This window comes from Chiloscyllium punctatum, chromosome 18 (assembly GCF_047496795.1).
Source record: "Chiloscyllium punctatum isolate Juve2018m chromosome 18, sChiPun1.3, whole genome shotgun sequence".
NCBI lineage: Eukaryota > Metazoa > Chordata > Chondrichthyes > Orectolobiformes > Hemiscylliidae > Chiloscyllium > Chiloscyllium punctatum.
This window is the reverse complement of record NC_092756.1, coordinates 71,948,402-72,204,645: the sequence shown is the minus strand read 5'-3', so window position 1 is coordinate 72,204,645 and position 256,244 is coordinate 71,948,402. Positions and strand designations below refer to the sequence as shown.

At 40.5% G+C, this 256,244-nt stretch overlaps 2 protein-coding genes and 1 long non-coding RNA gene across 5 annotated transcripts; 1 reads left to right on the top strand and 2 right to left on the bottom strand.

The window, feature by feature from the left end:
- Positions 1–16,730: 16,730 nt before the first annotated feature.
- slc25a38b (solute carrier family 25 member 38b) lies at positions 16,731–40,482 on the bottom strand. Of its 2 annotated transcripts, none has more exons than XM_072588476.1 (9): positions 39,882–40,482; positions 39,495–39,556; positions 34,161–34,282; positions 33,340–33,424; positions 31,830–31,903; positions 29,844–29,949; positions 27,621–27,789; positions 25,654–25,820; positions 16,731–20,794 (listed from the first exon to the last, which is right to left on the bottom strand). In XM_072588476.1, the coding sequence occupies exons 2-9, from the start codon at positions 39,507–39,509 to the stop codon at positions 20,672–20,674; spliced, it is 861 nt and encodes a 286-aa protein (XP_072444577.1). In that variant the 5' UTR covers positions 39,510–39,556; positions 39,882–40,482; the 3' UTR covers positions 16,731–20,671. The 2 variants fall into 2 exon arrangements, with proteins under 2 accessions (XP_072444577.1, XP_072444578.1); XM_072588477.1 differs by having other exon boundaries at positions 40,350–40,477.
- An 11,086-nt stretch (positions 40,483–51,568) lies between these two features.
- LOC140489198 (myosin-9-like) lies at positions 51,569–218,102 on the bottom strand. Of its 2 annotated transcripts, XM_072588474.1 has the most exons (42): positions 217,951–218,102; positions 203,950–204,296; positions 182,284–182,440; positions 158,731–158,758; positions 154,564–154,657; positions 154,225–154,245; positions 150,707–150,799; positions 150,007–150,070; positions 149,506–149,604; positions 140,394–140,537; positions 137,976–138,071; positions 132,246–132,364; positions 125,149–125,301; positions 118,763–118,936; positions 118,502–118,675; positions 118,127–118,241; positions 105,256–105,449; positions 102,591–102,712; positions 101,968–102,037; positions 100,630–100,790; positions 98,464–98,572; positions 96,881–97,012; positions 95,288–95,494; positions 92,841–92,978; positions 92,570–92,693; positions 90,202–90,373; positions 89,825–90,037; positions 86,720–86,864; positions 83,598–83,804; positions 78,673–78,777; positions 74,043–74,195; positions 73,093–73,341; positions 72,242–72,454; positions 71,427–71,639; positions 70,885–71,046; positions 67,604–67,732; positions 65,601–65,689; positions 63,951–64,074; positions 60,587–60,795; positions 58,209–58,317; positions 56,822–56,994; positions 51,569–53,759 (listed from the first exon to the last, which is right to left on the bottom strand). In XM_072588474.1, exons 2-42 carry the CDS (start codon positions 204,280–204,282, stop codon positions 53,645–53,647), a joined length of 5,901 nt encoding a protein of 1,966 aa, XP_072444575.1. In that variant the 5' UTR covers positions 204,283–204,296; positions 217,951–218,102; the 3' UTR covers positions 51,569–53,644. The 2 variants fall into 2 exon arrangements, with proteins under 2 accessions (XP_072444575.1, XP_072444576.1); XM_072588475.1 differs by lacking the exon at positions 154,225–154,245.
- A 104-nt stretch (positions 218,103–218,206) lies between these two features.
- LOC140489197 (uncharacterized) lies at positions 218,207–255,185 on the top strand. Its single transcript, XR_011963109.1, has 4 exons — positions 218,207–218,298; positions 218,414–218,530; positions 246,930–247,050; positions 254,794–255,185. It is a non-coding gene; the product is annotated as an uncharacterized lncRNA (long non-coding RNA).
- The last annotated feature ends 1,059 nt before the right edge of the window (positions 255,186–256,244 follow it).

Sequence of the window (256,244 nt, the reverse complement as noted above, 5' to 3'; positions counted from 1 at the left end):
AAGCTATAGCAATTCTGCAGGTCCCTTACACACAAGTGTGTCTCTGCTCAGAAACAAACCCTGAGACAGAGAGAGGGAGCAAGGCATGCAGAGCGAGGCAAAAGGAAACTTCAGAAAACTCTGAGCCACAGAGGAGAGGAATTGAATCAATTAACTGAATAATCATGTATCTGAACGAAATAACGCCCGCCCATCTTGATCGGACAATTGAGGTTCCTCCGTATCTGCTTCTTTTATCCTTCCAGATCAAAGTGGTCATGGATTTGGAAGATACTTTCTGAGGATCTTTGGTGAATTTCTGCATGTGTCATCACCCATGAACAACTGAATAATAGAATCCCAACAGTGTGGAAACAGGCCATTCAGCCCAACTGGTCCACACTGACTCTCCGAACAGCATCCCACCTTGATCCATTCCCCAACCCTAAATTTCCCATGGCTAACTCACCTGCACATCGTGGACAATTTAGCACGGCCAGTCCATCTAACCTGCACATCTTTGGACTGTGGGAGGAAACTGGAGCACCTGGCAGAAACCCATGTAGATGTGAGGAAATGTGCAAACTCCACACAGTCGCCCAAGGGCGGAATTGAACCTGGGTCCCTGATATCAATAGAAGCAAGATTAGGTCATTCAGCCACAAACTTGTTCCACAAGCCAATTAGATCATAGCTGATCAGATTACTTAGTCGTCATCACAATACTGTTTGTGGAAGCTTTTTGTGCACAAATTGGTTTCTATATATCCTACATCAGAAAAATGATCATATTTCAGAAAGTATTTCATTAACTGTAAAGCACATTAGGGCATCCTGAGTCTGTGGGAATCTTTGACTGTAATTTCACCTTTTCTCTGATACTGGTTAAAGTATATCCATGAGTTTTGTAATATTTAATCTTCAGAGTAAGCATTTAAGTACATGTTCTGAATCAAGATTTTCTACATTTAACTGTGCAGCAGGGACTGGATGAGCAGAGGCTGATCCAAAGATGTAAATGTGTTTTTTTTTGCAATCCTCTGATCCTATACTTGTGACTTGGAACCAGTTGATAATCTAATCGCCCACAGCCACACTCGTGTTACGCCTTAGCTCCTTTTGGACAGCTGCCTGTAAAAGTCCTGTTGGAAGCGCACAGAACCAGAAATGTTGTTTTTCTTCAGCGGACACCAAGTTCCCGCTCTTATTTGCCTGTATTTTGGTCATTTACAACATATGGTGGCTCAAAATTCCTCTCCCTGCCCCCAACTGTCTGCATCACTCAAAGGTATAATGCATGTCGAGGAAGCACCCCAAACAGTCCGTAATTTTGTGAATTTTTTGGAACCCCACCCAAATGACCAGCTACGTTTGAGTGTGAGACAACATATCACCAGGATCATTCCACACAGAAGCCAGCAGACGCCCATCAAGTCTATGTCTGATATCCACAATGTGACATTTTAAGAGTCACATTAGCCCCACTGTTCAGTTGGAACTTTACTAAGTTGAAAATACACAATTTGGAGGTGACGAAGTTGGTCTGGGGTATGCAAAATTAAAAATCACACAAAACCAGGTTATAGTCCAACAGATTTATTTGGAAGCACCAGCTTTTGGAGCACTGCGCCTTCATCAGGTGGATGAAAAAACAGCGCTCCAAATAAACCTGTTGGACTATAACCTAGTGTTGTGTGATTTTTAACTTTGAAAATACGTACTTCTAATTTGTATTCATGTGACTTCAACTACTAAGTGCATGTTCAGCTTCCTAAAAAAGTAGTTTTAGATACACATAGATTTTATTGTTAACATATTTTCCAAAAGTATTTTAATTTTTAAAATATAGCCATTTGGATCCACATGGTCTAAACCAGTGCTGACATTCAACATGAGCCTCCTCTACCGTACTTCAAATCGTATCTAAGTTTTGTTCATTTCGCTCTCTCTAATTTCTCCTTCAGTGCACCTCAACGACTACTTGTAGCAAATTCTACATTCTAAAAACTCTGGGTGAATAAGGTTCTCCCGAGTTCTTCATTGTGACTATGTGACAACTTTGAACCCTTGTTTCTAGACTTGAGTGCAGGCAGACACTCTAGTGCAGTACTCGGGAAGTGCTTCACTGTCAGAGATCGCATCTTATGGATGACACTTTAAGCCAAGTACCATCTGTCCTTTTGGGTGGATATCAGGAATCCTATGGCACTACTTCACAAAAGAGCAGGGCATTATCCCGAGTGCACTGGCTAATACATATCCCTCTATCAATATTGCTGAAATGGATTGTCTGATCATCACCATGTCACATACGTAAATGATTTGGATATGAGTATAGGAGGTATAGTTAGTAAGTTTGCAGAACGCACCAAAATTGCTGGTGTAGTTGATTGTGAAAAATGTTTTCTCAGACTACATTGGGACCTTGATGAGGTGGACTGAGGAATGGCAGAAGGAGTTTAATTCAGGTAAATGTGAGGTGCTTCATTTTGGTAAGGCAAATCAGGGCAGAATGTATACACCTGATGGAAAGGTTCAGGGAGTGTTGCTGAACAAAAAGAGCTTGGAGTGCAGGTTCAAAGTTCTTGAGATAGGACAGTGAAGAATATGTTTGGTATGCTTGCCTTTATTGATAATGCATAGGAGTTTGGGAGGTCATGTTGCAGCTGTACAGGACATTGGTTGGGCCACTTTTGAAATAATACTTTCAATTCTGGTCTCCCTGCTATAGGAAAGATGTTGTGAAACTTGAAAGGGTTCAGAAAAGATTTATAAGGATTTTGCAGGGTTTGCAGAGTTTGAGCTACAGGGAGAGTTTGAATAGGCTAGGACTATTTACCCTGGTGTGTTGGAGGCTGAGGAGCGACTTCTGTAAGAATTTTATGAAATCATGAGGAACATGGATAGAGTGAATAGCCAAGGTCTTTTACCCAGGGTAGGGGAGTCCAAAACTGGTCAGCATAGGTGAGGAGGGAAAGATTTAAAAATGACTCAAAGGGCAACTTTTTCATGCCAACAAAGGTAAATGTATGAAATGAGCTTCCAAAGGAGGTGGTGGAGGCTGGAACAATTACATTTAAGCGGTGTCTGGATGGATATATGAATAGGAATTGTTTAGGGGATATGGGCCAAATACTGGCAAATGAGACTAAATTAATTTAGGATATCTGGTTGGCATGGATGAGTTGGACTGAAGGGTCTGTTTCCATGCTATACATCTCTGTGCAGTTTCTGGGAGTTTTCTGTGCATAAATTGACTGCTATGTTTCCTATATTAAAATAGCGATCACACTTCAAATATACTTAATTAATTGTAAAATGATTTGGGATGTAAAAGGTGCTGTATAAATACAATACTTTTGTTAAATAGTAAACAGTGTTCAGAAATTATACTTTTTTCCTTCACTGGTGATAACAAGGATATTGCACCTCTTCCTGATGTTGTTTCTTGATCTCTGTGCCCAAAGTAACTACTGACCCAAGTGCCACAATCACAGGGAGGACAATGAGGCAAATCTGAAATCCATCCTCCCCCTAGAATGAGCATTGAACCCCATGCTGCTGACACAAATCTGGGCACACTGGCTGCCCAGCCAGCTAGAACCAGCAGAACTTGAACCAGAAGTCTTTGGCACAAAGGCAGTTACAATACTCACTGCACCCCAAGACCTCCTCTTTGATGCTACACTACCAGCTACCACTGCATTGTTAAGGATTACACCCAAGATCTTTGAGATCCTTCTGGCTCAAACCACATTAATCATTCAGGTACTCAGCTGTAGCTAGTTAATTAGACAACCAGTTTAATTCCGTTACAAAAGCCTTTGAATTAGGGACAATAAAGAGACCTTATGTAGGGCTGCTTTGTTACATTAAAGACGGAAGGTATAAGAGGGGAGAGGAGCTCAGTCCCTTCTTTTTGCTCATTGGTGAATACTTCTACTCTTTAATGTTGAAGAACAATATAGCACAGGAACAGGCCCTTTGGCCTTCCAAGCCTGCGCTGACACATTTTGCCTGTGCATACTAAACTGCCTTCACTTGCAGAATCCATATTCCTATATTCCCTTCATAATCATGTATTTGTCCCGTTGCTTCTTGAATGCAGCATCCCCTCTTTGCGAAAAAATTGCCTCACACATCTATTTTAAACTTCCTCTCCCACACCTTTAACCTATGTCCCCTATGGTTGACCCTTCCATTCTGGGATTCGGCCTCATACTTTTCACTGTATCCATGCTATTCACGATCTTATAAACATCTTTCAGCTCGCCCCCTCAACCTCCTTGTTCGACTGAAAACAAATGCAGTCTATCCAGCCTTTCTTCATAGCTAAAATCCCCCATACCAGGCAATATTCTGGTAAACCTTTTCTGTACCCTCCCCAAAGCATCCATATTTTTCTGGTAGTGTGGTGACCAGAACTGGACACAACATTTTGAGTGTGGCCTAACTAAAGTTTCTTAAAGCTGCAGCATAACTTGCCTATCCTTATACTCAATATCCCTTCCAATGAAGTTAAAAATCACACAATACCAGGTTATAGTCCAACCGATTTAATTGGAAGCATACTAGCTTTTGGAGCGACGCTCCTTCATCAGGTGGTTGTGGAGAATAAGATCATGATCACAGAATTTATAGCCAACGGAGTCCAGTGTCTTGGAGATGTGATACATTAAACAATTTTAAATTAAATTGTTCATCTTTTCATATGTCATATGCTGGTTTCTGTTCTTTGATATGTAAATCCCAGAACTTCTTTTAAATTACTTTCTCAAAGTAGCTCTAACAATAGTTTATTTTTAACTTTGTCCACCCCAGTCCAACAGCGGCATCTCCAATGAAGGCAAGCATGCCTTAGGCCTTTTTTTATTACTTTATCTACCTGCGCTGCCACCTTCAGTGATCTGCACACCCAGATCCCTCTGCATATCAATACTCCTAAGGGTTCTGCCATTCACTGTATAATTTCCACGTACTTCCTTTCAATCATCTTACAATTGTCCGCATAAACCTCCATCTATCTTTTCTCTGCCCATGCCTCCAATTGATCTATATCCTGCTGTATTCTCTGACAATCCTCCTCGCTATCCACAACTCCACCAATCTATGTAACATCTGCAAATTTACTAATTAGATCAGCTACATTTTCCTCTAAATCATTTATTTAGACCAGGAACAGCAGAGGTGCCAGCACTAATCCTTGTAGAACACCACTAGTCACGACCCTTCATTCTGAAAAGCATCCTTCCACCGCTCCCGTCTGTCTCCTATGACTAAGCCATTTCTGTATCCATCTTACCAGTTCACTCCTCATACCATGTAACTTTACTTTTTGTACTAGTGTGCCATGAGGGATCTTGTCAAAGGCTTTTCCCTCATCAATCATCTTCGTCACATCCTCAAGAAACCTGATCAAGTTAGTGAGGCACAACCTCATGTACTTGGCTAGGGGTGTGGCTAGTTATAGAATGTATCTTCAGTACTATGGATATTGTCAGGATCTGTAACTTTTGCTGTGTCCAGTATATCTAACCATTTCTTGATATGTGGATTGAATTGAATTGTTTGAGCATTGACATCTATGACATGAGGGAGGAGGTTGAGATGGATCATCCAGTTGGCACTTCTGATGGTGGTCATTCCTACCATCATAGACAGGTACATCTGCAAGTAAATTGGTTAAGGAAAAGTCAGATACATTTTCCTCTCATGTTTCTCACTGCTCTCTCACTGCCTACTGGAGAGCCAGCTTGGTTAGCATTAGTTCTACCGAGCCACTCAGTGATGGATATTGAACACCCCTATCTAGGGTACATTGTGTCCTTGCTACTTTGCCTTCTTTCAAATGGTATTCAATATGGTAGAGCATTCATTCATCAGCTCAGGGAGGGTAGTGGTTAGTAATCCTCAGGAGGTTTGCTTGACACTGAGTTGATGGCTCAAAAAATTGGGGCGTTTAGAGTCAATTTGAAGACTCCCAAGGGCCACCTTCTTCCATCTGTATGCCATCATACCACTACCTGTCAGGCCAGACATACTGAGGATATGATGGCTTGAAGGGCTTATGCCCGAAACGTCGATTCTCCTGCTCCTTGGATGCTGCCTGACCTGCTGCATTTTTCCAGCAACACATTTTTCAGCTCTGACTCATTGGCAGTAAAGTTTGAATTGGTGAGTAATGCAATTGCTTGATTAGTTTATGGGACAGCTCCTCCAGTTTTGGTACCGGCCTTCTCTGAAACTGGTGAGGAGACTTGAGTTGACCATTGTAGTTTTCATTGGTTGCGACCAATTTTACTCATCTGTGGCAAATGTGTCTAGATACAAACGTGTTTAGATATTTTTAAATCAGCCTCTTCAGAAATGTTGTGACACATGTTCAGGCCAAGTGGGACTTGAACCCAGACCTTCTGGCCCAGAGGGGAAGATATTACCACTGTACAACAGCCCTATTAGATTTATCAATTTAAATTCTGTCAGCTACTGTGATGGGTTTGAACCAATAATTGAACCAATACCCAGAGTTTTCGCTTGGGTCTGTGGATTACTGGTCTAACAACATTATTACCACACCACCACTCATTCTCACGTTCAGATCTCCCCATCGTTTCGTTTCTTTCAATCTCTAACCTTCAGCCCTGCATTCTCCAATTCTGGCCTATTGTGCATATTAGCTTTCTTCGCTCAATGGTGGCAGCTGTGCTTTCAGCTATCTTGGTCTGAATTCCCTCCCAATCCCTCTCTGCCTCTTCGTCTTTACCAACTGTTTGGTTGCCTCTCCTTGTGTCTTCTTCTTTGACTGAGTGTGTGTTTTTTTTTTGTTTACTTACATTCTTATGTAGCAGCTTGGGAATTCTTACAATATTAAAAAGCACAATGTAAATACAGGTTGTTGTTGATGCGCCATGGTACATATCTAAATGGTATATGAAGACAATGAGTTGGAATGATCTGGATTATAGGAATATAGGAATGGGGTAGGCCACTCAGTCCCTTGAGCTGTTCCATCATTCAATAAGATCATGACCGATATGTAGCCTGACTCCATGTTGCCTGCCTTTGGCCTATATACCTTCATACATTTACTTAACAAAAATGCATCTATCGCAGATTTAAAACTAACAACTGATCCTGCATCCACTGAAAGGTTTCCTGACATCTACTACCCTTTGCACGTAGAAGTGATTCCTGACATCTCTCCTGAAGAGGCTGGCTCTAATTCTCAGACTGTGCCCCCTAGATCCCTAGTTCTAGAATTCCAACCAGTGGAAATAGTTTATTTTTATCTACCCTGTCTTTTCCTCTTAATATCTTGAAGACTTCAATGTGACCACCCCTGAACCCTCTACATTCTAGATAAAACAAGCCTAATTTGTATAATCACTCCTCATAACTTAACCCCTGAAGTCCAGGGATCATTCTTGTAAACCTACATTGCACAGTCGGTTCTGATATAATGCGATAGTTCCATTCTTGTGTGACCTCGCGTTATAAAAAAATTGTGCAGTAGCTGCACCATTTAAACTAATGGGGCCAGAATCACATTATAGCCAATATAGTAAGGAAAGTTCGCGTTCTGCAAATAATGGTCGAAATCCTTCAATCGCATAAAAGCCAATTTGTGTTATAGCAGAATGCTGCCTAATATTGTGTCAGCAACAATTTGGATGTATGACTTTTTATTATCCAAGTTACTAATAAATAAGGTGAATAATTAAGGCCCTCAGATCCTTGTGGACATCACTGGTCACATCCAGTCAATTTGAGTACCTAGCTATGATTCCTACTTTCTGTCACGTGACTCTCAACCAATTTCCCAGCCATGTCAGTAATTTGCCTTCAAATCCATGGGTTCCAACCTTATATTACAGTATCTTCTGTGGGACATTATCAAGTGGCTTCTGGAAGTCCATATAAACAATATCCATAGATATTTTCCTGTCCACTATGTTAGTCACCTCTTCAAAAATTCAATGAGATTTGTCAGGCAGGACCTATCTGCCAGGAATCCATTTTGGCTCTCCCTGATTAACTGAAAATTTTAAAAGTGTTCAGTTACCCCATCCTTGATTATAGACTCCAGCAATTATAGAGTCATAAGGATGTATAATAGAGAAACAGACCTTTTAGTCCAACTCGTCCATGCCGACCAGATATTCTAAATTAATCGAGTCCCGTTTGCCACCATTTGGCCGATATCCCTCTAAACCTTTCCTGTTCATATACCTATCCACGTCTCTTTAAATAAAGTAATTGTACCAGCCACCACCACCTCCTCTGCCAGCTCATTCCATACATGCACCACCATCTGCTTGAAAAAGTTGCCCCTTTTGCCCCACTCACCTGAAACCTATGCCCTCTAGCCTTGGAAAAAGATCCCCTTGACAATTCACCCTATCCAGGTCCCCTGTGATTTTATAAACTTCTATAAGGTCACCCCTCAGCCTCCATCACTCCAGGGAAAATAGCCCCAGCATATTTAGCCTCTTTCTCTGGCTCAAACTCTCCAATCCTGGCAACATCTTTGTAAATCTTTTCTGCACCCTTTGAAGTTTCACAACAACATTCCTATAGCAGGGAGACCAGAAATGAATGCAGTACTCAAAAAGTGGCCTAAACATTGTCATGTACAGCCACAAAATGACCTCAAAACTCCTATGCACTGAACAATAAAGGCAAACACTCTTTACTACCCCCATCTATCTATAACTTCACTTTCAAGGAACTTTGAACCTGTACCCCAAGGTCTCTTTGTTCAGCAACACTCCCCATGGCCTCACCATTAAGTGTATACGTCCTGCCCTGATTTTCCCAACCAAAATCCAGTACCTCACATTTATCTAAATTAAATTCCATCTGCCACTCCTTAGCCCATTTGATCAAGGTCAATTTCCCCACCACAGATGTTAGGCTAACTGATCTGTAATTCTCTGGTTATCCTTTATCGCCCTTCTTGAAAAGCGTAATGACAAGTGCAATTTTCCAATCCAGAGAGCTATCTTCTGTATCGAGGGAACTCTGAAAGATGATAGTTAGTCTGTCTACAATGCACTCCCCTTCTTCCTTTAACATTGTTGGTTGTGAACCATAAATTTCTGGGGATTTGTCACTCTTTAATTCCATTACTTTCCTCATTATTTGATGTTTTATTATGTTAATTTTATTCAGTCTCTGATCTCAGTCTGCTATTAATTTCCTTGGGACACCCAGCAGGCTATCCTCCTTTTCTACAGTAAATATTAAGGGAAAGTAATTGTTCACATAACTGCCAATTTCCCAAAGTCATTGATAATATCCCACTTTTAATCTTTAGTAGGCCATATTGCTGCTGACCACATGCTTTCCCTTTATGTAACTATAAAATTTCTTCTCCTTGATTTTGACTTCAAGTTTCCTTTCATACATCTTTTTAGTAGCTGCTTCATGGCCTTTTGCTGGTCTTCATAACCTTTCCAATTCAGCAAGATCTCTGCTGTTATTTTGCATTTTGGTAAGCCCTTTCTTTTAGTTTTATGCTGCTCCTGTCTCTTTAGTTGTCCATAGTTGTTTTTTTCCCCCTATAAAGTGGAACTTTTGCCCCTCGGAGATATAAATTAGCAGATTTTCCCACTTTACTGTTGACATTCTCTGTCTCGCCTTAAGACAGCCTTACATCAATCTAAAACTGATTTGTGCTTGACTTTCAACGTTACTTTGAACTTGATCATGTTTTGATTATTATTTGATAAATGTTTACATTCGATTAGGTTACTAATTAAATCTGGCTCATTAATCATGACTAAATCCATTACTGCTTGTCCCCTGTTGCACCCAGGAAACTATCCTGAACACACTTCAGAAATTCACTACCTTTCTGATTATGTGCTTATTTGGTTTTCCAAATCTATGTTAAAGTTAAAGTCTCCCATTAATACTACTCTGGCTTCGCTAAACACTTGCTCAATTTCTGCATTTATACAATCTAGCAATTCAGAGCTGCTACCAGGGGATCATATCCACAACATGCATTAAAATTTTAGATCTTTACTGTTCCATAGTTCCACCTGTGTGGTCTGCACTAAATACTTTCCCCTCATTATATCCTCCATCACCATTGAAGCACTCTTGTTACTAAACAATAAGGCTATTCCACCTCCTCTGGTATTTTCCCTTACCCCTTCAGTGGTAAGGGGCATGGAGTATAAGGACAGGGAAAATATGCAGCAGCTTTTTGAACTTCAGTTCAGCCACACTTGGAATATTGTGTACAGTTCTGGTCACTACACTACCAGAAGTATGTGGATGCTCTGGAAAGGGTACAGAAAAGGTTTACCAGGATGTTGCCTGGTATGGAGGATCTGAGCTATGAAGAAAAGTTGAATAGACAGTGTTTGTTTTCACTGGAACACAGGAGGTTGATAGAAGGTTATAAGATTGTGAATGGCATGGATAGTGTGAAAAGTATGAGGCTTTTTCACAGGGTGGAGGAATCAACTACTAGGAGACACAGGTTCAGGTTTGGGGGGGGGGGGGGGGGGGGGTGGAGTTTAAAAGAGATGTGTGAGGCAGGCTTTTCACACGAAGGATGGTGAGTGTCTGGAATGCACTGCCAGAAGAGGTGGTGAAAGCAGACATAATAACAGTATTCAAGAAGCACCCAGACAAATACATGAATAGGAAGGGAATAGAGGGATGCACATCTTGTAAGTGAAAACAGTTTTAGTAAGGAAGGTCAGTAAGTGTCGGCAGGCTTGGAGGGCCGAAGGGCCTTTTCCTATACTGAATTGTTCTTTGTTCTGTTTCATTACAGATACAAAAACTGGCATCTACCAATTATGTGAAAAATTTTCCAGTTATGTCCTGTCCATAAAAAGCAGGACTCCATTAGTCTACGATCAGTCTTCAGCAAAGTGAAGTGTTATCACATGGCACATGCATTGTAATAACCTGCTCAGAAATGCTCTGTTTAAAGTCTGTGTGGGCTAAGCAGCTCCTGACTTCATTACAATCTTGATCCAAACATAGGAAAAAGAGCTAAATTCAAGAGCTAAGATGAGAATAACTGCCCAAGGCAGCATTAGACTGGGTGTGGCATCAAGGAGCCTGAGCAAAACTGAAATCAAGAGAAATCGAGGAAAGGAAAGATCTCTCTGCTCCTGGGGTCATACCAAGCACAAAGGAAGATGGCTGCTGTTGTTGGAGGTCAATCATCTTAGTCATGTGTAACATATCAAACGTCTTCTTCACTATCTATCTAAATGCAACTCCATTTTCAAGGAACCATGAACCTGCACTCCAAGGTATCTTTGTTCAGCAACACTCCTCAGGACCCTACTATTAAGTCCTGCCCTGATTTACCTTTCCAAAATGCAGCACCTCACATTTATCTAAGTTAAACTCCATCTGCCACTCCTTGGCCAATTGGCCCATTTGATAAAGATACCACTGTGCTCTGAGGTTACCTTCTTTACTGTCCACTACCTCTCCAATTTTGGTGTCATCTGTAGACTTGCTAACCAAGTCGCATCCAAATCATTTATATAAATGATGAAAAGCAGTAGACCCAGCCCTGATACTTGTGGCACACCACTGGTCACAGGCCTCCAGTCTGAAAAGCAACCCTCCACCACCACCTTCTGTCTTCTACCTTCAAGCTTGTTCTTCCTGTATTCCATATTTTCTAAGCTTGCTAACCAGTCTACCATGAGGAACCTTGTTGAACACCTTACTGAAGTCCATATAGATCATGTCCACCTCTCTGCCCTCGTCATTCTCTTCGTTACTTCTTTGTTAGTGAGATAAGATTTCCCATGCACAAAGCCATGTTGACTATCCCTAATTAGTCCTTGCCTTTCCAAATACATGTAAATCCTGTCCCTCAGGATTCCCTCCATAACTTGCCCACTGCCAATGTTAGGCTCAGCGGTCTATATAGTTCCCTGGATTTTTCTTACCACTTTTCTTAAGTAGTGCACCAATTAGCCAACCTCGTCTTCTGACACCTCAGCTGTGGCTATCGATGATGCAAATATATCAGCAAAGGGCCCAGCAATCTCTTCCCTAGCTTCCACAGAGGTCTAGGGTACACCTTGATCAGGCCCTGGGGATTTATTCACCTTTATGCCTTTTATGACATCCAGCACCTCTTCCTCTGCAATATGGACATTTATCAAGATGTTGCTATTTATTTCACCACATTCTGTATTTTCCATATCCTTCTTTACAGTAAACAGTGATGCAAAATACTCAATTAGTATCTTCCCCACTTTCTGCGGTTCCATACATAGGCTGTCTTGCTGATCTTTATGGGGCCCTATTCTCTCCCTCGTTACCCTTTTTTCTTAATGTATTTGCAGAATCCCTTTGGATTCTCATTAACCCTATTTGCCAAAGCTTTCTCATGTCCCCCTTTTTCCTCCTGATTTCTCTATAAAGTATACTCCTACTGCCTGTATACTCTTCTAGGGATTAATTCAATCTCTGCGGTCTATTCCTGACATATGTTTCCTTCTTAAGCAAAACCTCAATTTCTCTAGTCATCCAGCATTCCCTAAACCTACCAGCCTTGCCCTTCACCCTAACAGGAACGTATTGTCACTGGACTGTCAGCTCATTTTTGAAGGCTTCCCATTTCCAGCCATTGGTCTTCCCCTAATTTAGAACTTTAACTTTTAGATCCGGTCTACCCTTTTTCTGTTTACCTTTACCCTTAGTCTATTTTAAAATGAATAGAATTATGATCACTGGCCTCAAAGTGTTTCTCCACTGACACCTCAGTCACCTGCTCTGCCTTATTTCCCAAGAGTAGGTCAGGTTTTTGCACCTTCTCTAGCAGGTACATCCACACACTGAATCAGAAAATCTTCTTGTACAGCCATCTGGTTCAGACTCCAGACCCACAACAAAAGTGGTTGACTCTTAACTGCCCTCTGGGCAATTAGGGATGGGCACTAAATGCTGCCTAGCCAGTAACACCCTCATCCTGCTAAAAGAATAAAGAAAACAAGTACCTCTCTACCCACACCCTTAACACTATGGCAGCCCATCTATGTTTGGAAAGTTAAAATCCCTGACCATAACTACCCTATTATTCTTACAGATAACTGAGATCTCCTTGCAAATTTGTTTCTCAATTTCCTGGTGACTATTGGGGAGAGGGACGGGGTGGTATACAGTGCAATCCCAATAAGATGATCATCCCTTTCTTATTTCGCAGTTCCACTCAAATAACTTCCCTGGACGTATACCCAGCCATAATGTTATCCCTAATCAAAACGCCCCTCTCGCTTCTCTCTTGCCCCCCTTTCTGTCCTTCCTATAGTATCTATACATACCCTGGAACATTAAGCTGCCAGTCCTGTCCATCTCAGTGCCAAGTCTCTACAATAGCAATGATATCTGAGTCCCATGTTCCCAACCATGCCCTAAGTTCATGTGTCTTACCTGTCAGGCCTCTTGCATTGAAATAAATGCAGTTTAATTTATCAGTCCTACATCATTTTCTATTGTTCCTGTCTGTCCTGGCTATTTGACCTGTTCCTTTTCCCAACTGTACCAGTCTCAGATTGATTTCTTTCCTCGCTATCACCCTGGGTCATCTCCCCCGCAGTATTTTAAATCCTCCCAAGCAGCAGTAGCAAATCTCCCCATCAGTTTATTAGTCCCCTTCGAATTCAGGTGCAATCCGTCCTCCTTATACAGGTCACTTTTACCCCAGAAGAGATTCCAATGATTGAAGAATGTGAATCCTTCTTCCCTGCACCAGCTCCTCAGGCACGCCTTCATCACTCTATCCTCCTATTCCTACCATCACTAGCTCATGGTACCAGGAGTAATCCAGATATAATTATCCTCAAAAGCCTTTTTCTTATTAACTTTGCTGCCTAACTTCCTATATTCTCTCCTCAGAATCTTATCCTTTTCTTTTCCTATATCGTAAGTTCCAATGTGTACAACGACCTCCTGCTGATCCCTTTCCCCATTTCAGCACCTTCCCCATTATTCTGCACCCTCTCTGAGTCCTCCTTTTCTGTGATTAAGTTGGAGGAGGAATTCACATTTGCACAGTCTATGGGTATAAAGTGCTTCTGGATTTTACTTCTGAATTTTTATTTGTTCACTCATAGAATTTGGAAATCACTGGCTCGGCCAGCATTTATTGTCGATCATTAATTGCCCTGAGGTTAAGGATGGTAGATTTCCTTCCCTAAAGAGATGTTAGTGAACCGATGGGTTTTTACAGCAATGGTTACAATAGCAGTCTTCAGGCTAAAGTTTTATCAATTGAAATAACATTTCACCATCTGCCATGGTGGGATTCAGACCTAAGTACCCAGAAAACTAGCCTGGAGATCTAAATTAACAGTGTCCTGTGACATCACCACAATGCCACTGCCAACCCACTTCTTGTCTGTGTGCTTTCTGGGAAATCTGCCTGTTCAAACTTTTCTGATAGCTACATCTTTTCAGTTCTAGCATTATCCCTGTAAATATTAATTATTCCTTCTTGGTTTTGTAATATGAAGCCTGTAATATGTGGACAGTACTTTTAATTTAATCTTAACAAATTAAATGCAATTCATCTCTGGTCTCATTGCCCTTGTTCTAAGTACTGAATTGAGAGAATTTCTTTCTATTGTGTTTTATATTTGGAGTCAATCTTTGTTCCTTTTATTTCTGTGACTTCCTCCTTTCCTCCGTAGTGTTTTTAGATGGGTTTTGTACAGTAGTATCATTGTCTTTTGGACCAAGGTTTCCCAATCTTTTCATCATATGACACCGTCATTGGCTTGTACACATCCTAGGAATGCGTCAACATTAATCAGGGTCATTTTCTTCAACAACCTCACAGACAGGCACGTTCATTTCATCTGTCCAGAGTTAAATCCAAATTCCGGACTGAACAAACACAATTTTACGGACATTTTTAAAAAAATCCTTTAAATAGCTGACCCACACAAACTTGCTTTAGAAACATCTGCTTCTGTTTTTTTTTGCAGGATCAGCAGTGGAAGTTTAACCTTTAAACTGTTAGTTCTGGTTTCAGAAACCTTTTGATTTTATAAACCTTTTCTCCTAGGATTCAGTATTCATATTGAGAGACAGTATTGTGTTGCTTGGCCTCAAACTAGTCAGATCATAAAGCCTCAAGTCAGGCAAGTTTAGATTCAAATGGAACCTCTAAATAGTAGAGTTTGTATTTAGTGTATTACACAACTTCAGAATCCCAAAGAATTTTTAAAGTGTAGTCACTGATTCGAGGAAGCAAAAATGAAATTGCATACAGCAAGCTCTCACAAAGAACAGTGCAGCAATGATGACCTGTTTGTTTGAGGGAATAAATCTTGCAGTACACGTGGAAGAATTCCCCAGCTCTTCTTCAAAGAGCACTGCTTTTTTTTCTGCATTGACCTGAGGGGGGCACAGAGGAGTTCAGTTTAATGCCCCATCTGAAAGAAAGTACTCAGTACTGCACTAATCACATCAGCCTAGACGAGATACAGTCTCGCATGGGAATTGACCCATAACCTTCTGATGCCAAGGTGGAAACATTACCCATTTAAGTATTACCAACACCTCATATTCCCCGCGCTCCCCTACCCCCGACCTGCAGATGAGAAGTAACTACATGAGTAATCTTGTCAATAGTCAGCTAACCAAACACCAGCATGAGTTAGTAAACCGAGAAGAGGTGGGGGGGGGGGTTATAAAACAAAAGTCAGTGCTTGTTTTGCTCAGAAGTGTGTTTTTATCCTTGCCTTAGTGATCTTGAAAGGATTGGCTTAGTAAACATGTTCTTGGCCAGTGTCCACAGCATCGTGCTTTAAGTTCAAGGAGCTGTTTAGGTCAGCTAGAACTGATCCCAGCTCACTCTAAACCACAACAACAAACTTGCTGACTAGTTGCAAATCTGTACTGGCGTATTATTAAACGCTTAAGATTGTTGTCTCTTCGTAAAGGGAGAAGCTTTTAAAGTTTTACATTTTTTGAAACAGAATTTACACATTTACTGCATCAGCGAGAACAATATCCCCATACAATGAAATATCTTGTTTTCTCATCAGAAAGGAATAATTTCAATAGTTCTGTTCAGATCCTTAGGACACCCCAGGACCCCATCCAAAAGGAGTGCACAGCTAATGAAGTATTTTTGAAGCATGATGTTTCTTGTAATGTAGCAAGCACCTCCGTCCATTTATACATAGTAAACTCCTGTAAACAAACACCATAATAACCAAAATAATAGTTTTAATAATATTGGTTGAGAGATAACCATTGGCTAGGAAGCAAGGCTGTCTTTGAATCAGTACCGATATCTTGAGGGGACAGAAAGGGCCTCAGTTTGAAGTCTTATCTGAAAGACACCATCTCCAAAAGTTGAGAATCAGTTTTGATTATGTGTTCAAATCTTCAGACAGCCACTTGAATCCATAACTTTCTGACTCAGAAGCAGAAGTTTTATCCACTAAATAACAAACAGGCCAGTGTTTCTGGTATCCTATGTGACTCCAATCCCAGTGCAAAATCTTGCTCCTAACTGTCCTCTTCAGTGATCCAGCATTGCTTTCTGTGGATTAAGAAAGTGGACCACAACATTTTCTCAGGAAAAGTCAGAATCTACAATATATGTCAGCCATGACAGTCCACTTGGTGAAAATGAACATTTAAAAAAAACATGGCAGAGTATTTCACTCGATGATTTGATGTGCTGAAGCATAAATTAAAATTTCCTTAGATATTCTGCTTCAAAGCCAATATAAAAATCCACATTTAAAACAAAGCACATTTTATTGATCCCGATTAAATAAATTTGAGTTACAAGTTTTAGTTGGGTCAATAACATGAATTTGAGCACCATTTCAAACTTTCACATTCAAGTCAATCAATATCAATACAGGAAATGCTCCATTTTGACACTCTTTATGAAAAGTGCATATTATTCAGCATATGATCACTCAGCCAATCCAATGGAGACTGATCTTAAATAAAACTCTGCAAGGTTTCCCCACAAACCAGTTGCGATCCCAATAAAGTGAGGACTCGTAATGCAGCTGTATTTCTTAACAATTGGCCGACAGCAGAGGCAAGTCCAGCGCAGAAGAATTCTCAGGAAAGAACATTTTTAAGGGAAATTTCAGTTTTGCTCATTACCATTCCTTGCACTGAATCAAACTGATGTATTGACTGACAGCAATCAGAAGGCCTGGCTTTGCAGAAATGCATTCTAAGTTTTCAGTCCTGAAGAAGGGTTACACCTGAAAAGTTGACTTCTCCACCTCCTGATGCTACCTAGCTTGTTGTGCTGCTCCAGCCTCCTGCCTGTCTATTCTAAATATTGTGGCAGAAAATACCAATAGTTCAAAATCATTATTCTTTTGTTCTGGGTGCTGGGCCACCCTAGGGTATCCTTTCCCACAGAGGAAGGGGGGGTGGGAGAAAAAAACAAGGAGTCCACTTCATGACATCTTCTCCCTAGTTGGCTAAAGGGCAACTAGAATGATGCTAGCATGACTGATTGTAATATCTGTCCCTTAGGAGAACAAAGGATTTAAACAAAAATCAAGCTCATGTCCCACCTTGCACAATCACCCTGCAATATATACACTACACCCTTTTAAATCAATATTCTCTCCGTCCCTCTCCCAACTCATACTGAGACTCCATCTCTAAAAGCCTTCACATTTCATATTCAAAAGACAATTATTAAAGAGTTAGCTAGGCTGGTGAATGCTGGAAGCCTCAAATCAGCACAAATTCAAGCTGACGCACAGAGTTGCACTTTCCAGCAAGTTTATCTGACTGCTGATCAGCACTGGACTCTGACTTCCATCCCTTTACTGGCCCCAGCTGAGAGAATGAACTTTGGAATGCCCTGCCTTGTGCAACATAGTGCATTTACCTAACAAGACAGAGAGATTAGCAAATTGAACTAAACTGCCTGCAGCTACAGGAATCAATGCTGATCTCTTACCTCTCCCACCCAGTCCAATATAAACTGTTCACCTGACTATGGAACAATGTTAAGCAGGGATGGTTTGGCAATGCTCTATCTAATGTCATTCTAGGTAACAGTAAAGGGGATTATGAACAGACACTGTTTGCAGTTAGATTAGATTCCCTACAGTATGGAAACAGACCCTTTGGCCCAACTAGTCCACACCGACACTCCGAAGACTAACCCACCCAGACCCATTCCCCTAGCCTATATTTACCCCAATTAACACACCTATCACTATGGCAATTTGGCATGGGCAATTCACTTGACCTGCACATCTTTGGATTGTGGGAGGAAACTGGAGCACCCGGAGGAAACCCACGCAGACACTGGGCGAATGTGCAAACTCCACACAGACAGTTGCCCAAGGCGGGAATCGAACGCAGATCCCTGGTGCTGTGAGGTAGCAGTGCTAACCACTGAGCCACTATGCTGCCAATTCCCCTCTCTGCTCCAGGACACTCAATGTTCTATTGTCCTTGTGTCTGACACAGATTGAATTTCACTGGTGGTATTTGAAGAAAGGCAGTAAGGGTTGTGAGCATTAGGTTTCAACTAAATAAGGAGGTGAGCAGAACAGAGGCTTTAAAAAGACCAAGTTCTCCTTCAAAAATCCAATTCTATGAAAATGGCAATGTGCCTCCCAACTTTCATCCATTAGCATTAAACAATTCATACAGACTTCTGGATTGGCCCAGAGAAACATATTGCACATTCTATATTTGTAAACTAATTATTGTTATTCTATTATTAAAATATTAGCATTTAATATGAGAATTATAGAAACAAATGATAGAGGGAGAAATATGTTTGAGGAGTGTCTGAATGAACAATCATTAGTATGTGTCATGACACTGAATGGAGAATTCAGTTTCATTCTCGTAGCTTACTAACCTCACAGTTTCAGCACAATATGTGGGTGGGTAGCTGAATCTGTTGGCAAGAGGGAGTGGGTGCAACAACTGCAAAAAAAAGGATTAGAAGATCTAAAGATCCCCCACAACAAGCCTAAGATTCCAGCTCCAATCCAATACAATATCTAAGGGGGGGAATGAACTTCATAGGCAGTATTTATGAAGGATCCAAAAGCATCAAAATCTTTGGTGAATCAAGCTTTTTTTTAAACAAATAAGTCTTCAAGTTGCACCCTGAACTTCACGATCTACGGAAAAAAAGTTTAAATCCAATTTTTCCCATCACAGCTTCTACAACTATGACTTTTGGATTTAGGATTTATCCCCTGCCCTCTTAAAAATAAAATCAAGTATCAGCATTGAGACATGCCATGCCAAAAATTCAGATTCATAGGTTCACTAATGGGGCAAGAAATATAAGTAAAAATCAAGAGTTGTTCATTTTTCTACATACTGAGTTCTGGCCACAATGCAGTGCTCAGCTGGGAGATCTCAGCTGTAAGGGGATCTGTAGCTCTTAAATCTGGTTGCTCCCAAAACTAGGTCAAAAATCAGAGTGGTGCCGCAGTGCCAATATCAAACCCACCCTTCCCTGTGTTGGCACCAAGCCTGGGTAAAGCAGATTCCCGAGTCAGTAGAAATTTCCAATCTACATCAAACTGAAACCTTTATAGCTTAACCCGGTAGATTTCAGAATAATCCAAAATTCACTAACCTTGTGTGAATCATACTCAAAGAAATAACTATAATTCAAACCTTCCTCTCAGAAAAGTTGTCATCAATTTTAACTTTCCTGGACAGCTATGTTTCTGATAAACTGCATGTGGTTGCAGCTGCACAGATAATCGTCTAGAAAATTTAGTGGGATCTCTGTCACAGAATATGGAGATCAAGGTAGGTTTTTTTATGTATAATCCAGCAATCATTTGATATTAACATGAATGTGACTGCACTGTGGTAAAATCCTCCTGGGGTTACTGGAATCCCAAAAAGCCTGGTGAGTTTGGAAGGCTGAATACTGACTGGCCATTAAAACTTAGGAGAGCATCACAGCCACTCCTGCTATTTGCTGAAACCCACGTGCCTGGATCAGGGGAGAATTTGACTCAATATCCATATAATAGATGCTCAGACTAATTGCAGAAACCCCCTACTTTGAACCTGCATAGATAAGCGAATTCCTTGCTCATACAGCATGGCAAAGGGTGCTGTATTCATCCTTTCCTTTCAGAACATGTGAACGAATGTGTTTTAGGTTGTGAAGGTGACGACAGATTAACTGATACGGGCAGCTCTGGGTTCTTGCACCTTGTACTAAAGGGGACTAACAATAATTTTCCCCAGTCCATCAATTAACTGGACATCACCCTCAATATAACATCAGGAGAGATGCTCAGCTCCTCATAAGAAATTATGGTTGGAGTATTTTAATAAACACTGACTCATGTTTAGTTTCCAGGGAAAAGTGCCAACTAATTGGGAAAAAGGTCAGACTTGGGCCCAAACTTATAAACACGTTTCATTTGCCTGTTATATAACCTCAGTGAACAGTACAGAGGTCAAGAGGTTACAGAACACATGTATCTGTGCATACATTTACCAGGTGCTCTTTGGCACAGATTCAAACAGTGTAAACTCCACTCCGCTACAATGCAACTTATTTTTAAACCAAAATAAAAGGAACCACTGTTCACTTTCAAAGACTCCAGTTCCACTGAAGTCTCGAGTAGCGACATTTTCAACTGACAGGAAGATCCTCTCCTCCACTGTCAAACAGTCCTTCATATATCAGCCTAGGATTTCATGACTTCAGGCCCAACTTGGTCATCATCTGTTCATAAACTGTCCAGGCCATGGCAGCCATTAGTGATCGACGCAATGACCGAGGAACAGCACCCCGGAAAAAGCCCACAATGCCATGGTTCTGAGGAGGGAAAGGGAGAGGAGTGTCAACATTATTTTGCTGCTAATAAATCAAGGGTCCAACAAGAAGGAACTTAGTCTAATTCTTCCTTCTGACCAAACTGGAGGATTATTCCAATGCTCTCATGTCTGCTTTCCCACCTTACACTCATGAAAGATGGACTCAACTTCAGGGCAACCTTTGCCAATCTGATTCATCCAATCTATATGTAAATTAAAAACATCCATGATTATTGTTGTGCCTACCTTACAGGCCCCTATTATTTCTTCCCGTATATTCCCTCCTACACTGCAGTTCCTGTTAGAATTCTTACCTTTGCTATTTTGTTTTAATACCCAAATTAACTTTATATCTTGATCTCTAGATTATGTCATTGCTCTCTATTGTACTCATACCATCATTAATTTACAAAGCTTCCTCTCTGCCCTTTTTTTTCACTACCTGGTCATCTGAAATGTTATGTATCCTTGAACATTCAGGTCCCAACCCTTAGTTATCTTGCAATAGTTTTCTGTAATGGTTATCAATTCATATATATTTATTGTAGTTGAGTTGTTTTCATCTGTTTTCTTATGAATAGAATGTAAAATCATGTACATAGTTTTTAGTTGTCTATTTGTTATTTTTGCAATCATAATGTGATTATCATCACCATTATTGTTATGCTATTCTCTAGTCTTTTAATTTATTACAACTTCACTCACTTGATCAAATCCAAAAGGCATGTTTAAAGGCTTTACGTCTTAATGCGTGGAGCATTTACAATAAGATAGATGAATTAGCTGTGCAAATAGATATAGATGTTTATGATATAGTGGCAATTACAGAGACATGGCTGCAAAGTGACCAAAGATGGGAACTGACCACTTGGGTATTCAGAATTTAGTAAGGATAGATAAAAAGGGAAAGCAGGTGGGGAAACATTGTCAGTGAAGGATTTACAAGGTAATAGTGAGGAAGGATATTGGCTTAAAGAATCATGTAGAATCTGTATGAATGGAAATAACAAATGCAAAGGGTCTGAAGACGATGTTGGGGTGTGTCTATAGGCTTCAAACAATAATGGAAATGAAAGGGCAAGCATTAAACAAGAAATCAGAGAGGCATGTAATAAAGGTATAACAGTAATCATTGGGAGACTTTAATTTATATACAGATTGGACAAACTCAACGAGCAATGGTTCAAGGATTTCCTGGATTGTGCAGAGTTTTTTTTGGAGTTTTAAAGTTAATGGTGGATAGTCAATACCTGATATTCAAAGGAATATGTGCATGAATTACAATAAGTTATTCATCCCTCTCTGGCACAAAAATAAAAGAAAGGCATGTGGTTCAACTACGGCTTACAAAATAAATTAGGAATAGTGTTAAATCCAAAGAAAAGACATATGAAAGACTAGAAAAACTGAATACAAACTTTGGCTTGATTTTCACAAAATAGGGCACAAACACCTTCCAGAAATGTTAGGGGACCAAAGGACTAGTGAGGGAACAGAACGGAAGAAAATTAGTATTGGTGAGAAAGTGGTGCTAGGGAAATTAATTAGGTTAAAAAGCCTGATAATTTATATCCCACAGTAGTGAAGGCAGCGGGGAGGGGGAAGAGAAAAAAATGAATTACAAACCAAATTAGCCTAACATCGGTAGTAGGGTTTGAAAGCATTATAAGGATTAGAAAAAGTCAGCATGGATTTATGAAAGGTAAATCATGCTAAACAAATGAAATGGAGTTCTGTGAGGATGCAACAAGTCAAATAGAAAAGGGAGAACCAATTGATGAATTTTCAGATGGTTTCTGAAAAGGTCTCTCATTAAGACATTAGTGGGCAAAATCAGAACACATGAAATGCAATAATATGTTGGCATGGTTTGAGAAATGGTTGACACACAGGAAACAAAAAGTGGGAATAACTGGGTCTCACTCTGAGTGGCAAGCTGGGAGACTGCTTAGCAAGGTTAGATCTCACAGAATACCGGGAGAACTAGCCATTTGGATACAGAACTGGCTTGAAGGTAAAAGGCAGAAGGTGGTGGTGGAGGGTTGCTTTTCAGACTGGAGGCCTGTGACCAGTGGAGTGCCACAAGCATCGGTGCTGGGTCCACTATTTTTTGTCATTTATATAAATGATTTGGATGCGAACATAGGAGTAAGTTTACAGATGACACCAAAATTGGAGGTGTAGCAGATAGCATAAACAGTTATCTCAGATTACAACGGGATCCTGATCAGATGGGCCAATGGACTGAGAAGTGGCAGATGTAATTTAGATAAATGTGAAGTGCTGCATTTTGGGAACGCAAATCTTAGCAGGACTTATACACTTAATGGTAAGGTCCTATGGAGTGTTCCTGAACAAAGAGATCTTAGAGTGCAGGTTCATAGTTCCTTGAAAGTGGAGTTGTAGGTAGATAGGAGAGTGAAGAAGGCATTTGGTATGTTTTCCTTTATTGGTCAGAGTATTGAGTACCGGAGTTGGGAGGTCATGTTGCGGCTGGACAGGATGTTGGTTAGGCCACCGTTGGAATATTGTGTGCAATTCTGGTCTCCTTCCTATCGGAAGGATGTTGTGAAACTTGAAAGGGTTCAGTAAAGATTTACAAGGATGTTGCCAGGGTTGGAGGGTTTGAGCTATAGGGAGAGGTTAAATAGGCTGGGGCTGTTTTCCCTGGAGCGTTGGAGGCTGAGGGGTGACCTTATAGGAGGTTTATAAAATCATGAAGGGCATGGATAGGACAAATAGACAAAGTCTTTTCCCTGAGGTGGGGGAGTCCAAAACTAAACAGCATAGGTTTAGAGTGAGAGGGAAAAAATATCAGAGAGACCTAAGGGGCAACCTTTTCACACAGAGGGTGGTACACCTATGGAATGAGCTGCCAGATGAAGTGGTGGAGGATAGTACAATTGCAACATTTAAAAGGCATCTGAATGGCAACATGAATAGGAAGGGTTTGGAGGGATATGGGCCGGGTGCTGGCAAATGGGACTAGATCAGGTTGGGATATCTGGTCGGCATGGACGGGTTGGACTGAAGGGTCTGTTTCCATGTTGACATATCTATGACTCTATGACTCAGTGACTACTGGGAATCCGCAAGGATCAGTGCTTGGCCACCAGCTATTTCCGATATAAATAAATTAATTGGAATGAGAAAACCAAATACAACATTATCAAGTTAGCTGACAATATGAAACTTGATGGAATTGTGACTTGTGAAGAGGATGCATGAAGGCTGCAAGGTGACTTAGACAAGTTGAGTGGGCAAACACATGGCAGATGCAACACAAAGCAGATAAGTGTGAAGTTATACATTTCAGTGTGAAAACGAGAAAGCAAAAGTATTAACTAAGAGTTCTATTTTGGGAAGCCTATATGAACAAAAGTTGTTCTTGCACACTAGTACAATGAAAGCAGACTGTAGGTGCAGAATGCAATTAGGAAGGCAAGTGGAATATTGCCTTTCATTGCAGGATAATTTGAGTTGCAAGCAAGGATGCCTTACTGCAGTTATACTGGACCTTGTTGAGACCATACCTGGAGTACTGGGACAGTTCTGGTCTCCCTGCCAAAGAAAAAAATGTGGTTGCCTTAGAGGGAATATAGCAGATGTTTATGAGGATGATGTCTCGGAAATGTTGTATTGAGTTTATTTGATTGGATCTGTATTCCCTGGAGTTTACAGGTTGAGAGGGGAGCTCATTGAAACATTATACAATTCTAACAGGACTGGACTGAGTAGATTGCAAGGAGGATGTTTTCCCTGGTTGGGAGTCTGGAACCATAGAATCCCGACAGTGCAGAAACAGTCTGCACCAACCCTCTGAACAGCATGTATTACCATGACTAATCCATCTAATCTGCAGATCCCTGGACACTACAAGGCAATCTAGCACGACCTATCCACCTAACCTGCACATCTTTGGACTCAGGGAAGAAACCCACACGGATACAAGGTCAATGTGCAAACTCCACAGACAGTCACCCAAAGCTGGAATTGAACTGGGTCCCTAGTGCTGTGAGGCAGCAGTATTAGCCACTGTGCCAACCAGGTGAGAAAGTCTCAGGATACAGGTTAAACCATTTAGGACTGACGAGAGGACGAGTGAAGTCATTTGAAGGAGGTGTTTGGCACGCTTGCTTTCACTGGTCAGAGCATAGAGTACAGGTCTTGGGACATCATGTACAAGACATTGGTGAGGCCACATTAGGAGTAATGTGTATAATTCTGGCCGGTCGACTATAGCAAGGATATTATTCAACTCCAAAGTGCACAAAAAAGATTTACAGGGATGTTACTGAAACTGGGAGGTTTGAATTGTAACTTGGACCATAAGAGGCTAAAGGATGACCTTACAGACATTTATAAGTCATGGTGGGCATAGATAAAGTGAATAGGCAAGGTCTTTTCCCCAGGGTGAGAGAGTTCAAAATTAGACGGCATACATTTAAGGTGAGAGGGGAAGATTTAAAAAGGACCCAAGGGGTAAGCTTTCCAGACAGAGTTTGGTGTACATGTGGAAGCAGCTGCCAGAGGAAGTGGTAGAGGTGGGTACAATTACAACTTTTAAGACAAGTACATAGATAAGATTTGGAGGGATATCGCAAATGGGACTAGTTCAATTGAAGATACCTGGTTGGCACAGAAAATTTTGGGCCAAGGGCCTGTTTCAGTGCTGCTTACCTCTATGATTCTAATTGCAAAAGCTGAGACTCCTCCGACTCACAGTGACCACACATGTCCTAACATGGACCATTCAAAATATCATAGCCCAAAGGTTGCTACCACAGAAACATTTGGTTGGAGATAAGGCAAGAGTTGAAAAATAACAAGCAGGAAACAAATGGTGCCAAATGTCTGTACCTCAAATATAAATACGATGGTATGTCTGACACGTCGGTACTTTTGGGGAGAGAGCTGCATATGCGTTTTAATAACATCAGCTGGCTGTGTCACCACAGATGCTAGAATACCAGCAAAGATGCCACAACTGAAGTTGATCAGAGGGACAAGTGGTGTGTCGAACCGCTCTGAAAGATACAATCAAGATCAGCTTTGACCATACAAAAGCAATTCAGTAGTTTCCTTATGTTTCCAACCATCTGTTTATCTTTCTATAAACCTTATTATTGACAAGGTTTGCTCACTTTACACTGCCATGTCAACATTTCCCATTTCATGTTTCTCAGTCAATTGTCACAGTTCAGTTATAATCACAAAGGTAAGTAACTCACTTCCTGAAAATCTGTCCACTATCACAAGGCACAAATTAGGGGTGCAATGAAATCTGTGCTCCTCTTGCCATGACAAGTGCAGCCCCTACTAAGAAGCTTGACAAAGCCATTTGATTGACAATCCATCCACCAATGATGCGCAGTGGCAGAGGTGTGCACCAATCACAAATTGCACTGCAGAAATTCACCAAGGCTCCTTAGACACACTTTCCAAACCCATGACCTCTACTAGCCAGAAGGTCAAGGCCAGCAGACACATGGGAACACCACCTCCTGGAACTCCTTCCCTAATCATGTTATGGATATGCCTACACCACAGTTTAAGACTGCAGCTCAGCACTACCTTCTCAAGGATAGTTAGGCATTTTCAACAAATGCTTGGCTAGCCAGTGATATCCAGATACCCATGAATGAATAAAAACAAAAAAAAAACCATAAGATGCCTTTGTGGAACAGATGGTAAAATATTACAAAACATATGGAGACCAATTGAAAGGACTGTCAGATTAACCTCATTCTCCCCCACCACGCCACTTTGTTCCACAGCTCTGTAATCTTTCTTTCATTCAGTATTTGTTCTAATATATTTTGAAAATTAATGATGAATCTACTATTGATACCTCTGTCATTTCAGAAGATAAATTCCAAGTGTCTGAGTCTCTTCCAATTCTATTATTTTGTATGTGGAAAAAAGTCTTCATCTGACAGTGAGTCATTTCCAGTTTATAATGGACAACATTAGTCTGAATAGTCAGCTGGACTGGATCAGTTGTCAGAGGGGAGGTATCAATATTGAGAACTTGTCACACTGTGTGTTTTGTTTTTCTATAAACTCTTACATCAGATGTGGATATTTCTGGCAAGCCAGCATTTATTGCTCATCACTAATTGCCCTGGTGAAGGTGATGGTGATCGGCTTTCATGAATTGCTGCCATCCTTTTGGTATTAGAACTGTCAGAGTTGGGTCCTGCTGTATATAAAAAAATCCACCACCTCGAGCCTTCCACTATCCTGCTCTTGTCAGTAATCTGCAATCAGCCTTCAAACTCTTCCTGTTAGAATATCCCACTCACATTGAATGATATGGTCAAAGCCAGTGCAAGTAACCTCTTCTCCCAAGTACTTGGCAGGTTATTCAAAAGAACAAATTGATCTCCTTTGGGATTGCAAATATGGAATGGACTCCAATCTTCATTCTTGGAGGGGAGCAAAAACAGCTGACCTAAGTCAGGGCTATTTTTAAGCTAGAAATTCTATTTCTTATTTTTATATTTCCATTATAAAGTCCTGTGCACACAGATATAACAGAAACTGCCATATAAAACATGTACCTGCCAACTGGTATTGAAACTGCAGCAGCTCCATGATGAGTTGGTATAATTACAGCATAACAAGTTTACATAAGAATTTATAATGCAATTTGAAGGACACGCAAGTTGCAATTGTGTGAAATAGATCTTTGCCACTGCCACAGAGCTAGAATCTTAAACATTTTAAACTGGCAGCACTGGAAGGACTGCCTACACAAACCCAGTGCCCTACTGCTTCCCCAACAAAGTACCTTTCATTAAGGCAATTTCAATTCCCACACCCACCTTCAGGTAACGCTTTCTTGGTCTGTGTATAAAACATCAGGTAAACCCCAGAGAAGGGAGCATCACGAAGGAGTGTAGCCGTTAGTCCGCTGAACAGTGCTCTTGTGCCCTCCGTCTTGTAGATATTTCTCAAAGCACCAAACACACTTTCGTACCGATACTTGCCGCTCTGCAGATGTAAACACACACATTCATTTTCTCTTCCCTTCTCCCAGTTCCCCATTGCCCCGTTGACATACACCTCGATTTAAAGAAATGACGGTTTCATGCAGCAACAGAGATTTATACAGTGCCTCATCAGCTCTTCCAGAAATCTCTTGTGATGTGTTTCATCTACTGACTTGGAATCCAACTGTTTGTTTCTGCACTGGGGATCCTCAGGATTCCCAAGAGAAACAGGAAGATTACTAGATTTCTACCATTAGATTCCCATCAGACTTAATTTTTATTATTACTAATATGAAATATAAATGTTCCTGCTGTGATTCTACCTTTCCCCCTTTGGAAGAATGGATAAGATCTTGCAGAAGTCACTACTTGAGGCCAGCTGAGTTCAGATCCCACTTCAACACAGAATCTCTCCAGGTTGACCCTCCAATGCTGTATCGTCATAGATGGGATCCTTTGATGGATGCTGGACTGAGTCCTTGTCTGTTCAGATTGATATGAAAGATTCCCAGACCACAAAACAGGAGCTTCCCAGTATCCTGGTCAGCATGCATCCTGTCATCTACACGTAATAGCAGATAATTTCTGGTTACGTCACCAAAATGTGTAACGTGGGATCCTGCTGTGCATTCCTTGGCTACCTCATTTGTCCATCAGGAACAAAAAATGCGCTAGTTGACAAGTACTTTGGAGTCCTTCAGAGTTCATCAGAGGCTTTATCATAGTTGCAAAGTCTTTCTTCCCAACATCTTCAGAAAACTTCCTGCAATGAAAGGTCATAATCCCAGCAAGGTAGCAGCTACTTCGTCACACAGGCATCACTAAGCAATCTGTTGAGTTAGTTTTGGCAAAAGGACGAACAGTGTCCAGGAACAATTGATGACACATCTTGCTTCTCTTCAAACAATATCATTGACCTTCAACACCTGACCAAAGGCACAATCCTGGTTCGTGTAAAAGTATCTATTCAGTGGGGAGACCCTGGGCAGATTGGAAACGCAACATGTGTCCTACCTACAGCCCACTTGACTTTGTGAAGTGACAAAGAGAGGCAGCCATGGGGATGATGATCTATGTGTCCTTCTCTGGTTCCTGGCTGCTGGTACCAATGGACTGGCTCCAGGAAGCACATCATAGGCTGAAGTCTTGCTTGCAATCTCCTAACTGCAGCACCACTTCTTTTCACAACTTGTTCTTACCCACAACATTTGAGTGAGCAGAAAGGGAGGGGTATTGGGGTGAGTGAAGACACAGCAAAAGACCTCTGTTTACAGAGAGAGTTTTAGAAGTTTGGAGAGGTGGGTTTGTGTGTGTGCAGGCGACTGTGAGATCAAGGAGAAAGTGAGGACTGCAGATGCTGGCGATCAGAGCTGAAAATGTGTTGCTGGAAAAGTGCAGCAGGTCAGGCAGCATCCAAGGAGCAGGAGAATCGACGTTTCGGGCATGAGCCCTTCTTCATGAATTCCTGAAGAAGGGCTCATGCCCGAAACGTCGATTCTCCTGTTCCTTGGATGCTGCTTGACCTGCTGCGCTTTTCCAGCAACACATTTTTAACTGTGAGATCAAAACTACTTGGAAGAAGAATCCAGAGGGCAAGGTATAGAGGGCCGTAAGTGGATATGACGTAGCTAGAAACTGGTGTGTTAGTCAAGTGAACTCCACCTTGGGGGAGCCTTTCATTTCCTACAGTGGGATGAATTGCCCAGTTAGGGCCAGGTTTGTGTCTTGTACGCCAACACCCAGAAATGGGGGTCAGACAAACTCATTTCACCTTTACAACAGACAGCTTAACCAGGAATCTATTGTTCCTTCACTTCTGTCCAGGCTTTTACAGTTCCCAATCTTTACACAGTTCCCACCTCTCAATTATTCTGTTTGAAGTTTCCAGCCTAGTAGATGTGCAGCATGGGTGGATTGTAATGTGCACCACATGATGGATGTATCTGAGGAAAAGGTGTGTCAGGTAAATACCCTCCCCCAATGGCCGGTGCTGGCCCATCACATCTACTGAACAGCTGAAATACCCTGCAGTCAGGACGTGGCATCAAAACTCACCTCATATCGAGTCTTCACCACGGTCACGGGCAACATGCAGATGCCCGCCACTGTACGAGCGCTGGCACCCAAACCCACCGACTCCAGCGCCGTAGGGCTTCTCTCGCTAGAGAGGAAAAACAGTGTTTTTAAGATATCATCACTGGGCAGAGGGTCAGCCTCCCGCGAGCCGGAGCTCAGAGTCTGGGGACACGACACCTCGGGAGTGGAGGGTGTTAAAATACAGGCTTCCACCCAGCTATGATCCACAATCATCCCTAACCCCAAAAGCCCACTTCCTCTATGATGGGTGGCCCTAGATCTTTAGTTTGAAATTGACCATAAAGCCTGACCTAAGGTCATATGGGTTTCAGCACTTAGCTAATCAGCTGGCTCAGGTGTGCTGCTCTGTTCATAGTGTCTCCACATCCTTCCTATGATATTCCTGGGGAATAAATCTCTTTCCATTCAAAGCTTCACTATTGCAGACCAAAAGCCGTAAAATGAACATCACACAACGGTAAGTGTAGGTGCTGAACAATCTCGGTGACACCACAGTCTTTGAGAGAGCCTCAGATTTTCATCATCCAAATGTCCCTCTGCACATTTAAAGAACTAAAAATGGAACACTTGGCGAGTGGGGTTTTGAAAGTTGCTATTGAGTTGCCCTCAGTGAAAAAAAAGGCTGTGATTAGATGAGCAGGAGTAATGGAAAACCTAAGCAGTAGTGACCAGCTTTCAGTCTCCAGTACATCGAAGCAAGATGGAGAGAGACCCGTGAGTGGGGAGAAAACCAGGAAGAGAAGACAGAGAAGGGTCCATGCAAGCAGGGAGAAACACCATGAAGGCAGGACAGAAAGGCCTGTGTGAGCAGCATGATATGCAGGTATTGGGAGAAAACAAGACGTCTGCCCTCCCAAGCAGGCTTTGGCCATTAAAGAACTGCAGTTAAGATGGCAAAGCATGCAGCCTGGTCCTAGCGAGTGTATGTGCATGAGGTTGTGTGTATCAGAGTGGTAATTCTGTCTCTGTGTGAGTGAGTGATTCTGTGTGTCTGTATGTAGGAGAGAGTGAATGTGAGTGATTAGGGGGGTGTGTGTGTGAGAGAGAGAGAGAGAATGATTGCATCTGTGTGAATCAGTGATTCCGACTGTGCGTGACTGAGTCTGTGTGCCAGACCCACACATTTCCTACTCCCTTGCTCCCTCCTCAAAAATACATCCAGACACTGGGTTAGGAGAGGAGAAACGTCCAGGTTGACAGACACGCTGCTTCGAAATTCAATCATATCTGAAATCCCACAAGGCCAGCTTGGAGCACGCACCTACCAGAAGTGAACCAAGGATATTGTTAGTTATATCCAACTCCTTAGTGCAGCTCTGGTCCCATCCCATTCCATGATGATCAGGACTTGAGGCCTAGCCTGTCACTCTCTAGCTTTGCTTCTCAACCAAAAAGACAAAAAAGGTTTGATTAGTTAGCCCTACTGCTTAACACTTTTTAATTGCCAATTTTGTCAATCATTTGATTAAATTACAGATTTGCACTTTTTTATTCATATTTACTGTTGTACCATTTTAGTATTATCTTTCTGAAAGCTTTTCACCAAATCCCCCACCACCGAATGAGACAAATCATTGAATTATGCCTCTCCCATCATTGCAAAGAAGATGGATAACGCTGTTCTACATCATTGGACATCCTAGAGCAGGTACAGAATGCGGTTTGATTTAGAGTAAAGCTCTCTTATACAGTCTTCATCAAACGCCTAATGTATAATACTGCTCCTTCTGGTTGCTCCCTGCTGCAGCAAACAACTGTGGCTCCCATGAGCCTCGTGACCCCCTTCCTTTCCACATGGTTCAGTGGATCTTCCAAGTTTACGCTGGTCAGAACATGCTAGATACATTTTCACATTCAACAAAGATAGACCCTGCCTTGGGAAGAACAAGATTCCAGGTTTTGGAGTTAAAAGGTCCATGCGCTGAAAGATCCCAAAGTTCTCACCTGAAGAACTGTTGCTTCATCGAATACAGCATACTGAAGTAAATCCCAACTCCAGGAATGCAACGGACAAACGACTGAATCAAGGGAGATAAAGGAGAAGAGGTGTTAGGTGTGAGGCTCACAGCTTTGGGCCAATATACACAGTCACATCACATACCATGTAAAGTATGTTTAAGGACGCTTTGCTCACTTCCTTGCAGTATGATATCAGCCCCTCACCCATCCCCTGGGGTACAACAGATGGCAGGCTAAAAACCTGTTGCTAACAGGTAGAACTACCACCAATGGTACCAAGTTTACTCCTACACAGACTAGGTAGATTCCAGGTCTGTGCTAACCACAGCCAAGGGATGGTGGCTGTCCCAGGTGGCTGGGAATGCTATTAGCAAACATGACTGCACTACACCAGTGAGTCATGATTTGGAGATGCCGGTGTTGGTCTGGGGTGGACAAAGTTACAAATCACACAACACTAGGTTATAGTCCAACAGGTTTATTTGGAAGCACTAGCTTTCAGAGCACTGCTCCTTCATCAGGTGGTTGTGGAGAGTAAGATTTTAAGACACAGAATTTATAGCAAATGTTTACAGTGTGATGTAACAGAAATTATACATTGAAAAAGACCTGGACTGTTTGTACTTTTTTTGAAAAAAACTTTTTTTTTAGAAGTTACATTCAAAAAGTTTTGCGATTTACATATGAAAGAACTGAAACCAACATGGTCATTCTAAAAGATGAGAGAGTTTACAAACAATCCGGGTCTTTTTCAACACATAATTTCAGTTACATCACACTGTAAACGTTTGCTATAAATTCTGTGTCTTACAATCTTATTCTCCACAACCACCTGATGAAAGAGCGGCGCTCCAAAAGCTAGTGCTTCCAAATAAACCTCTTCGACTATAACCTGGTGTTGTGTGATTTTTAACTTTGTACAGCAGAGAGGACAGTGAAAGAAGGCTGCATCTAGGCAGCCAGCACCAGAACAGATTCAATGGGCCGAATGGTCCCTTTATCAATTTTCTTGATACATTCCCCTGAATCAGCTTGAGAGGTCTCATTAGTGATTTATTTATTTGTACCAGAACAGCAGGAGGCCATTTGGCCCCTTGTGCTTGGACTGCCCCAATTCCATAAAGTCACTGTTGATCTGTATCTTGAGCACTTGCCTTTTGCACATTTTCCTCACACCTAGTTTATCCTTCCTATCATTTTCTTTTCTGATGAACTGTTGTAGTGACTGCCAAAATAGTCACTTTACATATGCAAGCCAGCTATGAGACCATGAAGAACCTCACCATCAAACCTGATTCTGTGCTCACCTAAACAGGCCAATAACAAGACTGGGGTATAGATTACACCCCACCCCATTCCATCTGCCAAGGAGAGTGAAGCACTCATTCAGTTACCATGATAGGATGAGCAGTATGTTTTACAATTAAGGTACATTTTCCTCAAAGCAGTGTAACACAGTGAAAATACAATGAGACCGTATCAATCAATCACATACCGGAGAGACTCCTTTCCATAATCCAATAATTCGTTCAGTGCGAATAACGTTCAGCAATATGGTAATCATTCCAACTCGTCCCGATCTATTACACAAACACATTCAAAATCCCAAAATAAAATCTGAACAACAAAAGGTTCACTTGATGCATTCCACTCTACCCTCCACAAGCACCCATTCCCACCCTCCCTCCCACCCCCACGCAGCTGTTCCCTTCCTCCCCAGTGCACTCCCACCCTCCCGCCCCACGCCCTTTCCCACCCTCCCTCCAGCCCCACACCCTTTCCCAGCCTCCTTCTCAAGTGCCCGTTCCCATCCTCTCCCACCCCAGTGCCCGTTTCCATGCACCCGTTCCCACCCTCCCCTCAACTTCCCCTCTGGCCAGAGTACCCGTTTCCACCCGCCCCCAAGCACCCATTTCCAACATCCCCCCCGCCCAGAGCACCCGTTCCCACCCGAGCACCCATTTCCAACTTCCCCCCCTGCCCAGAGCACCCATTTCCACCCTCACTCCCACCCAAAGCACCCGTTCCCACCCTCCCCCCTGCACCGAGCACCCGTTCCCACTCTCACCCCATCCAAAGCACCCATTTCTACCCTCACCCCACCGAGCATCCGTTCCCACCCTCCCTCCGCCCACAGTACCATTCCTACCGTCCTCCCTGCACCGAGCACCCACTCCCACCTGCTCTGAGCACCCATGCCGACCATCACCCTCGCCCCAAGCATTGGTTCCCACCCTCCCCCCAAGCACCCGTTCCCACCATCCCCTGACCTCCAGGTCTTACCCACTCTACCCTCCCTGCACTATGAACACACACCCATTCAGTGAACCCTGCACAGTCTGGAGACGAGTCTTCACCAGGTCAAGCGGCTGGAAGAGCAGCGTCGAGCAGGTCCCACTCAGAGAGCCACACATGAAAGCTTTCAGCACAGGATGACACTGGGAGGGAGGATACAGACAAACAGGAAAACATGAAAGATACGCTGACTCTGCAGGGACAAAAATTCAGATTAACATGAACTAAACACCAGGTCTGTAGTTTGGATTCTCTGTCTCACCAGTGAGGGACAGATTCCTGTCAGTCTTCAGCACAGAAACAGCTCATTCACTCCAACCAGTCAATACCTGTGTTTATATTCCACACAAGCCTCTCTCTTCAGCTCACTTCATCTTAAGGTTACTCATCTCATCTACATCTCACAAAACTTCAAACAAGTGGAACAAGCAGCAGTGCTTAATGTGGGTCTCAACGATAAGGTTGGCATTTTTGCTCTGCCTATCAGTGCCCCATGAAGAGGCGTGTGGTGGGTCTATCACTGTCTGACTCTGTAACTGGTGTTTGTTGGACTGGGAAGATGCTGTCTCTAGTGATTGTAACAAGGTCAGCCAGGTGGACCTCTTAGAATAGGAGTTCCCTGGCTGGGGCTGTTAATCAGGGAGTCCTGGCTGACAGATCAAAACAACAGGAGTAAAGACAACTCAAGACATATCCTGAACAGAGAGTCAGCCCAAAGCAAAAACCCTAAAACAAAGCCAAGCCTCGGCCAAATGGTTAAAATTGTCTTTAGGATCCATGCCACTGGGCCTTTGTACTTGCTGCTGGTATGTAGACTCGGGACAGCAAAAGAATTCCACTCGACCTAAAGAGAGCAAGAGAACTCATAGGTCAATATCCAGGAGAGTGCACCCCCTGGAAAGCCCACCTCCATCTGGTTTAGAACAGTTCAATTGTTTCACAACATCCAAACCAGAACCAATAAAATAAACATCCGGTTCAACAGTCACTCAGTCCTGATGAAGGTTGACAGTGCACAGTTTTTTCAGTGATCACAGAACGAGTCTTTTAACAAAATTCACTCAGGACTTCAACCCTTTTGTTTATGTAAGATCTCAGCTAGCCTGAGAACCTATACCAGGTAACCTTTACAGATTAAGAGTACAACTTCAGTTCCGGTTTCTTAAGAGGAGCAACTGGTTCAATTACCACTGACTGTAGTAAAGGCTCGGGCCCAAGCTTGATGGGGCAAAATTGGTTGAGAAAGATTCACCTAGATTGGCTCATTAACATTCTTTGACAAGAAAATGGCTGCCTGAGTGAAGTTCTAATTAAATACCCGAGATGTCTAAAGGAGCTGAGGCCGTCTTACATATTAACCAACAAGCAATTCCATGACACTGCAAGGCCCGCCCGGTGCCATTTGCCTCATGGACAGAAGTAGGGGCAGAAATCAGGAGGCTGGAAAGGGAAGGAATCATCAAACCAGCCCAGTTTGCACCGGTTGTACTGATTGTGAAGCCCAATGAGTAGGTTCACATTAGATATGCTACAATTACTACCCATAAGGGTTTGTATCAACATATGAGACTGCCATCTGGGATACAGCCAACCTGTGCAATTTTTCAGTAGATGATAGAGAACATTTTACAAGGTTTACCCAGGTTGTCACTTGTCTAGATAACAGGGAAGACCAGTAAGGATCACTTAGAGAACAGGGACCCAGTCCTTAGACATTCTTAGGCATACACCTCAGAAGGGAAGTGTGTGTGTTCCACACATCCCAATTGCCCTATTTGAGCTACAGAGTCGACAAGACCAGGTGACACCCTTTGGAAGATAAAGTGAAGGCTATCAAAGATGCTTTGGCTCCTATGTCTTTACCGGAGCTTAGGTCTTGCCTTGGATTGGTGATTTATTACTGAAGGTTTATTCATAACCTGGACTCCATCCTGGCATCTTTGCATTAACTCTTACAACAGAGTCAGCCTTGGAAACGGTCACGTTGCCAAGCCACAGCTTGCAGGCCAGCAAAGACACAACTAGCATCGGCCAAGGTGCTGGAACACTATGATCCCAAGCCAGTTCTGGAATTGACAAGCAATACCTCCTTGTATGGCCTCGTGGTTGTATTAACTCTGGGTTTTCCAAATGGAAAGCCCTTTATGTGTGCATTCAGGACTTTGGCTAATGCAGAGTGTAATTACACCGAGATAGAGAAGAAAGGTTTGGCAGTAATATTTAGAGTGAGGAAGTTCTATCAACACCTTTACGAATGTAAATTTGTAATAATAATGGACGACAAGCCCCTGATAGATCTACTTAAAGAAGACAAGGCAATGCGCACATTGCTTCAGGCCAAGTTCAGCAGTGGGCTCTAATAATAAGTCTGTACAGTACAAATATTACAAGCTGGAACACCATCTGGGAGACCAAGTAACAAATGCAAATACATTGAGCCATCTTCCCACTGGCAGATACACCACTGACCGCAGTGGGACTGGAAAAGTCCATTGTGGTTTTACATTTTCTGGACACACTTACAGGCACAGCTGACAATTTCAGACTTTGGACAGAAAAATCCAGTCTTCGCAAAACGGAAACAGTTGGTGAGGAGAACTGGCTCTGAGGAAGTTGACTCAATATCAAGGGCTCCCTACATAAATAAAGGGGGACTTGTGAACATAGGCGGTATGGTTAGTAAATTTGCAGATGACACCAAAATTGGTGGTGTAGCAGACAGTGAAGAAGGTTACCTCCAAACAGATGGGCCAGTGGGCCAAGGAATGACCGATGGAGTTTAATTTAGATAAATCTGGGGTGTTGCATTTCGATAAGGCAAATCCGTTTTATACTTAACGGTAAAGTCCTGGGGAGTATTGCTGAACAAAGAGATCTTAGAATTGAGATTCCTTGAATGTACAGTCACAGCTGGACTGAATAATGAAGGTGGTGTTTGGTATACGTACCTTTATTGGTCAGTGTATTGAGTATAGGAGGTGGGAGGTCATACTGCAGCTTTGATCATTGATTTAGTCACTTGTGCGCCATTCTGGTCTCCCCCTATCGGAAGGATGTTGTGAAACTTGAAACGGTTCAGAAAAGATTTACGAGGATGTTGCCAGGGTTGGTGCGTTTGAGCTATAGGGAGAGGCTAAACAGGCTGGGGCTGTTTTCCCTGGAGTGTCGGGGGCTGAGGGGTGACCTGATAGAGGCTTTTAAAGCATAGATAGGATAACTAGACAAGGTCTTTTCCCCAGGGTAAGAGAGTCCAAACCTAGAGGGCATGGGTTTAAGGTGAGAGGGGAAACGTTTAAAAAGGACCTAAGGGGCAACTTTTTCACAGAAGGCGGTGCGTGTATGGAATGAGCTGCCAGAGGAAGTGGTGGAGGATGGTACAATTACAACATTTAAAAGGCATCTGGATGGGTGTACAAATAGGAAGGGTTTAGAGGGATATGGGCAAAATGCTGGTAAACGGAACTAATTTAGGTTAGGATATCTAATTGGCATGGACAAGCTGGATCGAAGGTCTGTTTGTGCTGTACAGCTCTATGTTTAATAATGGGACTCTGGCTGCTGCAGAGTTATTTAAGGTCAATCTTTTTTTCTTACGGAGGTCAGTGAACATGTTATTGTTTATGATCATCTGACACCTCAGAGTACAAGCAGATTGGAAACAGAGTTAAACCAAGGGGCTGGGATACTGAAATGACTGACACTTTGCTATTTCAGGCCCACATTAATTCGAGTTATGGACTGCAGCACTGGGAGGCAGCAAGATACACTTCCAGTTATACACATTGGGATGTACTCTACCAGACTCTTCCACACACACTTGGTTAATCCATTCGCTACAGCTCAGTAACAGGAAACCATGCTCAACACTCCTGACTACAGACCAAGTGAGCCAATCAGACAGCAAGGAACAGGGGGCGTGGAGTGGGCAGGTCTGGCATCAATGTCTGACAGTCAGAGAGAGAGAGACTGGAAGAGACAGTGAGGTAAAGTCAGAGAGAGAGAGATAATGAACAGAAAAACAAATGAAGATAAAGGCTAACAGACAGACACACAGAGAAAAAGACAATGAAACAGAGACCATTATAGAGAGTAAGATAAAGACAAAAAGAGGGCCCTCAGTTTTAAACTGTGTCGAGTTCCAGATACCCCACAACATCCTCTCAGCAGTCACTCTACTCATAAGTTAGTTCCATAAGTTAACCTCGCATTGTTCTAAACTCCAACTGTCCAGCCTGACCAATCTCCTCTCAGAAGACAATCTCCCACAACCATTCTCTGAAACGGCTTACATCGCAATCTTTTCTTAAATAAGGAAGAAAACTGCTCCAAATGAGGTTTTACCAACGTTCTACACTGTTCTAGCAAGATTTCCCTACCTTTACACTTCAACTCTTGCAATAGACATTTTGTTTGCTCTCCTTTTCTCCGCCTCACCATCCCTCTCTCTCACAAACTGTGACAGTCTCATTTTCTCACACCATCACCTTCACACTCCCTGTCTTACTTTCTCTTACCCCATTTCTCACTCACGGTATCTCTGGCTCGCTCATTCATATGCTGTCTCAGCTTGCCTCTCGTTTTCTCTCCCTCACCCTGCTCCTCCCATTCTCTTTCTCACTCGGACTGTCTTTCCATCTCTCACCTTTCCACACCATCTCTCATACCATGATAGTGATGGGCAATGCAGGTGGGTGGGGATTTGAGTCAGTGGGGCCATTAATGGGATGTGGGTCAAAACAAGGGCACCTCCCTGTGAACACACAGTGTGCTGCAAGGCTAATGGGACTCCCCAACTACTTTTATGTTCCCAAACTCAATCTGCATACCCTGGCCCCAGCCAGCATCCCCACTCTCCAGGACCTTTACACCAGGAACAGGTATTTAGTCAGAAAACCCATGAAGACAAACTGCATTGAATCAGGTCATAGTTCCTTGAGTCTGGAGGATCAAGGGGTGATCACGTTGAGGATTTTCAGATTGCTTAAAGTCAATAGACAGAGACTGGTTGATCTAAGTGGGGAGTCTGGAACAAGAGGCAAAATCTCAATAAGCACAAGGCCACTCAGTGATGATGTCAGGAAATATTTCTTCACAAAAAGAGGTTTTGAATTTTGGAACACACCCCCCACCCCACTTCAGAACAACTGAAAAATCTCAAAACTAAAGTCTGACTCAGTGAGAATATCAGATATGGGAGATACAGATCAGCCTTGATCTGACTGATAAATGGAACAGGTTCAAGGACTGAAAGTCTCTCCATGTTCCACTGAATATACCCTGATCCTCAAATCACATCTGCACACCACCCCACCCCCCTCCAAAGCTTCCCCCATTAAACTAGATACATTTGCTTACCAAATAAACTTCCATCTTCTGTTTCTTCCTCCGTGCCCAATCCTGGATTAACGACCTCAACTCTTGATTCATTTAAACAAAACAAAAAGGTCAAAGTAAAACTACAGTTTAAACACTACTTCCAGTCCAGACTGTCACCCTCCAGGAATCTCCACAAACTCTCAAGAGAAACGATCCCTGATGAGGAACCGTCACATGAGGGTCAGGGAGATATCATTAAAATGCCATCCAATGGGTGGGGGTGGGGTCACTCACTTAAAAAATAAGTGACTTTCATTCTTTTCAGAAACTCCTGGATGTTTAACCAAAATTGAACGCAAGATGTTTTTAAAAAAAACCTCAAAGAACACAATAAATTATGCCAGAGACAGATGGAGCCACAATTACCTGGTGCCCAGGACTGGACCTCCTCCTGGGATCAGTGTAAGACCTGAGGATCAGTTCCTGATCTTAGGGTCCAGTCCTGTGTGTCCTGGGATCAGTGAGTGATCTTAGGGTCCAGTCCTCAGTGTGTCCTGGGATCAGTGAGTGATCTTAGGGTCCAGTCCTCAGTGTGTCCTGGGATCAGTGAGTGATCTTAGGGTCCAGTCCTCAGTGTGTCCTGGGATCAGTGAGTGATCTTAGGGTCCAGTCCTCAGTGTGTCCTGGGATCAGTGAGTGATCTTAGGGTCCAGTCCTCGGTGTCCTGGGATGAGTGTCTGATCCAGACAGGAACCTCAGTCCCTGAGCTGAGATTAAGTCCAAGTTCCTGAGATTAGTTTTGTGTTGATTCGGCGCCTGGATCTGGAACCGAACCTGATTCAGATCCTGATCCCAAGCTCCGGGTCAGAGAGAATACACTTTGCTTTACAACACCTCATCTTCCATTTCTTTTTGTTTCTGAGCCGCTACCAATAGACCGGGTCTGTCCGCAGCTCCAGCCCCGATCTCGGTTCCAGGATCTGTCCGAATCTAAACCGGTTTCAGCTGCTTCTGGCCCAGGACCGGCCCCGCATGGTCCGTGACCGCCGCCTGCCGGCACCTGCTGGACACAACAAGTACCGGCCCCGCACGGTCCGTGACCGCCACCTGCCGGCACCTGCTGGACACAACAAGTACCGACCCCGCATGGTCCGTGACCGCCGCCTGCCGGCACCTGCTGGACACAACAAGTACCGGCCCCGCACGGTCCGTGACCGCCACCTGCCGGCACCTGCTGGACACAACAAGTACCGACCCCGCATGGTCCGTGACCGCCGCCTGCCGGCACCTGCTGGACACAACAAGTACCGACCCCGCATGGTCCGTGACCGCCACCTGCCGGTGCCTGCTGGACAAAACAAGTACCGACCCCGCATGGTCCGTGACCGCCACCTGCCGGTGCCTGCTGGACACAACAAGTACCGACCCCGCATGGTCCGTGACCGCCACCTGCCGGCGCCTGCTGGACACAACAAGTACCAACCCCGCACGGTCCATGACTGCCACCTGCCGGCACCTGCTGGACACAACAAGTACCAACCCCGCATGGTCCGTGACCGCCACCTGCTGGACACAACAAGTACCAACCCCGCATGGTCCGTGACCGCCACCTGCCGGCACCTGCTGGACACAACAAGTACCAACCCCGCATGGTCCGTGACCGCCGCCTGCCGGCACCTGCTGGACACAACAAGTACCGACCCCGCATGGTCCGTGACCGCAACCTGCCGGCACCTGCTGAACACAACAAGGACTGGCCCCCGCATGGTCCGTGACCGCCACCTGCCGGTGCCTGCTGGACAAAACAAGTACCGACCCCGCATGGTCCGTGACCGCCACCTGCCGGCACCTGCTGAACACAACAAGGACTGGCCCCGCATGGTCCGTGACCGCCACCTGCCGGCACCTGCTGGACACAACAAGTACCGACCCCGCATGGTCCGTGACCGCCACCTGCCGGCACCTGCTGGACACAACAAGTACCGACCCCGCATGGTCCGTGACCGCCACCTGCCGGCACCTCCTGAAACAGAAACACTCCTGATTTGGGAGATAGTGAGGACTGCAGATGGTGGAGAGTCGGAGTGGAGCTGGGAAGACCCCAGCAGGTCCAGCAGCATCAGAGGAGCATGGCAATTGTTGTTTCAGGTCAGAACCTCTCCTCAGGGGAAAGGGGGTTGAGAAATAAATCGAGGGAGGAGGATGGATGGGATGGTGATAGGTGGTTGTAGGTGGGAAGGAAGATGGACAGGTCAAAGGGGTCAGTGTGGAGAGGGAGGGCTGGACCTGGGATAAACTGGGGTCAGGGAGATTCAGTGCCAGTGAATCCTATGTACCCCGACTGGACAATCCAGTGGCAATTGACTTAAGGAAAATACAGTGAATGTAAAAATCACACAACACCAGGTTATAGTCCAACAGGTTTAATTGGAAGCACTGGCTTTCAGAGCAACGCTGTTGGACTATAACCTGGTGTTGTGTGATTTTTAACAGTGAATGTTGGAAGTTAGAAACGTGAAATCAAAACAGAGGCTGTATTCGCAGCCAACAGCCACTTATTGGAGCACTACGACTTAATTCTCAAAATTAGAAGGACACTTTTAGATTAGAAACAGGCCCTTCAGCCCAACAAGTCCACACCGACCCTCCGAAGAGTAACCCACCCAGACCCATTCCCCTACATTTACCCCTGACTAATGCACCTAACACTACGGGCAATTTAGCACGGCCAACTCACCCTAACCTGCACATCTTTGAACTGTGGGAGGAAACTCACGCAGACACGGGGAGAATGTGCAAACACCAGACAGTCGCCCGAGACTGGAATCAAAGCTGGGTCCCTGGTGCTGTGAGGCAGCAACGCTAACCACTGAGCAACCACGCTGCCCCAGTGACTTTGTGACTTCCGGAAAAGATTAATTATGTCTTTATACAAACAAAAATAAAAATGGATAAACTCAGCAGGTTTGGCAGTGTCGATGGAGAGAGAAATTGAGTTAATGTTTCAAGTTCTGCAACACATCGTAAGCATTAAAACATAGAAAATAAGAGCAGGAGTAGCAATTCAGCCCTTTGAGCTTCTCAGTCATTCAACATGATCACAGCTGAGCGTCCACCTCATAGAGTCATACAGCATGGAAACAGACTCTTTGGTCCAACCAGTCCATGCCAAACAAAATCCCAAACTAAACTAGACCAACCTGCCTGCTCCTGGCTCATATCCCTCCAAATCCTTCCTGCTCATCTACTTATCCAAATGTCTTTTAAATGTTGTAACTGTACCTGTATACGGTCAGCTCCTCGGATGCTGACTGACCTGCTGCGCTTTTCCAGCATCACACTTTTCAACTCTGGTCTCCAGCATCTGCAGTCCTCACTTTCTCTACTGTACCTGTATCCACCTCTTCATCAAGAAGTTCATTCCATACGCAAATCACCCTCTGTATAAAAGAAATTTGGCTCTCATCTTTTTAAAATCTCTCTCCTCTCACCTTAATGTGCCCTTTAGTCTTGAAAGGCCCAATCCTAGGGAAAAGACAACTACCATAAACTCTATCTATAACTCTCATTAATTTATAAACAATCAGGTTGCCTCTCAACATCCAACGCTCCAGTGAAAAAAGTCACAGCCTATCCAGCCTTCCTTTATAATTCAAACCTTCTATACCCAGCAACATCCTGATAATTCTCTTCTGAACACTCTCTAGCTTAATAACATCCTTCCTATAACTGGTTGACTAGAATTGAACACAGTATTCCAGAAGAGGCCTCACCAGTGTCCTGTACAACCTCAACATGACTTCTCAATACTTACACTCAAAGGACTGAGCGATGAAGGCAATGAAACCTACTCGTTTATTGTACCAAAATGCAATATCCAGGTTGAACTCCATCTGTAATTTTTCAGCCCATTGACCAAGATCTCTTTGTTCTCTTAGAAAACCTTCTTCACTGTCTAACTATGCCACCAATTTTGGTGTCGTCGGCAAATTTACTAATCATGCTTTCTATATTCTCATCCAAATCATTTATATAAATGACAAACAAAAGAGGACCCAGACCAATCCCCATCAGGTTGTAAGCTTGCTTGTTGAACTGACAGGTTTGTTTTCAGACATTTCGTCATCACACAGGGTAACATCATCAGTGAGCCTCCAATGAAGCACTGATGTTCTGTCCTGCTTTCTAGTTATGCATCTTGGTCTCTTAAGATGAGCAATACCAGTTCGTTTAAGATGAGTGATACCAGTTCGTTTAAGATGAGCAATACCAGTTCGTTTAAGATGAGTGATACCAGTTCGTTTAAGATGAGCAATACCAGTTCGTTTTCCTCAGAGGTTGGCAAATGGGGTGCAAATTGATGTGTTTATTGATGTAGTTCTAGTTTGAATGCTAGGCCTCTTGGAATTTCTCCGTGTCTCTCTGTTTAGCCTGTCCTAGGATGGATGTGTTGGCCCAGTCAAAATGGTCCTTTTTCGACTGAATGTAAGGATACTAGTGATAGTGGGTCATCTCTCCTTCTTTGTACTTTTTTGAACTGTATTGTTTTGTATTTGTTATAATATTAAATAATCTATTTTTCAATAAAAATGTACATAAAAAAGCTCCCTGATGAAGGGCTTTTGCCCGAAACGTCGATTTTACTGCTCCTCGGATGCTGCCTGAACTGCTGTGCTCTTCCAGCACCACTAATCCAAAATCTGGTTTTGTTTTTTACCTTTAGTCCCGTGCTGCAGGAATGCTGTACAGTCACGTGTGCCATCTTACTCATGAAATTGCTTTGCTTTGTTTGGGTCAATGTAAACAAGCTCCCTCTCCCCCCAACCCACCCCAGCTACTCTTCATGACATTCTTGCTAGTTTGCAGATGACATATAGTGGGAAGAAGAGTCTACAGAGGAATATAAACAATTTGAATGAGTGGGCAAAAATTTGGCAGATTGAATGGAATGTGGAAAACTGAGAGGCTATGCATTTTGACAGGAAGAATATAAGAGCTAACTATTATTTAAATGGAGTAAAACTGCAGAAAGCTACAGAACAGAGGAATTTGGGAGTACTCAGTTATGAATCACAAAAAGCTCGCATCTAAGTTCAGCTGGTAATGGAAAATAAAAATTGAAAGTGGGCCTTCATTTTTAAGGGAATAGAGTGTAAAAAGTTATGGATCAGACCAGTTCCCTCAAAATATAGGAAGGAGGCAGCCGAGACCCTAACCTTTATAGTCATTTAAAGGCAAGTGTAAAAGGCTGTATTCCAGATGTAAATTGTTTGGTCATTACTGGGCTTTAAGCAAAACGCACTATTGTTAAAACACAGTTAAATACAAACAAAAAGAAGAGCTAGCGTAACTTTTAACTCTATTGAAATACTTAAGATATTATACAATATAACCACTAATCATCAACTATTCTAACATAAACACACCCTTGGCAAGGCAATTTAGCGTAACAGCTGTCTTCTCACTCTAGCTGTTAGCTTTCTGTTACTGGATCTTTCTCACTATTTCAGAATCAAACTAAAAACCTTCCGCATTCATGTGAGCCCTGACCCTTCCCTCTGGTCCTTTTGTCTCTTTTGAAGATAAGCACCCAGGGAGAACACAAAATCTATATACTAACTGCCTGTCTGAAGCAGACATTTTGACATCACTATGGCAATACCTCTCTGCAAGAGAGGCAGAATGGAACATATCACTCTTAAAGGCATTGTACGATCACAAAAGATAGGGAGGTTTTGCTAAAAACATACAAGCCACTAGTCAGACCAAACTGGAATACAATGAATAGTTTTGGGCCCCTTATCCAAGAAAACATGTACTGGTAGTGGCTGCAGTCCAGAGAAGGTAACTAACACTGATGGGGGGTATAGGGGGTGGGGAACTGCTTTGAGGAGAGTTGACTAGATAAGGCCTGTACTCATTGGAATTTAGAAGAATGAGAGGCAACCTTATTGAAACATACACGATTCTTAGGGGACTTGACAAAGATTATTCCCCCTTGTGGGAGCAGTCTAGGATCAGAGAGCATAATCACAGAATAAGAGTTGCACATTTAAAACAGAGAATGAGGAGGAATTTCTTGAGGGTTGTGAATCTGGAGAGTTCTTTACCACAGAGGGCTGTTGAGGCGGAGTCAAGTATATTCAAGGCTGCGATAGACAGATTTTTAATCAGTAAGGGAATCAAGGGTTACGGGGATAAGGCTGGAATGGAGGGTGATCAGATAGGCCAGGATCTCATTTAGGTGCAGAGCAGGTTCGATGGGCTTCTACGTCTTTTGCGATGCATGATTTGATCCATATCCTATTGTTGTTTATGGCATCTAGTTGTGTGCATATTTGCAGCTGTACCTGAAACATTGAAGTGGGGCTTCAATAGTAATTAATTGGCTGTAAAGAGCTGTGAAAAGGCCTGACGTTATGATTTACATAATATACAAGTTTCATTCATCTGTAATTGATCTCAAAAGATTGAAGCCTTAAAGTATGAGTGACAACACAAGCTGAGTGTGCGGCCATTAGCTCTTCAACCCTGTTCAATTAAATCGTGATTGCAGTACACTTTCATACCACTTACCCAGTGGGTTCCATAGCTTTTATACCTTTTATTAAACAAACATCTGTCAATCCCTGTTATGAAACATTCAGTTTATCTCTGACTACGAGGTGTATTTTGGGCTTGGGGATAGGAGATGGGCAAAGAATTCCAAACTTCCATCACCTTTTTGTTAGAAAAGGTTATTTTGATAGCACCCCAATTCTAACTTCAAGGTCATTCCCTCTCGAATGTGAACTCCTGCCACCAAGTAAAAATAGATTTGCGCTCTCTCTACCTTTTCAACTCTTTAGCTTCTTAATTCTTCAATATTCAAAGGAAATGGAGCCTACACTGTGCAACCTGTTTTCATAATTTAATTCAATTCTTCACTGGTGTAAAATTGCTAAATCATCAATCCAGCCTCTCCAGGGAAAATAAAATCCTCACTGACTTACAAAACCCAGAACTACAGGCCTCCAGACAAGGCCTTGCAGCCTATAGGACAAGTCCACATATGCCAGAGTCAGAGTCCTACAGCACAGAAACAGGCCCTTTGGCCCAAACTGGTCCATGCTGACCCAAACTTCCATCCACACTAACATTATTTCCCTGCATTTGGCCCATATCCTTCTAAACCTTTCCTATCCAAGTATTTGTCCAAATGTCTTTTAAATGTTGTTAATGTACCCACCTCAACCACTTCTACCGGCAGCACATTCCATGTGTACTTCCCCCTGTATTAAAAAAAAGTTGCTTCTCAGATTCCCTTTTATTCTTTCCCCTCTAACATTAAACTGATGCCGTCTAGTCCTTGATTCCCCGACCCTGAGAAAAAGACTGAGTGCAGTCACCCTATCCAGGTGTCTCATGATCTTATACGCTTCTATAATATCCCCCCTCTGTCTCCAACTTTCTAAAGAAAGATATCCTAACTCGTCCAACCTCTCCTTATAGCTTAAGACTGTTGAGTCCTCACAACATACTCCTTCCAGTTTAAGAACATCCTTCCTAAAGCAAGGGGACCGAAACAGCACACAACACTCAACATGTGACCTCACCAACATCCCATATAACTGCAACATAACTTCCTGACTTCTATACTCAATGCCTTGGCTGAAGAAGGCCAGTGTGCCAAAAGCCTTCTTCACTGTCCTGTCTACCTGGAACTCCACTTTCAGAGAATCGTACACCTGAACTCCAAGGTCCCTCTGTTCCAATACAATCCTTAAGGTGCTACATTAAACTCCAATCTTGACTTGACTTTCCAAAATGCAAGACCTCACACATCTATATTAAACACCATTTGCCATTTTTTTTGGCCCACTTCCCCAGCTGATCAAGGTCCTAGTGTAATTTAAAAACCTTCCTCACTGTCCACGATACCACCTATTTTAGTGTCATGTGCCAACTTACTAAATCAAACGTTCTCATTTTTACCTTGAGTTTTTTAAAAACATGTGAATTTTGCAGAGATAATTTCCCCTCCCCCCCCCCCCCCCGCTTAATCTACTGGATTTTTGCACGTTGTAGGTTTTTCAAAGGGATATTAGATTATCATTTTACAAACTTGCATTAACTAGCTTGGTTTCTTTGTTCAATAAACATTAACACTAATTAAAGATCCATTGATCTGGCTTCTTTAAAACTAATACAGATTGTTTTATCTGGGTACTGATACAGCCAATTTAGATTTATTCATGTCACCATAGTCTTCCAGACTATAGACGCTGATCTCTTCTTAAAGAGAAGCAACTGGGGTGATTTAACCTAAGGGCCACCAAGACCTCAGGCAAGGGGTGAGGTGGAAAAGCAATGCCCTTCATGATAACCTCAAACCGGTGTAGGAATTGAAACCACGCTATTGGCATTACACTGCTCTGCAAACCAACGATCCAGCCAACTGAACAAAACCAATTCCCAAATTAGGTTTTATGCTGTGACCTGAAACTAGAGACAGACAGTTTCCTTCCATCTTAGTTATATTAACTTTGTAATTTTGGTACTTCATCCTCAACTGTCTCCTTCAAAGTGAATGATCATGAAACCACTTGCCATTTTCCCCATTTGTCTATCAATGTGCATTTGTAACTTGCTGCTCCCATCTATCATTGAACTGTGCCACTAACAAGGAATCACTATCAACTTGTATGTACTGCTTTTATATAAATTATTTAAATAGTGAAAAGCTTGAGACCCTAGTCTCGACCTCTGGTGATCCCATATCACATCTTACCCCTGCTCTCTCACCCTTAAGAAATTTCATGCTTATGACATTACCTCCAACATGATGTGCCTTTTCTTACAACTTCCTCATGGAATCTTATCAATGATGTTTCTATAGGATAGAATGCATAGGCAATCCCTCACCCACCACCACAAATTCAAATAGATTTACTGGACATGACTTACCCATTTCAAATCTCGAGACTGTTCTCCTTTGAGAAATGGCAGCTAAAAGGGGCTCTGGCGGAAAGTTTCAAAAATCATGAGGGGCCTGAATAGAATAGATGGAAAGAAAAAGTGTTCCTGCTGAAAAGGATCGAGGACAAGAGTGCATAGATTCAAAGGGATTTACAAAATAGAAAACATGACAAGAAAAAAAGTTTGCACAAGTGAATTGAGTCTGGATTACACTTTGTGGAAATGCAGAGGAGAGAGTTTTAATTCAGATGGCATTACATTAATTAAATAGAAACAATGTGTAAGGGTATGGGGAACGGCAGAATTGTACCTAGTCATGAGGCTAATTTGGAGAGCTAGCACAAAAACAAATGATGGGCTGAATAGTTTCATTCTAAACAATACTGGAGATATTGTGAAATCCACATTGATATATACTTGCATATGCCAGTGGCTTGGATTCAAACTATTGATTATGCAGCATTCCTGGTAGTCATAAAAAAATGCCAATGAAAGGTTTCCAAGTATAGATTGATGTACAGACACCAGGCTCTTGAGATTCACTGTGACCAGTAACATGCATTTTTGCCTTTGCTTTAACATCTATCAGATAGTATATATGATTTGGCTGTGATTATAGGTGGTGTGGTTAGTAAGCTTGCAGATGACACTAAAATTAGAGGTGTATTGGACAGTGAAGGAGTTACCTCAGTACAACAGGATCTTGATCAGATGGGCCAACGGGAGTAGCAGATGGGGTTTAATTCAGATAAATATAAGGTGCTGCATTTTAGAGTCATAGAAATGTACAGCATAGAAACAGACCCTTCAGTCCAACCCATCCATGCCAACCAGATTTCCCAACCCAATCTAGTCCCACCTGCCAGCACCCAGATGATATCCCTCCAAACCCTTCCTATTCATATACCCATCCAAATGCCTCTTAAATATCGCAATTGTACCAGCCTCCACCACTTCCTCTGGCAGCTCATTCCACACATGTACCACCATGTGTGTGAAAAAGTTGCCCCGTAGATCTCTTTTCTATCTTTCCTCTCACACCCTAAACCTATGCCCTCTAGTTCTGGACTCCCAAACCCAGGGAAAAGATTTTGACTATTTATCCTATCCATGCCCCACATAATTTTGTAAACTTCTGTAAGGTCACCCCTCAGTTTCCGATGCTCCAGAGAAAACAGCCCCAGCCTTTTCAGCTTCTCCCTATAGCTCAAATTCTCCAAGCCTGGCAACATCCTTGTAAATCTTTTCTGAACCCTTTCAAGTTTCACAACATCTTTCCGATAGGAAGGAGACCAGAATTGCATGCAATATTCCAACAGTGGCCTAACCAATGTCCTGTACAACCACAACATGACCTCCCAACTCCTGTACTCAATACTCTGACCAATAAAGGAAAGCATACCAAACGCCTTCTTCACTATCCTATCTACTTGCGACTCCACTTTCAAGGAGCTATGAACCTGCACTCCAAGGTCTCTTTGTTCAGCAACACTCCCTAGGACCTTACCATTAAGGTGTATAAGTCCTGCTAAGATTTGCTTATCCAAAAATGCAGCACCTTGTATTTATCCGAATTAAACTCCATCTGCCACTTCTCAGACCATTGGCCCATCTGGTCAAGATCCTGTTGTAATTTGAGGTAACTCTCTTTGCTGTCCACTACACCTCCAATTTTGGTGTCATCTGCAAACTTACTAACTGTACCTCTTAGGCTCACATCCAAATCATTTATGTAAATGACAAAAAGTAGAGGACCCAGCACAGATTCCTTGTGACACTCCACTGGTTACAGGCCTCCAGCCCTCCACCCCTCCACCACCACCCTCTGTCCTCTACCTTTGAGCCAGTTCTGTATCCAAATGGCTAGTTCTCCCTGTATTCCATGAGATCTAACCTTGCTAATCAGTCTCCCATGGGGAACCTTGTCGAATGCCTTCCTGAAGTCCATATGGGAACCTTGTCGAATGCCTTACTGAAGTCCATATAGATCACATCTACTGCTCTGCCCTCATCAACCCTCTTTGTTATTTCTAAAAAAAAACTCAATCAAGTTTGTGGAGACATGATTTCCCACACACAAAGCCATGTTGACTATCCTTAATCAGTCCTTGCCTTCACCACCACCCTCTAACTTCTACCTTTGAACCAGTTCTGTATTTTGGTAGGGCAAATCAGTACACAGCTTATATACTTATTGGTAAGGTCCTAGGGAGTATTGTTGGATAAAGGCCTTGGATTGCAGGTTTATAATTCTTGTAAGTGAAGTTGTGGATAGATAAGAGTGAAGACAGCATTTGGTATGCTTTCCTTTAATGGTCAGTGCATTAAGTATGGAGTTGGGAGGTCATGTTGCAGCTATACAGGACGTTGGTTAGGCCATTTTAGAGTATTATGGTCTCCCTCCTATAAGAAGGATGTTGTGAAACTTGAAAGGGTTCAGAAAAGATTTACAAGGACGTTCCCAGGGTTAGAGTGTTTGAGCCTGAATAGGCTGGGGCTATTTTCCCTGGAATGTCAGAGACTGAGGGCAGCCTCAGAGGTTAATAAAATAATGAGGGACATGAGTAGGGTAAATAGGCAAGGATTTTCCCCAGGGTGGGAAAATCCAAAACTGGAGGGTATAGGCTTAAGGTGAGGGGGGAAGATATAAAAGGGACCTAAGGGGCAACCTTTTCACAGAGGGTGGTGCATATATGGAATGAGCTACCAGAGGAAGTGGTGGAGGCTGGTATGATTACAACATTTAAAAGGAATATTGGATATAGGAATAAGAGTTTAGAGGGATTATGGGCTGGGTGCTGGCAAACGAGACTAGATTTATATAGGATATCTAGTGGCATGGACAAGTTGGACTGAAAGATTTGGTTCCCTGCTGTATCGCTATAACTATTTGCATAAATTGAATGCCTTCATTGGACAGCTTGCTGCAGCAATTGAACTGAAGAAACCATCGATACCTGTCCTCTTGGAGAGAGAAAACTGTGGAGTATCACAAAGCTGTAAAATAAACACACCTGAACTGTTATATTGCTAGCAAGCAAGACGCACCCCCCTCACTGCTGCAGGATAGCACAGCAAAGATCAACATAAATGGAGTTTAATTCTCATGAATGTCACAAAATGGAGAAGTTGACAAACCTTCACATCAACTAGAATTTTTCAATAAATCTTTATTTGTAACACATTTGTGGTAACATCTGCAAACCACTGTTACAATTCAGTTTAGCGGCACTGGTGTGACACATGTTTAAGGCACTTTTACAAGAATATGAGAGTGCGTATGTGTCTGTTGAGAATTCAACCAGTTTCTGTAGCAAACCTGACAGGAAGGTAAATGGAGCAACGTCTCCTGTGCGGAAAATAAATGTTGCAGCATTTAGGAAAGGGAGACATTTTTTACTCTCTTAGCCCAATGTGTTATGTATGTAAAACATATCAAACCAAGGTCCCAAACAATTCAGTGAATAAGAGAAGCTGGATACAAGATTGTTATATGTACCAGAGCTGGGCATTGAGTTTAAAACTGTGCAGTTTGAGATTTAGCACATTTTCCAGTTTATTTTAATTTTCTTCAATTGGAGGCCAGTGCTCAGAAAAAAAAGATCATGATTGGCCAGAGCAAATGGTTACATTATATGCATATATATATAAAAGTGAGAATCCATTAACAAATTTTTCTTGATTATATATTTCCTTGTTTAAATATATATTTGGTCCTTAAAAGAATCACAGGAAATGAAGTCATTTTACAAATCCAGTATAGCCAACAGATTATCAAAAACTGTTTCCAATACATTTATGAAGTGATACTCATTTAGATAAAAAAATGAATATATATATCTATAGGTTTCCTTTCAACAGTCTTCTTGGGATGTCATTGCACATTAAAACATTTGCAGAGAAGTCTTGGAACTGGCCAGGTTTGATTTGCATTGTCTGGTCTATCAGTGAACATGTACATCCAGTTCTGTGCTGCTCTTGACCAAGAATTTCAAACAGACATTCTGAACCAAGCAGAATGTTCAACAAATAACTGACTTAAGCAGAAACTGTAGTTTGAGTTTTTAACGACTCAGAGATATGCCACAGAACTAAGAGTACTGGTTAGAAGCCTTCCTTTAAAATAAGAGGAATGCCTATGCTAACTACATATTCTGGAGTTGACTCTGAATAAGTTCATTATTTGAAAACTTTAATAGATAACAACTAAAGGAAAATGATATGTTCTCTACTCTACTTTCCCATGAAAATAGACCATTCCATAGATTCCAATAACTAAAGCTAGAAAATAAAGATTGTCACAATTAATTCACAGAAAATAAGTGTTAGGGAAAGCACACTGGTTTGCTAAGCCTCAAATCAGTATGGACAAAGCTAAACTGAAAACAGATTTCCAGTTAAAAGTTATTGTTTTCTATTACTACTTCAGCCAATTCACATCAGCAGGAAAAGGGAAAATTCTGTTCTCAATGCCACTGAAACCTCTTGGGCAGTGATTGGGCAGCCTGCTCCCCAAAACAGGCCAACTCCAAGCAGCAAGACTTCAAATATGAATGAGATATTTCCAATGAGATGGAACTGCTGTTAGTAAACATCAATGCTTTCCTCAGAATTTAATTTTCAGATCATCATTGTGTCATTTGTACAACACCCACTGATGTTTCTGAACCACTGGATTAACTTTTGCTGTGTGAATCCCAAATGGTTATAAAGGATTGTCAAAACAACATGAGTTTGCCATCTAAAACTAGACATGAGTTCCCAAGGCCTCTTGCCCAACAAAATGCTACAGCCCTAAATCACACTACTAAAAATGTACCCAAAGTAAAATAAAGGACAAAACTCTTCTTTTGAAGGAAATGAAAAAGATTGCTCTATAGGCTCAACTCTAGGCTAGGTCAGGTCATAAGCCGAGAATTATAGAAACTGCAATTAATTTTAGGAAACAGAATTCTACATAAGGATTAGGTCTTAAACCCTCCTTCACTCGGTCTGCTGCTGCATGTACGAACCTTGTTCTTCCTGATACATAATAATTGTTCTACACTATTAGCACATTACAAAATTATTCAGAAAGTTACATAAAGCTGAGCAGGAAAGAAGAGGGGCCAAGTGGCCTGATGTTACCTACAGCAGCATAAAATATACAGTTATGCATTTTTTAAAAAAATCGTAATCACAATAAGCCCAGTGATGGCGTTTATACTGAATGTAGATTGGCGTTTTGGCATTTATTCAGCAGCTTTGGAATCGCCTGCTTCACCTCGACCTTCAACATCATCATCCGATATTTCATCCAGTTTTCTGCCTGCAGTACGACGTATACCGAATGGCAACTCCCCACGCCTATGAAGAAACACATTTGAATATTTTTTCACGATGAACTTCATGTAAAGCAATTTAAGAACTTGAGAGACGTACTGATCAGCAACATGCAGTAAGCTTCAACTCAATAGGTCAGGCTTCTTTTGTAATTAACAGTTTCTCAACACATTACATATTAACATGTCCATTAGTATTAGCTAAGGATTCAATAAAATTTAAAATCAGACCCCTCCAACTGGCAATTTAATAAAAACTGACAGCACAACCCAGAATGAGCAAAATTCATATTTCCTTGCAGTTGTGCAATACTGGAGTCTGTTCAAAGGATCAATTACTAAATTCTATTTGCTTTCCATAGTTTCATATCACTGGATAACCAACCTAACAAATGTCTATTGATTACTCTTTGAAAATCTCAATCAACTTGGCATCAGATTTCAACTAAAATTAAAGAAAACACTCCAGATGCAGGAAATCTGAAATACAAAGGGAAAACGCTTAGGAATTCACCATATCTGGCAACATTTGGGGAGAAAGATATTATTAGCCAAGAGCTTGCTATGACTTTAGAAATGAAAAGGGTTAAAAACACTTGGAAGGTGCATTTGGAACTTTGGACAGGCAGGAGTAGAGAGATTAAAAAGGAAATATAAACAACGATACTGGAGTGGGCCTGCAAACTCAAATAAATGCTTTAAGTAAAGCATGAATTTGACAAGGTTCTCAGAGATTGTGCACTTGCAATAAATATGCAAACTTAATTTCTTCCACTAGGAAATTTGCAACAGTCCCTCAAACTGGCTTAATTTTCCTGCTGACCAAAGCAAACTAGAAACAAACCCTTTCAGGAAATAGCCTTACTTGCTGCCTGGCAGAGATTGAAAACAAACTTCCCAATGACTAGAAAACCAAAAACTGAACAATGTTTTTCGATTTCAAGTTTTCAAAAGAACAGAGTCATAGAGTCCTACAAAACAGCCTTTCAGTCCAAACTGGTGCGTACTGACCAAAAGGTCGATCCATGCTAACCCCATTTCCCTGTACCTGGTCCATAAGTGTCTAAACCGTTCCTATCCATGGATAGGACTGAAGCTAAACAATTTTAATTGTGTGATCTTAGTTTCCTTTTCAGTTCAAATTTCCTTGAAATAAATTCCCTAACACTTGTTTCATTAACTTTGAAATTTTACCAATTTACAATCACCTTACTCCTTTCCAATTCCCTTTGAATCATTCATTTTTGCCCAATGTATCTTGACAAAGCATCTCTTTGGTCTTGTCTGAGTAATTTTTTATATTTCTGCCACTTCACAACTGAATGTTGTTTCACTGCCAAGGCAGAATGTGAACGTACATATTCCTGCCTCTCTTCCACGGCATCACGTGAAAAAGGACAATGAATGTGGCTAGAAACAAATGAAAGTTGGACAGATCCAGTTAATTTAAATACATTAATAACTTTCTTCAAGGCAAAGGTGTGGCCAAGGCTACCTGTATTGACCCCAGTTATTCCTGTCTCTTTGTGGGACATTGAACATTCCCTATTCCAAACTTACTTGGGTCCCTCCAATCAATCTTTTCTCCAGTATATCCGTGACATCATTGGTGCTGCTTCCTCTCATTTGGAACTGGAAAAATTTGTCAATTTAGCTTCCAGTCTCCATCCTGCACTCACTTTCACCTGGTCCATCTCAGACTCCTCTCTTCCCTTCAACATCAGTTTCCATTTCTGGGGATCGACTGGCCACCGATGTACACTACAAGCCCACCAACACTCCATTACCTCGACTATACATCTGCACACTCTGCTTTTCCAAGGAATCCATCCCATTCTTCCAGTCTCTCAGTCTCCACTGCATCTGTTCTGATGATGCCACCTTCCCCATGGGGCCCTCAAACATCCACCTTTTTCCTCAACTGAGGATTCCTCACTACTGTGGTCAACAAGACACTTAACCATGTCTGACCTATCTCCTACACTTCAGCCCTCATCCCTCACCTTTCCTCCCACAATAACAAGGTCCATCTGTCCTTACAAGCCTCCTAATCTGAAAGATTGAGATGACAAATGACAGTGTACAATGGGATGCCACGACCAGACACATTTCTCTTCCCTCCCTTGTCAGCATTCTGCAAGGACTGTTCCCTCTGACACACTGGTACACCACTGCTCCAATCCCAACATCTTCTCACACTCCCAGCCACCTTATTATGCAACCACAGAAGATGCAATCCCTGCCCATTTACCTCCTTCCTCCACATCCAGGGCCTCAAACATAGCTTTCTGCTGAAATAGCTATTTAAATATACTTCACTCAATCTAGACTATTGTATTTGCTATTCACAATGTGTTCTTCCGCTACATACCAGAGACAAAACACAAGCTGGGTCACCACTTTGTAGAACACCTATGCTCTCTCCACAAAAATGACCCTGAACTTCCAGTTGACTACCACTTCAACATACACACTGCATGCACTGGCCAATATTTCTGTTGCAGGCTGCTGCAGCATTCCATTGTGCCACAAACTAAGTTTGAAGAACATAATCTCACTTTCTGCTTAGGACCTGCAACCTCTAGGAATCAACTTCAGCTTCAATAACCTTAGGGCCCAATTCCATCCTTTTTTATTTTAAAACCCACCCACAAATGGTTGTGTTACAGCATTGGTTGTAATATGCACACAGTCACCATCTCCACATATTCATGTTCATTATCACATTATATGGGTTGAATTCAGTATTGCTATCCAATTTTCTCACTCTGAGCTCTCATTCAGCTTTTCTTCTGTCCTGGCCTGCTATCCATTATTTCCTCATTTACCTACCCCTTTCATATTGCTCGGTCTGGGCTCTGTCTCCACCTATCCGCTCCCCTTCTCTCAAATCACCCCTCCCCTACTTTAGCTTCTTGCTATTATCAGTTCTAAAGAGTCACCAAGAACTTTGAAATGTTAAGTTTGCTTTCTTCCCACAGATGCAACCCAGACATATGGCGTTTCTCCAGCAATTTTTCTTTTAGCTTTGTTATTATTCTCAAAAACAGGATTTTCTCAGTGTGAGCACGATCAACATCTTCTTACCTGAGCTTGCTCTTGAGTGTGCTGACTTCACGGGTCATTGCATCTGCTGTTTCAGTGGTATCTTCCAGTTCCCGCTGCAGTTTTCTGCGGGAAGCATTTGCACGCTGGGCTTCCTCTTCTGCCTCCTCCAGCTGTCGTTTCAATTGCTTCAAACGAGAGTTTGCTTTTTCGACCTGTAATGAACATGTACAAACTAGGATCACAGGGCTATAACTTCCATTACTCCAGTTTGCCAATCACCATTTACTATGAATTTAGCCATCTTTCTAAAGAAAACAAAGTATAACCTTGCACTGGGTCCACATTTAACTACACAGATACAACTCATGGCTGAAGTGCTAGAATTTCCTGCAGTTCTACTTTCTGCAGTTTAAGTTCTGGACTCCTCAAAACAACATTACAGTTTAATTATGACCAGCTCTGACACATTCTAATAATTTGGCTATTTAACTCAACAGTCCACTGGAAGGATCGGACAGATTCTGGACAGCAGGATTTTTTCCCCAGTGAGACAGAGTCATACCCATGCAAAGGAGATCACTTAATCCGTACCAAAAGCTAGTGGGTCAACTTGGTGTAGCCTAGGCTGAAACAAACCTCAAATCCAACAGTGGCTGAGATGATAAAGCCATAGGTGACAAGTGTTATGATCACATTAATTCTAAGGAATTGTAACTTCTGGCAAAAAGTCTTTTGTTGTTTCAGAACCAGCGGGTGATGTCAGAAGGACTCAAGACTAATGGGAGGGATTGAACAGAATTCATGTAGGTTTTCCCAGAGTGGGAGGAAATTCAGAATGGTCTTTTGAATGCTCCATCCAGCAGCCAGTTTAAAAGTATTACATTCAGAGGGTTAACACTAGAGAAGTTTCAGGGTGAGTTTCATGAAATAAAAAAAGCTGACTATAATAATGGAGAAATAAATGCTTCAATTTCTTGATTTAACAACTTTTTGACCTGCTGTTTATGTTGTAGTGTGGATTGGAATGTACACAGCTTAGCTAAAATTCATAAATCACATGGGTAGTTATTACAGCAAGAGGTAACTGACTTATCAGAAGACTTTCACAACATGTAACTCCAAAAGGCAAATATGAATATACAGAATAGGTGTAGTAGTATACCACTAAGCCCTTCATCTATTCTTATTTTACGCGTTCATATTTGCCTTGCTGTTTGATGAATCACACTACCTTGAAAAAAAAGTCAAGGCAGACTTAAGGGGCAGTCATCTTGAGGGAAACTTTAGAGGTCCAAACAGACGGCAGTCAAGAAAAGCATATGGTTTCGAAAGAGTTTGGGAAGGGGGAAATAAAACAAGTGAAACTTGTGCAGCTTGTATTTCAAAAGCACAATCTCACAAGAGATTATCAAAACTTGTGACTGACCTGGTCTTTGTATTGATCAGAATTGCGTCTTTCATCCTCCATCTGCAGCATCACCTCCTTCAGCCTCTTTTCAGAGCGACGCACTAATTTACTGGCAGCTTGTTTTTCCCTAGTTTGACAAAGTCAGTAAAATTAGTTTGTATATTTTCTCAAGGCACTAACATGAACTGGTCAATTGATGTGTGCTGATAACCACTTAGGTGAAGTGCAATGGGCTAAGTATGAGATCTAGTCAACTTTAAAGACTATTTGACTGTTTAGAATATTACAAATGAGTTCAATCCTCTCCAAGTACTCTTACCGCCAGCAAATCCTTCCAGAGATGTTAAATAGCAATCACTGCTGATTAATATTCCCTCTTACCAAACTCAGAGGTTATGGCCTAAACATGTCCCATCGGAAGTCAGTTAATTAACCACAGATCAAAGATCAAACCTGGAATCTTCCTCAAATGATAGCTCATCACCACAATGAGTATGCTATTTACCAACCCAGCCAGTAACATCTTAGTTTCATTGGCAGTTACTGGTTAAAACATATTTACAAGAATACTGATCAATGAGATTTAAAACTCAACTTTAAAATTAGTACAGTAAACATTATGAACAAGTCATTTACTGAACAGAAAATTTCAATGATTAGCTAATTCGGTAGCAGCTGGCTTATTATTTACACCAGCCCATTCATACCCTCAAAGTCAAAGTTGAAAGTGCTGCCCACAAACAGCTGTGCTTCCTGCACAACTCCAAAGTCACTGCCAAAATATTTAGTCAGTACTGTTTTTTTTAATTCACTTGCTGGCTGATCAGCATTTATTGCCCGTCCCTCATTGTGCTTGAGATAGCTGCCTTCTTGAACCACTTGACCCACAATACCATTAGGGAGGGAATTCCAGGATTTTGACCTAGTGATAGTGAAGGAATGGTGACATACTTCCAAATTTTCTTTGAATATTGAAGTATTGACTGAAATAGTGCTTTAACAATGCAGTGGTCCTTTCTCTATATTCTTGTGGGAGGAGATGTGGGCATCGCTCGAATTTGTTGCCCATCCCTAGACTCAAACAGTGACATCCAAATCCAATCCAAAGTCATGATTGGGACCTCAAGCAAATTCCAGGGAATCACTAATGTTCTGACTGATTTAATATAGGTAAGCCCCTATTCTAACAGGCAGGTCCTCACTTCGAGGTCCCTCACCTTCTTTCACTCTTGAAGGCCTCCTTGGATGGTATAGCTCTAGAAGCAGTCATGTAGTAGCTAAGGGGAGCGTACAGGCAGCAAGGGAGTGGGTAACCACCAGGGAGTTGAGGACCACCAAGCAAGTGTTATAGGAGAATTCATAGTGGATTTTATTTTTTACTGAGCAAAAATGATTTCAATACGGGCAAATGTTAGTTCCTCTTGCAACAATAATAGAGGATTCTACAGTTAGGGGAACAGACAGATATTTCTGTGGATGCTGATATGAATCAGGTCAGCATATTACCTCCTAATGTCAGGGTCAAGAATGTCAGCAAATAGCTGCAAAGCATAAAGGATGGAGGGCAAACAGACAGTCTGTGTCAATACCAGCAAGACTAGGAAAAAAACAATAATGAAGTCCTGTAGAGAAATTTTAAACAAGGAAAGAGATCAAAAAAAGACTCCAAGTTCAAGATTATTTCCAGTAACCACAAACTAATGAATGCAGATTCAGGATGATTTAGTAGATGAATGCATGACTGTGGATGGTGCAAAGGGAGATTCTGGGGGCAGTGGGACCAGTTGTGAGAGAGGTGGAACTTGTATACATAGCTCAACAGAACAGGATCAATTGCCCTAATGGAGAGGTATGCTTGAGTTATGGTTAAGGGTTTAAAATAGACCCTGAACCATAATGCATTATTAGGAAGTGTGAAGCTGGTTGCAAAAGGAATTGAGCCAGAAAGACCATAGTAGAAACAGCAAGCTATTAATTAGGGTCAGATTAAGAGGGAACGCAGTAACGTTATGAACCCTAACAAGCCCTGCTCTATTGACAGCTAGTTAAAAAAGACGACATGGCCTCATTCTGTGCTGTAACCTTTAAAGAGTTTTTTTTAACATTTCTAAAATGTCTTGATCAAAGCACCATTACAACAAAGGGGAACATTGGTCTTATCTAGTTCTATATTTATGCATAGAAACATTTCCTAATTCAAACTTTAAATTTTAAACTGCAGCAGATATATTTCTCAAATTCACTTTCAGAAGGCTAAGAAAGAGCACAGTGAATCACAATAAGGAACATTATTAGTTTAGCTTTCAATCACTTCAAAAACAGTTTCTACCCTACCTCCTCAAAAATATTTGCTCCTGGCTTATTTCACCTATATATCATTTCAGAACTTTTTATACCGTGTTTCTGTATCGAGTTGCTCCTCCAGCTGAGCAATTTTAGCCTCCAGTGCTGTGATATTTGCCTTGTATTTAGATCTAACAGCATTCTCCATCTCTTGCAACTTGGCTTTCAGCTCCTTATTCTGACGTTCCAATTGCTGGCGAGCATTTTCAGCCTTCTGGGCATTGCTGCGTTCAGCTGAAAGATCTGCATTTATCTGGTCAACCTGAGCAACAGAATTAAATGCAAAACTTTAACATTTAAACAGACTTAGTTCTTTAAATCAGCACGAGAGTGAGGAGTGAAACCTTTTGACCAAAATACCGTAATCCACAGCATAGTTTCCAGTTCTGATAAACTACCTTCCCTGCTAAGTTCTTCCCAAAAGTAGAGTGTATGGGATTACAGACATACTGCAGTAGAATTAAATCAGCCCAAAATATTAGGCTCAGTAAATCATGCATATGTTCTCTATCAGAATCTTCAGAACAATTGTTTTAAGTCACACAAGCAATTTAAGTGTGCAGACTGAATCAAAAAGATACTTCACATTATCTGCCAAGTCGATGGACTGCATGTAACACATTCCTCCATTTTATTTTTACTACCAAAATTTTTCAAGTTACAACTAAACTGAAATTTAGGCAATTAATACAGACCAGCTCGCAACTTATAAATTGTAACAATAAGGCAATTTTATGGAACTCAATGCCACTTTGGCACATGCATATATGTGTTATTTAACAAAGACCATACAGTTTAGGGGCTTTATTTTGAAGCGTGCTCCTGCTACTTGATTGGAAAGGCTGCAGGAAAAGTTCCACATGCACATTTGGGCCATACGGCAACCATAGGCTCATGTTTAACTGTTCCTGAAACTGATTTGGGAACTATCAAAGACAATGTAGCCTCCCAATGCTTTGGAACCTGCAATGTAAGCATTTCCCATGGAATTTCAATTTTAAATTAATCGCTCACATCTATGTATGTTGCTAGTAATATCACTAATAGCATTATAATGAAAATTCCATTACAGCATTTCAGTGTAGCAAACAAAAAAAAGATGTTGGCAATTTATTCTAATTCCCCATCTGTGATCAGATCAGGATGAAATCACAACACCAGGTTATAGTCCAACACGTTTATTTGGAAGCACTAGCTTTTAGAGCCCTGCTCCTTCAACAGGTGCTTGTGGGGAATAAGACTGTAAGACACAGAATTTATAGCAAACATTTACAGTGTGATGTCACTGAAACGATATATTGAAAAAGACCCTGATTGTTAATGCACTCACCTTTTAGAATGACCAGGTTGGTTTCAGTTCTTTCATATGTAAATCACAAAACCTTTTTTAGAAGTTACATTCTCAAGTGAACTTTAATAATTGGTGTCATGTCAGACCAGATAACATACTGAAGGTGTGAGCTTCCCTGTGAGAGGCTGTCTGTGCCACAATGGTCAGACTGTTTCAAATCTAAAAAAAACTGAATCTTACATGGATTCATGAGTTTTTGAGCAAAGTAAAATGTAATTCTGCAAATACAAATTCACCCCACAAACTTATATGTATATGTGTGCAGTTGCATGTCTGTGAGACGGTGTTTGTATGTGTGTAAGTGTATGATTAGATTAGATTCCCTACAGTGTGGAAACAAGCCCTTTGGCCCAACAGGTCCACACCGACCCTCCGAAGAGCAACCCACCCAAACCCCTCTTCCCTCTGACTAATGCACCCAATTGACAATTTTTAAGCATGGCCAATTCACCTAACCAGCACATCTTTGGACTGTGGGTGAAAACCAGAGCACCCGGAGGAAACCCACACAGACATGGGGAGAATGTGCAAACTCCACACAGACAGATAGTCACCTGAGGTTGGAATCTAACGTGGGACCCTGATGCTGAGAGGCAACAGTGCTAACCACTGAGCCACCGTGACGCCCTAATGAGAGAGGGTCTGCGTGAGTGCACAACAATCAATAGACAGGAGTGTTCCTCCCAAGTGGAGGGCACTTCAGTGGTCCGGGACATTCGACCTCGGACCTTCGGGTGACCGTCCTCCAAGACGGACTTTGGGACAGGCAACAACGAAAAGTAGCTGAGCAGAGGCTGATAGCCAAGTTCGGTACCCATGGGGATGGTCTCAACCGGGACCTTGGGTTCATGTCACATGACAAGTGACTCATTGCACTCCCCCCTGCCCCCCCCACACACACACACACACACACACACAAACACAAACACAAACTTAAACCCCTTTACACACATCCTCTCACAGAGGCTCATAACTGTCCACACCCCCTACACAGACACACCCACATGCACACATACACAAGTTTGTGGGGTGAATTTGTACTTGCAGAATTACATTTTACTTTGCTCAAAAACTGCATGAATCCATGTAAGATTCTGTAAATCAGTTTTTTAGATTAGAATCAGTCTGACCATTGTGGCACAGAGCCTCACACAGGGAGCTAACAATATATTATCTGGGCTGACATGACACCAATTGTTAAAGTTCACTTGAGAACATAACTTCTAAAACAGGTTTTGTGATTTACAAATGAAAAAACTGAAACCAATATGGACATTATAAAAGGTGAGACACTTAACCAATAATCCAGGTCCTTTTCAATATATCATTTCAGTTACATCACACTGTAAACTTTTGCTATAAATTTGGTGTCTTACAATCTTATTCTCCACAACCACCTGATGAGGGAGCAGCGCTCCAAAAGCTAGTGCTTCCAAATAAACCTGCTGGACTATAATCTGGTGTTATGTGATTTCTAATTTTGTACACCCCAGTCCAACACAGACATCTCCAAATCATGAAACTTGGTCAGCATTGACTCCTTAGGCTAGATCCTTTTTCTGTAGAGTTTCTACACAGTTCAGGTAGATGAACTAGTACATCCGGAGGTTAATAAGGATTTCATTAATTCCACCTTCGTGATTCATATTGATCCTTACATATTCATAACTTACTGAATCAGAAGCATGCGTTACAGAGGAAACATTTACTAAATAATGGGTGGACCATATACAAGACTTGCACACCTTAAAATGGATATACTTTACTGGTTTGTGTCAAAGCCATCCATCCAACTTTAGGTTAGCACCAGCTCACCAAAGACACTGCAGAACCATCCTTCCCATAACATCACTGCATAAATAAACGCTGCCAATTTTTTTAACCTGTAGACATTTGGTCTACAAAAATTGTCTAACATTTTTTGACCCATCCGTTGAGTCAATAAAATTATTTGGTGAGCATATGGGACTATTATATGTAATCTTTACTATCCATAGATCATGAATTACATGAAATGACATAGCAAATTACAGTAAGAACAAAGTGAAAGTTGATGGAACACATACCTGGAGATTAGCTTTTCTGAGACGATCATTGGCCATTTCAGCATTGGTCTGCTCCTCCTCTACTTCTTCCTCCAGCTGAGCAATCCGGGCCTCAAGCCGTCTCCTTTCCTCTAAAGCCAAAGACCTATACAAAAAAAAGGACAAAATATTTGTCAAAAATAGCTCCAACTGTAAATGTTTCTGCACCTTAGTAAACAGAACACCCGCAACAAAAGCCAACCAAGTGAACCTATTCTAAATGGACTCTCTCAGACATGCACTTAAAACAGTCACCAGTCCTGTCACTTTACCCAGGAGTCAACCTTCCATGCCCAACCATGAGACTTGCTCCTTGAGCGCTAACCCTATTGCTGCCTATTATACAAATATATGGATGCACAGAGTCAAAACCCTGAAGTCCAACTAGGCAAATCCAAAGTTTAGAAAATAGTATTACTTTTAAATGCCTTTATCCTCACTAACTTCACAAAAGTACTAAAGGGGAAGGGGCATAAGGCTAATGCCATTGGAATAGTAAACCAAAGGCCCAAACCAAAAAGCTGGGGACAGATCCAAATCCCCACCACAGCAGCAGGTCGAATCTAAAACCAATTAATATATCTGGAAATTGCCTGTATAATGGTGAGGATGCCCTTTACCATACTATTTCCACAAAACTGGAAATATTAATTTTTCCACATCCTTCAAAACTTAAGTCCTCCAAGAAATTTTAAATATGAAGCGTTTGCATAACAGATGCACTGAGTTAAATACCTGATTAAGTTTGTCCAAGCTACAAATGATTTCATAAAAACTGCGATTGGATAGGAAGGAAATACTTAAATTCACTTATGGTATAGGAGAGTCGCTGATTGGCCAACATTTATTGCCCATCCTAGTAAGACACAAGATGACCAAACCACTCATGTGAACTGCATTATCACTGTAATTAAGAGAACATTTAATATTAAGACCCAAGTTATAGCACCACCAGTGTCACAACTGGCTCCAACCTAGTAAAGATATTTAAACTTCAAGGCTTTTAATAAAAAATGGGTGCGAGGGATCCAGTTTCGAAATTAGGCAGATCACATTTTTCCAAGTTCAGAAACTGCAGATATATAAAAAAAAAATTCTGCTGGAGTATATCTCTGGGGCGGCATACTGGCTCAGTGGTTAGCACTGCTGCCTCATAGCACGAGGGACCCAGGTTAGATTCCAGCCTCAGGTGACTGCGTGAAGTTTGCAAATTCTCCCAGTGTCTGCAGGTGCTCTGGTTAAAGTGTAAAATAATAGAGTAGGGGAATGAGTGGGATACTCTTTGGAGGATCAAGGTGGACTTGTTGGGCCAAATGGCCCATTTCCATACTGTAGGGATTCTAAAGTAAACTTTTTGCGGTTTCATCAGTGAAGGCCACTTTATTCATGAGGGACAAATGTTATTAACAATCATATGTAGTCAAATGAGGCAAATTGAACCGGTAGTGATATGTCAACTTTTTATAGAGAGAATCAAGTGAAATCAACATCCTAGATTACTCCATAACTACTGATGTTGGCAAAATTGACCCGGCTTCGCTCTTTCCAGAGAGAAAGAGGTCACTTCACAATAACTATGTGAATGGTACAAGTATTGAAGAAAATAAAGCCCCATTTAGGAGAAGTACATACTTTCCAGAACTGTTGCTGGCAATCTCCTCAGCCAGCTCATCCCTCTCCTGCTGTATCAGTCTCTTGGCACGCTCTGCCGCAGCAAGTTCCTAGATGATTTTTAAAAAGTGCCAATTAAAAAAGTTAACTTTTCAACCAGTCATGATTTTAAAAACACAATACATTTAAATAAAACTTAAAATTGTTGCCTGTAAATGCAAATTTCAACATTCTCCACCTGTTAAGATGAATATCCAGCATAAGTTCTTCCATGTATTTTGCAATTCTAGGGTCAATGTTAAAGCTTCTGTTTAAGTTACATTATTCATGGGATAATTTAACTATGTTATGTAATATACGTACCAGCCACGATATTCTAAAGATAATCGATTTGTTGCCCAAAACACAACCTCCTTGAAAGTGGAGTTGCAGGTAGATTGGATAATGAAGGCGACGTTTATTATGCTTTCCTTTATTGATCAGAGTACAGGAGTTGGGAGGTCATGCTGCAGCTGTACAGGACATTGGTTAGGTCACTGATGGACTATTGCATACAATTCTGCTCTCCTTCCTATTGGAAAGATGTTGTGAAACGTGAAAAGGTTCAGAAAAGATTGAAGGATGTTGCCACGGTTGGAGGATTTGAGCTATAGGGAGAGGCTGAACAGGCTGGGGCTGTTTTCTCTGGAGCGTCGGAGGCTGAGGGGTGACCTTATAGAGGTTTACAAAATTATGAGGGGCATAGATAGGATAAGTAGACAAGGACTTCTCGCTGGGATCAGGGAGTCCAGAACTAGAGGGCATAGGTTTAGGATGAGAGGGGAAAGAGACCTAAGGGGCAACGTTTTCCACACAGCGGGTGGAATGGAATGGAATGAACTGCTGGTGGAGGCTGGTACAATTGCAACATTTAAAAGGCATTTGGATGAGTATATAAATAGGAAGGGTTTGTAGGGACATGGGCCAGGTGTTGGCAGGTGGGACTAGATTGGGTTGGGATATCTGGTCAGCATGCATGGGTTGGACTGAAGGGTCTGTTTCCATGCTGTATATCTTTATGACTATGACTATGACTCTACATGGAACACAAAATAACAAAATCCCAATGGACTGTAAAAGCTGTACACAGAGGTTCACTATGGTGACAATGTCTGCAAGCTTTCAGCAAAAAATCCACTTGTGGACCAGTTGCCTTTTGATAGAACCATCATTGCCACTCACAGCTACCATATGCTGCTTCTTATACAAAATCTTAACTTTTCAGAAATTCAAAAGCAGTGTAAACATCAAATACACTACACCGTAAAATTACTGATCAAACTTTGCTTCAACCACTAGTTATTAATTAAGTTTGCTTGTGGAAAACCAGGCAGATCTAGCTGGGTATTGCATATCCAACTAGGTACTACATATCCAGCTGAACTAAACTACTGAACTTTTCAGTCAGCATTTGCATGCAATTTAGCACAAAATATTGCTCTTTTACTGAGATTTCATAGTGCATAAGGAATAAGTAGAAGTGCAGAAACACACACACAATTATAGAACGATTACAGCATGGAAGACCATTCACCTTTTGCATGTTTGTCAGCTCCCGACCAGAGAACTGAGTCCCACTCTCCCCCCTTTCCTAAAGCCCTGTAAATTTGAGATAATTAGCCCATTTGAAAGCCACAAATAAATCTGGTTCCATCACATCCATGCAGCACATTCCAGATGCAACTCTTCATGTCACATTCTGATGGTAAACAGACCTTCCTAAGTTTTATGCAGCAAGTATACATTGTTGTGGTTTGTAAGTACTTTAGATGTCAAATGACACAGGTGATTGTTGTTATATTCACAGCAACAAGTTCACTTAAATCAGCAGGTTCTGAGAAAAATGTAAATTTCACACATTGTTGACAACCAATGCATCAGCACAAGAAATAAATTTGTTAATAAAGCTAAAAGTTAGTTTTACAATCTCTAAGTACTTAATAAAGCTCCTTCTGCATTAATCTCAACATAGCTAAATATTGTACCTCTTGCATATGAAGCATTTCTGCCTCAAGTGCCTTAACCTTCTTCTCATTTTCTTTGGACTGAGTCAGGATTTCCTCTCGAGAGCTGCAAGCTTCTTCCAGTTCACGCTGGTAGTCTTTCAACTGAGCCTATTGAAAACATAACTTGTCACAAAATACAGCAATGCACACAGCTATCATCTCTCCAAACATCCCTCTTCCCAAAGGAGGACAAACATTTCTTACAAGGGATTGATGCATATTTCCACATATTAGTTTCCAGTCTGTGCTGGATCAAGCACCAATTAGGCACTTCTGTGCTTACCATGGGCTTCCCGACTAGTCAGGAGCTCAGCAGAAATCTTTCCCTACTTGAAGATGCCAGTTAGAGATTGGCAATCACAGGAGGGAGGGTTGTGGAAAGGTGGTCAGCGAATCAGAGATAAGGCTGGTGTAGGTTCAGCAGCCAAATCCCTGCACACTATTACCACCATCATCACTAAGACCCCCAATTTCTCCTGGTTTGCACCAAGTGGTGAACACCCAGGTCAAACAGCAGGAAGGTCACCCTCGTTTCCCTCCTGGGAAAGCAGCATTTTTCTTGCCTGCTGGATATGTAGTTAATTGTGACATTCCTTGGTGGAAGCTCTCAACAGTAATGCCATTGACCATCATGAGGTAAAAGTCAGTTTTGCTTTTTGGAAAGGGTCATTTCATATCACACAAGTGCCAGGCAACTTACTTGTCTCTCTCATCAGCACAATTTTGGTCGTTGTCCAAGCCTTTCTGCATTTGGAGATCGGCTATTTCAGTATCTGAGGATTTGTGAATGGTGCTGAACATCAGAACAATCAGCAAATTTCCCACCTCTGAACACATGATGGATGGGAAGGTCATTGATGAATAAAGCAGCTGAAGGTGGTTGAGCCTGAGTCACTACCTGGAGGATCTTCTGCAGTTAAATCTTGGGGACCAAGATGTGGCCTTACAACCACAATAATCTTCCTTTTTGCCAAAAGTGACTCCAACTAGTGGAGCGTCTCTCTCCTACCTCCAATTCCTATAGACTCTAGCTTGCTCACCCTTGCTGAATAAGCTGCCCTGATGTCAAGGTTAGTCAGTTTCACCTTTCTCCTGTAGTTCTTTTGCCCATACTTGGATGAGTACTGGAGCCTAAGAAAACCAAACTCAGCAACAGTAAGCAGGCTATTGCATGGAGAGCACCAATGATCCCTTCCATCGCTTTGCTAATGATTGAGTGTAGACTGACAGAATGGTAATTGGGCACGTTGGCTTTGATCCTTTTTCTTAAAAGGGAATATACCTGATCAATTTTTCATATTATTGATCGGTACCATGTATGCAGCTGTATTAGAATAGATTGGCTAGGATCATGCTTTTTACAGACCAACGTCTTCAGTACTAATGCCAGAATGGTGTCAGTACTCAGCCTTTGTAGCATCTTCTGTTGCTTTTTGATACAACGTGGAATGAATCCAGTTGATTGAAGAGTGCATTCGTGATGCCATCAGACAGAAACCTTTTTGACTGAAGATGGATACAAATACTTCAGCCTTCAGTCTTTCGTACTTTGAGAACCTAGTGAGTTGTTTAATTGTCCATCACCATTCACAATTGAAATGCCATAGGACTACATAAAGAAACAAAAAAAACCTCAGAAAAAATGTCAATGTGCCTGCTTCCACCATGTCCTCTGGCAGTGCATTCCAGCCTCTCACCATTCTGTGTAAAAAAAACATGCCTCACATATCTTACTTAAACTTTCTCCATCTCACCTTGAACCTTGTAATTGAAACTTCAACCCTGGGAAAAGCCTCTGCTATCCACCTTATCTATGCCCCTCAGGTCTCCTTTCCAATGAAAATAATTCTCGTCTTTTTAACCTTTCCTCATTGCCAATGTCCTCAGGACCAGGCAACATCCCAATGAACCTTCTCTGCACTTTCTCCTAAGCTTCAGACAATACTCCAAATGTAGCCTGAAAAAGGTTTTATATTACTGCACAATAGTTTATCAACTCTTGTACTCATGCCTCGGCTGATCAAGGCAAGCAAGCCATATGCCTTTTTAAATTACCTTGGCCATCTGTATTGCCACTTTTAGGGAACTGTGGAGCTGCATGCTCAGATCTCTCTGTATGTTTCTAAGAGTTCTGCCATTTGCAGTATAATTCATACTTAAATTCGATCCTCCAAAATGCATCCCCTCACATTTGTCTAGGTTAAACTCCATCTGCCATTTCTGTGCCCAAGTCACCTATCAATATCTTGTTGTATCTTTTCACAATGGTTAGCACTATCAGCAACTCTAACAATCTTCATGTCATCTGCAAACATACTAATCAGACCATCCACATTTTCCTCCAGATCATTTATACAAACAACCAGAGGACCAAAGACTGATCCTCTGTGGAACACCATTAGTAACCAGTGTCCATTCTGAAAAACAAAAACACCCCTCTGCCCCGACCCTCTATGTCTTCTAAGCCATAGCTTAGATATGATCATTTGTTGCAAAATCACTTAGGCCAGTGCATTCTGCTTCCACTATTTGACATGCAAGTAGTCCTGTGTGATAGCTTTATGAGTTGACACTCATTTTGTGCTGGTCCTCATTGAATTAGTTTGATGGTAACAGTCGAGTGAGGACATGCCAGACTATGAGGAATTGAGTACAATTTTTTTTCTACTGATGGACCCACGGTGCATCATGGATGTCCATGGGTGGAGACAGGAAAGGGCACTTCACTGCATGATAATCAGGAGACTTCCTTGCAAATGTTTAACCTGATGCAATGAAACTTTGGGGAGTTTGAGCCTATGGTAAGAACTCACAGGGCAACTCCTTTCTAACTGTAGGTCACTGCTCTGCCACCTACAGTGGGTCTGTTCTATTTATTGGGACATGGTTCTGTTCCAGTGAAATACATGAGACAAGCAACAGCTTGGCCTAGCCAAGGACAGCTCTCCCAGATTTGGTACATATCCTCAGATGTTGGTAAGTAGAACATCGCAGGTTAAAGGGCTGTGCCTGCACATCAATTTCACTGCCTAGGTTAATGCAATTTGATCTGGCTATGCCTTTTCATAGGGTAAAGTCAACCATATTAATGTGGGTCCGATGTCACACACGTAAGTCAGTCAAGGTAGGATGTTAAGATTTCTTAACTCTCTGCACTACTGAGGATGCTGAGCATCCTTCATGACATTTCAAACTGAAAAGTGCGATCTGTCCAGAGACCAGTGCTAAGTGGTCTATCATACCCCTATGCTAAAGCTTACTTGTAGTTTGCGGAACTGCTTCAAGGCTTCCTCACGACCTTTGTTTGATGTTTCAATTTGTCCCTCCAAATCCTTCAAATCCATTTCCAGCTTCTTCTTGGCGGTAACAGCCATGGAACGCTGCTTTCGTTCATCTTCCAGTTCACTCTCCATTTCACGGACCTGGAAAATATCGACAGCAAATAAGATATTCATGACGTTTCTTTCTAAAAGGTATATTCAGTAAAGGTGTACTAATCAACTAAAAAAAAATTACTCCCACTAAGATGGACAAGGAACAGGACGAAGCCATTAAGTATAGTTCAACTAGTCACAGTGAATGACGTCCCTAGATCATTTCAAAAATTTTCAAGATAAAAACTTCAATTAGGTATTAGAAAGTCTGTTCTTTGCCCAGCTTTTCCTAGTCATGACATTTGAGCACTCCTGTGGTGTAGTGGTAGCATCCCACTTGCTCCAGAGATGTGTCATAAGTATTTTTAATCAGCTTCTCCAGGTTAATGTCAAATTCTTGATACACTCAACTCAAGGAATGTACTTGCCTGCTTAATTAACTGCCTCCTCTTTTCTTCACTCTGCTCATCCTTACTCAGCAGGTCCCTGTCAAACTGAGCTTTCATGGCTTGCAGATTTACTTCCAATCGTAGCTTAGCATCTTCAGTGGCCTGGAGCTCATCCTCCAGCTCTTCCAGCTGAGTTTTCATCTCTTCCACCTGCTGCTCCAGAGCACGTTTTGACTTTTCCAGCTCATGCACCTGCCCACAAATAAATAAAATTACGTAAAATAAAATTATATAAGTTACAATAGATTGCCAAACCAAGTTTCCTTTTAATAAGTTTAGTAACACACAGTATGGCCATTTACATGACTCTCACTCCATTTGGAGGGCGCTGAGGAGACAATTTTCCATAGTAACCTAACAAGCACCTCATTAAGAGATCGAAAATAAAATACATTTCAAAGTGATACTAAATGGTGGATTTCATGCTTGAGTTGGTTCCAGAGCTGTCTGGAAGTCACACTAAGCTACAGAAACCAGAGGGTCTTTGTATTCTTGAGGTTTTCACTGATTTAGGAGACGCCAGTTAATAGCAACAGTTGGTCCTAGCTTTCTCATCCAGCATATAAAGACTACACAACTGGAGCTAACCTTGATTACTGTTAAACCACCTCGCGAAGAAGGTGTGCATGTGAGGGGTAGGCATGATAATCAAGATTGGTTGCAAAATCAAATGATAGTCGAATAGCCTAAGATGAAGCAGAGCTATACAAAAAATACTGAAGTGCTGTGAATCTGGAACAGGGAAGAAACCTAAAAAGGATATAGGTCTCTAAACCCTTGGGACATCGACTTACATTCTTTCCTACATCATCCTTGGAGCTAACAAGGTCTTCCATCTCTGCACGCAGTAGCTTGCTCATTTTCTCCATCTCTTCTTTCTGCTCCATAGCTGTCTCCAAGGCACGAGTCAGTGACAAAGTTTTAGTCTCTTTCTCCCGTGCCTCTGCCTGTGCACGATCCCGTTCCTCTGCGTTCTTTAAGGAAATGTTCTTTTCTTCAGCTAGCATCTGAAACAGAATGATTGACCCATTTAACAGGATTGCACTAATTTTTTTTAGATAAAGGGTAAGTACACAGCTCAAGCTATTAATGTAATACTTTTGAGAATATTCTTGAAACTTATTAATATTTGGGTTAATGCAAGGTTAGACAAGATAAAAGTTGACATTGACTATCTTAAAATTGATGTGTCACATTCAGATGTACCATTCTTGGTACAACATTTGAATCTTGATGGGTAACTACACCCATAGTTGAAAATCATTATTTTCTGATTCCTTTCTACCACTAGAACCTATTGATTCTAATGGATAAGTTTCTGATAAATGACAAATTTATACATTGTCCGCAAATAAATTGTCAGCTACTGCTGACAAAGTCAAGAATATCAGTGCGGATTTCACATCTTCAATAAACCTCAAATTTCAAACCAAATTGGTAGGTGATAGGAAAGGTACATTTCGATCTCTAGAACTGAAAACAGATGCTGAATTGATTCCTTTGGATACTTTAAAATATGCATTACATTTTAATTTTTGGATCTTCCATTTTTGCAATTTGTTCTCAATATTGTCTTCATTTTAGGATAAAGAAACATTGAATGGCTTAAAAACCAAATGACAGACTTTGGGGGATCAATCCTCACCTGGTCAAATTTCTTTTGTTTCTTCTCAAGATTGGAAACAGTCTGCCTTTGGTGGTCCAAACCCACAATCAGATCATCCAGCTCCTGCTGCAGACGGTTCTTGGTCTTCTCTAACTTGTCATAGGCACCTATTTTCTCTTCATGACGCTGAGTCAAGACTTCCATATCTTTTTGCAGCTTTCTCTTACCTTCCTCAGCAAGTTCCAATGATGCATTTCCATCTTCCTGGCGTTTCTTGGATTCTGCTAACTGAAATATTTGCAATGAGTAAAAATTCAACTGTAATGTATTCTACCCATGTATATGAACTATTATAGCTTAAATCTGTTCAACACAACTCATAATAATGCACAATAAGAAAATGGCTTACTTGGATACACAGTATGGCATTTAAAGCCAGATGATTAATAACGTGAAAAATGCAAACAGAAATATCAATGTTAATCAATTAAATGTATAATCATGTCCCTAGCATTGCATTTACTGATTATAATTTTGCAATAGGAGGGAATAATTTGTACATTTTGGGAATTACAAAACCTGAAATCTTAAACGTTAAGATCCTGCAAAACAGCTTTTTAAAAGCACATCATAATGAAAAACTCCTTTAAACTTTGCTAACGACAAGCACAAGACAACCACGCCAGCAAAACTAGAGCTTGAAATGAGAGGTGAAAAACTATAGTGGACAATTGTGCACAAAAGTTAATCGTCTACTCCAACTTCTCCAAAAATGAGGATTTTGATTGAACAGAACAATTTAAAGCACATTATTTTAACTGTCCTACACGTAAGATCATATTTATGATAGGTGCTGAAATTTAGGAAATTCATAGAAATGACATTATACCATGTTTCAGTGGCAGCAGACTTGGAGAAAGTACAGAAGTGCTTACAGCAAGTGCCTATACATAAACAAAGTAGAACAGAAGTGTTAGGAGGCATTTTACTTGAGTGTGGATGCTGGCAATCTGTTTCTCCAAGTTTCTCTTTCCCTCTTCTTCCTCTTCCAGCTGCTCTTGAAGGCGACTGTTCTCATCTTCCATGTGTCTCAACTTGGTACTAAAAGACAACTTCTGTCGAGTCTCCTCTTGAAGCAGCTCCTGTACAGGGATGAGACATCATGGGTGAATGAAGCAAAACAGAGCAAGGATATGGAGCAGTAAATTACATCACCCAAAATATATATTCATAGATATGTTGTTTCACACATCAAATTTGTTAAGCATTCAGTTATCTGCATTGGACAAATATTAAACCATTAGATTTCATTCCAACGTGGTTTCATTTCATCACAAATTGGACATCAGGAAATAGATCCACATTAGAATTTAGCACAGCTTATTATAAAGCTTTCAAAATAGCTTTTCCATGCACCAGACGAGTCTACATGGTTATCCAATTCCTCCATTCTGCATCATTTTTGTTTTGCCATCTCTACCACTTTTACGACAGTGGTAGATTACTACCACTATTACGACATTTATCATCTCCGCAGCTACGTTTTTTAAAATAGGAGGTTGGAACTCATCAGGTCAAGGCAATTTATTGGTCTTTGGCCCAATTAGTTTCCCTAGTAATTTTTCTTTAGTGATAGAAATAAACAGAACTCTCTCTTCTAAGAATATTAAGGGCTTAGAAGATTATTAATGCCCTTGAGCATGATGACTGATGAAAATTATTTACTCAATTCTTCAGCAGTTTCCTGGCTCCTCACTGTTATTTTCCTAGCCTGGTTCTTTAATGAGCTTATATTCACTGTGGTTCTGGATGTAGGTTTGCTCACTGAGCTGGAAGGTTCATTTTCAGACATTCCATCACCCTACTAGGTAACATCTTCAATGGGCGTCCAGGTGAAGCACTGTTCATGATTCCTGCTTTCTACATGTTTGGGTTTCTTTGAGTCAGAGATGTCATTTGCTGTGGTGATGTCATTTCCTGTTCTTTTTCTCAGGGGTGATAAATGGGATCCAAGTCAATGTGTTTGTTGAGTGTTCCGGTTGAAATGCCATGCTGAGAGGAATTCTTGTGAGTGTCTGTTTGTCTTGTCAGAGGATAGATGTGTTGTCCCAGTTGAAGTGGTGTCCCTCCTTATCTGTATGTAAGGATACTAGAGAGAGGTCGTCATGTCGTTTTGTGGCTAGTTGATGTTCATGTCGCCTGCTGGCTAATTTTCTGCCTGTTACATACAGGTAAGGACAGACACCACATTGACCGGGACAACACATCTATCCTAGGACAAGCCAAACAGAGACATACACAAGAATTCCTAGAAGCATGGCATTCCAACTGGAACTCTAACAACAAACACATTGACTTGGATCCCAAATACCACCCCCAGAGAAAAACAGGAAATGGCATCAACACAGGAAATCCAAACATATAAACAGAAAGCAGGAAACACCAGCAGTGCTTCATCCGGAGGCTCACTGAAGATGTTACCTGGTGGGGTGATGAAACGTCTGAAAGTGAACCTTCCAGCTCAGCGAGCAAACCTACATCCAGAACCTCAACCTGAGCTACAATTCTTCGCATTCATAGAGTCAGAGATGTACAGCATAGAAACAGACCCTTCGGTCCAACTCGTCCATGCTGACCAGACATCCCAACCCAATCTAGTCCCACCTGCCAGGACCTGGCCCATATCCCTCCAAACCCTTCCTATTCATATGCCCATCCAGATAACTTTTCATTGTTGTAATTGTACGAGCCACCAACACTTCCTCTGGCAACTCATTCCATACATGTACCACCCTCTGGAGTGAAAATTTCCAACCTTAGATCTCTCATATCTTTCCCCTCTCACCCTAAAAATCTATGCCCTCTAGTTCTGGACTCCCTTCCCCAGGGAAAATACTTTGTCTATTTACCCTATCCATGCCCCTCATGATTTTACAAACCTCTAAGGTCACCCCTCAGCCCCCGACGCTCCAAGGAAACAGCCCTAATCTATTTACCCTCACCCTATAGTTCAAATCCTCCAATCCTGTCAACATCCTTGTACATCGTTTTTGAACGCTTTCAAGTTTCACAACATCTTTCCGACAGGAAGGAGACCAGAATTCCATGCAATATTCCAACAGTGGCCTAACCAATGTCCTGTACAGTTGCAACATGACCTCCCAACTCCTGTACTCAATACTCTGACCAATAAAGGAAAGCATACCAAACGCCTTCTTCGCTATCCTATCTACCTGCAACTTCACTTTCAAGGAGCTATGAACTTGCTCTCCAAGCTCTTTGTTCAGCAACTTTCACTAGGACCTTCCCATTAAGTGTATAAGTCCTACTAAGATTTGCTTTTCCAAAATGCATCACCTCGCGTTTATCTGAAATAAACTCCATCTGCCACTTCTCAACTCAATGGTCCATCTGATAAAGATCCTGTTCTCCTCTGAGGTAACCTTCTTCACGTCCACTACACCTCCAATTTTGGTGTCATCTGCAAATTTACTAACTGTACCTCTTATGTTCACATTGAAATAACTTATACAATGATGAAATGTAGTGGTCCCAGCACCAATCCAGCACTCCCACTGGTCACAGGCCTCCAGACCAAAAAACAACCCTCCACCACCATCCTCTGTCTTCTACCTTTGAGCCAGTTCTGTATCCAAATGGCTAGTTCTCCCTGTATTCCGAGAGATCTAACCTTGCTAATCAGTCTCCCATGGGGAACCTTATTGAACGCCTTACTGAAGTCCATACAGATCACATCTACTGCTCTGGCCTCAATCTTCTTTGGTACTACTACAAAAAAAAACTGAAACAAGTTTGTGAGACATGATTGCCCATGCATAAAGCCATGCTGACTATCCCTAATCAGTCTTCACCTTTTCAAATACATGTACATCCTGTCCCTCAGGATTCCCTCCAACAACTTGCCCACCACTGACATCAGGCTCACTAATCTATAGTTTCCTGATGCGTCCTTACCACCCTTCTTAAACAGTGGCACCACGTTAGCCAACCTCCAGTCTTCCAGCACCTCACTTGTGACTATCAATGATACAAATGTCTCAGTAAGAGGCCCCGCAATCACTTCCTTAGCTTTCCACACAGAGTTCTAAGGTATACCTGATCAGATCCTGGGGATTTATCCACTTCTATGCATTTCAAGACATCCAGCACTTCCTCCTCTGTAATATGGACATTTTTTTTTAGGATGTCACCATCTATTTCCCTATATTCTAATATCTTCCATGTCATTTTCCACATTAAACACTGATGCAAAATACTCAGTTTCTCCCCCATCTCCTGTGGCTCCACACAAAGGCAGTCGTGTTGATCTTTGAGGGGCCCTACTCTCTCCCTAGTTACCCTTTTGTTCTTAATGCAAAAACCCTTTGGATTCTCCTGAACTCTATCTGCCAAAACTATCTCATGTCCCCTTTTTGCCCTCCTGATTTCCCTCTTAAGTATACACCTACTACCTTCATGCTTTAAGGATTCACTCGATCTATCCTGTCTATACCTGACATATGCTTCCTTCATTTTCTTAAGCAAACCCTCCATTTCTTTAGTCATCCAGCATTCCCTTCACCTACCAAACTTTCCTTTCACCCTAACAGGAATATACTTTCTCTGAACTCTCGTTATCTCATTCTTGAAGGCTTCCCGTTTTTCAGCCATCCCTTTACCTACGAACATCTGCACCCAATCAGCTTTTGAAAGTTCTTGCCTAATACCGTCAAAATTGGCCTTTCTCCAATTTAGAACTTCAACTTTTAGATCTGGTCTATCCTTTTCCATCACTATTTTAAAACTAATAAAATTATGGTCACTGGCCCCAAAAGTGCTCCCCGCCATTGACACCTCAGTCACCTGCCCTGCCTTATTTCCCAAGAGTAGGTCAACACTTCTCTGGTAGGTACATCCACATACTGAGCAGAAAATCTTCTTGTACACCCTTAACAAAATTCCTCTCCATCTAAACCTTTATCACTATGGCAGTCCAAGTCAATGTTTGGAAAGTTAAAATCCCCTACCATAACTACCCTATTATTCTTGAGGAATAACAGATCTCCTTACAAATTTGTTTTTCAATTTCCATCTGACTATTAGGTGAGCTATAATACAATCCCAATAAGGTGATCATCCCTTTCTTATTTCTCAGTTTCACCCAAGTAACTTCTGTGGATGTATTTCCCAGAATATCCTCCCCAAGTACAGCTATAATGCTACCCATTATCAAAAGCGCTACTCCCCTTCCTTTCTTGCCTCCCTTTCTGTCCTTCCAGTAGGATGTGTCCCCTGGAACATTAAGCTGCCAGTCCTGTCCATTCACTGTGGTCTCGGTACCATTTTATATATTTAAAGAAGCTCCATGTTCATTCTTGTGTTAGTTGCTTATTGGCCTTATTTGTTTATTTTCTCAATTCCTTTTAGTAATTTTTTTGTTGGCTTTGAAAAAAACAACTTTCCCTATTCTCTGGTTTGCTGCTAATCTTTGCCACTTTGAAGGTGTTTGCTTAAATCTCATTTTATCTCTTCATAGAATTTCTAGATATACAATTACAGAATAAGTGAGTTAAGCAAGGGCTTTTGCAAAATCATTCAAAACAGATAACTGTCTCATACCTGTGTGTCCTGTAGTTGGGATTCCAGGGTACTATGGTCCTTGGTTAGTTTAATTGTCTTGCTTTCCGCCTGATTCATCAGCGAAGTAACATTGTCCAACTCACTCTGAACACAAAATAAATATTTCAGTCACCAGGTATTCTACTTAACAGCAAGAACTATGAACAAATTCCCACTTTGAAGCTAGGGTGTCTGACCACCATTTTAGTTTCCATTCCTACATGCTTGCTTCCAGACCTCTGATGCTTTCCAAATCGCAACCACATTTTATAGCACACAGAAATGTGCAAAAAACTACTAATTCAAACATACTGAAAACCAAGACAGAAAGCAGAATCAGCCTCTGAATTGTGAAGCACATTCGACAGCGACTTCTTCAATGATCTCAAACTGTGGCTCTGAAGAACAGCAAGTTAAATGATACCATATCAAAACTACGCTCAATTCTCTTACCAAGGAAAGAAATGATCCATACTTTCAGCAATTAATAATCTGCATTTTTGAATAGCTTTTGCAACAGGTATGGATATATAAGCTACGTAGAAAAATGAATTTAAGCTCCATATTCTATCCACTAACTGCATAGCTGCAACAACCCTCACCAAGTTGAGAGGTCTGAGCACTGCACCAGCTTCAGAATTTCTGAATCAAAAACAAATTGTTAGACAAACTCAACAGGTCTGGCAGCATTTGTGGAGAGAAAACAGTTGAGGCCAGTAACCTGTGTTCAGAATTAGAAGCAGCTAGGTGTTTGTGTTGATTTTTTGTGAGGGAGGGGTGGAGAGGAGAGGGCTGGCAAGGACAGAAGTCCAGAGTGTGGCACTGGAAAAGCATAGCAGGTCAGGCAGCATCTGTGCAGCAGGAAAATCGATGTTTCGGGCAGAAGGCCTTCATCAGGAATGAGGCTGAGGAATTAGTCTCATTCTTGATGAAGGGCTTATGCCCGAAGCATCGATTCTCCCGCTCCTTGGATGCTGCCTGACCTGCTGTACTTTTCCAGCACCACACATCGGACTCTAATCTAGCATGTGCGATCATCACTTTCTCCTAATGAGGTTAGAACTCAGGCAGAGGAGAAAAAAAAGGTAGGCAGACAATTTGGGCAGTACGGTGGCACAGCGGTTAGCACTGCTGCCTCACAGCACCAGGGACCCAGGTTCCATTCTACACTGGGACAACAGTCTGTGTGGAATTTGCACATTCTCCCTGTGTTAGCGTGGGTTTCCTCTTGGTGCTCTGGCTTCTTCCCACAGTTCAAACATGCAGGATAGGAGATTAGCCATGCTAATTGAGAGGTATTTGGAAAGGTAGTGTGGTCATGATGGGCCAAATGGCCTGCTTCCGCACTGTAGGGATTCTATGATCCTATGAAGATGGTTGTTGATAGCAAGCTATTGAAGAGAAGGTAGATAAGCAATATTGGCATGCATGAGTATGTGAGGCATTGTTCCTCCAGCTTTGAGCCCCTTGAAGCACTCCAGTAAGCCTGAGACAGAAGTGTTGGTAATGAAATGTGATTGGGTTGAACTGGCTAGTAACTGGAAGCTTAGAGTCATTTTTATTGACAAGAAATGTGTTCTGCTAAGTGATCACCCAGTCTGCATTTTGTCTCCCCACCATATAGAGGGGCAAATGCAGTAGACTTGACTGAACGAAGTGCAGGTAAATTGCTGCTTCACTTGCCTGAGGCCTTGCATAGTGAGGGGGAAAAACAGTAAACAGCAAATATTGCACCTTCAATTATGGTTCTGGGAAATGATGTGGGTGTATGGGATGGTGTTATGAAGGAACCAGGTCGCCCTGGAGAGAACGGTCCGTACAGAATGCTGACAAGGAAGGTGGGAGGAACGGGTCTCTGAGATGCTGACATCTTTGGAGGTGGGGGAAATAACAGTTTATGATCAACTGGACATGGACGATAGGGTAGTGGAGGTTAAGGAGGATTCTATTGTTACTGTGGGAGAAAAGGGATTGGAAGGGGTAAGAGCAGAAGTTCAGGAAATGGGTCAGATATAGTTGAAGACCCTATCAATAATGGCAGCAGGGAATCCTTGGTTGAATAAAAAAGCAGGCATGTCTGAGGCCCCCCTGAAGTAGGAGGTGTTATCATAAGTGCATTGGAGAATGGAACAGAGTCCTTCCAGGAAGCAGGATGACAGGACATACAGTTAATGTAATTGTGGGCGTTGGAGAGTCTGGAATAGTTACCAGTTGCCAGGGTATCCCAGAAATGTTGAGGAAGAGAATGGGAAAGTCAGGGATGGACCAAGTGGAAGTGAGGGAAGAATGGAAGTTGGAAGCAAAATGGATGGGTTTTTCCCAATTCCAGGGAAAGTAGCACCAATGATGTCATCAAGGTACCCGAGTGTTGTGGGAAGGATCCTAGTAGATGTAGGACAAGGAATGATCTACATACCCACAAAGACGCAGGCATAACTCGGGCCCATGCAAATAACTCAGTATCAGCTTCTTTCCAAAAAAAAAAGGAGAGAAGAGTTAAAGGGGGAAACGTCAAGTGAGGATGAGTTTGGCAATCAGAGGGTGGTGATGGTTGTTTAGGACGGTTCAGTCTTTCTTTCAAGGAAGAAATTTAGAATCTCTGGATTATCCTGATGGAATTTGCCATGTACAGGAATACATGCCTATGGTAAAGAGATGGAAGCTGGTGCCCGTAAACTGGAAAATGATGCAAAGTGCCAGAATCAGATGCAAGTGGGATGGAATTAGACATTGGGGAGGAAACAAAAAGTCCAGAAAGGAAGTAGTAAGTTCCATGGGACCAGACAGATAGAAATAATTGGTTCACCAAGAGAGTCCTATTTGTGGATTTTGAGAAGATGGCAGAAGTGGTTGTATTGGGTAAGAGAACAATAAGCTCAGACACTGTTGGGAAGGGAAGAGCCCAGATGAAAATGAGGTTAATGACAGTCAAGGACACAGCATTATGTTCGATGGTACAGTAATTGGAGGCCATGTCCAAGAGCTACTGGTCAGCCTCCAAACATAGATGTCAGTACATTAGACAATGACACTACCACCCTTGTCTGATTAAATTATAAAGTCAGGGTTGGATTGGAGAGCACAGAATGCAGTCAGTTCATTGGGAAACAGGTTAGAATGAGTGAGGGGAACAGAGTTCAGCAATGTTCCTAGGCTAACGTTTATCGTTTCAGTCCACTGCAGTGCTCCAGCCAGGCTCAATGCAAGTTGGAGGAATAATACTTCATTTTCGACATGATACTGTACATACTTTTGACTTAACAAAGTTCAATAATCAGAGCATGAACATCTATGTCTATCGCCTACCCCACAACCGCAGGTACCATCATGAAATGGGTTGCTTTCAGCACAGCCAATCCATTTTTAACTACCTGGTCCCCATTGTTACCCATCTAGCTTTTCTTCTTCCCTGTTTTACTACCAACAATCCCTTAGCCTACCATTCCTTTTTTCTCTCTTGGGACTCATGTCCATTTTGCCACTCAATCTTTCCCATTGTCCTGTTCATCAGCAAAAATTCTACACTTTGAGCTGCTTCTAGGTTCTGAAGAATCACTGGTCTCAAAATGTCAATCGTTTCTCTCCACAGATGTTGCTAGCCCTGCTGAGTTTCTCCAGTGTTTTTGGTTTTGTTTCAGATCTCCAGCATCTGCAGTTCTGAATTACAAGTAAATCAAGCATAACGCATGCAGCTCTATGCTGTTTTAATCTCAAATCACCACTCATTGCTTAGGGTCACGCAGTAACAGACACTTGGGCAAGCTAGCACTGGATTCCTGCTCATGACATCATGTCGATTCAAAGAGAGGAAATGGGGTGCAGTGGGCAAAAGGAAAGCTAGTCAAGACACCTTCAACCAATACAATTGATAATTTAAAAGAAACCCTATAAAGCAGGATCAACGCCACACAATTACGGTCAACATGCTGATCCACTGATTACAATTAGCTCTTGCCATTCCCATAAATATATGTTGGGAACTCATTGATACCCTTTAGAAGATGAAAGGCTAGAAAATTTGGATTTGCACATAATGGTAAATTCTGGCATAAAAACACATGATGCCTTCTTGTAGCCAATTCTCCAGTACTGTCAGCTGATACTGGGGCTGATTATGGAATGGAGCAAACGTAGACAAAAGTATTGGGATTTTCAAACAATACTGATTACAAATATACTTGATATTATAAAAGTATTTATAAAGTAAAAAAATTCAAATTTAGATAGGTCTGGGACAATGCACAGTTGGGCAACTCAACTTGACTACAATGTCGCTGAAGAAATAGGGAACAGTATTTTGGAGAACACTTACCTCCATTGGCAATAGCATGATTCCAGCAAGGATTGGTTTGTGCGCTTCGTTCTTTGCATGTGGCTGAAATCTCAGCAATGTTCTGCGCATGCAATTAACACACCAAGATCTGTGGGTTTTGTGTATGTGCAATGTCCGCGCCAAAGACGTTTTGTGCCATTCTGCACATGCGCGATGTTAGTGCTGGCCTTCGTGCCGTACATCAGTGCCAGTCTTCATTTCATTCTGCACGCTCCCCAATGTCAGCTGCTGACAAAGCAGCTTTGTGTGACAGGTAGTACAGAGAGCAGCTTTCTTAGGTTTTTTTTTTAAGATGTACTGTGTTAAATTTACTTTTGTTTTGTTATGTTATGTTAATAAATTGGATTTCAATTTTCCTTCAGGCTGAGCTAAACTTTGCGTGACACTTTTGGATGATTTTTGAGCAATCATGAGTGACACATTTTCCTGCTCCTAACCCCACTTTTCCCATAGACCCCATTATTCATATTAACGAATTTATTAAGCAAGGTTTTGCTGGAACACAACTATGGCATAATAGGAGAAGTACCTGTATTAAAATATATTAACTTAATTTCACCAGCGAATAGCAATACCCAGCTTGTGCATTCACCTGCAACTTGTTGACTTTCTCAATCAGCTCAGTTCGGGAACGATCCCCATCTGTATTTTTAACTTGAAGTTCCTGCAATTGGGTCTCCAGCTTCTTCCGCTTGTGCTCAGATTCAGCTTTAGCCTGCATCAGACGCTTCACTTCAGTGCTAACCTCATTGCGTTCATTCTCCAGGGCCTGTTTGGTTTTCTCCAGTCCAGTTTTGAACTGTAGAGAGTTGCAGAGTCAATTTATGTTTGTCAAACTTAGCTCACAGCAAGACCCAAATTTATAACACTCATTTCCTTTATTACAGGAAGATGTTAATTGGATTAATATTCAGTGTGTTGAATATTGTTATTATGCACTACTGCAAGTTAATTTATTTACTCTTCATCTTCCAAGCCACACAAGTGCTGCATGCAGTTCTGGCCACATTCTGGAGATCACATATAGAAACAAATACGATGATGCACAATTATTTATAAAAATGGTATCAGAACTGAAAGTAGTGTTATTTGGAAAGACTGAGACCTGACAAATTTATAGATAGGTTGGAAAGGGTAGCTGTGGAGAATATATATATTCACTTGTGGGGGAATCCAAAACAATAAATATAGGATAGTTGGGAATAAAGTCAATAGGGTGCAGGCAGAAATTTCCTAAAACATAGCTAAAATATAGAGCTTGCTACCACAAGAGGAGATTTAAGTAAACAGTTTAGATATATTCCAAAGGAAACTAAACAAGTTTGTGAAAAATGAGTAAAAGGATATGCTGAAAGGACACGACAAATGTAAATGAATGAAAGAGAGCCTATTTCAGTACTGCATGTACCATGTAATTTTATGAGATAGATCTGCAAGGCAGAAGGAAAAGATATCTTAATAGTGATAGTAATTGCTTTAAATTTGTACCACACATGGATAAATTTAAAAATGAACTGCAAATTATAACTCAACTACAACTAAACACTATTCAACTTTCATGTTATTTTCTACAAGTAATTTTTTTTAAACCTAATTTAGGAAAAAGACAACAGAAACAGCATAGACATTGGCAAGAATAGCATATTACCCTTCTTTCTATCTTTGGAAGTCACTTAGTACTTACTCTGTACTCACTGCTTGCTTACTATTGCAGAGCTTGGAGTTGGGCAATTATTCAGTGAATCTGGAGTCACATGTGACCCGTACCTCAATAATGGGGACATTAGCCTGAGAGATACAGCACACATTGACATACCTGTCCTCCCATTAGATTTTGCAAAGACAATGCTGGTGGTACCTCTGCAGGGATTTAACATGTCTGGCCCACGGTTCTGATGAATACAGAAGGGTGGGGGCTAGGGTTGTCCTTTGGACCATAAGCTTTGTGCTGGGTTTCAGGTTCTGACTTCAAATACTCTTCTTCTTAGGCATCGGAAGGCTGTACTGGTGTCAACGTTGGATTGCATTCTCAATGGCTGTCCACATTTAAAGGAAGCTTCCAAGTTATGGAAAATAATCCATGATATAGATTTTGATGGTCAGGGACAGTGTTGTGTGGCAGGAGTGGGCTGGTAAAAGAACCTTACTTTTCCATATATTTAATGTGAGGCCCATTCTCAATAAGCCCCAGTGAATGTGTCAATAATGGTTTGTCAAACGACCTGAGTGTGTGAACATGCAGCTGTCACCTGCGTAGTGAAGATTGGTGACTAAACTTAAGATGGTTTTGGTTTCGCCTGCAGGGAAAGGTTGAACAATTTCCCATTCATCCTGAAACATTAGTTGTTGCCAGGTTAGCGGAGATGCACTGCCAAGTAGATCCTGCAGTCCAGCAAAATTGAGCCTCCCATCCAGAGTTTTATCTGGAAGTTTAGGGCCAGTTTGTATCTTATACAAATAACTATTTACACTTATGCATAAATGTATCTAGACCACTTTTTTGTTCCTACCTTACTGAGAATATCAAACTCTTGACAACATTGTAACAGTGCAAAGAAAATTAATTACACAATTGTTAGGTTGTTTGTTCCCACATGATATTCCTAATTGGAATATCTGTGTAGCATTACTTTGCCCCACTTTGGGCAATACTTGAGTTTAAAATATTTGGACTTTGGTTCAAATAAAATTTAAATTCAATACATGAGAAGAATAGTAATTGAAAGCTAGTCTCAGTAATGGTGACTATGCAACTATAGATTTTTGTAAAAACTCATATGGTTCACTAATAATCTTACGGGAAAGAAATTTCTGATCTTGACCTGCATATGACCCCAGATCAAATTAATATGCTTCACGTAATCATCCTTTGAAATTGTGCCACTCCATTCTAGGGCAATTTGGGATGTGGCAACATTTACTGCCCACTCCTAGTTGCCCTCAAGGTGGTGGTGAGCTGCTTTCTTAAGCTGTTGCAGTCCATTGATAGGTACATCGACAATGTGGTGAGGGAGGGAATTCCAGGATGTTGACATTGTGACAATGTCAAAACAATGATACATTTCCAAATAGATGCTAAGTGGGTTGGAGGAGAATTTGTAGTTGATGTTCCAATGTTTCTAATAGTGTTTGCTGGCTTGGAAGGTGCTGTCTCAGTAGCCTTGGTGAAATTCTACAGTATATCTTGTAGATGGCATGCATTGCTGCTACCAAGTGACAGGAGGAGGATTAGATGCTGTGGATGTGGTACTAATCAAATCGACTGCTTTGTCCTCGATCGTGTCAAGCTTGTGGCAAGTGTACTAACATGCTCCTGATTTGTGATTTGCAGAAGGTAGTCAGACACTGGGGATTAAGAAGACAAGTTACTCACTACAAAGATTCCTTGCCTCTGACCTGTTCTTATAGCTACAGTACTTGTGACTAGTCCACTTCGGTTTCTGATCATGATAACCCCCAGAATGTTGATAATGGACTATTCAGTGATGCTGATAGTATTGAATGTGAAGCAGCAATGATCAAATTCTCTTTTATTGAAGATGGCCATTCACACAAGGCAAACACCAGGCGATATTACGTGCAACACATGAGCCCAAGCCAAATTAATGTTCAGGTCTCACTAAACTTGTGTACGGACTTCTTCAGCATGCAAGTAGTTATTCCTCAGACACAGCATCTCTGAACTTTAAGTATCAAACCAATAAAGAAACATACCCGTTTTGTCTGTTCAAGTTGCTCAGACAGATCTTCCACAATCTGAGAGTGTTTTTGTCTCATTTCCTGAATCTGCAATTCATGGGTTTTTGCTTCATCTTCCAGGGCTCTCTTCATCTGACTCACTTCTTGCTCCCGTTTTGCTCTTTAACAATTATAAATGAAGGAGGAAGAGAGCAGATAAAAAGATAGTAACAAACTTAAAATGATGAATACATGTGAATAGAAAAAGCCATGTTTTGTAGTATTAAAACAGATACCAGATGCAATTCAGTGTTAATTACCACAAACGGAATAAAAGGATCCCATTGATTTTAATTTGTTTTGAAGAGGAGACAATAGAAATGGACATGACAACATTTATGGATGCCATTTATATGGATTTCCAGAAGATTTGCTAATGTCCTTTAATAAAGGGACCGCAATTGACGTGAAGCCTATAAAATTAAAAACAAACTATTGACCAGGTTGGGAAATAGTCAAGCCGAAGAAAGAGAACAGGAGCAATTTGAAGGAATTTTAATTGGTTGGTGTGATCAGTAATGGCCAAGATTGTATGTTAGGTCCTTAACATAGGGGTGTACCACACATGCTCAGACCAAAATGGCCCATGTCTGCTCTCTCAAAATGGCCAAGACAGGCCAGCCAGCCCATCCCAACACTAAAACACTAAATGGCTGAGAAGACAAACACTACTAACAGCCTGTTCCAGACAGCTTCATAGAGCATGCCTACGAAACAAACAAGTGACTAATCCCAGCTTCATTAATAAAAGAATAGTTGCCCAAACTAATGAATAAACACCAGCTGAGAGATACAGCCTATTAACTCCCTAAGCAGCTACCAGAACAACAGCTAAAGTTACTTTGTAGAAATTAGTTTTTAGGAATACTTCAGAATATTAAAAAATAGGCTCTTGTTAAAGATTCTTCAGCGAATCATAGGGGTAGCTTTCAAGATAAAAGCATAATACAAGTATTAAGGGAAAAGCATTTAAACTAGATGTAGGATTAATTATGGAATGACTTCACTTCCACACTTAATAAAATAGATTGTTCGCAACTACTAACCACAAAAGGGCTAAACTTTACACTTTATAACTAACATTATAACAGAAATCACCATTACAAATGTTATAGCAAGTTAAAACTAAATGTCTTTTGCATTTTTACATATATAATTAGGTCAGTAGGAAATACAATGAAATTACAGAACTAAGACTGTCCTTAGAGGCAAGGACAGCCTGAGACAGACCCAAAGGAGTATAGCTAGTAACTCTGGAAAGAGAATGAATAGGATACATAGAAGGATCCTAAGGCCTGGAGATTATAGTGTCTGCTAAACGCCATAAGATTATGGGAACCTGGGGTTTCCCATCATTGATTAGGTGTCTCATAGGATTGGGTATAGAAACTAAGAGGGAAGGACATAGTGACAGTGTTGTATTCAATCGCTGTAACTCAAAAATGTATAAGAATACTGCTTTAGTGCGTCATTCATCTATCTTCCAATCTGAGCCAAAGACTAAGGAAAAAATTGCTTTTCTATGTCAAGGCCAGATTCAGGGAAGATCCTTTGGCCCTTTGACTGCAGTCAGTCAGTTTCTGCTTGAATAAAAATCTTCCACTTGCCTGAATCCTGCCTGCCTCTAGAGTCTTCATTCCTAGTTGGGAATTACTCCCCTACATTCAATAATTCAGTGCTGAGCTAGATGCTACGTTAGAAAACTACACATCTAAATTTAGTAATAGCGAGAAGATTTGTAGCTCAGGTTGAGGTTCTGGATGTAAGTTTGCTCGCTGAACTGGAAGATTCATTTTCAGACGTTTCATCACCATACTCAGTAACATCTTCAGTGAGCCTCCAGACAAAGCAGTAATCACATAACTATATTAGAAGGTAGTATAATAGAACCTGTAGATTGAAGAATATATTTCATAAATCTATCAATAGTTTAAGTTAATAGTCAAAAATGAGAAAAATGTGGGTCATTCACTTTGGACCTAAAAAGCAGAGCGTAAATCTCCCCAGATCCGACACACACAGGGAATAGGAGTGCCAGTTAGAACTTGACTCCTTGTCACCACAAGACATGCTTGTTTTAAAAGCAAGTGACTGCTCATAAATATTGTCAAAGTTTTAATAAATAGAAGGACTTTCTTCTGCTAACTTTCTTCCCATTTCCTCCCAGATAGTATGGTCACGTATTCTACTTACTGCCAGAAGGCATTTACATCAAACAAAAATCAGATAACGAACAAGTGGAGCCACTCCGTTTTAGGGGATTTAAACTCAAGAAAACCTATGGATGTAAAGAAATTGGGCCATTATTCAACATTTCCCAATTTTCATGCAAAATAAGGAACCATTTGGATTCTTGAAGCCAGGATCTGAAGGCAATGTCTTGTACAACTGAAACATGACATCTCAACTCTCTTACTCAGTGCTCTGACTGAAGGCAAGTGCGCCAAATGCCTTCTTTACTATCTTGCTTACCTATGATGCCACTTTCATGGAACTATGTATCTGTACCCCTAGATCTCTGTTTGACAACACTCTCCAGGACCCTACCATTAACTGAAGTCCTGCCCTGTTAGGTCTTAAAAACGTAACACCTTGCATTTATCTGAATTAAATTCCATCTGCCATTCTTCAGGCCAGAGGTCCAGTTGATTAAGATCCCATATAGTATTCTTAGATAAATCATATTCATTGCCCACTATACCACCAATTTTGGAGTCATCTGCCAACTTACTAAACAAGCTTCCTATACGCTTATCCAAATAGTTTATGTAAATATCAAAGAACAGAGGACCCAGCACAGATCCTTGTGGCACACTAGTCATAGGCCTCCAGCCTGAGCAACAACCCGCCACCATTCTACCTCCTTTAAGGATGCCAATTTTGTATCGAACTGGCTAGCTCTTCCTGTATCCCATGTGATACAACTCTACCAAGCAGTCTACCATGTAGAACTTTGTCAAAGACCTTGTTTAAGGTCCCTGTGGACAACTTTCACTGCTCTGCCATCGTATATCTTCTTTAAAATTGAACTTTATAGGTAGTATTGAAATGTGATATTGTAGTCATTACTCTTCGGGTTACCTGAGTTCTTGTTGGGCAGCAGTAGAGTCAAGTGTATCTTCCAGTTCTGTTTTCAAAGCCTCCAATTCCTCACCAAGATCTCTTTTCTGTTTATCAGCCTTAGCTCTAGCAACTTTCTCAGATTCCAAATCCTCCTGCAACTCACTAATGTGAGATTCCAGTTCACGGATTTTCTTCAGGGCAATATTCTTTTGCGTAGCTTCTTCATCTATTCTGTAGATGATATGAAATCAGTTAAACTTTATGCTTCCTGTAACTGACCAACTCACGTCTTGCTCATTCTAATCAATTGTGTCGGAGTCAAAGTAACTTCTACATATTAGTAGTAAGAGAACAAAAGCTATCTTCGCCATTTACCATTCCACTGCAATTTTTACCTGGACAGTGCAGCCTGAAGCTCCTCTTCTTTCTTAGCTAGCAGTGCTCGGAGTTCTGCAATCTGTTGTTGCAGTTCAGAAATCTGATCATGTAAATCAGACGAGTCTCCCTCCAATTTACGGCGATTCTTCTCCAATTCTTGTCGCAGCTTTTCCTCTCTCTTCAAACGATCTGTCAAAATTAAAACATACTGCCATGCTGATTTTATGTATATATCCCCTCAAAACCAATTGGTATTTCAAATTACATATCCTGTTCAGGATGGAAATGGGACACGTGCAGAATTCATTTCTTGTGGACCAAAGGTTGATCAAATGAACAAAAGAACCCAATACATGCTAGGTTACTAAAGTATCCCTTCAAAAGCAAGAATAGTTCACTTCTGTTCTGCAAACTTTTGCCATCAGTCTGGGGACAACTGGCAGACTCAATTCTTAATTTTCATAAATGTTTGGTCCCTTACAAATGCTTCTAAAACATGTTGAGAAAGTAGCAGATTGACTTGAAAAACAGATTACTGAACAACTTCCTACTCTGATCAGGAGTAATAACTGAATCATCAAAACATACAACTTACCACAAATCCTATTGCTTTACAGCACTCAAGGCTATCTTCAAAGAGACAGTGATTTCAGAATACTCCAGGGCTAAAAAGCACTCACTGACATGGCAGTATAGCGATTATATTGGATTGCTAATTCAGAGACCAGGACTATTAATCCAGACGAGGTCAGATGAAAACCCATCATGGCAGTTTGAGTAGTTTAACTCCAGTTTTAGAAAATATAGTCAAAATGACAAGGTGTCAGAAGATTGTTGCAAAGTTGTCAACTGATCCTTTTTAAGGGTGGCAAACCTTCTGTCCTGACTATGTTGTAGAACCAGAATTACACAGTGTGATTAATTTTGAATTATCCTTTTAAATCTCCAGCAAAGGTGGTTACCTCAGAGGAGAGCAGGATCTTGATCCTGCCAATGGGCCGAGGAGTGGCAGATGGCGTTTAATTTAGATAAGTGAGGTGCAGCATTTTGGAAAAGCAACTCAGAGCAGGACTTATAGGTCCTAGGGAGTGCTGCTGAACAAAGAGACATGGAGTGCAGGTTCATAGCTCTTTGAAAGTAGAGTTGCAGGTCGATAGGCTAGAGAAGGCAGCATTTGGTATGCTTTTCTTTATTGGTCAGAGTATTGAGTACAGGAGTTGGGAGGTCATGTTGCAGCTGTACAGGACATTAGTTAGGCCACTTTTGGAATACTGCATTCAATTCTGGTCTCCTTCCTATCAGAAGGATGTTGTGAAACTTGAAAGGGTTCAGAAAAGATTTACAAGGGTGTTGCCAGGATTGGAGGATTTGAACAGTAGGGAGAAGTTGAATAGGCTGGGGCTGTTTTCCCTGGAGCATCGAAGGCCGAGGGGTGATCTTATAGAGATTTATAAAATCAAGAGGGGCATGAATAGGATAAATAGACAAAGTATTTTCCCTGGGGTGGGGGAGTCCAGAACTGGAGGACATAGGTTTAGGGTGAGTGGAGAAAGACATAAAAAGGGACCTTTACACACAGAGGGTGGTATCTGGAATGAGCTGCCAGAGGAAGTGGTATAGGCTAGTACAATTGCAGCAGTTAAAAGGCATCTGAATGGGTGCATGCATAGAAAGGGTTGAGAGGGATATGGACTGAGTGCTGGCAAATAGGAATTGATTAGGTTAGGATATCTGGTCGGTGTGTATGAGTTTGACTGAAGGGTCTGTTTCTGTGCTGTACATCTCTATGACTCCGTGAATCCAAGTGCCAGAGCAAACCTGATGAAGTGCTTATGCCTGAAATGTCGATTTTCCTGCTCTTCAGATGCTGCCTGACCTGCAATTCTTTTCCAGCACCATACTCAAAACCATGAGCAAACTATTCAGTTTTAAAATTATAGTATCCTCGAATCCTTAGTGTGGAAAGAGACCATTCACCCCACCCTATCCCCATAACTCCACATTTACCATGGCTAATCCTCCTAGCCTACACATCCCTGAACACTATGAGCAAATTAACATGGCCAATCCACCTAATAGGCACACAAAATCAAAATTCAATGCAACTAGGGATAAGAATACAGAGCATTCCTTTTCTGTTACATCCACACCCAGAGAAATGTGCAATAAAATAATTGAATATTCAAGATAAACTTCAGTACCAGAGTTCAAACATCATTTCAAACGAAAGATTGAATGCAATCCACCTAAATAGGGTCCAAGATGAATTATGACAAGCATCATGACTCTAAATTGAACAAAGACTGCAAAAATAGGTTTAATACATATATTAATACAACCATACACAATAATGATGCAGGTAAACAGGCTGATTTAGTTCCTCACCTTCTAGGTCTGTAATCATGGTTTCATGTTTAGCCTTGAGTTTGGTCAGACTTTTGGACTTCTCTTCTTCTTCTGCAAGGTTAGTGGTGAACTCTGCTATTCTGTCCTCCATTAGTTTTTTCTCCTATGGATCCACATGTGTACAGTGTATTAAAAACAGACCAATATACTGAGGTAATGAACATCATTATAGGAGATACTTCACAACTTTTTCCATTTGAGGAAACTATATGTTGTATATAACGACATTTTTTTAAAAAAAACTACCAACCTTCATGAGTTTACTGCTCTGATCTTCCAGTACAAAGATTTCATCACTCATGGCCTTCACCTTACAATCAAGGTTACTCTTTTCCAGTTGCATCCTTTGTCGAGTTGCCTCCTCTTCTTCCAGTTGTTCCTCCAATTCCTGGAAATCCAGAAATTAACTTGAGCATTATTATCACACATTCCCTAAAAACAACAAGCAACCTTTTCCCAGCTTCGGAGCATTCAGACACCTTCTCCATATCCATTCATTTGCAAAAGCATGGAACAGCAAACAGGCAATATATTATATACACACTAGCAACAGCCAGATTCATGGCACCATCAATTCCAACTCAAACCTTTTGGACCAGCTTTTCACTAAGTTGAAGACAGAATTTTTAAAACAAATTCTGCTTTCCAACCTCCTCCAAATCTATGGACTTATGAAGTTCTTTAGTTGCTACACTTCAAATGTCATGTTAAAATTAAACCATTAGTCCCACTTGCATTTAAGAAAGAAACGAGTGATGTGTCCAACCGAACAGTCAGGCCAAAGCTTACCCTTAACTCCTAAATGCCACATGTTTTGATTTTGAAGAATCTCACTGAAGATTTCAGCTAGCAAAACTGTAATCATGAATATCCCAACAAATCAAATAATTTCTCTTAAAAGTACAAGTGAACCTCTCTCTATCCTTGCAACCAAGTATCTTTCAGGCTTAACCTGGGGAGTTAATGACTTTCCCTAGACCAACTGTGAATGATGGATCAAGAAAATAGAACAGTGAAAAAAAAAGTCTGTTCTTTTTTCCAGTCTACAAATCTATTTCACGCAGATATATGTTATAAGCCATAGGTTATGTATAAATTACTAATGTGATCAAAGGCATAGGAAGGGCCATAATGGTGAAGAATTGATGAGCTCATCATCCACAAGTTCCAAATAATCAGTGTTTTAAATAGCCACCCTTAATCAAACTCCCACTGACAGGCTTCATTTGTCAATCTTGGTTTAGGACTGTAGGCAGAAATGTGAAACCGTGCTTGGCATCTCAAAACCAGATAGCTCCAGGCAGGCGAGTGTCATCAGCCTTTCTAGCAGAAGAAAAGATGTAATTTCAAATTCTGCCCACTGATCAAATAACCTTTTTTGACTGAATGTGGAAGTAGTCAGAGTGGATGGTAATGTAGAAAAGGCAGGTTTAAACTGGGAGAAGACCAACTCCAGAATTAAAACTCACATCGTTGCAGTTGCTGCACTCAGGTTGCACATTGCCTCATAAAAGAGTGGGAGCAACTCTGCACAAACCACAATGGATTAAACATACTCAATTGATGGGTTGTTCACTGAACATTAACTAACATTTCAAACTTTCTGGACACTTGTGCAACGAAGCAGGTGAGAATCCATATCATAACTCATTATTAGCCAGAAAGCAAAAACTTTGAAGCTCAATCTGATCACTCATTCTCAGGTTACAAAAACAAAACCTGAATTAGTTAGCTGTTAGGAAATGCTCCTTTTCAAAAAGAACAGTAGACTCATGGAGCATGCCAGCTTAGAAACATAGAACATTGAACACAGGCATCATTCAAGACAGAACTGAACCATTAAACAAAGAAATGACTATAGATGCTGAAAATTTGAAACTAAAGCAGAAACAGCTGGAGAAACTCCGGTCTGGCAGCGTCTGTAGAGAGCAAGCAGAGTCAATGTTTCGGGTTGAGTCACCCTTCTTCAGAACAGTTCCAAAGTGTCACTGGACCTGAAATGTTGACTCTGCCTTTTCTTCAGACGCTGCCAGACCTGCTGGGTTTCTCCAGTTACTTTGACTTTTGTTTTCAAGCTATACAATTTTCTAACTTAGATCACCTCAAGTAGCTATTGCATAAAATCAGTTCAAGTATCCTCTGTGCTAGATTTCATTGTCTAATGAAATTAGGGAATATTATGGAATTTATATTCTCTTAACTGGTTTGTACTTCGACCTTTCCGAGGAAGTTATTACAGCTTTGTTGAGGGTAGGAGCAGACGGGTGCACGTATGATGATACACACAGGCATGGGACAATCTGGCTAGACCAATAGTTTTATCATTTTTGTACCTTCATATTTCACAATGCAAATCAGTATGAGACACTGCCAACAGTTGATGTCCTATCAGTTCCTACAACAAGCTCATGGTCTGATCATAATCAATTGTTGCAAGAGGTGCTACAAACTAACAGTGGTTGCAATCAACTCCCATTAACAGAAAATCCCAGTGCCTGCTGACTTATTTTTCAAGGTGATTTAATACCCAATAGACTAAACACTGCACATATTCTCAAACCAAAATAACTACCATTTCCTACGAAGGTAAAAACGAACTGATATTTCATTCCCTTAAATCTTAGGTTTGGATGGAGGTGGTGATTTAATCCAGCAATTCTAAAAGCCCAGCATATTCTTCAAGACACACAACTTTACCTGTACTGTTTGTTGCATTTTCTTCTTATCGGTTACTAGCTGCTGACAGTGTTCTTCCTCCTCCTCCACTCTTGCTTCCAGATCATGGAGAATTTCCTCCAGCTCCTGCTTCTTGGTTGCAAGTCGTGCCCTCATCTCCTCTGCTTCAGCGCAGAGCTCAGTCTCAGCCTGTAGTTGCTCCTGCAGAGCAGACTTCTCAGCCAACAACTGCAAGTCAAATGGCAAGTTGAAGTAAGTATGAGAACTAAAATAGCAACCACAGACCATCATCTCCATAACAGGTTAATTATGAAAATTTTGGGAGTGAATGTGTTTGCATACACTGACCAAAATATTATCCAATGTTAAAAATAATTTTCTTGACAGTGCAAGTATGTCAGATTTTTCCAGTCAGGTCAAGGAGGAGTTGGAATTGAAATGTTAATGGAGCATTGATATTGCTTACGTAGATTAAAAGGAGGAGTGCTCCCAGGGAACAATACAGATGAACAAAGAGAACAAAGAACATTTACAGCCCAGGAACAGGCCCTTCGGCCCTTCAAGCCTGAGCCGATCCAAACATACTGTCTAAACCGGTCGGTCAACTCCTAAGCATTTGTATCCCTCTGCTCCCCACCTACTCATGCATCTGTCCAGACGCATCTTAAATGAATCTACCATGCCTGCCTCTACCACCTCTGCTAGCAACGCGTTCCAAACGTCCACCACCCTCTGTGTGAAGTATTTGAAACCTCAAGACGGGCCAACAGTCACAATTCAGAACTATTTACAAACTTGGAATACTTTAAATGCTTTCTCCCCAGGGTCAGTTAATTCTAGATGACACCACAGATTAGTTATGAAATGGCCTTGAACTCCTCACATTCTGTACAGTGTAGCTACACTCAAAGTGCACAGAGATACAGTGCAGCATAGATTATTTGGGCTCTCATGTCTTCAGAGGACTGTTTTCAATATGCATTCATCTGTTTACATTTCCCAGTTCCCTTGAAATTATACTAATTCATAATAACGCAGTACTAAAATTGATTTTAAATCATTTTAATCTACGTAAGCAATATCAATGCTCCATTAACATTTCAATTCCAACTGTTATTAAATGGCAAATATAAAATGAATAACTTTTGAACATGGAGTGCACATTGGGTGATAATTGGAGAAATATATATGAGCTTCTTTGAAAAAAGGTCATAAAGTCAGATGAGGCAAAATTGATTAAATCTAGAGAAGCAAAGTTACATATGTCATAAGTGATGAAGCAGAACTGAATGGAGATGTTTTATAAACTTGGACATTGTCCATATGGTCCAATTAAATCAAATTTATATCAAGATCCACCAACATTAGATTGGATATTACTCAATTAATACAAGAATAATTTAAGCATTAGAGGAACTAGTCCAGTGAAATTGCTGTCCCACCATCTCCTTCCAGTGAAGTCAGTGCACTCCAAGTGATATCACAAAGGAGGCCCTGTCATGCTTCATGAAATTAGATTTCTATTAATGTTCACAAATATTTTATTTCACTGTTAGATGATGCTACTAATACAGGGCTCAATGAATATTAATCCTTATGAAGGCAAATATTCACCTGGGTGTGTTGCTCCTCCAGTTCAGACAATCTATTCTCTGCTTGCAACTGTTTCTCCTTGGTTTTCAATAACTCATCCTCCTTGGCAATCATTTCCTCCTCTTGTCGACTCACCTGAAGCAATGGCTTCACCTGTGTATTAATAATCATTGTTAGAAGAAACAATCCAATTGATAATTTTTCAAATGAATTAAAAATGCTTGTACACAAAGATAACAATTCAGGGTAATAGACCTCAGTTGTTTCACAGGACAGTTTAAAATCACATCTTAATAAAAACCAAAAGAACTGTGGATGCTGTAAATCAGAAGTTGCTGGATAAGCTCAGCAGATCTGACAGAATCTGTGAAGAGAAATCAAAGTTAACATTTCAGATATGGTTGAGGAAGAGTCATTGGACCCAAAACATTAACTTTGATTTCTCATCACAGATGCTGCCAGACCTGATCAGTGTTTCCAATAACTTCTGTTTTTGTTTCTAAATCACACGTAGTTAAATTATGGGGTAAGAGTGATTTAGCAAATACACAACATTATATTTTTAAAATCTTTGAAAATTTTCAGTTGAACATTCTTAGTTAATTCATGATATTGCCTTTTATCAAGACACAGGTGGTGACATACGTGGATTGAAATTCTGGATTGAAATGGTTTTTAAAAAAGAGCAAGAAATGGATGGATACAATAGTAACATCTCTGTGCTTCTGGCCACTTTGCCTGTGGAATTCATGGAAACATTGTAAACAATATATTTGGCTGTCATCAGTGCTTGCTCTTTGATTGGGTTGCTTCAAAATCACCTATGTTTTGCCCATAATCCTCAAAAAGTTCCTCATCCTTAAGAACCTGTCAATCTACACCTTTCAAAACTATTTCCACTAGCTTTTCAAATGGAGTGTTCCAAACCTCAGGTTCTTACATATATCATCTCTTCTCACTCCCAACTTTATATTTTGCCAATTATTAAAGTTTACAATCTCTAGTTTTGATTGGTTGCCAGATCAAATTGTGTTTCTGTCTGTCAACTCAACTTTCCTTGTCCCAAGATGCAGTCTAACTTTAACTTCTCATAACTGCACGTCTTTACCCCCAGGGCATTTCTTCTGCATCCTTTCCAAAGTATTGACATTTTTTCTAAACTGCTCAGAATTGTCCAAAGTATTTCAAATTGAAGACTAAGGAGTGATTTCTACTAATGATTTCATGAGAATTCTATACTTCAAATTTATAAACAAGTTATTCATCATCAATTATTATCCCAACAACTGTTTGTTCTATTGTAAGTTTTGCATCAGCTATTTTTAGAAGATAAAGTACTGATTGGGAAAATTTCTCTCAATTGTACCAACATTTGACAAAAGAGCTACCAACCTGAAATGTTAGCCTTGTATTTCTTCACAGGATCTGCCGACCTTTCTGGGCATTTCCAGTGCTTTTTAAATTTATGTTAGAGTACCCATTGGTCATGCAAAGTCACTAATTACTATCCATGCTAATATCCAGGTAAAGGAGAACAGCCGACAAGCAAATGTTAAGTCAAGGAACTTTGTTGCCCATGTCTTAGGGGTTGACCAAATACTTGCCTTTGTGAACAATCTCCACCATTGCCAGTTCCGCAGTTTTAAGTAAGCAGCACAGTTCCTCTGTATCACTTTCATGGCATTCAACTGTTGCTGGCGTCGAGCAAAGGCCCTGCAATACACTGGCTATTAAAATAGAGCTCCCAAAAGCAGTATAACAGTAAATTCATAGATGAAAGGGTTTTAAAACAGGAATTTAAAGGATGGTTAACCGTACAAATAAGTAGAATCATTAAAAGGAGTCAAAATGTCTATACAGAAAAAGTAGCCATATAAAACAGCAGATGTGAAGGCCAACAGAGTGTAAATTAGACACGATAGTAACCAAGATATGACAGCAGGAAAATGAGGACCAGGAATAAATTTGCAGAGTAAAACATGACTTTTTTTTAAAAAAAGGGAAGAAAGGAGTAAATGGAGTAACTATATTTATTCAGAATAAATTAATGGCAATTAATAAAAAGATTCAATTGTGCACAGTGCTGGTGACATTTGCAAGACTGATTTTGGAGATGGCAAGTCTGCCTTCATAATAAATTCAGGAGACTGGAAATATGACAGGCCATCTCAGAAACTTACAGAATTCTTAAACAAGCTGTGGTGCCTAGAATCTGAGGGAACATAATAAAAGGTAAGCCATTTAGCACCACAAAAGGAACTTCTTCACTTCGAGGGTGATTAACCTTTGTTCTCTTAGATGATATGGAAGCTTGGTCATTAATTAAGTCGAGACAAAGACTTGTAGTTAAATGACATCACGGATATGGGGACAATAGAGCAATATAACAGTGAGAAAGAATATCAGCCATGATCTAGAATAGTAAAGCAGACTGAAGATGATGGCGGCTTACTCTTTTTGCCATTTCATAACAGATATGGATAAAAATACAATAAAAGGTTCAATTGCAGTGGTAGTGTACTCTACAGACCACCTCACTGTGAAAGTGAGGTTGAGAGAAATATTCAGACAAGTTAGGAAATTGAGTTTGAAAAAAATGTAATAATGAGGGATTTCAACTACTTTATATTAACTGAACAAGAGGTGGATGAAAGGGAGAATTGGATAGAATTCCTACAATATGTACAGACTCCTTTCCAACTCGATATGCTCTTCGTAGAGTCTCAGAATCAGATATACAGCACGTAAACAGATCCAACTCACCCATGCCAATCAGATATCCTAACCTCATCTAGTCCCATTTACCAGCACTTGACCCATATCCCTCTAAACCGTTCCTATTCATAAACCCATCCAGACGCCTTTTAAATGATGTAATTGTACCAGCCTCCACCACGTCCTCTGCAGCTCATTCCATGCACGCACCACACTGAGAAAAGGTCCCTTTAAATCTTCCCCTTCTCATCCTGAATTTATGCCCTCTCGCTCTGGACTCCCCCACCCCCGGGAAAGTAACTTGTCTATATACCCTATTCATGCCCCTCATGATTTTGTAAACTTCTACAAGGTCACCCCTCAGCCTCTGTCGCTCCAGAGATAACCTAGCCCATTCAGTCTCTCCCTACAGTTCAAATCTTCCAACCTGGGCAATATCCTTGTAAATCTTTTCTGTACCCTTTCACATTTCACAACATCCTTCTGATAGGAAGGAAACCAGAACTGCACGCAATAACCTTCCTGAATCAGAGAAGAGGATTTTAAAAATACAGAAAAATGCAAGTTGCCATAATATTGTGCACTTTAAAATGTGTTAAAGGTGGTCATAATTATTGAAAACCAAGTTAATAGATTGGAAGAGGGATGATTTTGAGGAACTGAGAATAGGACAATGAAAAAAGAGAGTTTCCAATTACCAAGCAATGATGATCAGGGATAAAGGATATGACAATTATTTGGAACAGGAAGAGGGAGAGTAGGAGGAGCAAAGCGTAGATACATGCATGATTACGTACCAGCGTAAAACCTTGGTGAGAGAGTATTGATCGCAGTAACATTACATCACAAGGAAATGTCACTCCACATTCTACTTATACCTCCAGATAGGCAAATGGACATTGGAATAAAGTTTCTTAAAATTCATAAGTTTACTTAGTTCAAGCAAAGGAACTAGATTAAGTCATACCCAGTTTTAACAAGGTTAGGGTATGATTGGCAAAGAGACCAAATTTACCCTACAATTAAACGAAGCAATCCAAAAACAGATCCCTTACTTTCTTGCCAAGTAACCTCTACACAGGGCTTGGAATTCTATGATGACATCAGTGATCTTCAAGTCTCGCTCTTCCTCCAGATGAGCCAATACACCAGCACGGAAGAACACCTTACTCTGTCCAATCCGGTATAGATTAGGATCCAACTCTAGAGCTTTGATCTGCAAGAATCCAAGAGTTAATTTTTTCAAGGTACAGCTATAAATCAGCATCACCTGATGGGTTCATGATTTGAAACTCATGGAATGACATGTTAAATACCATTTTGAATAGTCAGCTTTCTTAGCCCTGTTAGATAGCCAATGGTGTCTACGGAATCACAGGCATCAGTAGATGCCAAGCTAAGATTTTGTTGCGACAATGTCATAGTCTCGGATCACACTGTAAGCTCTATTAAGATTAATGCTAATACATGTAAAACTATATTTCAAACAAAACATTAGATTAACAGAAAACGAAATAACTAAACTTCACAGAACTAGCAATCTCATTTTCTATTTAGATCACTAAATTTAAATATTTTTTCTGCAAGCAAAGTTTGAAATGCTGACTCCACTGAGGAACACAACTGGAGATTAGATTATTTCACACAATCATATGAAATAGAAAAAGGAGTAGGTCAATTGGTTTCTGGAGCCTGCTCCACCATTCCAATAGAAATATGGCGGAGTGATATTTGTCAGATTCATGTTCACATTCACTTGTCACTTTAACTTCCCTGTCCTTTCTCTATAGCCCTCAATTCCTCTACTCAGCTCTACAGAGTCAGGTGGAAGATGCAGAAAGCAGTAATGATGGGGATCCTCTAGTTAGAAGAATTGAAAAGTTTTCAGCTATTGCAGACTTGTCTCCATGTAAGCATGCTTCCTCCTTTTTGTCCACGATGTTATAGAGCAGTTGTGGAATAATTCAAGGAGATGGGTCAACAGGCTTTAGATTCCTGGAATATTCAAAATATTTTGGAAAGTGGGACCAGTGCAACTCAAGCAGATGAGTATAAATGGATAAAATAGAAAAAGGGGAATGTGTGACAAACGTCAGGTTGATTATACAAGTGAAAACCAAGCCAAGTATATAAAGTTTGAGGAGAGGTGAGAACCAAAGGTAGATGAAATTGGTAATAAAAAGAGAATCCAAAAAATCTTCCATAGTCATATAACGAAACAATGCTTATAATCATACTTCATGTTGAATCAGATATTGGTGCTCAGACATTCACATCATGCATTAAATGCGGACCTTGTCAAATGATACCCACATCTCAGGACTAAAAATTTTTTAAAATTACAAGTAAGCTAGAAAATACTCAAATCTATAATCAGATTTAAAATTGCATACCATAAGTACACAAGCCTGCTTTCCATCCATGAAACCTTTAGGAATTGAATTAGGAGTAAGGATTTCATATCTGCAAGAAAAAGACAACAAATCAAAACAAAAGCAAACTACCAGCTCACTTATGCACAATGCTAACTATATAAGTCTATTAACGAAAGTGACCAGCTTTCTTCATGAACAATTAAAGAACTATTTCAGTATAGGCTGAATGATTTGACAATAACATACACTACATATTGCTGTGAAAGTTGTGTTACTCAACTAACAAATCAAAACAGATATTTTCTGTGCGTGTACTTAGAATTGGGACAAAGTCTGAGTCAAGCAGTATGTATTACTAAAAAATCTAAACCAAGTAAATATAGACTCCCATTTTATCCTTCATAACTAGCTTGGAGTACAAAAATCTACAGAACATTTTTTTAAACTCAACTTTGTTCCAATACGATGTCACCTTTCAACCTGGCCTTCCATAATTAAACCACATATTTATACTGTTATTGCCCTTTTGATTACAAGAACGAACACATGGACAGAAGTTTTCTTTTTTGCTAAAACTAGTTTGCTTTATTATTCTGCAACATATAGACACATTCACTATTGGAAACGTTAAGGCAGATTACCTTTGACGGAATTCCTGAAACACAATCCTGTTGGGAAATCCCTGTCTACAGATACGAATACCCTCAAGGACACCATTGCATCGTAACTGATCCAAAACAAGGTGAGCTTCCAGTTTTCCAGACTATTAAAATCAAAAGAGGCAAAAGTTTAAAGCATTTTTACTGTAAACTACATCATATAAAGGAAATGTGACATTATGGTAATGGCACATGACTCAGAACCCCAAGATCAAGCTGAAATGACTAGCCCAAAATACAGAAATCTAACTTTTAATTTGTTTCCCTAGTTCTTGTCAACTGAGACTGCCCAAATCCTGCTCCTTGGATGCTGCCTGACCTGCTGTGCTTTTCCAACACCACTCTAATCCAGACTCTGGTTTCCAGCATCTGCAGTCCTCGTTTTTACCAAATCTATAAATAAGCTTAGCAAATCTGGTAACAATTGCAGAGAGAGAAACAAAGTTAACGTTAGAGTTCAGTAAAACATTAATTGTTTCTCTTTTCACAAACGCTGCCAGACCTGTTTCTCTAGCATTGAGTTTGTTTCAGATTCGGCAGTATTTTGCTTTTATCAAAAAGTACATTTAAAGTTGTGCAAACTTTTCTTCACTGGGAAATTATGCAAGGCTGTTTTGGCAATAACCCTGATTTACCAGGTTAATATAAGCACAGTTTCGTGGTGCTGGAAAAGCACAGTAGTTCAGGCAGCATTCGAGGAGCTGTAAAATCGACATTTCGGGCAAAAGCCCTTCATCAGGAATACAGGCAGAATACCTGAAGGGTGGAGAGATAAATGAGAGGAGGGTGGGGATGGGGAGAAAGCAGCATAGAGTACAATAGGTGAGTGGGGGAGGGGATGAAGATGATAGGTTGAGGGGAGGGTGGAGTGGATAGGTGGAAAAGAAGATAGGCAGGTAGGACAAGTCATGGGGACAGTGCTGAGCTAGACGTTTGGAACTAGGACGAGGTGGGGGGGGGGGGGGGAAAGAGAGAGAGAGAGAGAGAGAGAGAGAGGGAGAGATAGGGGAAAATGAGGAAACTGTTGAAGTCCAGATTGATGCCCTGGGGTTGAAGTGTCCCGAGGCGGAAGATGAGGCGTTCTTCCTCCAGGCATCGGGTGGTGAAGGAACGGCGGTGAAGGAGGCCCAGGACCTCCACGTCCTCGGCAGAGTGGGAGGGGGAGTTGAAATGTTGGGCCACAGGTTTTACCTAATATAAAAAGGACAGTGTAATACTATGCTCATAGATTATTCAGAATTGTAAAGATTTTGCACTTGGGGCTTAGCTTGAAATAGTTCACTTTATGTACCCTCCCTTCAGAGTTTTTATAAACTCTCAAGGCAAGACAGAAGTCTCAATTTTACACTACTGAAAGCAGCCAATTGGCCCATTGCATCGGTAAAGGCCAACTAATGATCAAGCCTAGTTCTCTTTTCCAGCTGTTGGTCCATAGCATATAATCTTGTAAGATCTTACATTCATGTGCATATCCAAATACTTGTCAAAACTTGACCTTTTCTAATCTCTTACCACTCTTTCAGGCTTTGAGAACTCAGTCACTCTCTGGGTAATGAACAACCCCTTGAATCCCACCTCAATGTACCTGTGACTCTGCATAAATGCCCTCGGATATAGATACGAAAGAATAATGGGAATAATTGACTCATACTCAAACCTCTCAAATTAATGAACTTCACAATTAGATACCTTTTAGGCTCCTTAGTTCTGAAACTCTATGCGAGCTTTCCTCATAGCTAAAATGCTCCATTCCCGACAACTTCCTCGCTAAGCCCATCTGTATCTTCTCTAGTATAATCATATCTTTGCTAATGTTCAGAACAATATGCAGTAATCCAGCTTTGGAATAATATTTTCTACAGTTTCAGTATAATGTCCCTGCTCTTAATCTTACCTAAATGCATTAAACCACGCTTCTCCAGATTAAATTCCACTTGCCACTATTCCACCACCCACCTGAAACTATTAAACATATCTTGCACTCAACAAAGTTAAAAATCACAACACCAGGTCATAGTATAACAGGTTTAATTGGAAGCACTAGCTTTCGGAGCACCACTCCGTCAGGTCGTCGTGGATTACACAGTTGTACACCGGCATCTCCAAATCATTGCACTCAACAGCTTTCTTCCCATCGGTCCCATGGCCAATTTTTGAATATCCATAAATTTCTTAATGCCTGTAAGATGAAGTCCAAATCATTGATATAATGACAAAAAGGGACCGAAGCCTAAGTCTTGGGGACTCCCACTAGATAGATAGATAGATAGAAAGATGGAAACAAAAACACACACACACACACAAACTTCCAGCCAAAAACTATTTAATTTTGCTTGCTGCTCACTCCACCAATTTGGTTGCATCCTTTTGGAGTTCTACACTGTTCTCCCCTCATTGTGCTATCTGCAAGTTTTGAAATTGCCCCCTGCACACCAGGATTAGATCACTCGAGGGACTTGCCTACATATTTGCTTTTTCATTTCCTTATGATTATTTGGGAGTCTGCCGTACACACAGTGCAATTTCTTTATGTATTTTGGCTCAATCCTCACAGCCTTACTTGACTCTTTTGCAGTTATAATTGGCTTTTCAATCAATTTTGTGACCCTCCCTACCTCTTTCATAAACTGACAGATCATGGACTTACCTTCTTCTCGTGGTTAGGAATAATGCAGCGTACGAAGTTAGGGTTGGTGTTCCTCAATGTAGCCATCAATTTTGAAAGCTGCTCTTTGTAAAGTTGACTAACTGTGCGGAACATGCCCCTTTTGGTTTTGAATGCACCAGGTAATGCTGTATGGGACATCTCTACAACTTGATCCAGTCCAACAATGCGGTCCACTGAGAAAGCAATGAATCTAAGTTGATTAACCATGTTAGCAATGTAGAAAACTGCGAAGACGAGAGATGTGGTAAAGGTAGTAATGTAGTGAGTAGTGACAGCAAGCAGTAATTAAACACTGAAAAGCTGCAGCAATTGATTAACCCACACAGGTGATATTTCAAAACCGTAGACATTTCTCTTTAATAGTTCAAGCGAATATAGAAAAAAGTTCAAAATTAAATGCTGCAATATTCAGTAGAAATTAAAATATATATGGGAGGAAAATTCTAGTCTTCTCAACCTATTTCCTGGTATTGGCTTTCAAATTACACTTAAATACAGAGAAATTGATTATATTGAAAAAGGTGCTAAAACCTTTAATTGATAAAATGGTAGGTGAATTTAACCTAGGCAGACACAGCAATGCACGCTGGTAAATAAGTCAACAGGTGGAATTGCTGTCAATGGTTATAATAGATTTCAAGAGTATTGAAAAATGTGTAAACCTAAGGTTATGATTATATTCTGTTGATAACAATTGCTGTCTTGTGCAATTAGCCAAATGGCAATGGCATAACTTCTGAAAAATGGGAAACTTCAGGGTTCATAGAAGTTGTTTAAGAAGTGTTTGGTAGAGTGAGAAGGATTCGGAGATTAAGTTTGAGGAACTCAAGTGTATTACAAACACCAGCATTTCTCTAAGAGGTCAGAGAATAAAATGATATTATTTAACTGAAGATAAAACTGAAAACAGTATCAGGACAAATATCAACATTAAGTCTCAGATGAGAGAAGAATTCCACGTTCATTAATGAATTGTGAAATAAAGAACCAAAAATATTGTATAAATATCTAAAAATCAAAATAGGCTTGGACATGCTCAAGGACAATTTGTCATAACTGGTTAGCAACTGATCTTTTGTACTAGCCTATCTCAGACTGGAATTAGCTTCATCTCAATTTTCTTTTTACAAAATGTGTTGACATAATCACAATTTTTAACATGCATACCTCAAAAGGATAAGAATGCCTTCAATTAGCCCTTTGCAATTAGGTTATGAAAGTTGTTCAGAAAGAAAAGTGAAAACAGTATGTTGATGTAGCAGGGGCTTTAGTGCTGCATTTCAGTTAAAGAACAAATTTTATTCTGCAGCCAGTCATACTACAGACTTAGAAATATTTGTCCAAAATGACAAAACATGCCATTCATCAGCACCAATGCCCTTCAAACCTCAACCACACAAAATCTACAAATCATTTGCTCAAGAAACATTGCCTTTGCATATCCACATTTTGGTCACCTTGTGGAAAGATATATAGACCTGTTAAACAAGTATTCACCTGTTTTGCTACTATGACCTACACAAAGCTGCTTGAAGGTTTAAACACAGTATATGTACAATGTTTTCAAAAATATTTTTCTCTTTTGCAACTAGTTTGGCTGGGCAAGTCATAGATACTCCAAGTAATGAAAGCAGAAGGTAGATGATGTTATCAAAATTGGGCTAGACAACAAAAGGGACCCTTTCTCTTCCAAAAGGGGACAGCAGCATTTGTTTCAAATTGTGAACAGAGCACAAAGAATCGGTAATGCAAAATAGAATCCTCCACGATAGATACCCGGAGGACATTTCTACTGGCTACAGCATCACAGCATCCATACTAGTGAAAACAAATAATTACATTTTAACTGAAATGTGGGAAATCAATCTTAACACCCATGTAGGATAAACAAATTACACCACAGTTTTCAACTTCAGCTGTAATTTCTACATAGTACATTCGGTGCAACTTTAGAGCAAACATCCTAGGGACATACAACTCAATAAGCTTAGAACTCAGCAATGCACAATCTAACCAATGGAGGGAAACTATTCTGCACCTAAGGAACAGTTATTTTCCAACACTGCAACCATTAGCAATATTGAAAATGACCAATGTAGAAAGTCACAATGTTAAATGGTTTTTCTTTAAAAGAAAATGGCAGAACTATATTTTCTCCCCCAGCAGTTACTTTAATGGCTAAACAAACATATGACATTACTAAGTACTACACAAACTGTTTCTAATTTCTTCAAATTCCAATTAAACATGTTACATTTTACAATCTTAGTTCAGTTGTTTAACTGCACCATTGACAATTTCATTTTCCTGTTTTCTCTTGCAATGTCTTTTCAAATTAGATTCATTGTAGCTTTTATGGTAAAACATCTAAAATATTTTAGTAAACATCTCTTCACTCTTACAACATTGACTCAATTTGTGCTTTCAGGTGATATTTTAAACCAGTACAAATAAATATGAGTTACCCCTCAAATTCTCCAATTTTTTTTTCCCAGAAAAGATCCAGTTTTCAAGTATAAATAAAAACAACGTTTTTTCCTGGCACTTTTTTTCCCCACACAGTTTCTATGATACGGAAGAAGAAGAAGAAGAATGGACCCACATTACTGCCACTAGGTTTTTGAATGAAGCCTTGGTTTAGTGTCATCTCCAATTTTTTTGCCTGAAACCCGATGAATTTTCATCCTTAAGCACTAGTCCACCTTTATTTTATGATTAAATTTTCATCACCTTTTCAAGTAAAGCTTTTCAGATCCCAACGCTCAGTTACAAATCATCCCCCCTCCAGATTTTTAACCAAGAATTTTGAATCGTAGTCCTGCTTACTGATATACTGGCCAAAAGAAATAGTTTTTAAATCTATTTGATTAAAACCTCTAATTATAAAAGCCTTCAAGTCCCGTCTCAACTTCCTCTGTTCAAAGAGAACAGTCTGAACTTACCCAACGTTTCCTCATAGCTCCAGTCCCTCTCCTTGTTAACATCCGACTCAGCTTCTTTCTAACCCTCTCTAACACATTGCATCTATTCTGTAGTGTGATGTCCAGAATGATCTACAACAAGTAATGTGGGGCTTAAATGAGCGAATTGCAAAGTTCTAACAGTTTATTATTTTTCATTATTCTATTCCTCCATTTATCACCCATGTAATCCACTTGATCTCTTAGACCACCTTATCAAATGCCCTACCATCTTTAAGGGAGTGTGCATATCTCACCAACTCTGACTGCTCACTACACTTAAAATATAAGTAATTTATATTCATTGCAATCTTTCACATTCAGGATGGAAACACTTAGAAGTAATAAGTGCCAAAACAATAGTCCAAGTTAGACAGAGGTATTAACACTTGTTGATAATAAGCTTCATGATAAACTAAGCTGAATACAAAGTTTTACTACTTTTCATCTATGTAAACCAAAATTAACAAACATGTTTTGCGGACATAAGCCACCAATAAGCTGAGCCATCAGCTGCATCCCAAAACTTCCAATTACAGGAAACAACAGCTTAACCCTAAAAACACGCCTTGATCTATGTACTGCATAGATTTGTAGCTACACCAGGACATAGATGTACAACTAAACTTGACACTGCTCAGAAATCTATAACCAGTGTTTGATTTGTTATCTCTTATTGAGAGAAAGATACTCAAGTTCACATTTGGGGGTTAGAGTGATGTTGCAAAAATACTTTCCTTGAAGAAAACCCTCAAATGGAGATGGGATTCCTCACTTGGATTATAAAAATTACAGCTGAAGTATTTTGCAATCAGGTTAAACTGACTAAGTTTGGTCTTTAATGCAGACAAATGTTGCTGTTACACAAATGCAAGGTGTGGAAAACTAAACTTATTTAGAAACTAAACAATTTTTCTTGTTAAAAAAACCAACTAAAATTAATTTCATATAGATTGTAAAAATCATAGATTTCAAGGAATCTTCAACTGCTCCAGAACATGAAAAATATCAGAATGTTTAGACCACAGAAAGTGGCCCCAAGTTAGCCCTCTAAAAGAGCAATTCATCCAGTGCATTGCCCTGGCATATCCAGAGGTGTGAACCTGCCTCCAACTCTGGCAGTGTATTCCAAATCCCTATCATTGTGTAACGTTCTCCCCTCATGTCACAATTGGTAACTTTGCCAATATTCGCAAATGTTTGTCTTTTCCTTTATTCTTTCAATAACATGAACAGTTACCCCAATTTTTTCTTTCCAGATCCCTCATGATTTGATCACTTCTATCAAATTCCCTCCCAATCTTTTCTTCTGCTGTCTTTCTACACAACTGAAGTTCCTCAGCCCTGGAACCATTCTTACAAACGTTTTCTGCAAACTCTCCAACAGCTTCACATTCTGTGCTCAACCAGAACCAGACAATAATTAAGCGGAGGTCAAAGCAATATTTTATACTAGTAAAGCCCGAGACAACATGTTTCATTAACAGCTCTCAAATTGTTGAAGATGACAGGGCAGGTTATGTATATATGGATTAGTGGTGCTGGAAGAGCACAGCAGTTCAGGCAGCATCCAAGTAGCTTCAAAATCGACGTTTCAGGCAAAAGCCCTTCATCAGGCTGATGAAGGGCTTTTGCCCGAAACATTGATTTTGAAGCTCCTTGGATGCTGCCTGAACTGCTGTGCTCTTCCAGCACCACTAATCCAGAATCTGGTTTCCAGCATCTGCAGTCATTGTTTTTACCAGGTTATGTAAATATGACATGTGCACAAATCCCTCTGCTCCTACATCCCCTTTAGAATTAGGCTTTTATTTATATAGTCTATATTGGAAGCATTACTCCCATCAAAAATAAACATCTTCAAAATTGTTTATATTAAATTTTCTCTGCTAAGTTTTAAATTCAAACAACCAGAACTTTGGAAGTTCTGCACCAGTATCCTTGTGGCTCATGGCTGGCACACTTCCAATTTTTAATCTTGCTTCCATCAGCATCCGTGGATGCAATCTAAGTGCCATAAGTTTAAAATTAGACACCTGAATCAGTATATCCTCATTAATTTTAAATTGTAACACATTTAAACTAACTCTTCCTTCACGTTCTGGATCACATCTCCTTTCTTTGTAAAGACAGCTGCAAACATTCCTAACCCCTCAGCAATGTCCTCTGCTTCCAATCTTAAATCTCTTTTTTGATTCTGAATTATCTGCATTCATTTTATCACCCTTGTACAATTATACTAAACATGCCTACAGAAGACTTTTTCACATTCTTCTCACTTTAAAATTCTCATGGGACTTTGGCATCGCTAGTTGGCCTATCATTAGCTGTCTTCAGACAGTGATGGTAAACTGCCTTCTTGAATCACTGCAGTTCACGTGCTGTAGGTGGAACCACATTGCCGTAAAAGGGAATTGCAAGATTCTGACCCAGTGACAAAGGAATTGCGATAAGCTTCCAAACGGTTTAGAAGGGAACACCACTTGCTGCCCTTGTCCTTCTAGATGAAAACGGTCGTGAGTGTGGATAGTGCTATCGAAGGATCACTGATGAATTTTGGCAGTGTAATATGTAGATAGTATACACTGCTGCTACTGAGTGTCAGTAGTGGATGAAGTAGATGCTTGAGGATGTGGTGTCAATCATGTGTGTTGCTGTGTCCTGGATGGTGTCAAGCTTCTTCAGTATTGTTGGAGCTACATCCATCCAGGCAAGTGGGGTGTATTCCATCACACTCCTGACTTGTGCCTTGTTGACAATTGACAGGCTTTGGGAAATCAGGTGTTGAGTTACTTACCACAGTATTCCTAACCCTTGATCTGCTGTTGTAGCTATCGTATTTAAATTGAGAGTCTAGTTCAGTTTCCAGTCAATACTAAATTCAAAGGACGTTGATCATGGGGAATTTGGGGATGGTATCAACAATGAATGTCAAAAGGACAGTAATCACATTGTCTATTATTGGAGATGGTCATTGACCAGCAATTGTGGCACGGATGTTACCTGCCACTTTTCAGTCCAAGCCTGCGTACCATGTAGATTTTGTTGCATTTGAACACGGACTGTTTCCGTGTATCAGGAATCAGGGAAGGTCATGGAATCAGTGAAGTCTGCTGGACCAAGGACGCTAACCTGATGAACTCCCGTAGAGATGTCCTGGAGCTGAGATGACTGACTTCCAAAAACCAACATCTTCCTCCCTTGTGCCAAATATTCCTCCAACTAGCAGAGAGCTTTCCCCCATTGATTCCAGGTTTTATAGGGCTCCTTGATGCCACACTGGGTGGAATGTGGCCTTGATGTCAAAGGCAGTCACTTTCACTTCACCTATGGAATTCAACCCTTTTGTCCAGATTTGAACCAAGGCTGTAATGAGGTTAGGAGCAGAACTCAAACTAGGCAGTGAATTTACTGCTGAACAGACACTGCTTGATAGCACTGTTGATTACATCTATCCATTAACTAAAGCTTGACAGCAGAGTGATGGGGTAGTAATTAACCATGTTGAATTTGTCCTAGTGTGTACAGGATGTGCCTGAACAATTTTCCATACTTGTTATGCTGACTGGAAAGGTTTGGCCAGGAATGTTCTGGAAGCAGGTTTAGCACAATTCTTCAGTACTATTGCCAAACTGTTGCCAGGGTCAAAGTTGCAGTATCCAGTGCCTGCAACTGTTCTTACTATCACGTGTAGTGAATCAGATTGACTGAAGACTGGATTCTCGAATGGTGGGAACCACTGGAAGAAGCAGAGATGGTTCAGCACCTCTGGTTGAATATTACTGAATGCTTCAACCTTATCTTTTGCCATGATGTGCTGGGCTTTTCCATTATTGAGGACAGAGATACTTGTGGAGCCTTGCACCCAAGTTGAGCATTTGTCCACCATTCATGACTGGATATGAGACCTTAGACTGCAGAGCTTAGATGTAGGTCATTAATAATGGAATTGCTTAGATTCGCCAGTCACTCGCTATTTATCCTATTTAACATGCAAGTAATGCTGCTTACTAGCCTAACCAAACTGACCCCTTATACCTTTAGGCATGACTTCCTGCATGTTTTACTGAACCAGGGTTGATCCCCTAGCTTGATGGTGTTGGTTGAATGGAGGATATACAAGCCAGAGGTTGGAGATTTTGCTTGATACAGTATGATCCTGCTGCTGTTAATGGCTAACAACCCATTGATGTCCAATGTGGACCTGCAAAGACTTGTTGGCAGCCTGTCCCATTTAGCATGGTGATAATGCCACACAACATGGAGGTGAAGGTGAGACTTTGTCCCTGCAAGGATTGTGCAGTGGTCATTCTTATATTTACTGTTATGGACAGATGCATTTGCTGTGAGGATAATGATTTTTTTTTCCTGCTGGTTGCTTCCTTCACCAATAGTTCCAGATCCAGCCTAACATCTTTGTCTTTTAGAACCCAACCAACTTGATCAGTAGTGCTCTGCTGAGCCAGTCCCTGTGTTGGACAATAAAATCCTCCAACTAGAGTACATTCCTCCAAGTGTTGTTCAACATGGAGGAGTATGATTCATCAGCCGAGGGTAGGCAATGGAACATGGCAGTGGCTGGTAGCAGCTAGAGTCTGGATGGCAGCAGTGGTGGCAAAGGTGGTCAGTTGCGAAGAATGACGACAGCAGTAGTCTGCAAAGCAGCGGTCAGGGCTGATGTCTTGTGAGCAGCGAGGCCTGGCATGCGCGATAAGAGATCAGTAGCTGTGGTCAGTGAACACAGGCAGGTCTTAGCCCAGTGCAGCAAAGCATGCTCAGTGCCAGGGGAGAGTGCGCCCTATTGGGGAAAGCCCAGCTTGCAGCATCTGCAGGCCAGTGACTTAAGGACTAATGTTTGATTTTTAAACTTCATTTCTTTATTTTCCTCTTTTACACTAGGACGACTGTATGACTGAACTCTTTAAACTTGTATCTTTATTTTTCTACTTCTGTAACTTGGATTTTGTACCTAGACATTTTGTAGGTAAGTTGGAGTCGTGTGTGGCAACACAGTATACTTTTCACTGTTATCTTGTACCCCATACTTGACTACACATGACAATGAAACCTAAATTTCACCGTGGGTGGCACGGTGGTTAGCACTGCTGCCTCACAGCGCCAGAGACCCGGGTTCAATTCCCGCCTCAGGCGACTGACTGTGTGGAGTTTGCACATTCTCCCCGTGTCTGCATGGGTTTCCTCCGGTTTCCTCCCACAGTCCAAAGATGTGCAGGTCAGGTGAATTGGCCATGCTAAATTGCCCGTAGTGTTAGGTTAGGTAAGGGGTAGATGTAGGGGTATGGGTGGGTTGCGCTTCGGCGGGGCGGTGTGGACTTGTTGGGCCGAAGGGCCTGTTTCCACACTGTAAGTAATCTAATCTAATCTAATCTAAATCTAATCAGGAGGTTTCCTTGCCCATGCTTAACCCAATGCAATCACATTTAATAGGGGATTCCCAGGGCAACGCACTTCTGATTGTATACCACTGTGACATCACCTCGCTGAGTCTGTCCTGCTGATTAGACAGGACATATACAGGGATTATAATGTAGGTGTCTGTAATGCATGATTCCATGAATATGGCTATGTCAGGCCGTTGCTTGACTAGTCAGAGAGACAGCTATACCAATTTTGGAACAAGTTAATTAGTATGGGAAATTTTTCAGGATTGATCAGGCCATTTTTGCTGTTGTCACTTCTGGTGCATAGGTTGATGTCAGGTGGTCTGTCCAGTTTCATTTCTTCATAGTGACGGTTCATCGGAGTGGCTTACATTTCAGAGGGCAGCTGAGAATGAATCATATTGCTGTGGCTCTGGAATCGCATGTCGATCAAGCCTGGCTAGACCAGACCAGCTAAGGATGGCAGATTTCCTTCCAGGAAGGATAAGTGAGCCAGATTGGTTTTTCTGACAATTGGCAGTCGTTTCATGGCCATCATTAAAATATCCAGAGTTAAGAATCTATTGTATTCAAATTCCACGATCTGCTGCAGCTGGATTTGAACTTGGGTCCCCAGAACACGAGCTGAATTTCTGGATTGATAGTCTAGTAATACCATGCTGTATTTATTTGCTTTTTCAATTCCTCTAAATTTGTGGAGACTTAGATTGATGAAAAAGGGAACAAACAGAAGCAGTAATTTTCTCTATTCCCATTGCACTCCCATCTTATCACCCATAAAACAATAGGCAAGTCTAGCTCTCTCTTTAGGCACCAATTCCCTGAACTTTAAAGTAGTCAGTATTTCATAGCTTTAAACTAACTAGCACAATATTATCCATCTGAAGGACCAGTGTAAAATAGATTTCTCTCTTTTTGGAAGAAGTTCTCCCACACTGTCAGCATAATACTACGTTAAGTCACTACAAATGTTTAAAAATCAAATATATCCAGTATTTTTAATGCTGGATTGCCAAGATAGAGACAATGATTCTCTTACAATGTTTATGACAGATCTGCAAATCTTAAAGATAAATTAACCCACGTTAGTAAATAAAATTGATGCTGATATACCAGTATGCAGTGATAATTGTGAATCAACAAAATGACATGCTTTTCAAAACCTGTTTCATGCAACAATATTTTATGCCACAAACCAGGATACATGCTGCACTGTTCACAAACCTGCTACATTCTTAAATGACCAATCAGAACTTCAATTTCATAAAGCATAGCTTGTGGATTACAGTAGAGGGAATTGATAACGTGCACTTTACTATTTTATTCCAAGTTGATTAGTTCGAATTTCTGATTATGCAAAGACTGCAAGAGCCAAGGCTGCCTGATGGTTACACATAGTAGAACTGAAGCGACAGAACACCTTGGGCTACTTGTTTAAGTGTTCTGCCAACCCAATCAAGTCTGACACTGTAAAAAAAGGTCCAGTAACGGGATGCCAATTTTCCTCCTTTCTCAGCAAACGATGGGGTGCTGGACACCAAATTGGAAGTAAGAGAAGGTGGAATTGTGGAAAGGACAGTTTTAAAAAATGCTTAATTGAGGTTTAGTTTGTAATGACCACTATCTTAAAGAAACTGGCACGTCACCAAGCCCCAAGAACAAAAAGCTATATCTGAATTTAGGTCCAACAAAAACCAAATGATTATACTTATGAAATCAGGCTCATTATTGAATGCAGAAGAAAATTCCTTGTATTCCAAAAACGAGTCACTACTAAGATCAAGCTAATTTCAACTTTTTCCACACAGGTGCATCTTGCTTACGAGTTGGTGGAACATGTTTCACCATTGCAGCTCGGGATGAGGCGCTGTTGAAATAGTTGAGCTGCATTAACCTCAAGCGAAGGGGAAACAGAAAAGAAAACTGCACAAGCAGGAATGGAGAGGAAAGATGAGCATTCAAAGCAGGCGATTCTTGGAAGCATCGATCTACGGCACTATCACAGTCTCCTCTCTCACATCACCTGGTTCTAGATGTAGAATAGGAAAGCGTGTATAGAAATAGGCTCTCTGAAAGCTTTTTATCTCTGCAACAGACACAGAGACATCAAGGCAAAATAAGAAAAAAATTCTTTAAAAAACTAACAATGAAACTACAAGATACACAAAATTTGGTCTCCTTAGGCACTTAGACAATTGTTAAATGAGTCATTTAGTAATTACAGCATTGACTGATTCTTTCGAAGCAGGTGCTGAGTGGAGACCAGGCATTCTTCTCAACAGTGAGGGGTAGGGAAATATAAAAGACAAAGGTCACTCATCAGTTCTTGATATCAAGTTACTGAGCAACATTAACACAGGCCAGTAGGTAGATCACCTGTTCATCTTGGGCTAGTGTGTTATTGTGGATTTATAAATGGACATGTACAGCTAAAAATGAAACATCTTTGCTAGAGTAAAATAAGTGCAACTAAACAGGTTAATTGCTTCCATTTTACAAGGAATACAGTAATACACAGTTTCCAATACAAATAGCTTAAGGTGAAATGCAAGAAAAATCTCAACCTGCTACTTTACTAGCCTGACTGCAGTGGTCAAGAAAACACTGGAATCTAATAGCAAAGTAGTTTTAAAAATACATGATTTTCTCAATGCATTAACAAAGAGAAAGACAACAATATTATGAAAAGGAAACTTCTTAAATTAAAAAAAACATTGCGCAAGAGAAGGAGAAAGTGGCAGACAGAGCCTACTTGAATTTCTGAAAGTGTGCCATACAAAACAATAACGTGCAATTTAAAAGCTCATGGACAAAGGATTGGTTAACAGACCTGCATTAGAAACAGTAGACTGACTGCAACTGGTGGAGTGGCATAAAGATCAATGCTAGGATCTCAGCTTTTAACTATGATAAATACTTAGAAACAATACACTGTCACCCAAGTGTGCTAACTATACAAAGCTAGGTGGAAACACAGGCTGAGGGGACAGAAGTTACAAAGAGGTACAGACAGATTTAATAAGCAATCAGTAAGATAGGTAGGTAGAAAAAAAATGAGGGCAATGAGGTTATTCACTTTATATATATTGTCAAAATATAAAAGCAAAATTTTAGAAAAAAAGTCATCTAAAATAAGATGCAAAACTTGTAAATGCTGATATTCAGACAGACTTATGTAGCTGTACAGGGAATCCAACAAGTTAGCACGCTGCAATAGAAATTAGGACGACATATGGAATGTTCGTCTTCATTATAAAAGGTAATTGGTAGAAGATAAGGAAATTTGGCATAATTGTGTGGTTTTGGTGACAGCACAAGTGGAGTGCTTCACACAGTTTGATCTCCATCTTTAAGAGATAGATACTTATGCATTGAAGGCAATACAGCAAACATTTCCTCGATTGACCTTTGGGATAACAGGGCTGTTTTATGACGACAGGGTGGAAAAAAAGTTCTAGAATTTAAAAAGAAGAAGAATTGATCTTATTTGAAGTATGCAAAATCCTGAAGGGGTTTGACACAGTAGAGACAGAGCTTGTTATCGCTGGGTAGGGAATCCAGACTATGGGGATATAATCTCAGAATAAGATATCAACAATTTAGGATTGAGAAGAGATTTATTAATTCAAAGGATTGTAAATGTTTGGAATTATTCACCCCAGAGGGTTGTGGATGCTTTATTGTTGAATATATTTAAGGCTAAGTTAGGTTGAATTTTGGTTTCTCAGGAAACTAAGTGACACAGATAATGTACAGGAAGGTAGAGCTGAACCTGAAGAACAGCTATCATAGTGAACGGCTGAGAAAGCTTCATGCACTATGGTCTGAATGATAAAGTTCAATGTGGCATATAGCCTAATTTTGCCCCTTTTTCTCATATGTCCTTGCTCAAAGTAATTAAACCCATGAAATTTCAAACAATAAATGGATGTATTCCACATAGAAGGAAAATGATGATATTTGTTGTATTCTACAGACCACTTTTTTCTAAGCTGATTTCTGTAATAAGCAAAAGTCTAAATGGCAATTGCATTAGTGGGATGAAACACTTCACTACTCAATTTACTAATCATTGCTTAGAAGAAGAAATTTAAATTAGTTTGCCTAACCAATTTTCTAAGCAACTAAAACTCATCTGAAGCCAAGATTTGACTGTCCCATCTGCAAGACAGAAAGGCAACCAACGGCTAGCACATTTCCATTACATGAACTAAATTAAGGCTCAGTTCCACACTGTGGGTATGTCTGTGTTGGACCCTTGCAATCCCAGTGTTATAATTAGGTACACATTGTAAAGACTTTCAAAATTCAGTTTGACAAGTGACTGGAATACCAAATTAAAATTCACCAATATTAAAATGTGTTGCTTTCTAGATTCAGGAAACATGCAACAGACCATGCTCTGCATTTAAAAAAATCTGAAATCCAAACCAACATAAACCTGAGAATAAAAGTATAGAGACAACCAGGTTATTTATTTTCACCTACCATCCCTCCAGAGATCAGCTATAAACTTATCAGAAGATTGATGCAGTAAGGTGGCAATGTTATCATTCAGTGGGTCCATATTTTTCATCAGCCATTCATTTGCTTTGTAGTCCACCTGCATTAAAAAGGAGGTATTACCCAATAATCTCTACACAGTGAATCAAATATCATTATATGGTTGGTTGGATTCTGATTATGAAGTTTGGAGCATATAGATTTTGCTGTGTTCTGTGTAGATAGCACATAATAAGGTAAAGAGACTAAAACAGTTCAACAAAATGGCAATTAAAATGACTGGACCAGCTTATACACTCATAATAATTCTTTTAGATAAACCACACAAATGACAGCTCATCAAGTTTAGAATCAACTCACCTTGCCAGCATAATGAATAATGCAGAAGTCAGCTTTGTCTTTTAGCTGCTTAGGTTTCTGGAACTTAGGATGGGTTCCCTGCTCCTGCATCACTTTCTCAACAAATGTCTTGTCAGTGGCTTTGGGGAACCAGCACTCTTCATCAAGCAGAGCCAGAATACCAGGAGGGCTAGCCTGAAAAATATTTTTGAGAAACAAGTTAGCCCCAATATTCTTCTGGGAAGCAAATTAACTAAAAGCATTAAGGGAACAAAGACTTACAGATTTTTCGATTAAGTCAATGCAAGGTTGCAAGTCAAGACCAAAATCAATAAAGTTCCATTCAATTCCTTCTCGTTGATATTCTTCTTGCTCCAGAATAAACATCGTGTGATTAAAGAGCTGTTGCAGTTTTTCATTTGTGTAGTTAATGCACAACTGTTCAAAGGAGTTTAGCTGTAAAAGCACAGAAAATAAAGTTACTGGGAAGGGAGTAAGAATTAGATAGTACCACGTAACAATTTGTCGGTTTTACTGCAAAGCACCTCTTTCTTAGTCAAGATCAGCAAAGTTCCTGCCTTGTTTTGTTCTTGTAGGATCTCATCATTAGTTAGTCAGACAATGTTGACATTACAACCTTAGGGAATTACACACTAAGACTACATCACACCTTTACAGAGAGTCACAGAGATGTCCAGCATGAAAACAAACCCATCAGTCTGACTCATCCACACTGAATAAATTATCCTAAATTAACCTTGTCTCACATGCCAGCACTTGGCCCATATCCCTCTAAACCCTTCCTACTCATTTACTCATCCAGATATGTCTTTTAAATGTTGTAATTTTACCAGCCTCTAGCACTTCCTCTGACAGCTCATTCCTAACACACACCACCCTCTGAGAAAAAAGTTGCTCCTTAGGTCCCTTTTAAATCTTCAGCTTCTCACCCTAAACATCTGCCCTCCAGTTCTAGACCCCCCCACCAACCCAAAGAAAAGACTGTCTATTTACTCTACCCATGCCCCTCATGATTTTATAAACCTCTATAAACCTCAGCCTCTGAAGATCCAGGGAAAACAGCCCCAGCCTATTCAGCCTCTCTATAATTACCTTCACCTAGTTAAAAATCACAACACCAGGTTATAGTTGTTAAACAACCACCTGATGAAACAGCAGCGCTCCAAAAGCTAATGCTTCCAATTAAGTTAAAGTTGGACTATAACTTGGTATTGCGATTTTTAGGAGAAAGTGAGGACTGTAGATGCTGGAGATCAGAGCTGAAAATGTGTTGCTGGAAAAGCGCAGGTCAGGCAGCATCCAAGGAGCAGGAGAATCGACGTTTCGGGCATGAGCCCTTCTTCAGGAAAGATCATTGCGATTTTTAACTTTGTACAACACCAACATCTCCAAATCATACCTTCATTTAGGAATTTTTCATATAAGAAAGGACAATGAAACTTATGATCATCCACATGGTAAACCCCTTGGACAAAGCGGCAACTTAAGAATGGGATGTATCAAACTTTTAATATTTAAGTGTCTTGCTCCAGGTTATTATCTTGAGGCTCTATCAAAAAACATGTAACATCGCCTACTAAGCAATATATTTAAGAATTCTGAAGGGTGATATCAAAGTTTCAATAATATTCCTTCCCACTCCTTCCAGATGTTGATGGACCTGTAGTATACTTCCAACCATCAATATACACATGGATAGGATAGTCACTTGTAACAATTTCCTTTCCCAACATCAACTTGAATAACCTTTTACTCAGACAAGGGAGTTTCATGTATTAGTTTCTACATTTCAGACTACTGAACAGGGGCTTTAATATAAAAAGTGTTATTGGAATTCTATGATAACAACCACCAATTTTTGTAAACCACAATTTATGACAATATTCAAAGACAGATTCATAAAAAAGGACATTAACATTCAGCCAGTGATATTCACACATTAAGATTAGAGGGGAACAAACTCTACTGCCCATCAAGACTGCTCAGGCAGGTAATATGATGACAGCTGAAATTGGGTTAAATCTCCACTCTTGGAGCTGCCACCTTATCTCTACATTCCTGACAAATATGAATCTGTCTACCCCAACCTTAAATATATTATCAATAGCCTGCCCATGCCCCTCAGTGGAAAACTTGAAATATTCCACACTTTCAGTAAAGAAGTTTCTCAAATCTGCCATAAATGATTGGATCTTCTACTGAAATTCTCACCTCTTGTTCTAGGCCTGGAAAAAGACACTCAACAATCTGTCAAGCCCTTTGCAATCTTGAATTTTTCAACATTCATTCTTCTACACTTAAGAATTTAAACCCAGAGAATATAAATTCACTCACTCAGTCTCATCACTGGAGAACACCCTCTTGCCAGCTACCAATCTAGTGAGCGTACACTGTACCAATCCAGGAGGTAAACATATCCTTAACTAGGTAGTCAGAATTGCATGCTGCATTCCAGATGAAGTCAAAACTCCATACAACTGCAGAAATACTCTTATTCTTGTATTCCAAGATAATAAAGATCAATGTACCACTTGACAAATTAATTAGATTTTGCTGAGAATTTAACTACTCCGACAACAGCTATAGTAGAGAATTTTAAGCAATATGATCAGACAAGTTATGTTACTTTTAGAGCAATTGCATTTGAATCAGGGAGGGACACTATCACTGTGCCATATGATTTCCCGCCCCCCCCACAAACACCGGTAGTTATGGCAAACTCAGAAAAGGCCAATATACCATTTGCTTTTCTAATTGTCTGCTGTACTTGCAAACTAATTGTGTGTTTATTATACAAGCATGCCTCTTTTTCTCAAAAGATCAACACTCTTAGAAATTCCAAACCATTAACAGAGGGTGGAATTATTTCTTCCATTCTTACAAGCAAAATAAATAACTTCACTTTCTTACACCATACTCCATCTGTCACCCTGTTACCCATTCACTTAACTCTGTATCTCTGTGGCTCATGTCCTCCCTACAACTTAAATTCTCAGCTTGCTTTATATCAGCAAACCTAGACAACTCATAAAATTTTGTAAGTGATGCCCCAGCACTGTGGCACTCCACCAGTAACAGGTCAACTTGAAAATAACCCACCTAACCCCACTTTATGCTTCATGTTGGTTAATAATCCACCATATATGTTGAGTTCAACATGTTTCAAGCACCCCAAGTGTTGGGACACAGCAATCAGCATGCCGAGCATTCACATCATTGACTTCTGGTTCTCGATGTCTCTGCCATGCATGAGCCACGGAAGACAGTACAGAAGAAAAAGCAATTAAGAGGAAAAAATTCATACTCAACTCCATGAAGACTTACCTTTCGTATTGAGTTTCAGTACGGCATACCAAATGACCTTTCATAATCCAAGGACACATATGATACCTACCCCTTGATCTACTAGAGTATTTACATTCTCAAAAAACTCAAATTCATTACATGGGATTTCCTATTTGTAAAATCATGCTGATTTTTTATTTTACATTTAATACTTGAATTGCTTTAAGATCTGCATAATAGAGTTCTGTTTTTTTCCAATGACCAGCCTATAGCTCTCTTTTCTCCCCCAACTCCTGACAGCTGTATTATATTTGTTATTTTTCAAATAAGGACTTGTGGTGCAGTGGTAACATCCATTTCTCTGAACCAGGTTCTCCCCTGTCCAGCCTTAACAAATCTGAACAGGTGGATTAAAATTTCTCTTCAGAATGGTTGGGGTGGGGGGGCTTCTGGTGTAGTAGTATACGACCTGCTCCGGGGGATGTCATAAAACAACTGAACAAATGGATTAAAAATCTCTACTGGGACTTTTCAAAAATCTACAAAATGTGAAAACTTGGAGAGCACTTGCAATCCATCTGCAGTGGGGTCTTTTTTGAACCCTTGGATTTTGGTCTTGAGGATTTGTCTGGTTTTGTTCATTTGTGTTTCTCACAGAATATCAGTGTGGAAAGAGATCATGCGGCCCAATTATTCTATACTGACCCGGGGAAGAGCATCTCACCCAGATTCCCCTCCCCCAACCCAGTTGTACTCCCATAGCTTTCATTTTCTCATGGCCAATCCACCAAATCATCACATCTTTAGACTGCGGGAGGAAACTAGAGTACCCAGTGAAAACCCAGGTGAATTCAAGGAGAATGTGCAAACTCCATAAAGACAGTCCCCCAATGCTGGAAACAAAGCCAGCTGCCTGGTACTATGAGGCAACAATGCTAAACACTGCCACCGTGGCACCGTTTTCTCTGCTGATGAATATTAGTTTAAAAATTTCTCATTCTCATTAGTCCTTAGATTAACCCTCGACTTATGGTGTCTAATATGCAGTTTCTACTGAAAAGATTAACACAAAATTTGTCCAACATCACTGTCCATCCCTCATAAATACTCTTGCTTCTGCTTTTAAGCAGTCAATATTACTTGTAAAATATTTTGTTTTTATATTCCTGATTTTACTTGAATTCTAATTTTCCCCGTTTTAATCAACTTGATTGTTTCTAACGCACTCCCAGTCCTTAGATTTACGATTATTCATACCATTTTAAATTTTCTTTAAGGGTAGTATTAATTAGATTAATGATTTCAGAAAATCAGATACATCATTACGGCCTCAAGTTTTGTTTGTTTTCAACACATTAATACCTAGATGGCCAACTTAATTCTACTTATTCTCACTGCAGAATCTGGGCTAGAAAATCAGTTCACACGGATTATGCAAAACTCTGACAAGATCCCTGGCTGCATCCATTTGTCATAGTTTGAACAGTGATAATTCTGAACAATTTCAACCTAGCTTCTAATGGACATGTATCCAGATAGGAATGCCACCTTTAAACTGAATCTAAATTGGCAACGTGACTCAATTTGGCACGCTGTTAATCAGCATGGGAAGAAATGGTCACATCAGCCTGAAATTTGAAGAGTGAAATATGCAAATTTAAGAAGTGCACTACTGAAATCAACTGTACTCTACAGAACCTGGGAGTGGTTGATCAAGATACTTGACATCTGAAATGTGATGTAATTGGAGCAGGGTAGTAGTAAAACACTTACATACTTGCTCACTATTCCAGGTTTCTCTAGCTAAGTAGAGCAATGAAGGTTAAACATGAAATCCAATTACAGGCAGTTCTACTGTAATGCATCTTTCGTTTACGCAAATTGGCTGTAATGTGCTGGGTGAATGGGGAATGTTTTCTCTAAAATGTGAACTTTTAAAGTGTGCGTTGGCTATAATGCGATTTCATCACAACACCAAGTGTGTGGTATTGTGCGATTTCTGTATCGCACAGGGCTGCACAAGAACACAACTTACGCATAATAGTAGAATCACTTGTACAGTCAGTCAGTTCTGCTATATTGCAGTAGTTCAATTCTCATGCAAACCCGTCTTACACAATTTTTGTATAACAGCAGCACCATTTAAACTAACACCAAAATCGCATTATAATCAATATATGCTTTAAAACTTCACACTTTAGAAAGCGCCTCCAACTCAATCATGTTACAAATTTATGTTCACAAAACATGCATAAAATGACCTGTACATGAATTCGTGAATTGCAGTCCTAAACAAAGATAAGTATTGCTCATCAACAACAGTACATAGACGTTTATTTAATACCTTTAAATTGAAACATTTCAATTCAAATATTCAAGTTGGTTCAAAAAGTCTACAATCTAAGTCTGGATATTTATCAGCTTAATGTCAAGTCTTTGAAATACATTCAATATTTGCCCCAAAAGTCATCCTCTCTAGAGGTTTAAAAAAAAAACTGGCATAAAATAACAGATACAAGGACCATAGCGATTTTTGAGAAGATTTGCAACTCAGGTTGATGACATGTAGATAAGTTAGCTCACCAAGATGAGGCTTGTTTTCAAATGTTTCGTCACCATACTAGGTAACATCAGTTAGTATCTTCAGTGAAGTGCTGGTGGTATGTCCCACCTCTCCATTTATAGGTCTTGGTTTCTTAAGGTGGGTAGTGTCATTTGCAGCTCCTTTTTTCAAGGGAGGGAGATTGGTTTAGATCTTGTGTGTTTATTGTTGGAATTCTGGTTAGAATGCCATGCCTCAAAGAATTCTCATGTATGTCTTTGTTTCATCTGTCTTAGGATATGTTTGTTGATCATCTTTGTCTGTACATATGGAAACTACTGATAGTGGGTCATGTCTTTTGGTGGCTAGTTGGTGTTACTGTATCGTGATGACAAGTTTCCAATGTATTGTTTCTTACAGTTCTTGTAAACGACATTAGTTTTGCTGTTAATATCTAAAGGACCCTTTAAGTTTATTAGTCGCTGTTGAAATGTATTGGTAGGTTTGTGGGCTACCATGATACCAAGGGGTCTGAGTAGTCTGGAAGTTATTGCTGATATGTCTTTGATTTAAGGCAATGTGGCTACAGTTTTTGGTTGTGTTGTCTGCTTGTTTGGGTTGGTTTCCAAGGAGGAGGCCCATAATTTAAACAGAAGGGAAATTGGCTTAACAGTTGCAGGTTATAAACTATTATAAATAGCCCTGAAATACTGCCCTAGTACAGCCACAAAGGCTCTTCCTGCTCTTGGTTGTCAGATCAGCAAATTACCCTCAACTTTGAAATACCTCCAACCAAACAACCCAATTAATTCCAAGATACCTCAAAAATCTCAAAGCCAGCAATATCCAGAATGCCCACAAAGGAAGCACCCTGTCTCTTGGTCCTATCCAAAGCTTTGTTGATGCGCATAACCAGCCAACGGAAGAGGCGCTCGTAAGTGGCTTTGGCCAAAGCCTCAACAGCAAAGTCAGCCTAAAACGTAAAACAAAATTCAGGTAAGCTATTTAAGACAAAAAAGTGAAAAGGTCAAATAATTACTGATTATCAAAACTGAATAATACATGCAAGAATAGCTTTGAAAAAATTAAACATAAGGCAGAGTATGAAATGTGCAACTGTCTTTTAAAATAGGATGCATTGTGAAATTATTTGGTTTGCAGTATCTATCAAAAGCATCACAAATATGCCAACAGCACAAGGTTCAACAAGTTATTAATGCGGGTCTATGTGGATCTATGTTAGTCTGCCAACTTCAGCCAGATTCTTCTTCCTTGTTATACTTATCTCAATGCACAGTTAAGTATTACAAAATTACTTACACCATACATTAACAACTTGGATGAGGAAAGTGAAGGCACTATAGCCAGGTTTGTGGATGACAAAATAGGTGAGAAGACGAGTGATAAGAATAGACAAGTTAAATGAGTGGGCAAAAGTTTAGCAGATGGAAATCAATGTGGAAAAATGAGGGGTTATGGACTTTGATAGGAAAAAGTGTGATTATTATTTAAATGCAGAAAAACTGTAGAAAGCTATAGAATAAAGGGATTTGAGAGCCCATGATCATAAAACACAAAATTGGCAATCATTGGTTAACAGGGAAGGCAAATGGGATGTTAGCCTTTGTTTCAAAGGGAAGGGAACATAAAAGTAGGAGCTTTTACTTTTTTTAAAAAAGGCATTAGTCAGATCACAGCTGGAATATTGCTAACAGTTTGGGGCCATTACCTAAAGGAAAGATATACTGGCATTAGAGGCAGTCCAGAGAAAGTTACTTGGTAACTTAAGATACTGGGTATGGTGGGACTGTAACGAGGAGAGGTTGAGTAGATTGGGCCTGCACGGACTGAGATTAGAAAAATGAGAGATGACCTTATTAAAATATAAGAACCTTAGGGGACTTAATTGGGTAGAACAGCCACACTCCTCCTTCCTTGGGTGGGGGAGTTCAAAACTAGAAGGCATCGGTTTAGGGGAGAAGGGAAATACTTAAAAAAGGAACTAAAGGGCAAATTTTTCATGGAGAGGATAGTGCATGTATGGAACAAGCTGCCAGAGGAAGTGGAGGAGTCTGGTATAATTACAATATTTAAAAAGTAGTCTGGATGAGTATATGAATAAGAAGCATTTAAAGGGGTAGGGGCCAAACGCTGGCAAATGGGATTAGATCAGACTGGTATGTCTGGTCAGCAAGTATGAGTTGGGCTGAAGGGCCTGTTTCTTTGCTGTATAACCATGACACTCTGACTATGATAGACTGGGACTAGAGGGCATAATCTTAGGAAAAAGTTGCAAACTTATGACAGGTGAGGGAATTTCTTCTCTGGAGGACAGTGGAACTCTTTACTGCACCTAATGAGGCTGGGTTGTTAAGTATATTCAAGACTGCAACAGACAGACTTTTAACCGTAAAGAAATCAAGGGTCAGTGATAAAGCCAAGAAAATGGAGTGAGAGGTCAGATCAGCCACGATCTTATTTGAATTAGTGGGCTGAATGGACAATATCTGCTCCTACATTTTATACTTAATTCACATTTCTCAGTCCTGAGAAATTCACTGAGAATATGCCACAGGGAACTTGCTTACAATAATGGCAATTACCAAAAATATTTCATAATATTGACTATGCAGGATGTATGTAGACCCGCAAGAATTTCAGTGAATTCAATAATTGTGTTTTTAATTAACTACTCATGTTATATTATATGGATATTCTCAAAGTGCTGTGAAACAGATTTACTGGCCACAAAATGATTACAAGAGAAAATAGGTAGTTCTGATTACAAGAAAACTTAGGTAGCACTGTATTCGGCGATTACCGGGCTACTGTGGCGACTATGCAGCAGGGAGAAAAGAAAGAAAGAGGCGATCTTTCTCTCTATCCATTCTGAACAGGAACAGAACCATAGGGGCAGATTTCTATCAGTATTACTTTACAGGCATTACAGGACTGGCAATAAACCATGGGAGATATTAAGAATGAGTCTGCAAAATAAATATTCAGTTAATGAAGCTCTCAGGTATGTGAGGAATCTTTAAATTAGATGCAGTACAGAAAGAAAAAAAGTAACATTTCTTTAAAATGTATTTAAGAATGTTTGTAAAGGGCTTTTTAAGAGCATCAGTTAAAAAAGGGATGAATTGTCATTTTCTCATGTCAAGGTAACATGACAAACAAGCAATATGTTTGCCACATCATATTGACATGTACATATTTATATTTTGAGAAAATGGCAATTCATCCCTTGCATGGTGGCTCAGTCGTTAGCACTGCTGCCTCACAGCACCTGGGACCTGGGTTCAATTCCTGCCTTGAGCGATTGTGCAAACTCCACACAGACATTCTCTCCATGTCTTGCATGGGTTTCCTCTAAGTGCTCCAGTTTCTTCCCACAGTCCAAAGATGGGCAGGTTAGGTGAACTGGCCATGCTAAACTGCCATAGTGTTAGGTGCATTAGTCAGGGGTAAATAGAGGGTAGGAGAATGGATCTGAGTGGGTTAATCTTTGGAGGTTCGGCATGGACATGTTGGGCCAAATGGCCTGTTTCCATACTTTAGGGAATCCAACCAACAAGAAGGTCAAACAGAATTAATGCAGTGGGAGGTGAACTGGAGGCAGAAGACACCAGTACACATATGTAAATGGAGGTAACTACAGCAAAACACAATTATCAATCTTCTTGTATAATTAGGAACATGCCTGGTTCTCTATGAATAGGGCCATTTTTCATCTGGCGTTAAAAATATCCGAATTACAAATGTTCTTGTGAAGAGCAACACTGCTAAAAGCTCAGACATGTAATAAAAGTAAGTGTCCAAGACAAGACTGGGTCTTCGGTTGTTTGAAAATAAATTCTGGAGAGACATTCCATCTGGTTTGACGTGACTTTAACGAGAAACCATTTGTTGACGGACGCCCGTCATGTATCTGGGAACCTCAATCAGTTGCCACAATCAGTGCCGAATCAATTTTAATTTTTATCAATTCATGGAATGACGCAGTGCTGGCTGGGCCAGCATTTATTGCCCATCTTTAAACTTGAGGTGGTATTGTTTAGCTGCGTTCTTGAACTGTTGCAGTTTGAGTGAGAAATTGAGCGTTCTGGCTTACTAAAGTCAATGTTGAGAGACTCGGCAATTACACAGATACCACATTGATGAAGGGAGCAAAGTAGGTTCTTGAGGTCCTGTAAGACACCTTATTGCATTAGTGAAATTCACTTTTTTCATTTAAGGAATCATTTGCCTGTAAATAAAATTTTTAAATTTATATTTGTTTTGACTCACACTCAAGTAAAAGCCAAAAACAAAAAAGGAGCTAGTTAATTTCTTCCTCGAAGGCAAAGTTTATTGCTTTGTTTTAGTTTCCCCGCAGAAACTGTAATTGATTTCTGGGATAGCAGGGTTGATAAAAGAGAAACTTGATTAGGTTTACACTCACTGGAGTTTAGATGGGGGATGATCGTATCGAAACCTATAAAGTTTTTTTTTTAAGAAACAGGACTGAACAGGGTAAATGTGGAAAAGATATTCCTGATAATGGGAAATACAGACCCAAGAATCACAGTTTAAGGATACGCGATAGACCATTTTGGACTGAGATGAGGAAAAATGAGAAGGTGGAATTTGCTACCCCAAAGTACAGTGAATATGTTTAAGGAGTTAGACAGATTTTTCATTGGTAAGGGTTGAAGGGTTACAGGGAGAAGGCAGGAAAAGGTTGGGCGGGGGGGGGGGGCGAGGAGGGGAGAAGCACAGCACCAAGAGCTTATCAGCCTTGATTGAATGGCAAAACAGACTATGGGTCAAATGGCCTAATTCTGCTTCTGTAACTTACAAGCTTATGAAATGTCTTCACCCAGATCAGCAACCCTGTGGTATTCACTGTCACAGAAAGGAGAGGCCAAATATTGAATGTTTGAGGTGAGAGATACAATTCTTTGGGCTAATATGTGATCAAAGGATAGGGGGCGAAAAGTGGAAACAAGGTATTGAGTTGGATGATTCATCATCATCATCATATTGAATTCTCAAACACTCTTAAAAAAGGACCAATGGCTTACTTATATTTTCTATGCTGTGTTGCTAATTATTATGAAAGGTTTTACTGTAGAAATTAGCCATGTGAGAAATACAGTAGAAAAATAGCTAATTCCCAGTAGCCACTATCTTGAGACAGATATGTTCGCCTGCAGTTTGTTATTGTTTGAAGTACAGAATTTAAACACTGCCAAAAGTCAAAGCTGTTCATCTTGCACTCATCAAGACTACAATGCAAGAAACCAGAGAAGGAGGAACAAGAAGTTTAAACTATGGAAGAAAAGTAGGATAATTGACTGGACCATCGCTGGCATGACATTGCAGCAGGAACTGTTAACTGTCAAACTTAATTCGCAAACCATGTAGGTAGACTGATTGATCAGCATGCTGCTGTTGGAATAGAGATTGCAAGAGAAAAGAATCACTGGGGATACCAGTGGGCAACATGCCAACAGTGTTCAATCAGCCCATGTTCACAACCACATTCAACAGGAGATGCAATTCTGTCACTGGATAGAATTTACTAAGTAAACCAGACTGTTCAGAAATACAATGACAACCAATTTAATACGATCAGCCAGGCCCACAGTTTGATGCATTTGAGTGTGCTCGAATCTATATAATGCAGTACATTCATCAAGGTACTCTTCTCAGTGGCAGTCTCTCTAACTCCTTTGCCAAAAATCTGCTGCGGCCCAAGGCAACATGCAGACCAATTGGAGCCTCTCTGTCTGGACTGAGAACTAAGGATGATGGCAGCATCATCTATCAACTATCTCCATGCCAATGATGGTTGGTGCACTTTTTCCAAGTCTGGTTTCTTGCAACTTAGAAGATGCAAGATGAAAAGCTTCAACTTAATATCTCCTTTTAACAACATTTAAAAAGCTGAAAAACTGGTAAAACGTGGGAGTTCAACACACTATTCTCTCTCTCAAACGTTTGAATGCCTGATTGTAACTTGTTGAGCCCAGACAAGAGATATACTAAATAAAAAAAACAAAAAAGAACTGTGGATGCTGGAAATCAGAAGCAAAAAAATAAATTGCTGGAAAAACTCAGGTCTGGCAACATTTGTGGACAGAAATCAGAGCTAACATTTCAGGTGCAGCGACACTTCTTCAGAACTGATGTTAGTTAAGAAAAGGTTGGTTTTTGTGCAAAAATAGGGTGGGGACAAGGGGTAAGGAGTAAACAGTAGGTGGAGACAGAGACCTAAGAGAGAGAACAGTTGGACAAAAGGTGTGGGTAAAGGTCAGGCAGGATAATAGACAGCAGGAGGCTGGAAGAACACAGCAAGCCAGGGAGCATCACTTGGTGAAGTAGTCAACATTTCAGGTGAAACCCTTCTTCAGGACCCTGGTCACCCTGGGAGTGAATAGATGCTAAGGGAGACTATTATTGGCTGACAATGGGTTGTGTGCAATAGCAGACTGTGAGATAACAAGGACTGGGTGTGTGGGGTTAGGGTAATGACATAGGAGAAGGTGCCTCAAGTCCTCAAATTGTTGAACTTGAGTTTGTGTCCAGAAGGTTGTACAGTTCCCAAGTGTTCTTCCAGCTTATGCTATGCTTCACTGGAGCATTACAGCAAGCCTGAAAGAGAGGTTGGCCAGGGATCAAGGTGCTGAAGTGGCAGGCAACTGGAAGCTCAGAGTCTTTTCTTTTGCAGACAATACTGCAAAATGCGCTGCTTCACCTAGAAGGTGTGCTTGGGCCCTCAGATTCTGAGAAGAGACCAATTAAAATGGGCAAGTGTTACACCTTCTGCGGTTGCAGGGGAAGGTGCCATGGCTGTTGGGAGTGAAGAAATGGACCAGTGTGCCCCAGAAGGAACAGTCCCTGTGAAAGGCTAACAAGGGGAGGGAAGGTGAATATGTACTTGGTGGTGGCATCCTGTTGGAGATGGTGGAAATGGCAGCTAATGATCCTTTGGATGTTGGTGCTGGTGGGATGATAGGTGAGGACAAGGGTGACCCTATCACTGTTGCGGGAGGGAAGACAGAGGATGAGGACTGAAGCGTGGGAGATGGGCAAGACCCGGCTGATGGCCCTGTCAACTACTCTGCTGGGGAATCCTCACTAGAAGAAAGTGGACATTTCAGAATGCCTCTTTACTAAAGTTGCCATCATCCGAACAGATGTAACAGGGATGGAGGAACAGGATGTATGGTTGTATAATCAAGCTAACTGCAGGAGTCGGTTAGTTTGTAATGAATATTAGCACCCAGCCCATTCCTAGAAATTGAAACAAAGATATCAAAGGAGGGGACGGATAAGTCAGAGATGAACCAAGTGAAGTAGCGAGCAGGCTGGAAATTGGAAGAGAAACTGATAAACATTTCCAGTTCTGGAGGAGCATGGGAAGCAGCACCAATGATATCAATATACCGGGGAAGGAGTTGCAGTTGAAAGCTGGAATAGGACTGGAACAAGGAATGTTCCACATACCCCACAAAAAGAGACAGGTATAACTGGGCCCCATGCAGGTACCCATGGCCATCCCCTCTACCTGAAGAAAATTATAGGAGTTAAAAGAGAGACTGCTCAAAGTGAGAACAAGCTCAACCAGGTAGAGGACGATTGAGGATGATGGAGGAGGAGAAGGACAGTCCACTTTTTTTTCTAGGATTTTTTTAGTCTGCCAGGTAATAACAGCACCATCTTTGTTATGAAGTCAGGGTTGGATCAGAGAGCATGAGAGTTGCCAGCAATAAAGGGTATACAAATGCACGTGATTTTTAAATGCTGTTACTCCAATTGCTTTAAATCTGTAAGTTGACAAAGTTATTAAGAAACAAACCGTTAAACTGTTTTCAGTTGTTAATGTGTTAGCTTTTAAAATGTTTCCACAGAAACTAAGCCAATACTCACTTGTTCTTTGGTTTGAGCTTTCTGAACATAATCCCTCCCAACTTTAATGCGGGGAGTGAGAATTGCCCTGCTGAAGTCCATAACATTGATTCCCAGCAGATGGCAGACTTTCTGGGCAGCTGTAGAGCAAAGACAAGTCTTGAAGATTGAACAGCCTTGTTAATTTTATCTCAATGAGAATCTAATGCTTTGTTGTCAACAAAATATCAGGTTCACCTTCAATAAATCCTTATTTATTAGAAACAGAGTTAACAGCATTGAAAATGGCAATTCGGTCCAAAATGTTATGTCAGTGATGGTGTCCCAAGTCTTTTCCCACCTTTAGTTCACACGATCAGCTTATTCTTCTATACCTTTCACCCATGTAACCTACTTTGTTGTTTATTGCATCTAACTTACCTGCATCGAACTACTCCAGTGCTGCAGATTCTACTTTTTAACCACACAAGTTTTATTTTATTCACTCTTGCTCCCCTTCGTGTTATTATATTTATGACTAGTTACTGACATTCCCTATGTTTATCCGACCAACCTATTAAGTCACCTCTCAAAACGTCTGAGAGCACAGAGCTGTTTAAAACTTAGTTCAGCCACGACGCTGATAAATCTTTGTAATATCAACTTATTTCATTATGCGAAAGATATCAGAAATGACTAAAGCACGACGTTAAGCCAACGTTATAAAAGTGAACACAACTTCCCTAGTTTTCAATACTATTCATCTGCAAAATAATCTGTGCTTTGTTTACATTTTTTTGGTCTTAAACTGTATTGCATGATATCTGTAACTAACCAACAAGTGCTTTGCAACTTATTTAGATTCATACTGCCTCCCTCCAAAAAAATACACCCATGTCACATATTGATATTGCAATAAATTTTCTATTTACACACCTATTTTGCAATTTTATTAACATCTTATTTTGTCATAGTATTTCTCCATATTATGGGCGTCTCCTGATTTGGTCAAATTTATTTGTAATAGTGTACTTTTGATTCTGAAATCTAAATCATTCATTTAAGTGAGTGTAAAGACCACAGGCACAATCCTGACATAATATGCAATTTAGATCTGCTGCTAAAAGGTCTTCTCTCAAGTTCTCAAAAATCTAACGTATGTGCAGCAGTTGTCTCTCTTTCAGAGAGAGGTGTTCTGTTTCACTTGCAGACAGGTATTGCCAGTGCTGCTGAAATGTCTGCTTCAGACAAGCAATTGACAAACAACATTTGAATTCGTCCTAGGTGCTTTTTTAAACGAAAAGAATCGTGACTGGGTGGGGTCAAGGCTCACAGAAAGGAAGATTTTTAGTTTTGCTTTCAGATAGTTGAGGTTTTCTGCTGGATGCTGAGCTAAAAGCTAGAGTTCATGGCTGCTAAAGTGAGATCTCAGACAGTGAGGCTTCTTCAAAAAAGTCACAAGGGGCAGGTTCTTTCTTCTGGACTGGAGAGACAACATATCAGTACAATAACTGTTTTGCTGAATTGCATTTTTGCTAAAGATGTACTTATGGGATGCTGCCTACATTGGAACAGTTGATGATTAGTAGTTAAATAATGCATGATCTTGAGGAGAATTTAAAAAGTTAATTATGTTTTTTTGTATTTTAACTGTTTAAGATTAAAGTGTGTTTTGATTAAAATGTGTTGTGTACCAATCAAATCACATTGAAACCACCTGCGTTTAAAAAGTTAGGGTCTAGGCTATCTCCTGATAATACTTTTGGAGGAGGAATCTGGTCTGGTCCTTAAATTGGGGACTGTGGTCCAGGATCAAAATCGCTACTGTACCATAACAGTTTACCAACAAAGTGCATTTATATAGTATCCTAAACATACTATATCTCAAGGTTCTTCAGAAGAATGATAAACTGCTTTATAAACCATATAAGGAGTTACTAGGACAGTCGAACAAGAGCCTAGCCAAAGAAATGGGTTTTAAAAAGCACCTCAAAAAGGAAAAGAGACGTGCAGAGAGGTAGAAATTCCCAGAGTTTAGGGCCAGTATTCTGTCTGATTTCAATGGTCAACAGCTTTAAATTTCTGTAATCTCCCAACAAGGAACAATTTTTGAGCAGCTTGCACGTATCTTCCAGGTTACTTTGCAAGAACATAAACAAATAGCTCAATGTCGAACATTTCAAAATCTTTAGATCATCCAACCACTGGAAGGGCATGATGATTAGCAACGAAATGCCTCAGGATATAGACACTTCCGACAGGACAAGGAGGGAAATAAAAGAGGGGATGGAGTTACATTGCTGGTCAGGGACGATATCATGGTTGTGCTAAAGGAGGACACTAAGGTGGTCTTGGATAGTGAGGCATTATGGGTGGAGCTGAGAAATAAAAAGGGCGCAGTTACATTGTTGGGGCTGTATTACAGACCTCCCAACAGTGAGTGTGAGGTAGAAGAACAAATAGGTAAGCAGATTATGAATAGATGTAGAGGCAATAGGGTATTGACGATGGGAGATTTTAACTTTCCTAACATTGACTGGGATACACTTAGCGCCAGAGGTCTGGATGGAGTAGAATTTGTACAAAGCGTCCAGGAGAGTTTACTACAGCAGTAAGTCAATAGTCTGACAAGGGAAGGGGCCATATTGGACCTAGTACTGGGGAACGAGCCAAGACAAGTGGTAGAAGTTGCGGTGGGGATTTCTTTGGGAACAGTGACTACAATTCTGTAAGTTCTAGAATATTCAGATAAAGAAGAGAGTGGTCCTCAGGGAAGAGTACTAAACTAGGCCAAAGCCAATTATATCAAAAATAGGCAGGAGCTGGGAAATGTGGGCTGGACACAGCTATTTGAAGGGAAGTCCACATTTGAGATGTGGGAGGCTTTCAAAGATAGGTTAACAGTAGTGCAGGATAGGCATGTGCCGTTGAAGGCAAAGGATAGGAAGGGCAAGATTCGTGAACCGTGGATGATAGCAGAAATTGTACGACTAGCCAAAAAAGGAAAAGGGAAGCCTACATAAGGTCTAGGCAGCTAAGAACAGAACAGGCCCTGGAGGAATATCAGAAGAGTAGGACAAGTCTTAAACAAGGAATCAAGCGGGCGAAAATGGGTCATGAATTGCTTTAGCGAGCAGAATTAGGGAGAATCCCAAAGCATTTTATTCTTATATAAGCAGCAAGCAGGTAACTAGAGAAAGGATTTGTCCACTAAAAGATAAAGGAAGGCAGGCTGTGTGCCGAACCTGAGAGAATGGGTGAGATTCTGAATGATTACTTTGCAGTGTTCACTGAGGAGAGGAACATGATGAATCTTGAGATTAGAGATAGATGTTTGATTAGTCTGGATCACGTTAGCGCAAGTAGGGAAGATATGTTGGGTATGCCAGAGGTTATTATGGTGGACAAATCCCCAGGACTGGATGGGATCTATCCCAGGTTGCTGAGGGAGGTGAGAGAGGAAATAGCTGGGACCTTGACAGATATCTTTGTGGCATCCTTAAATACGAGTGAGGTGCCGGAGGACTGGAGGGTAGCTTATGTTGTCCCCCTGTACAAGAAGGGTAGCAAGGATATTTCGGGTAACTACAGACCAGTGAGCCTGGCGTCAGTGGTTGGGAAGTTGCTGGAGAGGGTATTAAGCAATAGGATCTATTTATATTTAGAAAAGAATGAGCTTATCAGTGATAGGCAACATGTGTGGGGGACATCATGCTTTTCCAACAGTTCTTCAAGGAAGTGACCAAGTTGCTAGATGAAGGAAGGGCTGTTGTCATATACATGGACTTTAGTAAGGCATTTGATAAGGTTCCCCATTGTAGTCTAATGGAGAAGGTGAAGTCACATGGTGTTCTAGCTAGGTGGATAAAGAACTGGTTGAGCAACAGGAGACCGTAGTAGTTGAAGGGAGTTTCTTAAAATGGAGAAAGGTGACCAGTGGTGTTCCACAGGGGTCAGTATTGGGGCCACTGTTGTTTGTAATATACATAAATGATCTAGAAGAGGGCACTGTTGGTATGATCAGCAAGTTTGCAGATGACACAAAGATTGGTGGAGTAGCAGAAAGCATAAGGGACTGTCAGAGAATACAGGAGGATATAGAAGGCAGCAAACACCACTACAATTTTTATAGCTGTCCAACAGGAGCAAGATTGTCTGCTTCCTAAGAATTGGCAGACTGATTGCACTTCATCCAGCACAAGAGGAGGAAACACCATTTTCTCTGCAACTCAGCAGTTACTGCATCCATTGCTGGTATGGGGTGGGGGAGTCCAGAACTAAAAGGGTTTAGGGTGAGAGGGGGGAGACATAAGAGATCTACGGTGTAACTTTTCCACAAAGAGGCTGGTACATGTATGACAAGAGTTGCCAGGGGAGGTGGAGGAGGCTGGTACAATTGCAACATTTAAAAGGCATCTGGTTGGGTAAATGAATAGGAAGGGTTGGGAGGGATGTGGGCCGGGTGCTGGCATGAGGGACTAGATTGGGTTGGGATATCTGGTCGCATGGAGTTAGACCGAAGGGTCTGTTTCCACGCTGTACATCTCTATGACTCTTAGTACATAAAATAGGAAAGGTTTGGAGGGATATGGACCAGAAGCAGGCAGGTGGGACTACATTTGGCATGGACCGAAGGGTCTGTTTCCACGCTGTATGACTATGTTCTTTTAGAAGTTTGAGGTGTTGGGTGAATGGAACCTGGTGTAGTGAGATTGGGATAAGATACAGTTTAAGAAGAATGGAAATGAGCAATTTTCTTAAAATAACTTTGAGGAAGTGTTTGTCTTAGAAGGGTAGCCGGGGGGGGGTGGAAGAGAAGCCACTTTCAAAACTTCCTATTTTTAAATTTGCTAGCGCTGTTTATGACACTTGTACAATTTTCACACTCACCAAGCAACATTACACCAGAGTCTAATTATTATATTTTAAAACAGGAAACTACAGAATAAGAGGAAAGTCAATCAGTCCTAAACTTGAAAGAATACATTTGCTTCAAGTTCAGCACAATAAGATCAGCTTTGTTCTATGCACTGACTTTCAGACTAAGTAGACTGGATTCGGTCAATAGCTCAAAAGACAAAATTTAGGAGCAGCTTTTTTTTTTTTTAAGAGTAGTCAATTAGTGACTAGCTGTTGGAAAATAAAAGTGATAACAAGTGAATCAAACAGGTATTTTGCATCAGCCTTCTCTATACAGCATAGAAATAACACCCCAGAAATAAATCAGGAAATGAAATCGAGGAACTCAGGAAAATCACAAACACCAGGAAATGGTACTAAACTAATTGCTAGAGCTACAGACGAACAAGTTCTAAGATGCTAAAAAAAAAATCAATCAAGCAATCTAAAAGTAGCTAGTCAGAGTAACATACCAACAGGAAATGAGATGGCATAAATGTGTTCTTCTGATGAGCAAGATTGATGAATGCTGTGCCACAGGACTCAATGCTGGGGCCTCAACTGTTGGAACAATTCTTCGAACAAGGACTGTAAAGTATGGTTTGCTAAATTTTCTGACAACACATATATAGAGGGGCAAGTGTTGTGAAGAGAATACATGGAGGCTACAAAGGGACTAGTTTATGACTTTGTTTTTTGGCCAATGACTGCCTGTTTAAAACATGAATGTTAATTGGTGGCACAACATGAATTTAGGAAAAACACTTCAACCAATTAAGTGCATTAAAAACAGAAGTAAAAGGTTACTTATGTCAATAGAACAAAGAAGAAAGCATAACTCCCAAAGGTTTCTCTTGTTACAATTAGGCTTACCTGTATTATCAGGCATAGAGGCTTGGTCTGTGTTGCGTTCCTTCTTGAAAACTATGTTACCAAATTGAAGTACTGCAGAAACAACCTTCAGCATGGCTGGAAAGAAAACCAAAAATTCAATGTATAACTTAACATTTGTGCTAATGAAAAGTGTGTCAATATACTTTGTGTTAATACATCAACACCTTACTGACATAAAAACTTTGCAGTGTGTGTAAACCAGAAGGGTAGATAGAGTAACCTAATAACTTAGATGTCTCCACTTCATGTTGGCTAACCAGCAACACTGGGAGAAACTCAACAGGTTGCATACCTGTTTTCGGTCTGGGAATGTCAGAAGATGCACAAAAAAGACTCAATGACAAAAAAGATGCAACAAACATAATTTATTTTTCTTTTTTAATGGATGCAGTCACCAAATGATAACCAATGTGCAATTATTTATCAGAACAGGTGCAAGGCCATAGATGAAGCACAACAGATAAGACTAAAATTAAGTGGAATGTGGATCTGTGCATTACATCGTCACGAGTCAACTGATCTGGCTGAACTTTCGATAACCAAGAATGAGAAAATTAAATAAAAATGCTGGTGTCTATAGTCAGAGACACAGTATGTGTGGTGAAGGTGGTAATACTGAAGTTGTACGTAAAGGGTAGAATGCTCTTTTGGACCCCTTATTGCAGGAGAAATTTAAATAATTTGTGGGATCCAAAAGCTCAAATTATTGAACTTAGAACTGAATAATGAGAAAAGATCATTCATCTTGGGATTTTACCTTCCAAAGTGGGAGATGCAAGTAGGAAAACTAAGTATTTAATCTTTCACAGGCATGAGGACTTTGTGTCCAGTAAAGTCGGTCAGATATGGGACTCAGGATTTTGGGGACAAAGTTTGAAGTTTAGTAAAGTTTCAAAAATAAAAAAAGTGATAAAATTGAGGAACAAGTTCCCAAAGAGGAGGTGCTCTTCCTAGAATTTAAAAAATGACTGCATTACATATTTAGAAAAGGAATTCTTGGCCTTTAGTTCCAGAATCATAACAAAAGGAGCTGACACTTCTCTCTACAGCCTTCTGGTCTCAATATTGAATCAACAATTTTAGGGCTTGAGGCACATTTGCCCACTTCCTTACCCCAAGTCCCACACACCCAGCCAAGCCTTGTTATCACATGGGTTGCTATTACATACAACCCACTGTTGACCAATAATTACCCCCATCAGAAACTATTCACTCCCGGGCTGATCATTATTTACTTCTTTGCCTGTCCAACTGTTCTTCTCTCTTTGACCTCTATTGATATCTATTGCTTAGTCTTTACAATCTCCCTCTTCTGCATTAAAAAAAAACAACTTTTTCCTAGCTACCACCAATTCTGAAGGGTTACTAGACCTGAAATATTAACTGATTTCTCTTCACAGATGCTGCCAGACCTCAGCTTTTCCAGCAATTTCTACTTTTGTTTCCTATTTTCAGCATCCGCAGTTCTTCCAGTTTTTATTGAGGAGCTAACAAAGTTTGGAGAGATGACTATATGGTCCAATGTTTTCCCTTGACAAAAATACAACACTATGACAAAATAACCAAGATTTATTAATTGACAAAAAATACTTACACATAAAAATAAACTCCTGTTCACTCTCTGAAGGGCATTAGATCTCTCAGCTACAGCATCTAGGGACAGATAGTATGTATCGGCCTTGCTTTGCTGACCACTTCCTGAAAATCTGTTTTAGAAATAACTATACTTCTATACAGCTATGAAATAATTCTAAAACCACAGCCATACAAATGTTTATAACCTTAATGTATAGATCTGTAGGTATAATAATTTCAATGTAACAGATTTCTTTGCTTTGTAAACATGATTGCTCAGTTTGGTTTGTCTCTCTGCCCCTCCCCTATCTGACTGTCTTCAAGGTTTCTTTCTATAGAGGGTGTCTTCAAAGGTATAGGAAAGTAAAAATTAAAAGTCTGAAGCAGTGTAAATAATCTGCGCTAACATTGGTAATAAGTAATATTTAAATTCAAAATATACCCAGTGGTAATGACTGAAATGCTTTCTGACAGAAAATTAATTTTGCTTCAACATTCTTAATAGCTATTACTGGCTAGGCTTTTGAATTATAAGAACTGGAACCATTTATTTCAAAGCAAAATAATTAAAGTAGATTTATAAATTATTTGTCACAAACCACCGTGAAAGAGATACAAACCATAGGTCAACTAACTCTTCTGATGTGAAATGAATTACATTCATTCAGAACTTAGCTTAAAAACTAATAAATTAGAAGAACTGTGAAGGAGGATACACCTATTCTTTAAATGGATTACAAGGACCCTCCAATTCAGTATGAGTGTCAAGTACAATGTACATATGCATTACTCCACCATTTGTTACTATACAGTAAACCATACCAATTAGTTCATCATCAGGAATTCCCATGATTCTGAATGCCTCCATCGTTTCCTGAAACAAATCCTTGTCTTGTTGTCCAGGAATAGTGATGTGGCCATTAGAGAGAAATCTGTAGTTATTGTAACCCTCTAATAATAGATCAGCTGCAAATCAGGAGATACCATACATTAGCATTGGAAGGAATAGAGAAACTTGCAAACATATACAAACGAGTTTAGGACATCCAATAATGTTTTACATTCAATAAGTACTGAGGTGCAGTCAGTGTTCTAATATAGTAAAATCATCCTTGTGGGGGCTAAAACCTTTGGTCAATTTTGCAAACACAATTCTCCAAATATAATAAATTTAAGAAAGTGGAGTTAAAAACAAATTATGTAAGACTATGAAGTAAGTTTATTGCAGGTAGGATGCTTTTAAACAGACATGAAGCAAGCAGTACTATATGGCTATCCAGATGTACCCAAGGGCCACTGACATCACTGACTTCAGATAAGGCAGTTGTGTGCTTGGTTGTTTGGATCGGAGGACCAGTCATGGTAGTCATTATTGGATGTAGAAATAGTTCCTTATGCTCATTTGGTGCTTGAAAACTGACTACACACATTTCTTTGTCAAGACATCCACTCAAGAGCAACTAATAAAGCAAATGAACTACTAAACTAAAACAGAAGCACACAAGTCAAAAGAAAGATTAGAAGCCAGACAAAGGAGAAAAGGATGCGACAAAGGAGAAAAAGGGTGCATGTATCAGATATCAGGTTAATACAAATGCAAACAAAGCTACAGAAAATTGAGTGCAAGTGAGAAAAGAAAAAGTAGTCACAAGGAGAGACTGGGAGTCAATGTAAAAAGGAATCCAAAGCTTAATTTATATGCTTAGACTACAAGGAATGAGGTTGATTGGGAAGCAAAAATGGAGGGGGAAAGGGTATAACAGAAGTGCTAGTTAGGAGTTTGCACCAGTCATTATCAATGAGATGGTGCAGTCGTCAACATTTTAGAGGAAAGATTTCTGAGATACTAATCATGTTATAAAGATGGATTAAAAAGGCTGTGGTACTTAAAAGGTGATAAGTCACCAAGACTGGATCAGTTGCAACCTAAGAAACCATGGGAAATATGGTTGGAGATTGCAGAGGCATTGTAAAAAAATCTTCCAACACTCCTCAAATACAGTGGTACTATCAAGGACTTGAGAATCGCAGATGTTAAACTCATTCAAAAAAAAAATTAAAGGATAAACTCAGCAACTGCAGTCAGTTCAACCATAGCAGTGGGAACACTTTCAGAAATATCACTGATAAAGCAGCAACTGAAGGTACCGCATAGTGCAAAGGCCTTTACAATATGCTAACAAAGCTCCGAAAATCTGTTCTCCAGTACTAGACACAATCCCAGACAAACTGCTCCAGACAGCTACAAAAGCAGCATAAATCCAACCTGGTTGAACACCATCTGATCGTATGGAGGAGCAGGTGTTGGACTGGGGTGGCAAAGTTGAAAAAACAAAATCACACCCACCAGGTTATAGTCCAACGGGTTTATTTGGAAGCACTAGCTTTCAGAGTGCTGCTCCTTCATCAGGTAGTTGCGAAGCAGGACCATAACAGAATTTATAGCAACTGAGATGATATATTAAACAAACCAATTGTTATTAAGTCTTTCATCTTTTGGAATGGTTGCAGGTTTCTGTTGAATTTGTAAATTCTAGAACTTCTTTTAAGTCACATTCTCAAGATAACTTAAGGTTGTATTTTTTTTTAAAAAAAGTTTGCGTGCGTGCAAGCTTGCTAAACTGCGTGGGTCAAATGTGATGTTGTTTAATGGGCTGTATGGATTATAAGTGCATGTCTGCGTAGTGCATAAATGTAGTGGGGTCACTTGTAATGGGACATGAATCCAAGATCCTGATTGAGGCCATCCTCCTGGGCACCAAACTTGGCTATCAGCCTCTGCCCAACCACTTAGCATCGTTGCCTGTCCCGAAGTCCGCCTTGGAGGATGATCACCCGAATGTCCCTGATCGCTGAAGTGTTCCCTGACTAGAAGAGAAACTTCAGTGGTCAGAGACATTTGGCCTTGGACCTTCGGGTGACCATCCAACAAGGCGGATTTTGGGACAGGGAACAACGCAAACTGATTGGGCAGAGGCTAATAGCCAAGTTTGGTGCCCACAAGGATTGCCTCAACCAGGCTTTTGGGTTCATGTCAGACTGCAGATGACCCCACTACACTGTACATGTTCTCTCACACACACAAGCACAATTCCATGTACAAATGAACACTCATGCAGACCCCCTCTCATGTACCATGCATACACACAGACACAAGTCTATGAGGGTGAATTTGCATTTGCAGATTCATTCCATTTTGCTCAAAAAGTGCACAACCTGCAGGCGGTTAATGCAGGCAGTCAATGTATGTAATATTTTGTAAACTCCACTTTGGAAATAAAACTAGTCTGACTCAAAATTAGGATCCAGACAGACTGTAACCTTACACCTTTAGTGCATTGTCTGAGAGGAGATGTTACTTTTTTTAAACTCAAGATTTTATTTATCTCGAGAAAAGCAGTTCTAGGATTTACATATTAATGAACCAAAACCTACAACCCATTCTAAAAGATGGAAGACTTAACAACAATGACAGGACTGACAGCTTAATGTTCTCGGATATAAAATGCTACAGGAAGGATAGAAAGGAGGGCAAGAAAACAGGGGGTTGGCATTTTTGATGAGGAATAGCATTACTGCTGTACTTAGGGACAACATTCCTGGGAATAAATACAGGGAAGATATTTGGGTAGAACTGAGAACTAAGGGGATTGTATTATTGATCCCCTAATAGTCAGCAGGAAATTGAGAAACAAATTTGTAAGGAGATTTCAGTTATCTGTAAGAATAATAGGGTGGTTATGGTAGGGGATTTTAACTTTCCAAACAGACTGGGACTGCCATAGTGTTAAAGGTTTAGACTGAAAGGAATTTGTTAAGTGTGTACAAGAAAATGTTCTAATTCAGTATGTAGATGTACCTACTAGAGAAGGTGCAAAACCTGACAGACTCTTGGGAAATAAGGCAGGGCAGGTGACTGAGGTGTCAGTGGGGGAGCACTTTGGGGCCAGCGACCATAATTTTATTAGTTTTAAAATAGTCATGGAAAAGGATAGACCAGATTTAAAGGTTGAAATTCTAAATTGGAAGGCAGCTAATCTTTGCAATATTAGGCAAGAACTTTCAAAGGCTGATGTTCACAGGTAAAAGGTCAACTGGAAAATGGTAAGCCTTCAGAAATGAGATAATGAGACAGTATATTCCTGTTAGGGTAAAAAGAAAAGCTGAAAGGTGTAGGGAATGCTGGAGAAATTGAGGTTTTGGTTAAGAAAAAGGAGGAAGCATTGTCAGGTATATACAAGAGATCTCGAATGAAGCCTTAGAAGAGAATAATGGCAGAAGGAGTACACTTGAGAGAGAAATCAGGAGGGCAAAAAGGGGACATGAGATAGCTTTGGCAAATAGGACTAAGGAGAATCCAAAGGGTTTTTACAAGCACATTAAAGACATATGGGTAACTAGGGACAGAATAGGGCCCCTGAAACATCAGCAAAGCACTCTGTGCATGGAGCCTCAAGAGATAGGGGAAACTCTAAACAAGTATTTTGCATCAGTGTTTACTGAGGAGGACATGGAAGATATAGAATGTGGGGAAATAGATAGTGACATCTTGAAAAATGTCCATACTACAAAGGAGGTAGGCTTGAAATGCATAAAAGTGGATAAATCCTGATCAGGTGTAGCCTAGAACTCGGTCAGAAACTAGGAATGCGATTACTGGACCCTCTCGCTGAAATATTTGTATCCACCATAGTCACCATAGGTGAGGTGCTGGAAGACTGAAAGTTGGCTAACATGGTACCAGTATTTTAAAATAATGTTAAGGAAAAGCCAGGGAACTGCAGACTGGCGAGCCTGATGTCAGTAGTGGGCAAGTTGTTCGAGGGAATCCTGAGGGACAGGATTTACATGTACTTGGAAAAGCAAGGACTGAATAGGGATGGTCAGCACAGCTTTGCGCATGGGAAATCAGATCTTACAAACTTGATTGAGTTTTTTGAAGAAATAAAAGAGGACTGATGAGGGCAAAGTGGTGGATGCGATCTAGAATCACAGAATCCATTGAGTGTGAAAACAGGCCCTTCAGCCCAACTAGTCCACACTGACCATCTGAAGAGTATCTCACATAAAGCCATTGCCCTACCCTACTAACACATGCCTGAACACTACGGGCAATTTAGCATGGCCAATTCACCTAACCTGCACATCTTTGGACTGTGGGAGGAAACTGGAGCACCTGGAGGAAACCCATGCAAACACAGGGAGAACGTGCAAACTCCATACTGACAGTCACCAGAGACTGGAATCGAAACCGGGTCCCTGGTGCTGAGGCACCATGCTAACCAGTGAGCCACTGCGCTGCCTAAATCTACATGGACTTCAGTAAGGTGTTCAACAAGGTTCCCCATGAGAAATTGATTAGCAAGGTTAGTCACTTGGACACAGAATTGGCTCAAAGGTAAAACACAGGGTGGTCGTGGAGGGTTGCTTTTCAGACTGGAGGTCTGTGACCAGTGGAGTACCACAAAGATTGGTGCTGGTTCCACTGCTTTTTGTCATTTATATAAATAATTTGGATGTGAACGCAGGAGGTATAGTTGATAAGTTTACAGTTAACATCAAAACTGGATGTGTAGTGGACAGCGAAGAAGGTTACCTTCGATGACAATGGGATCTTGATTAGATAGGCCATGGGCCGAAGAGTAGCAGATGGAGTTTAATTTAGATAAATGCGAGGTGCTGCATTTTGGAAAAGCAAATCAGAGCAGGACTTATACACTTAATGGTAAGATCCTCGGGAACATTGCTGAGCAGAGAGACCTTGGAGTGCAGGTTCATAGTTCCTTGAAAGTAAGTCACAGGTAGATAGGATAGTGAAAGCAGTGTTTGGTATGCTTTGCTTTATTGGTTAGAGCATTGAGTATATGAGTTGGGAGGTCATGTTGCAGCTGAACAGAACATTGGTTAGGTCACTTTTGGACTACTGCAATTTTGGTCTCCCTCTTATCAGAAGGATGTTGTCAAACTTGAAAGGGTTCAGAAAAGGTTTACAAGGATGTTGCTAGGATTGGAGGATTTGAGCTATAGTGAGAAGCTGAATAGGGTGGGGCTGTTTCCCCTGGAGCTGAGGGACGACCTTATAGAGATTTATAAAATCATGAAGGGCATGGATAGGATAAATAGACAAGATCTTTTCCCTGGGGTGCAGGAGGCCAGAACTAGAGATCATAGGTTTAGGGTGAGAGGAGAAAGATATAAAAGAGACCTGAGGGGCAACTTTTTTTTTTTTTACACAGAGGGTGATGCATGTATAGAATGAACTGCCAGAGGAAGTGGAGGAGGCTGATACAATTTCAGCATTTAAAAGGCATCTGGATGGGTATATGAATAGGAAAGTTTTAGAGAGATACAGGCTAAGTGCTGGCAAATGGGACTAGATTAGGTAGGATAGCTGGTCAACATGGACACGTTGGACTGAAGGATCCGTTTCCATGCTGTACATTTCTATGACTATAATTTCAATTACATGACATTGAAATCTTCTGTTATAAATTGTCTTATGGTCCTGCTTCACAACTACCTGATGAAGGAGCAGCACTCCAAAAGCTAGTGCTTCCAAATGAGCCTGCTGGCCTATAACCTAGTATTGAGAGATTTTAAAACTTTGAACGATCCCATCAGTCTACTCTTGGTCAAAATGATGGAAGGACTCATCAACTTCTATAAAGTTGTCATTTTATCAACAATAATCTTTTTACTGACATTCAATTTGGGTTCTGCCAGCAGCATTCATTTTAAGTTTTGTACAGGTAGCACAGGCCTCCATGGCTTGCGTGCAGCAACAATTTCCAGAATATGATTTCCATACATGGACCATCGGAGCAGCGATTGCACTTGAAGGTTACAGGGACAATCAGCTGCAAACCAGGGCTACAACCACCACCTGAAAATTTCCACTCTGATTTGGAACGATCATTCCTTCACTGTTACCAGACCGAAATCCTGGAATTCCCACCTAACAGCACTCAAGTGTATCTGCCCATAAATTCAGTTCTCCAAAAGGTTGGTTCGTCAACTTCCCAGATCAGGGATTGACAATAAATGCTGGTCAAACTAGTGAAGCAAATAAAAAGGGTAATTCAGGGCACAATTAACATTTACTAGGACAAGTATTAATTAATCACGGAAAGCCAGCACAAATTTGCAATGCTAATGTGTGTATTTAATGAGGGAATGGAGAGCTAAATGATGGTAATGCTGTTCACGCGGAGAATATGGACTTACCAATTATATTTGAGTAATGACAAATAAAAGGTTTGACAAAACTTTTATGGCCTTTTAATAAAAGAAGTGGCGTAAGGACACAAAGTTAGAACATAGAACATTACTTTGCACAGTACAGGCCCTTCGGCCCTCGATGTTGCGCCAACCGGTCATACCAATCTGAAGCCCATCTAACCTACACTATTCTATGTACGTCCATATGCTTGTCCAATGACGACTTAAATGTACGTAAAGCTGGCGAATCTACTACCGTTGCAGGCAAAGCATTCCATGCCCTTACTACTCTGAGTAAAGAAGCTATGCCCCCTCGTGCTCACCATCACCATACTTGGAAAAAGGCTCTCCCTGTCCACCCTATCTAACCCTCTGATTATCTTATATGTCTCTACTAAGTCACCTCTTAATCATCTTCTCTCGAACAAAAACAGCCTCAAGTCCCTCAGCCTTTCCTCGTAAGACATTCCTTCCATACCAGGCAACATCCTAGTAAATCTCCTCTGCACCCTTTCCAAAGCTTCCACATCCTTCTTATAATGCGGTGACCAGAACTGTACACAATACTCCAAATGCAGTCACACCAGAGTTTTGTACAGTTGCAGCATAACCTCATGGTTCCAGAACTTGATCCCTCTATTAATAAAAGCTAAAACACTGTATGCCTTCTTAACAACCCTGTCAACCTGGGTGGCAATTTTCAAGGATCTGTGTACATGGACACAGATCTCTCTGCTCATCTACACTACCAAGAATCTTACCATTAGCCCAGTACTTTGCATTCTGGTTACTCTGACCAAAGCGAATCACCTCACACTTGTCCGCATTAAATTCCATTTGCCACCTCTGCAGCTTATCTGTGTCTCTCTGTAACCTTTAACATCCTTCGTCACTATCCACAACTCCACCGATCTTAGTGTCGCCTGCAAATTTACTAACCCACCTTCTACGCCCTCATCCAGGTCGTTTATAATAATGACAAACAGCAGTGGACCCAACACCGACCCTTGCGGTACACTAGTAACTGGACTCCAGGATGAACATTTCCCATCAACCACCGCCCCGTCTTCTTTCAGCAAGCCAATTACTGATCCAAACTGCTATATCTCCCACAATTCCATTCCTCTGCATTTTGTACAATAGCCTACTGTGGGGAACCTCATCGAACGCCTTGCTGAAATCCATATACACCACATCAACCGGTTTACTCTCATCTACCTGTTTGGTCACCTTCTCAAAAGAACTTAATAAGGTTTGTGAGGCACGACCTACCCTTCACAAAACCATGCTGATTATCCCTAATCAAATTATTCTTTTCTAAGCTCTTCCAACACTACCAACAACTGAAGTAAGGCTCACTGGTCTATAATTATCATCAGGTTGTCTCTACTCCCCTTCTTGAACAGGGGAACCACATTTGCAATCCTCCAGTCTTCTGGCACTATTCCTGTAGATGAAGATGATTTAAAGATCAATGCTAAAGGCTCATCAATCTCCTCCCTGGCTTCCCAGAGGACCCTAGAATAAATCCCATCCGGCCCAAGGGACTTATCTATTTTCACACAACTCCACACAGACAGTCGCCCAAGGCTAGAATCGAACCTGGGTCCCTGGCGTTGTGAGGCAGCAGTGCTAACCACTGTGCCACCTTGCTAATCAACTAAGTTGATTAGTTGATAAGATGTATAGCAGTGAACAGATATATAATTGGTCTGGATGGCATGTAGTGGGTTCCATAGGGGTCAGTATTAAGGACCCTCCTTTTCCTTAATTATATTAAATGATACAAAGTTGGGTACACAGACAGTTTCAAACTCCGCGGACAACAAAACTTGCAAACAACAAAAAAGAACACAAGCATGTTGCTGGTATGGGTGGACAGCTGGAGATAAATCTAATGCAGAGATGTCTTAAGTGACGTATTTTGGTAAGAAGAAAGAAGCAATACAAAAATATATCATTCTAAAGGGAGGGTAGTCGTTCAGGGACCAAACAGTTAATAAGACATACTTTAGGAAGGGTATAATGGCATAAGAGAGGATATAGAAAAGATGACTACAAAGATTAAGAGACTTCAGTTACAAAAATAAATTGAAGACTAACTTACAGTTGAATTGATAAGAAATAGAATGATTGGGTCAGTAAATAGCAGAACTTGTTTCTATTGACACAAGGGTTGAGAACAAGAGGACACTGGTTTAAGATGAAAGGCAAAGAACTCAACTGCAGTGAGAAAAATATTTTTAATCCAGTGAGTGGTTAGGATCTAGAATGCACTGAGGGTGATATTACCATAGTCTTCTAAAGTAAACTGGATAATCTCCACACAAAAATTTATAACATTAGAGAAAAATGTGGCTGATCTGTTCGTGCAGATAGCTGACACATACAAGAAATGCCAATGGAGCACCCACTTTACTGTAAACATTCTATAGCTCTGCACAAACTGCACAGTAAGGGTGATCTTGAGGCATATAGCTACATAACATTACAGAAAGAAAAAGTTTTGGACTAGTAAAAGATGATTCATGGCAGGACTGACATCTGGAAACACAATCAGAAATGATAAAATAGTGAAATTAATTTTAGATAAGATAAAAAAAACACAAAAGCCATGAAATCTAGAAACATTTTGACCTTATGATGCAAGCACTTCCAAATTATTGAGATACTATATTTCCATCTGTTGGAAATTATTTATAATGAACACACTTACTTTTCAAGTGTTCTCCAGCACCAGAAAGTAGGTAATAAAAAATATGGAAGGTACGTTCATCTTTGGCTTGGCGTATGGCACGAGATTTTTCCAACAGATCTGGAAGTTGGTCGTTAAAGAGACGTCAATGCGAAGAGTACTAATGATGTGAACAGTAATATCAGACCACAACTGCTCATAGGATGGATAAAAGCGAATAATAGCAAGAGAGTTAATTACTGGTCTTCTTTCCAGAGGTAATCAGGGTTTAAAATATGGTAAGCAATTTGTTCCCCAAAACCTGCAAAAATATAATGTCAACTGAAGAATTAAAGAAATGAGTGCCACTTGGCCATATCAGTTACACATGTCCCAATACTAAAGATTTTCCTGCTCCTCGAATGCTGCCTAACCTGCTGTGCTTTTCCAGCACCACTCTAATTGAGACTTCAAATAAACATATTGAGACAAGCCAATGATGTGAAGAATCCCTTTCTGGCTTTTAACGGCTGTAAAGGATACAAGTTTCAATATTGGCTCCGACAATGTAGCCATTCACATCAAAGTTAATTCGAATAAATTTGCCCTGTGTATTAAAAACAGAGTTACAAGTTAATCGCTTGGAAGCACTAAAGAAGAAAACAAGCACATCAATAATTTTTTTTTGCTTCAACCTTCAAGATTTAAAATGAGGAAAGGTGCCTGCTTTGACTCAATTTTCACTGATGCATTTCCTTAAAACACATTTGTAGGAAAATACACTTTGGGACCCAAGGAGGTATTACGAGGCTAGTGATAAAAATCAGTCATTAGATGGTTGCATTATGGTAATATCACTGACTACTAACCTAAAGTCGCAGGCTAATGATCTGGGCAGACTAGCTCCAATCAGAATATGGCAGCTGGAATTTAAATTCAATTAATAATTTCGTATAGAAAGCTAGTCTCAGAACCATAAAATAAATCAACAAGAAACTCATCTAGCTCATTAACATCCTTAGGGAAAGGAAACCAGATATCCTTAACTGGTTAGGTCTACACATGACTCCAGGTGGAGGAATCCTAATCACCCTCACAGTTCAAGGACAACTAGGGATAGACAAATTCTGGTCTCCATTTGCCAGCAACATCCATATCCCAAGAAAGAAGAATAATAGATCCATGGACATACTGTTGTTCACCAGTTATAAAAGGCATTGTAATTTTTTTTTTAAAAACTCACAAATCTGGAAGAGTTGTCATTTTTCACGGTTTTTGCATTGCCGAAAGCTTCAAGGATAGGATTGGCTTGGAGCAGTTGCCTCTCAAGCTCTCCCTGTAATCATAACAGGACTGGAGATTAGTTAATTGAAAATCTGCTTTGCAAATAAAACTTGTTCGAGAATTGTGAGGACTTTGAAGTATTGTTTACAGATCTGCAAAAGACTTTGATGCAAAATGAAAGATTTTAGAAGTAACAGCTGACTGCTGCGAGGGTACAAATACATGTTTTTGGTCACCCCGAAACTGAATGCAAACAGATTTATCTAGTAAGAAAGAATATTTCCCCAGACAGACCATCTGGTAAAAATTAAGTTTTGTTATTCATAAACTAAATCAACTATAGGTTGTACAAGCATCATTTAATTTGAAAACAAGCCAATAATTCCAACCTAGCAATTCCAGTATTAGAAAAGTATATGGGAGAGACACAAAAGACCAAATAAAAACATCTAAATGGCCACAAATGGACATTAGCAAATTTCCTGCCACAAGAAAACATTCTTAAAGAAAATGTCCTTTCTTCCAACAAATTGTTCTGCCAACACAAAGTCCAAGATAAGAGCAGGATACTACTACCCTTGATCAGTGGGGCCAAAAAAGGTAACAAATAGAACAAATGATCAATTATATCGAATGACCAGAAGTAAACGTGAAACTAAATTTTGCTTTTTACTATGGAGACTTGGTATACATCAAAATAAAGTTGCATTGTTTAATGAGTTCAAAGTTTAGTCCCTCGTGACAAATCTACACCATTACTTCTATCAAGATACTTGTAACATCAATGTCTAAAGAGATGTGTACATTTACTTGAAAGACCTGCAGGGCTTCCAATCATTACCATCCCTTTGGCAATTCATGCACACATATGCCAGTTACAATTTTTAAAAAGTCACCACTGCAAACAATACACCCAACACAACACTCCAATATCACATTCAGACACCACACATTCAGTAAACAAACTATTTATTATTCACTCACATCAAGCCTGGGAAGTGCTCACAGGAACCATATAACAAATCAATTCAGATTTTTGCAACTGGTCAAAATATTGACACAAGTTTAACTTGACTCCAGAGAATTGGATCTCAATTATCCAGCAGGAAAATCTCAGGTGCATCCAGTTTAGAAGTGATAAGATCTGAAGCACAGAGTGTCTTAGGCTCCCATTTAAGATAGTGAAAATTGTGATACACATTAAAACTTCTACAAGTGGGACACAAATGATACAACTTGCTTGATAGATATTAAAAGATTTCCCTGATCCACGTCAAGAAATATCCCATGGAAAGTCTTGGCAGTCTCTTCATAACATGGTAGCATCAGGATTCAGATCCTTGTCTTCACTCGACTTCCGAGCACAGCATTAAGTGCCATTCAAGTGGGTAAACGGAAGATTGCAAAATGATTTGAGTTTTTAACATAAGTTACCATAGTAAGACACAAACACAGCCCTTTAATTTGAACCATGCCATTCTTAACACTATTTTTCAAAATATGCACTGAAGAACACACTGCGTAATAATCAATTTCACCATTTATAACTGTTAGATTAGGTCAGTAGCTTTCTTTAGCATTAGTGCTAAGTTAGGCAAGGGAGAAGCAAAGCATGGAAATTGTTCAGTCTCTGTACAGCTGTAAATGAATCTTGATATAATTTGATGTCTAAAATGGAATAAACTTAGTCAAGTGAAATTTGGCAGTCAAATACATATAATGCCATAAAATTTGTAAACAGCATGTATTAGGATTCAAATCTAACAGCATTTTACACACACTTCAACGAAAGTTGCCAAATATGTCAACTGAGGGGTCTGTGAACCTTTACAGCATTACAATGAAAGAATGAAACTTGAGTTTTACATAGAGGTGTACAAATTTGTATTAGTCATATGTACACTCCTTACTACATGCTGTATTTGGAGAACTCAATGTACATATTAATGTGGCAAGATTGGTGTTCATGACATAAACAGCCTGATACAGGGCACTCAAATTTTAGTTATATTTGAATTCTGAACAATTTTCATTTCTTTGGAGGAGGGGAATTAAAATCTAAAGAGCTACAACAGTTAAGAAAACTTCTAATGTCCGCAAAAAAGCTGTGGGAGCCAATGAAATATCTGGCAGAAACTAAAGCATGGTACTTGTACACTATGTTCAGTACTGCTGGTGCTTAAATAGAGCACTGATTGACAGTCAAACAAAATTCTAATTGTGGGCAATTGAAACATTATTAGTTAACAAATTTGAACTCAAGCTTGATTTCTTCATCAGTCTACAATACTAATTAATTGAAGGACTACACTGCGTGCTCTGTGAAGAGAAAAATAACCCTTTCCTGATCAGACACACTACATTTCCTACTAAGATTACACTAAAGCCTAACAAAATAATAAGCATTTTCTGTAAATAAAATAAAGATAGCTAACAAATTCTATCATTGGCTGCCCATAGATAAATTAAGCAACTCATTCATTTAACAGAATTTCATTTAAGTTCAGGAATCAGAGTAAAATAACTTTAGTTACAAAAACTGAAGGGTGGAATTTACATTAAGTGGGGAAAATGCCGAATCTCTGGACAGATTGTTTTCTGCTCACCACCACAATGTGGTTGAGCATTCCATATTTTCAAACTGCCTAGTAGGCATTAGTGCCAAAAGAGGGACGGATCATGGTTTTGAAAACTTACATGAACTCATTTTCTTCTGATGGTGTCAGATAGTACCCAATTTCTTTATTGGGAAAGGAACTCTCAGGAAAGGAAACATCCCATTTGAATTAAATGTTCTGTTTTAAACAATCATTTCCCAATTTTTTTTTAAAAAACTAGGATGCACTTGAACCACCTTTACACCCAAAGCATGCAACATAAACAATATACAGATCCGAACTTGCTCCACAAAGCCATCTAAATAGTTGGACATTTTGCCTGGCAAAATGACCAAGCCTCTGAAAACTTATGCATTCATTGTTGTCATAATTTCTGCAGCCCATGGACAAGTTGGACCAAAGGGTCTGTTTCCATGTTGTAGATCTCGGAACTATTGTGCCAATTCTAATTCTATCAGGATGTAGTTGGATTTAAAACTGGACTAACCCAAATGTCAGGGAGTTATTTTCAGCTCAAGCAAAAAGGACATGGTAATTACAATTACTAATTCAACCACAATTATAAAGGATTGTCACAGAATTTAATCTGCATGAAATAACTGCACTAACATCAATTATTATTTTGGTTCCACTGCTTCAGCAGGAAGTGCTGATAAAAAGGCACAAACTTGCACATTTTTCAATGTCAACAGTTTGTGAACTAGGGAGCAGTTACACATCCTGGAAAATAGATTGATTTCTGTGGATTGATTTCTGGGTTAACAATCTAAGCTTCACCACTTCCCAAACAGCCATCGGATCTGTATATAAGGCGTAAAAAGTGCAGAATATGCAAATCAAATTATAATAACCCACTCACGTATGCTAACACCGTAGACTGCTGCAAATGTCGAAGGGGGAAAAGTGTTATCAATGGCATGCAAAAATCGGTAAGAATTCTTCAAGCATTTACTTTGTTAAAGGGATTTAACAGCCTGAAAGGCAGTATAAAATGTTAAGCTACAATAGGTTCAAAATTACAATTTCCATAGATTAAATTTTAAACAAGCAGCAGGACATCTGCAATCATTGTACAGGTAGATCATAATGTTTAATGCTGTATATTTCAAGTGAATTTCATGGAGGTTAAACAGCTTTGTTATAAATAATGATCAGTGCCAGACTTTTAGGAATACAAATCAACACAAAAGACACTTACCTGTTCCTTTCTAGATTTGTGAGATGAAGCAACATGAGCTAAGTATTGAATCACTTTCTTGGTGTTTTCTGTCTTACCAGCACCGGACTCTCCACTGTAAGTAAATGTGTTTGTGTTAACACTTCCATAGTGTTTCATTGAGTGAATATACATAATGGTTAAAATTTGAAATAAAATTATTAGGATTAAGTTAACCATAAGGGAATTCCCGGAATGAAAATCTGACATATTTGGTAGTGTCACCAATTAAATTGAGAAACACGAAAGAATTCAAAAGTAGTAAACATTTCATAGAACCTGAATAGGAACAATTAGAAAACATTTTCTCTACCAGTCTGACATGTCCACAATTAAGTACACTTGATAATAAACGGATCTAGAATGACGCAGGTAAAATAACCACGAGTCAAGTTAAGACCATTTTAGATTTATTAATAAACCACATTTAATATTAGGCTAATGGAAGAAGGCTGCATGGCACAAAGGCGGTGTCCCTTCCTGCTCCAGAGGTATGTCATAACTTGTCTAAACAAATTTTGTTTAAATTTTTTAAAAAGACTATAACAGAAGTTAAATGTTGAGCTCAAAAGAGAAATGCAAGAAATTAAGGTTTTAGATTTGACTCCTTCTCTATCAACGTCAACGAGATGATGTACAAGAGTACCCACATTACATTAAGATGTAGGGGGAAGAGCCTTTTTGGTGATTCAACAAGATCACGGTTGATCTGACAATCCTCAACTTCACAAATCCTGCCTTTTCTACATACCCTGGAACTCCTGACTGATTAGAAATCAATCACAACCTGGAGTATACTTAATGGCCTAACTCCACAACCCTCTGCAGTAAAGAATTCCACAGATTCACCATACAGGAAATATCTTCCTTATCTCAGCAAGATGAGCGACTCCTCACTTCAGTTACAGGGCAACCCCTGTAGCTGCAGAATCGTTTTCCACAGTTTCAGTTACCTGCGGATTACCGTGGCCTGAACACAGTATAGGGAACCAGGGACCATGAGGCTACCAGATAGGTACTTTTTTCCATTTAAATGAATGGGTTTGCTCCTCTCTGCAGTTTCAGGCATGCGCAGTAGGTCCTGGAATGAATCCCCCATGGGTACAGGAAGACTACTGTATGCTCTTAGTTCCCAAAACTCCTACAAGTGGAAGCAACCACTCAGCAGCTATCTTGTCTAACCCTTTAAAAATCTTATAGGTTTCACTAAGGCTCTTCTCATTCTTCTGAACTCTAATGTGTACAACTACAAGTCCAACCCACTCAACTTCTCCACATAAGAAAATCCTTCCATTCTCAGGATCAACCTTGTCAACCATCGCTGGACTGCCTCCAATGTCAATATACATTTCCTTAGATAAGCGAACCTAAATTGTTCAGTATTCTAACTGTGGTCTGACTAGTACCTTGTACGGTTTTAGCAAGACCTATTTTTATACTCCATTCCCTTCTAAATAAAGGCCAACATTCCATTTGTTTTCACTAATACCTACTATGCTTGAGGGGTTTATGTATTAGGGCCCTGAAATCAGCTCTAACTTTCTGCAATCTTTCCCAATTTAAATAATATTCAGCTCTTCTATTTTTCCTGCCAAAGCGTATAACATCACATTGTCCCACATTATATTTCATCTGCCAAGTTTTTTTCACCCACTCACTTAATCTATCTATGTACATCAACAGCATCCTAAGTCATCCTCCTTACAGATCTTCTCACCTATTTTGTCACTCAAACTTGGCTATAATGCGTTAACATCCGCTTAAAAGTGTGTCCTCTCTTGGCCTAGACACTCACACAAAGGGAAACAATCTCTCAGCATCTGCCCAGTCAAGGATCCTAACAATCATTTATATTTCAATCAGGTTACATCTCACTCTTCCAAATTCTGTTGAGTACAAGTCCAACCTACTCAACATCACCTTAAGAAAATTGCTCCAAGCCTGTATCAACCTATTAAACCTTCTCCAGTCTGCCTTCAAGCCAGTATATCTTACCCTAGACAAGAGGACCAAAAGTCCCCAGCTACTGAAGCAGTCAACTCCATAGGAAACAAGACCCTAACAAAACCTGGTGTGGGCTGTCAAGGGGCAAGTAACAATCGGGCCACGAGGAGAGAATCTGACCATCACCCTTCGACGTTGTGACAATGTGTGCCTTTAAAAGAGGGAACCGTTCTGTCCTGTTTCATTTAAAGATGTGTTGTTAACCTGTTGCCAAGCTGCTTGCTCCATGAAAACCAGAGTAACTAACTTTGTTTTTTTTAAATTAAATAAAAGCAGCATGGAATGGGTGGAGTCAGGTTCACAGACCCAGAATTTTACTTTTGCTTTCAGAGGAAATTGGAATTTTTTTGGCATTGAAGCTGCTATCTACAGCTCTCTCTCTCTTTGCTGCTTCAAAACATTTGAGATCTCTTACTAGATTCATTCTATTGGTGTTCCTTTCAGAGACTGGGGGAGACAAATGAAGGAATCTGTTGTCTTGCTGAATTTATCTTTGTCTATGGGAGGCTGCTTTAATGGAACAGTTGTTGAGAAGTGACATATTATTTTAAGAATTTTAATAGTGTTAAAGTTGTACCAATTCCTTTTTGTGTGTGTTTGTGGTGCAAGAATAAAATGTTTTGCTTAAACCCTGGTTGGGTGACCAATCAAATCACATCTGGAAAACAGTGCATTACAACTGCCTCTAAATATGATAAAAGTTGGATCCATGTCATTCCCTTCATATATTTTGGGCGAGTTTGGTCTGATCCATAACACTCAATGGAATTACCACTACTGAACCCCTCACTATCAACATCCTTGTACTATTTATTATAGGCCAAACACTGAACTGGGCCAGCCAAGTAAATACCACAGATACAAAAGCAGGTCATATGTTAGGATTCTATTAAGTAACTTGTCTTGTCACCCCATTCTCTATCCACCCTCAAATTCAAATTAGCATTACAACAGAATACTCTCTTGTCTTAATGGATGCAACTCCTACAATACTAAAGCAGCTTAAGACCACCCAGGACAAAATAGCCCATTTCGTTGGCTCCCCATCCACCACCTTTAACATTTACTTGCCAATGTAGCATAGCAGCACTGCGCACATCTAGAATATGCATTGCAGAAATGCACTAAAGCTCAGCAACATCCAAACTCACAATCTTTACCACCTAGAAAAACAAAGATCAACAAATGCACAAATACATCAACAGTTGCAAGTTCCTATTATCACTGAACTATTAACCCAGAGAACCAGGTAACTAAAATGGATCATGCAATTTGAATTCAGTAAAACTCTGGAATTAAGAGTCTAATGCTTACCACTAATCTATTGTCGATGGTAAAAAAAAAGCCCATTTGGTTCACTTTTAGGAAGGAAACGGCCAGCCATACCTGGTCTGGCCTACATGTGACTCTAGACCCAGAACAATATGGGTGACCCTGAATACCTTCTGGGAAATTAGGGGTGGGCAAATGCTGACCTTGCCACTGACACCCTATTCCTGTGAAGGAATAATGGAAAAAAAAGACCATTCTGACTTAGAATTTTACTGTCATTTATTTACCATCACTGGCTCAAAATCCCAGAACTCTAACAGCAGTATTGGTGTCCCTAAACACCAAGAACTTCATTGGTTCAAGGCCACAGCTCACAACCATCTTTTCCAGGACAGTTAACAGAGGGCCAGCCAAGGACACCCACATCACATGAATTTTTTTTAAAAGATATTGTACATTTACAGTAGTAGCCAACAAATCAACAATGCTAATACAGCTCTCTCATTCTGGATATACGTAGACACTGGTAGACACTAATAAAACAACTGGCCCTTGATAGAAGTCATGTCGTCCACTATCAAGAGGTCAGAAATTCCATTCATGGACTCCTGGACACTACTCTTCAACTTTCCTGTCAGAGCAACTCTTTGAAAGTCATCATTGCTTGAAACAACATGTATAAAAGCAATTTAAGAATATAGCATTTTTTAAAAATTGTTAGGAGTGATACCAAGAATATTTTACATGTAAACTCTTAATTTTACATTTTTACCAGTCAAAACAATTTGTGGCAGAACTACTATTTTAGACCCTTAAGGCAATATAACGGTCTCAAAAAATACATATTTAGATAAAAAGCAAAATAGTTCTTACGTGCACAGGATTGACTGGTCCTCACGATCTGAAATAAAACATAATGAAATGTGAAATTATTTCTTTCCATTTTTGTCATCTGTTGTGGACTTACTCCATCCTCAAATGATCAATTTAACTCAAACAAACAGTCTTATAGTAGAGTACCGTATGACCTAATTTAAAACATGAAACGTTACTCAGCTCTGCAGGCAAGCAATTGTTGAAGCCCATTAATCATTAGAAAATGATATTTGTTTCTCACCTTTAACCATAACTACTATTTGTTCTCAAGTTCACTTCCAAAATACAGATAGATGCAGTTAAAAAAATTTACTGCTGATAATGACAAATAATAAAATCTAAAAATCTGCAGAAGAAGAATTTTGGTTGGATGCATTAAAAGTAGCCAGCAACATTTTAGATTCCAAAGGGAAAGGTTGTACACTCCTGAAAGCCAAATACAAGTTCCACTAAAAAAGTACATTTTAGTGAGTATAGAAAATAACTGATGGCATCTAAATTGCTGCACTATTTTTGGCACAGATACTGGAAAACAGAACATGAGAGAACAAACAAATCCCCAAGCATTTCCTTTTTCTACTTCAGCCAGACTACTGTTCGACCATACAAACATGATAAAAGAAGCTTCCAACTTTAGATTACAAACTGCATATGTTCAGACTGGAGTTAATGTTGAACATTCACAAACTTATAAAACAGAACACTTGAAAGCATGCATGCTTGCACATTATGAAACAAGAAGCTTCACGTTGACTAAATAAAACAGTGCTTAGCTCAGAAGAAAATGACTTGAGAGGATTCAGAAAAGATTTACAAGGATGTTGGGAGGATTTGAGCTATAGGGAGAGGCTGGACAGGCTGGGGCTGTTTACCCTGGAGCATCAGAGGCTGAGGGGTGACCTTACAGAGGTTTACAGAATTATGAGGAGCATGGATAGGATAAATAGACAAAGTCTTTTCCCTGTGGTGGGGGAGTCCAGAACTAGAGGGCATAAGTTTAGGGTGAGAGGGGAAAGATATAAAAGATCTATGGGGCAACTTTTTCACACAGAGGGTGGTACATGTATGGAATGAGCTGCCAGAGGAAGTGGTGGAGGCTGGTACAATTGCAACATTTAAAGAGGCATTTGGATAGGTATACGAATAGGAAGGGTTTGAAGGGATATGGGCCAGGTGCTGGCAGGTGAGACTAGATTGGGTTGGGATATCTGGTCGGCAAGGGTCTGTTTGCATTCTGTACTATGACAGAGGGTGGGTCAGTGAGTGAGGCCATGAGAAGTTCAGCCACTATCTTGTTGAATTGTAGAGCAGCTCAAAAGGGCCAGATGGCCTAGTCCTGCTCCCTGTTCTTAGGTTATGTTCTTACCCTCAGCCAAAGGAAAAAAGTGCACAATTCAGACTTCAAAATCAACAGATACTTCTATCAACTGCCTTTCTGTAAAAGGAAATTTAGATGCAACGGTAACTGTCATGACTCATATCTGAAAGCAAGCATCCTGTGCTGCACCTTTCTTCAATAAGGAAGTGAGAACATCAAATCATAGAAACATATTGCAATACAGGTAGTTCTTCTATAACACTGATTGCATTCTTGTGCAACTTTGCATTTTAGAAAAATCATGATTCAAAAAACAGTACTTAAAATGTTAGTGATGTAATCGCATTACAGCCAACGCACATTTTAAAAGTTCATGCTTTAGAAAGTGTACCCAATTTGTTAATTGTGTTACAGTCAATTTGCATTATCAAGTTATAGCAGAACAACCGGTACCTCAAAATGAAAATTTAGATTTCTTAACTACATAGTATTGTGGGACGGTATTTTTTTTTCCTGAAGTCAATTGCGTATGTCAAACTCAAGTTCTGATCAACTTACTTATCTCACCTTGCTTAATATTATAATGTTAATCTAAAAATGCTGAGTCTACAAATCACTTGCACATGTTGCATGATAAATAGAGGAACAACAGCACAAAAACCACACTAAGATAAATCCATGCTTTTGGAACATTCTCTGGTAGGAAGGTGAGAAAATTTGCCCATGGTTAAAGGTAGACTGGAAGCAATCCAGTTCACTTCCAAACTTCCTATGAAACCTAATGGGGAGCCCAGTTAACAAGAACAGAATAAAAACACAAATAAGAAATGTCCAGTCTCACAAAGAAGAAAACCAAAAAGAGAATAATGGTAAGAGGTGCAAAACCAATAGCAGCCTCAGGAGAGCCCCATTTTGGTCTACCTACTGCATTGTTGACAGGCCTTTTGCTAGTTCACATTCATTTTTCTGATTAATCATCCTGAACGTGGGTCAGAAGTCAAAGTCTTCCAACTGGATCAGAAGTATAAAACAAATTAATATATTCGCTCTCACCACCTGCCTTTAACCGAAAAAAAGAAAAGACAGTTATCTACTCCAAGAGCTTAATCTCAGCTGGTAAATTGAAAGTTGGGAGAAGAATGTTTCTGTAAGCAATTAAATATAAATTTTGCGGGGCAGTGGTAGTGCCCCTACAACTAGAACTTTAGCATTCTCCTATGGTGGCATCTTGTCAAATAAGATAAGAGCCCACAGTGTGAGGGGAAAGGGACAGGCACGACTGACTGGTAGAAAGTACAGAGTGGGGATATTATTCATTTATTCATTCACAGGATGAGACAGAGTCCCGGCTAGCCAGCATTTATTGCTCATGCCTAACTGCCCAGGGGGCAGCTAAGAGTGAACCAAATTGCTGCGGATCTGGAGTCACATGTAGGCAAGGCCAGATAAGGATGGCAGTTTCTTTTCCTTAATGGTGTCTTTTTCAGGATGGTTGCCAATGACCAGGAGTTCTGCTGGGATCACAGCTATTAACGTTTAAATATGATCTGGACAAATGAAGTGAGGGCATTATTACCAAGTTTGCAGTTGACAAAACTAGGTGGAGGGACAGCTGCAGGGTAGGCAGAGTTGAACAGGCTTGGAAAGTGGGCAAATAAGAGTGTACAGATAGAATGCAATATGGGAAAGTGCAAGGTTTTGCATTTTGGTAATGAGAATAGAGATAGATGCTATTTTCAAAGTGGGGAATGGCTTTGGAAATCTGAAGTACAAGGGACTTTGGATGCCTAGCTCAGAATTCTCTAAAGATTAACATGCAGGTCCAGCTGGCAGTCAGGAATGCAAATGCAATGTTTAGTATTCATTTCTAGAGGGCAGGATTACAAGAGCAAGGATATACTGCTGAGGGTGCATCAGCATTGGTCAGACTGTGTTTGGAATACTGAGCGTGGTTTTGGGCCCTTTATCCAAGGTAGGACATTCAGGCCTTGGACAGAGTCCAGAGAAATGCACAAGAATGATCCGATGTATGAAGGACTTGTTCTAGAGGAGGAGGACGACTCTGGGTCTGTACTTGATGGAATTTAGAAGAACAACGGAGGATCATATTGAATCTGACAATACTTACAGGCTTGGATAAAGTGGACATGGAGATGATGTTTTCAGCACAAGAGAGATTAAGAACCAATGGCACAGTAAGCTTGAAGGGACAACTTTTAAAAAAACAGAGGAGGAGGAAAGTTTTTTAGCAATAGGATGGTAAATGCATGAACTTCATTGCCACAAAAGACTGTGGATGCCAAGTCATTGAATGTATTTAAGACAGAGATAGATTGATTCCCTTACTAATCAAGAGTCTAAGTGTATGGGCAGAAGGCAAAAGAATGGAGTTAAGAAACCGGTCAGCCATGATCGAATGGTAAAACCAAGCTGATAGGCTGAATGGCCTAGCTCCACACTCAAGTATTTTTATATATATAGTCTTAATCTAGAAATCTTGGTCGGGAGTTAACAGCCTAGTGGTATTATCACTAGACTTTGAGACCCAGCTGATGCTCTGGGGACCCGGGTTCAAGTCCCACCATGACAAATGGAGGAATTTGAGTTCAATACAAACCTGGAATTAAGAGACTAACGACAACCATGAATCCATTGTTGATTATTGGAAAAGCCCATCTGATGCATGACGGTTCTTTAGGGGAAGAAAATGCCATCCTCACGTGGTCTGGCCTATATGCGACTCCACACCCCACAATGTAGTTGACACTTGACTGCCCTCTGAGCAATTAGAGATTTGCAATAAATACTGACCTTACCAGTGATGCTCTCATCTCATGAAATAAATAAATCAAGTCCCACATGCTGTGGACACAGGTCATTGTAGATTGGATCAGCTTGATAAAGCATATATCGCCAACACAAGTCTAACTGTCACTAAGTGTCACTAAGGGGAAAAATAAAAATAAATAAAGCTCCCATTTCCAATTGCTATGCAATAACCTTGCCTGAAACCAAGACAAAGTTAGACAGGATTGTGTTTGGCTACACTGGGTAAACCACATCAACACAGTTACAAGTGAATAATGCTCTCTGATATTTTACCAACTGCTTAAAAATGTGTTGCTGGAAAAGCGCAGCAGGTCAGGCAGCAAAGGAGCAGGAGAATCGACATTTCGGGCATAAGCCCTGAAGAAGGGCTTATGCCCGAAACGTCGATTCTCCTGCTCCTTTGATGCTGCCTGACCTGCTGCGCTTTTCCAGCAACACATTTTTAAGCTCTGATCTCCAGCATCTGCAGTCCTCACTTTCTCCTATTTTACCAACTGGTCAAGCAAGCTGCATAGAACCTTACCCCAGCAAGATAAAATATGCAGTGGGTTTAATGATTATAAAAGGATACAAATTTTTTTATAAATTGGACCAAATTAAAGAGAGGAATAGGAAACCAAAAACTCAAATTCCTGCAGACTAGTAAGAGTAGCACTTCCACTGAACTGGATCACAATGGGACAAAAATGACAACTAGCTGATACATTAAACACTGAAGCAATTTTACCAAGTTATCCACCAACAGCAGTGTGAAAAATACCTGAAACAGATGCAAGCTCATTGGCACATAGAAGCAAATCTACATAACTCTGGGAGGAGCAGGAAATAAGTATTTAATTTGGTTTTACAATGGACTGACAAAGAAAACTCAAAATCCATTTTACTTCCATAAAAAGAAGAAAGATTTTGTATAAAGGAAGGACTGTTTCCTTTGTTCAGAGAAAGCTTTGACAACTCCGCAAGCCTTGCGAGGTATGTGGTTAAAGTTCTTCCAGAAAGTTTGTACTGAACCCTGCTTAAAAAAGTTTTGGTTGTTCACAGAAGTTGGCATGTTGCAGTTGCGTCAAGTATCTCAGGAAAAAAAAAGAGCTTAACACCCAACACAGCACAGAGGATGAACCTAACATCAAAGACTGCAACAGTTCAATGCAGCAGCTCACTAGCACTTTCTCCAATAAATGTTGGCCTAGCCAGTGACACAACCTTCCTATAAATGACTAAAGTTAAAGTTAAATTTAAAAGGAATTCATGTGCCAATTAATTGCCAGATATAACAAAGATATTTTAAAGGCAGTAAACAAATCACAAAGCATGATCATTGACGTACTGAGATACAACAGAAAAAGCAAAACAAGAGCAAATCAAGATTAAAAATTCATGGTTTGGACTGAAATATTGACTGCTGCCATATGATCAGAACTATAACAGTATATTAGTTTGATTAAGGTGTAAAAGGGTACTGTACCTTTGAGTGTTGAAGTACTTAGCAAGCACAGAGTGCTGGAGAATTTACAATGTAAAAGTTGGTCCAGCAGCTAGCAGTACCTGGTTGCTATAAGACAACCAGATCCAATGCTTTGGGGTATAAGACCGGGAAAAATTGAACAGTTGGGAGACCTGCCAAGCCACCAACTTACGTGCACTACTCACAAATCAGCTGTCTGAAAAAGGTACCTTTATCTATCAAAGGCCTGTGAAACAGAAACCCTCAGAAGAGAAAAAAAGACATAGGAAGACACAAAGAAGTTTAAACAAGTTAAAGTTATCTCCAGTTAAACACAGTCTTAAGACAGAAGCCATTGTTTTCACACCACATTACAATGTGTACACCCTCACCATCAGTTCCATTCTCCTTTTGTTACTCTCTTGGACTGAACCATACTGATCACAACCTTGTGCTGAAGATCACATATCCTCTTCTGCTTTCTCCATAACTCTAACTTATGGAAAACGCTACAGTAATTGCCTAACTAGATCTCTATCTATCCTTATTGATCTACACTGGATCCCAATTCCTGAATGTCTCACATGAAAAAACACTTGAGTTCTCCCAAACATTAAGTTTATTATGCACTAAACTGTTCAAATGTGAAATAAGTGCTTTGTGGCAACTCAATTCAACACCGGTTTAAACTTGACTGCAATGCTTACAATGCTAGTTTCTAAAACATGTCCCTTCGAGTGAATAGTGGGAAGATTCCATCCAGTTATACTTACAGGATATAAAATTCACCAGTGCCATACAAATGTGCATTCTAAAACAATTTACAAAGTAATCACACCTTTTCCAGTAAGAAATATGTGGGGTTTAATCATTTAATAAACCAATAGTTTCTATCTGGTCCATGTCTTTAGAATTTTTATCTCAGTGCACATACAAGGCCGTTGAAAAGCCCAGAATGTTACACAAACATTTGATGCCATTATTCACACAATTAGAACAATACACTGAATCGTAATGTGTCTACCTAAACATGACTCAATCACAAATTAAAATGTAATTCTAACAAATTGTCTTTAGCGATCAGATCAGCTTCAGACTTGACAATTAATGAGGGAAAGGCAGTGGCATTGTGCTAACATCACTGGAATAATATTCCAGAACACTAATCAAAATGTTCTAGGTTTGAATCTTGCAAAGGCAGATGGAGAAATTTAAATTCCAGTTTTAAAAAGTTCTGAAATAAAACCACCATATAACCACTGTCAATTGTCTTTTTTTAAAAAAAAGCTATCTGGCTCACTAACGTATTTTAGAAAAGCAAATCATGCTTAATTGTTCTGCCCTACATATGACTCCAGTTGCCTTATGGTCTTTGGGCAATAAGTGCCAGCAATGTCTACATCCCATAAGCAAGAAAAAAGCTAAATTGAATGAAGTGTAGAAAAATTCCTGTATGTTTATTAAAATAAGTAGCATATACTGTCTGAAATTCATCGAATAGATTTTAAATGACCGTGACATCTTTGCCATGTCCAAAGTCATACCACAGAACTACAATAATGATAAAAGATGTTGTCAAAGCTTTAAGTTTTGCTTGCATCAGGTAATATTCTTTTACATTTGTACTTCATGAGCATATAACAATTGTGTGAGAGCAACGGACTGATTGGATCAAATAAGTTACAACATCCAACCATTTCTTCTCTGGTTCATTTTTTTCAGAGCAATTCCTTGACCAGAATCAAGCTGTCTGGTATAAATCTTAAAGGTTGGCAGTTAGCTGTCAGTCATTAACTTATGCATTCATTATGACAAGACCTCTGCCAATCAGCACCTTTCTCAAATACAAATACAGTTTTCCTTTAATGCTCGTATTTGTCACTAATTTTCCTGGTAAGTGCAAGATAAAAGTTTTCTTTTTAAAAAGCTCATCTCAAATACCTGTTTATAAACTAAATTTGCAAATGCATGCACTTGAATATTATTAATGTACACTGAGAAGTGCCAGATGACTATGGAATAATTAAATCTCTGGAGTAAGCGAGCAACGTCTACAGACTCATACAAACCTCCTCTCAAAACGTACCTCAATATCACAAAGCACAAAATTTAGCATGATCGAGCAGGACCAGACATTTTGAAAGTTCTTTTCTTTTCAAAATAATTATTATATTCACATCCCATGAAAGAATGAATTAAGAAAAAGTTTGATTGATGTAGTTAAAAGTCAGATTATCAGAAAAATGGAGTATTAACCTACCACCGAGTTCAGATTTTAAAAGCACTAAAAAGTTGGGAAATTATTTTCTAGTTAGTTTGTAGCAATCAGCTATTTTGTAATTTTTTTAAAAAAGTCATTAAAAACATTTCAATGCATGCCTAATAATGACCTTACCCTGAAGGTTGCAACTTAATGGTGAAACTCAGACACGTACAAACAAGTGCAAGCGCAGACATGCCCAGTGGTGATTATTTAACATTCTCTGGTTTTGGCTCAGATAATTCCAGTGTGGCACTGGGCAAAGTACAGATCAGGCATCATCTGAGGAGAGTCAATGTTTCAAGCATAAGCCCTTCATGAGAAATAGGGTGGGGTGGGGGAAGAGAACCACAGGGGCTGAGACATAAATAGGAGGGGGTGGGGCTGGGGCTGGCCTTCCCTTCCCACTCTGCCAAGGACATTCAAGTCCTGGGCCACCTCCACCACCAAATCCAAGCCACCCAACGCCTGGAGGAAGAATGGTTCATCTTCAGCCTTGGGACCTTCTACTACATGGCATCAATGTCAATTTCGCCAGTTTCTTCATCTCCCCTCCCACCTCATCCCAGATCCTACCTGTCAACTCGGCACTGTCCACTTAAGCTGTTCAACCTGTCCATCTTCCTTCCCACATATCTGCTCCAACTTATCACCACACTCCCCATCTTCATCTACCCATCACTTTCCACACTACCTGCCCCCCCCCAGCCCCAAATTTTCCCTCAATCCCCTTGCCTCCCTCACCCAATATTCCTCAGACCCCTCCCATTTCCCCCCCCCCCCAGCCAATATTCCTGATGAAGGGTTTATGCCCAAAATGTTGATTCTCCTGCTCCTCAGATGCTGCCTGAACTGCTGTGCTGTTCCAGCACACACTTTTTGACTCTGATCTCCAGCATCTTAAATCTTCATTTTCTCCTGATTATTCCAATATTGAGTGAATTACTTGTTTATAAAAAAAAGTGGAAAATCAATTAGAAGTTCCTGTGCCAGGTTTGATTATCGGCAATAGCGAATGTGAATACAGATCTGGAAGTTTGCTTAAATATGGAGTCGTGGCAAAGTCGCCCAATTGCCATTCGCAAACCTGACCAATTTACTCACTCAGATACAACCAAAAGTATTTTTGTTACAGTTTACTTTCAAGAGTATTACAGATAAATTGAGTAACTGAAAGAGGCCATTTGCTGCTGTTTAATTTACTAAGTGATGGTTCAAAAGAGATATAAGCAAGCTCCAACTCATCTTCCAAGCATGCCTCTGAAATTACGAACAGACTTGGCAGCTATACAGTAATTCATGTTTTAAGCTGTCTGTTAAAACATGTCAAAATGCAAAGGCATCATACAAGTTGTGCCATTAGATTTTTCCAGAGATAAGGATATGCAGTACATCAAAATGTGGCATTGAATTCCTTATAGAATAAGTTTCAGATACATCCATGCAACTTGTTATAAGGTGGTATGATGCAGAGTTAGCAGACACTACATCATTTATATAAATAATCATATTACACAAATCTATTCTTTAGTTTTCCTAATAAATTCCTGTTAAGACTTGGAACCCAAGATAACTATGCTCATTTACAAATTTCACGAATGCTGGAATTTTATTGCTATCAGCTTACCCAGGTGTTCTGACGAGTCGTCATCACTCAATTGTTTTCTCCCCACAGATGCTGCCAAACCTGCTGGGTTTCTCCACAATTTCTGTTTTTGTCACCCAAATATTGATGATTGTACCTTTGCAGTTTAGTGACTACAGTAATAAAAGTATTGTAGCAACAGAAAGTGTAGCGCTACCAATGTTAGTAGATATCCAACACGAAACAAAATTGTACCTTTCATACCTTCAAGACAACTCAAGGTGCTGTAGCCAATGAAGCAATAGGGAGCCTAATAATTTTTTCCTGTAATCAAATACACCCAGCTATCATATGCCACAACATCACTTGACAAATTAAAATTCTGCTAATGAGCACCTAATCTACTTGGATAAAAATTTGTTGAGGGAGGAATGTAGAACTTCCAAGGTCTTCAAAATAGTGTCACAGAATTTCAAGTCCCCTTGAACAGGTAGATTGGGGACAGTTCAATACTTCATCCAAAATACTGCAACACCAAAAATCCAGCACTCTCTCAGTATAGTGTTCGAATTACATAATATTTGAACTCATTACCACAAGAGAGCGAGAGGACTACCACTAAACCAAATTCAAATCAGCATTACATAAGCCTTCAGGTCATTTATTTATTATGATGAAGCATAAGAATACACTTTGCACACTGCAATCTCATTTACAGTTGGATTAGGTTTTGACTTAGCAAACGATGGATCATGTGAACGTTTTGTTTTATTATTGAGTGTTATTTTGAATGTTATTTTATTATTGAATGCCTTCGGTGCTATGTAAAACGGATTCTGTTCTAATGAAATTTTTGTGCTTTTTCCTGTGTTTCGAAAATTATTACAAGGTATTGAAAACATTTCCCAACTGGCTGCCAGGGCTTTCAGAGTGTACAGAGAATTCTGTCCAGATACCTCTGCTCATAATGTGGTTTACTCATAACCTGAAAGCATGGAAGCAGGTTTTCTCTGGTCCAACAATACACTTTCAAACAACTTATAAATATCTTCTTCTCCCTATAATCATTTCTACTATCGGTTGATGTGGATAATCTGAAAAAGGCCCATTGCTTGTGCAGGTTTAGCTTACTGCGCTATTGGTGACACCATAAAAGGTGACAGCTTCTGTCCAGAAACTAACAAAGCTTTAGAAGGAGTTGATTCAGTTAAGCAGAGATGCCTATGTGTGACAAAGTTGCTCCTTTAACAAAGTGATGCTATCCTTGTTTTTTTAAATGAGAGAGGTGGGTAAATGACACAGACTCCAAAACACCCGGGGGTTGACGGGTTTTAGGGCCAATTTGTAGTTAGCAGATACTGCATCAGGCAGAAGGCTTTCAAGTTTTACAAAAGAACACATGTACAATGAAAAGGGAGTGGCCAGTTCTTCCAGCTCAGTTTTTCTCTGGCTTCGTTTGTTTGGTTTTTAAAGTAGTGTGAGAAAAGATGCTGGACCCAAAGAAGCAGGTTGAGGCTAGCACTCTCTGACTTCTCTCCCATAAGAACCTGTGTTTGATTTTACCTTTGGTGCCATGGGGTGTTTATGGGGATTGTTGAAAGTATTTGGAACAGCATCATTAAGTTGGATAGGGAAAAATTACTCCCTATTCTGTTCTCTTTTGTTTGTGTTTCATGCAGTAATCTTGGAAATTGTTTTAAACAAAACAGAATTTAAGTGGTTTGACCAGCTGATTCTCTCGTGGAATATTCACTTTACACCTACTTAAAGGCAACTAGCGAAGTTGAGTCTGGACTACCTTCTTGAAAGGATTGGAGTCTAGCTTGGTCCATAACAGATTGGAACAAATCTCACAAAGACACCCATAGTTCCAAATTGGGATTAGAGTTGTTGGACTCAAAGGCAGTGAGTGGTAGGGGTTAGTGTCTTTTGTTCCAGGTGTTGAACTCAGTTGGTTTAAACAGTGCTTGGGATAGCAGTGGCTCTTTCAGTCACGAAGAGTTTGCTGGGGGTGGAAGAAATGACCTTGGGGGTTTTACAAAGGGTGATTAAGGCCAAGCTGCTAGAATTTACAGACAAGCTGGAGCTGGAGCTGCTTCCTTCTGTGAGGAAAGGAGAGATAATTACAATAATAGCTTAGCATTTAAGTTTGCTGGAAACACCATCAGAATCTTTGAGATGGCTAAAATTCAATTGAAAATGAAGAGCTTGAGTTAGACGCAAAAGACAAGGAATTACAAATAAGAGGAAAAGAAGGGGTGGCGAGCAAGAACGAGAAGGGGATGAGGCGTGCAGTTTGGACTTCAAAGGCCAGGTGAGAAACAATTTTAATATTTTCAAGCATTGCCTAAATTTGTTGAGGAGGACATGGAAGCCTTTTTTATCTCATCTGGAAAAGTGGCTAAATAAATGCAGTGGCCAGTGACCATGTGGGTTTTATTGTTCCAAACAAAACTTGCAGATAGAGCTAGTCAGGTATTTGCATTATACTACCAGAGCTGGTATCTTGGATGTACGAGGTGAAGAAAGCCATCTTAAATGCAAATAAATTTTGCCAGAAGCCTACAGACAATATTTCAGGTATCTAAGGAGGGACCCTTGTCAAACATACACCGAGTTTGAAAGGATCAAAGTAAATTTGATACGCAAATAAGGGCATTAAAAATAGAGCAAACCTACGACGCTCTGAGAGACACCATTATTTTAGAAGAGTTCAAAAATTTATTTCCTGAAATAGTGAGAACTCATGTGGAAGAGCAAAAAGAGTTAAAACAGCAAGATTAGCAGCAGAAATAGCTGATGATTATGTGTTGATCCATAAAGAAAAGTTTGGCTTCCAGAATCAATTTCAATCTGTGAGGGATAGAAATTAGGGAAAAGAGAAAGCCTCACATGAAAAGGGAAAGGCAGATCTCAGTGAAGATAAGGATAACTTACCTCAGGGTAAAAAGGAAACGGTTGAAGGGGACAGAGAAGTTAAAAAGTTCCAGTGTTTTCACTGCAATAAAGTAGGCCCCATGAAATCAACCACAACATTGGTGGGTTAGGAAAGCACTGGGAAGTCAGATGTAGGAAAACAGGATAAGTCAGTGAATTTTGCTGGAGTTGGAACAGAAAGCACAGTGGAGGCTAGAAAGCTACACCAGAATGTACAAGCTGGTCAGAGATTGGTTAAGGAGGAAATGCCAAATCTTCTTAAACCATGTACCTGCAAAGGTAAAGTTTATTTGCATAGACCAGGAGCAGCAGGTAAAGATGTTACAATATTAAGAGACACAGGATTCTCTCAATCCTGAAAGATGAGGAGATATGTACTTCTGAAAGACTACTGCCAATAAGAATACTACCAACAGGAATTCACGCTGAGACAAGAAGCACTCAATTATGTAAAGTGAGGTTAGAGAGAGTCCACTGAAGAGTGGAGAATTCATGGTAGGAGTGTTGGACAAACTCTCAGCTCCAGGAATACACTTTATCCTTGCTAATAATATAGTTGATTTACTGGACGGAGTACTGCCTACTGTGGTTGACAAGCCAGTGGAAACTCAGACAACTGAACTATTGCAGGACACATTCTGAGATTTTTCCTGACTGTGGTAACGAAGTCACAAAGTCATGAGTTGAATTAAGAGAGATCAAAGAGTACAGATAAGTTGAAGTGGAATTAGCAGACACGTGTTTGATCAGATGGTTGAGACAAGCCAGGAGCAGATAGATGACAATGCAGACATCTTGAGCTCAAGATAAATTCACTGAGTTACAGCAGAAAGGTGAAAACTTAAATTGTATCAAAAAACAATCTGAATGTATCAAGTGTCATTATCTTAAAAATGAAGTCTTAATGAGAGAATGGAGACCATCACAGATTCAGGCAGATGAGAAATGGGCAGAGGTTCATCAAGTCATAGTGGGTTATACAAAAGGAGGTGTTGCGTATGGTCACAAATTACCTCCAGGGGCCATTCAGGAGGGAGAAAAACTCAAGCTAAAGTACAAAAACATTTTTACTGGCCTGGACTGCACAAGGACGTAGTTGAATTTTGCCAAACATGTTGTATTTCATGTAACTGAAAAACCACAGGCAGTAATAAAACCCACACCTTTTAAAACCCACACCTTTAATATCTATTCCTGCATTTGAGGAACCTTTTTAAAAGAGTCTTAATTGATTGCTATCTCAAACAAAGTGATAATCAGCATTTGTTAACAATTACAGATGTGTTGACTGGATCTCCAGAGGCTGTTCAATTACGCAATATCACAGCTAAAAGGATTATAGCAGGATTACATGAATTCTACCACTAGGTATGAACTTCCCACAGAGATTCAACTAAATCAAGGGCCAAACCTCACATCAAAATTATTCAAGGAAGTTATATCATTTTAGGATGAAAATAATTCTAATCTGTTGTGTACTATCCAGAATCGCAGATAGCGGAAGAAAGGTGGCATCAGACATTAAAGACCACGTTGAGGGCTTATCGTCAAGACTATCCACATGATATGGAAATTGTTCTAAGTATTTGGAACAGCATTATTAAGTTGGGATAGTCTGTTGGATTTTCAGATAGGATAAATTATTCAATGTTCTGTTCTCTTTTGTTTGCGTTTCATTCAGTAATCTTGTAAACAAATTGTTTTGTTTAAAACCACGTGGTTTGACCAGCTGATTTTCTCTTGGAATATCCACTTTACGCCGCTTAAAACCACTAGCGAAGTTAGAGTCTGGGCTACCTTCTCTAAATGGTTTGAGGGGTCTGGCCTAGTCCATAACAGATGGTAAGACGAAAGAAAGGGTATCAGATTGGAGGAAACAGGCCAATCTTTCTTCCTAAAATAAGAATGTACAATTCAGTAAATTTAGATTGGAACAAGTGATCTAGCCTGACGCTTTTACAACTTGAAACAGTTTTTCATTATGAGCTAGAAGGTAGTGGGTGAAGCATCCCATTCTCATCAACTAAATGCATGAGGCTTTAGCACTACTTAGTTAAGTGCTCTTCTGCAAGAGATTCTAATAGTTGTGGCAAAAAAAAAAAGCAATCTTGGCAGTAATCCATGATATTTTGAGAATTATCACGTGCACAGCTATGTACTAACATTTGCCATTTCTGAAGATAAACAGAGATAAAAGAAAGGAAGTCTTAAGCAATACCATCTGACATTAGAACGCCTCAAAGTACTCAAACGTCCAAGGATCTGTTTTGAAGTGCAGTCACGATTGCAAATGTAGGACACAAGACAGCAGCGTTGTCACACAACAGCAATAAGGCACATATACACAGATAATGCAGTTTATGGTGTTGATTTAAATAATTTGCTTTCACCAGAACATACAGACACACACAGTCATAGAGATGTACAGCATGGAAACAGACCCTTCGGTCCAACCTGTCCATGCCAACCAGATATCCCAATCCAATCTAGTCCCACCTGCCAGCACCTGGCCCATATCCCTCTAAACCCTTCCTATTCATATACCTATCCAAATGCCTCTTAAATGTTGCAATCGTACTGGCCTGCACGACTTCCTCTGGCAGCTCATTCCATACACGTTCCACCCCCTGTATGAAAAAGTTGTCCCATAGGTCTCTTTTAGATCTTTCCCCTCTCACCCTAAACCTATGTCCTCTAGTTCTGGTCTCCCCCACCGCAGGGAAAAGACTTTGTCTATTTACCTTATCCATGCCCCTCATGATTTTATAAACCTATATACGGTCACCCCTCAGCCTCCGACACTCCAGGGAAAACAGCCGTAGCCTATTCAACCTCTCCCTATAGCTCAACTCCTCCAATCCTGGTAACATCCTTATAAATCTTTTTTGAACCCTTTCAAGTTTCACAACATCTTCTTTGATGAGTGTTACTTTTTTTTTTCCACATCCACCTGACGGGGCAGGAGGCACATCAGAATAGGCAATTTAAGGATCACATTCCCAATAGTATAACACGCCAAGTGCTATCTGGTTAAGAAAGCAGTAAACTAATTTCAAATCAGTGTATATAAAGATGTGACTGCAGAAAAATATTGTAGACTGTTTTCCCCCCCCCACCTGAAAATTTAAGAAATACATTTTGGAAGACAATATTCTAAATCGCTTCCAATGCTGAATTCCTTACCTAGCTCCTAATTAATTCAATGCTTATCACAAACTGTCAAACCTATAAATATTTCCAATATTTTGTTTTCATCCATAGTTTAAAACCTTGCCTATATGTCAATCAATTGAACCTCAAACTGAAAATTTCCAAAGGTTTCACTTTTTTCAGGTCTTGCTAACTTTCTTTCCTTCATCTAACGTCTATGGTTTTAGTAAATTTTAAAATCTCAATTATTTCAAATTCTGCAGCGAGAAAGATTGAGAGCTTTCTTAAAAGCTAATGCATTCAATTGACAAAGTGACAAAAGGGTTTTACAAAAGATAGAATTATTGAAGAATCTTCCTTATAGCTAGTATTATTTCCAGTTAACTTTTAAAATTTTACATTAAAAAAAACTTACAACTGAAAATATGTACAGAATCTGTAGTGGAATCCCAAACTAAAAGCATGCTGTCTCCCCAAAACGGAGAGGTTTGCAGCACATACAAACCTAGATAACAGACAAGTAGTTTTACAACATTTTGGCTACCTAAAAGGTCAAGAGAAGTGGATAGGTTATCAGTTGTCAAGTACAGCCCAATCCCATGTTTTTGGAAGGTTTTATCATGGGACAAACTATAATTAGTTAAAGAATGCAATTCACCATCTTAACAAGTAGGAATAAGCAATAAACATTAGCAAACAAATGACACTCCTGCTCCTCGGATGCTCCTTGACCAGCTGCGCTTTTCCAGCACCACACACTTCGATTCTGATCAGCAGTTCTCACTTTCTCCTAACAATTTATGGGACATTCGTGAAGTTGTAGGAATGCACTGTCCCTTCCCTGATGGTCTCCCACTTGTGTTCCCGGTGGCACATCTCAGTCAACACATTGCATGCTTTTGCATGCACCCAGGGATGCACTCCACGTTTCAAGTGGGCAAATTATTCAGCTGTCATCCCAAAGTATTTACTTAGACATCTTCACTTAGCAAGTTACTTTACTGGTTTCCTTTCCTCTTGCACTCATGTTTGTCACCATTAAACAGGTCCATGCTTTCTACTGTCGGTAAAGGGCATTTGCGAATGAAATGCACCATTTGGAAATGACAGCTCAATGTGAATTTAATTTGGGTTTTTATGCAAGAGGTCAACTGAATTGTGTTGAGTTTCGCACTTTCCCTCTTGCAGTCCTTAGTTTCACCGTGTTTATTCAGTAAATGTATAACTGATGATGCTTCATTGGATGAGGTTTCAATGAAATTAAAATGAAAAATATAAATGCCTTCATTTTATTGAATAGTTGGTTTCTATTTCTTTTTCTATTGTACGTCTGTTTTGGTGTATATTCTACTACAATTTTGGAATACAGGTATTGCATGCAATTCTGGTCTCCTTCCTATCAGAAGGATGTCGTGAAGCTTGAAAGGTTTCAGAAAAGACAGAGGCTAGATAGGGTGAGGCGGTTTCCCTGGAGCATCGGAGGCTGTGGGGTGGCCTTATAGGAGGTTTATAAAATAGTTGAGGGGCATGGATAGGATAAATAGACAAAATATTTTCCCTGGGGTGGGCATAGGTTTAGGGTGAGGGGGACGAGATATAAAAGGGGCCTAAGGGACAAATGTTTCACACAGAGGATGGTGCCAATGGAATGAGCTGCCAGAGGAAGTGGTGGAGGCTGGTACAATTATAGCATTTAAAAAGGAACCTGGATGGGGACATGAACAGTAAGAGTTTAGAGTGATATGGGCCAAGTGCTGGTAAATGGGACTAGATTAGCTTAGGCAGGGATGAGTTGGACGAAAGGGTCTGTTTCCATGCTGTACATCTCTATGACTGAGTGATATCCCAATTTATGATTCAAAGAGAAACAAAAATGTGCTATCAATTGAAATGTCGAATCTAATCCCACACCTTTGGAAGATTTTATCACGGAACAAATGTACTAATTCAAGAATACAGAATGTGGTAAAGGCGGCTTGACAAGGATGGAATCTCGTGTGACACCATGAGGTGATGGCCCAGCCAAGCTAACAGACCTAAAACATGAATAATTCCTCTTCACAGATATTGCCTAATTTGCAAAGTATTTCTAATATTTTCAGTTTTCAGGAAAACATCAGAGAACCAGTGGGCGATGACTGTCAAATATGCAAGGAAATCAAGAAGGATAAGAAAGGAGGACAGTGTACCTATCACATTCAAGGTACTATTTAATGCTCAAGGTTGTTTTAATTCTATATCAGAGGGGAAAGTTCAAGGTTAAAACTAAGACATTCTCAAATACTTTTAACAACTGTATACACAAAGATTTCAGTTACACGGCAGAGAGGATAATATTGTCGAGCCTTCCTTGAAACCTATTGCCATACACCGACCACATCCTGAACAAATGTGAACCTCCTTTACAGTTATTTGCATGCGATGGGTTTGCAAAGTTTCACCATATAAGGAGAAACAGAACCGCCTGCCTGAGTCATCAGCCTGCCCATATAACTACCCTAAATTCAATGACGTGCAGCAACTATTTGATGTTAAAAGCCAGCTTGTCAGAATAAGCTGTTGTACTTAGTGCATTGCAGAAAGATAATCCCAGATTTTTAAGTATGATCAAATTCTGCATGCTTAGTAATCAACTATCACATCTTTGCAAGAACACTTCCCCCAAAATAAGGTAAGACACATCTTTTGTAGGTTCTGCACGAAACCCAAATAAAAGCATAATCCTATAAATTTCTGTTTCTGTCATTGCTTTAAACCAGTGTCCTCTTTCATTCACTTTTGCTCTCCACCTCTTATCACTGTATTACCAATTTTCAGTTCTCCCTTCCTGAAGGTATTACACATGCCACAAGTCAATAACAATTATTTTAACATTGATGAAAATATTTGTGTTAATAAAACTAACAAGGCTACTGAATAAAATAATTGAGTAAAAGGTCACTTGAAGCAACACCAAGTTGGATATCTGTCTCCATTCTGGGTGGGAAAGGAGACGAAGAAATCACTTTCTAGTAGCTCAGATACACTCTTGTACTCCCTGGGGAAGCAAGAATAAATATAGGTCACACTACTTCAAACAGATTCTCTTTTCATACTTCTTTCCCTATTACTTATTAACCAAACATTAATGCTACTATGATAAAAACAAAATACTGTGGATGCTGTAAATCTGAACTTTTCAGTTCTGAAGTCAGACTCTACACACTAACAATGCTTCTCTCTCTAAAAGGTCTGCCAGACCTTCTGAGTAGAGTAGTATCAATATAAAAAGAAAAAAAGATAATCAGTTCACTGCATCAGTAACACAAATAATACAGTCCTAAGTAACTGCCTCTTGCAGAGTCACGTTTCTTTAAATCATTCACAGGATATGGACATCACTTGTTAGGCCAACCTTTATCGCTCATCCCTAACTGTTCAAGAAGATGGCAAACTACTTGAACTACTTCAAGTTGATGGTGAAGATGCTCCCACAGTGCAGGGAGATAGGAAAGTATTAAATTTTTGATGCACTCTGGTGGGACATACTTGGTGAGATGCTTGGATGTTGCGTGGTCCTTACGTGCATACTATCCCTGTCCATCTAGACAGAAGTAGTTTTGACTTTGAAAGATGCTATTATTGAAGTCTTTCTTAGTTTGTGTAGTGCATTCATTTTGTTGATGGCATATACTACAATCCGCACAATGTGGCTACAGAGGGGTAGATTAATGGGACTGCAGTGACCAGTATACACTTAGAGCAATTGTTAACCAAGTTATATCCAGTGTAGAGACGCTACATTGAGGGAGCTAAGTCGGTGGCAGTCCAGAGTTTCCTTATTCATACTTGATGGCACCAATAACAGCCAAAACAACGTTATTCTTGCTTTCTGTGCACAACAAATTCTGAAGTTTTCCACATTTTTGGACAGCTTTCGTAGTGTAGCTTGTACCAGAGATGGAGTTAGTTTTGGAGGACGCCATCAGCATCACAGCTAGAAATTTGTCAGATCCATGGCCGATACAATGCCCAGTGCATCCAGTAGTTCCCTAGTGTCTCACAGAATATCTATAATTAGTTGAAAAGTTACCGAAGACTGTGGAGGACCAAGAGGAGACAGAGATAGATAACCCACTTGTCTCATTTAGCATAAAGGATTTGTTCAACACAATGAATAAATCTAGCGTGGAGATGGGACTTGGTATCCACAAGGACTATGTAACGGTCACTCCAACAGATGTTTTAACAGGAAAGTGCATTTACATTAAAAATGTTAAAAGGTTCTCCATTAACAGAAGGGTTTGGATGTTACAACAACTATTCAAAATTGCACAATTCTGCACTGAAATAAAGCACAAAAAAATTAAAATATACAAAAGCACCCTAGTTAACAAATGCTATGGAATCGAAAGTCCATTTACACATCTGTAAATTGAATTCTATTACCAAGAAAAGATGATAATTAAAATGTTGAAGATTGGAAAGGGAGGCAAAGGCATGTTTTGAAAGTAAAATGCAAATCTAACATTTTCTGTTAGACTATTCCAAATGAACATCGATTCGATCACTCCTAGTCATTGACAGCATAAGCATGTAAGTTCTAACTACCACAAACGGATTTCACATTTGAATGCCTGCCATTCCTTCTAATTATCTATTATGTTGATTACAGAGCAACCCAAAGCAAAAGAAACATTACCACACCCAATAAAAATCTGAATAAAGGATGAGATCAGTCCAACTATGGTCCGTGTTCTAAGTTAACATTGTGTGCAAAATTAAAGATCCTGCAGACAGTAGAAACCTCTAACATACTATACCAAAGATACAGATCAGGTGCTGTTAAGAAAGCCATTCAGGTTTCACATACAAAAACAGTTCACAGTTGAAGTTTCAACTTGTCTGTTGACTCCATAAACACTGCTCAAGTTGATGGTGACTTCCATCAATTACATAGAACATACAACAATACAGCACAGAACAGGCCCTTCAGCCCACGATATTGTCCTAGTTTAAGCACCTATCCATGTACATATCCAATTGCCGCTTGAAAGGTCACCAATGATTCTGACTCTGCCACGCCCACAGGCAGCGCATTCCATGTCCCCACCACTCTCTGGGTAAAGAACTTACCCCTGACATCCCCCCTATACCTTCCACCCTTCACCTTAAATTTATGTCCCCTTGTAACATTCTGTTGTACTCGGGGAAAAAGTCTCTGACTGTCTACTCTATCTATTCCCCTGATCATCTTATAAACCTCGATCAAGTCACCCCTCATCCTTCACCGTTCCAATGAGAAAAGCCCTAGCACTCTCAACCTATCCTCGTACGACCTATTCTCCATTCCAGGCAACATCCTGGTAAATCTTCTCTGCACCCTCTCCAAAGCTTCCACATCTTTCCTAAAGTGAGGCGACCAGAACTGCACACAGTACTCCAACTGTGGCCTAACCAAGGTCCTGTACAGCTGCAACATCACTTCACGACTCTTGAATTCAATCCCTCTGCTAATGAACGCTAATACACCATAGGCCTTCTTACAAGCTCTATCCACCTGAGTGGCAACTTTCAAAGAGCTATGAACATAGACCTCAAGATCCCTCTGCTCCTCCACCTTACTAAGAACCCTACCGTTAACCCTGTATTCCGCATTCTTATTTATCCTTCCAAAATGGACATCCTCACACTTGACAGGGTTGAACTCCATCTGCCACTCCTCAGCCCAGGTCTGCATCATATCTAAGTCCCTTTGCAGCCGACAACAGCCCTCCTCACTATCCACAACTCCACCAATCTTCGTATCGTCTGCAAATTTACTGACCCACCCTTCGACTCCCTCTTCCAAGTCATTAATAAAAATTACAAACAGCAGAGGACCCAGAACTGATCCCTGCGGAACTCCACTTGTAACTGGGCTCCAGGCTGAATATTTACCATCTACCACCACTCTTTGACTTCGACCGGTTGGCCAGTTCTCTATCCAACTGGCCAAATTTCCCTCTATCCCATGCCTCCTGACTTTCCGCATAAGCCTACCGTGGGGAACCTGATAAAATGCCTTACTAAAATCCATGTACACTACATCCACTGCTCTACCCTCATCCACATGCTTGGTCACCTCCTCGAAGAATTCAATAAGACTTGTAAGGCAAGACCTACCCTTCACAAATCCATGCTGGCTGTCCCTAATCAAGCAATGTCTTTCCAGATACTCTCAAATCCTATCCCTCAGTACCCTTTCCATTACTTTGCCTACCACCGAAGTAAGACTAATTACGTTTTCATATATTTTCCATTTCTTTAATTCCTACTCAATTTGGGTTTAGTCAGTGTTCTATGAAGAACAGTAAAGTACAAGAATAAATTGAACATAGAACCTCACAGAATAAGCAGTCATTATGCAATAAGGAGCTTAAAATGGTGCAAGCATCAAAGTTGCTTTTTTTTTAAAAAAAGGAAAGACAGACAGACAGAAACGGATGGCTACTTTACTCAGGGTTATCTGCATATTCTCCTGCTTAAAAAGGAGACTACCTTAGTTCCCACAGCCACCTCATTCATTTGTAGTTGTCATAATATCGGAAAAGCAGTAAGTTAGCTAGTGGCTCATTCCAGATCACACTTTGACAATCCTCTGGAAATATGCATGCATGGACATCGGTGGACATCAAGATAAGGTAATCATTCAAGATTATTTAACACAATTGCTTATTTTGAACAGCTTATAGACAGTCATACAGATGTACAGCATGGAAACAGACCCTTCGATCCAACTTGTCCATGCCGACCAGATATCCCAACCCAATCTAGTCCCACCTGCCAGCACCTGACCCATATCCCTCCAAACCCTTCCTATTCATATACCCATCCAAATGCCTTTTAAATGTTGCAATTGTACTCGCCTCCACCACTTCCTCTAGCAGCTCATTCCATATACGTACCACCCTCTGCATGAAAAAGTTGCCCCTTAGGTCTCTTTATATCTTTCCCCTCTCACCCTAAACTTATGCCCTCTAGCTCTGGACTCCCCCACCCCAGGGAAAGGACTTTGTCTATTTACCCTATCCATGATTTTATAAACCTCACTAAAGGTCATCCCTCAGCTTCTGACGTGCCAGGGAAAACAGCCCCAGCCTATTCAACCTCTCCCCATAGCTCAAATCCTCCAACCCTGGCAACATCCTTGTAAATCTTTTCTGAACCCTTTCAAGTTTCACAACATCTTTCCATCGAAAGGAGACCAGAATTGCACGCAATATTCCAACAGTGGCCTAATCAATGCTCTGTACAGCCGCAACATGACCTCCCAACTCCTGTACTCAGTACTCTGACCAATAAAGGAAAGCATACCAAACAGCAACTTCACTCTTCTATCTACCTGCGAGTCCGCTTCCAAGGAGCTATGAACCTGCACTCCAAGGTCTCTTTGTTCAGCAAAATTCTGTCGGAACTTACAATTAAGTACACAAGCCCTTGTATATTTGCTTTCCCAAAATGCAGTACCTCACATTTATCCGAATTAAACTCTATCGGCCACTTCTCAGCCCATTGGCCCATCTGATCAAGATCCCATTGTAATCTGAGGTAACACTCTTCACTGTCCACTACACCTCCAATTTTGGTGTCATCCGCAAACTTATTAACTGTACCTCTTATGCTCGCATCCAAATCATTTATGTAAAGTGACAAAAAGTAGTGGACCCAGCACCAATCCTTGTGGCACTCCACTAGTCACAGGCCTCCAGTCTGAAAAACAACCCTTCACCACCACCCTCTTGGTTGATGCCTACATATAAATTCACAAAAACACTGAAAATTATTAGGTGACTTGGTTTCCTGGAACTTTATACTAGCAAGGTTTCTTGCAGTTTTGAAAGCAAAAATTTCACCTGAAAACACTAAACAACCAGTAACATTAAATTAGCACAGAAATTAAATGTGTTATAAATAGTCAACACTAAGTCTCACAAAATAATAAGAATATGATGGATATAATCATAGCAGTAATAGGTAGATAACATACTTTAAGACAAAATCCTCACCTTGTAACATGCTCCTATATGCAGTGTCTGCAATGGCATAGATGTGAGGTGGTAATTCATGCCGTTTCTTTCCCTTGTACATCTCAACAATTTCCTCCGTGTAGATAGGCAGATTCTTGTATGGATTGATCACCACACAGAAAAGACCTGAGTATGTCTTTAAAAAAAAAATTAAGTTAAACACATTTTACTATTATATCAGTACCTGCATGTTTTAAATTCTCAAATTTCAAACAGGCTGTTTAATGTCAAATCAATGTCTCCTCTATTAACTCTAGGTTTTCCAAAAAGGATCTGAACCATAAATTCCTAGGTTCAATCTCCTGTCTGTGTTCAGTTAAATAATTTCACTTTTGGTGGTCATGATAAGTACAAATGGTTTCAACAAACCTGGCTTAGTTAGGCAGTAAAAGTATAATTTGCGATGGATTCTATTCGTCATTACTATGTAACAACCACTCATAGAAGTGCACATTGGCAAATGCCCTGCAAAGACAAGGCTGGACTCAATTGCAACAACCTCTGCAATTAACAAGCTCACCAAACTTCATCACTGATGCTGATAAATTGACAATAGTTTCTTAAGTAAAGCATTGGAGGAGAATTGATTCCAACTGGCATAATAGCAAATGCTTCAGTGCCTTTAGGGCCAGAAGGAAGAAAACTAGCTATAAAAACAAAATCCAAATTCAACTTGTGCATTTTTAAGAAGTCTAATACATTAATAATTCCACATATAAATGTTTTAAGAATAATTCCATAACTCTAAACAAAAAAAAAGGTTAGATTTCACATTAGTAGGAATTCTAAATCCAAATGGTCCCCAGTCAGCCACGGAATTGTAATTGGTCACTACTTCCTCCAATTTGGACTGTTTACAAGATCAAGGGGACTGGGTTGAAGTCCCATCTGGTCCAAGGTTGTGTAACATCACATCTCAACAGGTTAATTAACAAATATCTAAAGAGCCACGCAGGTAAGGCACATAGAGAGAATTGGAATCTTTTAAAAATATTAATTATTTCTCTCTCTACAGATGTGGCCCAACCCTAGTATTCCCAGCAGCTGCAATATTTTGTTTCTGAACTTTATCTTACAAACCTGGAAACTGACTTAATTCTCAAATGTTGCAAGAGAAACACGGCTGTTGTGTACCAACATTACCACTAGGAAACTGCAGTATAAATCTGACAATACAAAGTACTTCAGAACAGCCTTAGTTCATGAAAGGGACTGCACAGATCAAAGTTTGTTCCTTTCAAACACAAAAAAAAATCAGTGTATGCCTTCAACCAGCTCACAGATCTCTATAAATCACTATCCAGGTTATCATTTTACTGCGTTATATTGTCAAGACATAACTCATACTTAAATGTTTGCAGAATTGTGGTAAGCAATTGGTGTTCTTGTGTAATAACACTATACTGCAAACATCAGGTTGTTCTTGCTGCCGAAATCGAATACAGAACTGGCTCAAAAGGTAGAAGACAGTGGGTGGTGGTGGAGGGTGGTTCAGACTGGAGGCCTGTGACCAGTGGAGTGCCACAAGGATTGGTGCTGGGCCTTCTACTTTTTGTCATTTACATAAATGATTTGGTTGTGAGCAGAAGAGGTACAGTAAGTAAGTTTGCAGATGACACCAAAATTGGAGGTGTAGTGGACAGCGAAGAGGGTTACCTCAGATTTCAACAGGATCTTGATCAGATGGGCCAATGGTCGGAGAAGTGGCAGATGGAGTTTAATTCAGATAAATGCGAGGTGCTGCATTTTGGAAAAGCAAATCTTAGCAGGACTTATACACTTAATGGGAAGGTCCTAGGGAGTGTTGCTGAACAAAGAGCTTGGAGTGCAAGTTCATAGCTCCTTGAAAGTGGAGTCACAGGTAGCTAGGATAGTGAAGGCAACGTTTGGTATGCTTTCCTTTATTGGTCAGAGTATGGAGTACAGGAGTTGGGGGATAACTCAGATTTCTCCAGTTTCCTCATTGCCCCTCCCCCCACCTTGTCTCAGTCAAATCCCTTGAACTCAGCACCGCCTTCCTAACCTGCAATCTTCTTCCTGACCTCTCCGCCCCCACCCCACTCCAGCCTATCACCCTCACCTTGACCTCCCTCCACCCATCGCATTCCCAACACCCCTCTCCCAAGTACCTCCTCCCTACTTTTTAATCTTAGCCTGATGGTCACAGTTTCCTCATTCCTGAAGAAGGGCTGATGCCTGAAATGTCGATTCTCCTGTTCCTTGGATGCTGCCTGACCTGCTGCGCTTTTCCAGCAACACATTTTCAGTACAGGAGTTGGGAGGTCATGTTGCGGCTGTACAGGACATTGGTTAGGCCACTGTTGGAATATTGTGTGCAATTCTGGTCTCCTTCCTATCAGAAAGATATTGTGAAACTTGAAAGGGTTCACAAAAGATTTACAAGGATGTTGCCAGAGAGTTGGAGGATCTGGGCTACAGGAAGAGGCTGAACAGGCTGGGGCTGTTTTCCCTGGAGCGTCGGAGGCCGAGGGGTGACCTTATAAAGGTTTACAAAATTGAGGGTCATGGATAGGATAAATAGGCAAAGTCTTTTCCCTGGGGTCGGGGAGTCCAGAACTAGAGGGCATAGGTTTAGGGTGAGAGGGGAAAGATAAGAGACCTAAAGGGCATCTTTTTCATGCAGAGGGTGGTACGTGTATGGAATGAGTTGCCAGAGGAAGTGATGGAGGCTGGTACAATTGCAACATTTAAAAGGCATCTGGATGGATATATGAATAGGAAGGGTTTGGAGGGATATGGGCTGGGTGCTGGCAGGTGGGACTGGTTGGACCGAAGGGTCTGTTTCCACACTGTACATCTCTATGACTCTTAAGTTTGATTTCAAAACAAAATTAGCTAAATGTCCAAAATCAAATTATTTCAGTAAGGCCAATTACATTGCAATATATTCTGATAAAATTAAGCTCACCAAAAGGTTAGCTGATTTTTTTTTAAAACGTTCACTTTTGCTAATTGGTGCCTGTGGGTGTAATGTTAAAAGATTTAATTGTACTCTCTCTGGACATTAATGCAATATTAAAGAGTTAAACTGCACTATCTTTGGGTAGGGATGACAGTCATGAAAGAATGTGGATGACTATCATTTAGACACAACTCCCCTGCTATTGTCATGTTCAACTATCAATGTAATCTCTTACACACAGAAATACTTTCTGGCCAAATGTATCTCGCACTTTTATGATCTTGGAATCTGAGTCAGGAAATAGTCTGCATAATGGTTCCCCAGGGTTAGGACATTAGTATTTGCATGGTCTCAGAGGATAATCTCATCCTGCTATTGTACCTGGGGTAACATATGACAGTGACGGGGGAGGGGGGGGGGGGGGGGGGGGGGGGTCTTGAGTGGCATGTGACTGTAGGGAGTGGCCAGAGCATCAGTAAGCATTGCAACTGACTTGTATAAAGTTAAACTTCACAAACCTGTTGGACAATAACCTGGTGTTAACTGGAAGCACAACAGCTTTCGGAGCAGTGCTTCTTCATCAGGTGGTAGTGGCCACTACCACCTGATGAAGGAACAACGCTCCGAAAGCTCGTGTGCTTCCAATTAAACTTGTTGGACTATAACCTGGTGTTGTGAGATTTTTAAACTTTGTACACCCCAGTCCAACACCAGCATCTCCAAATCAGGACTTGTATAAAAGGGAGTGTGCTTTCTTTGTTCAGTGCCTCACTTTGGCCTGACATTGCATGCCTATGAAGAGGGTCTAAGGGGATCACCTGGTTTGTACAAGCTTTAATAATGTTCAACTGTTTGCAGACGTTGGTATGTTGCAATTGCATCAAGTGTGTAAGAACTTCGGGAAAAGAACTGAACATGGGGACAAAATTGGAAATGGCTGTGACCAGCATATCTATTCAATACCCACTTTTATTTTAAGATTCCTACATTTAAAAAAACTAATTCAAAAGGAGATGCTAGAGATTACCAAGTGTCTAAGAAACCGTAAACCAAAAATATGCTTGAAAGCATGTTTACCCCTTAAGCCATTGAAGGAGATAAGAAAGTTTTATTAGGTGCTAAAATTAAAATGTTGAAATTTACAAGCCACCTATAGCTTGTATAACAGTTCAGCCAAAAGTTGATGGAAACCATGCAAAAGATTAAAATTGCTTGGATCACCATGATTTAGTTGATAAACACAACTAGAAATGTGTCAGGTTCTAAATAAGGCAAATATTATCATCTGTACCCTTTAGTCAAAAAAAGGCAACATCTCCTTCCCCTCATCAGGATCCAATGACCAGTGGTAGAAATCTTACAAGTGAAAGCAGAGTCTGTCTCTGAATGAGGTGGTTCAAATCTCTCCTGCTCCAGATGGTGTAATAACATACTTGAACAGATTGATTATATACCATCTACAAATGAAAACTGCTATGTGAATGAGGTAGGATTGTGAACATCAGAGGAGAGTGAATGAACGCTGGAAGTGTGACAATACTATGGCATTGAAATGTATTTTGTCCTGATCTTTCTTAAGAAATGTTGAGATGGGGTGCCAAGTGATCAGCTCAAAGCGATTAAAGTCAACAGCTTGCAAAACCTTTGATTTTTTTGTTTAAGATGTTGGAACAACATGAACGGGTGGGGTCAAGTGCCCATAGAACCAGAGTTTTGAGTTTTAGCTTTCAGCAGTTGTTGGGTTCTTGAAACTGGATGTGGAAGCTCTTATTCCTCTGTTACAGCTGAAAGCTACTCTTCTCTTCCTGTTGCGAGATTTCATGTGAGACAAATCTATTTTACTGAACTTGCCGTTGCCAAGAGTGTTAATGGGATGTTACTATTTGGAACGATTCATTAGTAGTATTATTTCATCAAGCATAGATAGAGTTAAGTCAATTCTCTCATTTTTATTTTAACCATATAGTGTAAAAATATAGACAAGATGAAGTGTTTTGCTTAAAGTTGAGTAGTTTGACCAAATTGCATCTGGAATGCAACACCTTGCACTTTGTTTGAAAGAAGAAAAGAGTTAGGGTCTAGGCTATCTTAATTTTGAGGGGATTTGGGTCTGGTCCCGAACAGAAGCGTTGACCGGGGAATAACAGGAAGGTGGATCACTGAAATACTTACCTTGAGCATCAGGGCCCTCAGTTTTTGTTTCAGCAGCAGGAAGAGCACGGGCATCAACCAGGGGCTGATGGGAAGGTTTTTTTTAAAAAACAGGAGCACAGGAAGAGGCAACACCAAGGACCAGCAGGCTGCCCGGAATATATTTGGGTAGCAGCTGAACCAGAGACACTACACATGTAGTATCTCCCACCTGCTCCGCTAACCAAAAAGAGGACTTGGATGCATGGACATGGTAAGGCTTTTCTACTTCTATTTCTTCTGTATCGTGTGATTGATTAAAAGTTTGCTTTCTCATTTATCTATTAATTGGTTATTTGAATAAGACCATAGCAGAGATGAACTAGAAATTATTTACCTCATTAACTAGCATTAATTAAGTAGAGATGGCTGGGCAGGTGATGTGCTGTAGCTGTATAATGTGGGAGCTGGCTGATCCCATTGTGAACGGCAGTGATCACATCTGCAGCAAGTGTTGGTTGATGGAAGAACTCCAGCTCAGAGTTGATGATCTGGAATCTGAGCTTCTAACACTGCGGCACATCAGGGGTCAGGTGGGGGGTTGGCGGGGTTGAGAGTTAGCTGGATGATTGTTTCAGGAAGCAGTCACACTTGATAGATTAAGTACTTCAAATTCAGTTAGTGATCAGTTCAACAGGGTGTGATTGCAAGTGAGGCAGGTAGAGGGAATCCTGAGTTCAGGAGTGGAGGAGCCTCAGCTTTTAACCTTATCCAACAGGAATGAGATTCTTGCTCCCTGTGTGGAAGAAAAGGGCTGTGGAAAGGATGAGCCAAATTACCATGGTGCAGAAGGCCACTCAAGAGAGGGGAGCAAAAGGACAAGTGGTAGTTACAGGGGATTCTATAATTAGGATAGATAATATCCTTTGCAAGCCGGATCAGGAGTCCCACATGGTATGTTGCCTGTCCGGTGCCAGAGTGCAGAACAACTCTAACCGGCTTGAACGTATATCAGAGAAGGAGGGGATGGATCCGCTTTGGGACTAACAACATAAGTAAGGCTAGGATGGAGAGCCTAGGGATTATCAATGCAAGAGGAACAAAATTAAAGGGTCATAATCTCCGGAATACTGCCCAAGCTACATGCAAATTGGCTCAGGGATAAGGAACTTAGAGAAGTAAACACTTGGCTAAAGAAATGGTGTGGGAAAGAGGGGTTCCATTTCATGGTGCATTGGCATCAGTTTGGGAACTAGAGGGATCTGTGCCAATGGGACAGTCTCCACCTGTACTGATCTGTAACCAGTGTTCTAGCAAAAAGATAAATAGGGCTGTCACCATGACTTGAGTCGGGGGAGGGAAAGGGAAAGGGAAAGTGAAAGCAACAGGAAGATAGTGATAAATAAAAAGGTAAGCAGCAGGTTAGCATGTATGCAGGATGGTTTAAGTTCAAGGCAGATTATAATAGAAGCAAAAGGAAGGACAACTCAGGAGATATTAGAGATGTTGTGAACCATGACAGTAAGAAAGCTAACATAAAGGCACTGTACCTGAATGCTCATAGTATTTATATCAAAGTTGATGCGTTAACGGCACAAATCATCACAAATTAATATGATCTGGTAGCCATGACTGACATGGTTACAAGATAGTCACGACTGGGATTTAAATATCCAGGTGTCCCAAACTATTCGGAAGAACAGACAGGAATGTAAGGGAAGTGGTGCAGCTGATATTCAAGGAAGACATCAGGGTGGTGCTGAGAGAGGATATAGGTTCTATGGAGAATGAGGTTAAATTCATTTGGGTGGAAATGAGAAATTCTAAGAAAAATGTCACTGATAGGCGTAATCTATAGGCCACCAAATAATATCACATTGGGACGAGCAATAAACAGAAATAACTAATGCCTGTAAAAACAGTATGACTATTATCATGGGGGATTTTAATTTATATGTAGGTTGGTTGAACCAGTTTGGTCAGGCAAGCCTTGAGGAGGATTTCATCGAGTGCACCCGTGACAGTTTTCTTGAACAGGATGTAATGGTACCAATGAGAGAGCAAGCCATCCTTGATCTGGTCCTGTATAATGACAGGAATAATTAATGACCTCATAATTAAGGATCCTCTTGGAAGGAGTGATCACAATATGGTTGAATTTAGGACACAGATGGATTGTGTGAAGATAAAACGCAATACCAGGATCCTGTGCTTGAACAAGGGGGACTACAATAGAATGAGGAAGGTCCTGGCTAAAGTAGACTGGAAACAATGATTTTATGGTGGAACAGGTGACTAGCAGTAGAGGACTTTCAAAGAAAATTTTCAAAGTACTTAGCAAAAGTATAATCCATGGGTGTCTAAGAAAATAAGGGAGGCTATCAAATTGAAAAAGGTGGCATACAAAGTGGCCAAAAACAGCACAAAACTAGAAGAGTGGGAAAAGTTTAAAAAGGTTAACAGAAAGCCACAAAAAGAGCTATCAAGAAAACTAAGATAGAACATGAGAAAAAAAGAATTCGCATAACAAAGACAGATAGCAGGAGTTTCTATAAATATATGAAATGAGAAAGACTGGCTAAAGTAAATGTTGGTCCTTTAGAGGATGAGAAGTGGCATTTATTTACGGGATATGATGAAATGGCCGAGGCAACGAACAGGTATTTTGTAATTGGTGTTAAAGTAATAACCTGCCAGTAAGTGACAGAGGAAGGTAGGTGAGGACCTGGAAACAATTCTTACATAAGAGCTAGCATTGGGCAAGTTAATGGAGCTAAGGACGGCCCTGATGGAATGCATCCTAGGGTACTAAAAGAGATGGCACGAGAAATAGCAGGTGTCCTGGTGGTAATTTTTCAAAATTCGCTGGACACTGGGGCAGTCCCAGCATATTGGAAAACATCAAATGTGACGCCACTGTTTAAAGGGCAGGTCATACTTGACAAAGCTTTTGGAATTTTATGAAGACTTTTCAAGCAAGATGGACAACAGGGACACAGTGGATGTGATTTACCTTGATTTCCAAAAGGCCTCTGACAAGGTGCTGCAACAAGAGGCTGCTGCATAAGATAACGATGCATGGCATTAGGGACAGAGTAGTAGTATGGATAGAGAATTGGTTGACTAACAAGAAGCAAAGAGTGGGGATAAATGAGTGCTATTCTGGCTGGCAAGCAGTGACTAGTGGTGTGCCTCAGGGATGAGTGTTAGGATTGCAATTATTTACAATTTATATGGATTATTTGGAGTTGGGGAACACGTGTACGGTGTCAAACTTTGCAGATGACACTAAGATGAGTGGCAGAGCAAAGATTGTAGAGGACTGAGAAACTTTGCAGAGGAGCATAGATACTTTGAGTGGGCAAAGGTCTGGCAGATGGAATACAATACTAATAAATGTGAAGTATTACATTTTGGTAGGAGTAACAGTAAAAAAAAATTACTTGAATGGTAAAACATTGCAGCATGCTGCTATGCAGAGGAACCTGAGTGTCCTTGTGCATGAATTACAGAAGGTTGGTCTGCAGGTAAAACACAATTAGGAAGGCAAATGGAATGGAGTCCTTTATTGCTAAAGTGATTGAGTTAAAAAGCGAAGAGGTTATGTTGCAGCTGTACCAGATGCTGGTGAGGCCACACCCGGAGTACTGCAGACAGTTTTGGTCTCCTTACTTGAGAAAGGATGTATTGGCACTGGAGGGGGTGCAGAGGAGGTTCACTAGGTTGATTCCTGAGTTGAGGAGCTTGCCTTAGGAGGAGAGATTGAGTAGACTGGGATTATATACATTGGAATTAAAAATGAGGGGGTATCTTATAGAAAAATGTAAAATCATGAAGGGAATAGAGAAGGTAGAAGTAGAAAGAATGTTTCCACAAGGTGGCAGTCAAAACCTAGACAAGAGGGCACAACCTCAAGATTAGAAGGAACAGATTTAGGACTGAATTGAGAAGAATCTTCTTCACTAAGAGGGTTGTTAATCTATGGAATTCCTTGCCTAAGAGAAGTAGTTGACACTACCCAGTAAACACTTTTAAAGCTAAGGTAGATTTTTTTTTTGAAAAATAAAGGAATTAAGAGATACGGTGAGAGCATAGGTAAGTGGAGCTGAGTCCACAAAAAAGGTTAGCCATGATCTTATTGAAAGGTGGAGCAGGCTTGAAGGGCCAGATGGCCTACTCCTGATGCTAGTTCTTATGTTCTTGAAGGGCAAGGAGATAACTGGATAATTCAGTATCTAATATTGTGGAATTTCCTGCAACCAAATAAGTTGCAATCATAATCTTCACTTTTATAAAGATAGGCAGTGATGCAAGGTCACATGACAGGAGGGCAATTCTTTCCATTTGACATCAAGTGCAATCTAAGTATGTTCCATTACTATCCAAGTAAAAAGTGGGACAGCCCAAGTTTACAGATTTGTTGAAGTCATAGGTTTAACCTAATGGGGAAAAAACTCAAGATAGAGCCAGAAAACAAGATGGCGTGGTCCAGTTACATGGAACGTTATTGGGTGGGTGGGGTTGGTTAACAGAAGGTACTAAAAAGTTTCCAGAACAATTAAAAGGTCTGCAGCATGCAAAGGCTCATGAAGCTAACTTCAACCACAGCAGTTAAGGAAGACAAACAGGAGGAAGAACATAGCAAGCCAGGCAGCATCAGGAGGTGGAGAAGTCAATGTTTTGGGTGTAACCCTTCTTCAGGACTTTGGGAGTTAAGGAGATAACTATCAGATGGAGGCAGTCAACACAGGTCTGAGGGTGTTATACTTAAATGCACACAGTATACAAAAAAATGAGGTTGAAGCACAGATTGAAGTTGGGATTTGTTGGCAGTTGTGTTGCAGATATCACAGACATGGCAGCAAGGGGACCTGGGTTAGGAACTAAATATCCAAGGATATACACCTTGGATATGCAGATGGGATTGTTTCATTAGTAAAAATGAAATTAAAGTAAATACCGAGTCAGAAGGTGCAGAGTCTGTCTGGGTAGAGTTGAAGAGCCACTGAGAAAAAAAAAGACTGATGGGAATTGCTCCATAGAATCCCTACAGCATGGAAACAGACCATTTGGCCCAACAAGTCCACACTGACCCTATGGAGGAGTAACCCGAGACCCATTCCCTTATTCTATTACTCTATATTTACTGCTGACTAATGTGCCTAACACTATGGGCAATTTAGCATGGCCAATTCACTTAAATTGCACATCTTTGTATGGTGGGAGGAAACCCGAGCACCCCAATGAAACCCATGCACACACAGGGAGAAGGTGCAAACTCCACACAGACAGTTGCTCAACACCGGAATCGAACGCAGGTCCCTGGCACTGAAGCAGCAGTGTTAACCACTGAGCCACCCTATAGATATATAGGTGGACTGGGAAAAGTCAGGTTGGTAGTAAATCCTAAGAAATAGAATTTGTGCAATGCCTGAGATGGTTTTTGGAGCAGCTTGTGGTAGAGTCTACAAGGGAACAGCCAATTCTGGATTTGGTGATGCGTACTGAGGCAAACTTTATTAGGGAGCTTAACGTGAAGGAATTCCTAGGGGGCAGTTACCATAATATGACAACTCACTCTGCAGTTTGAGGAGGAAAGAGGCCAGAATCAGATGTGACGGTATTACAACAGAGTAAAAGTAACTACAATGACACGAGGGAGGAGTTAGCAAGAACTGATTGGAAGGGACACCAAGCAGAGAAGACAGTGGAGCAGCAATGGCATGGGATTCTGGGCATAATTCCAAAGCGTACATGTAAGTGTCCAACAGGAGATTGGCAAAGTTATCAATGAATATTTCCCCCGTTTACCATGGAGAAAGGCATGACAACTTGGGAAACTTAATGGTGATATCTTGACCAGATATATCCAAGAAACCTACACAAGGCCAAAGAAATCTTGCAGCCCTGACTGATATTTTTGCATCATTAGCCAAGGGTGAGGTGCCAGAAGACTGCAGGTAAGTGAATTTTGTGCCATTGTTCAATAAGGGCTGCAAAGAAAAGCCTGGGAACGATAGACTAGTAAGTCACAAGAGAGCGAGAGCAGGCCTCACAAATTTGTTAGGGTTCTTGGTGAAATCACCAGGAAGGTGGTCCAGGACAGGAGATGTAGTCTATATAGATTTCAGTAAGGTCTTTGGTAAGGTTCCACACGTAGGCTGCTCTGGAAGGTTACATCACATGGAATCCAGGGCGAGCTGCAAAACTGGATACAAACTTGGCTGGATAGTAGCAAGCAGAGGTTAATAGTGGAAGGATGCTAGTCAGACATGAGGCCTGCAACTAGTGGAGTGCCTCAGGGCCTATTACTATTTGTTATCAATATCAAATGATTTAGATTAGAATGTACAGGACATGATTAATAAGTTTACAGAGGACACTAAAATAGGAGGTATCTTGGATAATGAGGAACATTATCAGAAATTACAGCAGGACCTTGATCAGGTGGAGAAGGCAGGTCGAAAAAACTGCAAATGAAATTTAATCTTTGTGAGGTCTTGCATTTTGAAAAGTCAAATCAGGTAGGAGTTTAATGGTAGCACCTTAAGGAACGTAATGGAACAGAGGGACCTTGGATTTCAGGTACACGATTCTCTAAAAGTGGACAGTAGACAGGAAAATGAAGGTGGCTTTTGGCACACTGGCCTTCATCATTCAAAGGCACTGAGCATAGCAATTGGGAAGTCATGTTGCAGTTGTATGGGATGTTGGTGAGATTATACTTGGAGTATTGTACTTTGTTTTGGTCCCCTTGGAGGAGCAATTTACAAGGATGCTGCCAGGACTCAAATGTCTGAGTTATAAGGAGAGGTTGGACAAGCTAGGACTTCAGAGACTTCAGTGGGGGGGAGCGGAATCTTATAAAAGTGTATAAGACCTAAGAGGCATGGACAGGGTGACTGCACTCAGTCTTTTTCCCAGGGTAGGAGAATCAAGGACTACTGGACATCATTTTAAGATTAGAGGGGAAAGAAAAAAGGGAACATGAGGGGCAACTTTTCTTTTTACACAGGAGGTGGTATGCATATGGAACAAGCCACCAGCAGAAGTGGTTGAGGCGGGTACATTAACATTTAAAAGCCATTTGGACAAATACATGGGTAGGGAATGTTTAGAAGGATATGGGCCAAGCACAGGGAAATGGTCTTAGTGTGGATGGACATGTTAGTTGGCGTGGGCCAAAGGGCCTGTGCTGTAGTATGGTATAACTATTTTCTGGCACGTGTAGACTAGTTCTACAGGCTGCAAGGCCTTGTCTGGAGGCCTGTAGTTCTGGGTTTTGTAAATCAGCGAGGACATACTTTCTCTGGAGAGGCTGTATTGATGATTTAGCAGTATTACACCAGTGAAGAAATAAATTATGAAAACAGGTTGTACAGTGTAGGCTCCATTTCCTTTGAATATAGAAGATTTAAAAAGCTTGTCGAATCTCTCCTTAATAAATCCAGACCGGGAGGTTTTGCTGAAAACATACATGACAGTAGTCGGATCAAGAAGAGTTGAAAGGATAGAGAGGGAGAAAAACTATTTAATCTGGTGGCAAGAGTTCACATTCGAGAGGGAATGACCTTGAAGTTAGAATTGGGGTGCTATCAAAATAACCTTTTCTAACAAAAAGGTGATGGAAGTTTGGAATTCTTTGCCCATCTCCTATCCCCAAGCCCAAAATACACCTCGTAGTCAGAGATAAACTGAATGTTTCATAACAGGGATTGACAGATGTTTGTTTAATAAAAGGTATAAAAGCTATGGAACCCACTGGGTAAGTGGTATGAAAGTGTACTGCAATCACGATTTAATTGAACAGGGTTGAAGAGCTAATGGCCGCACACTCAGCTTGTGTTGTCACTCATACTTTAAGGCTTCAATCTTTTGAGATCAATTACAGATGAATGAAACTTGTATATTATGTAAATCATAACGTCAGGCCTTTTCACAGCTCTTTACAGCCAATTAATTACTATTGAAGCCCCACTTCAATGTTTCAGGTACAGCTGCAAATATGCACACAACTAGATGCCATAAACAACAATAGGATATGGATCAAATCATGCATCGCAAAAGACGTAGAAGCCCATCGAACCTGCTCTGCACCTAAATGAGATCCTGGCCTATCTGATCACCCTCCATTCCAGCCTTATCCCCGTAACCCTTGATTCCCTTACTGATTAAAAATCTGTCTATCGCAGCCTTGAATATACTTGACTCCGCCTCAACAGCCCTCTGTGGTAAAGAACTCTCCAGATTCACAACCCTCAAGAAATTCCTCCTCATTCTCTGTTTTAAATGTGCAACTCTTATTCTGTGATTATGCTCTCTGATCCTAGACTGCTCCCACAAGGGGGAATAATCTTTGTCAAGTCCCCTAAGAATCGTGTATGTTTCAAAAAGGTTGCCTCTCATTCTTCTAAATTCCAATGAGTACAGGCCCTATCTAGTCAACTCTCCTCAAAGCAGTCCCTGCATACTGGTATCAGTCTAGTTTCCTTCTCTGGAATGTAGCCACTGCTAGTACATCTTTTGCTTGGATAAAGAGCCCAAAACTATTGACTGTATTGACTGCCTTGTATGTTCTTGGCAAAACTTCCCAGTCTGGAGTTATAAGGAGAGATTGGACAAGCGTGGACTTCTTTCTTTGGAGTGTTGGAGACTGACAGAAGTGTAGAAGATCATAAGAGGCAGGGATAGGGTTAATACACTCAATCTTTTTCCCCAGGGTTGGGGAATCAAGTACTAGAGGGCATCAGTTTAAGATTAGAGGAGAAAGAATAAAAGGTAACCTATGGGGCAACTTTGTGTTTTACAGAGGGCAGTATGCACTTGGAATGAGCTGCCAGCAGATGTGTTTGTTTGAGGCAGGTACATTAACAACATTTAAAAGGCATTTGGACAAATAAGAGATGAAAGGTTGAGGAGGATATGGGCCAAATGTAGAGAAATGGAGTTAGCATGGATAGACATCTTGGCCAGCATGGACCAAAAGGGCCTGCGTCTGTGCTGTAGGACTGGCTCATTCAGGAGAAAGAGTAGAAATTCGCCCAAAGGATGAAGACACATTAAGGGGCAGAAGAGACATCCACGGCTGAAAAGCGACAGCATAAAAGCAATAGAAAGATTAGTGGGAAGGGAAGCCTTTAAAAACCAGAGTCTAACTATAAAAGTAATAGAGGAAAAGATAAAGATGATCTCATTGAAACTTATGGAATATTGACAGGCCTGGATAGACTGGACATGGAGAAGATATTTCCAGTAGTAGGAAAGATAGGACAGCCTCAGATTGAAGGGACAACCCTTTAAAACTAAGGCAAGGAAGAATTTCTTCAGCTGCAAGATGGTGAATCTGTGGAATTCATTATCAAAAAAAGGCTGTGGCAGCAAAGTCATTGTGTGAGTATTAAAGACAGAGATTGATCGGTTCTTGAAAGGTCAGTGGATCAAGGGTTACAGGGAGAAGGCAGGAGAACAGGATTGAAAAACATATCAGTCATGGTCACTTCTGAGCCCCATCTCTTTAATTAGTTAGATAGTCCCAAGCACAGAGTTCATCTGCATTTCTCGTTAGGCCTTTTGCACTGAAATAAATTGATCAGTCCTACCTTGTTCTGTTTAGTTCCTGCTACCCTGACTGTTCGACTTGCTCTCTTTCCCAACTGTACCAGTTTCAGATTGATCTCTTTTCTCAGAATTTCCCAAGTCCCACCCACCTTACTGGACATGGAGAAGATTTCCTACTGGACAGTAGGAAAGATTGGGCAGCCTCAGAGTGAAGGGACAATCCTTTAAAACCAAGGCATACTAATCCTCCCGAACAGCTCTAGCAAATCTCCTTGTCAGTATGTTAGTCCCATTCCAATTTAGGTGCAATCTGTTCTTATACAGGTGTCCCCCGCTCTCCAAAAACAGTGTTCCAATGAAACCATTTGTAAGCCGAAATGGCATAATGCAACAAAGCAATTACCATTAATTTATATGGGAAAATTTTTTGAGCGTCCCGGACCCAAAAGAAATCTACCAAATCATACCAAGTATGAAGACCTAAACTAACACTAACGTATAGTAAAGGCTGGATGTTGGGGTGGTGGAAAATATAGGAGAGAGGGAAAAAGGGTGATCAATTAAATCTCATCATCGTCTGGATCCAGGAGGGTAGGCAAGTCACTAACATCCACACTTTTGTCTATGCCTGCCTGCCTGCCTGGATGTTGAAGGGCGGGGTTTGTCATCTGCTGTGCAAGGCTTGAAATAAGACAGTATATGCTTGACTGCTTAACCTCACGCATTTTTCTATCATACAGTTCTCTGTCAGCACTCAAAACATCTGCAAACCTGCCCTAAATTTACATGCCCTTTCAAAATTGAAGTCACACTTTTCCATAATCATTGCAGCACTGTTGACCATAGCAAATATCTCATGCAAGTGCTTCATATTCAGTTTCTGGATGACTTCACTTTTGGGCTGTTCACTATTGTGTTTGGTTTTGATTTGTATCCTTTCCTCTTGCAAGTGCATCAGCTCTTCAGCTGCCAGTTCTTGGTCATGGGATTCCAAAACCTCTTCAACATCATCTTTGTCAACTTCCACAAATCCAGCCTCCTTAACCAAAGTCATTATTGCCAAATTTATTGTTGTTGATTTGAAGCCTTTAAAATCGTTCACTGCTTCAGGAGAGTTTTCTTCAAACATAATTTCTCAGAGACTGTTAGCCTATCAAGAGCATCTCCAAGGTTGGTGATTGCCAATTTTATATTGTTCTGTTTCCTGATCTCTCGCAAAAATGCTTCCGAGTTGCCATTTGTCAATGGCACTTACAATAAAACACCACATTTTGTATAAAGTAAGCCTTAATTGTGGCTATTAGGCCTTGGTCACATGGCTGCAGCAACAACATATTTGGTGGTCAGAACACAACACTAATGTTACTGCCATACTTGATGCTAGGTGGATGAGCAACACAATTATCGACAATCACAAGACACCTATTATCCAAGTTATTTTCTTTAGAGTATCTTTCAACAAAAGGACTAATGTATCCATTCGTACTCAAAGAATTATTTGAGAATTCCAACCACTTGGATGTGAATGAAACAACAGGAAATGTATTCTTAGCAAATTCTTTAATTGCCCTCATTTTTTGAATGGTACACAAGGAGAAGCCCAAGGTCAGCATCATCAGTGGCGTTAATAATTAGGGTAAACCTGGCATTAGGGTAAACCTGTCCTTCGATGCCTCGTGTCCGTTAGCCTGCTTTTCTTCTATTGAAATAAAAGTCTTACTTGGCAATTTTTTCCAATAAATTCCAACTTCGTCACAATTAAACATTTGCTTATACAAAAACCTTCTGTAATTATTTTCTTCAGTTCTTCTGGGAACTTTTTGGCAGCTTCAGTATCATCCAAAGTAGTCTCTCCAGTAACCTTTAAGCTAGGACGCTGCCCTTGCCTCAAAAGCCAATCTAAAATCACCCATGGCTACCTTTAAATTCCACATTCGCAACACTTTCATCACCATCGCCCAGTGCTTTGTTTCAGCTAATTAAAAAGACTGACTGATTTCACCTTAAGTATAAGGCAACTTAACAGAACACCACATTTTGTACACCCATCAATCCAGTCAAGCAATAGACTTACCATTTTATTCATTATTAGATGCAGACTAAAAGTGACCACTTTCTGCAAGAACTAATAGCAACTTCAGCCACTTTCGCTTTGCATGTAAATAGTATGAATGGTAGACACAGGCACGTTCAACACACGTACAATGTCTTTATTTTGTTGATCAAGATTGAAACACTTAATTCTGTCCAGTTTTATGCTAAGCATAACAGCCTTATGAGCTCTCTTAGGCTTTTCTGATACCTTAGGACACATCTTGCTAACCAGATGCACACAAAAAGAGAGATGAAGCATAGATGCTCACACAGTTCAAAGCTATGGCAACTTGATGTGGAGTGTAGTTCGTGGGGAAGATGCTTGGCAGTACCACTCTCGTTATGCACTTTTTCACAAAATCCTCTTTCAATGAGTGAAAACAGGTACTAAAGTTGTTCTTTTGTAAAAGCAAATTAGCATAAAGCGAACATTCGGAAGCAGGGATTACCTGTACAGGTCACTTCTGCCTCAAGAGATTCCAATGATCCAAAAAAAATGTGAACCCTTCTCTCCAGCACCAACTCCTCAGTGACACATTCACTTGCTGTATCTCCCTATTCCTATCCTCACTAGCTCTTGGCACCAGGAGTAATCCAGATATTACTACATTCGAGAACCTCATTTTTAAGTTCTTGCCTGACCGTCTATATTCTCCCTTCAGAATTTCATCCTTTTCCCTTCCTGTGTCATTGGCTTCAATGTGCACAATGACTTCTTGCTGGTCTCTCTTCCCTTTGAGTGTATTCTGCACGCTCATATCCTTGATCCTGGCACTAGGGAGGCAACTCAATTCTGATTTCTCTCTGCTGGCCGCAGAAACCATCTGTCTGTGCCTCTGACTAGAGGGACCCCCTATCACAATCGATTGCTTGGAACCCTCGTTACATTAGAAACAATCTCAGTACCGGAAACTTGGTTGTTTGTGCAACATTCCAGAGAGTCCATCACCCCCTATATTTTCCAAAACAGCAAACTAGTTTGAGATAGGGAAAGCGACAGGAGACTCCCGCACTACCTGTCTCCTCATTTTTCCTGGAGGTAACCCATCCACCTGACTGTATCTGGGGTTTTTCTTCCTTCCTATAACTGCCATCCATCACAGTCCCTAACTCCTGTAAATTCCTCATTACCTCTAACTGCCACTCCAACCAATCCATGTGATCAGACAGACTCCTGACAGAAGAATCTAAAAATGAAACATTCCTGACAGAAGTATCAGTGAAGACTTGCCTTATGAAGAAAGATTGAATAAGCTTGGACTTTTCTCTCTGGAGAGAAGGAGGAAGAGAGAGACCTGTTCGAGGTATACATGATAATGAGTGAAGTAGACAGTCAATAGCCAGAGATTTTTCCGCAGGGCAGGATTGACTGCTACGAGGGGTCATAGTTTTAAGATATATTAGGAGAAAAGGTATAGAGGAGACGTCACAGGTAAGTTCTTTACGCAAAGAGTTGTAAATGCATGGAATGCGTTGCCAGGGGTGGTGGTGGAAGCAGAGTCATTAGGGACATTTAAGTGACTGCTGGACATGCACGTGGATAGCAGTGAGTTGAGGGGTGCGTAGGTTAAGTTATTATATTTTACATTAGGATTAAACCTCAGCACAACATAGTGGACTAAAGGGCCTGTTCTGTGCTGTAATTTTCTATGTTCTATATATGTTCCAAGACAAAATTCTGAAGGATGCGTAACCTGGCTATACCTTCAGAGGCTAACTTCTATTGTGTTTATACAAGTGGGACTTGTATTTATTGAAATATCATACCATTAGAATCTTGCATTATTCAGGAATAGTTAGTAATTGTGAAATTGTTCAGTCTGTTAATAGTTGAGTTAATTTGTTCACTGTTAGAGTTAGGTAAACAAATTGTAACTTGTGGATTACACCCCTCTCTCACTCCTTTTTAATAAATTAAGAGGTGCTCCCCTTTGGGTTATTCTGTTTTAGTTTTCAAAGGTGGGTCCACCCCTGCTTTTAAGCCCTCAGCTTCTTCCTCACCAACAGACCCATCAGTTCCCATCCACCAATACCTTCTTGTGCCTCGCCAAACTAGTCTACACCCTCACTTGTTCCGTTTCCTCCAAATCCAGGGGGTGGCCATGGGCACTCAGATGGGCCCCAGCTCTTTGTCAGCCACGTCAAACAGATCCCCTCAGTACCTACACAGGCACTGTGCCCCAACTCTTCGACGGTTACGTCAATGACTGCATTGGTGCAGTGCCCAACACCCAGGCGGAACTGGAGCAGTTCATCAACTTCACCCACAAGTTCCACCCCGCGCTCAAATTCACTTGGTCCATATCTGACACCACCCTCCCCTTTCTTGACCTCTCAATTTTCATTTCCGTTGACAGTGTTCAGATGGATGTTTACAAAACCCACAGACTCTCATGACTACCTGGGCTACACCTCCACCCACTCAGTATACTACAAAGAACGCCATCCAGTTCTCCCAAATTCCTCTGCCTCCAGCACATCTGCTCAGACATGGAGATATTCCAATCCCAAGCATCCCAGATGTCCACCTATTTCAAACAACGTGCTTTCCCCACTTAATCATCCAGACAGTCTGCCACTCCCTGTTCCACTTCTCTAACCCCACACAATAAAGACAGCGTCCCCCTTGTCCTCACCTACCATCCCACCAATCTCTGCATCCAACACATCATCTTAAACACTTCTGCCAACTCCAACTAGACCCAACCATCAAGGACATTGTCCCCTCCTGACCCTTCTGTCTTCAGCAAGGACTGTTCCATTTGCTAATCCTGGATTTGTACCACTCTTCCCACCGACACCCCAAACTCCCAGAAACCTTCCCTTGCAACTGGAAAAGATGCAAAACCTGTTGTCACAGCACCCCTCACCTCCATTCAGGGCCCCAAACGGTCCTTCCAGATGAGAAGGAGGTTCACCTGCCTCTCCTCCAACTGAGTTAACTGGGTCTGGTGCTCAGAATGTGGTCTTCTCTATATCAGAGAAACCAAACATAAACTATGGGATAGTTTCATCAGGTAGCCTACAGCCCGAAGGACTCAAGATTGAGTTCTCAGATTTCAAATAATCTCCCTTCCCATCGCCCAACTCCCTTTCCGGCCCCTGCCCTCCTTTCCACTCCTGTCAGCCACCCGCTGGATACATCCCTCCCATTGACCAAACAGGTCTCAATGGCAGACATTGAAATCTCCCTCCCAGAATACATTCTGCACCCTTGCCAAATTCAGTACTTCTTCCAAGTATCGTTCCACTTGGGGAAGTAATGATTATTAGCCAAGGGAAGGTAATGCACGGTAATCAGGAGGCTACCTTGCCCACGTTTGACCTGGTGCCATGAGACTTCATGCAGTCAGAAGTTCCACATTAAGGATTCTCAGGGCAATTCCCTCCCAAATGTATAACGCTGTCATCACCTCAGCTGGGCCTCTTCTGCCAATGAGACAGGATATATCCAGGGATGATGGTGACATCTGGGATATTGTCTATAAAAAGGTACGATTCTGAGAACATACTATATTAGACTGTTCTTTAGCTAGCTTGAGAGTCAAGTCTCGCAATTTTGGCACTAGCCCTCAGGTTAGTCAGAAGAACAGGAATACAGGGCTATTTCCAGTATCTAGGTTGATGCTCTGTGGTCTGTCCGGTTTCAGTTCTTTTTGTCAGATAGTTTAGCAGTTGTTACAAGCGAGTAAGCCTGCTATACCATTTGAGGGCTGTTAAGAGTTAACCACATTGTTGTGGGTTTGGAGTCAGATGCAATCCGGACAAGGCAAGGATGGTAGTTTCTCTCCCTAAAATGAAATTACTGAACTAGATGCATTTTTCAAAAACAAAAAAAAATAATGGTTTCATGGTAATTAAACTCTCAATTCCAGATTCTTGTCAAGTTCATGGCAGGATTTGAACCAATCATTGGCCTGTAAGCTTGTCTCCTTTACTTGGTGAAATATATATCAAGCCATATCAGTCAACTCTTTCCCTTTGGAAGGGAAAGATAACATAGCTGAATTTACAATAACTCTGGGCACATTTCTTTCCAAAGCTTGAAGATATTTTAATAAAGTTGCATGGTGACTGTTTTCACTAGTCTCAATTACCAGAACATTACCAGGGTCTCCAGATGAATTGTATCGCAATAATATCACTAGACCATCACCTACTCCAGTTAGGTCACATTAGTTAGCCCACATTAAAAATACTTTTTTGTTTTGGAGCCCTCAGATGTCGGGTATATCCAAAGACAGGAAGAGTTATTTGATCGATGCCCATACTTAATAGATTTTTTAATCTGGAAAGGACAAGGGACTTGGAGCTTTTTACATTCAAAAACTAAGAGTTAAAAAATTCTGCAAAATAAAGTACTAGGTTCATCCAAAGAAAAGGCCTATTCAAATGAGATTGGAAAAAGACTAATGCCATCAGTACAGATTAACAAAGAATGACAAGGGGGTATTTCTCCAAAAGCAATGCTGATTTTGCTAGTCACATCCAAATGAAGAAAAACAAACTAACATACACTTTGGAAACATTAACTTTTGTAAAATGTATGGACTTGCTTCATTTCCTTACATCAAATTACATGGTGCTACAGAAGATAGCTGAATTAATTGGGACTAGTGAAAACAAACAGTCACCATGCAACTTTATTAAAATATCTTCAAGCTTTGGAAAGAAATGTGCCCAGAGTTATTGTAAATTCAACTATGTTATCTTTCCCTTCCAAAGGGAAAGAGTTGACTGATATGGCTTGATATATATTTCACCAAGAAAAGGAGACAATCTTACAGGCCAGTGATTTTATGTTTCCCCTACCTTGTATGCTCATAAATCAGAAATACTAGGAATACAGATTGAAAATACATATTAGGACGGCAAAAGATAATCAGTGAACAATGTCATAAAATTCAATAAAATTGAGTAACTGTTAAATAAGTACTTACATAGATTAGCCCTGAGTAGTAACGTTCTTTCAAATTGTGCAGTACAGAAGCCTCATTCAGACAAGTCAGCTCTGCCATGTCTTCAACCTTGGAGAACTTGGGTGGGTTCATCTTCTGGATGTCATCCTTGTTGACTTTGACTTTTTTGCCATTTTCTACCAACTCAACTACTGCCTCATCACCCATTTCCTCCTTGAGGCTTGCAGCCTCAAATCCATGACGTTCTGAGGGCACCCACACCAGTTTTTTTGCTGCCCAATCAGCTTGTGTCAATGGGTTATTGATGACATTTTTGTCCACATAAAGATACCGCTCTGCATCTCGTCCAGCCATGATGAACTGGAGACCTGAAATTTTAAAAAAAATTGAAGTTACCCACATGTTGGGGAAAGCTGCACTTCTAGCAATGATTCTAACATCATCCCTGCATTTCAGAATACCACTCAACCGATTTCCTAACCAGGTCAATAACCTTTTTCAATTCAATGTGCGCCAACTTCAGCTACTGATTTCTTAGAAGGGAATTTTGATGTCTGCAGAACTGGGGGGGGGGGGGGGGGGGTGAAGAAATGGGAGGAAAGAAAGGAGGGGGAAAAAAAAAGAGAGAGAGAGAGAGAGACAGACAGACAGAGCGCAAGCATAAGGTACTTATTAGATATAATTTGATTGGTCCACCTCTAAAAAAGGTTTAACAAACCATACTTTATTTTTACAAGAATATTTGACACAACTTTATTGAAATACTTAACAAGATAATGTATTGTTTAATTACTAATCAACTGTTTCAATTTCAGCAGCATCTAATTAGCACACCTTAGGCAAAGGCAATTTAGCAGTTAATATTCTTACATGCTGTCTCTCTCCAGTTTAGAAGAAACAAACAAAATCTCACTTGATTTTTCAAAGGAAACCTTCCTGTCTAAGATGTCACCCTAGAGAATTCAAGCTTTTAGCTCCAACAGTCAGTAAAAGCCACCAACTAACTGAACACAAAAGCAAAATACTTTTGGTTTGGAGAGAGCCTGTTGCTGCCAACTGTTGATTCTTTTAAAAAACATCCAGAGAGAACTTAAAACTGTTCACCAACTGTATGAATGAAGGGAGCCATTTTGGCATCATTGTGACAATACCCCTCTATGGAGAACAGGACAGAACATATCACTTAAAAGATACAGTATCATCACAGAGATAGGAGCCATTACAATATGGAGTCTGAAAGGACAACCAAAGGCAAGCAATACTGCCTGTTTCAAATCTGCTCCAGATGTTTATGCCACCCAGGAATGTCATTTCTGCTAAGGTGAACCAGATGAACCAGAGTAAATGCTTTGGTGGGTATGTTGCTGATAAGGGCACATATCTGTGAAGACATGAAGCCTCTGTGCTGGGTGTAGTGTCTGGTGGCAACAAGTTGCTGTCTGTTTGAGAGCTTTGACATTCTGCAGCCTGTAGCCAAGCTGTTCAGGAAACAGGGAGCTGACTGGCAGGACTTCACATTAGCCCTGCCCTGTAACCACCCCCCCACCACTCCACCATTCTCTGCCTTGCCCTACCACCCACTTCCCCTCTCCACTTCACTCAAAATACAAGTAAATTAGAACACATTGGATTCAGGGTGAGCTTGCCAACTTGACATAAAATTGCCTTGATGGTAGGAGACAGAAGGTGATGTGCAAAGTTGTTTTCCCAGACTGGAGGCCTGTGACCAGCAGTGTTCCACAGGATCAGTACTGGGTCTACTTTTGTTCATCATTTATAAGAATGACTTGGGAGAAGAATATAGGAGGCATGGTTAGTAAATTTTCAGATGGCATCAAAACCGGTGGTAAAGTGGACGGTGAAGAATGTTATCTAAGATTACAAGGAGACCTTGATCAACTGGATCAATGGGCTGAGGCGTGGCAGGTGGAGTTTAATTTGGATAAAAAGGTACTGCAAACAAGGACAGGATTTATACAATTAATGGTTGATCCTAGGTAGTGTTGCAGAACAGAGACCCCTAGGGGCTCAGGTACATAATTATTATAAAGTTGCAGCACAGGTAGACATTTAGCTGATTTGCCGTCATTGCTCAATCCTTTGAGTACAAGATTTGCATGTCATGTTGAGGTTGTACAGGATGATGGTGAGGCCTCTTCTGGAGTAGTGCATGGAGTTCTCGTCACCCTGTTTATAGGAAGATTATTAAATTGGAGCATTCAGAAAAGATTTACCAGATATTTCTCAAAATAGAGGGCTTGAGTTATAAGAGGCTGGGACTTCTTTCATTGAAGCCTAGGAAGTTGAGGGGTGACCTTGTAGAGGTTTATAAAGTCATGAGGGGCATAGATAAGGTGAACAAGCAAGGGTGTTTTCCCCCAAGAGTGAAGGAAGCTCAAAACTAAGGGGTATATTTTTAATATGACAGCAGAGAGTTTTGAAAAGAACATGAGGGGCAACTTTTTCAAAACCATGTGATTCGTGTGTGGAGTGAACTGCCAGAGGAAGTGGTGGATGCAGGTAAAGTTACAAAGTTTAAAAGACTATTGGATAAGTACAAGAACAGGAAAGATCTGGAGGGATACGGGCCAAATGCAGGCAAGTGGGACTAGATTAGTTTGGGAACATGGTTGGAAAGGATCTGTTTCCATGCTGTATGACTCACAGTATTTAGATGAAGGCTTGCAACATCATAGCAGACAAATACTAGGAAATGGAATTAGAGTAGATCAGTACTGGACAACTCGATGGTGCCCACCACTGAAGACTGCTTCAAAACCATGCATGCTTTCCTGCATTTGTGCATAACGCCATATGTACACACTACGTAATGCCATCATGTGCTTGGCACTGTCTATTCCCTAGTAAGCATGCACATTTGCTCACAATTGTCAGTGATGGCATTGCTGCTATTTATTTCAGCCAGAACTGTACTTGTAAAGTGAAAGCCAGACCAAGTAGAGAAAGCATTTTTCTTCCCTAAAGAATGTTAGTAAACCATCTGGGTTTTTTCCCCAACAATTGGAAGTGGTTTCATGGTCATCATTAACCCTTTAATTCCAGATTTTATTAATTCAAATTCCAGCATCTGCCATGGCAGGGTTTGAATCCATGTCCCCTGAATATTACCTGGGCCACTGAATTAACTGTTCAGCGATAATACCAACAGTCCATTGCCTTCCCCCAAACCTGGAGTCAACAATCAAATAATTAAAAGATTAGAAGGGAGTTGAGGAAATTACGTTTCACCCAGAGGGTGAAGGAGATTGGAAACATACTGTCTGAAAAAACATGACAGGCAGAAAGTACATCCATAAATGTGATAATACATTAGAAATACCGCTACCTATAGGGGTACAGAACAAGACCTGGAAAATTACATTAGGTTGGATAGTGCTCTCAGCCAGCACAAGTATGATATTCTGATTGGTTTCCTCCCACAATATAATACTGAACTATTGAGTGAAATAGCCCAAAGCAAGGAGCTATAAATTTGGTAAAAGCCCATACAGACTGACAACGTCAGCTCTTCACCAAAAGGGCTATAGAAGTCTGAAGCACTCCCATAACTAGGTTAATTGTTAGGCGCAAGTATCAGAGTCAGGAGGTCTACAGCACAGCATAAGGCCTTCAGCCGAGTGAGTCTGCATCAATCAAAATCAACCATCTAACTATCCTAACTCCACAATGCCTTGGGATTGCAAGTACATATCTAAATGCTTAAGTATTATTATGAAACACGGAGTAAAGGCAGGGAATACAGATTTGAGGTATGTGATAGCCATGAACTTAATGAAATGGTAAAACTGATCAGAATCTAGATTACATAACAAATCCTGAAGTTGGCTCAAACACATCTGCCTCTCTGGTACGGAGTCAAACTAATAAAAAGGGCAGCACAGTGGCTCAGTGGTTAGCACTGCTGCTTCACAGTGGGTTCAATTCCACACGAGAGTGTGATGGTAGAGAGTTTGCAATATTCTCTCCAATCTGCTCTGGTTTCCTTCCACAGTCCAAAGATGTGCAAGTTAGGTGGATTGGCCATGGGAAATGCAGGGTTACAGGGATGGGGCAGGAAGGTGGGTCTGGGTGGAATGCTCATCAGAGGGTCTGCATAGACTTGATGGACCGAACGCTTCCATACTGTAGGGATTCTACGATTCTATCAAAATTTAAGCACACAATTCACAAAGAAACTTTATATTCATTTCTTTCAGTGAATTTGAATGACCAAATTGCACTTGATGGGTTCCTATGGTTTTGGCAAACCAAAAGAAAATATAATTTATCAACAAACAAGCACTCTCAGTTTAGGCCTTTATTTTAAACAAAAGTTTGATGGCATGACATACTATAAAACTGAGTACCATGTAGATAAATGTTAATGTTCATTCAACAGTCTTATAACAATTTTTCAAACTCAAAAATAAATAGTGCGCTGATCCACGAACATCCTAAAAAAAATTAAACTAGCTGTAAATATTTAGATCGGATCAAAGTTGCAACATAGTTTGATCGGCTATGAAGTGAACCATTTCTTGCCCCACAATATTAATAATAGGATAATTTTATTTGATTAGGACAGTAAGCAAGAAAAACAAAATTAGGTTACTCAAGTTTATACCTCAACTCATTAAATTCTGCAGATGTGCATCTTACTAGTATTAAGCTTGTGAATTAATCATAAAATTATACAAATAAGCAGGTTTTGCTCAAATAAAATGTATTTTTTGTGTAATGTTAAGTTCCAAATAGCTGGGAAAACAACTAGGACAAGCATCTCTATGATATATTTCAAAACAGTATTTAAATTATTCCAAAACATGCTATTAATGGTAGCCTCATTGCTTTATGCCCCAGTCATCTAGCTCCTCTAGGAGATTTGACTTAACATAGCAAGGGAATCTTTCCAAACACCATCTGTTTAGTGTATGGCAAAATACAAGTCAATATATATTTGAGCATATTCATGTACTATAAGACCACTTTCCATCCTCTCCTTTCTCCTATACTAAATATTCAACACCAATGGACAGAAGACCTCTACAAACATAATATACAAAGTTTCTCTCATCTAAACAATAGCTGTACTTAGGTAGCATTGCTTACAATCTGTACCTGCAAACAATATTGCAACTACTTGACAGAGCCACTATACATATACAGCATAATTCTACAGGAGAATCCTATTGCAGTCCAAACATTGGCAGCAGTATTTCACTAATAAATTTCACAGAGAACGAGCCATTTGGATACAGAACTAGCTCACAGCTGGAGGCCTGTGTGCCACAAGGATTAGTGCTGGGTCCTCTACTTTTCATCATTTAGATCAATGATTTGGATGTGAACATAGGAGGTATAGTTAGTAAGCTTGCAGGTGACACCAAAATTGGAGGTGTAGTGGATAGCGAAGAAGGTTGCCTCAGATTACAACGGGATCGTGATCAAATCGACCAATGGGCTGAGAAATGGCAGATGGAGTTTAATTTAGATAAATGTGAGGAAAAGTAAATCTTAGTAGGAGTTAATGGTAAAATCCTGGGGAGTGTTGCTGAACAAAGAGACCTTGGAGCTCAGGTTCATAGTTCCTTGAAAGTGGAGTCGCAGATGGGTAGAACAGTAAAAGCGATGTTTGGTATGCTTGCCTTTACTGGTCAGATAATCGAGTATAGGAGTTGGGAGGGTCATGTTGTGACTGTACAGACATTGGTTAGGCCATTTTGGAATATTGTGTGCAATTCTGGTCTTCCTCCTATTGTGAGGATGTTGTGAAACTTGAAAGGGTTCAGGAAAGATTTACAAGGATGTTGCCGGGGTTGTAAGTTTTGAGCTATAGGGAGAGATTGAATAGGCTGGGGCTGTTTTCCTGAGAGTGTTGGAGGCTGAGGGATTGACCTTGTCTAAGTTTATAAAATCATAAGGAGATAGGATAGTGAAGGCAGCAATTGGTATGCTTTCCTTTATTGGTCAAAGCATAGAGTAGAGAACTTGGGAGGTCATGCTGTGGCTGGACAAGACATTGGTTAGGCCACTTTTGGAATATTGCATGCAATTCCTATTGGAAGGATGCTGTGAAACCTGAAAGGGTTCAGAAGAGATTTACAAGGTTGTTGCCAGGGTTGGAGGATTTGAGCTATAGGGAGATGCTAAATAGGCTAGGGCTGCTTTCCCTGGAGCGTTGGAAGCAGAGTGATGACCTTATAGAGCTTTATAGGGGCATGGATAGGAAACAGAGGTAGGGTGTGGGGGTCCAGAACTGGAAGTCACAGGTGTAGGGTGAGAGGGGAAAGATATAAAAGGGACCCAAGGAAGATCTTTTTTACACAAAGGGTAGTGTGTGTATAGAATGAGCTGCTAGAAAAAGTGGTGGAGGCTGGCACAATTACAACATGTAAACAGGTATCTGGATGGGTGTATGAATAGCAAGGAATTAGAGGGATATGGGCCACATGCTGGCAAATGGGACTAGATTAGATTAGGATTGCTGGTTGGCATGGATTGTTTGGTTCTTTTTCTTGAGATTCTTGCAAATTTGATGCAATTGCAATATGCCAACTTCTGTGAAAAACCAAAATTTTATTAAGTACAAGCTTTTGGAGGACCACTTAACACTTCACAGAGCTTGCAAAGCATGTCAAGCAATCTTTCTGAACAAAGGAACCAGTCCTTCTTTTATGCAAGATTTCAAATCACGGTCAACAATGCCCACAAGACAACCCCCAGCCACTCCCCCTTAAGTCACATGCCACTCAAGACACAATGACGCGATTTAATTATTCCCAGAATAATTAAATTATTCCCAGAAATAATGTGATTGAATCATTTCTTAATGATGAGATCTGGTGTAGGACATGGTCAAAACTTTAATCGCAATGCTCTTAATGATTCTGAATAGATGATAATGTAAATTTACTCCATTCAGGGGTTAAGTTGCTCTGCTGACCTTCAAGAAATTGGATGTCCCAGGGGTAGGGTGATGCCTCTCTGTCTTGCACACACAATCTCCTACTATTCAGAATAAATTTACAGGATGAGTTGAACCCAAGGGTCTGTTTCGGTGTTGTACACCTCTATGACTCTGACATAGGAGCACAAATAGGCCATTCAGTCCACTGGGCCTTCCCCACCATTCAAAAGGTAAGTTTTCCTCCCCAAAACCATAGGAAAATCTGACCACATCAGCTTCAAAGCTATGTCTGCACAATTATTCAAAATCTTTCATCTGAAAGGATCTCAAATTCTTACCAATCCACCTCTATCTCAAAGATCAGCAAGACTTAATAAAACATTGTGTATGAACCATGGGAATTCTTCTGCTCTCTTAACTTCTATTCCAGGATATATGTTGCATAGTTTATTCATTCAACAAATCTGGCCTTATGCCATTATTAATCAAATTAGCTATAAGAATCATGTAGCAAAGTAAAAGTACGATGAGTTAGTAAACAAGGTGCTGCCCAATGTCCACTGTTCCATCATTAGCTTCAAACAAATATCATCTTGTACTTAACCCCCATAATTATCATGGAGATGTTATGAGACCACGGAACAGGATTTAGTCATTATCAGTGCAAGTAACCTTTTAACACAATCATTAAGTTACTGACAGTTAGCCTCTTTTGTCCAGGAAATGAACAATTTATAGGATGGAATTCTCATTTCTTTAGTTTGTGACCATTTTAAGATTTAAATGGTAAATTTAACCTTGCCTCTTCTCTCAATTTGATACTGAATTCAGTCACTTCACTCATGTCCCTCCTCCATTTCTAAATTTTCTAACCCCATTTGTTAAAGATAAAATAACAAAAAAAATTACAGAAAAGCATAATCAAGGTCGCTCACTATGTCACTACCAGCATGCAACTCCACAAAAATTAAAATGCACATGTGCAGTCCAAGACATAAACATAGTCACTTTGCAAAATATTCCAGAAGCAATATCTGTTCCAATGACACTAACATTACTTAGGTTAAAAATAATTGCCATTCAAGTATGAATTCCAAATTTACAACATTTACCAATTTGAGTAGTTCCAGGTTAATGCTTCAGACATTTTAGACTTTAATATACTCAACAATTCTATCCCTACAGCCATATAGTAGATAAAGAAATCCAGATTCACCTCCCTCAGAAATCCCTCTTCATCTCTGTCTTATATGAACAACCTCTTATTGAGATTCCCTCTCAGAGTCATAGAGATGTACAGCATATAAACAGACCCTTCGGTCCAACTCGTCAATGCCAACCAGATATCCCAACCCAATCTAGTCCTACCTGCCAGCACCCGGCCCATATCCCTCCAAACTCTACCTATTCATATACCCATCCAAATGCCTTTTTAATGTCGCAATTGTACCAGCCTCCACCACTTCCTCTGGCAGTTCATTCCATACACGTACCACCCTCCACATGAAAAGGTTGCCCCTTAGGTCTCTTTTATATCTTTCCTCTCTCATCTTAAATCTACGCCCTCTAGTTCTGGACTCCCTGACCCCAGGGAAAAGACCTTGTCTATTTACCCTATCCATGCCCCTCAATTTTGTAAACCTCAATAAGGTCACCCCTCAACCTCCGACACTCCAGGGAAAACAGCTCCAGCCTGTTCAGTCTCTCCATATAGCTCAAATCCTCCAACCTTGGCAACATCCATGTAAATCTTTTCTGAACCCTCTCTGGTCCTAGATTCTCCCTCAAGGAGAACATTTCTTCCACATCTGTCAAGTACCCTAAGAATCTTGTTTCAATATAGTTGCTTCTCATTCTTCTAAACTCCACCTAATACAGGCCAAACCTCATCTTGGAGGAAAATCCCCAATATAGAGAACTAACCAAGTGAATTCTCTCTGGACTTCCGATGCCAGTGTAGTTTTCTGAAATTGTTACAACATGGAGACAGAGAGCCAAATCAGAACAGCTTCCCTGTCCCTGTATTCATAACTGTAAAATTTAAGTACTCAATGACACTCAAAATTAATCCCAAACACTTCTAAATCAGACTTTAATAACCAGAACCAGACTGAATAACTGATACAAGACACCAAGTTCATAGCTTAAAATGACTAAACAAATCATTAACAATACAGTAGTTTCAGAGCATAGTTAAATCACAAGGTCATCTAATTAACGTGTATGATTTTTGCTGGCTGTTGGTGCCGAAAGCTTGAGCTTGCTGCTGCTAAAGTAGAGTTTTAGATAGAGAGGCTTCCTTTTAACAAAAATCAAAAGAGCAGGTTGTTTCTTTCAATTTTCCTTCTACTGAACTAGAAAGAGACAACAGATTAGAATAATAACTGTGTTGCTGAATTGCCTTTGCCAAGAGTGTTTATTAGTGGGATGCTGCCTATCTTGGAACTTGCTGATAAATAGTGATAAACAGTGGCTAAATATTGCATTATTTTGTTAAGTATATCAATAGAGTAAAGTTATGCCAATTCTTTCATATTTAACTTGCTGCAAGAATAAAACTTAGTGAAGGGCCAATCAAATCATATCTGGAACACAGCAACTTACAAATTCCTTTTTTAAAAAGGAATTAAATTAGGGTCTAGATTACCTCCATAACATCAATGCCTTGTTTAGTCTTAGCGTGACTTCCTAATTTTTACATTCCAGTCCCATTGAAATAAAAGGCCATTTGCCTTCCCTGCCTCCCACAAACCTGTAAGCAACTTATTGTCTATCCACAATTCCCAAATCCTTTTGCGCAGTAATTTTCTGCAGTCTATTTAAATAATATTCAGCTTCATTCTTCCAGCCAAAGTGCATATTACTCATTTCCACACTATCTGCTGAGCTTTTGCCCACTTGCTTAATTTATCAATATCTCACAGTAGACTATCTTCACCACTTGTCTTCCCTCATATTTTTGCATCATCCACAAACATAGAATAGAACAGAATCCCCACAGTGTGGAAACAGGCCCTTCAGCCCAAGTCCACAGTGACCCTCCGAAGAGTAACCCAACCTGACCCATTTCCCTACCCTGACTAATGCACCTAACCTCTCCATCCCCAAACACTATGAGCAACTTAATGTGGCTAATTTAGCTAACCTGCACATCTTTGGATTATGGGAGGAAACCAGAGCACCTGGAGGAAACCCATGCAGACATGGGGAGGATGTGCAAACTCCACACAAACAATTGCCAAAGGCTGGAATCAAATCCAGATCACTGGCAATGTGAGGCAGCAGTGCTTCCCACTGAGTCGCCGTGTCACCCACTTTGATTGGGTAAGTGAATATATATAAAATTGTACCCTCACACGGATCCCTGCAACAATTAGAGGTTGCCATCCTGAAAGTGGCTGCCTTATTCCAAATCTGTCTTCTGTTACTTAGCCAATCTTCTAACCATAGTAATGTACTACCATGGGTCTTATCTTAAGTGCCCAATATTTAGTGACTTATCAAACCTCCTGGAAATCCAAATATATTAGATCAACTGTGTGCAGAGAAGTGAGGAAAGATGATAACAATAAGGAAATGAGAACCTTCAATAATCTGAAGGCTTTCAGACCTAAAACAATAAATCTGGTTCTGTCCATAATCCTGCAGGGTATTGATATCCTGTTTCTATTTCACTTACATTAGCCACAGTGGTGGCCATAATTATGTGTACCATCATAATGTAGAAAATATGTAGACTGCATTTGCTGCCCATCCCTAGTTGCCCTGATGTGCTAATGGAGGGCTGTCTTTTCTTTTTGTAGGCATGACACATGTGACAGCTGTTGAGTGGAGAATTTCAGACCCACCAAGGATGAAACAGCACCACATCGACTAAAGATGGCATATGACTTGGAGCTGATGATATTTCTAAGATAACGGCTTGAGAACCAGCAAACCACCTCTGCGCCAACTGTGTTGAGCTTCTTCAGTACTTTTGCTAATGCACATTTCATCACATTCATAACTTGTGTCTTATGCATGTTGGAGTATCCTTGTAACCACTTATTTGCGTACACAACTTCTAACCTACATCAGTCTCAATATTACTCATGTAGTCAAGTTTCATCTAACTGTGAAAACTTCACAAAAGAACTTAAATGATGATACCACTAAAAGACCAAGTGCAAACATAAGGGTCTATTCCCCCTTTATCTGTTGGCACACTCCCTTCATTTTAACAGCTTTCCACAATTCAGTTCTTGGACACATCTTAAATATCAAAAAAAAACTTTTAAAAAATCGTACACAAACTTTAGCAGAATACAGAGCCCAATATCATTAAAATTCTTTCTAACTCCTTTTTTTTTAAAAACGTCCTTCACATTTTCCATTCTTCTGCACCCTACAAAAAAGCTTTTCTCGAATGAAACAAAGCAATACAGTGCAAAAAACATGAAACGTCCATCATGGACGAGTCAAAACACTGCTCTACATTCCTAAGCACCCTGCCACACCTTAATGCCTGAGGAACTTGGAAGCCACACAAGATAAAAAGGAGTTTAGATTATTTGCATATTGACAGTATATGGCAATATTGTCACCTACACCTTTAGCTTGTTACATTCAAGATATCCAGATCTGATTTTTTTATAAGTTACCAGTTCTATTTTATGAAAAAGTTATATTACAGTTCTATTTTTGACTACCAAATTCCTCCTCCAAGTGTGAGCATCCAGAAAATATAAGTTGCCCAGAAACTACTCTTGTATATAAACAATGAATTGCTTAGAAATTTCAAATGGATTATTTAATTGACTTTCCCCCAAATTATTTCATGAAGCTAAGAAAGATAATGGAGTTAAAACCTCTAATTGTAAAAATGCCCAAATGCCAAAATTACAAGATTTAAGTACCTTCTGAAATGCCAGAGAAAAGGTCCTTTGTCACATTTGAAAATGTGCCTTTTTACAGCAGTAAATTATGGTTCAATTTATCACATTCTCAAATAGGTAGCAGGGTAACCCCCCCATTGACAATATTGAGATTTTACAAGAACATTTTGAAAGATATACTGCAATTTATATGGTCTAAATCTTCTTAACCATGTTATTTTGGTACTTTAACATAATGAAGCATTCCAAGGTGCTTCACAGGAACACTACTTACAAACTTTTGACCAAGCTATACAAGGGATTAAGAGAGACAAGAGGATGGTTTTCATAAAGTGCCTCAAATAAATAAGGAGAGTTTGGAGGGAAGTGGGTGGTAAAGAGAGGAAAAGGTACACAGGACAAGCAGCTGAAGGTGAGAATTCCAAAGTTGAGGGCTCAGGCAGCCAAATGTTAAAATGGCACAGGGATGAAAAAACTGGAGGCAAACAGAAGCGTGCAGAAATCTGAAGCCTGTACTGCTAGAGATCAAGCATTCACAGTTTGGAAGGACTTAAAAGTAAAGATGATAATTTTCAAAAAGAAGCATTACAAAACCAGGAGTCAGTATAGTTCAATGGTGATGGGTGAATAAAAGTTAGTGACAGAACGTGAGCAACAGAAGTTTCACTGACTGAAAATATTATGGAGGAAAAGCTTGCTCCATTTCACACTATTAGAGATGAAAACAAGAGGCAAGTGATCTTTGGCAAGCATTTCACTGCTGTATTATTCATAGTATCAGAAAACAACACAGTAGGCATTTCGGAAATATTCAAGCTTGTTTCGATATTCTTAGCCTCTTAAAAATGCATGCTTCACCAGCAGGCAGGATAAACTACCAGACTTTTTTAAAGCAGTAACGTTTCCAAATTCCAGAAAAGTTACTAGCCAGCTAACGGGAAAGCTTTTGTAAGTCATCAGCACACTTCTCCATGAGTCATTCTTAACTTACATTACTGTTTTACACTTTGAACTGGGTGGGGTTTTGGTTCATGCACTGAAGTCCTAAGGATCTTTAGAAGCTATCACACAAGCAAAGCAATTTAATGAAGTCATCTGCAGTACTTTCAGGTAAATAATGTGCACATTATCTCAACTTACCCCTTTTAAAACCATCATTGCCAAACTTAGAGAAAATGTTATTAACCCAATTAAAAATTTTTAACTAAAATCTAATCTTTTAAAAAAGTATTCAAAAGTGGTGCATTACTTCCAGGCTATATTCGAGATGCACTAGCATGCTTTCTTTGAACGTAATTTTGTTCTTTATTTAAACAGGAATTATATAACTTACATTTCATACTTTCCTTATGCCTTCACTTTTGGAATGAATTGTTGGATATCATATCATTTCATACCATAATTTTCACTTGTCAGAAACAAGTCAATTACTGTCCTTAGGGTGCTGACTTTTTTTTTAAAATGATAGTGGGATGGGCACTTGGGCTATGACTGAATTTTGAAGAATGAGGAGAATTCAAAATTTTTAAAGATTTCATAAAAACTGCTTTTCATTACTGTTCTGGAACAGAACAGAATTGTGCAAGTTAAATGATACTAAAAATATTTTATATAGAACAATTATGTACATAAGAGACGATTATTCTGCTCTGTATTAAATCAATGAAATACTGTCTTTGACCAGCATTCCACGTTCCAGGGACGTAATCAAGTTTTAATTGCAATCTTACCAAATAGTTATTGTAGGAAGGAGGGAATTTTGGACTCTGAGAAAAATCACATAAGGAGTTCATACAACCGAAGAAGCGGAAGCCAAGCCCATTTCTAGACGGACTGCAACGCGAAAGGCGGTTTCCATGTTACCTGTCGCCTGACTAGCACGAGTTTGAAAATTATAAAATATCTACACTACATGCATTAACCATCCAGCTCTTAGTAACTCCAAAAAAAAATACTCGATTATTTTACAAATTAATACCTTGATTTTTAAAAAAAATTCCCAGTAGAGTGAATCGATAGAACAAGGCTATCCTCCGAACTTCTGATTCTTAAAAGGAAAATATATTTAAATTTGATAGGAATGAAATTGCCTATGGCGAGCGCGCCGGCCCAACCCGGTGTCTGACTCTCTTCCTGGTTTCTCTGCCTTTTCCGCTTTAAGAAATGGACCAAAAACAAGGTTTTTTTTAAAACTGTCTCTTATCTCCGTAAACCAGGTATTTTTCGAATGCTCTCACCTACCTGAATTATAATCTGTGGAAATAAATGAACTTCACTTATTTTTTTAAATCAGAATTTTAAAAAAAACCTCTCCGTCCTTCACGATTGTCTGCTTCGCTCGAGCTCTCGAACTGCAGCTCGCGAACCAACCGTTTGGGCAGCACCCGAAATCCCGCCCGTAATGTCAACGTCATCCCTATTCACCAATAGACGAGTGCATTGATAGTTGAGTGACAGCAGGTATAACCAATAGTAAGAAAAGGATCCACCCGCTGTCGGAAGAGCTGCCACTCCCACAGACTGATGTCTCCCTCCTGGAGAGGGAGAGCCGAGAAAGTGGCTTGTGTCGCAGTCATATGGACTGTTGAGGTGAGATTGAACGATATCTCGTCCGACCAACGGAGAAGGACACTGGATTGAGAACAAAATTGAGGGGATTGGTAGCTCCTGACTTACTTAGCCTTAATTTATATTTTATTCGTAGATAGGATGTGGGCAAATCTGGTTGGGCCAGCATCTCCTGTCTATCCCTAATTATAAGAGAGAAGTCAAGAGATAACCATATTACTGGACCTCTGGAGTCACATGTAGGCTTGACCAGGTAAGAGTAGAAACATTGTTAAGAAGTATTCAGCCCATCGAAACTGCTCTGCAATTCAATGAGACCATGGCTGATCTCATAAACCTCAACTCCACTTAACTGCCTTTTCCCTAAAACCCTTACTGATTAAAAATCTCAACCTATTCTATCTGAGAGAATAGAATCTTATTCTGTCAGTTTCAGATAAACTTAATGGCCCTCCAGCCTCCACAAATTCACTATTAGAAAAAAAACTCTTCATCGCTGTTTTAAATGGATGATCCTTTGTTATGAGATTATGCCATCTCGTCCTAGATTCTCCTCTCCACATCTATCCTGTTGAGTATCCTAAGATTCTTGTATATTTCATTAAGGTTGCCTCTCATCTTCTAAACTTCAATGAATACAGACCCAACCTACTCAGCCGCTTCTCATATAGCCCCTTCATATTCCAGAAATCAACCTTGTGAACCTTCTCTGTACAGTCTCCAATGCCAGTATGTCTTTCCTCCAATAAGGCAAACACAACTGTTCATAGTATTCCAGCTACGATCTCACTAGTGTCTTGCATAATTTTAGCCAAACCTGCTGACCTTTTTAGTTCATTTTAACTGAAAAAAGGGCATCCTCTCATTTGCCTTAACATAAAACAAAGAACTGCTGACAAAAATTGCAAACAAATCTGAAACAAAAACAAAATTTGCTGGAGGAACTTGGCAGTTCTAAACTATCTGTTGAGAGTAAAACAGAATTAAGATTTCAAATCCAGTGACCCTTCTTTAGAACTTCTGCTCCAAATGTGTTTAAAAACATCTCTGAACAAGTTGATTAAAAATATCTCCAATACTACGCACTTTTCACCACTGACCAAGATCAATTTCTATCCTTATACATTCAATTGATTTGATCACACTTTCTAGTATCACAAAATTATACATGTAAGAGTCCAATTTAGTAATCCAGAATGATTTGAAGATTCCCCTCCCTTTACAGAATCCAATTCATTCCTAAATTATGCATGGTTTGTGCACTGCACTACTATTTACTACCATTTACTAATTCTAAATTGTGGCATTTACTCTACTCTCGCAATTTAATTAAAATTACTTTTATCACCACATTTTTCCCTGCATTTGATAACAAACAGTTCTGAATGTACTTTGATAAGAAAGGTATTCAAGCTAAGGAAAGGCCATACCAAGTTGCCAAAATAATTCAAGAAGTGGCTATTTTAATGACTTGACAGTCCAATGATTTCACTAGTTTTCTTTCTGTCCTATATCCTGAGCAATATTCCTCCTTGATGACTAAGGCCTAGTGAATAAAAGCATTAGAGAGTGTAACATACAGTCCTGCAAACCCGAACATTCCTTAATTCAGTTTTGGTTTGTGTTGACTTATTTGATCTCAGCCAGGCAATAGATAGACATCCTACAACTGACAAAAGAAGCACCAATTGAGAATTGAATACCTCTAACTAAACAGCAAATGAACACAATAACAGCATTTAACTGGACACCTAGGTTCTGTGACAGAAAAACTGCAGATGCTGGAATCCAAAGTAGACAGGCAGGAGGCTGGAAGAACACGGCAGGCCAGGCAGCATCAGAAGGTGTAGAAGTTGACGTTTTGGGTGTAACCCTTCTTCAGGACTAGGTGTGAGGGGAGCTGCAGACAAAGGGGTAGACGGGGGGTTGGGGGGGTTAGTGGTGGGGATAGGTGAAGACAAGTGGAGGGTTGATTAGTTAATGGGAGGAATGAATCCAGTTGGTGGCAGGGAGCAGTGGCAGTGAGGTGGAGAGGCTGGGAAGGGAGATTATTTGAAATTGGAGAGCTCAATGTTGAGTCCTCCAGACTGTATGGTGTTCAGGTGGAAGATCAGGTGTTGTTCCTCCAATAGGCAGTGTGATTTGATTTGATTTGGCAATGAAGGAGGCCAAGTATGGTCATGTTGAAAAGGAGTGGTTAGGGGAATTGAAATGGGTGTGACTGGGAGGTCTGGTCAGCCTCTGCGGACCCAGTTGTGATGCTCAGTGAGCCGTTCCCTAAGTTTACGTTCGGTCTCCCCGAAATAGAGAAGACCATCAAGAGCACCTGATGTAGTAAACTAGGTTGGAAGAGAGGCAGGTGAACCTCTGTCTCACTTGGAAGGACTGTTTAGGGCTCTGGATGGAAGTGAGGGGGGTGGTGTACTGGCAGGTTTTGCATTTTTTCTTATTGTAGGGGAAGGTACCTGGAGGTTCAGTGGTGGGGATGGTGTGATTTAAGGACTGTCAGGGGAACGGTCCTTGCAGTTGGCTGAGAGGGGTAGACATTCTTGGTAGTGGGGTCTATCTGGAGTTGGCAGAAGCATTTGAGGATGTTCCATTGGATGCAGAGACTAAAGAGGTGGTAGGTTAGGACAATGGGGACGCTGTCCTTATTGCGTTGGTGGGGCAGTTTAGAGCGGTGGAACAGGGAATAGAGGTCGTGCAGTGGAAGGCTGTCTGAATGAAGGAGGGTAGAAAAGTACGTTGTTCAAAATAGGTGCACATTTGGAATGCTCAGAAGTGGAATGTCTCCTTGTCTGAGCAGATGTAGCAGAGATGGAGGAATTAGGAGAAAGGGATGGAGTTCTGGCAGGATACTGGGTGGGAGGAGGTGTAGGCCCGGTGGTTATGGATGTCTGTAGGAGATGTCTGTCTGGAGACTGTCACCAGAGGTGGAAACAGTGAGGTCGAGAAAGGGGAGGGATGTGTCCGAAATGAACCAAGTGAATTTGAGGGTAGTATGGAAGTTGTGGGTGAAGTCAATGAACTGCTCCAGTTCAGCCTGAGTGCAGCGATGCAGTTATCGATGTATCAGCGGAAGAGTTGAGGTACTGTGCCTGTGTAGGTGCTGATGAGGGACTGTTCGATATGGTCAACAAAGAGGCAGGCATAGCTGGGGGCCATCCGGGTACCCACGGCCACTCCCATGATTGGGAGGAATTAAAGGAAAACTTATTGAGGGTGAGGACCAGTTCAGCAAGGTGGAGGAGGATATTGGTTGAGGAGGACTGAATGGGTCTATTGGAGAGGAAGAAGCGGGGAGCCTGGAGGCTGTTCTTGTTGGGTATGGACATGTATAAGGACTGCTCATCCATAGTGAAAAGAAAAGTGGGCTGGGGAACTGGAAGTTGTTCAAGATATGAAAGGCGTGGTTGGTGTCGCAGATGTAGGTGGGAAGTACCTCTCCCTTTAATGGGGAGAGGTTGGAGTTGAGGTAGGATGAGATGAGTTCGGTGGGGCAGGAGCATGCCGAGATGATGGGTCAGCCAGGGTAGTTGGGCTTGTGGATCTTGGGGAGCAGGTAGAACTGAGCAATATGGGGTTGGGGGACGATGAGTTTGGAGGCAGTAGAGAGGAGATCACTGGAGGCAGTGAAGGCACTGGTGGATCTTGGATTTGCCTGATTGCATGATTGACCGCAGTAGGGTTGTGGGCAAGGGGGAGTTGGGACATGGTGTCGGAGACTTGGCGTTTGGCCTCTGTGATGTAGAGGTCCGTCCTCCAGACTACCACCGCCCTACCTTTGTCAGCGGGTTTGATAGTGAGCCGGGTGTTGTTGTGGAGTGAGTGGAGTGCTGCACATTCAGAGGGCGTGAGGTTAGAGTGGGTGAGGTGAGTGGATAAATTGAGGTGGCCGGATGTCATGTCGGCAGTTTGCAATGAAGAGTCCTAGGGCAGGTATGAGGCCTTCAGGTGGTGACCAAGTGGAGGAGGAAGGTTGGAGGTAGGAGACGGGGTCTTCTGAGGGAGGTTAGGAGTTTTCGTCAAAGAAGGAGGCGCAGAGACGGAGGCAGGGGAAGAAGAGCTCCGCATCGTGGCAGATCTGGAATTTGTTGAGATGGGGATAGAGGGGTACGAACGTGAGCCCTTTCCTGAGGACAGACCATTTGACCTCAGAAAGCTCAGGGGTGGGGATTTGGGGGAGTCCCGGGGTAGCTATTAGGATGTTTTGGGTGGGGAGTGATAGCATGCAGTGGGTGAGAGTTGAATATGGTGAAGTGGGTGTGGAGGAGAAGAGGGATTGGGAGGAAGGTAGAAAGGGGTGCGGGGGGGGTGAGGTGGAGAGGGAGAAGTGGAGGGGTAAGGTGCATTTCAGGGTGGATGGGTGAGGAGGAAGAGCTGGTATGCTGGCTGGTTGCAGGATTCATTCCTCCCCCAACTCTGCCCCCAACTCACCCTTTATCTGCAGCTCCCCCAACACCCACCACCCCCCAGTCCTGAAACATCAACTTCTACACCTGCTGACGCTGCCTGACTTGCTGTGTTCTTCCAGCCTCCTGCCAACCTAGGTTCTGTGGCAGTTGATTTGGGATTTGATTTGGGTGGCATGGTGGCTCAGTGGTTAGCACTCCTCCCTCACAGCGCAGTGACCCAGGTTCAATTCCAGCCTCCGATAACTGGCTGAGTGGAGTTTGCATATTCTCCCGGAATCTGCATGGGTTTCCTCCCATTATCCAAAGATGTGCAGGTTTGGTGAATTGGCCATGCAAAGTTGTCCACAGTGTTCAGGGATGTGTAGGTTGGGTGCATTAGTCAGGGGTTAAAGTTAGGGGAATGTGTCTGGGTGGCTTACTCTTCTCTTCGGAGTGGACCTGTTGGGCTGAAGGGCCTGTTTCTATAGGGATTCTATGATAACATGAATATAAATCAATATAATTGCATGCATGAAGAGGTATCATAATAAAGTCCATTCCATTCATTTATTTTTCACAGAGTGACTGCTATAAGAACTTGGTTAAAAAAGTCCTATTTACTGATGTTGTGGAGTTTTGTGATCTTGATAAAATGATTGCAATGTTATTCAACCACCCTGTAATCAAGAAAAATTAAATAACACTCCTTTAGCCATAGTATTTAAATGGTTAGTCCAGTTCAGTTTCTGGTCAGTGGCAACCCCCGGGATATTAATAGTTCAAGATTCAACTATGAATAATAACGCATCATGGTTGGATTCTGTATTGTTGGACATGGTCATTACTTAGCACTTGTCTATTGCAAATATTACTTGCCACTTCTCAGGCCATGCCAGGGTCTTGTTGTGTTTGTACACTGACTGTTTCAGTATCTGAGTAGTTGTGATGGTGCTAAACATTGTGTCAACATCAGCAATCATCCCCCAATTCTAATCTTATCATGAAGGAAACATAACTGATGAAACAGCTGAGGAGCACCTACACTCATTTCTTGTGGCGAAGATGATGGATCATCGACAACTATAAAAACATTCAGCACAAAGGAAAATATGACTCCAAGGAGCAGAATGTTTTTCCTCTGATTGCCATTTAGCTAGGGCTTCTTGTTGCCACACTCGTTCAAGTGCTACTTTAATGTCATCAGCAATCACCCTCACTTTCCTTCATGGGTTCATCTCTTTTATTCATGTTTGGACCAAACCTGTAATGAGGATGGGCTCAGTGGGCCGGGCATAACTCAAACCAAGCAACAGTGAGCAGATTATTGTTAAGTAATTACCACTTTGCTGATTGTTGGTCAGATCAAAGTTTTCTGACCTTAGGTTCCTAACTCTAAAGGGCATTTGTGAACCAGATGTTTTTGACAATTATTTCATGCTTGCCATGAGATTAGTTTTTAGTTCCAGATTTATTAACCAAGTTCAAATTGAACATTGTGGGATTTAAAACCATGTCCCCATAGCATGGATATCTGGATTACTAATCGAATAACAATACTAGAATGCCACCATCTCCTCCCGATGATGATGTAGGATCTCTCCATCCACATAAAAATACAGATCAGACCTTAACTTTTGATCTAACGTATGACACCTCCAACAATGCAGCACTCTCTGTGCCATATGAAGTGCCAACCTAGATGATGTGCTCAAGTCCAGGAGCAAGCTTTAAAATCAATACCTCTGACTTGAAGATGAGAATCAGCTGAGCCAACAAGAAAGGGAAGTCCTGTCCTGAAACATCGACCTCATCTGTCATTGACAGTAGTGTATCACTCCCTATATGGTATTAAGAAGATGATACTTACATAGTTCCATTATCCCTCATGGCACCTGAGTAGGTTGCTTCAGTAGGAGCTCATCTGCTCCATTCATTTCTTTCTCATTTTTTTCTCTTTTTTTTCTTCTTCCTTGGTGTTTCTTTTCTTCACACCCAGCCTCAGCACAGACCTGGTGAGGTGTCCTCTCAGCCCAGTCTGACCTGTGGCAGTCTCTCTGTGCTCATGGCATCTCTCGGCCCAGCATGGTGGTGTCTTGGCTCAGTCTCCCAACAGCCCACACCAGTCTCTCAGCCTGGAGTGGCAGTGTCTTTGTCCGATTTCTCAATGGCCCATGGCGGCCTCTCAGCCTGTCGTGGCGATACCTCAGCCTGGTCTCTTGCCCAGCATCGTGGAATATCAGCCACCATCTCGCCATAGTGAGAGACACCATAGCTTAGACAGTCCCAGTACTCTTAAGTTTCCAGCATTATTATTGCAGTGGAAATCCAGCTTTTTTTTTCTCCCCTCTATACTGAGGCCAGTAGAATCACTCAGGTTGAGAATAGCAAACAGTCTGGGACCTTTCTCGTCTGTTTGGCTCACCTATTCACTATGACCAGCAACTGGGTTATTGCAGAGCCATGTACTACCTGAGATGAATTACCTTATTCCAGTGCTGCGACAATGGGTTATCTCAAGTGACCTGTGTTAGGCAAGGTCAGATCAATTTCAGACAGACCAAGCATTCAAAATATTGAAATTTGCTCATTTTTTAATTGTAAGCTTAATTTTTCCTGTTGCATTCCTCCCTTTAATCTCCTGAAGCAAAGCAAATTTACTAAGTTACTTCACAGCTGGAGATAGCAGAGTTTACTGTGCAGATTAGAATCTCTGCTATCTGATGTGGTACTTTGGTGTAAGATAGTGGTTTGGGAGTGTGGATCATATTACTTCAAATATAAAGGCAGCCCCCTGAGAATTATAGTTTGAAAACTTTAGTCCCCTTTGGGACAGAGAGCTCAGAAACAGCATAACTAAAATATGTTTATATTTTGTGTCATTAAAGGAGCAGTTTCATCCAGAGGATAAAAGCAATATGCTTTCAATGCCTTGTCTCTTTGACTTATTTTGTTTTCCTCCAGATATTTTCCCAAAGGTCTAGATTCACAGTCGTGATGGGATCAACTGCCTCGATCTTAGATGAAAGAATACCCCTCAAATATCTAGCCCTGTCTCTTCTTTTAAAATGTTCTTTAAAATGACCCTAACTATTTACAATCTAGATTAATTACTTGGATATAGGTTTAGAGGGTACTCAAACCAAATTTCCAAATTTTTAAAAATTGCAAGTGATAATGGAGTGGTTAGGTGAATGGGCCAAAACTTGGCAGATGGAGTTTAACTTGGATAAGTATGAGGCTATCTATTTTGGTTGGAGAAATAGAAAGGCAACTTTATTATCTAAATTAAGAGGAACTTCAAAGTGCTTCAGTGCAGAGAGATCTGAGTATCCTCATGCATGAATCACAGAAAATGTGTAAGTAGGTACAACAGGTAATAAGGAAGGCAATGGAATTTTGGCATTTATTGTGAAAGGAAGAGAGAAAGTAGGGAAATGTTGCGACAACTGTACAAGGTATTAGTGAGATTGCACCTGTAGTATTGCAATACATTTTTGGCTCCCTTACATGTGGAAGGTTGCAGTTGCATTGGAGGCACTTCAAAGGAGGTTCACTAGATTGATTCCAGACATGAGACGTTTGTCTTATGAAGAGAGATTAAGCAGTTTAAGCCCATGCTCTCTCGAGTTTAGAAGAATGAGAGGAGGTCTAAATGTGTATAAGATATTACAGGAGGTTGACAAAGTAGACATAGAGCAGGTATTTCCACTTGTGGAGCAATCTAGAATGAGAGGCGTGTAACTTTAGGATAAGGGAGCAGATTTAAAAAGAGATGAGAAGGAATTACTTCTCTCACAGTATTGTGAATCTTTGGAATTCACTACCCCAAAGTGCAGTGGATGCCAGCACACTGAGTAAATTTACTCAAGGAGACAGACAGATTTTAAATTAGTAATGCGTTGAACAGTTATGAAGAATGGACAGGAAAATAGAGTTGAGGCCAAGATTAGATCAGCCATGATTGTATTGAATGGCAGAGCAGGCTAAGGGGGCTTAACTGCCTACTTCTGTTTGTAGTTCCTATGTTCTTATGTGTCAACCTCCAAAGGAAAGAACAAGAACCATGACAACAGGAGCTGGCACTGGCTATTGACCAGCCCATAGAGGCACAACAGCCTATGGAAGAGGACCCATTTAGACATGAAATGTTGGCACAAAACTGATTCTGCAGAATTTAATGCAGCTACCTTTGTAAGGACAGACCATCAATGACAACAATTTCTCAGCTTATCCTGGAGAGTTAACTTCTACATCTGCTAGATGGGCATCTGTATCCTTATGAATCAAGAGGGAATCCCATTCCAGTTGCCTTGAAAGCAAAAGTGGTCTTAATTTCTATGCTTGTGAGTCACTTCAAAGAGCCATTGGGGACCTCTGCAAAATCTCTCAGGCATCCACTCATGTGCATTTATAGATCAATGTTTTTCTGTTTGCTGTAGCTCAGCTATTTAATAATTTCCCATTGGATGCCAGAAGTAAGGAAACCAAGACAGGGACTTTGCTGCCATTACAGAATTTAACAGGTAGAGAATCGCAAATTGATTGTATCTATGTAGCCATCAGGGCTCCCTTTCAGTAGCCAGCAGTCTTCATGAATACAAAACGGTTTCATTCCATGTAGGTGCAGATCATCTGTGACCACAGGTAATGTAGGCATGCAAATGTCATACAAAGAGTTGACATGAGACCTAATTCTGGAAAACTCTCAGGTGCCAGCCAGCCACTCGCTTGTCCACACCCCAAGTATGTACAGGGATGGTTGTCCTAATTCATGACACTTGCTTGGAAGGTTAAGGCGAATCCAAAGAAGTTTGTTAAGTATATTAAAGCAAAAACAATAACAAGTGAGAGAATAGGACCCCTCAGGAACCAAAATGGACATGTATATATGGACTAGTCAGGATGGCTTTGTGAGTGAGAGATTATGCCTCTCCAATTTGTTCGAGTTCTTTGATAAAATCACCAGGAAGGTTGAGGTAGAAGTAGAATATGGATTTCCATAAGGACTTTGATAAGGTTCCTCATGGTAGGTGGCTCTGGAAGGTTAACTCACATGGAATCTAGGGAGAGCTGGCAAATTAGGTACACAATTGGCTTGATGGTAGGAAGCAGAGGGTAATAGTGGAAGGATGCCTGTTGGACTGGAGGCCTCTGATTAGTGGTGTACCTCAGAGGTCAGTGTTGGGCCCATTACTGTTTTTATCTATATCAATGATTTGGACGAGAATGTACAAGGCATGATTAGTAAGTTTGTAAATGATACTACAATAGCCAGTATCATGGACAGTGAGGAAAGTTACCAGAAATTGCAGTAGGACCTTGATCAGCTGGGGAAGTATGAGAAATGGCAAATGGATTTTAATATAGATAAGTGTGAGGTCTTGCATTTTGGAAAGTCAAATCAAGTAGGAGTTTCATAGTAAATGGTAGGGCCTTGAGTGTAGTAGAACAGAGGGACCCCGGGGTTCAGGTGTACAGTTCTCTGAAAGTGGAGTCACAGGTAGACAGGGAAGTGAAAGAAGGCTTTTGGCACACTGGCCTTCATCAGCCAAAGCATTGAGTTTAGAAGTTGGGAAGTTATGTTGCAGTTGTACTTGAAGTTCGTGAGGCCATACTTGGAGTGTTGTGCTCAGTTTTAGTCACCGTGCTATAGGAAGGATGTTATTAAACTGGAAAGAGTGCAGAAGAAATTTACAGGGATGTTTCCAGGGCTCAAGGGTCTGAGGGAGAGGTTGGACAAGCTTGGACTTCTTTCTTTAGAGCTTAGGAGATTGGATGGGGGATGGGATCTTATACACTTTTACAAGATCATAAGAGGCATGAACAAGGTGACTGCACTCAGTCTTTTTCCTAGGGTTGGGGAATCATGGACTGGAGAACATCAGTTTAAGGATGGAGGGGAAAGAATAAAAGGGAACCTGAGGGGCAACTATTTTACACAGAAGGTGTTACGCAAATGGTATGAGCTGCCAGCAAAAGTAATTGAGGTGGGTACATTAACAACATTTAAAAGGCATTTGGACAAATACATGGAAAGAAGAGGTTTAGAAGGATATGGGCCAAGTGCAGGGAAATGGCGTTAGCATTGATGGACATAATATGTCCATCATGGCTTATGCCTGATTCTCCAGGCATATCGATTCTTCTGTTCCTCGGATGCTGCCTGACCTGCTGTGCTTTTCCAGCAATACAGTCTCGCCTCTGATCTCCAGCATCTGCAGTGCTCACTTTCTCCGACAAGATATCACAACCTGATCTAGTCCCATTTGCCAGTACTTGGCTCATATCCCTCTAAAGCCTTCCTATTCATATACCCATCCAGATGTTTTTTAAGTGCTGTAATTGTACCAACCTCCACCATTTCCTCTGACAGCTCATTCCATACACACATGCCCTCTGCGTCAAAAAATTGCCCCTTAGGTCCCTTTTATATATTTTCCCTCTCACCCTAAATCTATGCTCACTAGTTCTGGACTTCCCCACCCCAGGAAAAAGACCTTGCCTATTTATCCTATCCATGCCCCACATGATCTTATAAACCTCTATAAAGTCACCCCTCCATCTCCAAAGTTCCAGAGAAAACAGCCCCAGTCTATCCAGCATCCCCTATAGCTCAAACCCTCCAAACCTGGCAATATCCTTGTAAATCTTTTCTGAATCCTCTCAAGTTTCACAACATCCTTCCGATAGGAGGGAGACCAGAATTGCACACAATATTCCAAAAGTGACCTAACTAATATCCTGTACAGCTGCAACAGACCTCCCAACTCCTATACTCAATACTTTGACCAATAAAGGAAAGCATACCAAACACCGTCTTCACTATCCTATCTACCTGCGACTCCACTTTCAAGGAACTATGTACCTGCACTCCAAGGTCTCTTCGTTCAGCAACACTTCCCAGGACCTTACCATTAAGTGTAAAAGTCCTGCTCTGATTTCCTTTTCCAAAATGCAGCACCTCACATTTATCTAAATTAAACTCCATCTGCCACTCCTCAGCCCACTGGTCCATCTGATCAAGGCCCACTGTACTTGAGGTTACCTCCTTTGCTGTCCATTACACTTCCAATTTTGGTGTCATCTGCAAACTTACCAACTATACCTCCTATGTTCATATCCAAATTATTTATATAAATGACAAAAATTAGTGGACCCAGCACCAATCCTTGTGGCTGGTCACAGGCCTCCACTCTGACCAGTTTGGGCCAAAGGGCCTGTCTATGCTGTTGGACTCTCTGACTTGTCACCAATCCACAGACTGTTACTGACAAATACAGTATTACCCAGGCTTCCACAAGGACCACCATGCTTTCACAAGGACCAGTGTAGTGCAGACCACATGGGTCCTGAAGATGAGACTCAGATTCCTGGATCTTCAGACAATGCACTGTACGGATTCAAGACAGAGTGAACCATTGATAGTTGTTTATAATGTCCTCCTCATCCTGACTTGATAAATAGGAGATGTCTTGGGACATAATGAGATGGAGGAGCTGGAGGTCTACTCTAGTAAGGGAGTATATGCTGACATGGCCCAAGCGGTCCCCCGTATACACCAAGACAAAGGGCTTTGGTTCACCAAGCAACTGAGGCATGTGAAAATCTCACAGCCACTTGTCAATGTAGCTTAGTCACCCTGGAAGCAAGTTTACTTTGTTGTTCTGTTTGTAACAGGACTAACTGGCCTGCAGGCTACTGCATCGTCTAAATAACATGTCTGATTCACTGACTGAGAACTGTTTTGTCTTGCATGTTTTTAAAAAATTCATTTACGGGATGAGGGCGTTGCCAGAGAGGCCAGCATTTAATGCCCATCTCTAATTGTTAAGAGTCAACCACGTTGCTGTGGGTCTGGTCACATGTAAGCCAGACCATGTAAGGATGGCAGTTTCTTTCCCAAAAGACATTAGTGAATCTGATGGGTTTTTCCAGCAATCTACAATGGGTTAATGGTCACCATGAGATTCTTAATTCCAGATTTTTTTTTCCCTGCTGAACCCAGGTCCCCAGAACGTTATTTGGACCTGTGGGTTTACAGTCCAAAGATAATATCACTAGGATATAGTCTCCCCGATGTTATTTGGAACAAAAGCAAACCTATTCTTCTCTCTGCTGTGGACGTGACAACCTCAAAGCAGGAAGCCTAGCTGAGAGATATAGAAGCTTTGCATGAACTGTCAAGCCTAACACCAGCTACTCCTGCAAATGGGCTCATGGAGGGCTGCAATATTTTGGATCACCTGTCCATTAACAAGCAGGTTAATCGGGGAGCCATCAGCTCCAGGAAGATTTATCCATGACATTCTACCTATACCATTAACCTCATTCTTCCCTTTCTCCCCTTAGAATCCTGTAGTATATTAGGATTCTACACTGTACCTTTGCAATGGTTATATGTTCTCCATGAGTAAACTTTCAATATCAAATGCGCTGAAATGTCTACACTTTCCCACTATACCTCCATCCCAGGAATAGTGCAAATAATTTCTCAGTTGAGCTTTTCCTAGCTGATATCCGAAGATTGGCTTGCCTGGTGATGGAGACCCCAACCAGGAAGACGACCTTTGGCTCCTGCACACCTGTGACCGTTAAGCATAGTTTTAATCAATTGCTTGTGCAGCACCAACTTTGTGGCTGCCCCATGTTCAATATCCTGCCATTGGACTTATTGGACAAACTGTGGATCCTTGAACACTGCCTATGCAACTTTGATTGTGTGCAGAAATTCAAGGTCTATGGTTTGCTGGATTATGAGTGAATGTGTGCACATTATTGACGCAGTGAGGAATTCAAAGGTTTCTTCAGGAAAGGGCAGCATCTCATTGTAATGGGGGAGGCTGTTGCATTGCTTTCTTGTAAGAAAATTAGAGTGATTAGTGAAGAAATGAGACGACATCAGAAGCTAAAAGATTGAAAATGCATACATGTTCAAAATTCATACTGCAATTAACTACTCAGACCCACTGAAGTGCCCTCAAAAGGATTTCTTCTTCCTTCACTTACCACTGCATCTAAGTGGAAACTCAACATCTCCCACTAGGGTATGCCTTGTTCACTGTAAATGTGTAAAGTGGGTGTACTATGTGGATTCAGAATCTAGAGATATTAAGAGTCTCCTGCACGCTCTTCATACTGCTACAACAGCAATTGCAGAGGGGAGTTGTGGAAAAGGGTAACTCTGGAGTCAAAACTCAGGACTTAGGAGCAGGTCATTTGGCCCTTCAAGGCTACTCTTCCATTCAAAAGTATTGTGGTGGATCTTGTTGTGGGCTCAACTGCATTTTCTTGTCTTCCACCCCATAAACTTAATGATTCCTTGAGAGAAAGAAAACCTCCTCATACATGTCTTTAAAAGGGAGATTTCTCATTTAGAAAATGTGGTCCATAGTTCTTGTCTCCCTTATAAGAGAAAGCATCCTTATGATATCCATTGGAGCAAGACCCCTCGAGGATTTTTTTTTCATAATATCAACTATCATTCTTCTGAACTCTAATGGGTAAAGGCCCAGTCTATCAAATCTTTTGTCACAAGATAGTTTCTTCATCCCAGAAATGAATAGAGTGAACTGTCTCCAAACCACTCATGCACAGCCATATTTCATCTTTTGATCATTTATCTTGATATTGTTCTGAAGATTTTTTATGATCTCTTACTTTTCTGCTCCTTCCAGATGAAGTCTCAGCTGTGTTGAAACAGGGTACTGTGCAGTGTGGCTCAAGGATGACCAACCATGTCTTCAGAATCTCCTGACCACCACTTACAATTGCACCCAGGGCTGTCAGAAGATTGTTTCTCTGTGAATTTTAAGTTTGGGCTTGTAATGCTTTCACATTTTGCAGGGATAGTATTGAAATAGAAAAAAAACTGTTTGCTGGTTTGTTCAATTGCATGTAAAACACTGAAATTTAACACTGGAGATTGATATTTCCACTTCGTACTGAGGGTTGAGAGATTTATTCAGATAAACTGACTCAGAAAGGTATTGAACATCCAGTAATCTTTTGTTTTAATTGGTATATTGGAATTTCCCCAAAATATGTAGTTGAGTCATTACCTGCCACAAGTGCAAGTAAGTTCCAGGTTTGATTTCTTAGTTTGTGTCAACATAGTTGAACTCAGCACTGCAGTTGTCCTCATTTCCAGACTAATGGGGGAAAAAATCCATCAGGGTTTCAAATTCATTCCATACGGCAATATGATGGTGCAGTGGTGATGTTACTAGACTAATAATCAAGATTCTCATTTGGATGCATGGTTTCATAACAATACCACCATAACAACCCATAGAATTTAAATTGAGTAATAAAATCTGGATTTAAAGCTAGTGTCAGTAATGGTGACCATTAAATGCCACCTTAGGAAATGTGCCATGCTTGCCTAATCTGAAAGACATGTGACCGAATCACACAATATTGTGGTTCACCCTTAATTGTTCTCTTAAATGGCCTAGCAAGCCACTCAGTTCAAAGGCAATTAGGAATGGCCAATAAATCTAACACTAATTTTTTTTTAAAAACTCATCATAACTGGAAAGTGTACTAATGACAAAATTGAATTTGGACAAAATTGAATATGGACATAATTGGCATGGCTATGAACCCTTCACGAACAAGTCTCTAAAACAGGTGAATGATAAGTTTAAGAGATTTGTTTGCTACCTCTTTTGGCTAACTACCAGGTGGTACAGGCACTGGTCAACAAGGACATCCTATCTGAATTTCTGTACTCCTTTAGGAAACATGTTTTCTTCATCATACCACCTTCTCCAGCACATTTTGGATTGGTTACCAAACATCATAAGAAATTAACTAGTCCTATAGTGTAGCTGTGGTTATATAGAGTCATAGGGTCATTCAGCACAGAAACAGACCAGTCCATACCAAACATAATCCCACACTAAACTAGTCCCACCTGCCTGCTCTTGGCCCATATCCCTCCAAACCTTTCCTATTCATGTACTTATCCAAATGCCTTTTAAACACTACAATCGAATTACTATATTATGGAGCAGGTTCAGTGCACCGATTGGTCTTTTCATGTCCGTTATTTTCATATGTTTTCAAAATTCAAAACCTCTTTATAATATGACTGGCAATATTAACTTTTGCAAGGCCTTATAATTAAACAGATCACCAATTATGACACTGATCCCTCATCTACACTTCTAGCTGCTTTCAGCAGTTACTATCTGTAATAGTTATAGAGGTTTTGAAACAACTGGTACATCAGCTCCTAATAACATTTCATTGATTGCACTTTGCCTCTGAGTCAGTAAATTTGGGTTCAAACCCTATCCCAAACTGCATAATCAAAGCTGACACATGAGTGCAATTGTAAACAGTGTGTAAAACTTGGGGACAGGAATAGATTATAAGGCCTCTCAAATATGCAGCACCATTGGGGAAGGTTGTGCTGAGATTGGACCTCAATTTCTCCTTTACTCCTAACATTAATTCCCTTGATTTCCCTAAATTTCTATCCTACCTTTTAGTATACTCAATGACTAAACATTCAGAGTCCCTTTGGGTAGAGAATTCCAGAGATTCACAAACCCTTAGATGAAGATAATTCCCTCTTATCTCAGTTACAAATAATTGACCCTTTATCACAAAACCATGTCTTCTACTTCTAGGATTTCAAACCAGGGTAAACATGTCTCAGCACCTAACTGTCAATCTCTCTTAGAATTTTATGGAACTCCCAACAAATAACAATAAGGTAATTCCTAAGAGGCTTAAACTTTAACAGGCAGTTTATCCAACACGTGGAACCCACAAAAAATGTTTTTCACTGAGTGAGAGTTGGAGATTTTGAAGGTTTCTGACTTAATTAACTAAAGTGATGCCCTGAGAAAGTTGGAGGATGAAAGTTTGCTGTAATTCCTGCGTAACTATACTATTGACCCCCTTCTTGCACTAATTGCCCGCTTTCTCACATTACCAAGCCTACTATCTGAAACGTGCCACTACAATTCTTCTGGACTCCCCAGTCTGTTTCCAACAACCGACTCCCTCTCTCATCTGACCATACTTTATCTGAAACTCCCAAACCCAATCTCCTGACCTTAATCCATGTACACCTGTCACTTACCTATCCCATAAGAAACCAAGACCTTTCAATAGAGAGGCGGGTCATAGCACCAGCACTTCACTGATGATGGTGATGAAACATCTGAAAACAAACCTTGCAGCTCAGCAAGTTAACTTACATACTTATCATCAACCTGAGCTACAAATTTTCTCAAAAATCACTTACCTATTCCCCTCACCACCTACTTATCGCTCTAACCCTCATACACTTACCTTACACATTTATCATCTCTCACATAGAGGTCTAAAAAGGTTACCTTTGAGGAGTACCATAAGCACTATCCATTATGATGATATTCTATTGGCTTAGGATTTCAAAGGAGGACCTAACATCTGATCCCCTTGAAGTTTATAATAATAGCTACTATACCAATGTAACCTGTAGTTAGTTGCTAAAAGCAATAAACTATATCTTATTAACTGTAAGAGACTCTTCTAGTTGGTTCAGGAAGTGGTTTACTCAAGCACATGAGATCAAACAGCCCAGTAGTTCACTACACCGAAAGAGGATAATGGCATACACCATACTGAGCTGGCAAGCTCAGAAAACATTTAGATTATTGTTAATGTTTTGGGACCTTAAATTTTGTACTGATGAATACGGCAGCTAGTGCCCTAAAAAGGAGGTACAGCTTCTACAAACATTCTCCACTCTGTTCCCAAATAGTGTCCTTAAGAAAGGAAAAATAATACTGAGCATCCATCATGGTTCAGTTGATAAACCAAGTAATAACTGAGTCACAGAGTCACAGTCAGAAGAGTCTCAAGTTTGATTTCTAGTTTATATTAATTAGCTAATCTCGGTTGGGTGGTGTCATTGAGATGTACACCACGGAAACAGACCGTTCCGTCCAACCCGTCCATGCCAACCAGATATCCCAACCCAATCGAGTCCAGCCCCTATCCCTCCAAACACTTCAAATTCATATGTCCAGATGCCTTTTAGATGTTGCAATTGTAGTAACCTCTACTACTTCCTCTAGGCAAAACTGAGGACTGCAGATGCTGGAAATCAGAGTCTAGATTAGACTGTTGCTGGAAAAGCACAGCAGGTCAGGCAGCATCCAAGGAGCAGGAAAATCGACATTTTGAGCAAAAGCCCTTTATCAGGAATGAAGGCAGGGAGCCTCCAGGGGGGAGAGATAAATGGAAGGGGAGTGGGGCTGGGGAGAAGGTAGCTAAGAGTATAATAGGTGGATGGGGGTGGGGATGAAAGTGATAGGTCAGTGAAGAGGGTGAAGCGGATAGGTGGGGAGGAAGATTGGCAGGTAGGACAGGTCATGAGGATGGTGCTGAGCTGGAAGGTTGGAACTGAGGTAAGGTGGGGGAAGGGGAAATGAGGAAACTGGTCAAGTCCACATTGATGTCCTGGGGTTGAAGTGTTCCGAAGCGTTCGCCTCATCTTCTGCCTCGGAACACTTCAACCCCAGGGCATCAATGTGAACTTTACCAGTATCCTCATTTCCCCTTCCCCCACCTTACCCCAGTTCCAACCTTCCAACTCAGCACCATCCTCATGACCTGTCTTACATGCCAATTTTCCTTCCCACCTATCTGCTCTACCCTCCTCTCTGACCTATCACCTTCATCCCCACCCCCATCCACCTATTGTACTCTTCGCTACCTTCTCCCCAGCCCCACCCCCATCCCATTTACCTCTCTACCCCAGGGGAGGTCCCTGCCTTCATTCCTGATGAAGGGCTTTTGCCCAAAATGTAGATTTTCCTGCTCCTTGGATGCTGCCTGACCTGCTGTGCATTTCCAGAACCTCTCTATCACTTCCTCTGGCAGCTCATTCTATACATGTACCACCCTCTGTGTGAAAAAGTTTCCCCTTAGGTCTCTTTTATATCTTGCCCCTCTCACCCTAACCCTATGCCCTCTAGTCTGGACTCAGGACATTGCAGATATTTTCAACAGAACATAATTAGCCAATTTTCCCATCTCTGATTCCTGTTCAAGCATTCATGCTGGAAATTTGTAATTCCAAAAGGACACCATTGCACTGTGAGATGATGTCTACACAAATGTTTTCAAAGATTGGCTGATAGGTTGAGATTCCAATGCTGCCATCCCCTGTGGAATGGCAATTCAGTAAGAAACTACAACTCCATAGAAAGAGAAGAGGCCAAAAACCAACTATAGTTATTGATGGACACACTGGGCTGGAATTTTGAGGTGGTGGGGGCAGTCAGGAAAACAGGATGCCTTATCAAGACATTCCTACATATTTCTACATCTCTGCTGGAATTTTTCTGGGCAGCCTCGGAGCAGGGTCATCTCTATTGAGGTGGCAGCCAAATTATTGAAGTAAATCTCCACTTAGGTGCCATTTTGCACCTGTATTAGTAATTTACCAATATTGGAGTGGTTCCCTGCTCTGTGCAAAGGATGGTAGCTCGATCAAGGCAGCCCTCCTGTGACAGTGAGAATGGAGGCTCATCAAAGCCAGAACCTCTGCGCCCCAATGACAAGGTCAGGGAAGAAAGATTACAGCTTTGTCTGTGACTAAGACTGTACATGTGTTTCCCCTTTAACCAATGCGCTACCAAGTTTGGGCCTTTTTACTTCATGTCCATCATGTTAAGGCACCTTTGTACTTGCCTGTCTGTCTCCGTAGTGCCCACTATGTGCAGGGGCTCCTGGACTGACATTGCTATGAGCCTAAATGGACTTTCATCTTTGAAATCCACCTGCCATCATTAATAGGAGGCTACTTTTCTAGAAGGTAATGCCTGTGGGCTTAACACCAAAATGACAGGATTTGATACTTTGTTTATAAGCTAAACTTTGGAGTTCTGAAACCTGTAGGAAAATCTAGCCAGTGTAGATCATAGAACAGTACAGCACAGAACAGGCCCTTCAGCCCACGATGTTGTGCCGACCACTGATCCTCATGTATTCACCCTCAAATTTCTGTGACCATATGCATGTCCAGTAGTCTCTTAAATGTCCCCAATGACCTTGCTTCCACAACTGCTGCTGGCAATGCATTCCATGCTCTCACAACTCTGTGTAAAGAACCCACCTCTGAAATCCCCTCTATATTTCCCTCCAACCAGCTTAAAACTATGACCCCTCGTGTTAGTCATTTCTGCCCTGGGAAATAGTCTCTGGGCTATCGACTCTATCTATGCCTCTCATTATCTTGTATACCTCAATTACGTCCCCTCTCTTCCTCCTTTTCTCCAATGAAAAAAGTCCGAGCTCAGTCAACCTTTCTTCATAAGATAAGCCCTCCAGTCCAGGCAGCATCCTGGTAAACCTCCTCTGAACCCTCTCCAAAGCATCCACATCTTTCCTATAATAGGGCGACCAGAACTGGACGCAGTATTCCAAGTGCGGTTTAACCAAAGTTTTATAGAGCTGTAACAAGATCTCACGACTCTTAAACTCAATCCCCCGTTAATGAAAGCCAAAACACCATATGCTTTCTTAACAACCCTGTCCACTTGGGTGGCCATTTTAAGGGAGCTATGTACCTGCACACCAAGATCCCTCTGTTCCTCCACACTGCCAAGAATCCTATCCTTAATCCTGTACTCAGATTTCAAATTCGACCTTCCAAAATGCATCACCTCACATTTATCCAGGTTGAACTCCATCTGCCACCTCTCAGCCCATCTCTGCATCCTGTCAATGTCCCGCTGCAGCCTATAACAGCCCTCTATACTGTCAACGACACCTCCAACCTTTGTGTCGTCTGCAAACTTGCTGACCCATCCTTCAATCCCCTCATCCAAGTCATTAATAAAAATTACAAACAGTAGAGGCCCAAGGACAGAGCCCTATGGAACACCACTCACCACAGACTTCCAGGCAGAATATTTTCCTTCTACTACCACTCGCTGTCTTCTGTTGGCCAGCCAACTAAGTTCCCCTGTATGCCATTCCTCCTGACCTTCTGAATGAGCCTACCATGGGGAACCTTATCAAATGCCTTGCTGAAGTCCATATACACCACATCCACAGCTCAACCCTCATCAACTTTTCTGATCACATCCTCAAAGAACTTGATAAGGTTTGTGAGGCATGACCTGCCCCTCACAAAGCCATGTCAACTGCATTTAATCAAGCCATGCTCTTCCAGATGGTCATAAATCCTATCCCTCAGAATCCTTTCTAACACCTTGCAGACGACAGACGTGAGACTTACTGGTCTGTAATTGCCGGCAATTTCCCTATTCCCTTTCTTGAAGAGAGGAATTACATTTGCCTCTCTCCAGTCCTCAGGTACGACTCCAGTGGAGAACGAGGATGCAAAGATCTTCGCAAGTGGTGAAGCAATTGCATTTCTCGTTTTTCAAAGCAGCCGAGGACAAATCTGGTCCGGGCCTGGCGACTTGTCAATCTTAATGTTTGACAAAATTTTCAGCACATCAGCTTCCTCTATCTCTATCCATTCCAGCATGCACACCTGTTCTTCAAAGGTTTCATTCACTACAAAGTTTGTTTCTTTCATAAAGACCGAAGCAAAAAATTCATTTAGGGCTTCCCCTAAATGTGACAGCTATTATTAAACTGAAGGTTGATAAACCCGTATTTTCAACATCTAAGTGTTCTAACAGTATACATTCCATTTCTGGTCACTTCATTCCAGCAGAACTTTGTACTAAATGATTCCATTTGTAAACATTTTGCTTTTTCAGCTCCACAGCTCTGGGAATGCAGCCCAGACAGATGGGTTAAAACCTTCAGATGACTATTCATTGCTGATTAGAAATATGATGAAGTATGATTCCCAATGCTGCTCCTGTTTTCAATCCCAGTGGATCCAAAAGTACATCACAAAGCAATCAACCCTCACAATTCACAACTTATTACATCTAACAATTTGAAAAAATATGAAACAATTAATACATGTTCTAAATTAGTTTTACCTCTTCAATTTTAAAAAGGACCACAATGATGAGACTCCCTTTTAGTCCACTGAAGAGGTCTTTTAATAGCTGTGGTTATTGAGACCTAGGGCTTGGTTTTTTTTGTGTGTCCTAAAACAGTCAGGAATGGTTGTGGCTTGGACAAAAATTGGGTCAGCATTTTAGAATTTCTTACGAACCTATGGAACATATAAATCAGGATCAGGGATTGATCATTCAGACTCTAAAGCCTGCTCTGCCATTAGTAAGATCATAGTTGATCTAATTGCAACCTCAAATCCACATTATGCCAACCCCTGAAAACCACGCTTAACAATAATTTATCTGTCTGTGTCTTAAAAATATTTAAGAACTCTGCTATCACTGTCTTTTCACAGCGAAATTCACTCCCTTTGGGAAAACTTTTTTTTTTGCGTAAACTATTAAAATGGACAACAACTAATCCAACATTTTCTTGTAGGAGGAAACATCCTCTCCATATCCACCTTATCAAAACTTTTCACTTCTGGTTACAATCCTATCTGCGTGACCTCTGACATTGGGTAAAACTTGGGTGAAAACCTGTTCAAGAGTCAGGAATATTCTGACAAGTAAATGTGAAATGATTTCCAGCTTCAAATTAGATTAATTATCAAATTAGGTTAGAATTAGATTTGTTTTAATGCAGTGATTGTTTGTAACGCTCTATACTGCAAAGATAAGTTGACCAGTAGTAACAGGTACAGCAGTGATTAAGAAGGCAAATGCAATGTTGTCATTTATTAAGGGGTATGGAATGTAAAAGAAGGGATGTGGTGCTACAGTTGTATAGCAAGTTGGTGAGATTGCATCTCATATACATGGAAATCTCAGAATTATCACAAGTGGTCACCTCTTCCCAAAGACCTGGTTTGGCATGAGGAGTCAAAGGTTGGACACCTCACACCTGTCTCTGGCCAATTCTGAGTATTTTTTACCTGCAATTAAACAAAGGTAGAGATTGAATGAGGTAAAAGTGGCTGGCACAGCTATTAGTGCTGGTGCAGGTGGTGAGGTCTCCCATGTGAGTGAGCAGAAGTGCAAAGGCATGCATGGTCTCAGAAATGTGAGAGTAAGTGAAAGAAAGCACTGTATGTATTGATAGAGTTGGTGACCATTAACCTTGGTGGGGGTGGGTGCAGAGGAAGAGTTTGGGTGTGAGGAGGCAGAGAGAATAGTGACACTTACCCTTGCAGAGCACAGAAGATCATTCAACTTCTTGCAGCACTACTGCCTCTTCCACCAGACTGCAAACACTGCACTAATCTGGGTGACAACTTCAGATCACGTAGGCAGGATCTAGAACTATGGTATCCTCCTCTTCATCACTCCATCAACTTGGATTTCTAGGTTCCTGTCCATTTCTCAGCCATGCAGCAACAGACCATGAATGTCAATTCGTAGCTTGCAAAATTTGATGTGGTGCACAGTTTGGATTTAAATATGGTGCCAGTGGCACAAATCCTGAAAAGTCCCAATGAGTATCTCAACAATGAATGCAAGATAGTGTGAGTGCATTGCCACAGGGGCATGTTGCACATATAATGAGCTGAACAACAGACAGTTGTATGAGATAACTTGCTGGAGCTTATAGAGACTTATTACCAGTTTTTGTGTGTGTGTATGTGTGTGTTGTCACTTTTTATTGGTGTTTGTAGGTCTTTCGTACATTCAAGAAAACCTTATAATTAGGTTCTTTTGTTTTAATCTAGTTAGTTACATTTCAACTGAAGTGTATATACGGAAAAGCAATAAAAATGTTTGTTGCAACCAAACAAAGGTATTTGGTGTTTAAAAAGAGGGGTTCTTGATTTTCCCATGTGTACCTAGTAATAACAATGGAAATGTTAGATTAGATTAGATTACTTTACAGTGTGGAAACAGGCCCTTCGGCCCAACAAGTCCACACCGCCCCGCCGAAGCGCAACCCACCCATACCCCTACATCTACATTTACCCCTTACCTAACACTATGGGCAATTTAGCATGGCCAATTCACCTGGCCTGCACATCTTTGGACTGTGGGAGGAAACCGGAGCACCCGGAGGAAACCCACGCAGACACGGGGAGAACGTGCAAACTCCACACAGTCAGTCGCCTGAGGCGGGAATTGAACCCAGGTCTCAGGCGCTGTGAGGCAGCAGTGCTAACCACTGTGCCACCGTGCCGCCCACCGTTACTGGCCCAGTAATCCAGAGTAACGCCAATCTTTGGGAGCACAAGTTCAAATCTTATTCTGGTAGTAAGTGGAATTTAAGTGAAGTTAACTAAAAAATCTTAATTTTAATGCTAATCTCTACTAATAGTGACTGTGATAACAATCAATGATTGTCATAACCAAAATATGGTTGATCCCTATTCTTTAGGGAAGATTATCTGTTTTACCTGGTCAGGCTGACATCTGACTCCAGGTGCACCAAAACGTGGATGACTTTTTTTTTCTTTTTTATGCCCATCCGTGATTTCTGTTACCCCCACACTACCGCCTAATTGCGGTAGTGCTTATTTTTTTCCCCAGCACCCAGGTTGTGTGTGTGCAGGTGTGAGACACGGTGAAAGACACAAGGTACACAAATCTTTATTCAATTTCCACCACCAGGAAGGAAAGAAACACCCAAGTGGCCAGTGACAAGCAGTGTCCTTGACATCAAAGGGCAATGCTGCTTGATGTGGATGACTCTTAACTGCTGTCAAGGACAATTAAGGATAAACAACAAATGCTGAACTTAGAACATTCACATCCCATGGACAAATAAAAAGACTCTTCCACTCCCAATCACCATCTAATGTCCTTTGCTAAAGATGAGCTTTAGTCAGGGACAAGGGTGGGATTTGGCTGGGACACTTTCGGTAACAACTTAGTGGCATTTCTAGTTAATATTCATTGTGAAAGAATAGTAACGTTTAAATCTCTGAAATCATAACACTATTAAGAGCCAACACATTCAAGAGAGGAGTAAGGATTTTAAAACTGTTTTGGTTTGTTAATTCAATCTGCTGATACTCAAAATATTTTCCAAAGATGTTTAGATTCCCTACAGTGTGGAAACAGGCCCTTCAGCCCAATAAGTCCACACCGACCCTCCGAAGAGTGGCCCACCTAGACACATTTCCCTCTGACTCATGCACCTAACACTATGGGCAATTTAGCATGGCCAATCCACCTGACCTGCACATCTTTGGACTGTGGGAGGAAACCGGAGCACCTGGAGGAAACCCGCGCAGACATGGGGAGAATGTGCAAACTCTACACAGACAGGCTGCCCGAGGCTGGAATCAAACCTGGGACCCTGGTGCTGTGAGGCAGCTGTGCTAACCACTGAGCCACCGTGCCGCCCAATATTATAATATAACACTATCACTTTGGTCCAATAAAGCAGTCTTTTCAGATAACTCAATTCTTTTTCCAAGCATTGACCAATTATTGATCTATTTTGATCATTGTGTTTTGAATTGACCAACACTACATTTAATTTATGCATACCATCTTTTTCCTTTAATGTTTAAAGTTGTTCTGATAGGATACATCTAATTCCCAAACTCATTAATCTGTATAAATAAGAGCACCAACATGTTTTTCTATCAATTTACTAACAGCACTCTCACTAATGAAAACTGAGCTTGGCTGTAAATACTCCCATTTTGCCCTGGAGGTGAAATTATAAATTCCACTGAGTGACTCATTCATGAGCCTAATAGTTTGCAAACTACTTTTGTGGCTTGCTTTATAAGAAGAGACAACACAGATGTCAGTTATTCACATTCCTTTGCCACAGCATTCATTGGACAGCAAGACTTTTTAAAAATTTTTTCTTATCTGAAATCCTTTTCTAACTTCTCTGTGCTAGAGGTGGCATCCCAAGCTCTGGCTTTCTCATGTGTTGGGATGCTATTTTTCACACAGATGCCTTCACACAAAAAAATGTTTAACTCTGGAGGAAAGAGGGAAACTATCTGGACCTTATCCTGATTTCACCTGACATAGGTTTGCAGGCAGAAGTGCAGAACTGAATGCCATCACTGATATTTATTTTTCCCTTCTTTCTATGCTGAGGTCACTAGAGTAAAAATTATTCCCCAGGCAGGCCCCGCCTGTTAGTTCAGTTCAAATTGGCCTTTCTTGGATCATGTGGTTGAGTATGCACAGCCCTGTTTAAATCCTCATGCACCTACTTGACAAACCAAATTGAGTCAGGGCCAGTGTGTGGCAATATCTCAGGAAATGTTCACATCTACACTGTGAACTGTGTTTTAACACTACAATCATAATGATGGTGTTAACTCACCATTTTTAGTATGTTTTTATCTTCTGTTGTATCTTTTTTTCACCTTTTCAACTGACATGACAGTTCTGTAGATGTGGCAACTCTCTGGTACCTTGCTCAAATGTAAAATCTTTGTGCTTAGAGTTTCAAAGACAATTCTGGTGCTTTCTAAAGCCCAAAGTGCAAAGAGACATATTATTTCTAGGAATAGTTCTGAATAGCAACCAAGAAAAGGTACCAGGACCTGGATAAGAATTGTGACACGCTTTTGGGGTCTGTGGCTCGGTGTCACTGCATAAAGTTCTTTTCCTAACTTAGAATTTCCAGCCCTGAAAAGACAGTTATTTGACAGAATGCCTCACCACCAGAGCTTTCAAACCGCATCAATACATAACTTGGCTACTGGTGAAAAGGGCGCATGCTATCCGATTATTCATGCAAATCCAGATTCTGTACCAGTGTATGCTATCTTCAAGATGGCCATGGCGATGAAGAGACTGCTGCAAATCTCTTGAAATGTGCTTTAGCAAAGAAGGTCTGGAAAAATGCCGTCTTCTGTCTTGATTTGTCCTGAACAGCTCAATAGAGTAAGATTCTGTGTTCTATGGACAATTTCCAGGATCTACACTGAGACAAGCATCATCTGTTGCTGGAGGCTCAGTAGTTCTGAAAGACAGCTCGTTCTCACCAAAACCTGCTGATCTTCCAGTGTAAGGAATTGTTCTTGACTGAGTGTTGCAGACTGGTACATTTTTAAAGTCCAGGACAACTTCCTGAGGGATACAGTAAAGCTTTGGCCAACTTCTACAGAGATGCAACAGGGAAATGCCATTGTCTAAACCTTTCAGTCAGAATGTGCTGAAAAGCGGGGTGATTTTCTGCTGTGTGCTTCTTATTGAATGCATTTAGTAAATGCATTTTTGTTGAGGGACCTAAGATTGCAAGGTATTCAACAGAATATAACTGCACTTGCTACAGTGTTCACTTTAAAATGCTGTGGAATGTACTTTTAGATATTTTATGAATGAAGTACATTTACGGAATAGAAAACTAGATCATTCAATCTAATGGGTTAATGCTTCACACAAGCCTCCACTCACCCATCATAATTTTACCTGAACTATCCCTTGCATACAATACCTACTTGTTAGATAGCACCCCACATTACCTGTTTAATCAAATAATATTTGGTAGCTTCAGCAGTTTGAGCTATAAGAGCCAATATTCAATCTTGGCAGGAATTTATTAATGAAGGATTTTAATCCCCTAAAGAATCATTGTTGGATGCCTAATAAAATGTAGCTACTATTTAAGTGAACACTTTATTTGGTGTGCCTTCTGATTTTGGCATGTAAAAATTGGTGAATTTGAAGATTGTATACCAGGTTTGATTATAATCATACTGCATTTACCTTTTCCATCTACAATCTGATAATGTCAGCACCAAGTCTTTTGTTTCACATTCATTTGGATTGTAATTTAAAATCCAGTGTTCTTAATCCTGAATTTTTTTTTCATTTTGAAAATACATGCTTTTAGTTTGGTTGATTTTAGACTGAACATTATTGGTCAAAGTATTGAGTACAGGTGTTGGAAGGTCAAGTTGCCGCTGTACAGGACATTGGTTAGGCCACTTTTGGAATATTGCATGCAATTCTGGTCTCCTTCCTATCGGAAGGATGTTGTGAAACTTGAAAGGGTTCAGAAAAGATGGACAAGGATGTTGCAAATGTTGAAGGGTTTGAGCTATAGAGAGTGGATGAATAGGCTGGGGCTGTTTTCCCGGGAGCGTCGGAGGCTGAGAGGTGATCTTCTAGAGGTTTATAAGATCATGAGGGGCATTGATAGGATAAATACACAAGGTCTTTTCCCTAGAATGGGGGTAGTGCAAAACTAGAGGGCATAGGTTTCGGGTGAGAGAGAAAAGATATAAAAGGGGTGGTGCATGTATGGAATGAGCTACCAGAGGAAGTGTTGGAAGCTGGTATAACTGCAGCATTTAAAAGCCATCTGGATGGGTATATGAATAGGAAGAGTTTAGAAGGATGGAGCCAAGTGCCGACAAATGTGACTAGATTAGGTTAGGATATCTGGTCGCATGGACGAGTTGGACCGAAGGGTCTGTTTCCATGCTGTACATCACAATGACTCTATGACTCTATAACTATTAACATCAAGATAACTGTCATAGAGCCATAGAATCATACAGCACAGAAAATGACCCTGTGATCCAACCAGTCCATTCCAAACATAATCCCAAACTAAACTAATCCCACCTGCCTAGTCCTGGCCCATATCCCTCCAAACCTTTCCTACTCATGTACATATCCAAATCTCTTTTGTATGTTGTAATTGTAACCACATCCACTACTTCCTCAGGAAGTTCATTCCACACATGAACCACCCTCTGTGTAAAAATCTTTGCCTCTCATGTCTTTGTTAAATCTCTCTCCTGTCTTGAAATTGTTCATCCTAGGGAAAAGACTACTCCCATTAACTCTATCTATATGTCTTATTATTTTATAAACTCCTATCGGTCACCCTTGAACTTGCTATGCTCCAGTGAAAAAAGTCCCAAAATATCCAGCCTTTCTTTATAATTCAGACCTTCCATACTCAGCAACATCCTGGTAAGTCTCTCCAGCTTAATAATATCCTTCATATAACTGGGTGACCAGAACTGGATACAGTATTCCAGAAGAGGCCTCAACATAATCTTGTACAAGCTCAACGTGACTTCCCAACTCCTATACACAAGGACCTGAGCAATGAAGGCAAGCATGCCAAATGCCTTTTTAACCACTCTGTCTACATGTGATATAAACTTCAAAGAATTATGTACCTGCACACCAAGTTCCCTCTGTTTTGCAGCACTACCCAAGGCCCTACCATTAATTGTATATGCTCTACTCTTGTTTCAAATGTAAAGGAAAATGCACTATTTTTGACATAATACTTAACAGCCAAATGCTACCATTTAACAGCTCAATCATTCTCTTCAAGGTAAAAGTAACAAAAGAACACAAGGAAGAGTCAGAATTGAGGAAGGGGATCAAGTTTGAGTAGGCCAAAGATAAATCACTGACACCTAGAGAAGGCTACCAGCAATGAAATAGGTTCAGGGGTGAGTATCTTACAGTTGTTGGGGTAGTAGCAGCAGAGATTTGGAATTCCTATGGGCTGGCAAGGTGGTGCTCACACCCCTCGGAGTTAAGGTTCTTTAACTTACCTTAGAGGATCTCACTATTTACCCAAAACTATACACAGAGGGTTAGCAATGGTAGGAGCCACTCTCAGGAAAGAGTTAACATATTTTTGGGGTGCCACATACATTGTGGAACCTGATTTGTATTTAAAGTGAGCTTCTCATCAGGAGTTTAAACCACCACCACCAAAATTAAGTGTTAAAAATAGGGAATCAGTGGGATCTATTTGAACTGTCACCCCATTCCTTTTCCATCAAACAGGAAAGATTTGAAATTCTCCAAAGACAATTTTTCAAGTACAGCTGCTTTGATCTCTTGTTGGAGTCGTATTCAAATTTCACATTAGCTGAACTTCTGTGTTAGGGACTTGTACACATTTCCCACCTTGCTACCATGATCTAAATCTTGAAGTTGGCTCACGTATTTTTCTGTCCTCCCTTGAAGGCATTGACTTCAATTATGGTTGGGTTCCATGAACACAAGATGCCTTGCAGTACAGTCATTGAATTTTTTGGCACAGAAAGAGACCTCTCAGCCCATTTTATCTGCATCGGTTATCAAGCACTTATCTGTTCTAGTACATTTTTGAGCACTTGGCCTGTAACCTTATCAAAAAGATGAATCAATAAATGCTTTCAGGTTGGTCAAGAATAGCAGCAGACATTACTACATCATCCAGTCAATGTTGGATCACAACCAGCAGGTTGAATTCTGGATAATTTGATTTCCCCCTCTATCTGGGGAACCTTAAGTAAATTATTTTCTGTTTACTGCAACCCCAGCTAAAAAAAGCATCAAACTTGAGCTGTGGGGCTCAGATATACATTGGACTTACCAACTGATTTATAAGGGGTGTGAATTTGAGCCAACAAAATGGCAAACTAGCAATGATGGTCCCTTCTCACACTCACCCATGGGAGTCTTCCACAATAATATGTGAGAGAGCTGAAGATTAGCAGAACTATCCTTCCTTCCACTCTCTAGAGCTTTTTGTGCTTTCCAATTCCAATGTGCTAAACATTGATAACACCATATTGCTTCACCAATTTGTTACAGGCTACTAAATCTGATGTGTTGAAACCTAAATGATGACAAAGGAAACCGCTCCAATCCACCCCCATTAACTTCCACATTAACAATTAATGTACAAAAACAAGCATGATTTATTTTTGTTTTTTTGGATTCCTTTCTACAGAGATGTAGGAAGGAAAAATCAAATGCTGCTTTCTATTAAGTACACATTTCTCGTCAGCTTGAATTCCTTGCCAAAAAGCTTATGTGTTCAAGAGGAATGAGAAAAGGCCTCTGCTTGAAAGTTTTATTGCAACATATGTTATACCTCAACTTGCAAAATGCTGGTTCAGACCACAGTACTGTGCTAAGCTGAGCAGGATGTGGTTAGAACAAGGAGATGCTTTGCACAAACAGATAGCAGGCATTTGTGACATGAGTTTATTCTCTCCAAACTACAACTTAATATTCAACATGAAAAGATACAATTTGTATTTTTCTTTTGCATTATTTATGTTGGTGCTTTTAACTTGCAGGCCTCACACTCTACTTGTAACAACATTTAAAAGACTTGCTCAGACTATTCATTAGGCAGTAAAAGCACTAATTTCTCTTTTTTCTTTTACATCTATCTGAGAGGGGAGACGACAACTTGCCTTAACATTAAATCTGAAATTTAATATCGCCAACACTTCCGCATTCCCTCACCTCCCCATTGAAGTGACAGCTCAATGTACAAACTCTGGTAGGACATAGGGGATAAAGAAGCAAGTAGACAATCAGATCAACTATAATTTTATCAAATGGTGGTACAGGCTAATTTGGTCAAATAGCCTACAACTCCTAATTTGTTTCTCCATATGAACCTACAACCTTCTGACTCAGAATTAAGAGTAAATATAGGTATTGACTTTTATATTTATACTAATGCTGAGTCAAAATTTGTGAACTCACTAACAAGGCTGTAGATTGAAACAGTTCAAGAAAATGGCCCACCATTATCTTCTTAAAGGCAATTAGGGATGGACAAATAAAACTGCCATAGCAACATTCACATTACAAGAATGGATAAAAAGAAGCATAGATGTTGCATTTTTGTGGAGAGAATTAAGAAGCCAGATGGGAGGTAGTGGTAATGCTGCTGGGCTGGTTATCCACAGCCCCAGAAAATTTTCTGGGAGCATGAGTTTGAATCCCAACTTGGCAGATTTTGAATTTAATAAAAAGCTAGTCTAATAGTAAACATGTAATCTCATCAACTGTTGTAAAAACCCATCTGGTTTATTAATGGCCATTATGGAAGGAAAGCTGCCAGCCTTACCTGCTAGGCCTACATGTGACTACAGACCCATAGCAATGCCCTTTGCAATAAGTGCTGGCCTAGTCAGCAATGTCCACATTCCATGAGCGAATAAAAAGAAACATACTCTTGTTAAGAATCTAGTTGGAATAGAGAAAAGGGATATAGAAATAAATAGTCATTAAAAAAGTAAAGATTTCTCTTTTGGCCAATAGGCCATTATAAAAAATAAATGAACTAAGGACTTTGACTCATTTCTAGAGGGATAGAATTGAAAAACAGATGTTAAACTAATATAGGTCCTTGTTTAGATTACACTGAAGTAGGATTACACTGGTTTGAAGATATAGAATAATGTGAGATGGTGTGAGAAAGATTCACAAGGATGACAATAAAACTGAGTAGATACAATGATCATGCTGAAAAGTTTGGGGCTTTCTTTTCTAAAAGAGAACTGAGACATGATCTAAGAGACAGCTTTAAAACTTTAAGTGATTCGATGAGATAGAAAAAACATTGTCATTTTTAGAGGTCATAAGTAAATATAGTTTAAGCTTTCCAGTTAAATATCAGTCATCATCTAACAGGTGCATTCTCCATGATACCAATTCAACAGAGAACACATGCCAACCAACCAGCAGTGCTATCTTATACAGTATAAGAAGGTAGTTATCCCTTTACATTTGGTATTTCTTGTGTATTGTCCTGAGTTCAAGAGGAAAAGCTTCAACAAAATCTGTATTTTCTGAACAAAACTCAAGTTGTAGACTACTAAACAACGAAATGTAAGCTAGTTGTTAGTGAATCCACTAATGAATGTGTGTAGAATGTGAACTTGCAATGACTTTTAAGCAGTTGAGGTGAATAGCATAGATGGAGAGGGACAGAAGAATAAAAGCACCTGAAAATTTGGTTACATGTGGATGGATCAAGGATGCTCATGTGCTGTTGACTGAACGTGTAAAACAACTGGTTCACACAAAAGCTCTCTACATTTATCCAAATATAGCAGTAATATAAATGCAAGTTCTTTTATTTAGTTGAGTCAAATTTCAAATATTCCAGCTTTTTTTTGTTACTCATTCACGGGATATCGGCATTGTTAACTAGGCCAACATTTATTGCCCAAACCTAATTGCCAAGAGGGCAATTAAGAGTCAACCACATTTGTGAGTCTGATATCATAATTTATCCATAGATTCTGCCAATGTCCTACCAATGTTATGACAGGACATTCAGAAAAATACATAGAAATTTCAGGTTAGTGAGGGTGAAGGATGAGATTTAGCTTACAAAGTCATTGAATTTGGTGTGTGTTTTTACATGCACTTAGAATTCCATTTCCAATGGGAAATGTTTGATGTTAGTTTGCTATCTAATGCACTGTTAGTTTAATGCTTTCTTTTATTTTTGAATTAATTGAATTTTGAACTTACTTCCTGATTGCTCACTTGTATTGTTTCCAGATATCTTGTCATTTTCTTTTCTTATCACATTTGCAGGTACAGGTTCATGAATGTTACTTGCCCTACTTTTCTCAAAACTTCATAATATTAGCAGATTGGGATGACTGCAGCTGGCATCAGAACTGAACCTGCTTTACTTGAACATTACTTAACATTCATTTTTCAGTATTAGCTACTGAATGGTATTCAGAAAAGGGAACCTTGTTTGTTTTTCCCCTCATAAACCTAACAGTTATATTTCATTAAATCCAAACTTACATCCTGACAATGAATCTGGTAACATTTGAGGTGTTCAGGGAAAACAGTAATATAATGGTAATGTCTGTGGACTATTAAATCCAGAGCTCAAGTTAATATCCTGGCGACATAAGTTTGAATACCCCTATGGCAATTAGCAATATTTGAATTCAATAAACAAAGATCTGTAACAAAAAGCCAGCTTAATAGCAATTATGTAACCACTGTTAATTGTTATAAAATATATCTGGTTCACTAATGTCCTTTAGGGAGGGACGTTTACTAACCTTACCTGTTCTGGCCCAAATGTAAGTTTCTCTGAGGATTCTGTTTACTGAAGAAGCTCCGTGAAAATTTGAGTGAATTCTGCTGTAAATTGTTAATTTTGCCCCACTAATATTTGCTTTTCTCCTCTTTCAAAGGCAGAGTTGCTTCAGATCTAAAATTTTATGGTGTCAACAGACTTCCTAATACTTTTTGAAAATTTAGTTCAGATCTTGATCAGTGAATGGTGGAGAGATGTTTAAACAGGGAGCAGCACCACCAAATCTGTCCTCACATGTGTGACATTTATTTGTTTAACGTAGATGTCATTGGCTTGACCAGCATTTATTGTCCATCCTAATTACCGTGGAGAAAATGGTGGTGAGTTGGCTGCTTTTACTGTTGCAGTTCTTGGGTATAGGGACACCCAAGGTCCTGTTAAGAAGGGAGTTCCAAGTTCCAGCCACAGTGTAGGAATGATGATATTGTTCCAAATCAGGTTTGGAGGGGAACTTGCAAGTGGTGGTGTACATGCTTCTGCTGCACTTGTCCTGAGTAGAGCTCAAGGATTTTGAAGGTGCTGTTGAAGGACCCTTGGTGAGTTGCTGTAGCACATCTTGTAGCTGGTAGTAAAAAAAATTCACTGATTTTTTTTTTAAAACTTACCCCCAAGCCCAATGATACTGATGCCATTCATTGCATCATCCTAATAAATTACCAGACTGAGTTTAAGTAATTCAAAACTGATCAGAGCTGAATATATCTGGTCAGTTTAATCTGTAAAAACAGTCTCAGAAGCCAGGATCAGACTATTCAGAAGATGCAAGTTTTGTGATGAATTGGCATATCTTGAGAAATGGGGGAAGAGGCTCAAAATACATTTCCTCGGCACCTCAATGCAAAGTAGATTAAGTCAGCCTGAGCTGCACTATTGTCGAAGATGTGCTAAATCTTTAATATGATAAATGAGAACGGAATTGAATGCCAGGTCTTTGCAGCTAGATCACCCTTTTCCTTGTTGACCTAAATTGGCTTCTGGTCAAGCAATGACTTTGAAATCCTCATTCTTATTTTAAAATCCCTCATGGTCACATTTTTCCTTTTCTCTGTAACCCTTCAAAGGCTCCACTACCCTCCAAAATCTTTGTACTTATCTCTTCCTGGTTCCTTAAGCATCCTTAATTTTGTTTGTTTCACTACTGTGTCTTCAGTTGCCTTGCCCCTAAACCTTGGAAATCCATCCTCCACCTTTACGTCACTTTCCTCTTTAAAACTTACTACTTTGACTGAGCTTTCAGCCACAAGGCTCGATAGCTCCTTATAGGCCATGTACCATGCTGACTACCATATTTTGTTTTATAATCTTCATGTAAGCATCTTGGGACATTTTATAATGTTGAAGGCACTACATAAATGCAAGTCATCATTACTGGTTACTGAATTCTTAATTGAAGAGATATGATTTGAGAAGGCTTTTAAAAATGGGAAGAGGGATAGAAAGTTGAAGGTATTTAGGGAGGGAGTTCCAGAAATAGAATCAAGGATTTGAAAGCACTGCCACTAGAGCTAGACCACATAATTTGGAGTTTATGATCAGTGACAGCTGGGAAACTATCAAGTGGTAAATTAGAGAAATTGAGCATGTCGACGATGAGGACTGGATAAGAGTTTTGGCTTCAAGCTTATCTCTGTGTTGAACAGAATGTTTCAGCCTGGGTCAGCCGTCAGGGAACCAGATGAAGGGGACAAAATCAATAGATTTGATCTCTCAGGTGTTCACCTGTAGAAAATTCTGGATCGTCTAAGGTTGTTGAATGAGCCAGACAGTCTGATGGCACAGAGATGGTCACAAACCAAAGAAGACAGCATCAATAAACCAGCAAGCTTGAATTCATGTCTATAAACAATGCTGCTGGTGAGCAGCATTTCGATGAGAAAGAAAAGAGTTGAATTCTTGGCCTAACCTGAAGACAGCCAGGTGGGACCTGGAGGAGAGGCCGTCACATTTAAACAAGAGGTCTTCATTTCTTGGGTTGCTGTTCAGTTATTCCAGCTGGCCAATGTACAGCGTGAGCCAACAAGCAAGGTTATGGCTGAATTGATTTTTTTTTCTACATTCTTTTAGGAGAGGTAAGCAAGGCCAACATTTGTTGTCTATCCCGATTGCCCTTGAACTGATTTGTTTGCTAGGCCATTTCAGACAGTAGGAAAGAGTCAACCACATTTCTATGGGTCTGCAGTTACATGTCAGCCAGACCAGATAAGGACAATCCATTTTCTTTGTTGACAAAAGGACCTAGGTGTCCTTGTCAATAAGTCACTGAAAGCTAACATGCAGATGCAGCAAGCTATTATGAAGGGCATGTTAGCCTTTATTGCAAGAGGATTTGAGTATAAGAATAGTGAAGTCTTACTTCAGCTAGTTAGACCTCACCTGGAATACTGTGCAATCTTGGTCTCCTTGTCTCAGAGAATATATTACTGCTATTGAGGGAATGCAGGAAAGGTTCATCCAGACTTGTTCCCAGGATGCTGGGACTGTCCTATAAGAGAGAAATTGGGCAAACTGGGCCAGTATTCTATGGAGTTTTGAATAATTGGGGTGATCTCATTGAAAGTTACCAAATATTTAAAGGGATAGAAGCAGGGTGGGGGGAGCAATTTAAAAGTAAGGGGGATGCCACTTAAGTCCAAGATTATTTTACAGAGGGTTGTAAACCTTTGGAATTCTCCAGCATCGAGAGCTGTGGAAGTTCAGTCTTTGAGCATGTTTAGGGTACAAATTGATAGTCTGATTACCTGTAGTATATAGGATTAAAGGCATGTGGTGAGTAAAGGCATTGAAATGTTCAATCAGCCATGAATGTATTGAATGGCAGGGCTAATTGCCTATTCCTGTTCCGATAGGGATTTAGTGATCCAGATGTGTTTTTATAGCAATCAATGGTAGTTTCATGACCACAGCTATTAGAATTTAAATTTCACCCACTGCCACAGTGGGATATGAACCCATAGCTCTAGAACATGAGCTTCTGGATTACTAATCCAGTGACATTGATATAATTCTGATGCCTCTCTATGTTAAATAGCCTTCCAAGCTGACTGCTTTCAACTCAGGTGTGAAGTGCTGGAGAATAGTTGGAGTGTTGCAAATCCTATCCCAATATTACCCTAAACCTTCAGGATAGATGGAAAGAGAATCGTAGAGAGAAAAAGTAAAGCGAATTCTAAGAAGCCGACAAGGAAGTCATTTTAAAAGTGTCCTTTTTTTTACCTGTTATGATTGGGTCTGATAGTGGGTCATATCTTTTTGTGGCTAGTTGATGTTCATGTATCCTGGTGACTAGTTTTCTACCGACTCTCACTAGTATCCTTACATACAGATGAGGAAGGACATGACTTCGACTAGGACAACACATCCATCCTAGGACAAGCCAAACAGAGACATGCATGAGAATTCCGAGAAGCATGGCATTCCAACCTGAACTCTATCAACAAACACATTGACTTGAATCCTATTTACCACCCCCTGAGAAAAAGAATAGGAAACGACATCACCAATCCAAGGAAACCCAAACATATAACTAGAAAGTGGGCTACACCACCAGTGCTTCATCTGGAGGCTCACTGAAAATGTTACCTAATATGGTGACGTCCAGATGTCCAGATCTCCGGGACGAACCAAGAGAGAGGCTTTATAGGTCTGAGTCCACCAGGGATTCCCTGGGCCGTCTCAAATCTGTACTTTTAACAAACCTTCCACCTCAGCAAGCAAACCTACATCCATGATTCTATGGTCTTTAGCCATTTTATCAAAATGCACTGACAGGCACGGCACTCAGGTTTCTCAGAGGGAGTTAGTAAGCTGGATCAAAGGATGGAAGAATCCACCAAAGTTCTGAATGCTGCATTGGTTCTGACATTCATGCATCTGGCTACCTCCATGGCCAACATGGCTACCACCATGAAGATGCAGGTCCAGCACACAGTGTCAGCACGGGCATATGCATGGACCCACACTTCATCACTATCATTAGGTGATCAGCATCAATGGCAACGTGAATAGTGAAGGGTCCTCAACCTCACTCCAGGTACCAATTTCCTCTCAGGGAGATAGAGTGGTGCCAGTGGACACCAATAGGGAGGAGGAGCTACAAACAGGATCCTGAAAGCTTCCTCTCAGGACATTGCAGACATGTCCAACCACTCCACCTCTCTCCTGTCTGTGATGCCATTGCCTACAGACGTCCGAGCCAAGGACGGTTAACCTGCATCTGGACTAGACAATGCCCATGGATCTGGGTACTCCAGGCCCAAATACTCCCAGGACCAGCTGAGTCCTCCAGACCAGCAGGACCAACTACAGAGGATATGTCCTTCACCACAGCTATGGAAGTTGTGATTGAACGTAGACATAGTGGGAGGGAAAGTTTCTTGCACTTTATTAAATACATGTCCACTGGCACTCTTAAAGTGTCCACTTTTTCACTATTAAACCTGGTGAGATTGGGCAGCCTCTTCACCAGTCTTGTTTCTGCAATTTTCTAACATTTCTGTTGCTAAATAAATGTTTAACTATCCATTTAATTGTACACTTATCGTATCTGCATATTGTTTTGCAGTAAAGGCTCTCATTATAGGGATCAGATTGGGAGCATTGTTGAGGCACATCCTTTTGACCCTTCCATCATAGCTTAGCCTTCAATGTTTCAGAAATTATGCAGACTGCTAAACTGCCCTGAAGTGCCTGAGCATTTTCAAGTTCAGAGTTCAAGATGAAAAAGGCAGTGTATGTCCCCTTATTACACTGAGAGAAAGAGTGGAGATAGGACTT

Excerpts from the sequence above, each read along its gene's own strand:
- slc25a38b (XM_072588476.1), bottom strand. Across the intron at positions 33,425-34,160 it reads GTGCAGGGTTCACTGAATGG|ATCGGGACGAGTTGGAATGA; the intron begins GTGTGTGTTCAT and ends TTTGTGTAATAG. Across the intron at positions 20,795-25,653 it reads CCATCGTATTTATATTTGAG|AACCATGGCATTGTGGGCTT; the intron begins GTACAGACATTT and ends TTCCCTCCTCAG.
- LOC140489198 (XM_072588474.1), bottom strand. The coding sequence starts at position 204,282 with ATGGCTGGACGAGATGCAGAGCGGTATCTTTATGTGGACAAAAATGTC. Across the intron at positions 132,365-137,975 it reads CTCTATGCCTGATAATACAG|CTGCCCAGAAAGTCTGCCAT; the intron begins GTAAGCCTAATT and ends TTTGCTCTACAG. Across the intron at positions 65,690-67,603 it reads AAATGCTTCATATGCAAGAG|GAACTTGCTGCGGCAGAGCG; the intron begins GTACAATATTTA and ends AAAATCATCTAG.